This window comes from Aulonocara sp. 'chitande type north' Nkhata Bay, linkage group LG11 (genome assembly GCF_057382095.1).
Source record: "Aulonocara sp. 'chitande type north' Nkhata Bay isolate Kocher_YH1m ecotype deep benthic linkage group LG11, A_spYH_male_GT1.1, whole genome shotgun sequence".
Classification (NCBI taxonomy): domain Eukaryota; kingdom Metazoa; phylum Chordata; class Actinopteri; order Cichliformes; family Cichlidae; genus Aulonocara; species Aulonocara sp. 'chitande type north' Nkhata Bay.
The window spans coordinates 24,851,251-25,088,613 of record NC_141354.1 but is presented as its reverse complement, the minus strand read 5'-3'; the positions used below and the strand labels follow the sequence as shown (position 1 = coordinate 25,088,613).

At 42.3% G+C, this 237,363-nt stretch overlaps 5 protein-coding genes across 22 annotated transcripts; 4 read left to right on the top strand and 1 right to left on the bottom strand.

The window, feature by feature from the left end:
* The first annotated feature begins 5,070 nt into the window (after positions 1 to 5,070).
* atp1a3b (ATPase Na+/K+ transporting subunit alpha 3b) lies at positions 5,071 to 28,495 on the top strand. Of its 2 annotated transcripts, none has more exons than XM_086311338.1 (23): positions 5,071 to 5,268; positions 5,411 to 5,503; positions 17,663 to 17,740; positions 18,512 to 18,571; positions 18,696 to 18,899; positions 19,113 to 19,226; positions 19,608 to 19,742; positions 19,886 to 20,003; positions 20,630 to 20,898; positions 21,128 to 21,326; positions 21,453 to 21,697; positions 21,796 to 21,988; positions 23,652 to 23,827; positions 23,917 to 24,053; positions 24,149 to 24,299; positions 24,841 to 25,009; positions 25,285 to 25,439; positions 25,531 to 25,654; positions 25,923 to 26,068; positions 26,152 to 26,282; positions 26,434 to 26,535; positions 26,621 to 26,712; positions 26,969 to 28,495. In XM_086311338.1, exons 2-23 carry the CDS (start codon positions 5,498 to 5,500, stop codon positions 26,995 to 26,997), a joined length of 3,033 nt encoding a protein of 1,010 aa, XP_086167464.1. In that variant the 5' UTR covers positions 5,071 to 5,268; positions 5,411 to 5,497; the 3' UTR covers positions 26,998 to 28,495. The 2 variants fall into 2 exon arrangements, with proteins under 2 accessions (XP_086167464.1, XP_086167463.1); XM_086311337.1 differs by having other exon boundaries at positions 17,624 to 17,740.
* A 1,701-nt stretch (positions 28,496 to 30,196) lies between these two features.
* rabac1 (Rab acceptor 1 (prenylated)) lies at positions 30,197 to 34,213 on the bottom strand. The gene is made up of 6 exons (XM_086311336.1): positions 34,066 to 34,213; positions 32,559 to 32,703; positions 32,156 to 32,368; positions 31,897 to 31,994; positions 31,383 to 31,484; positions 30,197 to 31,142 (listed from the first exon to the last, which is right to left on the bottom strand). Exons 2-6 carry the CDS (start codon positions 32,678 to 32,680, stop codon positions 31,054 to 31,056), a joined length of 624 nt encoding a protein of 207 aa, XP_086167462.1. The 5' UTR covers positions 32,681 to 32,703; positions 34,066 to 34,213; the 3' UTR covers positions 30,197 to 31,053.
* A 255-nt stretch (positions 34,214 to 34,468) lies between these two features.
* On the top strand, positions 34,469 to 48,775 carry dedd2 (death effector domain containing 2). 6 transcript variants are annotated; one of them, XM_086311335.1, is made up of 6 exons: positions 34,469 to 34,608; positions 34,976 to 35,076; positions 36,158 to 36,678; positions 36,764 to 36,883; positions 37,387 to 37,527; positions 46,822 to 48,775. In XM_086311335.1, the coding sequence occupies exons 3-6, from the start codon at positions 36,207 to 36,209 to the stop codon at positions 47,226 to 47,228; spliced, it is 1,140 nt and encodes a 379-aa protein (XP_086167461.1). In that variant the 5' UTR covers positions 34,469 to 34,608; positions 34,976 to 35,076; positions 36,158 to 36,206; the 3' UTR covers positions 47,229 to 48,775. The 6 variants fall into 6 exon arrangements, with proteins under 6 accessions (XP_086167461.1, XP_086167459.1, XP_086167455.1 ...); XM_086311333.1 differs by having other exon boundaries at positions 34,976 to 35,082; positions 36,755 to 36,883; XM_086311329.1 differs by having other exon boundaries at positions 34,470 to 34,608; positions 36,755 to 36,883.
* A 1,373-nt stretch (positions 48,776 to 50,148) lies between these two features.
* On the top strand, positions 50,149 to 132,790 carry pou2f2b (POU class 2 homeobox 2b). 12 transcript variants are annotated; one of them, XM_086311323.1, is made up of 18 exons: positions 50,149 to 50,265; positions 56,069 to 56,196; positions 56,414 to 56,459; positions 109,881 to 109,946; positions 110,134 to 110,168; positions 110,569 to 110,625; positions 111,458 to 111,577; positions 111,767 to 112,102; positions 112,457 to 112,562; positions 112,655 to 112,746; positions 112,866 to 113,012; positions 113,106 to 113,247; positions 113,404 to 113,552; positions 114,059 to 114,256; positions 114,357 to 114,592; positions 115,866 to 115,934; positions 116,277 to 116,350; positions 120,237 to 128,588. In XM_086311323.1, the coding sequence occupies exons 3-18, from the start codon at positions 56,423 to 56,425 to the stop codon at positions 120,563 to 120,565; spliced, it is 2,193 nt and encodes a 730-aa protein (XP_086167449.1). In that variant the 5' UTR covers positions 50,149 to 50,265; positions 56,069 to 56,196; positions 56,414 to 56,422; the 3' UTR covers positions 120,566 to 128,588. The 12 variants fall into 12 exon arrangements, with proteins under 12 accessions (XP_086167449.1, XP_086167445.1, XP_086167444.1 ...); XM_086311319.1 differs by having other exon boundaries at positions 50,155 to 50,265; positions 56,410 to 56,459; positions 116,277 to 116,323; XM_086311318.1 differs by having other exon boundaries at positions 50,155 to 50,265; positions 56,410 to 56,459.
* Positions 132,791 to 153,791: 21,001 nt separating this feature from the next.
* erfl3 (Ets2 repressor factor like 3) lies at positions 153,792 to 223,187 on the top strand. Its single transcript, XM_086311315.1, has 5 exons — positions 153,792 to 154,544; positions 203,730 to 203,964; positions 217,314 to 217,429; positions 217,596 to 218,743; positions 220,975 to 223,187. The coding sequence occupies exons 1-5, from the start codon at positions 154,523 to 154,525 to the stop codon at positions 221,641 to 221,643; spliced, it is 2,190 nt and encodes a 729-aa protein (XP_086167441.1). The 5' UTR covers positions 153,792 to 154,522; the 3' UTR covers positions 221,644 to 223,187.
* Positions 223,188 to 237,363: the final 14,176 nt, after the last annotated feature.

The following is a 237,363-nucleotide window of genomic DNA, read 5'->3' as shown; positions in this document are numbered from 1 at the left end:
TGGGTCATCTGGGTGTCATTGAGCCAGAAGGTTTAACAAAAGAAAGCCTCTAATAAGGAACAATGACCTACACCCTGTGATGTCACTGACGTGGCAATCTAACAAACAAGACATTTTGATATTACTGGCCTGCCAGTTTTAAATCCCAGTGTTTGCTAAACAATGGCAGAGTTAAGGTGCTTGGGTTTCCTCGAGTTGCACAAACAGATGTGTCTGTAAGTGGTTATGATGTTCACAATAATGGAATCCAAGTTTTACAAAATGCTTGTATTTGTTCCTTTCAGCTTTTTGTGGGAGTCTTACTTTTGAACATCCCCAAAACAAGTGGGCTGAGCTCCCACTACCACAAAAGTGAAAACTTATTCATAAGTATTAATTATTCCTAACACAGACTGATTCAGGACTCTAAAGTTTCGAGATCTGCCCCTGATAAATATAATACAGCTGTGAGCAGGTAGAGGGCCTTTAACATGAGTGAGGGTGACATGTAAAACTAGACCATTCAGTTTCAGGAAAAACCACTTTGGACTGCTGTGATTGCGAAACCTGGTCTGTGGCATGCTGCTAAAAAGTCAGTTAAGAAGCAGTTAAAGTTTTCATGGTAATAAAACCTGTCAAAATTTCTCTGAAATGGGCTCAGCACTCCTCTCGCAAAATGGCTTTTAAAGGTCAAACCGTAATTCGTGTTTACATGAAAGACGACATCTGACGACCTCCCCTGGACCCTTAATGGATGTTTTTTTGTAAACCATTCATAAAATAATTAAAAATGGTACAACATATGTCAAAACACTACAGAACACCACCGAGCCGATCATTTTGGTTTTTGAGCAGTGCAGGACTAGTTAGGTGCAAAGGTTTCTTTTCTTTGGTTTTATTTCAATAGAGAAAAACATATAGTAGGATTGCTTGCTTTGCAACAACCCCACCAATAATCACCAGGGGTTTCCTTATCATTGTAAAATGTTTATTCTCTTAGGTTTATAAAACCCTGAAAACCTTTGTGCTTGCCAAAGCAAGTTGTTAGATTTATACTCTGAAATAAATGCTTTTATGTAAAGGCAGCAGTCGTACATAGATTGAGAGGGTGAATAAAGATAAATCACTCTCTTTCTGTTGTCTGTCAAACAAAACTACTCTCCATCATTTTCACAGATTTCTGTTTTCTAATCTGCTTTTCTTGTGTTCTGTATCCAATTTATGATACGTCTTCTGTCCTTCCCCTCAGTGCAGCTGTATGATAACCACAGCTTCACTGCCAGTCCTGTATCAATCCATCCACGCTAAATCCCAGAGGAATTTTCCACCACCCACCTGGCTCTGTTCTCCTTCATCCATGTCTTATTTCCCTGCATTCTTTCTCACGCTTTCTTTCTGTCATACTCCTTAAGCCCATCAGCCTTTCTATCATTTATCCTCCTGCCATCTCCTTCCTGCTCCTCTCCGTCTTTCTCTCTCTCCCCCCTCTCACTTCTCTCTGCGTCTCCTCTTTTCCTCCCTTCTCCCTGTTCTGGACACTGTGAGTGGAACACAGATTATGTCAGACATTTATAAAACCGGATTAGCTAGGATCACCTTCACACATGCACACACGCACGCAAAAACAGATGACTTCGTACACCCCCACTCAAACCCTAATTTTAGCTATCCATAGATACACTGCAATGCCAAAAGTATGCGGACACAGCTGTTTACATAATTACTAGCAACGTATGCTGCACTTCTGGTCCTTTTCTGCAGTTATCTGAACTAAATCTCCCTCCAGGTCCAATGAGGATGCCTACCAATACAAAGGAAGGGTCAATAACGTGCTTGCACAGAGCAATGACACTAACCCTGTCCGACACCTCTGGGATGACCTGGAATACTGACAGCTAGCCAAGTCTTATTGCCCAGATACACTACTTGTCCTCACAAGCCCCTCTGTTGCTGAACAGGAGCAAATTCCTGCAGCCACGTTTCAAAATCTTGTGAAAAAGATGAGTAAAAAATGCAGTAGAAGCAATAATGCCTTTTAATTATTTTCTATTCTGTGTGGACATAGTGTTTTAATGCAAGCATTTTGCCATTAGGTATGTTGAAACTAACAAATACTGCATCCATACATACATATGCTATTTCCGTCTGATCCATGCAGTTTTTCCCCACATGGCCTCCACACGCACGACCTATGACTGCAAAACCCCATGATATACACCATTCACCTACAAAGCCTCTGACGTCATATTGTCCAAAATAACTGACTATGCACTCGTGACACAAGCACATGGCACTTGAAGCCATGCAACTCTACGTCATTACTTCATGTGAATAAGTCAGACGCAGCAACGCGAGCAGAATCCACAGAATCGGTAAGAATAAAAATATGAGCCAGCTTTCTCTCTGTGCCATCTCTCGCTTTCCTTCTCTCTCTTATTCTTTTCTCCCTGCATCCCCCACCCTCCCTCACTCAACCCTCAATTTCTGACTCAGCAGAACAAGACAGATACAAGGTCATCTGACTGCTGTTGCTGTGGAGCACTCGATTTGGGGGGATTCTTCCCTCCCCCCTCTTTCTTGTACTGCAAGGCGGGTAAACGTTGGGAGGTAGAGAGGCTGAAAGGAGGGAGAAACATCAAGGCATGACAGAGGTTATGGAAGGGTACAGCTGGCAGCCATTTTAATTCAAATGAAAAGAACTTTATTAGCAGCAACCACACTGACAATGTCACCCTCACTGGCAGCACTGAGTGCTTCAGGATCAAATTATTAAGCCTAGCTGTGCATTGCATATATGGGCTACATATCTATTTATTTGATGCAAGGATTTTGTAAAGCTGAAAGCAACAGAAGCTGTTGAGATAAGGGTAAAAATAATAAAGATGTTCTGCATAAAATATCTACATGTACAATGTGGTTGCAGAGTGAAAACTGACAGTCAGATTTAATCAAGACTGCTCCCCATCCATGAAACCCCTGAGGTTTATAAGCATATGTTATTACTGGCTGGATACTAAACTGCATTAGTGTTGTGCATTTCTTATATATCTCGTATAGATTATCAAATCACATTGCTAAACTGCTCAAGCTTTACGGACATATCTTTAGATGGATACTATTAAAACCCGATTCTTCATGAAACCACAATAGAAATGTTTGGGGGGAAAAATACAAACAGAACATTCCTAACAAAAGACAGCTTGTACAGTTGAGTATATCTTGTAATAAAGGATTAGATAAAGAGAAAACATGATGCTCTGGAGCCTTCTCTTCCACCAAACCAGCTGAACACAGAGAAGGTCAAAATCTTAGAATTTTCCACCACAGTGACAGAAAAAGCAGGTTAGGTTAGGTGTGCATATTCATGTTACTTTTCATAGTGCCGGCACTGACTTTAGGGTGAGCATCCCACAGGCAGAAGAGTGGGTGGTAAAAGGTCAACAGCCAACATTTATCTGGATTTACACAGAAGCCTGTTATTAATACAGACGGGGCAAAATGTTCTTTGAAATCAGATCTTAGACAAGCAGTGATGGAAAAACAAAGTGTCAACGTTTAACATCTTGTTAGTGTTGTATGAGTGGGATTTACCAGAATGTGCATTTGAAGCTTTACCCCGTCCATCTGGTTGTTCGGGAAGGTTATGAAAACACCAAGCATCCACAAACAAAATGATTACTCACTGCTAATTGCATCTCATTGCGTCTTTACTGATTCATACTTCCCATATCAGATTAAATAATAAAAAATAAAAATGCAATGTGCACCATAACATCTTGTTTTAATAAAGCATCACGGCTGACTGACCTCCAACTCTGAGCTAACCTCATTCTGATGCTCTGGGGCTTCACGGGGCTGAGTGGTCATCGTCTGGACCCACAGCAAGAAACCCAGTGAGGCATGACAGCAATCTGCTGCAGGGACAGCACGCGTGACTCCCAGCTTTCCCTTGCAAATCAGGCATCGCTGTGCATGCATGCATAGTATATATGTGTGTGTGTAACTTAGCAACTCTGCATGTGTGCTTCCACTGCAGCATCACGCCTTCATTCCAAAGCACGAAGAGGAAAAGAAAAATGTACGACCAAAACCATCAACGATAACTCACTGCTACACACGTGCCAGCTGCCTGTCATTTTTCCATGTCCTCTGTTTGTCTCTCTTTCATGCTCTCTGTCTTTGAACTCTCTGGCACCGTTACAGAAAGCAAAACTCATCCCAGCCTGTCCATCTTTCTGCCTGACCAGTGTTTAATGAATGCAGTCTAATTTGTTAGACTATCTCATTAATCTGAGTGTGTATCCTTGCAGAACCGGTCAATCCTGTGTGTGGGATTGACAGCTAATCTCATAAATGTCAAGTAAAGTGAGCCTTCCGAAAATTATTGTAGTGCTTAAACAATCCAAGTTGTATTTCTTTTTTACTTCCATTAAGATTCATCTAGTTTCATCCTTTTTTACTTTCCTTTTTTTAAATTTTGTTTTGTTTTTTGCTTAGAATAAGTCTCCCCGTTGGGTGAGATGCTGACTCTGCATTGTCAGAACTGTACACCTGCTGATGGAGCCAGTCAGGTTGCAGGCTGCTTTCTGCAGCCGACCATGCATCCCGATATGCAGTGACAGACTAATGACTGAACTGTGGCTCGTGACTTCACCCTCATTCTTTCTATCTGAATTTCACACACTTTGGATGTCCTGCTCTCTTTTCTCTGGCTGCTGTGCCCGGGCCCACTACTGAGGAATGGATGTGCACAACATGCTCATGATAGGACCAACACAACATCCAGGTGCTTGCTTTATACATGCAATAACCTACTGCACAAAAAAACCCACTATTTTATGGGACAGCAATACATTACACGATGAACAAACACAATCACAACAACTAGAATCTAACCTTGTGCGTCCATTTATACAAAATTTCAGGATAGAGACTCGCGATGCTGCTGGCTGCAAGCCTCGGAATTCTGCATTAAAGTAGGAGGGGCAGAATTATATAGTTCTATTGGCTGGCTTGTGGAGTAGGATAAATACCACTGGTCGGAGGCGCTCAGAATTATCATTGGCCAGCTCTGTCAGTTCTCGATTCACCGATTCGCTTCTTTCACCGGCGGAGTGATGTCGGCAGAAATGGGGAGGGAGGTGGCTGGTTAGTTTAGCCGGTCTTTCGCCACAAGTATCAGAGAGCAAAGGGAGGAAGCGGTTCCCCGCGTGATGCTCCGCTTGAGACTGCAGAATTTCATTTGAAAGACGTCCCACAAGGGGAAACTGCAGCCTAACCTCGCCGAAGGTTTGAGAGACAGTTTATTTAAACCAAAGACAATTCTTCTGTCAGACTTAGGCTATAGATAACTTGTCTGACGTCGTTTACCTGTGTTTTTTTCCACTATGCAACACAAAACAACTGAGCATATCTTCTTTTGCTTTTCAAGGCAAGGCATTTTGATATAGTTCAACGTGAGGGGCTGACACCTCTCAAGCCGTGCATCACCTGAGAGGAAAAGAGTGACTGCGTCAACATGGGGGTAAGAACCGGCGATTCCAACTTTTTTACTGCGTTGTAGCCCACCTGAAGTGGCCTGAAAAGTGAGAGGTAGCCTAAAGCCTAAAGAAAAGCTGTCAAACTGAGGCGTGATGTCATTTTTGTTCTTAATGGAAATCCCGTTTGTCTGAGTGACATTGACTCTAATGCGGAACTGTGTTTTACGCCGGTCTAGACTGCGACAAATTGATGTAGCCACGAGCTCTTATCTAGTGCAGTAGTGGAAACGAGCTTCTTTTGGACTGTTCACTTTCATTCGACTTGGATCAGTTATTATTTCTGGCTCGTGTGGGCTAATTTGTACTGGGATTCTCATTAATTGCTGCCCCCGTGATGAAATGTTTAGAAACGAATGCCAAAGTCTTATATCTAAGTACTGTAGGTCTGTGATGTTTCCAGCTTGTCGGTGTGTCAGGTGTGTAGGCTCTTTTAAGTCGTATAGGCCTTACTTTGACCATAACCTTGCCAGCCATGATAGGCCTAATCGGTTTATTCTTCCTGTATGCTCCTGTGTGTTAGAGGAGGAGCACGTGTTAAGGTTATTCCCCTCCCCATCATTAAGCTGCAGTTTAAAAATAATACTGAGTTTTGCCACATTTTCGGCAGACTTGCATGCACTTTCTTTATGATTAAAGACCGCAGTGCATTATGACCTCCTTCATGCCCTCGCTGCCCACCCCCACCCACCTCCACCTTCCTCCTGCCCTCTGCTGCGTTAAACCCCGCTGGCATCCCCCCCTTCTGCGGTCATCTGTTTGCGTGCAAGCGAAGCAACTGTCCGGTGAGGATGATGAGCACGCCGCGTACTTACACTGGACGCTATCAGCTGAGGAGTCCATCCTCGGCACCCTCGCTGACCCGTGCGTCATAATGCGGTTACCACGAATAAGCGCTTCACCAGCTTAGGCTATTTCCCCTTTAATTTGTGACATAACAGGGACTCGATAATCGCCAGCAGTGACTACATTTACACACATCACAGATTAAAGAAACGACGACTCCAGCCGGCTACACGAGGAGAATGACAATAATGACAATAAGGTTCGTCAGTGTGACTTTAGAGGGCTCTCTTCTACTGCGCGCATCCATTAAGCTATTAAACGCATTTGAGCTGTTTCCGGGTATATGGATAAACCTATCACTCGTGTAAATTGACCAGTATGGAGTCTGGTGGAAAAATACAAGGTAAAGTCAAGATGCGGCTGGTGGTGTGAGTTATTGCGCAATTCGGCTCCATCGCCTCGCCATGAAAGAGTAGTAATATTTAACCCCTGTGCACCGACTGAGCGATGCGGTGGCATGACGCTGCAGTAGGAAGACCATGCGGAGCTGAGACATTTCCAGCTCTGCGGAGGCAGTGCAAGCCGGTTTCATTACAGTGAGACCAGCTAATGTTGCCCTGCAAAGCCTGACATTTCTGCGCCAACAGAGAGGTTCAGTGTGTTGGATTCCGGGGAGGTAGAAGAGAGCCTCCGGTCCATGTCAGTGTCTTCTTATAGATGTGGAAGCTATAGTGGGCACTGCGTCAAAAGGGATGGGAGTGCAAAAAAAAAAAAAAAAAGTGCTTACGCATGTGCTGCTGATGCTGCTGCTGCTGCTGTGTGGAAGTTCACTGAAGCAGTGAGAGAGGGACGTTGAGTGGAAATGGACTGTCATTTCAGAGGATGTCCTGTCTCCTCGGAGACTGCTGTTATAGAACAGATCAATAAGGAATATGAGCTTCCCTTCTGATGTCTTAAATCATAAAGAAAGTATATGCAAGCCTGCCGAATGTGTTTGCGCTTAAGGCACTGAGGTTACCCTAAATGGAAAAGATGGATGGATAATGGAATAGAGCTGTGTATGGAAAAGTGTCATCACTTGTGCTGATGTACAGCACTGACTTGTCCCTCTTTCCGTCTGAGGATTTCGCACTAGCGCACTGTCCTATAGCATTGCCAGCTGTCCTTTCCCAAGGCCGCAGGGGGCACCGCTTGCGACGTTCCTTCTGCTTCAAACCGGGGGCGGGGCCTCTGGTGTGGAAATTCCCTGTAAAAGGCTGTGATAGGCTGGCACGAGCAGCCACGCAGAAAGGACCCGGTTAACAAGAGAGAATAGAGCAACCAACCGGCACGTTTTGTCAGACACAGAGATATACGTTCTAAATTTGGAGGACAATCTCTAAGGAAAGAGCATGATGTAACGCACACATAGGTCACCTTCTCATCTTTCTCACTGTCCTTTCTGCATTGATGCAGTTACTGAGGATGAGTCCATGGGAGGAATGTAAAGTGAGATGTCGAGGAAGGGCTGCACACATGCAACATCTGCAGCTGTTTATCTTCAAACTCATGACACAAAGGAAGGGAATGTGCCACTGCTGAGAGAACAACGGGTACAGAGAGAAAGGAAAGACAGATTAGTGGTGGTTGGTTTGCAGGAGTAGTGAGAGAAAGAGAGAGGGATTTAGAACGAAGGAGGTGGCATATGTTGAGGGGAGGGGTGGTTGGATGTATATCCTGTTACAGGATAATCACCTGAGGCTCACAATACCGCAGCTCATGTTTCCTCTTTCTGTGCCTGGTCATATTGGTTAACCGGGAGAGCAGAGAGAAATGGGATGAGGAGAGGAAGGATGTACTTGGGTCGAAGCATAATAGGTCTTAATAATTTTTGTTTTCATGATTGAACAGTTAGTGTTGAGGTGAAGAGGTAGGGATGTAGGGATTGTCTTTAAACCCCAGTAAGGAAAAAAGAAATTAAGGTGATTTAGCAGCAGAAAGGATTTTTAAGAAAGGCCATAATGGCTGATGGTGATGGGTGTGTCTGTGCTGCTGTTAGTGCAGTGTGGCTGAGGAGAAGCTCCTGATAAAGATAAGTCCCCTCAAAGACTGGATTCATTCATTACCTTATGATATAAAGGCTTTCAAACTGGTACCAGAGAAGTGTGCGCTGCTATAGAAAAGAAGTTGGAAGGTGTAACAGAAAGTAATTCAGGAGTTGGATATGTGTGTCCGCTGCAGAAGCCCAGCCCTCAGTTTGGTGCAGAGTGCTGCACATCCCTCCCCATTGCACCTGCTGCCTGATGCAGATAGGCTGCACTGAACCACAGCTGATGTGTCCTGCACGTTGCAAGAGCCAATAAAAAAGCATAAAAGATCTAATGAAACACAAGTTTATCATAGACCTGTGGCCCAGAGGTCAGTTAAGGTCAGTATGGTGATTCTTTGAAATGGACCTCCACTGCTCGCGTCAAGCCACTTGGATCAATAGACGTCCTTTGTAATCAAAGCAATTTTTTTAGTGAGAGTGCTGCTTGAGGATAGATTTCTGTAGTGCCTCAGCAACACCCCTAGAGTTAGCCTCCCTGCTAGCTTAAAACTAATAAGACTAGACTTGAGCTGCGAGCTCGTGTAATTCTAATAAAATGTAAAGGTCAGTGCTGTCTCCTTTCTACATTACTTGTAGAACAAAATTACAGTAGACGGACAGAGTGATTGATGTGGCCAACAGTTCTGCAACATTAAAGTGCTGATGGTCTCCCATAAAGAGACCGAGTCAGGAGGGTTAGGTTGCCTGACTACGGCAACATGACTAATTCAGGGTGTTGTCGTGGAGATGTGTGTGTCCCTTTGTGAATACACTAAAGGAGAACATGTAACACTGGGCAGCCACAGTGGACAAAGGCTTATCACAGACCCAAAAGAGGTCATTAGCTCTCTGTTTGTTACGATTTAAGCTGCAGCACTCTGCAAGGAAATTAATTTTTTTCTTTTCTGTAAATTTATCTTGACTGTTAAATTGTGCATTTTCCATTCGTTCCTGCATCTGATAGACTTTACATGAGGGACCCTGCATGTTTTAATGGGATATGTTAATAGGTATTTGGTAGTTTTGCAGTCAGCAGCTGGTGCGTGTAGATGTGAGATCATTAACATCTGCATATCTCAGTGTGACCTCTTGCCTGATAGTTGAGGTGCCCTCTCTCACACTGTGGCACGATGCCATGTTTTCTACCAGCGCCAAGAAATTAAGATTTACAATACTAGTGTCATGTAATTAATGTATTCTTAGTGCTTATTTTCTGATTATATTGTTTGATGTACTTTAGTAATGAAGGTGCTCAGCTAAGTGCTCAGCCAGACTGAAAAACAGGAAGTTAGTGTAGAGCTATACAAGCATATTAATAAATACAGGAAGCCAGAAAGGAGGAACTTGTAACATACAGAGGTGTGGACTCGAGTCACATGACTTGGACTCGAGTCAGACTCGAGTCATTAATTTTATGACTTTAGACTTGACTTGAAAAAATGTTGTAAGACTTGTGACTTGACTTGGACTTTTACACCAATGACTTGGGACTTGAATTGGACTTGAACCGGTTTACTTGAAAAGACTTGATATTTTACCCCAAATATAAAATTTAGCATGCATATTATATAGAGATTGAAAATGTGACGTCATTCACGGGTAGAACCGCAAAGGATTCTGGGAACTCGTGGCAAGCGGTACTAGCGCACGCAGGCTTTCAATTAAAATCAGTTATACAGCGATAAAAAGAAACACAAAAATGTCAAGAAGCCGTTGTATCATTAACTGCAATAGCCGGTCGCATGACAGCCACGGGAAGCCGACGGGTAAAGAGATCGGTTGTTATCGGATTACGTCGTTGAAGAGAAATTGTTCATGTTTCCGAAGTAACAAAGACGCGACGGATGGCCTGGATTGCAGCCATTCAAAGATCAAATATAACGTCCCAGAACACTCCAGCTCACATGTTAGTCTGCTCCAAGCATCTACACAAAGGTCAGTCTGCTGTTGTAGTTAATGCGTCATTTTTTTAACATAATTGGTGATATAGGTTACAAGCAAGTCTGGCGCTGAACAGAAATTGTCGCACTATGCTCCTTTATTTATTGTGCATAAATAGTGAATTGTCCTGACACAATATTGCGTTTCGCTTCTGTTATTATGGTACACTGACAAAAACATATACTTTTATTCACAGGATAAAACAGGTTTTTTGTATCACTAATTGCCCAGTACGATTACAGCATACAATATTATTGTCACTGCTACATTTCTGTGATGGGTACCAGAAATTATTTCCACTACTAATTAATTACCGTTGAGCTCAAAGGTCCTATTAATAAACGGTTAACGAATGTGTATTTATGACGACGATTTGTGAGACTGGTAAACTTATGATACGTACGATGGTCTTTCGTTCTACACGGTGCATTTCAAGGTCCTGCACCCATCCGTCGGTAAACTGTACCTGGGCTTGTTGCAGTGACCTGAAGTTACTAAACTTCATGAGTGTATGCACTCACTCCAAGAACCGTATGATTATAAATATGCATATAAATATGCTACGATGAGATAGCTGACTTCATCTAACTAGCAAATGTTTTCCAGGCTACGTTGGTGATACAGTTTTTTTTTTATGTGTATGATATTTTTGTCATGCGATTTTAAAGCTGGTCCTACAACCACATCCAAGAATAACATGCAGCTTATCTCAGAACTGTCGGTGAAAATTATTCTTGGAGCTAGGTTTAATTGAGCTGCATTTTAAAGAGGTGCAATTTCACAATTTGTGTATATTTTCTAAGTTCACTATTTTGTCATGTGTTGAGAAAAACACAGATTTAAAAATTACATGGTCTAATATTTACATTTAGCATAACTGCAACATTATTTTTTCGTTTGTTTTTTTTAAAGACTCGAAAGGACTTGAAATTCAAAGTTTCAGACTTGTGACTTGACTCGGACTTTTACACCAGTGACTTGAGACTCGACTCTGACTTGCCTGACATTACTTGAGACTTGACTTGAGACTTGAGGATAAAGACTTGAGACTTACTTGAGACTTGCAAAACAATGACTTGGTCCCACCTCTGGTAACATATAAGGAGTTGTTGAAACTATGTGTGACGTGTAAAGTACCAAAATAACACCTATATGTGAGACATTCTTATGTCATTCTAATGTTAGAGATCCTGCAACTGGCATTGGGCTGTGCAGGGCTCTCTCTCTCTTCCGGAAGATGATTGAATAAAGAATTAAATATAAAATGTTTTGACCGCTCTGAGTCGGGTGTTCTCTGTTCTGTTATGGGGATCAAAGAATCTGGTTTTAATACTAGTCTAAATCAGGCAACATTCACTCTCAGACCAAGACACACAGACAGTAGTATTAAAGTCCTTAACAGTGCCCAGCATTATGCAGTCCATCGTACAGAACTATAGTTACACAGTTACACACAAACGGTCTCTATGGGTTGAACGGATGCAGATAATGAGGGACAGGCAGATGGACACAAGGCAGCAGAGTGGAGGGGGGGGGGGTTATAACGCTGAGATAAAGCTGAGATTGTCAGTTCGACTTATCAGTGATTATGTTTCTTGCTTTTGTTTATTTTTAGTTTTCGGAGCCACCCCAAAGTGGATGATTTAAGAGCTGTACAGAGTTAATCTCTCTTTGTGTGTTTGTGTTTCCTGAGATTAAGATTTTGTTTCAGTACTCAGCCACAGTCTTTTTATTATTATTATTATTATTATTATTATTATTATTATTATTATTATTATTATTTATTATTATCATACATACATTTCATTTCCTCCAGTATTAAAGGAATGTCAGTAGGGACCGGTCCGCCTCTGTCTGTTTCCTTCAGAAGGGTTTTCCCTTTCTTCTTTTTCAAGTCTGGTATCTGCAGTCTCTCCCTATTGATGTCTCTTCACTTTGTTAAACAGAAAGATAAGAAAACTCCATATCACTCTCAGGGCTGATACAGAGAGGCAAGAGCTCTTTGGTGGTCTCCTTTTCAAATACTAATCGTCAGTTAACAGTGACAATTTAATTATTTCCTTACCCAGTGCTGTTATAAAGACGTTCACCAAACGATTGCTACAGCGATACAATGACAAAAATTCATTTATGCCCGAGAATGGTGTAGAAAGGAGAGTGAGAGAGACAAAGAGAAGGAGAAACACGGTGGGTTAATCCAGTGTAGTAATCAGACTAAATAATCCCAACAGCCATGGGTCGCTACCCTGAGCCCCCTACTGTGGGCCCGAGCCCTTCCATCCTACTGCAAGAAACAGCAGATGGCCCAATGACCTTGCAAGGTGTCACACACGAGCACACATGTATGCATTCAGTACCATAGGGTGTATACACGAGTCACAGGGACACACACACACACACTTACTGAAACAGTGTTAAGATTTTATGTGGTGAACACTTTTATTAGTTTTTACATTTTATCTAGTAAAATTCAATGTTTTTAACTTTAAAATGCTTTCATTGGATCATTTTAGGTTAGAAGAGCAGCTTATGGACATTCACAGTAAATACATGCTTTAAAAATGTAAGCATGACAAATTTTAAGCTCTCACAACTTTTAATTCTACTCGTTGGTCTATGTGTGTGAAACAGTCGGCTGAGAGGCTTTGCTGACTCCACTCAATGCAACCTTTAAACAAAACGTATGCATCCAGTCATACACGAGTGACTTTACTTTAAACTTTTCTTCTGTTTACCACTCAGTAGTCATGTTAGAAGCACTCAGTAACACCATCATGTGGTGCAGAGGACATGACGTTATCACTGAATGAGTCAGGTCTGCGGAAAAAGAAGAAGGCTAGCCTCATATGACATGTATGACAGATTTTGTGGTCATTGGAAAAAAAGAAAACTTTAAGAAGAAAATGTTGGGCGTAGATGTATTTCTTCCATCTACAAACCACTTCCTCATGTGAAAAGAAACAACACTCTTGTGTTTGTGCATTCATAAGCACCGGTTTCTGTTCTGCCTTATGGCAGGGAAAGAGGAAGGAAAATTACTTCCCAGCTCCAGTGAAACCCGCTATCAGTTCTCATGCCTCAACTTGTCGTGCTAAACAGACTTTGCATAATAATAAATCGTCTCTCAGGTGCCACTCCTAAACACAACATGACACTTCCTGCATTTCTGTCATTCGAGGTAGAAAGTGTGCCGTTATCTGACACAACACTCTCTTTCATTCTCAGGCCTCGCTGACTTTTAGTTTCTTATCTTTTGTGTATTATCACATTACCGTACAGTGACTGGGTCTCTCTTTTATTCACTCTACATCTCCCTCACTCTCTCTGCCGCAATGCGTGTAGATGCTGCACATACGGAGTGTAGCCAATACAATGACTCACCTCTGCTCACACAGACACAGACACATACTTATTCCTTAAATCGATCGCCTGTGAGCGTTATACAGCAGTGACTACAGTGTCCAGTTACAGGTGCATCAATTATTGCTCATCCTGGATTACATCGGGGGATCCGAGGAGTACCAGGCCACCGCTGAGATTCACCATGTCAATGGCCATGCCGGTCTCCATGGTTACTTGCCCTCCAAACACGCTTGCTCATCAGTGTTGTCCACATGAGGGCAAATCGTGTAGTTTGGTCAGCCGGTGCAAGACTCAAACGCGCATGCAGATGCAGGGGGAAAAGATAGTTACTGATATTTGAAACACACTTTGATCAATCAGGATATCACCAGATCTGAGTGATTGCATTCCGTTATCCACAGAGGAGCATGGAATTTCTCCATTTCCTGATGATGCCAAAGATATGTCTGTTCATCACTCTGTTTGCTTGTGATATTGTGAAAGAGCGAGTGTCTGTAATTCCAGCCACGGGTCTCCGTTTCCTTCCTCAGGACAGTGGAGGCTCATTGAATTACCCAGAGCTGTGCAATACAGCTGGACAGAAAAACACAGGCAGCACGTGTTCTTCCTGCATGGCATATTTTCTTCTTCTTCGAGCACCTGATTTAACAGCTAATGTCAAGAGAGATATAAAGATCTAAAAATATATATCAGCTGACAGTGATGTCCCTTTTAAATCAATTTTTGTTTTGTTTTTGCAAAATAACTCAAGAAGAACTATTGCAAATCAGGTGCAGTGAAGCCATCTTGCAAAGTGTTTAAAGGCTGAACCCTTTGTCATAATTGAGTGCCAAGCGCACACAAAGCTAAAACACTTAACATTCTGTAAATAAGGCGAAACAAAGGATAAGCTTCCAAGATATCACTTCCTATGTGACTCATGCTGCTAACAACTCATTCATATCCTGCAAATGAACGTTCACATAAGGGCACACTCAGACACCCAAAGTGAGAATATAATCTATTAGCATTTGAGGACACATTCAAAAAGATACACATAGCATAAGTGCAGTTGCGCAATCTATTAGAGTGGGGTCACTGAGGGTCAAACACTGATATGGAGCCAGCAGACAGACTGCTGGTCAATATCTAATTAGAAGCATGAGAGAAGGGTGACAGCAGCTCCTCTCATGCTTTCACTCACTCGCTGATCCTTTCTCCACCTCGCTGTATCACCTCCCACTGCTGTCTCCTTTTCCGTGTGCCCAATCCTGTCTGTCATCCATGTCTCTGTCTTTACTTTTCACCACAGTTCTCTCTTTGTTTGAGGCTCGTCTCTCCCTCCCCTGCCAGCCACTGTTATTGTCTGTCTGCTGTGTGTGCGACATAAAGAGAAAGAACTTTGTCTCCATATTTATATCATCAGTTTAATCATGCAAATTCACAGGGGAGCAGGTGCACTGCTGAGCTAACAATGCTCCCTAAATGTATATTTGCTGTGTTCAGTCACTCTCTGTGGAAAAAATTATCTACAACAGCAATAAAAAGTCTGACAGATGATTCACAAGCACCCATCAGTCTATTGTCTTTGGAACAATGGTGCTAAATTACACTTGAATAGAAGGCAAATCTGTAACTTTCCATGTTATTCAACACCTCTGATCTCTGATCAGAGATATTTAACTGTTATTCAGTCTGAACAGGCACGTTCACATGTGTGTGTACACATGTATGAGCAAGCACTTCCTCTTTGTCATTTTCAGAGACGTGACACACGAGCACACACATGCCCAGGGTCTGTCTCAGAGGGGATGAGCAGCAGTACTTTTCCACTGCATCAGTCTCTGCTCCCTTACCCTCTGTCTCACCAGGCCTGCCCAGTCTTGCTGCAACAAGAGATTTGCTCACCTGTTCTTTTGTTGCAGAAGTGTGTGTGTGTGTGTGTGTGTGTGTGTGTGTGTGTGTGTGTGTGTGTGTGTGTGTGTGTGTGTGCTTGTAGTCCAGTCAAACAGCTACCTCGCTCTGACAGCCTACTCTCTGCTTGACATGCTTGAACGAGTGGTTTTATTGTTTGCTTTGAATTCAGCAGTGGTCGTTGAGAGCAGCACTCCCTCAATTGGTCGGCAATTTTCCCAAGATGTCTTGCATGTGTTGCTTCATGAATACTTTTTTTTTCAGTTATGAGCACAACCAGAAAGGCAGGTCTTAAGTAACAACTGCATACAGACTAAATACGCAGAGACATGATTTCACAAGACTTTTGCACAAGAGCAGTACAATTACAGCTCAAGTGGAAAATTCACTGGCAGGCTGATCTTTATTACGCACACTGGTGTAACTGCAGGGGTGTATGTTTTGGTGCGGTCTGGGTGTGGGAGTTTCCATGTCAACATGTGCGGAGGACTCGGGATCTCGTTTCATACCCCCTCCCAGGTGCTTTTGTAAATGTGTCCGTTTGATTTGGATAAAGGGCCAACTTGTTTTAGACTAATTATGTTCGAGGTCAGATAAGCAGTTCATATCTAATTTACAATATCAGATTTAAATAAAGTGACCAAGCAGGAGTGATCAACCCGGCTATACCACTAGAGGGTGTATTTTTCCCTGTGAACAACAGCACACATTCAGCACTTCATCATATTTAAGTTACAGGTTAACCTTTAACCTCGTTTTTTTTTATCGTTTGACACAAAATGACTGCTGTTATTGATTTATTAGTCGATAGGTATTGACTTTTCTGTTTGACTTGTGGGGATTTAATTTTGCAATCCCCTGCGTGGAATCAATACTGTATATTTCACTAAAATGATGTTTCACCAAGCTCAACTCCCCCGATGACCAGGTTGGATCAGTGAGCGAACCCACTTGCATCTCCTGGGAGGAGTTCTTGTCACTCCATGTCACCTCTGACCTTTGATGAAGCAGATTTGTATGGATGAGGCTCATCAAAGGTCAGACTACTCTCCTTCCAGACAACAGGCTAGAATTACAGCTATAGACTAAGGATCAGAAAATGCAATGATGGAGGAAATGAGGTTATAAATAGCTCACTTATGTGTAGTTAAACAAAGTGAGCCATCTTCTAAGGGGAGATTTACAGTAACTGGAATAATAGATTTGATGTAAAGCAGGCAGAGGAGAGTAAAGACAGCTGATGTGTCTGTGTCTGCATGTTTGCGTATACACGCAGTTTAATTTTTCTTGACATCAAAGTGGCTCTGATGGTTTTGTATTGTAGTGCATGCAAGAGTCTGGTAAGAAACGCTTTGATGAGTCTGCAAACTCAATTTTCCTGTTCGCTGTCTCTTTCTTATGTCGTTAATGCTCACTGCTGGAGAAGTAAATGAAAAGGAGCAAAAGTGATTTGTTAAGACCTCAAGGTTAAACCATTTGCACTATACGTTTTGATGTGTCCATCAGGATCTTGTGGTCATTGAAGGGAGCATTATTTGATCAATGGAGATCAAATGGGTAGATCGGGCTGCAGGCACTTGCTTTGATGTGTTGATAATTCACTCCTAACCCAGTTTTATATTTGGTTGAGCAAAACCGAGCCACCCGGGTAATATGTTTTCAATTCTTTAACAATGCTTATAATAATAGGTTTTTATAGTCATGGTTTTTTTTTTAGCTAACATCATCCTCAGAAACTAAAAATACATTCCATTATTATACTACTACTACCTCTCAAGGCCACTTCACAAGGATACAACGTTATTAGCTGTGTAATGAAACAAATCTCATCAAGGCCAGTTCAGCAGTGCCCACTGCCTTTAATTCAGCTGCAGTCAGTGGCTGATTAATACTCTTAAGAAGGCTGCTCTCGCATCAGTTTACAAATGTTTTAATATTTTACAGAGCAGTGTAGTTTTTAATGGCTGCAATGAACATAACAAACCAAGAGGACAAGGGCTGCTCTCTCCATTATCTAGTCCACAGGCATGTATAAAACATGTGTGTATGTCTGTAGTATGGGAAGTCAGACAGTTACCGCGTTGCCACCACACAGGACAAAGATGACCGATCCCCCAAGAAGAAGAAGGGGGGAACCAAGGACATGGATGACCTGAAGAAGGAAGTACCCATTGTAAGTAAACGCTTCCTTTTTTTTCTAAGAATAGTTGTGTAGTAGTAACTGAGTTTTGCTATGATGTGTGTTAGAGGTTACAAAGTTTTACTGCACTCTGTTTCCATCTTGCTGGATTTAATTGTCACTGTTGAGTGGATCCATACAAAGGTCTGGTCATGGGCAAAGTTTTGGGTCAGTTCATTTTTGTTCCTGTCAGTCAAAGGATGATTGATCGCTCGTGTGCAGTTTTCTTAGTATTTCAATATTTTTTTTAAATGATATTGTGAAAAAAATTTTTTAACATCCTTGAAATGATGCAAGGATGTATTTTTGAAGAAAATCTTCTTTCAGAATGGAATTAATGGAAGGAAACTGGCAGCATTTTTTCAGACAGAGAAGAAATTATTTTCCCATACACGCAAACGTTTTTGTATTTTTTGCTGGTAAGATGGGGGGACTTATTATGAGGAAGTCGGCATTTTCGTCCCACTTTTCAGCCCAAGAAACAGACACCATGGTCGCCATACCTGGCTGCCGTTACCACATACTCTTACCCCTCAGGTGAACTGCATGCATGGCGTTGATTTCTGAATTTCCTTCTGTAAAATAAAACGATAGATTTTTTTTTTTTAATCAAAATTTCCTCCATGAATAAATTTAAGCTGGAGAGTTTTCCCCACAAAATATCTCTGCATGCAACTAAAAATACAAATAAAATTGTGAACTACAAGAAATTCTAATCTACATTGTTTTTATTTTTCTGTTTGTTGGGGGGGGGTTTAATAACAGACGGAACACAAAATGTCTGTAGAGGAAGTATGCAGGAAATTCCAGACTGACGTTGTCCAGGTAAGCTGACAACGCATTTTCCCAGTTTGCCACCAGGTGGCAGTGATGTACTTTTCATGGTTAGAGTTTGTGACAAAGAAATGCTTTTGAACTTCACATTCCGCTTCCTCTCGGTTCACTGCAGGGACTGACCAATGCCAAGGCCGCAGAGTTTCTGCTCAGGGATGGTCCCAATGCTCTCACCCCTCCTCCCACCACCCCAGAATGGGTCAAGTTCTGTCGCCAGCTGTTCGGTGGATTCTCCATCCTGCTGTGGACCGGCGCCATCCTCTGCTTTCTGGCCTACGCTATCCAGGCAGCTACCGAGGACGAGCCTGCAGGGGACAACGTGAGCAACCCACACACACATTCACAATTAGTCACACAGGTTTAGCCCAAACATATTCATCTGTGGCCTATTTGCACCTCATTAACATACCCGTCACACCTAAGACTCTTGGGTATTAACATAAATAACACCTCAGTAAATATTTTACACATACTGCACTCGGTGGCTTCAAACCACCCCCACTAACATATTTCTAATTTTCTCTCCTTTCAGTTGTACCTTGGTATTGTGCTCACAGCTGTCGTAGTCATCACCGGTTGCTTCTCATACTTTCAAGAGGCTAAGAGCTCTAAAATCATGGAGTCTTTCAAAAACATGGTACCTCAGGTAAATAGGTGCTTGATCCCGTACACACAGTATGAAGTAATCTATGCTGTAAGGACAGCAGAAGGCGTACAAGACATCCTTGTCGCCACTACTCATATAGCTTTTACTTGAAGAAACCTCCTGCCTCCATTCTACAGTAACATTTAACATGTCAGTCAAGGCCTGTGTGAAATTATCCCCCCACTGCTTCTCCCGTACCTCTCTACTTGCCACTCTGATTTAGAATAAAAGCTGTATACACAAAAAGAAGTTTCACAGCTGGTGCTTGCCAGTGTTTTGATTATAAATTAGTTACTTACAGTATGTAAGTCAAACATATCTACATGGAGCTCTCTAAATGTAATTCTGGCATCATGAATGACATTATTTCCTCTCCTGCAGCAAGCACTGGTGATCCGTGAGGGTGAGAAGGTGCAGATCAATGCTGAGGAAGTGGTGGCCGGAGATCTGATTGAAGTGAAGGGTGGAGACAGGATCCCTGCTGACATCAGGGTGACTTCAGCTCACGGCTGCAAGGTAAAGACACACACACACACACACACACACACACACACACACACACACACACACACACACACAGTCACATGCATAGATTTATATTTTTGTTTCTTTTTATATGTAATAAAAAAAAAACTTTAACATTTTCTTTTGCCCAACAGGTAGATAACTCTTCCCTTACAGGAGAATCAGAGCCTCAGAGCAGGTCACCTGACTGTACCCATGACAACCCCCTGGAGACCCGAAATGTTGCTTTCTTCTCCACAAACTGTGTTGAAGGTATTGTCACCATGGCAATAACACTGCATGCTATTGTTACCTTGCAGGACTGTGGTTGAATTTAAAGCCCTCAGTTTGAACAAAGCGATAAAGTTCACAGTTAAAGGGACAGTTCACCCCAGAAACTTTATGGGCTTTGAGGCCGTTTGGCAAGTTGATCAACTTTGGAGACTAAGTCTGTATAAACTAGAACATACTAATGTACTAGAACTAGATGAAGCAACAAACAAATAGAACACAGCCATAGTGATTTTTTTCTAGAAATCATGACACACTAACTAAAAAAAACCTCTCCAGAAACCCATAAACATTGTGAACAATTTTCTTCTGCTTGAAATATCCGACATGCAGCAAAGGGCCACGGGTCTGACTCCAACCCAGCGCTCTGTCCATGTGGCATGCCTGTATGGTTGCCTGCTTAACTACTGAGCGAAACTGGCGCCCCCTTACACACAATATTGTCACTGCGCTCTTTTTGTTGTTTTTTTTATCTCTAAACCCAGTTGTCAGGTCGTGATTTTAGAAATGTGTTTTTAAATAAAATTTAAAAAAATCACCTTCTAATGCAACAAAGTTGTTGCACCTGTAAGATTGTATTTCTGATTTTGTTTTTTGATCCACACCAGGCACAGCGCGTGGCATTGTTATTTGCACTGGAGACCGCACAGTCATGGGCCGCATTGCTACTCTGACGTCCGGCCTGGAAACCGGCAAAACACCCATTGCCCGCGAGATCGAGCACTTTATCCACATTATCACAGGAGTGGCTGTCTTCTTGGGCGTCACCTTTTTCATCTTGGCCATCATTTTGGGTTACACCTGGCTGGAGGCCGTCATCTTCCTCATTGGCATCATTGTGGCTAACGTGCCTGAAGGGCTGCTGGCTACTGTAACTGTAAGCAGGCAAACATTTGCTTTATTTTTGTATTTTTTTTGGTGACATATTTCAGTGCTTTCCTTTGCCTGATTCTTTTTCATGCCTTTTCACTGGTCTTTTTGGAGATTCTATAGAAATAAACACAAACCTTCTCATTTAGTGTGTTTAATATTGTGCTAGTGTATAATTAGATTACTTCTTTTAGAATCGAGGAAACGGATCAGTTGACAATTTGAACTCTGTGCAGGTATGTCTGACTCTGACTGCCAAGCGTATGGCTAAGAAGAACTGCCTGGTGAAAAACTTGGAAGCTGTTGAAACTCTGGGCTCCACCTCCACCATCTGCTCTGACAAGACCGGCACCCTGACCCAGAACAGGATGACTGTGGCCCACATGTGGTTTGACAACCAGATTCATGAGGCTGACACCACAGAGGACCAGTCGGGTAAGTGAAGGGACGGCATACGGGCAACACTGATAGCTCAAATATTTTTATAGTGTAAAAGAATTAAAAATGATTACTAAAAAAGTACAACATTTATTAATTCTCACTCTTACATTCCTTCTGCAGGTGCTGCATTTGACAAGAGCTCTGTGACATGGCTGTCTCTTTCTCGTGTTGCTGCTCTGTGTAACCGCGCACAGTTCAAAGCTGGACAAGACTCAGTGTCCATCCTGAAGCGTGACGTGGCTGGTGATGCCTCAGAGTCAGCTCTGCTGAAGTGTATCGAGCTGTCATGCGGCTCAGTCAGGATGATGAGGGATAAGAACAAGAAGGTGGCTGAGATTCCCTTTAACTCCACCAACAAATACCAAGTGAGTAAAGGGTCAATATGGGTGAACACATATGTTATACACTGAGTAATGCATCAGATGGTCTCATTTTAATGCTTATCTCTGTTCTCCTCCCCTAGCTTTCTGTTCATGAAACAGAAGATCCAAATGACAACCGCTACTTGCTGGTGATGAAGGGAGCCCCTGAGAGGATCCTGGATCGTTGTTCCACCATCATGCTGCAGGGCAAGGAGCAGCCTATGGATGAGGAGATGAAGGAAGCTTTCCAGAATGCTTACATGGAGCTGGGAGGACTGGGAGAGAGAGTACTGGGTAAGGTCGAAAGAGGTGAAGGTGGATACTGAGGGAAAGATTTGACAGTGTGGCCATCAGGTTCAAAATCCCAAAATACACATTTTATTTAATAACAATTTATTTGAAAATGTAGCTCAGCTAAAAGTATTATTTTAGTCATCGCTTAATAGCCTATCGGATGCAGTGTATGTTCTTCTGGGCAAAGGATTGAGTGTTTACTTTATTATAAATGTGGTTTCCATTCATGATCATAGATAAAACGATAAGTCCGAACTTTCTTCATGCCAGGCTGCAGATGTTCCATCCATCCACTGTTATTCATTTATTTTTTACATCCATTTAACTGGTTTCAAAGAAGAAAATGTTAATGTTAGTACTCAGCTTAATTGTGATTATGGTTTTCACTATAATCGAGCAAGTCCTGTATCTGTGGACGCATCCATCCTGTGCTGTCTTCTGAAGGTCATGTTAACGTCCACTTTCCAGGTTTTGAATTCATTGTCAAACTGGTTTTTAAAAGACTGATCAAATCCAAATTGGACATTAATATATTTTTACTACACATCTGTACTGTGTTTATTTGTTTAATCAGCATCAGCCGCAGAGAGTTTCTTCCTGAGGGTCCTTAACACACTCAATCCAACACGTAAACACAAAACAAGGCTCTCCTCTTGCAGACAGCATTGAGTTTCATGTAGACACTTCCTTACAAGATACTTTTACTTTAGTTCCAAGAATAGGGTTATAAGAAACGACACTTTAGAACTAAACAGCACACATCCGCTGTATTCATTATCCAAACTATTTTAATTACAATTCTTACTAATTTTGATACACACCGTTTTATATTTGACTCGTTCTTTAGGAGCTTAATTTAACATAAACTGGTAGGAACTTCCACCCAATCTTTGCCTGTGAATTACTGTTTTCTGTATATTACTTGTTTTAGCTTTTGGCATTGTAAAGTTATTTTCTGTTGCAAATCATTTTTCACAAGTATGTTCATTAAATGTGAAAACAGTCTTCAATATAATTAGCAATTACCCCTCCTAGATTACTATTCATATCACTGACATGATTTCTGTAAGAGCATTATGATGCACGTCGTGAAGATTTATTTTTAATTTGTTGAAATGTTTTTTTTTATTTCTTTTACAATAATTGCAATAATCCAGCTGTGATAGAACCACTGCATTTAGAACCTCTGGTTTTATTCATTTTAAACCTCTTCTAACCACCCCCACCCATTCTACTTACAATGTTATTAATGTTGTAAGTTAATTTCTAACATACTGTTAAACCTAATAGTTTTGTCTCTTACACATTTTCAATAGGAAAATGTAAATCACGCGTGATGTAATGAAGGTTTTATACTTTTAGAAGCTCAAAAAGCCCTATTTGAAATAAGGAAATTAACTGTGACAAACCTTGAAATAGCTAATTCAGCATCGCATACAAGAATTGTTTTTTAGAATTATAATACCGCTCTCTTGGTTTTCACTAATTTATAAGACTTTAACATAATTTTTTTAAATTATGATCTGTTGAATTGTTGAAACAAAACACTTTAAGGTTATAACTGTAGGAAGGAGTGTAGTGGAATTTATTTAAAAAGTAGAGAAAGCCACAAAAAATATGCTTAAATAAACAGCATTAAATCACACATTTCCCCTCGCTCCAGGTTTCTGCCACGTGCTGCTGCCAGAGGATCAGTATCCCAAGGGCTTTGCCTTTGACACAGATGATGTTAACTTCCAGACAGATAATCTCTGCTTCGTCGGCCTCATATCCATGATCGACCCTCCCCGTGCCGCCGTGCCTGATGCTGTTGGCAAATGTCGATCCGCTGGTATCAAGGTAAGCTGTTTAGATTCGACACAAACTTCTTTGATCTTTAAGTTTAGTCTATTGTTGCCAATAAGAAGTCATTTTTGTTGTTCTCGTAGGTCATTATGGTTACTGGTGATCACCCGATCACAGCCAAGGCCATTGCCAAGGGAGTGGGCATCATCTCAGAGGGCAACGAGACAGTGGAGGACATCGCAGCTCGTCTCAACATACCTGTCAGCCAGGTCAATCCCAGGTAAGGAACGTTTTCAGAAAAACACACACCAAACAAGCAGCAAGTCTCACAAAGTGAAAGCAAATTTGTTCTAATATTTTAATGTCTGTGTTTAGAGACGCCAAGGCCTGTGTGATTCATGGCTCAGACCTCAAGGATCTGTCTCAGGATCAAATGGATGACATCCTGAGGAATCACACGGAGATTGTGTTTGCCAGGACCTCACCACAGCAGAAGCTGATCATTGTAGAAGGATGCCAGCGACTGGTTGGAACATTTTTAATATACTAGCTTGAAAAGAAGCTACAGGTTTTCTTTTTGGAAATGTACTGGCTTAATTCCAGGGACTGCACTTTGAGGTGTCAATATACTTTTGGAACAGCAGATGGCACTATTTGACCACTGGATGAAGAGCTTGCTTTTACACAGGGAGATAGATTGTATTAAAAATGGCCATGTTTTTTCATTCTTAATGCAAAAAATGCACCAGCCTGTTAATTGTTTTTTTTACAGTTCCCAAACTTAACATTTTTCTGTACAAAAGCTAGAAAAATAATGTTAAAAAGAAGCTTTAAAATGAAATGTAAAATAAAGTGGTAACAATCAAAATATAAGCACATACAATATTATATTTTTATGTATTAATGTATATTTAATTTATTACATTTATTTAATAATCTTGGAAATTAATAATTTCAATAAACTATCTTAAATTCAATAAAACCTTGCTAAATAATAATGAAAACATGTAACAAAAACAGCTTTTTTATTCGCTTTAATTAATGTCGTTCTCTTTCATTTGTCCTAGGGTGCTATTGTAGCTGTGACAGGTGATGGTGTGAATGACTCACCTGCACTGAAAAAGGCTGACATTGGTGTTGCCATGGGAATCTCAGGCTCCGATGTGTCCAAGCAGGCTGCAGACATGATCTTGTTGGATGACAACTTTGCTTCTATTGTCACTGGAGTGGAAGAAGGTGAGACGACCCAAAGGAGAGCACTGAAAGACTAAGAACGCTTAAATCAATAAAAAGTTTTGTAATGAGAATCTGAGAAAGGACGTAGGAGGAAGATAGAAATGACGCTTTAGAAAGAAAAGAGATACTAATGGTTGTTGTTTTTTTCCAATAAAAAATGTCTTGCATGAAAGCAGAGTTCCCGATCATCCACTTGCATTTGAGATGTCAGAGTTGGACAGAATGTGACGTGAACTGTCTACTGTTTCTTTTTTTTTCTTTTCTTTACCCTCTAGGTCGTTTGATCTTTGATAATCTTAAGAAGTCCATTGCCTACACCTTGACCAGCAACATCCCAGAGATCACCCCCTTCCTATTTTTTATCATAGTCAACATCCCATTGCCACTGGGAACCATCACAATCCTGTGTATTGACCTGGGAACTGACATGGTAAAGAGCTTAAAAAGACTCTTTGTTTAGTATGATGAATGCAGCATTATGCTCACATACAGCTCATACTGTCTTCTTCTTCTACTCTCAGGTTCCAGCCATCTCTCTGGCTTATGAAGCAGCTGAGAGCGACATCATGAAGCGCCAGCCTAGGAACCCAGCCAGGGACAAGCTGGTGAATGAGAGGCTTATCAGCATTGCCTATGGACAAATTGGTGGGTGAACTGAAGATTGTGACTGTTGATCCAGGCTGTGAATTGTCTTTGATGTGGATTGAAGTTAGATCTGAGTTGCCTAGAAGTCATTTTGTTGTAAAAATCACTTTATCCCCCTCTTTTTTTTTTTTTTTTTTTTGTTCACAAAAAACAATAGTTGGATTATCTTTGGAGCTGTCCTCGGTGTTTAGGGGGGAAACTCGATTTTGGAAATCAGAAAACTTAAAAATTGGTAACTCAATCTCGATGTGTGTACATGTTTCTTAAGGTATGATCCAGGCTCTGGGAGGATTCTTCGCCTACTTTGTCATCTTGGCTGAAAATGGTTTCCTGCCCTCTCAGCTAGTAGGCATCCGACTCAACTGGGACGACCGCAGTTTAAATGACCTGGAAGACAGCTATGGCCAGCAATGGGTAAGTGTGTAGTAGGTGCAAATTTTGTGTTTTCACATTTTGCTACTACATCTTACTATTATGGTTCTTTCCTGCCTTCACAGACATATGAACAGAGGAAGATCGTGGAGTTTACATGTCACACAGCCTTCTTTGTCAGTATTGTGGTAGTGCAGTGGGCTGATCTCATCATCTGCAAGACCAGGCGCAACTCTGTCTTCCAGCAAGGCATGAAGTAAGTCAAAGAGCTATTCACTGCATTATAGTTGTCTTTTCTGCCAATCTTATCAGCATAGAAAAAAAATCTAGATTATACTAATCGAGATGTATGTATGTATCTATGTAGATATGTTTTTGGCTTTAATATGTGGCTTTTCTAAACGCAGGAACAAGATCTTGATCTTTGGCCTGTTTGAAGAAACAGCCCTGGCTGCCTTCCTGTCCTACTGCCCAGGCATGGATGTGGCACTCAGGATGTATCCTCTAAAGTGAGTTTCAGCAACACACAGATAAATACATTGAAAGATCAAGTTGTCTGGTTACTTGATTGCAGTTCTCTCGTTCTCTCCACAGGCCTACCTGGTGGTTTTGTGCATTTCCTTATAGTTTTCTCATCTTTGTTTACGATGAAGCTCGAAAACTCATCCTTCGCCGGAACCCTGGAGGTGAGCGAAGTTTTTTTTTTTTTTTCATTTAAGTGGGCGTTTCTTTAAAGGTCTTTGGTTCATCAGGCCTAAGATGAGAGTAGTTTAACTTTTTCTGTAGATTATAAACAAAAACAGAAATTTATTAATTATTGAGCAGCAGTTAAGTAACGCTAAGCTAACTGGTGACAGTAGGGTCTAAATATCAAAATAATTTCCCAAGTTACTAAAAGCACTGTTTATTTACTGTGTTTTTTCTCTACTATTTGTGCTTCAGGTTGGGTGGAAAAGGAGACGTACTATTGATCGTTGGAGCACTTTCGCTCAAGCCCCTCACATCTTCCACTTGTTTCTTCCCCCGGTCATTCCATCCTCGGCAAAACACATCTCCAGATGTCCCGCCCCCTTAAAGACAAAAAGCGCTTTGAAGCAATTTTCATCACAACTGCCCCAAAGATTAAAAACAGCAAAAGCACCTTTACAACTTTCTACATCGACCTGCCCTCTTTCTCCCCACCTCCTATGATACTCTTTGCATGTGTTCTCTCACAGCTGTGTACATAAACCAATATATCTACCAAACGGCAGCTGCATATTGTGTATGTAGATCTGAATGAGCTAATGATACAAAGGGAGTGTCTATGCTCTGCAAAAAAAAGGGCCATCCAGCTCCTTCTCCTCCCTGTTCTTCTCCTCTTCACCAACATCGTCTTTCTGTACACCTTTGTCCCCTCTTTCACCTCCTCGCCAACCCTTTGCTTGTCCTCCAATCACACACAGATATACACGTCACACAGTGAGATCCCATCACCGGCACTACTTCGACTGCCACCTTTCGCCTCCTGTCTGTGGAGGACCATTGGAGTGGTCATTTTCCTGGCATTCTCACCGCGTCCATTTTCCTCCTCTTCTGTTCCTTAATGTCCAATGTTGTTTGTTTGTTTTTTAATATGTGGGGTAGGGGGGCAATTTTGATGATTTTAGTTGTTTTGTTTTTTTTATTTCAAAGTTGGGAGGGGAGGTGTGTGAAAACGACTTATCCTCATTTAGGCGCACTGAAGCACACCGCACGGCGTCCCGTCCACCGCCCCTCCCTCTCTGTATCTCACACCCCTCCCTTCCCTCCTGCCCCGTTTGTCTCTGTTCGTGTGCACTGTGTGAACCATTGTCCTCGTTAATAGCTATTACAGTACACCTCCCTCCCCCCCAAGTTGGTAAATACAACTCAATCTTTCTGTGTGTTCTAGGAAATCTATATAATTCTATACTGAATTTAAATGAAACAATAAAGGAAAAAAAATGTTGAACATCAGCTCCAGAAAGACATTCATGAGGACGATCAACAAAATTGGTGAGGTAGGGAAAAAAAAGTGAGAGACACTGTATCTGTCTCTCTTTTTGTATTTGATTTGGTTTCAGTTACTTTTGCTGGTTTCTCAGGAGGCTATTCGAACATGTAACAGCAAAGCAGGGCTTTATGGTAATTAAGTTGTGTTTTTACCAAAAGATAGAAGTCGCCAACCAAGACTTTGTGGTTCCTGTCACTGCAGGCGTGCCAGTATGATGTGGTGAAGTGTGCTGTGGAGTGGTGAGTGGAGGTGATAAGCCCATGTGCCCGGGTCTGTGTGCATGTATGTGTTGGAGACCAGTGAAGGGCCAGCGGCCTCGGGCTGGGTCCGTCTTAGGTGGCTGAATGGGTTGAAAGTTGAGACTTTAAAAAAAAAAAATACACAACTAGTAGAACATGTGTGTCAAATAAATGAAACCAACACCAATAAAACATCTAGACATTTAATACAACCTAGATCTGTCTGCGTGTCTTTGTCTGATTTACTTTTTGTACCACAGAAAACTTTACTTTTGTTTAGTTGCTCATATTTTCTCTTATTTTATATTTTTGGCTCAAATGAGTGCTGCTCATCAGCGTTGGGTGCACACACAATAACAAATCCTGCAAGAAAAATTACTTTGTGTTCAATAGATTCCACCGGAAGCACCGAACTGCATCTTTGAACTGGCAGTTTGTCGCCTGCATTCATGAATACTGACCAGTTGACATCATATTACTTCTACCTCCTGTCTATATTTGGCATTCATTAACAATTTTAGTAGACTACAACCCCTGAATATTGCACCTATATTTGATTTCAGCAAATATATATTCAAATTTGTAATAAAGCAATTTCCTCATGATGAAATATATGCAAAACACCATAACCCTTGCCCATGCAGTACAGCTTTATGCATATGAGAGTATAGCTCAGCAGAATATGACAGAATAAGAATTTTAGGATGAGATGCCATCTAGTGTTGCAAATATATGCACTTCAACCTACAAGACTGCATAATGTTCAAGTGCCATAGGGGGACGAGTTGGCGGCAGCCCAAGGTAATGCACCAAAACCACTCTATACGTGTCAGCATTGTCTGACTCCAACATAAATGAGTTCAGAGATGAGGCTCGCTCTCAGCAGGACCAACATACAAAAGGATTATTGCTCCATTTCCCAAAAGCCATCTCTTTTAAGTTGATAGAAAAATAATAGTGCAGGCAGTGTGTTTATATGAAGGAACAGCTACTTTTTTGATTAATATGCTACATTTCTGCAAATAAAGCAGGTCACCTTCAGGGAATGGGCTGCAAATGTGCTGCCTCGCTGAGCCACAGGGGTCATATATTTTAAATGAACTGCTTATTGCCTACCAAGTACACAAATCAAATAAATTATACATAATGTAATGCTCTATAATGTGAGAATTAGGTTTTGTGTGAGGTCACTTTGCCACAAAAAACAAAAAAAAAAAAGAAAAAAAATTAGGACACGTCCCTTTGAGGGAGAAAGACAAAAACTTTGTGGAATCGTTTCACTACCCAATGACAAATGCACGCATGCATACGCACACAAACACACACGCGCACCCACTTTCTGTCACTCTCCCTGACAAACACGCTCATGCTCTCACCCTCGTTCTAATTTCCCCCGTGTCTCTGCAGTGAGCTCACTGCAGTGCGACTCCCCCCCCCCCCCCCCCCCAACCCGCTCCTCGCCACCCTACGTATAATAGAATATCGATCGCTTGCCTTTGCCGCAGTGTGTAAGCGAGTGCTCCTGTGGACGAGTGTGTGTCTGACTGGGGCCCTCCAAGGTCATCGCTATGGCAACCTGAGCATGGGGTCCTTTCGCTGTGCTGTCACAGAGCACAGGGTCACAGGGGTCACGTGAAAAGGGGGACAAGAGGGGGTTGGTGAGCGCTGCGGTGCTTGGTATACTGGAGGCAGAGGAGAGGAGCCACAAGAGCTGGAAGTGCCCTATTCCACTGTGTATTCAGACTGGAGCAGAATAATGAGAACATGTACAGACCTAAGTGTTGCCGAGGGACACCGAGTTCACTACAACTCCTGCTATGCATGCACAAACAAAAGTCAACTGTAATAGCAACTTTAGAGGAAATAAATATGACTTAATTTGATACTGAATAAAAAAGAAAGAAAGCGAGAATTGGATAAGCTGGCCTTAAGAGTTTATTGCACTGAGAAAATATAGATACAAAACACCCAACTTTTATCAGAATGTAAACGAACGATGAATTTCAATAAAGTATTTTACATTTATGTGACGTTACACCTCCAAGTTCCAAGCTAAACATGTATACATGCTAACAAGGAAATTATAAACCCGATGTAAAATACCATGATTAAGTACTGACCTTTAAAGATGTGTCATCATCAAGCCATCTATATAAGAAGCCTATCTGAATGACCAAACCTGCATTTGTCTAATAATAATAATAATAATAATAATAATAATAATAACAATAATGATAATGTGTGTTTGTGCATTAGCATTAGATACAGTTTTAAAGCTTTAAATTGCACTTTCCTTTGGAAACAATCACAAATTCTCTTTAGAAGTGTAAAGATTACATTGATACATATTATTCAAATCAGAGAGAATGTATTAGCCCAAATATCTACAGCAGAGAGCACAGCACAGATAGCCCATTAAGATATAAGCTGAGAAATATTGCAAGGAATGAAAGACTATTTTACACAAATCAGAGGCATCCAAGGTTTAAAATGAACATAGAAGGCATATAATCTGCATTAATGTGTGGTTAGACTTACGTTCAGAAATCCATTTTTGTGTTCTATGGCAATTTATGTGCTTAAATGAGCTTCAAAAAGCTGTCAGTAACATGACAAGGTACATTCTTGATACCATGGTAAGGGGTTAAAACACAGGGAATTTAACAAGCTAAGAAACATATATATGAACAGCTCTTCCTGTGTGCAAACATATTTGCAGGGTCAACATGATGACTGATAGCCAACCGGCGCCTGCTGATAGTTTAGCCTGGTCTTTATACGGGCTCCATGAGGAGCTCTTCCATGTCCGATCCCTCCAGCTCACGAAACGCAGCATGAGAGCCAATCACAAACAGCGTTGCTCCTGGGAAGATGAATTATAGCAGTATAAAATGGATGTGAAGAGAAAGTAACAAAGAAGAAGGTTTTTCTTACAAATGCGTGAACAAGATTTAGGTTCCACTATTAGAGAAATGTTAGCATTGCAGACAGCAGTGGAATATGTTCAATTATATTTCCAAAATCAGAAAAACACAATAACATTTTTTTTAAAACAAAGATTCAAAAGAGTAACACAGAACAAGTATAATGTGGTTTGGTTTACCAAGAACCCAAAACACGGCAGCGCCAGCTCCGGCTAACCAGAACGCAGGCAGAGAAATGGCTCCAGCCAGGCTCATCTGGTGAGGCGTAGTCAACTCTTTGCCTGGTTTGAGAACACAAATTATGACAGCAATTAAAGATTCCATAAAAATGAAGATGTTTTATTTTCTCAAACTAAAATCTTACATAAATTTAGCTTATTCTTCACTAAACTGACATCTTTTGTGGTTTACTGAGAACTGTAATAGTAGAGAACAATAATTTGCGGGCAGAAACAGGTTGCTTCATTAACCCATTGATTTAATTTCTATACACAACAATTTAGAGGTAATAAATAAATAAATAAATAAATAAATAGATGAATAAAGATATACAACTTAAAGTTTGATGTTTAATTATTCGAGCTAGCTTTATCTTAAAGTAGCTGCTCAAAAAAACATTTATATTACTTGCCGGTGATTCAACAAGCAGGTATTTATGTGATTGTCCGAGTTATTTGAGACACTTTTACTCACCGAGCACAACCAGTTTAGACTCCAAAGATTTGATGTGAATGATGTAAAAGGCACCGGCAAACACAGCCAAGGCGATCAGTAGCATGGGCGAGCTGATGCTGAAGAGAGGAAACATCAACAGTCCAATCGTTTATTACAGTGTATCAGCTGAAAATTTCATTCCTTTCTTTCTTTTTTTACTACCGCTTCCCTTTTTCCCCGTTTCTCATTGGCCTAACCAGATTTATGAGCTCCGAACAAAGTCGTGTTTTGGGCTTACATGCAGTAGAGGATAAGCCCCAAGAAGATGAAGGTGTAGTTGCTGTTGTAAATTTCCACATTTTTCACCACCCTCTTGCACAAGTCTCCAAAGTTGCGGGGTTTTGAAAACTTGCGCTGGTCTACAAAACTGGCCCAAGGTCGAATGGATAATCGGCGCTTGTCGAACCACTCTTTAGCCATGCTAGCTGAGATGCCTTTGGGAAGCCAGAGCCTATGAAATAAGATGAAGACATTAAGAACCAGAAACATTAAGAGGAGTTATGACATGTGCAAAATTTATATTATCACTTGGTGGCTCATTAAGCTTACAAACATTAGTAGCAGGTATAACAGATGCAGAAGCACATGTCAGCTCTATTGTGTGATAAATCTGAGATAGACAAACACATTTAAACTCATACTTTGCCAGGATTCCTGTGCCTCCTGTGCCTGTAGGATGAGCATCCTCAGCTGTGAACAGATCTCCTGCCTTGCTGTCCATGTCCACTTGACAGTTCTCCCCCTTTGGCACTCCAGATGGCATGTACACAGTCTGCTGTCAGACAACTGCAAGGAAGAAAACACAGAATGTAAATACCAGTTGTAAAACATTTCCATCACTAATTCTCAAGTCCCTCTAGAAGCAAATCTCACCAATGGATAGAAATGTTGAAATGCCACAGTTATTTTGATTCTAGGAAGTTAGGCAGTTATTTTGATTCATTATCAAATTTTAATTTTCATCAAAATGTAAAAACTTCCAAGATTCAAAAAGACAAAAGATAAAAAACAAACAAACACTACAATCAAACTGACTTGGTCTCAAGATAAGGTTGAAAGAAAAAAAAAAAAAAGCTTTCTTCCCCTACACAACAACACTGGTGGATGAAGTAAGACTCATATAGGTTTAAAGTTATGATTCTCTGACTCATATTTTTGCTGCCAATGCCTTTTATTTTTTGTTATTCCTGAGCAGCTCATTAAAAAAAGTATTTTAAGCTTGACTATAATAAACCTCAATTAGCAAACCAGATTAAATTTATTTCAGGGGTGCCAATTTGTTTTTATATACACACACACAAAAAAATCCTGCTATGCAATTTTGCACATACTTATGATGTTGACTCCCAATAGACGTTTATATTTAGCAACATAAGTTGTTTTAAACCATCATATTATAACACCAAAATCTGGGCATGAAACTCAGTAGAAGTAAGATAGAATACATGTGACTGAAAGTGAGGCAGACGTAACAGTGAAGCTGGAAGGAGTGGAGGCTCAGGGTCATGGATGTGGAGGATATAATCAGCGAGATAGAGGAAATCTGATCTGCTGTGGTTACCCCTAAAGAGAACAGTCAAAAGGAGAAGAAGGGCACCATTCTGGCACCACTTAATTGATTCCCTCTCTTTGTTTATATCCATATAAATGGTTAACTAAAGTATTTATAAACAGGTCAGCCAGTGTAGAATGAAGTTCGTGACCAACACCAGTTTTTATATTCCTGCATTTCTCAGTCCTGTCGTTCCCAGAGGTTGAAGAAACAACACTCAACACAAAAGACCGAGCTTAGCAACAGTAGGCAGAGGAAAATGTTCGTCAGCAAAAGGGCTTGGTCAATGCCACATCATTAAACATACGACAACATTTCCAAGGAATACTCACTTATTTTATTTTTAATTTGTCAAGAATCCTAACTGAATGACATTTTTAAACCCCGGTATGTAGTCCATCATAACTCCTAGTTGTTCTTAATAACTTGTTGTTCAAATTCTGTCGCAGCTAGCTTCTCTGCTAATAACCACTCCAGTCGAAGCGGATTTATGATTTTATCGTAGCCCAACTTTACACACCTAAATAAAATGAACCGAAATAAAAATGAACAATATCAACTGCCAAATTTACAATGGTTTAATTACATATACTCACAGCAGGAGATGAGTTTAATGGGACTGCCTCAGACCTTTTGTTGCTGTTTTAGTTTACGGATATGATGTGGCTCTTATTTGCCTTCCTTGTTGTTGTTCCTAGCTGCCTTGGTTCCAAACACCGCCACCTACTGACAGCATCCAGCAGTTTTCCCTCTGCTACGTTTGGGTGTAGCCTGCTGCAGTACATATTCTTGTGCTTATATGCTTATGGACACTACGCTGCAAAGCTCGCTTAAAGTACTGATTTGTTTTTGTTTTGGTTTGTTTTTTTTTTCATGTGGAAGCTAAGACAAAAAAAGTAAAACGAAAAAAAAAACAGGGGGGGGGGGGGGGGGGAATCAGCTGTCTTTACTGACTTGATCAATACGATAAAGTGACTGTTTATGAAAAACTGTCTTCAGATCAGTTCAAAAGATCAGCGAGAGCAAAAACGTGACTGGGTGTCGCCGTGGAAGTCAGGGGGCTGTGATTGGTCAATTCCTCAGCGTTGACGTAGTGCACGTTGCTGTGGAAGTTACTAGATCATTCAACCCACCCGGAGGTGAGTCGCCCCCAGTTACTTTGGGTTTCTTGATTAATATCCCGTTAAAATGCTTTGAATATTAATCTACTGGTGCTTTTTTCACGCTTTCATGTATGTGACCCAATGCTTGTCGATACTACAGCCAATTTAAAGCTGAAGTAAGCTAACGTTAGTAGCTAGCAAGCGATATCCATTTCTGTTCTTTGTATTTATCGGTAATGCATATAGAGGAAAAATATATACATATATTTTAACCCTATAGTTACTGTTATATGTTTCAGTGCGTATATAGAAATGTAGCACACCTGTTAATTTCAGGTTTGTTATTTGGCTAAACCGCTGTTTGCATTGCAGTTCTTGATGTTTGTTATGCTTTTTTCCACAGATAAACGTGACTGGTTACATAACTTGTCAAAGGGGAAAATTTTGCTCCACCGGTTGTTACTGGGCGTCTGAAGAACGGCTAATATCTTTGGCTTCCAACTGGTTAGTGTACGTTTCTGAGCGTAAATGGAAATAAAGTGGTTATAAGGGGGTTCTCCGTTACGCGTTTAAAAACTGTTTCGAGCTGAGGGTGAAAATGGTGAAAATGGCAAGGACTGCTGAGCTAGCTGATGCAGCCATATAATGGTAGAGACTAGAGAACGGGCGTAACGCTGCAGTATTACGCCAACATGATCATTGACTGTGTTACATGGCACAAACGGCTTGCTATGTTTTATAGATGAATACAGTTTAGTGGTTAATGCAGTTTATATGTAGCTACACGGGATTTGTTGGAGCGGCGTTTTATAGCTTAAACAGCGACACAGATGACATTGTTTAGTGTATGTAATGCAATTAAAAGTAGGAGTATAGAACATGGAAGGAACTCGAGGTCAAGCCTGTTAAATGAGAATTGCAGCCTTTACAGGAACGCTGAGTACAATGCATTATGTGTACTGAAAAGTAAAAATGTCAACAAATGCAGTGAAAACAGCCCCGTTTCTCTGACATATTGTCCAGCTACCTAGTTTTTACCTGAAGAAGATGTCAATGTCTCACTAAAAGCTTCATCATCCATTGGTTCGATTAGTTGTACTTTGGCTACAGTTACGCTAGAGTTAAAGCTGCAGGTCCTCTAGTGAATTTGGCTTTCAGGCTAGAAAATATGGCACACTCTTCAGCTTTAGCTCTATTTTTGTTTGACCAGGTGTAAATGCAGATTAGATGTGTTGCTTTGGACTTTGCACTACAAAGTGTTAGAGAGAGTTTTTAAAAAACATGTAACCACACCTGAAAATGCTTTCAGCATTCTACCGCTACCTTTGCCCTGTCATTTTTTCCTCTTCAGTATGTAGCATTATTGACATCTTGTTTTCTTTCTTTCTCTAACCCAGATTTTTTTTTTTTCTGGCACCAGAATTTGGTGCTGATTAACAGTAGCACTGACATATTTTGGTTGGTTCCCTCAACAGCACCAGCTCAGTACCCAACCCTACTTATCTGGTTTATATGGTTACTCAGATGTATCTTGTTAGACATCAAAAAACTTTAATAGTAATTGTTCTTCTATTTGTTTTTGTAGTCTTATCACTGGCTGAAACGTGGGAAAGGTCCATAGCCAAATCCTGACCATGGCTGCAGTGCATCATCAAGGGTACCCACTCAGGGATTCACTGTACTGGGATGAAACAGAGTGCCTCAACTACTATGGGATGTTGTCTCTCCATGAAGTCTTTGAAGTAGTTGGTTCTCAGCTGACCGAGACTGACATTGAAGTCCTGTCATTCCTTCTGAATGAAACTTGCTCCGCGACACATCCTCTCGATCCCGCAGGCTGGACAGTTGAACCCCATGAGGACAATCCAGATGATCCAGGTGTGGCCCCAAGTCCACAGCTACTAAAAGCATGGCAGCAATTAAAGCCTACGGGGTCACAGCAGCCCTTTTTGGACCCAAAACCCAAGAGTGGCCTTGAGCTGTTGCTACAGCTCGAGAGGAGAGGATACTTTAGTGATGGAAACCTGGCACCACTACTGCAACTTCTAAGAGTCCTTACCCGTCATGACCTGCTACCCTCAGTGTCCCACAAGAAAAGGAGGACAGGTGAGGATCTTGAGATTATGTCCTGCTGTAGTTGATCTCAAATAGTTTGCCATTATGTGTTTTTTATGCTTTTCAGTTTCTCCAGAGAGAATTGGACAGAGGTATGAGATAGAAAGCACAGAGTCGGTGTGTACTTCTGGAATAAGTAGCAGCTGCAGGGAGACCGAAACTCCTCTTACATCTTTCGCACATCAATTAGAAACTGGTAAGTTTACTGCTCTTTAGTATTTGGCCAAACTGAAGTACGTTCTTAAGTGTCTTCAAGCTGATTAATGATGATTTGAAAACGTGTGTGTGTGTGTACCAGATTCTTTTGTGGTTCAGAATTGGCCTTCTTTAGCCTGATTGACTCTGCTTATATGCAAAATATAAATTAAGGCATGGAAGCTGCTACTTTTTTTCCCACATAAATCGGTGCCTTTTGTGTATTTCTGACTATTATATATGTCAGTGATTATTATCCTAATTAAAATAATAATATTTAAAAAATAATTTTTGGTGGTTAAAACCTTTTTTTTTTCTTTTTTTTTGATCTGTGTCTTGTGTGGGGAAGAACGCTGTGTACGCACCATGATCTTAACAGGCATTTTTCTTGTTGAAAGTTGTGATCAAATATCAGCAGTAAAATTTCGATGAAAAGCTAAAAATAGTCCTTTGCTGTTATTTTTGTCTTGCATCCCTGAACTCAGTCAATATGTTTTCTGTCAGGTATTTACACTCCTGTGGCTGGGCCATGTGCAAGTAGGCGGAGGAAGAAGAGGGGAAATGGCTGGAGCCGTAAGTCCAAGAAAACAAGCAGGCAAAGTCATCCTCTGCCTCCACCACCAGCGCCACAAAAAGTGTCCTGTGGTAAGTGCAACTCATGCATTTTCAAAGTGTCTTTCTTTTTATTTATTTTTTTGTTTTTTCTCTTGTCTTCTGTGGTACCTTCATCCTGCTATTTACCCCTGCTGCTCATTTTTCCTTCTTTAAACAGACGAGAATATAATTTTCAGCCTATTAACACCTCCCTGGCATCATCATATTTCCTGTTTAGTTTCTTCAATTCTGATGTTGTTTATCTATGCTAAATCTTGAATGCCAAAATGTTTAAAAATGCATAAAAGCGCCAAGTTCATGCTTAAGAAGATTCGTGTTTAAAAGTTAGCATACAATTTAACATGTTATTTGTAGACTTGGGAGAAATGGACAAATTAAATAGCAGTAGGGATGGTAATTGATAAGAATTTAGTAATTCCGATTTCTTTATCGATTTTGCTTATTGATTCGGTTCCTTATCGATTTCTCATTGCCTCCACTTTGAGAGTCGCCAGCACTTCTAAGCAGCATATCAAATTCATGCAAATTAATTGCGTACGTAATTAACTAGGTGGTGAAATGTTTGTGCATGTTGGAGACATTTCCCCTCTTTGTTGTGATCAGTGTTGGGGTCACTACTCAAAAAAATAAATTTAAAAAGTTGTTGCACATATTTCACAGAACACTTTTCTTAAAAGTAATGCAGTACGTTATTTAATTACTTCCAGGAGAAAGACATTTGTTATACTACTTGTTACATTACTTTAGTGTTACTCTGTAAAATGATCTGAAACTGACCGTCTCATAATCACAAATCCTAATAAGGACAAACGTGATCTTTCTCTTAGTATTTAGGTATGAACACAAAGCCGACAATGCAAGTCGAAGATAAAAAACCATCACCAAGAGACTTTAAAGCAATCGTCTTGGTGATTCCACTGTAGAAACGGAGACTGCAGTATGACTGCTCATCAGTTTGTTACCTGTTGAAGTTCAGCAGTGGCTGCTTCACTATAACTAATGGCTCACTTTATCATGGTGCTGGGCTTAAGTCAGCATTCACTCAGCTTTAGCATCACTCTGAGTTCCTCTTAGTAGGGCTGCATGATTTTGCATAAAATGAGAATCACGATTTCTTTGGCTTAGAATTGAGATCACGATTCTCTTTTCCAATATAAATATTTATTGCACTTATTAACTGCACATCAACTTCGTAACAGTTGAGACTGAACATAAAAACAATAAGTAAACATAAAACAACAAATGTCTCGTTTTGTTGTTGCCGCAAAATGTCGTACTGCTTGAAATTCCGTCTCCACCGTTGCTCGACACTGCGTGTATAGGTAGTGCAACAATAGAAAAATAGTTGCGGGACGGCACTGTGTAGCGTTTGTCTAGGGTGTTGATCATTTTCCTAAATCCCTCGTTTTGCACAGTGTTGATGGGAGCCATATCTTTGGTCAGGTGATAAGTGATAGCCTCCGTAATTTCTTTGTGCCTGCGGGAGTTCGACGGGTATAGGGAAGCGCTGTATAAGGTTCCCGTTATTGATGTTTGGGTGGTTGACCGGGACGGATTTTCTCCTGTCACTTTCTCGTCATCCCTGACGTGCTCTCTGTTGTTTTTTTCCCTGCTAATTTTAGCATCACACGGCACAGCTTCTGTATCACGTGGTATAAGGCTCCGCCCTTGTCATTTGTTGAACAGGAAGAGTGAGCGCTTGTTTTCATGCAGAGTACGTCCCGGATCAAAATGCGGTACAGTCGTTGTCGTCTTTTTTTTTTTTTTTTTTTTTTTTAAATCGTTGTCATTTGGAAATGGGAAATGAGATCGCACATAAGTATGAATCGAGATCGCGATTTTCTAACGATTAATCGTGCAGCCCTACCACTTAGCTTAGCGTTAGCATGCTGTGCTTGCGGAATGTTGAAGTTGCGTTAACAGTATAAGGCAGTTGTTTCTGTCCCAGTCTCCACTTTACCATTGCGCTCTCATCCTTTTATACAATAAAAAATAAAAGAAATGTCCATATTCACGTCATAAACTGCACTACTGTTTTCCTCCTATTACACATAAACTAAATCAGCTGAATGTAGCAAGAGTGCAAGAACGGATAAGCAGGGTCGATAGGCAGGCAGACTAACGATTTGAAGGAAGTAGACTACTGGGAACCAGTTCTTGACAAGAACCAGTTCTCGATTCCCATCCCTAAATAGCACAGAGCGGTACACTAGATTCACACCTACTTATAAAAATGTGGAAGATGGTGTGCTTGCAAAGGCCACTGTACTTTACCTCTTCCTGGAGCTGCACAGAGTCCAAACATGTTCCAGGGTTGAGGAAACTTTTATTTTCCTTCTGTTTTGTTTTTCAACCCAGTGTCACATTTGGTGAAAAATCCGGACTGCAATATTGCCTAAAGCTCTCTGTGCTGTACAGACCACAGCGCTCATACTTTTTATGTTAGTACCAAATGTGCTTAAAAATCCTAGAGCTACTTTTAAGTCTGAGAACTCAATGTGATGCGCTTCCCTTTGATTTTTTTTTTTTTAAAGCATTTCCACATTATGTTTTTGTTGGTACACTATGATCTTGTTGAGACTTAATGATAACCCTTTAACTGTCGTTTTTAAACATACAACATCAGAGTTTTGTTGCCTTATCAGTTTCTCCCTGTGGGAGTCCTTTATATTCTTTTCCCTTCATTCCACCTCTCTTTTCTCTAACCTTTTGGACTATGTTCAGCTGCTGCTGTTGATAAGAATGCTCACTGGTAGGCTGTGTCTTGTCCTTTTTTGTTTTTTGTTTTATTCCCTTTTCTTTCAATATAAGTGTCCAGTCCAATCACTACCAGATAGAGCCATTGTTCTGCTTTATTGCTAAGCTTGAACCAGAGTGGTTCTGACAACTGTCAAACCTTACATATCCCCCAAAAATCACTTTTTAGCAGTTGTTTGAAACTGTCTTAACGCCACTGAAAAGCTGCACTATGTAATCCATTGTCAACGTCTTTGCCCATATTTCCACTACTACCTGCCTTTAAGAAATCAATGGTAGTTTGTCTTGGTACAAAAAGACAGATAACACTAACATCAGTTTCCCTTTGTGTGAAGTTTGCTTAGTCATTCATGTAGACTTTCCCAAACTTCTTTTGAATGTCCATCTTTGCCTGTTGGTCAGAAATATTCATTACAACAAAAGCCCGATGATTCTCACTTCATTCAAAAAATAAAAGAAGAAGAAATCATTAAGGACAGCCTTTCTTAGCTACTCAGGATGAGTGATGTGCCTGTGACTATGAACTGTTGCTGTCTTGACTCCACATTTGATTCCACCAGGTTGACTCAAGAATGTGACTCAGATCGAGTAACCTAAGACACAATGGATCATGGAGACTGAGGAACAAAACAAAAAAGTCTGTCACTCCACTCTGTCTGCACATACTGCAGTGTGCGCGATCAACTCAGTCATGCGCTCTCTCACAAGTCTGGGCCGATGCCTAAGGTAAAAGAGGCTCTCCCCCTTGTTACAGCAGGGGTTGGTGCTGCCACTTTGCTCTGTATACGATGCTTGTGTATCATAATGTAGCTGCTCCTTACCCTGTCTCCTTCAGAAAACATAATCTGCTTTAACAGAAAAAATCATCCTGTAATGTTCTCTAGTCTTGTGCACTGTGGAAGAAAAAAAGCTTCTATTTGAGATTTTTAGCTTCCTGCCTATTAATGACAAGAGTTATTGGTGTCAGTGTTTCACAGAACTACCAGAGTCCTCAGCAGTAAGTCTCAAACCCAAAGACTGTACAGTGATCTTGGGAAAACCTTGAGTCAGTTTGATTTTACTCAAAGCATACCGAAAGGGGAAGCGTGTAACGAAAGTATTTTAAATTCCCCAATATTTGAAATCACGGGAACTTAACATATTTTCACAAATATGTCCAGCAGAAATTCCAGTAAATGTGAGTAAGGCTTGGGAAAAGAATGAAACTAACTTCTTCCAACCAGATGACCAGATGCTTTATATGGGCAAGAATAGGACATTGAATTAGGCATAGCTGAAAACCTTTAGCTGTAAAGAAAACTAAACTGTTAGCCACACTGACAACATAGCCACTCATCACATTGTCTAACCTTAATTTACGTACACAACCTGGGAAACCAATGCAGCACAGTTCAATCTTACAGGAAAATTAAGTTGGCAGCGTAGTAGCCGAGGAAAAATACAGCAAGTATGTGTACTGTCAGAGTCAGTCTGTCCTCCATTTTAGAGCTGCCATTTCAGATTTTCCTGCAGAACTTTTCACAGTTAATTAAACTTTTCATCGTATGAAGGGTGGTGAATGCCTTCGTTGTACAACAGCCAGTTCTCTCTCTGGAAAGACCTAATTGGTCAGTCTCTAGTCATGGGCTAAAGCCTAAAAAGAGAGCTGAGAGAAGTTGCACAAGTCTAGTTTTGTCTTGGACAACATGCAGAAAGATTATTGTGGAAGCTTACAGAAAAATGTCTGCTTAACTTTGCTACTTTAATAAAATTCAGTAGCCTGTCAAGGAAGCCACCAGACTTGAAGCAAATTGCTCCAGCCTACTATTGTTCAGTCTGAATGATTCATATTCTGAAATGGCCACTGTGCACCAGCCCTGACCTTTGCTCATGTTACACAGTACAGTTTCTAAATGTTATTAAAGAGGATGACACCAGATGAAATCATGGAGGTTTTTAGCTGTGGTGAAAGTTTCAGTAGTAATGCAGAAGTGAAAGCTGTTCTGGTCATTTATTAAAAAAACGTAATGTCTGATGCCTAACCCAAACAGAGATTTAGGTTATATTTGACTGAGGTCATGGTGAGATAAATTAGGATTTACAAAATAAAATTAGAACAAGTACACTGAAGAGTTTAACTCAAAGTGGAAACAGAAATGTGTTGGACATGTTTGTGAAAATGCGAGTCAGCACTGCATATGAACCCATTGGAGACGTGCAAGGCTTATAAATGGCTGCCCTGTGAATTGAACTGACTCATATTATTTTGGCAAACTGAAACATCACGATGCCAGTTCTGGATGCTCAAGAGACAAAAAAAAAAAATCCTAATTGGGCATAGAGTCCTGTTCTGTAAGGCCATGTATTCAATTGCACCAAATCTAAAATGGCTGCCAACAGACAGCTCTTTTAAAAAAAAGAAAAAAATGTCCATGTAACCTTTACTCAAGCCGTTCTGGGGAAAATCACCGAACAGTGCTCTGCTGAAGGAAGCTCATGCTGTATCTTATCTCTGTGCCCTGTGAGAGCCCTGGTGTGCGTTTGTCAAGATGGAGCAGAGATAGATAGGGCAGTTCAGTCCAATGCTGGCCCATAGCATTTGAACAGACCTCAAATACTCTTTCTTGTCACCATTCATCATCTCTTAGGTCATTTTCAGTGAAGTATCTCAATTACATTCTGACAATGACAACTGCTGTTACAAATGTCTTAAAGGTGTTTGCACATTCAGCTCAGTAGTGTTTTTGTGTCTAAATGGGGTGCTTGTGAAGGCCCTTCCTTGGTTTAATGAGCACTGTTGATTAACGGTGCGGCACAAATAAAGGGCCGGAAGATAAGGTTAAGAGATTTGGTCAAGGTAAGGGTAATCCAAGTATCCCATTTAGATTTTACCTTGTTATAGTTCAGAGCAGTAAATGCATTTCTGAGCTGATTAATTTGCCAATGCAAACTATTGGCCTTACTGAAGCCTCATTAAAACTAAGAAGTGACTGCTGTGCCATGCCTGCTTGATGTTGGGGGAGGAACAGTCCATTTAACCACTATGCAACCCACTTGTGCTTGTCTGTTTCTCTCCTTTGTCTGTGTTCGCAGTTCTAAACAGAGCACCCTGTGTGTCAGGAAAACTATATCCTCACACACAAAGAGAAGGAGAGAATGAACAGTAAATATTCAAACTACACAAAACGGTACAGAGGATTTATGTTGTTTTTTTTTTTTTTTTAAACTATAGGGAAAAAGTTCTTCAGGCAGACACAGATATTTTGCCTGTCTCTCAATACCCCCCTAACTCTCCACTCTCTTGGTCAGTTGTTCAACAGAAAAACGGATCGATAAAGAGTTGAAGCTCTCCGTGCCAAGTGACTCCTCGTAAATGGGTACTTAAACTTTTTCTCTTTTCCCCCCTCCCTCCTTTTGGTGGGGTGAGATGAGGAGCCAAACGGACTTGGTGTTTAAAGTGAGAAAATGAAAGCTGTGGTTCCTAATGTCCTGTCTAAGTGGATGTCTCTATGTGTGATGAAGCGTGAAGTGCTCTGTAACCCTAACAAAATGACTATCACTGTGTTCCTGTGCTTTTAAATGGCCTCCTCACTGTCACTATCTCTGCCTCCATCCTCCTCAGTATGAAATGGGAAGGCAAAATGGAGGACATCCATAAATAGAGTAATTGCATGAAAGGCAGGTGTTTATTGTACCCTCAGCCCTCACACACTCTATAATGATCCAAAAAGGTCAAATTGTTAATGGTGCTCGAACTTCATATTTTCCTCTGTCCATACTGAATATTGTATAAAGTTAGATTATGTGTAGTCTGTTTAATCTTCTATGATAGTTCACACCTCAAAACACAAAAATGCTCAAACTGCAAATTTATCCATGTGCTTGCCACAACGATGGATACGTAATCTTTTTTTATATAACTTCATTAAATCACAATGGACTCCTGCTAGTGATCAACAAGTGTGAGTTTCGAAGTCAACACAAATCTGTTGGGGTGAAAAACTGTAGCTTATTGTGTTGAAAACGTATGTGACTCGGACTGCAGCGGGTTTCCTTCAGGATTTCTCAGGAGTTTTGCTGCATTCAATTTACCCTCTACCTTCAGAAGCTGCTGCAGCGAAGCCTCCACACAGCATGACGCAGCCACCATCACACTTGTGGGGATAATGTGTTTGTAGTGGTGAGGAGTTACTGACTTGTGAAAGCAGTGGGCAGAATTCATAAAATAAGCCTAATTCCACGTGGATCCTCCACTTTTGTAATGCCAGCTTCCTCTATAGTAGCCCGCTGGTTTTATAGGTAGTGTTTCCATGTCAGCTTTAGGATTGTGTAGACCTCCTGTAGACATCTTGGTGCTCTTCTTCACTAAATGTTGCACAAGTACAGTGTGCTCTATAGAGATGAGCAAATTTTTTCATGATATTAAACTGATGAGTCATGTGACTTAGCTTTTCTCTAAGTAATACTTTAGAGTGACAAATCACTCAAGTGTTTGTAATGCATTTATAGTACTAGCCCAACTTTTTTTTTTTAAATATTAAATGAACATATAAAGGGAATGAATAGTTTTTACAGATGTTTTACATTCTGTGATGATGATCTTTGGTGCAACAGTTTTTCTATGTGTCTGGCTTCTGTATTGCCAATGAATTTACCACAAAAGTTATTTTAGTCTAACACAATTTATTGAAACATTGTAACACAGACATGATTTAATAAACAAAACTTGAACTATAATCGAAGGTTTCTTTAAAAAAATCTTGACATTTTATATTTTTGTACCATAAATCCCTTTTGAAGAAAACATTCTTCCTTCATTCAAATGATTTTCATGTAAAAACTACACATTTTAAACATGGCTTAAAATGTGTTGATTTAGTGTCCCCTTCTAACAAGTCGTCTGTTTTTATAGTAATCTAATTACAGACTTGTGGGGCATGAATGCAAAGCCACTGTTTGCTTATTGCTCTTCTACAAATGTTAAGAGATGCAAAATCAATGGTTTAATTCAACATTTGCATTTCTAATGTTGGCATTTTCCAAACTTTATCCCTCTTGAGTCTCGCGCCATTCCCTATAGCCCCAAACAAAACATGGCTGCAAGAGGGGTGGATGTGACTCTCAAGTCAAAGCGTGTGTTAAAGTGTACACTAATCCTCTGGTACATACATGAAGAAGAGTTCAAGACAGTCTCGTAATCATGCTTACCTTATACTCTGGGTTTTTGTCAGAGGCAAGCGTGAGTTTATTAGAAGTACCTCTGGGTCCATTTCATTCAAACATTTGTGATGTGACCATGTGCTGCTTATTCCTTCAAAATTAAGTATTTCATGTTGTAGCATTTAAAGCTGATTTGATTTTTTTTTCCTTTGAGCCATTTTGTTTATTTTTAGTCACAGTGCTCCTTTGTAAGTTTTTTTTTTTCTTCCTTATTTGCTTCATAAAATGTCATCATGCATTCAGATGCAAATATGAAAAAGCAGCTTCTGCACATGAATTCAGTGAGACTCTTAATGCGAATGTTTCTGGAAGAAATGTTGCTGGTAAATACTGTTTACATCTGCTAAAGGGGTTTGAATGGGAGAAATGGATTTTTGTTGCAGCAAAAGTCGTCAGAAGCTGATTTCCCACTTGGAGCTCTGGATTAATGACATGGGAGATGATCTCAGCGTTGCTCTTGCTCAGTACAGTATGTATCCTCTAATCTTTCTCGCTGTGCTGTTGCATGACCACCAATCCTGTTACTACGGAACTCCAGACGCTATCTATTCTCAGCCTTACCCATTTTGATCTGAATGAATCTGCCCTTTATAAACACCTGTCAGGAACAAAAGCCACTCCCGGGCTTGTCACTGCTGAGTTGTTTTTGTTACCCCCGCTGCGATATTTGCTCAGGGTGCCAAGTTCATTTAATCATATTCAGTATACAAACGCTACAGCCGTGATTTATGAGGACCATGCTGGCTGTCGTACAGAAAATTCCCATGCACCAGCGTCTTCTGATTCAGTCATGTTGCTAAAAACCATAAGTACCTAAAAAGGAATTGTCCATCCAAAAAAAGAAAAGGGATCTACACAGCCGGATGAGCTAAAGACGATTTCTCTCAGTGCTCTGAATATCTTTCACTGAAACAGACGAGAGGGGCTTGTAGCTGTATTGAGCACAAAAGTTCACATGGGTTGGTCTAAGTCCATTGCCCTTTGTAAATAATTTGCCCTGTTCCACCACCGTATTCACTTACTTTGTCATGATTTGGTAAAATCAAATATTTAAGTCCAGTTAGTACTCCTACAATCTCTTTTTGCTTGATGTCTTGCACAAAGTTGAATGAGCCATCTTTTAACATTGTTTTCATGTTTGTTTCTTTCTCTCCCCCGTCTTTGTTTCAACTTCATCACCCCTCCTTTTCTGTCATGGGCCTATCCATTCTTTTCTCTCTTTTTTTTTTTTTTTCTCTTTTCTGGGTAACCTTCACTTTCCTCCTTCCTTTTTCACTTCCCCTCTGCTCTTCCTACCATTACTCTCTCTCCTCACTGCCACTCACCCTTTTGTCCATCATTACTTCCTCCTCCCTCTGCCATTATCAGATATCCGCCTGCGTGTCCGGGCGGAATACCTGGAGCACGAATCGGCATTACGCAACGGCGTCGCCTCGGACAAGCGGCAGCCACTGGAGCGGCAGTTTGAGTTGTTCAGTCAAGCGAGTTCGCTGCTGCGTGCCAGAGACCTGGGATCCATCGTCTGCGACATCAAGTTCACGGAGCTGGCCAACCTCGAGGCTTTCTGGAGTGACTACCTGAGCGGAGCTCTGCTGGAGGCCCTGAAGGGAGTATTCATCACGGACTCTCTGAGGAACGCAGCGGGCTCCGAAGGCGTGCGCCTGCTGATCAGTGTGGACCAAGACGACTACGAGGAGGGCCGAAGGCTGCTGAGAGCTAAGAAAATGATGTCATCCAGTAATGATGGGCACCCAGAGACTCACTGGGATTCATAAACTGATCAGACTCTCTGGGGTGTATTATATTAAACTTAAAGAAGAGAAAAGGGAGGAATGTAATTAATAATGGGTACAGGCTAGCTTGGAAGCATTTGAGGCCTCCATTTGTTGCATTCCATTTAATGACCACTAGATGGCAGAACTCACCATTGGTTCTTTTGTGTTCATAAGGAGCCTTTCTTTTTGCCTTTTTTTTTTTTTTTAAGAACTGTCAAATTTTAGTTGGAAGTGTATTATTTGTAAATGAAATATAAATAATAATGTATCACTGTATTTTTTTTTCTTTGGATTCATGCACAGGTGCTACATCAGGATGACACAGGATATATCGAGATTTTTTTCTTAGTCTCTGAGAACTGGAACAAGCAAGCCTGTGTCACCAGATCAAGTGGTAAGCCCCTCACAGCTTTATCTGTCTTACAAAATAGGGTTAAAGCAACTGGGCTACCACAAATGATGTAAAATACTAAGTTTTGGTTGACGCAAACACATAAAGCACATGGGTGTCCCTACCTCCTTATTTAACTAACTTTTTTTTTTTTTTTAATGTGTAACCATGGACATTTCAGATTCCAGCATGAGTTTAAAATTCCCAAATCCAAAAAGATCAATTTAACCAGAACGTCAAGATTGACTGTTGGATACTTCTTTGGGGGTTTGGAAAATAATAATAGCTTTAACTGACAATTATTTTTATTGGATTCTGTTAAAAGTATAAAGTAACCTGCCAATAAAAGTTTCTGGTCTTCAAAGAAAAAATTAGATGTGGAAAAGTGGGCTGCTCTCACAACAGATTGACCCAACTTTGGATAGAGTCCACATCTATATCTAGATAACAAACACTGGAATTTCCAGCCCTGTGTACCATGATAACCCAACTTGTGATTGCTGTGGTCAGTGGATACAGCAGTTGCCAGTAGATGACAGCAGTGATTAGGGCTGGGTCTCAACAGACCATGGAAGATTCATCATCACAAGCTTGTCAACGGCAGCCCGGATAATGCAACAGTGGCTTGTGTCCGGGTTTCCAGCAAGGCCTCAGCAAGTGCTTCTCTCAGCAAGTAAGGCACAGGACAGTGCATCGGTCAATAGAAGTGATGTTGGGGAGATCAAAATCAAAAGTGCACATCCCAGCTCCACTCAGCCCTGCTATGTAGGCCCAGTAGAGTGGCTCATGGACAGCTGTCGACTCACCCTGCTGGAACTAATGCCTGGACTTCACTCATAGAAGACGATCAATAAGCCCCTTCACTCTAAGTCCCTTCATACAGGCACGACTTAAGCAGGCAGACACTGTCTGAAGTGCAGGTCTCTGCAGGACCGGGCACAGAAAAGGACAATGGACAGATTTCCATGTTTACTTTTGTGTGTATTTGTTAAAGGAATTAATTAATGTGTGTTTGTATTCTTTCATGAGAAGAAAGATTAATTCAATCAGGGGAACATTTTTGTTAAAGAAATTTACTTTATGAAGGTCAATTCTTTTTGTGGAAATCTTTATAAATAAGAAATAATTTCCTGTGAATAATAAAGAGTTTTGATGGCCTAAAGCTGTTTACATTTATTACCTGTTTGCGTCTCTGAAACTATCACCACTTGTAATCTGAAATTGTCTCCCAACTCTGAGGTTATTTTGAGCAGTTGTTTGAAAATTACGTGCCCTCCCCCTGCCCTGAAATGGTCTGAAGTGCTCCATTGAATGCAGGTCATTGTGGATCATGTCCTTAATTAGTTCTTGCTTTAAGATATCGGCATGATGAAACCCAAGAATAGCGTGTACCTCTAACATGTTAGTAATTCAACTGCTGTTTCTGGTTTGGCCACTTTAATTTCTTCTTCCATTTATGTGCTAAATTAATTGGACATGAAACCATTTTTTCCCATCTCTAACATAATTTCCTATTGATGGCACCTAAAGTGTAACTGTAAATAATAACGGTATCATGTTTATTTAAGGTTATTTAAAGCTTTAACATTTAACCCTCACATATTGATCATGTTCTGTCCCTCCACAAAAAAACAAACATTTGTTATCACAAGCTATTGCTTCACACTTTACTAAGACATGAAAGCCTAACAGCGATAATTCATGTCATGTCTATATTTTAATATTATTATATTCAAAGTGAAAATGGTGTGTAGAACTGTTAGGATCTATTATATAACCTCGTATAACCATTACATGGTTGTACAATAACATCAGAAGAGTTAAACACTGGCCTCACTTCTATGTCATAAAAATGTCATAAGTACAATTTATAAATACAAAACTTGACCCAACTAGTCTGTGGATTCAAAGCAGTGGTAAGAAACCTTGTGTGTGTGTTTTGAACACACATACACTTGCTGAAATGGCAGCTCAGGTCCCTCCATAGTCTTATGACCCTCACAGTCTTTCTTTTTATGTCTGTTTTAATATCGGCTCAGAATAAATAGATTATTATTTGATAAATGGCCTGTATTGTATAGCGCTTTACTAGTCCCTAAGGACCCCAAAGCGCTTTACATATCCAGTCACCCACCCGTTCACACACTGGTGATGGCAAGCCACCCTGGGGCGCACTAACAGAGGCGAGGCTGCTGGACACTGGCGCCACCGGGCCCTCTGACCACCACCAGTAGGCAACGGGTGAAGTGTCTTGCCCACCGACACAACGACCGAGACTGTCCAAGCCGGGGCTCGAACCGGCAACCTTCCGATTACAAGGCGACCGCCCAACTTTTGAGCCACAATCGCCCCACCTTTATTTGATTAATGTTTGGTTATTTTTACATTGTAAGGCACTAGCAGGCACACAGCATTCTTGCATTCATACGGTGCTATTCTAGTCTTAGTGACCAGTCGCCACAAAGTGCTTTTGACTACAAGCCACACTTTAACCTTATATTAACACAGCACTTCATTCTATACACTTCAGGCACCATCTACCTGAGAAGCATCTGTGGACTGTGTGAGGAAGTCAAAGTAGGACAAATGTGCACTCCACACAGAAAGGCCACAACCAGGATTCAGATGAACAGACCTGACTATGAGGTGATGTTGTTAACCACTGCAGCGCTGACCCGCCCTATTTTGGAGCTTGTGTCCATGTCAAGACATTGGCTGAGCTCTGTATGACTTCTGTTCCTTATGTGAACCCTATATGATTGATTCTACAGTGTTTTGCTATTACACTGTCCACATGATCCTTCAAAGACCTGCAGGTGCCTGTCTCTGTGGGAACAGACTTCTCATGATGGTGTCAAGGTCCTCCTTGAACTCTGTCACCACAATCCCATAAAGAAATCCACAGAGACAAGCCATGTAGAGTTTTCAGTTTCAAACTTGTGTTTAACCACCATTTTATTTTATTTCACTCACACTGGTGGATCTAAATTCAATCACTATAGATACAAGTCAAGATCTTTGTGCAATTTAAAATATTTTCATTTAAGTGTATATTTTACAATTTAGAACAAGTCATCAAATTTCAGACTAAAAGAATGTGAATTAGGTTTTGTTGCTGCTGTCAAATGTCAAAACAGATCAAATTTGACCATATGTATGTAAGGGTTAACGTGTTTGTAATAAATATCTGATGCCGTCCTTACAGCCTAACTAGAGACATGGAATCTATTCGGTGACATGCAAGTAGATCTTTTTGCCTCCAGGGTGAACACACTGCCCCTTGTTCTTCTTCATAGGCGAACAAGATGCACCCCAGGACACTTAATGCACTAGCCCACCAATGGCCAAATGTGCTTCTGTATGCATTTCCCCCAGTGGAAACGATATCTCCAGTTCTAGAGAGAGTACACCTCACTCTGATTCTAGGAGCCTGTTGGTGGCCAACAAAGTCGTGGTATGTGGAGATAATCACCCTATTAGCAGCAAGGCCTTGGCAAGCTTCCTCTCTGCAGGGTGATGGAAGTGATTCATCCACACCCGGATCTCTGGCACCTTCATGCTTACCTGCTGAAAGGTCAAATTTGATAGTTAAGGGTCAGTTCTCTCTTGATGGCCTCGGGGATGTATCGCGCCCAAATGCCACATATTTACCCAAGTTCATTCCTGCAGTTTATAGCTCAATTGAATTTGAGCTTCTGAGCTTTTGGTCCCCTCCTTTTGGATCTGAGAAGCAGAGGAGGATCCATTCTCTGTGTCCGGTGTGTGTGCTACGTACCTACATTGAGAATGTTCTTTTTTGTGACGAGTTGTTTGTCTGCTTTGTTAATCCAGCCAGAGGTAGAGCTTTGTCTAAACAGAGGCTGTCCCACTGGATTATAGAAGCTATCTCACTGACGTACAGCACTAACGGTGAGCCCCAGGTGTGAGAGCTCATTCCGGGTACCTGTAGCTGCACCTAGTTGGCCATCACTGCACACTTTTGTCAGGTGCTATCGTTTGGACATTACAGCCCCTTCGGTAGCTCATACTATCCTTTCTGCTGGGTCACACACAAACACACTAATGTGCTGGTAGTACACCGTGCAGAGCGAGGCGTGTAAATTTGTCGCATACTTAGGTGTTGTACAGAGTGAATCGACTGAAAGGGAACGAACAGTTATATCTATAACTTCTGTTCCCTGAAGAAGAGGAACGAGGTACAACACAAGGTTCCACCTGCTGCACAGCTTGGTTCGGTAAGGGAACAGCTAGCAAACTGAGGGATGACTGTGATGACGGGGGTACATGTGCAGGCGTGGCCATGCGCATGTCATCACTTCAGCCAGGACACACTGGGCGTGATATCCCATACTTATGTGTTGTACCTCATTCCTCTCCTTCGGGGAACAGAAGTTACAAATATAACTGTTTGTTTTTGGACAGATGTGTGTTTTTATTTATGATCCTGAAGAAACACACTGAAACATCTGTAAAACAAAAAACAAAAGAAACCAAACTCAGTGTTTTTTTACAGATATTTTCCACACTTTTAGACAGTATATCATGTAAGGAAGTATGAGGGAACAATTTGATTTATAAAATCTTTAACTTTATAAAGAATCTACAGAATCGTTCGATGAGGGGGAAAAAAAGAAAATAAGGGGCATTACAACCAGAAAGCTGATTTTCTTGTAACATAACAGATGTTGATTTGTGGTGAATAGATGCGAGTTATTTCCTGATGGTCGGTGAGGTCTTTGAGTTTTCCCTGGGCCTACTTCGAGGTAATGAAGTCCTCTGATGTAGCCCAACACGCTCCTTGGTCACATGAATAAATGATGTAAATGTCGGCAAAAGGGCACTTTTTGAAGAGCCACCTCATTTCACTTAGTGACCCTTCACAGGCTTTGACTTTTTCTAATTAGTGCATGTCATTTTCAGCCAGTTAATTATCCTGAAGGTTAGACAACACCCAAACAACTCTTATAATTAATTTATAAAATGTTGTATCTTAGCAGTTATGTTTATTTAGGTTGCTCTAATAGTGCTATATAAGAAAGCTATAAAACCTATAAGACTCTTAAATATTTAATACACTGTTGCATCCATGTCACAACGCTTAACGCTGTCTTTAAAGACGCCACCATTACTGGATCGGTTAAGAGCACTCTGGCAACACCCCACGTCTAAAAAGCTGCTGAGTGTACAAATGAAGTTTTATTATTGAGTTGCCATCATGGAGAACAGTAAGCGGCACCAGCCCTCTGGGAAAAACCTGATAGGGCCATTTCTACTCTGTTCAGAGTGTGCCTTGTTTGATGGCCAGCTAAACTGCCCCAGGCTTGCCTTGGGGAAAACTGAGATTTTTGAAAGCCCGGTTCTCACCACGCCCAGCCTCAAAGCAAAACCAGCGACGTGATGCCCACAGGGATCCCCAGACACTCTGCTTAAGAAGTCTGCAAAACTACTGAGGTCTAACTCAAAGGATGCTGCCATGTTCCTCCTCTGAACAATGACTCCCTCTTGGATGGCCCCTGCCACTATGAGAGATTTGTTTGTCAGAGAAATTGGGACGCATATCTGGAACGCTCAGGAACATAATGCTCACAAATATCCAAGGACGAGACAACACGTCCCGCCGTTATTTCTGTCCAGCAGCTATCTGCTGCAAAACTCTTCATGAGGCTCCTCCATCACCTTCTGATAGTTTTTTCTGTGAAGAGCAAGAGAATTAGGTTGAAGTTGGTACGAGCACTGATAAATCTCTCCCAACTTTCCAAGAAACCATCAAATCTTCTTGGAAAGTCTTCTGATCAGTCAGGATTAAAATGGTGCTTAATTGTCTGGTGGTTAAGAATCAAGAAAAACAAGCAGCTAGCTTTGCCTACTGCTCCTTCTAATGCACACTAATTATTAACACAATGCATTTTGTTTTACAAGCGCCTCTTTTTACAGGACATGCTTCAGAGAGGCTTTGGGGTAACTATCTACTCCCAGCTTCATGATCTCTTGCCAAGAGATCATTTGTGTCACTTGTATGTTTGTGTGCAAATTCACACAGCTAAAAACATTTTGCAGGATTGGAAGGTAGAGGTCATGATGGTGGTGGTGCACAAACAGTGGAAGAACTCTTTAAATGATGTGAATCTGGTGTGTGTGTGAGGTTGTGATCTCGCAGTGTCCTTCTAGTGTCTTTATGGCAGGCTATCAGCAGCTAACTGGCTGCTGGTTCCAGCTTTTTAATCTTACACACAGGCGCGAACATTATTCATCAAACTCTGCAGGAAAGCGAATAAGTGCATCACTCAAAAGTCAAACTATTTCTTTGAAGAACACTTTCACCTTCTGGTGATCGAGGTAGCACTACAGGTAAAGGGTCTCTTTGAATCTGATTGCCAGCCATACCAAACTCCCAAAGTCTGCCATGTTCCCAGCCTAGGCTACTGCTGACCCAGAGAGCCCACGCCCCATCACCGCCGCCACAATCACCCCTCCTTTGCGGCTTCAGCAGAGCTTTCGGTCAAAAAAACTCCCTTCATGTCTCTCAAATCTACATCCAAGAGAAGCTTTTGTAGATATTTTAAAGCACGTGGTAGGGTAGGGAAACTATCCGACCAGTAGAAGCTGAGGCAGAAGGGAACCAGTGATGGAGTCAATTTTTTATTTTATCAATCGACCACTTTCAACATCTGTTTTCATTTTCTGTTACCTACAACATAACTTGGAGAAAACTAAATAAATCTGGCATTTTTTGTACACCACAGCTCCGTGCACATTTGGTGAAGTGAATGTTCAGCTGATTGCCTAAACCACTTCATCGAGACATCAGAGGTGGTTTTGTGTTCGATGGTGCAAATTGTATTGGGGTGCAAAAGCTAATGTAATACTGGGTTGTGTGGCAGGGGACTGGTCATCATCCCGCTGAAGACTTAATTCCACTGTCCGCAGGTGTTCTTCTCACCTCCTTGATTGGATGGAGACTCAAGTCATCTCATGGTAGCTCAGGCCTAAATCAGTCTCCTATCGAAACGTGTCATCTAAAGCTGATAGACACTATAGCCTTCAGTCGGCCCGCTGGGGATGCTGTTATTGTACGTATACCCTGCAGCACATCGTACATTCCTCTGATGGGGGAAATGCTGTGGCTTTTATTGAGGGGGAAAAAATTAGATTAGGTGATTCTTCTCCGAAGCCATCTTCCTTGGTTTACCTCTCCGTGGTTGGTAGTCAGTCGCAGCAGAGTCCACGCAAGCCTTTTAAAATACAACATATGAGCACTTTTTTTTTTCTTTTTTAAGATGCCTGGATGTGAGGTTGAGGTTGGAAGTGTTGTTACAAAAAGTGATTTCCGGTACTTTCAAAAAAAATGTTTTGTATTTAAATTGCTGCAAATGAATTGTTGGCCTGTAATCTGCAAAACATATATCAAACATCTCTCTCATGAAAGATATTAAGTTATTTTGAGCCATAGACAACATTCATGTGACAGGGTAGAAGCTGCAATCAGTTATTGGAAAAGTGACTTTTATATTCCCTTTATTTACCCTGCTAAAAAGCCTCATTGCCATTAAAAATGTCTTTTAAAAAGAGGGATCTGGTCAAGACAGCAGCAAAAATTGCAATAAAAATAACTTAACAACTCTACAGAGATGTTTTAGGTGGGCAAAAAAGACTACAGTGTGTATACAGTAACACGAAACCCTATAGGTACTTGCAAAATAGGTCATTTCTTGTATTGAGGGATTATTTTATATATAATCCCTCAATACATCACGTTAACTGCAGTCTTTTACCAATATAAGCAAAGAGATTGCACATTAAAAAAAACACAAAAAAACACCGGAAATATTTTTTGCCACAACACTGAATTGGTAAATGAAATACGACATAAAACCTCATTTCAGTCACCCTGTTTGAGACCTCATGCTGAGCAGAAGGCAGTGATCTCCGTCTGTCTGTGTGTGTCGCTTTCTTCTGCTACCTGCAGGTGGCAGCATAAAGATGCATGACCAATTTGCGAAGGCCTCATATTCAAAACAGCAGAGCTGGTGAAAATCAGCTCAGCGGCATCATGTCAGAACCGCACGCGTCAAGAAGTTACAGAAGTTGGAGTGGAATCTCCTTCAGCGTTGATTCAATCTGATGTTTAACTGCGGGAACTTTGCTGCTTCTTTTATGCGCGTTTTAACCGGATTATTATGCAGGGCGTCTCAGATCTAGGGTCACGCCGGGCCTTTTAAACGTCTCTCAGCCGCAAAACAAACCTGCTGCCGTAAAATTAAAGTGGCAAAACAGCAGTCACAGCGTGACGTTTGTTTGTTTGTAATTACGCCTCCGAAATGCTGCTGATTGCTCATTTACCTCTGATGGGGGGCGTGACCCCCCTGCCTGCACTATTAGACGACCGTCTCGCCTCGCCTCGCTCACCGCTTCCTCGCCCTCTCTCACGCACGCGCTTCTTTCTCCTCAGCAGCACCACAGCCACCGGGTCGCCATGGAAACCGCTGAGAGACATACGTCGAGGGTGAGGGATGGAGAGAGAAAAAGGGACAACGAGGGACAGAGAGAAAGAGAGAGAGAGGGGGGAGACATGAAAAGGTTAGTGTGTTACCATATGACAACACCCCACCCTCTCCTCACCTCTAACCCCCCCAAACCCACACCCACAGCCCCTCACTTTAATGCTGAGCCCCTAACCCAGAACAACTGCCCCTCCACACAAACACACAGTGGCCCCCCTTACACGTACCTCTGCCTCCCCCGTATCCTCCTCTCCCCCATCATTTTGCTCTCCATCCCTCTCTTGTCCAGACAGGCTGCTCGCATGGCGGGGATGGAGACGTTCACCGATGGAAGCACTGGTAAATTTTCACACCCACAAAAACAAAAAGAAAAAAGAAAATTATTCTAAGGGGCGGAAGTGCAGGGACTTAACTATTTTCCTCCATGTGTCTTTTCACCCTTTACTGTCTTCAGCTGTGCTGTACACTTCCTCCTTCTCACCTTCTCACATCACAATCTTTCTTTTCTGTGTGAATTCAAGAGGGTTTTTTCTGTCCACTTGCGGGGGAGCCCGACTTTTCCTCATGGCAGGGTCCTGGGGAAAGGCAGTGCAGGGAAGAGAGAGGGGTAGAGAAATATCGGTCCTAATGATTTTTTGTGCGGGGCTGGGCTTTTTCTTTCTTTTTTTTATTGATTAGAACGAAATTAATTCACAGGAGCAGCCCTCGTGTTCCGACTCTCTCTCTCTCCCTCGCTCCCTCTCTCTCTCCCTCCCTTGCTCCTTTGCTCCGTGGACGAATAGCGTTGTGTCTTCTTGCCTGCTCTGCATGTTGTATGATCGCGGGAATATTTGATTCAGAATGTGCTCGGTGTTATGCATAGCCCATACGGAAACCACGCTGCAGCTGCATACCTGCAGTGCTTTCACGGTGTGCGAATATTACGCACGTTGTTAATCTCATAAACACAGAAAGATGGGGGTGTGTGTGGTTTGTTTCCATTGTTGCTGATCGCATTTTTATTTTTTTTATTTTTTTACATGTAGCCCTCACATTTGAATTCATGCACGTCACGCCGCCGTCTGGGTCTGGGCTTGAAGGAGAATTAGTGCTGAAATCGAGACATCTCCAGTAATTTTCTCTACTCAGTCTCCATTGTTCCGCTGATTCGTCTTCGCTGTGTATTCTCTTTGTTGTTTGGCTCATAATTGTGACAAAAAAAGAAAGGCCACGGCTCGTTTGTGCGCTCTTTCCGCACACGCGGGTGTGAGCGCGACTGCAGGCCAGCTGCGGTTAATGGGCAACCTGTGTCTTAATTCGTGCATAATGTAAGGCAGCAGTTTACAGGCAGATTCTCTCCCGCTGTGGGTTTTTTAATCAGTGTGGTCGATATTTGCTCGTCGGTATCCCAATGTCCGCACATAGCAAAGAAACACCTCTGGGTGGCGAGGGTCTGATTCGCCGCCGAAGGGAAATCGATGGACAGACTGAGTTAATTATGAGAAAATCAATTAAAAGGAGGGGATCTGTGGGCTTTATAAGGCCGAGCAGGAGGCTCGAGTCGGCAGAGGAGAGGAGGGGAGCAGCCGGTGCTTACCTCTGTGCATGGTCGCTGCGCGATGCCCCCGCCGATCATTTGGCAAACCGCTGTGCTGCAGCCTTGACTTACACCGTGTGGAAACGCCTCTGCGTGGTATCACATAGAGCACACCACCGGCATGACTCTTGGCGATCCCCCCAAAATCATCAGATACCCCCGATTCTTTGGCCAGCTGTTGATTTTGTTTACGCACAGTCCTGCTCTGATCCACACCCCAGCGTCTGCTGCGGGTTCGTTCAGCTGTGTTTTCCACACACACACCTCTTTCCTTTTTGACCTTTGCTCTTCTTAAAATATGAACGTGATCAGATCCTGTTTAGGGCCTGCATGTCGCATCTTGACTAAAGGTTTCTTCTGAAAACTTTGTCCCAAGCCTCGATCAATTCCATTGATGCCTCTTTATTTATTTTAGGGGATAGAAATGAGCTGCGTAATTACTGCTGCAGACTCAGCACCAGCGCTTTAGGACAGGGCCGAGTTCAAGTTCTTTGGAGTCATTTGCAACTTGTGACACTCGGTGTGTGTGTGTGTGTGTGTGTGTGTGTGTGTGTGTGTGTGTGTGTGTGTGTGTAGTGTTTGAAGTGTTTGTGTCTGAAGTCGTAATATTAAAAAAGGCCCAGCATGTATGAAGAAGTGTTAACCACAGCGCACAGATGACTTTAAACCCCATGAGACTAAGACACACGTTATGGTCAACCGACAGTTCTCCTCACAGACCGCTGCACTGAAAGAGAAAACAAAGAAACGGGGCGACTTTCTTTTCGTATTTACCAATCACGTGTTTCACTCTATTATTTCACCCAGTTTGCATTTTCTGATTCTCATATTTAGAAACTTGTGTCTCATTAAAACTCTCCGACTTATTGCATATTCACAGCCGTGGCATCGAGGAACAAGTTGGGCTGTTTTTTTTTCAAGACAAGAGAACTTAATTCACACCTGAACTTAATATAGGTTTATTATTATTATTGTTATTATTTATTTGCATTGCCTTCTCTGTTTTTTGGTTATCATATAAAATTTATGCAGACGCCTTATTTTCATAATTATTCGTCCAGATTTATTTAAATATTTTATTTGATATTCTCTTATGCGCCTCATAATAATAAATTATTTAATATTCAGTGAATTATACTTTGAATTGGAGCCTCCTCATTATCGTTTCTCATAATAGAATAGAATAGAATAGAATAGCCCTTAAAAATCAAACACGTAGTGTTCATCTATCAGAATGTGTGATTTTCCTTATTACAATTATCTGCATTTTTCATTCAAAGTGAATATCTTAAATTTATTATTTGGGGAAGCTATGGTTGAATTAAAAACCCAAACTTTTAAAAAGTATAAATTTTAATTTGATGAAAACTTTGCATAAAGTTTTAGGCTAAATAGATAAACTGCCTCCGAACCGTTTCAGCAGCACTGACAATATTTGTTCAGTTGAATATTTCAGATTTCATCTCGCTTTTTCCTCCTGGATGAGTTAATTTTCACATTTTATTTTGATATTTCTTTCTAGGAATATTTAGATATTATTGTGCTTTTTTGCATAAACTGTGAATATTTAAATATTCGAGTTTATTTCACCGTCATTTTCACAGTTGTTGCTTCAGCTTGTTAAAGTCGTATGCACGATATTCAAATTAGAATCCACAGCTGATTTTAAACCAGTAGAGAGGGAGTCACTGAGAGGCTGATGTGACGCCTGCAGTTTAGAGGCAGCCATTTATTTATTTCGACTTAAATTTCAAAGTTAACTTTAAAAAAAATTGCTGCAAAGTTCAGTAAAATTTAGAAACCGTAGCTGTCTTATTCAAACACGAGGCCTCGTATTTAATATACATTTGAATGTGTTATCAATTCATGTGCTGATTTCGATGTGTCGCACTTCAAAAACTGTTAATTACGGAAGTGTTATCAGTAAGATCAGCCCAGCGCAGGGCACACAGTCGACACTCGAATTATGGGAATATAGTTCTGACGAGATTTGTAATTTAGGATGAGACCTGAGCAGCCAAATGGTTTTATTTCTTTTTTATTACATAGGTAAGAGGCAAAAAAGAAATGTTTAAATGTAGGTGCTTCTTAAAAAAAAAAAAAGGAAACGCTTTTGTTTTAGCATTTTTCTGAAGTTTTTATAAAAACCAGGAATCACATATAAGGAATCTTACACACACATGGAAATTTAAAAATAAAACCTGCGCTCTCTTTTAAATATATAGATTTTTGTTCATTTAGCATTTGTAAAGGAGCGTGTTCCTGGGAGATTTTATTTATACTTTATATATTATTTAATGGGACTGAGCTGGCACCCTGACACCCTGTCCTGCACCTTATCAACTTCAAACAGACCACAAAACCGATACGTTCAATTTTATGGTTTATGTTAACGTGCATGCAGCCTGCTTCAAAGCTCATTTCATAAACGGTTTATTGGCTCAGGTTTGATGGTAAACAGCGCGATCGTGCCGGTGGGCTTTGATGTACATTTTTCTGTACGTTTTTTTTTTTTTTTTTTTTTGGTCACTGGGCCACTTCAGTCGCTATCAGGCACCAGAGGCGATACAAAATAATCCGTTTTCTGCGCACGACTCTCCTCCCAAATGGTGCGGCGGCTCTCCGTGGCCCTGCTCACAATGCGCTAATGACCTCTGGGTCAAAGGTCGTTTGGCCAGTTCCTCAATTAAGGCGTTAAGATTGCAGTTGCACGATGCATCGCTGTTGTGAAGCGAAGGGACCAGAGGCCGGTATACAGAATATTAGGATTTCTAGTAGGTAAATTTCGCACCTCTGAATGTTCACCAAAGTGCAAAACACGTGTTTTAATAGTTTCTGTTAGAATTCAGTTTGTTTTTTCCTCACATCGTTTTGGGAACAAAACTGCATTTTAAATATTTAATATTTCTTTGTTTTTAGGATGTGGTTGATACTTGGTGTGCCTACAGCACAGCTTAGTTTTACTTGAATGTAATTGAATGGATACTTTTACACTTTGGTACAGAAAACATGAAGACCTGTGAGAAGCTATAGAACACATTGTCACTGTGGTGCATTATAGTTCCTATAGAGGAAAATCAAAAACTGTACGGCTGATTTTTGCTCTATGTGTGTGTGTGTGTGTGTGTGTGTGTGGGGGGGGGGGGGGGGGGGGGGGGATTGAGAGTGTTTACTCCCACTCCCTCCTCAACATAGTCATGTATCAGTTGTGGTTGTTGAATGTAATCAGTGGGCACTTCCCGATCATCGCTGCATCGATTAGCTGATAAATGTTGGTGGGATTAATCATCCGAGATAGATCACTTTGTCGATGTCATTGTCTTTCTTACCCTGCCGTGCCACGCAGACCTAGGCTTCGCCAGCACAGACAGGACTTCAATAAGTGACAACAGAAAAGTGATAAATTGATCAAAAATGGCCGCAATGAAACAAGCCTCTTGTGAGGCCGCACATGTCCATTACATGAGTGTGTCTGCGGGGTTTGTGGTTGGAATACATCAAGGGCTCAGGGTTAAAGTTCAGCTTCATCCCAGACTGATGACCCTGCAGACTGACTGACCTTTTTTGGGGGAGGAGGCTGCACATACTGGACCAGCTAGAGAGAGAGGGGATGGGGGGGAAAGGGGTAGAGATGGGGAAAAAATGAGGTGAAATTTAGGACAGAAGGGAGGAAAAGCGAGAGCGAAGGTGAATCTAAAGAGGATGTCGGCGGGAGGGAGAAGCAGAGGTGCATGGTTACCGCAGTGGACCATGAATATATCCTTGTGGTTTTGGTCGATCTGTTCAGTTGCGGTCTCCCCTGGTTTTTGTGTTTGGCTCTGCTTTTGAAGCAGTGAATTAACACCTGACCCTGGCTTCTGACCCTACCCCCTTCCTCCAGCTACCCCCTCCAGATTAGCAAATATGTGCTATCTGGTTTGGACACACACACTCACACGCACGTATTTATACAGCAACACAAAAACACAATCACACATGTACACACGTACGTACTTAATGTATAGAGAGTTTTAAAAAAAGGACAATGCAGCAAGTGTACAATGTCACACAACCTTTGCACATCCCATCGTCTGTCCACAGCTAATTCCCCCGAGAGGAGCCTCAGTGTGTCACTGCTTGTCACCATAACGGTCAGTCCGTAATGGCTGTCTCTCCCCACACAATGACCAGGGAGGCAGACTCCCCCACTGAGACACACACACACACTGACCCTCATTCATTTTTACCTGCACAGCAGAGCCTCCCCACACACACACACACACTACAGGACGTGCTCCCACCCTGGCATCCTACCACACCCGTCAATGATCAGCGGCTTTTGTTCATACAGTTTGACAAAGGATTTGAGTTCGTCTATCAGAAAAAAAATATCTTTCGAGTTTAATCTGAAAAATATTCACTGACAAAACAAAAACCGAATCTTTGTGATTTTCAGTGGATCCACACATTCATGTATAGTGTAAGCAGCCTGTGCTGAATGTGTTTTTTTGTATGAAACCTTCTAAAGAGGTCTGTGACAGGACAAAAGGAAAAGCAAGAGAGCAACACGGGTGTGCAAAGTCACTTCACTTTAAATTAAACAGCAAAGTCATTACCACAGCGCAATCGTTTTATCTTAGAATCTGCTCTGTTGCATCAGCCCCTGGCATATATTTCTCTATTTTAATGTAGAGCTTTTTTTCTGTATTTTGCTTATTTCAGGGTTAAATTCAGATTTTTTTTTTAAATTAAAATAATCTAATCCAGTCTAAAATCTTATAGATATGATTAAAAAAATGATGAGGCTCTAATATGATGCTTTGGTTCGGTTTGTTATTTGTTGTTTGTTGTTTGTTTTTAAAAGAGAGGGGAACTGAAATGAAGCGATACTAAAATCCTTTTTTTTTCAAAGCAGCACACATTTCATAGTTTTTCTTGATAGATTACTGAAAATATTTAAATGTATAATTTTATAATTTGGGGGATCTGACAGGAGAGAAATGAGGAGAAAGAGAAGGAAAATAAATTGAACTTGGTGTGCTGCAGTTATTAGTCAGCACCTCGTGTCCTCTTGCCTCCCTAATTAGAGATATTGTCATTACCAGAACTGTTTTTTTTAAATCACCTAATCAATAAATCCAGAGTGTTTCAGCATTAAAGTATTGGCATAATTTAGGAGAGACCTAACACTGTAAATTAGTTTATGCTTTTTTCTTTCTTTCTTTCTTTCTTTTCTTTTTTTTTTTTTTTTTACCAATATTAAAAGATTTCTGTGGCTTCTGTGCCTTGATAGTTTCATTCAGACTCTCTCCTCTCAGCAAGAATCAAACTTCTAATTCTTGGCAGTGTTACTGGGTCATGTTACCCATTGGGCATCTCTTTCCCCTCTCACCCCCATCTCCTCCACCCTATTGTGCTGAATGATGATGGCCGCTCTGGCCGGTAGGTGAGAGAGGAGGTTGGGAGTGGGGGTCTCGGCTCGGCTGGTCAGCAGGATTTGTAGTGCCCCTCCTCCGCCTGTGAGTGTCAGCAGAGAGCAGGCGGCGTGTCTGGCTCGATTAGGTTTCCTACCTATCTTCCCACTGTGTCAGACAGAGGAGGAAGGCAGCAGAGAGGGGGAGAGCAGCGGGAAGTTGCCCAGAGGAAAGGCAGGACAACAGAGGAAGCAGGAAAAATACATCTTTTTATCCCTGCTCTCTCCGTCAAAAGCCCTGTACAGTTTCCTCTTTCTGCGCGCCTCTCATTCTCCTGGTTTCAGCTCCTCCCTCCTTCCCTGCCTTTCTCACTTTGTCCTGCTCTCACCCAAACCCCTAATCCCCCTCCTTTTACCCCACACTCATTCCTTAATCTTAAAGCTCTTCTTCTCTACCAGCCCTTTATCAATTGTTCTCCCTGTACCTCTCTGTTACTCACCTCCTCCCTCTTCTTTCTGTCTATCACATCTGAACATGCCACCTCTCAGCATAACCCTTTTACACACTCCAGATGACTGCAGCACACCTTATTTTTTTTCTCCATCTGTTTTCCAGCATTTTTTTGCTTTGTTTTTGTTGCTCTGTTTGTTGTCTTTGCCATCATCTACGCATCCTCTTTTGCGCCACATCACCACCTCTTCGTCGTTCCTGGCCTCGTCTTTGAATGAGTTGCTGCTCCATCCACTGGTCTGCCTGACTCAGATGTTTCCATCACAGTTAATGTCAGAATAAATTAATTAGGGCTCATTTCTAAACTGTTTTTTCTTTGTTGGGAGAACTACAATGTGGTTGTCAGAAAGCATTTACCAAATTTTTTTTTTCAACCCCAAGAAAGCTCACACCAATTTTAGTCACCCTGTCATTTTGTTGGATGTGATCAATTTTCTGTGATTTGGTCATTTTCAGCTCATCTCTGTTGTGTGAGGGTTCGGCTGTGTTGCCATGTATAGCTCGACATTTCCAGCCTTTCTCTCAGGGCCAAATGACGAATATGAAGTTTTCACTTGTGCATGTTGGAGAATTATCATGGACAGATGTTTCCATTAACAATTACATAATGAAATGACAACATAATGAGTGTTTCTTTCTTCAGCTGAGAAGCTACTTTCAGTTTCACAGTTAAAGTCTTTTTTTTCTTGTAGTGAGAGCGGGCTGTAATTTCAAACCCGGGTTTAACCACACAATGTTTCACAAACAGTCTTTCCGTGCCACCTCAGCACTGCTCATAATATTCAGATAACAAGAAAGCTTCTGTCATGTTCTACAAAACAGGATGTGTTTTCTTAATCTGTCAATGGCTCCGGCCCCTGAAAGACTTCATTTTGGCTGAGCAATGAAAGGCTCACAAACATCAATATGGCTGAGCAGGATAAGAAGAAAGAGCCATATTCCTGGTGTGTATCACTTTCCACCACCCCCCCCCCCCACCCCCCCACCCCCCAATATCCTCACCCTATTTGTATGGTGCAGATATTGGGTCTCAAGCGAGAAATCAGGATTGCGTTCTCGCAGAATGGCAGCATCCGTCTGTTGAGCTGGAATAGGAATGTTATACGGAACCAATGCATCCGGACTGGCCTGGACATCTTGACAATACAACTTCACACTTTTTTTCTTCTCTCCCTCTCCGTCTCTCTCTCTCTCTCTCTCTCTCAATAAGTTACTCGCCCTCCATCTCCATCACAACCACCCCGGCGTGGAGGAAGAGGTTTGGATTAGGCCTAAACACACAATCATGTCAGCTAAGCCATGACTGCCTGCTGATCACTATGGGTCCACCATGGAAATAAAGTCTGTGAAGAGAAGAAAGAGGGAAAGAGAGAAAAAAAAACAACAACAACAAGAAGGAAATCCAGTCCACTTCATACGCCTCTCACTTCCATTCTCTTTGTGCGTTTAACGTGTGAAAACGGATTGCTGAAAGGATGTCAAGAAGCAAGAAGAAATAGATAGGAGGAGAAAGACAGTTATCCTTGCTTTCCCCGCGCCGGTCACACTACAATGTGCATGGTTGATAACTAATTCAAAAAAACATGCATGAGCTGGATTTATCTTTTCAAATCACTGGTACGTCTGAATGCGATTTAAAGGCTGTTTTTATGCAGCTGCCTGTGGCTGATCAATGCTGTTCCTCTTGTCATGCTGTGGGTCCATCACATTGGTATACAGCCTTTCAACACTGGGCGAAGGGACCATTTTGCATTGTCTATGGAGAACATTTGGTTTTCAGAGTATGATGTATATGGATGGGGCTTGGGACTGTATTGTAACTGTCAGTGCAGAGAAGAGAACAGCCTCGGCACTGCAGACAGCGATTTCACCGATGTGCAGTCGTTGCTTTTGCCTCCTGCCTTTCATTCTCTCTTGCCCCCCCCCCTCCCGCTTTCCCAGTCCTCGCTCATCCTATTTTCAGCCTTTCATTTTTTACACAAGGGGAAAATGAGGAAGAACAAAACCAACATATGAAAACTAAAACATGACAGAGAGGGGAGGGGATGGTGAGGGAGGGGAGGAGTAACAGAGGAAGGAGAGGCAATCTCAGAAAACAAGAGGGCTTTCAAAAGTAAGGGATGAAAGCTAGTCAGGCTGTTATTTTTGAAAAATCATCCTTGTGTAGTGCTCCTCTTAAGAGCCAGGTACATATTATTTTATCTTCCTGAGGAGACTCAGCGAGGTGTTTCAACACACACGCACACACACACAAATAAAAAAAAAACCTCAGTGATGCTTTCTTTAAAGTTGCACAATTTATTGTCTTTAATGGGATGCCCGACAGGTGTGTTTTAAATTGCTTATCGGCTTTGGCGTGAAATGTTTCTCTAATCACCTATCAAATTCTCAATTTTCAGATGCGCTTGCATTTTGACAACCAATTATTTAAAAAAAAGTTTTTTTATACGTCAAATGTATGCACCAGTCCAAACTGGCAGAGTGCCCCCACATTACAGGCAAAAAATGCACACTTCCCCTCGCTAACACGCACTGCTCCTCTGTCCTTAATAGAGGCCGGTGCTGGCTGACACCTGAATTAGAGTGAAGCTGGCATCCGCACAGAGTCTTCTCGAGCTCCCACTTTGACCCTCAAAGCCAGGGATCCCACAGAGGCGCGTGATTTGATGCGAGGGGATGTTGGACTAGTGGACTGAGAGCCCTGAAAACATTTAAATGTCTCTTGGTTGCGGCTGGATCTGAGGATGTTGGTGCTCAGCGATAGTTAGCGCCTCTGCTTGCTGCTGCTGCTGCTGAGCCTCTGGGGCAGGCGTATGTTGAAAAACGCAAAGAAAAGCCATGAAGTTTTATGAATATTGATGTTTTAATTTGTGTTTTATATCATATAAAACATTTTCGCCTCTGTAGAAACTTTCAAAAGCTCTTTGGGTGTGAGCATCATGAGGCATATCCTTCATCATTACAGCAGCACAGATGTTTCTGCTGGAATATGTGGTGGTATGTGTGTGTGTACGCGTTCAACATGTGTCTCCTGTATCAATAGGTTAATAGCTGAGATGTCAGTTTCAGTGACTCGCTGATTAGTTGTGTGTGTTCACTAATCCACACTGGGGCGGGGAACTGTTGGCTTTCCCATTGATTTTAGCGTGGTGAGTAGGCAGAAGATAGAGAGAGGGGAGATCTATTGATTGACCCCAAATTAGCCCCCCTACCACAAACCGCCAAGCTGTTCTGCTGTTTCCCGCACTCAGCAGCAGCTCCCTCATTGGGCGCCCGCGCTGACAAACATTCAGTGCGATTGGACGCTTCGACCGGGAGCGCAATGTCCTCTCTTTTGATGTCACTTGATTTGGAAGTGTTGGCTGTTCGTGACTCCAGCTGTTGCTTGATTGGCTGTCTTGGTGAGGATGAGTGCTGCGCTGTTCTGTGTCTGATCACAGGGAGCGGCTCGGTTTTGGAGCCTTTGATGAAGCAAATAGTACCACTTCCAGAGGGAGGGTATTACTTTTTGTGTTTCTGATCACAAACTGTGACCTTATTTGTAAACCTCAGCTCTCTTTTCTATGGAATATTTAAACAAAAAAAGAGTGGATTAAAAGAAAAAAAATCCAATTCTGCCCCGCCATCCACATCCGTCAACTTTCCCTTTTCTCCTCTGTTGTCCTTCATGACTCCCAACTGGTTCTTTATCACCATTTGTGTCGCTCACTCCCCGTCTTTCTCCGCCTCTCCCTCCAATCCCTCTTTCCTTGAGTCTAAGCTTTGAGCGCTCTCTCCTGAGCCTTTCCTTCCCATATATCACTTCATCTCATCCCTCTGTGTCTCCCTGATATTCCTCTTTAGGCCTCTGTCACTCTCTCCCTTGCTCCCCCCTGTGTCTATGTAAGCAAGAGGAGGTTGTTAAACATTTTTCTTCCCTCTTAATTGTTTTGACTGGGCCGATTGGCATCCCGATTAGGCCCATTGATTTCCTGGCGCTAAGTGCATTGATTTTTAAATTTCTTATTGATCCCCGCTCTAAATCTCCTGCACGCTTACTCACACAGTCTCACCGTTCGCAGGGGCAGAGATGGAGGAAAGGATTGAGACAAGAAGGAAGGTAGAGGAGAGAGGGAAGAGGGAAAGGGGGAGAGACTGGTGTTAGGTAAATACACTGACCGGTGACAGCGTAGTGAATTAACAGAGTGAGAGACAAAGAGCAGGAGGTGAGGAGGCGAAACCAGAGTTATGAGCTTTAAGGGGAAGTCGAGTTAAATAAAACACACACGTACACACACAATACGGGTGTATACATGCAGTGTAGAAACAAAAGGCGCAAGAAAACACGGATAGCTCTGCAATCAAACTATTTTTAAAGCATTAAAGCATTTCTACACAGCGTAATGGGGATTTTAAATCAATTTATCTTTAGCACCTCCTGCCAAAAATCTATGAAATGTAAAGGGAATCAATAATTCTGTAATTATAACAAGCGTCAGGAACGACTGGCAGTAACGACTGCCAGCCTGGTAGCCGCCTGGATGGAACATGTTCATCTGTGAAGAATGAGTCACTTTATGGGTGAACAAAGGTTTATGAGGGATAGACAGATATTGGAAATGTCAGAGATGGAATGGAGTGTTTTGTCTTTGCCTTGCTATTTCACACGGTCTGCAGAGCCTACTGGAGACGTGTGTGTGTTATTTCTGGCTTATGACTGTGTTAGGTTTTAGAGGCCCGCTGGACTCCGAATCTTACATGCCCACTGGTGTTTCTCTGAAGGTGGTGGACCTAATTGGCTGTATCCGAGTCTCTGTGTGCGTGCGTGTGTCTGCGCTCACACGCACGCTTGAATGTGTGTGCGTGTGCGAGGGCTCGATGTGAAGTAAACGATGAATTCTTCCGGCGCATGCTCGATAACATGTATGTGTTTGTATATTTGTGTGTGTCTGCGCGCGCGTGTGTGTGTTTGACCTTTTCTTGGCTTAAGTGTTGAAGCTCAAATTCAGACATTCAGTTGATAGCATTTTCTTTTTATAGCCTCTGTACTTGACCAAATTGTGCTAACCTTTTCTAAAGTCATTTGCTGCTTTTCTGTCTCAGCGTGCAGTTGAGTGCCTTGCACAGCACACAATATATGGACCATATGTAGCATTACTGCGTTGCAATTACAATTTACTCTGCGTTGATCCACTTAAGATAAGTGCTTTCAAAAGGCAAGCAAACTATTGTCAGCAACAGTGGGAGAAAAACTTCAATATCACGACTGTTGTCAAGATGATGTAATGCCGCTCCGCAGTGGCATTAAACGCAGGATGTTTTAAAGAGTGCGCTTTAATAGCTGCGTTGTTATGATGGTAAAGGCGGCAGTGACAGTTTTGATTAACCATTCTGTGTTTACATTTTCTGTCTGCAGTTTGCATCTGCAGAAAATGTAAAATAACAGATTTCAGGGTTGAGAGGAGTGAGTGCTGGCTAAACAATGGGAGATAAAGTGTTTAAAATGCATACCCTGGGCTGAACCGCTGTTTGCTTTGTAGTTATGGGGCCTATGTTTGCCCTGATGATAGGGATAGGGATGGCCTGACAGCACACATGGTCTCTCTCTCTCTCTCTCTCTCTCTCTCTCTCTCTCTCTCTCTCTCTCTCTCTCTCTCTCTCTCTCTCACACACACACACACACACACACACACACACACACACACACACACACACAGAGGCTATTTTAAAAATATTCGGATACATTAATATGTGGCTTTCCTTGTTTTAGATTACGCATGTATAAACACACGCGGAGGCGCCCGTGGACAATAAGACTCAAAGCGCCTGATGGTCACCGCTACTGACTTCTCTTTTAGATGAGAAGTAGGAACCTGCAGACTCAGCACACAAAACCACATCAAACACACACAATGTGTCCCTCTCAGCACACATACACATATATGATCAGGGCAGATTCTCGCATAAGGTGTTGCACTCACACACGCACACACAAGCGCTGACGCTGTCCTTGCACACACACCTCTCACACAATCAGCCAGACGGACCGACACCACTTCGTCCAACACACACTCAAAACATAACCTTGACCCGTCGTACTCCCAGCCTGCAGTCTCATACATACTTCATCCGTTCACTGGGGGATGACACACACGCACATACACACACGACTTTTCTGCACACACTAATCACACGGGGCCTGAAAAATGCAAACTCATACCAGAGGTTTGTGGAAAAAGACAACAGCTCCAACTTTATACCTGATGGAGTTTTTGAATTGATAGGACTTTAAATATTTCTTCTTGGTAAACAGTGAAACGTGGCAGAAAGTCTCAAACTCAAAGCTACTCAGCTCATAAGGAAATAAAACTGAGGATGGGATTGTTTCATTTTTTTTCTCGGAGACTGATAAAATTATTAATCGATTATCTAAATTGGTGCCAATTAATTTTCTGCCCACTGACTAACTGATTGATCAAGCGGTCGTCGCAGCTCCGCTAATGAATTTCAGATTTATCTCTCACAAATTGGGACTCTGGCTCCTCGTGTTCATCCAAATGCGTCTATAAAATTAGAGCAGATACAGGCCTACTCAGTGATGAATTTCACTGTCAAAGACAAATTCGAAATAAATCTCTCACTGTGGACTTCGAGCGTGTGTCGCACTCTGATAATTTCCACAATATCCTCTGCAGCCCCCAGGGGCAGATTTTTTTTCCTGTTATTTCTCTCTCCATCCTCTCCTGTTTGTTTCTATCCCTGTAAAATGCTGGTTGCTTTACTGAAATACTGCAGTGCTTTATCTGCCCTCTTTTTCCTCCCTTTAGTCCACTCTCCCTCCTTTTTTTTTTTCTTTTTTCCTCCCTTCTCTAACCTCCCCATCCCGCAACCCAGCCCTTTAGTTGTTGTTGAAGATGGTGGGGGGTGGAGAGGGTAAGTGTAAGGGTGGGGTAATGGGTGAGGCAGATAGGGGAGGGGGTGGGAGCAGAAGCAGCCGAGACCCAATGACGTGGGTGCGACATGTAACCGTGGCGCAGGAGAGGAAATCAATACATGAAAGGATGAGGAGCACTGGGGTGGATTACCGTCTGGGGCCCTGGCTACTGGAGGGATGCAGGGAGATGGAGGGGGTGTAGATGAGGCCTGGGGGGTTGGATTGTGTGTGTGTGTGTCTGTGTGTGGAGAAGAAGGAGGGGTGGAGAGGGCGAGAGGCCAGATTGTCCAGTCCCCTCTCTCCTGTATCCCCTCCCCTGACCAAGCACTGCTTGAATCTTGACCCATCCCATCAACCCTCCCTTGGCTTCTAAACACCGCTCAGTGCCGGTAGGCTGCCAAAGATGGACCTTCAGCTCTCCACACACGCTCATACACACATGCAGGTGCAGTGGACTCTATAATGTGGAGTGAATACATTGCAGCCACTGTGTGTTAACTCTGCCGATAACCCTACACTATCTGTGTGGGGCATAATCGGCTGATATTACCAGTGTAAATTAAAGAGCCCCAGCGAGGCTGTGTGTGTGTGTGCGCGCACGCGTGTGTGTGTGTGTGTATACGTTTATGTGCCTGTGTGCATGTAAGTTTTCAGCAGGGGGCTTCCACAGCCCTGCCACAAACCCAGATAATAAATATCTATTATAAATATCATTATTATTGGGCCAATCTCCACCAATAACTGAGCCTCTGTGAAAGATGGCATGAGGGACCGAGCTGGATATTGGCAATATATCAGCATTGATTATTGAGAGTGCTGACAGAGAGAGGGAGGCAAAGTTAATAAAAACTAATAAAAAAGACAAGGAATACAGAAAGAACACGGGCTTTAGCTGGATCAGCTGCTTGTTCGCTCGAGGAAAGCGAGAACGGAAGGCGGAGGGCTGGAGATTGTGGTGTACAGTCATCGTTTGTGTGAGGCTGTGTGTATTTTCTGCTTCAACATACGTGTATCTGTGTACGTGAGCGTGCGTGTGAAGTTTTACCATTCTCATTTGGGAATTTTTTTCGTGTGTGTGACTTTGACTTGTGCACACACACAGCTCACTACTTCTTCTTCTTCCACACCTGTATGTGTGTATCTTCTTGGATTGATTGAATCTTGGTTGGATGTGAACTCTACAGTTAGGATCCAAAGCCTGCACCACATCTTGCCTTCCCACACACTGGCACTTACCAAGATCCACAAACAGTACCTGCCCACCCACTCGCCAACACACGCACTGACAAAGACACCAAGAAAACAAACCTCATAAAAGCCCATGCATCATATCCATATTATCTTGACAAATCTATACATCATGTCAGAGCATGGCATTATGTGAATATTACATTTTGCCATCTGTTATTGATGTGTGTGTGCACGGAGAGGATATGAGAGGAGTGTGTTGACGCCTCGCGCTGCCCGGATGAGCCGGGACAAGGCGACAGTGAGAGAGAGAGAGAGCGTTGTCCATTCTAATAGGGCCTTGTTAGGCCGCTGACAGAGCCAGTAACGCCACCGTTGGCCTCCTATTGATTCCCAACCGACGCAGTTATTGATGAGTGAGAATTTAATTCGACCAGCTCGTTTGTCAACATGACATCACCATTTAACTACGACCGTGACATGGCCGCAAACACCCTCAGATGAGCCGGGGTCACACACGCGGAGCGGCGCGTGAGGACAAACACACACACATCCCGCCTGATCAGTACGAATCGTTTCACCGAGGAAAAGGGTTTGGAGTTTTTTTTGTGGTTAGAACTTTTCTTCTGCTTCATCATTTATAATAAAAACTAAAAAAAATCATGTTCAATATTCAAACTCTGTTTCTAGCCAGTCAAATCAATCATTCAAAATGAAGAACAGGCAATTACCAAGAGTGCAATAAACAATATGACTAATGAATGGTCCGTGTTGTGACTAATGTGTAGCCTAAGGATACTTTGGCTTTTTCTGATTGGACACATTTTTCATGCCACATCCTGACCTACAGCACATGACACAGAAAACATTTTGTGGAGAGAAATTGAACAAATTGCTTTCTATGAATAAATCTGCTTGTGACTACTGTAGGTGGGGAAAACTACATAAGCCAGAGTATCAGCTGCAAACAAACTGATTTGTGTTAAAGAAAAAACGCTGAAAGCAAAAAGAACTTCAAATAGTATATTTTTTATTTTCTTCATTTGATCTCTTAGTTTGATATTTTATCTTTTTATTGGAGATGTTGTCTAACTGAATCCAATAATATGTAATAAGTTTTGAAAAGAGTGATTCAGGAGTTGTTTTTAAATATTTCACTCATTAAATAATTGTGGGGAGTAGCTGTGATGAACGGAGAAGTGTGTTTACCTATTAACAGTGTGTTTTCTCCATTAGCAGTAGCTTATAAATTTATTTGACGACATATATCAATATTGTGGCATCATAACGAGTTCATATATGTATATGATTTTTAGCAAATGTAATAAATTCTAAAAGTACAGCGCAGACATTATGTAATGCAGAAAAACCTGCAAATCCAGTGCAGGACACTGCAAGCAGAAGTCTCATTTATTTTGTAATTTAAAGGGAAGAAAAACTTTCTGGAAGATGTGAAGCACACAAATTACAAAAGATACACATTTATACTTTTTTTGGTTATTAAAAAGAATCATTCGGCAGTTAAATCTCAATCTCTAAACTTTATTTTTAGTTCCTGCTTTCCAGTATTACATCCATTACAGTATTTGTTATTTGTCCCTGAAAAAAATAGAAGCAAAGCAAGAGAGAGCGAGAGAGACAATTTTGGAAGAGCATTTTTCAATACAGCAGGGCAAAGATACAGCCCAGAAAACAATGGAACCAGCTATATATCTCTGTATGGATTGGGAGGCTTGATAGGGAGGGAGGTGGACAATCAGGACCATGGGCCTTCAATGAAAGCGGTCCAGCAGGGGTTATTGGCTGGAGCAGCCCCTCAGGGGAGCTCGCTCTCCCTATCTGTTTCTCTCTCTTTGGGGTTGTGGGTCTCACCACATCCCTTGGGGACTGAAACTGTAGAGCCCACCTCGCTGCGGGGGCCCTATAGGCACCAAGCAAGAAACACACGGAGGGGGCGGTTTGCAGAATTCAGGTGGTCAGTCCCAGACACATGGCCAGGTAGCGAAGCCTCTGTATTCTGTGCTTATTTTACCTGTCAAACAGTTTGCACCTGTGCAGACATGATGAGGGAAAATAACTTTAATAGAGGGAAAAATCGAAATTCTGCACATGCCTGAATTTGTGTGAAAGACGGTCAGTGAGAGGACATGAGAGTTTGTTTCTTTCCTTTAAAGTTTCAGCGTCTGCTGCAGAATAAGGAGATCGGCTCATCTGAATACCTGAAATCCACGCAGGTGTTTTGACGGTGGTGTGTTTTTATGTGTGACTGCCTCATTGATAGTTTTCTGTGTCTTTGTGGCCGCGTCAGGAGGAAGAAAAAGAAGAGTTTGGTAAGAAGAGCGCATGGAGGACAAATGGATGGATGCTGTATGTGTTAGCACCCCTCCTCCTCCCTCCTCACCCCCTCATCCACCTCACCCCTCCAACACCATCTTATTTTCCCCTCCTTCAATCTCACACACCCTCCCTCCATCCCTCTCTTCCACAGACGCGCACAACCACACTACATTCTACAAGAAATAATTGCTTTTGTCTGGAAGGAGTGCGGGGAGGAGGGAAAGGGGGCGCGCATGGCTCCCTTTGTGGAGAGAAGGGGGTCTTTGAAGGACAACTAGTCACTTCGCCCTTCCCTCCTTCTTTCCTCCTCTCTCTTCTTGCTGCCTCACCTCCCATCTCCTCCTTCCCTCTTATTACCCTGCCACCTTACTCCTCTTTCTCAGTTTTCCACTTTTCTACTTCTCCCCTTCCTCCTTTCCTTACTCCCCGTGTCTCCCGTTCTTCTCTCTCTTCCCTCTCCTCCTCTCCCTCAGTGGATCTGCGGATGTCATCTGTCATATGTGAAGCAGAGGGAGAAGGACAATAAAACCAGGTTGTCTACTACAGAGGATGACACATTTTTCATAATTAGGAATATGCCAGTTTTAGTGTGCGGCTCACATTTCTTGGCAATATGGCTGTCTGCTGATGACTGAGTAAATGACAAGTCTGGTGATGATGGGAAAGTAATTTATTGCACGTGCAGTTTCCATTAAAACGGGCCTAATCGCCCACAGCATTAAGTGAGCAGGCATAAACAGTCCTGCGGGATGAGGCTCTCAGGCCCAACAGGAGCAAGAGCTCGCTCATTCCTATCGATTTGCCCGTATTGACTGCAATGTTTAACGTATAGATTTTTCTATTTAAAAATCCATATCGACAATAATCTGGCGTGTAAGCGTGCGGTGTTGACTGATGTTGGCCTGTAATTGACAGCATGTAACATGTCGGGAGCCCGGGAGTGGGAGAGGGCAGAAGGGAGGCCGGCATGCGTGGAAGAAGGGCTTCTGGTGATCACCTTTGTAATGGAGGAGCTCGTCCCCTGACACCTGGGCTCTCTTGTTCTTTATTTTTATTGTTGCTCTTGTTGTTGTCATTTGTATCCTGCCTGCAAACTCAAATGCAAGCACTTATGCATGCACATGCTGCTCCTATCTCACTGAGTTTATAGCCTGCACTGTGTTTTCAGTCTGCTTGATATTTTCTCATGCCTGGAACAGCAGTGGTCGCTCTTGTCTTTCTGTCTATCTGAATAATGATAGACCCTACTCCGCTCGGGAGGGCTTATTAAACGCAGCAGTGATGAGATGACTTAATTGCGTGCATGCTGGGTATCCTGGCAGGTATTAGCACTAAGCACCTATAGGCATCCATGGATTCTCTTCATCCCTACCCAAGGAGGCCAGCAGTAATGCACTGATCACCATTGGCATCATTATAGCCGGTATTATTAAGAGGGGGGAAAAAATCCAGAAATCAATACAGGATACCTTTTGCAGCGGTAGTGAAAACGAGGGAGATGGGGTGGTTGGTGGGGGTGGCGGTGGTGGGTGGGAGGCAGGAGGGAGGGATTGAGGGATGGAGGGAGGTGCGGGGGTGGGGTGGTGGTGATGTGTGAGTAGTAGCGGGTCCTCTCTCGCCTCAATGTTGCGGCCAGCCTAGTGGCAGATCGCTACAATCCTGGAGGGAGCCGGGTCGAATGAGCTGTTGGGGTTCCCAAATAATATCGGGGACAAACAGACAGACAAAAACAGACACACAGACGGATGGACGGAGATAGGCAAGTGTTCCGATAAAACGCGACACCATAATTCGGATTTCAGTAGATACGCTTTCTTATTTCCGTTTGGGTTTTTTTTTCGGTTTTTAGTCTGATTTTTTTTGTTATTTATTTACCCGCTGTATTTATTTATTTGTTTATCTATCGATTGATTGCGTTTTAATTACTGCCTTGTGACAGAGAGCGAGGGAGGAGGAGCGTCAGGGCCAAGCGCGCGCGCGCGTTGTGTTTGTGTGTATACGTGTGTGTGCGCGTGTGTGTTTGTGTCCGTTCAGCCTTTTTTTGTCCCACTTGTTTATTTGGAAGCCTTTAATGAAGCTGTTTTAATTTAAAGAAGAAGAAAAAAACGCGCGAGCCGCCGCTTTTTGCCCACGCGGATGAATGTCTTACATGTAGCCTTCATGCAAAGGGAAGAAGAGAAGGAGCGCGTGCAGCTAGAGACCAAATACAGTATAGACCAAACCAAATAGTGCAGAAATCCAAATAAGACTTTCTAACTCTGCTGGCCTTGTTTTTTCACTGTCGAGCGCGTTGTTATGCGTCCTTGTTGTGCTGTTTTAAACTGCAAAGCGAATACCAAAGCCAAGCCCGGCCGGTGATGCTACAGGAATAGGCTAGCGACTGTTCTCATGCCTCCTCACACCTACAGGAAACGTTAACTGGTGAGGAGCGAGAGAGGAGTGTGAGGGGATAAAATAAGCTCCCGGGCCTCTATGTTTACTCAAGGAAAACGATATAGCGGAGCAAAGGTAACAGAGAGACGCAGGTGCATCGACGACAGACAGGTGACACGCAGACTTGTGTGTTTTTATTATTATTATCAAAGCTTACTTACAATAGGCCTGCAATTGTAACACAACTTTTCCTGTAGCCTGTAGAAGTGAGCTCTGATCTCCGTTCTGTCCGTCTGTGTGTTGGTCTGGACTGTAAGATAACTGCTTCACTCAAGGGACCATCCTACATAAATATATATAAATATCTAAATATAAATACTATGTTCTATGCACATTTACACCAAAACAAAAGCCGAGCACCAGTCTACAGATGTAAATAAAGTGCGCAGCTGGGGCTACATGTGTACACACCTAACGGCGAATGTTCTGAGCTCTCCATACCAAATATTGTCCAAAAGCTGTCTGCCAGAGAAACGGACGAAAGTGCAGGAGCTTCAGAGGACGACAGAGCTTGTTACAGTACATCTGACAGATTATTTGCATCAAAACAAGAAGCCGGAGGAAGATCATGTTTGTTCCTTTGCCGGTGCCGTTCGTGTTTCAGAGAGCTACCCCTGACCTCAACGCCTGGCGTCTCAAATCCCCTCTGGCTCTCCGCTCCAACTCCGGTAAGACATTTTTTCTCTTCTCCCTGCTACACCTCCTCCATGTCGGCCAAGCCGCGGAGACCCGCCCCGCCTGCCTCGCTCGGTGCCGATGCACTTGCAGCGGGCAGAGCTGGCGGCGCACACACCCACTTGCACACGCACACACACACACACACACCTCGAGCTCCTTCTGAGGGCTTGAACACAGTCCTCCGCACTTGCGGGGCGGCTGTTAAAAATCAGAGAAGCTGTCCCGGGCGCTTTGCTTTGTCCAGACTGATTGAAAATGAATTGCGTAAAATGTCCAGTTTCTTTTCGCTTTCCGTTCTGTGAAACGATGCGCCACTGCTCCACCCGTGTGTTGCTTAATTTCCACGACGCCCGTGTGTTCCTATTTCCGAGTAGGCTATTTTTTCTCTCCCCGTCTCCGTCACCGTCCTTCCCCTCTTCTCCACTGCCTGCGCCTGAGCCTCAGCCTCCGACTCTCCCCAACTAGACTCTCGGCAGGCAGGGAATATTCATGCCAACTTATCGATCCTGCGGAGATCGATTCCTGGGCCGGTGGAAGCAGAGAGAGGGGGAGATAGAAGGAGAGAGTAGGTGCACGGAGGAGTAACAACATACGAGAGGAGGCAATGGAAACGCTGTTTTCCACTCGTTTTTATTCCAAAGCCAACTGTTTAGTGTTTGTGGTTTATTCATATAGACTAAATAACTTGTTAGTGGGTCGACTTTGAGCTCGAAGAACCTTACTGATTCTCCTGACTCAGATTTTGCTCAGACTTCCATCCAGCTTAGCTGGCAATGATCGCATCTTTGTAAACACCACTAGAAATGGACTTGGAGTGATTGCATCTCTCTGTCCCATTGCTTGGGCTGCTCCACGGTTGAGAGCAGACTAGCAGAGGGAGTGTGGAGTCAGGGAAAGGGGGTGGGGGTGGGGGGGGACGCCGTCTGCTTTCATCTGCGCTGAAGTGGAAGAAAAGGATGCATGGTGGGAGCAGCCAGTCCGGCTTCAGTGTGTTGCTGTGAGAAACCTCTTGCTCAGTCTAGCATCCACTGTTTCTAAGACATGCAACAGCTACTTAGCTCTTTACTGGCTTAACATCTTTGCTTGCCCTGCAGTCCTGCGAGGATTGTATTGTTTTGGGAAGTGATGCAAAAGGAGGAAAATTAGGTGAAACATTAGTCATTAACTATTGCATACACACAGACAAACTTGTGTGAAAAGCTGGGTTAAATGTGTCTCATGTGCACCTTGGCCAGTGGGTGAGCTCTTACAGGCCCAGTCCCCTGCGCTCCCCTCATTTCCAGATCAGTTCAAGCCCATTTGATTTGCCAGGCTTCACCCTTTACTCCACATACTCAGTCAACGGTGCACAGTGTGTGACAGTGAAGGGATAGGTGATAGAGGGGGAGAGAAAAAGAGCGTAGAGGGATGAAAGGGACCTGTTACCTGCCATATCTCTAGAGAGATACATAGAGAAGAGAGGGGAGAGCGGTTGGATGGTGGAAGTGGCAAAGGAGAGAGGGACTGGGGAGGAGGAGTTTTTTCGGTCTCCGCACGTTGAAAAATGGCGAATGTCACAACGAGATAAAAAAAAAAATGTGGAAAGAGAGCGAGAGAGAAGTGGGTGAAAGTACGAACAGATGACAAAGTGAAAAACGAGGAGGGAGAGGAAAACCCAGTTTGAGCTCGAGAGGTGAGAGTAAACCGAGGATGAGCCATTATGTTGCAGTGTCCCAGGCCAGGGCCGGCATCTGAATAAGCAGGCAATCTGATGGGATGTGTACACAGGCTGCTGAATTCCTTAGATGGCAGGATAACGTGATTCACAGTCCTCTGCTGATTTTATTCCAGGTTGATAACATAGCGCGAGGTGCTGTCCTTTCTGAACTCAGAGGGTTTGTTGCCAGGGGAGCGCTGGGTCACTTCAGCATCTGAGGTCTAAAGCAGGAGTTGCTTCTTCACCGTATATCAGCAAACAACAGGAATGATTTAATCTGAAAGTATTAAAGATGTCTTGATGCATGCTCAATCATCCAGGTAAGGAAATCCCAAAAAGTTGATTCTGTTTACTCATCCAAGTGATGAGAGTGACGAAATGCCTCTCACACTGAAAACGCCACATCCACATGTACAGAATCAACTTTTTGGGATATTAAAGATGCTAGGATTGAGTGGACACGCCCACAGAAGTGTGCTTTCACTTAGCCAACAAAGAGCCTTTAATACTGTTACACACACACACACACAGACGCACACAATGCTTTCTGGGTAGTTGTAGGGCTCTTGACTCAAGCTCTCAGTTAACTTGTCTCTTTGACTGGTGGCAGCTCCTTGACTCCTTTGCGTTAGAGCCTTTTGTGGGGTCAAAGGTCACAGCGGGAGTGTTTGACTCAGCCCCACCTGACCCTTTTTAGCCCCCTGTGTTTTGATTCTCTTTCATGTTACAACAGGCCTCGAGCACTCATGCACAACCCCTGTGGGGGCTCACACACGCACACACAGACACACAGAGACACACACTCACTGTCATGAAACAGACAGACCATCATATACACTACCATAAAACAAGCACGTTAGGCTGTTTGCACCTGGACAGCAAGCTGCTGTAACTGATCCAGGTTTTGTTCTATTTTTAATGGCATTGTGTCTGTCGAGGTACAGGTCATGGCCACTGCTGTGTGAACTCTTTGTGTGTATACGTGTGTATGTGTAGTAAAGTGGTTTGTGAAGCCATCAGCATTAACTGGTATATGAAAGTTTAATGGGACATAGAGGAGAAACCGCAGGTTTCCCACACAGTGCAGGGCTTGGTATGATATGATATAATATGATATGATGGGACATCAAGAAGACTGGAGACTGCCTTTCTCTCTCTCACACACACACACACACACCTGGATTCAGTTCATCTCAGCTATGCACCTTCTGTCACACACCATTAGCCACCATCTTCTACCATATACTCTCTAACTCTCTCTTTCACACACACACAAACACACACATGTGCACTTACAGTACGATCACACACGCTCCTCCGGTTTTAGCAGCTCGTGAGCTGTTTTAGTTCTGCCTCTGCATTTCAGACTGAGTAACATTTAACTATACACTTATTGATATTTGTTTTCCTCATAACATTTCCTGCCCGTGTACTGTAGGGCCGGTCTGATGTTATTATTTCCTTCAGTGTATTCCAATAAAATGTTCAGTCTTAATCCATTAATCAACATGTCCACAGCTCTGTGTCTGCGCTCGCTGCCAACTTTTAAGACATTTCTACATGTGTACAACGTCGCGCTGGCACGTCCTCGACTGCATGATGTAAGACCGTGCATGTGCTTACCCATTTGCTCTGTGTGTGACAGAGCGAGTGTGTGTGTGCAAGAGCATGAGCACACGTGCAAACTAGTGTGTGTAGATATAGATCGGTTTGTGGAGGGGAGCGTGCAAGTCGCAGTGTTAACATGATTGCAAATGACAAAATGTCAACCTGGGTTTGTTAGCAACATAATGGGGAATCAATAGACACGAGAAAGATGTCAATACTACATGCTTTATTGCATTAAGCTACCTCTCTCCTTCTCTGTAGCCCTCTCTCTCCTCTTCTTTTCCCTTTACCTCCCACTCTCTGCTCTCTGTCACAATACAATTCTCTCTCCTCTGCTCTCCTCTCCCCCTGGTAGTAGAATTAGATTGCAGTATATGAGCCAGCCACAGGGTTCTGAATGCTGCAGGCTGATGGCAAAATGCTCCAGGAGCTAATGGGCTGTTGGGCTCATCTATTTACGTATATTAAGCTCACATAGACGACCACAACAAAATCTGACAATGTGACGAGGCCCAAAGGAGGAGCAGCAGTGACGTCTTCTGTTTAACTGATGCATTTACGTAATGAGACAAACATACGAGTTATTGTAGGACACTTTTAAAATCATACACTCTGTAACTGTGTGCTATGGGTGACCTTTAAAATATATAGCACTGGGAATTAAGGCTTTTTCATGGTTTTGGATTAATCCAAGCAAATCCAGTCTATAAAGATTATTAGCAGGGTGCTGCTGTGTTATTCATGTTACAGTGGGGTTTAATAATTCCTTTTAATCCTATTAACTGTTTACCTTTTTATTGGATTTGCTCAGGTGTGCATATGCGCCAGTAGGTTGTATTTATACAAAGCGTGTGTGTGTGTGTGTGTGTGTGTGTGTGTGTGTGTGTGTGTGTGTGTGTGTGTGTGTGTGTGTGTGCGCGCGCGCGCGCGCACTGATGTGTTTATATTACTTGAGACTAATGTAGTATTAATGCTGATGAGGTCCCTCAGCTCATTAGCAGCAGGGAGTGGTATTGAGTTTCTCCCAGGGAACAGGAGCGACCGGGACATACACACATCCGCTGTACATTCTTAACAACCATTAGTGTATTGATAACCATTATCATGCACACATATATATACACACACACCCACATTCACCAAACAATGACCTTTAAAGACATTGCTTTTAAATATGCATACTCCAGCACACAGGAGGACACACCACAAAAATCATGCAAACATATTCATCTGAACAGCACTTAGAGGCCATCCATTATTCTCCAATGTGTTCACAGAGACACGGACTCACACTCAGTCAAATGATTTTGTGCAATTGGTCACCGTGTCCGCTGAAATACAGCCTAGCATTAGTCCTAACCAGGGGCTGGGTGAGCACGCCACTTAATCAGACCTGGAGGCCTTAATAACAGAGAGAACACACACAGAGAAGGATAGATGGAGTGTGTGTGTGTGTGTGTGTGTGTGTGTGTGTGTGTGTGTGTGTGTGTGTGTGTGTGTGTGTGTGTGTGTGCGCGTGAGAGAGAAAGCAGCTAATCAACACATCAGCGGGAATAAATACAAACCAGCTGATTCCATCCTAGATATTGATTTACACTTCCTTCTGTGTTTTCTAGTTGCCTCTCCTTATCACTCCTCCAATAGCACACAGGCAATGTACATACTGAGGACTCAGCCATACTTGACCTCTACATGGGGGACATCCTCCTCTGAGTATGTGTGGATGCTCAGTCAGTGGTGGCCTGGCTGTGATCAGCGTCGGAGTGGTCATCGCCACAAGCCGCCAATCAAACTAGGCAGTCAAAACGCGCCTCTGAACGTCTGCTGTCTATACACTTGATTACCTGATCTGGCAAGATTTTTCAAAGTGATTTATTCAGACATCAGAGTAAAATCTCTCTACATTCCCCTGCTTGCTGGGACACGAGTATGCTGTTTCTTTGTGGCGATGCGCGGGTTCCGTCTGGATACTTTATTTGCTGAGATGACATCGGTCTCATTTCTAAACCAACAATGCGTTTTTTACTGGCCGCTGTCTTTTTTGTTGTTCATTGCCGCCGGCTGTCACCTCTGCCACCCTGCTCATGTGCCAGTACATTTAGATAATAAAAAGACCAATAAAACCCAGAGGTTTGATTGGGTGTCTCCCCTTAGCCCAGCAGAGCTGACGACTAAATCAGGGGTCCTTCTCTCCATTTCATTTAGCTGATAAGATTTATGGTAATGAAGGGTTCCTATTAACCTCTGGGGTTCCACTGCTGTCCTTCAGACTGAGGGTGGATGGAGAGTGCTTACCGATCAGGATAAGGCTGCGAACATATCTGCTATAAGCAATGTCACATCATTGCAAAAGCATCCTCTGGAGTGTGCATGCACACACACACACACACACACACGCACACTCATGCATACACATACTCTTCAAGAGCACCTCAGCCCTTTAAGAGAGCTGAATGCATGTTTAATCTCTTTTCTGTCTTTATTACTTCTGAGCATTTTTGCTTTTCTTTATCCTCCCCACCATTCTGCTCTCCATCCTTTTCCCTGCAGGAGATTCTGTTCTGAAATTAATCTGTTGTACTCCCAACACCTCTTGTCCCTTTTAGCCCCCTGTGCAACATCTCTCTTTTAGAACTGCACAGTCATGTTTTTTTATTGTTTGCTGAAAATACTCCAGAATTACAAACAATTGTAACTAAGGATTTTAAATTTTACATTAGATATACGGGCGGGGGGGGGGGGATCTTAAACATCGTCTGGGTGTTGGTCATCTGTGACAGTTACTTTATTTTCTGTGGAAAGCAACAAACGAAAATACTTTCTTACACATACTGATAGCAGTTCGTCAGGGTGAAACCCTACACACGTTTTAAGGGGGATGTTTCTCTGGAACACCCAACTGAACGAAAGTAAAATAAAATAAAACCACATTAAATGCACCCTCACAGGAAGTGGTTGCTTCTCTCTTCTACTACTCATTCTCTTTTCTCCATTGCCAGTTTCAACCTGCAGAGAACCTACCACTTGCACAGTTAGGGAAGGGGTCATCTAAACACAAGTAGGTAACTAAAATATGAGTAAATATAAGCTTAAAGATGAATTTGTATCCTGTTGACATGCACCATTAATATGGCTACCTATAATACATGTATACACTGCACATATATATATTTAAAATATGCCAAAGAGAAAAGAAAAAAACAGTATATCGTTCTCCCCTATCTCTCCTGCTCTCCAGTCAGGACCTTATCATGTAAACCTATCTTCGCTACAACCGGTTAGCAGGTGATTCTGAACCACAGAAGAAAACGTCATCAAAACACCAACCGCACTCTGATTGATAGACCAGCTTATACCAAAAATAAATACTTCAGCATGTGATTGGCTGTCAAACACCAAAGGTATAACCTACCTTGCACATAGGGTTGCCAACTCCCTGAAAAATAAATAAGGGACACCTCGTGGCCAGGGCCGGGCAACCCAGTTGTCTTCACCCTTCCCAGTGTGGTAGCTCTTTTTTTTGTGTGTGAAATTATTTTTTTAACCATTTGACTTGAATTTGATTTAAGCAGATGCATATTCTTTGTGATATGACCATATGGGAAACAAATGATCATTTAGCCATTTATTTTTAGCTCAAAATGACAACATTAACACAGTAAAACAGGTCTCTTTCTTAAACAGAAGCCTGTCATGCTTAACTTTTGAGAATAAAAGTAAATCTTTCTTTAAAAGAACTCTGCCCTGCTTAACTTAAAATTATATAAATTAATAGAAAGCAATACAACAAAAATATTCTTGTAACAGTGCACATATAGTGCATTTAGTACAATTGGCTTCAGTTGAGGTATTATTTCAGCTTTTCTAATGCTAATCAGCTGCTCCTGTTTGTAAACCCGCTTGTTCCCATGATTACGCATCATAACTCATCATCATTATTAATCTATGTATTACTTTTATGTATTAGTCATCTATTTGTAATCATCTATCCTTGCAGTTGTTTATTACACAAAATAAATTATATTATCACACTTCTGGCCACATAGCGCTGATATTCACTGCACATGCCCATATTAACCTTAACCAGAGGGTTTAAAAAATAAACCAGTGTTTACATACCATATCTGCTTCTGCCGTGGCCTGGTGGACAAAAAAAATGGTTAAGGGTTCCCCGAGCTTTCACGCCCCTCATGTTCTTCATGTGCCCACCACTAGAAGCATGCCTATGGAAAAAGTGCGCCGGCACACAGTGCAGTGCGCTTTATAGGTGTTATCGTGCATGTTCCCAGCCCAGTGGTTTCCTTTTCCCATTCCTCCCTGTATTTATTCTTATTGTATTCTAATTTTTGCGTCATAACTTTTGCACTGTCCACTTCCTGCTGTGACAAAACAAATTTCCCACGTGTGGGACTAATAAAGGTTATCTTATCTTATCTTATCTTATCTTATCTTATCTTATCTTATCTTATCTTTCGCAGCCTTTTTTTCTTTCTCTGGGCGAACAAACATTGCTGCTCTAATGCTGGGCTTACACTGTGCGATTTTTGGCCCATTTTGAGACGATTTATGAGTCGTGCGACCGATTTGGTGATCGGCCCGATTTTGGCCTTCATCGTGCGTCGTGTAGTATACGTGGGGTAACGAGAAGCGATTAACACCTCGAGCAGCTCCCGATCATCAATCGCTCGTGAGCCGCTCACACTGCTCACGCGCAAACAGGTAAACGTCGGTGAAAAAGACGGTGCAGCTCGGCTGTGCGGCGTATGATCTGGACACAAGCGATGGAGGCACAACTTGTAGAACTTTGGAAAGCTCATCCGAGCCTTTTCGATGTGGCCTCACAAAATGATCACGACCACAACAACCGTGAAAATAGTTGGATTTACACTGCTGCTCATTCACAGCTGCCTGATCAATGTTTTTCATTAGCAATTTAGCAAAGTTGATGGTGGTGTGCGTGTCTGTGTGAGTGAAAGACAGGGAGAGCGAGCGACAGATTTTCTGTTATAACCTTCATGTTATGGAGGCACAGTGTGAGCACTCAGGTCGCATCAGAGCATCGGGTGGTATAGTGTGAGACCCTGCATCGTGACCTACCAACTTCTAACCCCTGCGAGTCAATCGTGCAGTTTGAGCAGGAGCTGAATAACGTGACTGAAAAAATCGCACAGTGTCTGCCCAGCTTTAGGTGTACTGTCGTCCGAGACTTGCACCGCAGTGTCGGCGTTTGTTTCCCTGTTGGCCATGCTTCTTGTTGTGGTCATCTGTTGTCTTCCGGTATTTTCTCCGTAAGCGACCTTTCCTCGACCAATGAGATGAGCGGTAATCTGAATTGTCATACTCGAATTGTCATAAGTGTGCTGTCAGCTCATTGGTCACAAAGCAGGAGAGGGGCTGGGAATTGTGTTTTCAAACAAAGCGTTAATTCCATTAAAAGTTATAGACTACTTTTGATTCTCACTGTATTACGGGACAAAGTGCGTCCCTTATTAGCTCAATACGGGACGTGTACTTTTGTTTCTAAATACGGGACGATTCCGTTTTTTAAGGGACGGTTGGCAACCCTACTTGCACATCATCCTGTTCTCTCTGTGAGCTTTAGCAGGCTTGGAGGGGAAATCAACAGGTATGGAGAAAAATGTACCGTAAACCCACACAGAGACCTAATTTTGATTAATATTGGGCTTGACCAACAACTAATTGCTATTTATCAAAAGGAAAGGCACACTTTAGTTAAGCTAGCCAACTGTAGTGTTAACTAATTCAAATTTTAGTAAAGCTAACTAGCATGAACGCTAGCATGGTTTGGGTTATATTACTAGAGCGATGTAAATAAGACCATAGTTACTGCAAACTAATATCATCATTAAAAAATGTGTGTATTAATTCTTTAGCATGTAAATTCTGGTTGTATTTATTTTCAAACAGTTAAAGTTAAGATCAGGTGGAGTTTAGGTTGCGCTAACTAGTGTGGTTTGAGTTTAATATTAGGCTAGTTTAAGCTAGTTTATTTGATATAATTCGATCTGAGAATATTTAAAACTGTTGAATTTATATTAATATGCTTTAAATGTTTGCTAATAACTTATAGCACTGCGCTACACATTAATATTCTCCATTCAATTAACACATTTAGCACATTATTATCTGCCTGCCTATTAAAATTGATCAAAAACCTACCTTTTAACATCTACAAACTGTTTTTGATTCAAATGGAGGGACAGGTGTATTTAAAAAAATAATCACACCTTGAAGCCCTAGTTTAACTCGCTTTATGAATAATATTTCTGTGATTTAGGTTCTTTAAGAGAATTATTTTCCTGTCTAAATGAGGAAATTTCATTTTGAACGACCTCCAGTGTGTGTCACTAATTTCTACCTGCATCCACCGACAATATCAACTGGCTGTCGTTAAATGTTAGAAAGCAAAAAGGAAGGTAGGAGTGACAGAGGGAGGGCGCAACCCCTCCCTCATCTGTACAAGGGCTGCACCCCTCTGTCCCTTTGTCTGCTTGTAAAGGGGACAAGGGAGGAGGTGCAGAGCAGGGGGCGCAGGAGTGACTAAGTGACCTCTCGCTCCCCTTTCTTTTGACGCTTCCATGTTCTGTCCATTTTGTCGTGCACGTCCCTCTCCCTCCCTCCTCTTTCATCCTCTTTCGTTCCCCCTTTTTTCAGCCTGGTTAAGTCGCCATGGCTGTTGGCTTCATATGTCCTATTCTCTCCTTTTTTATACCCCCCTCTGTCTGTCTCCCTTCCCCTCCTCTCTGTCTCTCTCCCTCTCTGTTCTCACATCTTCGGCAACAGCAGCCTGGTTGCCAAAGTGTCTGTAGGACACATTAAGGCCCATAAAAGCCTAGTCTGCGGTCACACTCTTAACCACCAGTCAGAGGTAGTGTACAAAAGTGACTTTAAATGAGTCTGTGATTACCCTGGAACATGGAGAGATACTGAAGTGGCCAAGAGAGTGCGAGACAAGGACGGAGCGTCTGAAAGGGGTAGAGAAAGCACAGCTTGAGGGTGTTTCTTGACTCTCTTAAAGAGAATTGAACAGAAATGAATATTTGTTTCTCTCTTAGCTAAGAACCAAAAAGACTACCTGAGTGGAACAAGCGATGACAAGTTGTAGTGGTAACCCAAATTTACTGGCCCCCCTCCTTCCCACACCTTTTACCACAAACTGCACGTCCCTCCCCTCCTCAACACCCCACTTCCTAATTGGCCACATGCTGCCATGAGTGACAAGTGTAATCATCAGTCAAATTATGATGGGGGGGTGTAGGAGGAAGACAGGAACAGCAGAAGGTGGCGGTGGAGGGGATTGAAAGGGCGCGCTTTGATCAGAGATAGAGAGGGGGTGAGTGGGCAAACAGACAGAGCTACATGGAAACCTGCTGTCCACACACCTGCTGCTTCATAGATGGGCAACATTAGCAGCCTCAGACCTCGATGGATTATTAAAAAAGGGGAAAAAAATCACAAGACAAGCAGTTCCTTAACCAAACAACGAAAATGCTGTTGAGCTTGAACTTGAATCTTTCTTGTATCTCCATTGCTTTAATTACAGTCGCAATACAGAATAGGGCAATAAAATCACCGGGTGTGGTAACGGCACGCTCTTTGATTTTCGCTTGGACACGTCAGGCCAGGTCCGTGTTATATTTGGACATAATTTGTTACTGAGAGCAGATGTTAGCTTTCCAGCCAGCTAACAAGGTTTACAGTAATTAGGAGTGCTGATGAAGCGCTTTGATTCCCTGGCTGTGGCGGCCATCTCATTAGCGGCTAGCTAGCTAGTGCTGCAGCAGGCGCTCCAGTCACATCCTATTAGGCGGCTCAATGTACACTCTGAATTAAGACCAGGAGATTAAGTGGAGATGAAAACTGTTGGCGTATACAGACACACACTATTCAGACTGTTTTTTTAAAGACCAGAAAAGCCCATATATATATATATATATATATATATATATATATATATATATATATATATATATATATATAATATATATATAATATATAATATATATATATATTATATATATATATATATATAATATATATATAATATATATATATAATATATATAATATATATATATATATATATATATATATATATATATATATATATATATATATATATATATATATATATATATATAATATATATATATATTATATATATATATATATATATAATATATGTATGTACTCACTGCTATAATAATGAGCTTGTTATAGGAGATTCCTACTCAGGCACTAACCCTCCCCCCTCTTAAAAAGACCCCAAATTTTTCAAAATCTGCTAATGCTTGTGCCGATATTTTAGTGAGAGAAATTTGGTTTTAACAAAATAACCTTGTGTGTGACTGCTTTTTCAGATGAAAGGACACATGCCACAGAGAAGAGATAAAAGGTATCACAGATTTTAAGACACAGGAGTGTGTGTGTGTGTGTGTGTGTGTGTGTGTGTGTGTGTGTGTGTGTGTGTGTGTGTGTGTGTGTGTGTGTGTGTGCGATTGCATCCAGGCAGTGAACTATTTCCCCCGTGTTTCTTACAAATGAAAGGACAAAATGCTTCCTTGAAAATACTCCAACACAGTTTTTCCCCCTTTCTCTTCGACTCCTCGCCATTCATCAATACTCGCTCCTCTCCTCTCCTCTTCTCCTCTCTCTCTGTCTCTCGTCGTCTTTTGTGTGATGGAGTGATTATTGAGGACGTGGCTCCTGTGTTTAACACTGGTTGATGAAGTCTGCCTTTGTCTGTCTGCTCTAACCTGTCGCAACCGGGACACTGCTTATAGCAAAATCAATACACAGAGTAGAAGAGAGAGGCTGGGCGAGGGAGGTAGAGATGATGGGGGAAAGAGGAGAGGGATTGCGAGGTGGCGGGTGGCGGGGTTGAAGGTAGATAAATGCACCGAGAGTGAGACTCAGGATGAAGCAGGAAGTCAGTGGAAAGAAAAAAGGAAGAGAAACATGGAAGAAAAATTAAATGCTCGACTCTTCCATTGCTCACTGTCCGAGTTTTGTATTTATGTTTGTCTTGCCTGTGCAAGGCCTTGACCAAGCGCCTGATTATATCACTTGTGGTGTGTGTGTGCAAGTGTTTTAAGTGTGTGTGTGTGAGTACGCTTGCCGAATGGGGCAACCCCTATCTGTGTGCGACTAGCTCTGTGTGTGTGTGTTGGACAGAGAGAGCTTCATTTGCTTCCACTCCCCAGAGTCAAAGCCGATGTCAAGAGAAGAGGGGAACAACAGAGGACTGAGGAGGAGAGAAGGATGGATGGGGAGAAGGGGAGGTATAGGGAGTGTAGAGGGTGGGGGTTTGGGTGGAGGGGCAGTTGTGTGAGAGAGGCACAGCTGGGAAATGAGAAATGCAAAACCCCCCCCCCCCCCCCCCCTCCTCCTCCCACCCTCCTTCTCCCTCTCCGTACCACCACCTTACACTCACACATATGGCACACACATACAGACACACACGATCCCCATCTCTTTATCCTCCCCTCAGGAAAGATGGGGTGGAGGTAGTGGTGGTGTTGGAGGAAGGAGGGGGGGGGAGTGAAGGAAAGGGAGAGGCAGGGGAAATAGGAAGAGATGGAGAAGGGGACAGATAGGGGCATTAAAATTCATGGTCCCTTTTTTTTTTTATTTTCCCTGCTGAAAATCAATAGTGTTTACTATGAATGAGTGGAACAGTGGACAACAGTGGTGCCGGGGGGACAGAGAGACAGAGAGGAGGAGGAGGAGGAAGAAAAGAGTAAGGGTGGGAGAGGTAAAGACGTGGAAGGGGAGACTTTATTGCGATAGGCAGAAGCACCGGAGGCCAAGGTTAAAGACCAGCAGGGGCAGCGAGACAGAAAAAGAGAGAAGCACAAAGTAAATTCAGTTGTCTTCTAAAACAGACATACTGCCTTGTAAAATGCATATTTATTGTTCTCCTTCATAATAATGTAATGTAATGCAAACCCTTACAGTCCCCGCACCAACATTAGATGTTTGGCTGGCTTTACTTGTCCACCTTTCCATTCCTCATTCCTCGCTTCAGCTCACTCTACCTTTCAAAGAACTGTGTGTGTGTGTTAATTGGCAGCCCACAAACACCACTGACATGGTCTCTCCCCCCCCCAACTTACACATCAACACACATACGAACTGCAAAGCAGTTCACACTGAGTTGTTCAGCAGCCCTGACCCTGTTTCCTGCTGTTGAAAGCCTAGAAGTTCAGGATGGCTTACCAGTGTTTTGATTAAGCACTGCCAGTGTGTCTCACACCACTTGATCAAAGAAGAACAACTGTGTGTTTTTTAGCTGTTATAACTGCTTGTATCCTCCACATTTTTCATGGCAATCAAAGCTTTAAAAAAAAAAAGTTCTGCTGGCAAAATTCAGTCGCGAAAGAAAACGGATCATTTAGGATTGTCAAGTTTTACTTCCAAATTACTGCAAAGTTTTTTTTCCCTCGCACACAAAAAGGCATTTTTTTGTTTTTTGTTTCTTTATGGGGGTTTTTTTCTGTTTTACATGCATGGTATATCAAACTCTCACCACGGAGTCTTGGGTCTTTAGGCTGTTTTGTGTTGTTTTCCGTGCTGGATCGCTTGATTTGTGAGTGTGCGCTTATGTGCTGGCGCAGCTATCTTATGCGTATCTGCCTCCCTGTCATTCTGCACACAGTAGTGCTCCTGTGCATATGGAACTGTGAGTGTGAGAGAGTGAGCTGTGCAGGGGGTGATATATATTCAGGCAGCTCATGCATTATGGAGAGTGAAGGTGAGAGCGTCTAAATGTGAACTGCTGGTATGTGGAGGGTTCAGGGCCAGTCTTACCGAGGCCTTTTGTATTAGCATAGCATCTCCATTTCAAATCGGCCTGTCAAAAACCAGCAGCATGTTTTATTCAGCAACAGATATTGATCACATTTTATGCATACATGCCAAATCTATATTGCATACTAAACCTGCACCTTTGGTTTGTTTATGATGCTGCTTTGCAAATATGCTGCATAAAAATGTAGATGTTTGTTATGCACATAAACTTGGGGACACCTCAGTGATGCAAACTGTATGTTTGTTGTTTTTGATGTGATAATTGGATGCAGTAATGTAGATGAGGCCCTGATCGAGGTGTTTACGTAGCAGTCAGAGTGCATACCCGTGTGTGTGGACACTGCACTGTCTGCAGGGATGAGAGGAGTTTACCGAGGTCAGAGTGGCACGGTGGTGATTTCCAGTGGGCGTGTTTTAATGCAACGCCGCAAACTTCAATTCCTCCATCCACTTACAGAGCCTCCAGCTTTGTGGTTAAAAATTACTTCGAGTCACCCTTATACATTAACAGACAGCATTTCACTACAGCAGCTGCTCTTTGTCTATCAACATGCCTTTTTTCCCCATTAATATTATATCTGTATGCATTAAACTGGCCCGAGGCCATCTCTGCTTTTCTATCACATGTCGTTTTTTTTTTTTACCATCACACTGCATCAGTGCCGCACTAAATCTCTCCTCTCTAAATGACTGGAGTGAATGAGAGGTTGGTCTCGGTATACGGGGGAAGAGGACAATGCGGGCTTTAGCTGTGCTAGAGCTTCCTTTTTCACCCTTTATGAGATGAGGTGGCCCATTTGCTGAATGGGACGTGAAGAAGGTAACAGCTGATTTGTTTTGGAAATGCTTTTTTCCCCCCTTCTCTTTCTTTTTTTTTTCTTTTTTCCAGATCACATGACTTTGTCCTCAAACTCCTCGCTTTCCAGTAGACCGAGGTTTGATTCAGTGTTATTTTGGCTGTCTTCTACCTCCTTGAATTTCTTTTTTCCCCCAACTATCTTGTCCACCCCCCATTCTCTCCCTGGTCCCCCCAGCCCTCTCAGTACTCTGTTCCCTTAGCGACTGTTTCCAAGGCGCCCATTCCCAAGGGCTGGAGGAGGGGTCCAGTGATGTCATCCATGCATAACTGTATACCTGTAATTGATGTCCAGCTCTCCCTTCCTCTCTGTCATTGTCACTTATTTCTTTCCTTTCTACATCTCCTCAGCTGCTCTTTGTCCCTACACAAGTGTACTTTCATATACACTTTAGGACATTTCTATGTTAAACAGTAAAGTATGGACCGCATATTTTTACCAGCACTGAACTGCCGTTTGACACGTGTTACAGTTAAAATCACAGCTCGATTCACACCTGTGCTTTTCTTCAGATGCCATGAATAATTTAAAAAAACAGGACAAAAAAACCTTTGTAGGACCGGCCTGATCACTTGGTCATGAACAAAAATTGAGCTCGATGTTCACTCATAACCCGAGCGACCTGTAAATAATTGCAGTTTTCACTGGGATTTAACAGAAGGGTGGAATTCCAATAAAATATCGCAGATGTTTGTGTCGGGGTTTGCTCTCTCACTTTAACAATTGTTACTCTTTTTTTTTCCAGATTGCCCTGATGACGGCTTATTCTCAAAAGCCACTTGTCATCCTCAAAAATGATTTTAGGAAGTCTAGTTATTGGTTTGTGCAGGTTTTCTGATCGCTTGCATGCATTTCAAGACCAGACAAGTGAGATTTGGACTTTGGTACACACTACTCTTAAAGGTTTTAAAGCCCGAATAATTAAAAACCTCTTACTGTTTTCTATTTAAAGGATATTTGCTACCTGATACTGTGAACCACTGTGGAATTATGCTCAAATTTTAGTGTTCCTACTAGGGCTGGGCCATATCATACCGTTCACGGTAATACCGGTATAATGTTGGGCAACAATAAGAAAATGAAATATCGCGATAGAATATGGGTAAAACATTACGGCTATATTAGGCAGGCGCCTCGCGGAGTGATATGTACTGTGCTTCAACATAATATTACCGTACTGTGTGTGTATAACCTCTTTTTAAATTTTGTGGATATTCTACATGGTTATGTTGAGGATATGTTGGCCAATTTTCACTGGAAATGCCTTTTGGTTAAACTGTCAGCAAGGAATTTGCATTTGCACTGTTAAAGTTTTAGATAACTTTAATGCACTTAAAAAAGCTGCTTGTTTAAGTGAAAATACATTGATGTTTTGTTTTTTTGCACTAATAAAGTTGTGGAGTTGTAAAGTATTTTGTCTAGTGTCAGTTATATCGTCAGTTATATCGTTTTCGCAAATTTTCAAATATATATATATATATCATGATAAATATTTTTGGTCATATCGCCCTGCTCTAGTTCCTACTGTAATCTGTAAATTAAAATGAAACTGTAGAGTTTAACCCCGGGTACGCTGAATTCAGCTGTTTTTTTTAGTTTTTTAACTTTGCACCACAACTTTCTGTGTAAACATCCATATTTTAATATTTTTTAACACTCACCTTAATAAAGATGGACCTTGGTTGGACTACAGTAGACTAACGTGAAATTATAGAAATAAAAATTTAAAAGACTTCCAAGTTAATGATTTGAGATCAAACCACATTTTTGGTATGCTTTATAAAATAAATTTTTTTCATTAATACAAAATGGATTTGTATTAATGCTATTCAGCTGTATTCGTGATACATTTTCCTGCAGTTTCGTGATTTGCTACAGTATATTTCACTCCCGCTACATTTGTGCGCTTCCCCCCTCCTCCCCTCTTTCTCTTTTTGATCCTCTCCCTGCATCCCAAACCACGCTTCCACCATCTCCTCTCTAGAATAAAATTCACTTCTGATTGAGAAATCACTCTGGTTTGTTCCACATTTTGATTTAGAGTCACGAGTGTTATATTTTAACACTATGAAACGGTCACACTTATCTTTTCGCTAGCTGTTAAGAGACAGACAGTTGAGCTGCCCTCTGTCTACAGTGTACATGACTCTCTACATCTGCTCCATGTTTAAAAGGTCATTTGTCAAACCTGACATTTTCTGCCCTTACCAAAGGTTTCCTCAATATACAGCCCGGCTTTCCCATTCAGAGTTTACGTTCTGGGTTTTTTTCCATTTATTTGTTTTCTTTTGTATAAACCTTTTCTGACAATACGTTCCTCTTCGGTGTCAAAAAATATCAAGAGAGTAGGAGGCTGAATTCTATCATCTTGTAATGTTCAATAAACTAAGAAATGACAGATGTGGTTCAGTGTGTGTGTGTGTGTGTGGGTTGCCTGGGTAATGGGGCCAAGGACTGCAAGAAATGCAAGTTTCAACGGGAAGTGTAGTGAGTGGGTAGGCACACACTCGGGGTCTGATTAGGGATTAATGTGTGTGTGTGTGTGTGTGTGTGTGTGTGCGTGTGTGTGTGTGTGCGTGCGTGCGTGCATGTGCGTGCCAGCAGGATGTTTTTACTCAGCACAGGTTGTCACTATCCTGTTTCCCCCTGTGTGCCTTTTGTTCCTCCCCTACTCCACCATTTTGGTTTTTGTCTAGGACAAAAAGGGGCCCCACAGCAAGGCCCCCTACCTGAACACCACCTCCCTCCTGACATTTTTCAAAGCCCCCTCTCTTTGGCGCGTGCGCAGACACACACATACACACACACACTCACTATTACAAATCCTTCTCTTCTTTCAAGTTAAAATTCCACAATGAAGGGTTTTTGTAGCAATTTATCAAATGATATGCAAGTTTCCATATTATATACACTGTGTATACCACAGTCTATGTCTGCTTTAGTGTAGTTGTAGAAGAGCACAGCAGGAAGTCAGCCAAGCTATGCATACATGCATGCATAACTTTCTGTGAGTATCTGTTTGGATGTGTGTGTGTGGGGGGAATCGATACGGTAAAGTATTACAATATTTTTGCAATATTGCATCGATATTTCCATGCGTCCATTCTCTGCTGCTTATTCAATGAGGGTGTCTCCAGGGGCTGGAGCCTAACCCTGCTGTCATAGGAGGAGAGGCGGGGCATGCCATGGACCGCTCACCAGTCCTTCGCAGTTCTGTTCTTGCTGTCAAGGCAAGAGTGCTAACCAATGCGCCACTGTGGCCCCTGTATCAATATTCCATGAAATAAAATAAATAAAATACTTTGGGAATACTACGAATAAGACGGATCATCTCGCCTGATAGGCAGCAACTTTTCTGCAAACTGACTGAATGCCGTTATTCTCAGAGAGATTGCTGCAGGTCTGCAAGTAACTGCAGTCTAATTCATAAACACAGACAGATTGCCAGCATGGTGCCATCAGTCTGAATGAGTCTTTGTCAGTGAGCACAACTCGAGGGGACTCAACTCAACTGGCTGCCAGCTGGTTATATTCCTATAAAACAGGAAGGTTGCTGTGCACAAATGTAATATTTAAATGTGAATTTCTGTAAGATGTAATTGCCAATCAGACTGACTCCATTTTATGGCAACATTTATGGCAGGTTTCAGTGACGGTGTCAGCACGCTTGACAGTCTCATTGTATTGTTGTTGGTTAAAACAGACAAAGTTTGACAAAGTTTGACTTTGAGGAAAAAAGGCGATTAATCGCAGTGTATGTTACCGCAATAGGAATATGTCTCTGACGAGAACCACCTCTAGTAATTAATATGAGAGTCAAAGGGGTGTGAGAATTAAAAAAACAGAGAATCATGTTATTTTAATAGATCTGTGTATCTGTGGCTCTTGCAGCTGGCAGAAATGACAGTTTTCTCTGGCCAAGTTTTTGTCCGTGCCCTGGAGTCTCCAGTTTGTGGTCGCTCGGTGTGTACTTAGTTAATGTCTTTTTCAGTCTCTCGCCATCGCTCTCTGTTCAGCTGTGTGTGCTGTGGTGACGGGAGGGCACTGGATGGCTCGTTGAATGAACTCTGTGGTTGTGCTGACAAATCAATGATAAAGAGTAATGACATCAACAATGTAATGCATCTCCTTGTGCTTTCATTGACTCGCCCTCGCTACCCAAACCCCCCCAAACTCACCTCTTAACGTTTATGCCACCTTGGCTCTGTGACTTCGCTTTGCACCATAAACGATGTTTCTGCCTCTTTATGTTTTGTCATTATATGTATCTTTTATCTGTGTCGTTTGTTTCTCTCTGTTGGTCTATCCTCTCTCCCTCCTTCCTCCCTCCCTTTCTCCCTCTCTCTCTCTCTCTATTGATCCAGTCATAGTTTTCTCAGTCTTCACAGTACTGGGCCGCTCTAATCAATACAGATAATTGTCTGCTCTCTCTCGATGCCAAACATAGTCTCCCCTTCTCCCCTCTCTCCCTTTTTATCAATGAACCCCGGTCTTCCCTCACTCCTCCTCACCCACCCAGCCTTCTCTCCCTCCAGACGGGGATTCCCCCTCCCCTAATGACGGGAGATAACCTGCTTTCTTTACCGATTTTTCTCCCACCCGCCCTCCCCCGTACACACACATACACATATCCCTGCCTTGCCCGCTGCCTCCCTTTCCTCCCTCGTTCATCGATTACCGTGAGAGTCGGGGCCCGGCCTGCCCGCCCTACAGATGTAAACACACACAGAGCTCGTGTTGTGGTTTAGTTGCTGTTCAGCCTCTCCTGGTGCTTGGGCCTTTTGGTTAATTGGTGGGATTCAACCGTTTTTGGTAGGTTACAGCACCTTTCTGTGCCCAGGATAATGCTAAATGGATTCACCATCTTGCCCCGTGGTGAAACCTGACCTCTGATTCGTGCCATCAAGCCAGGCTTTGACCATGTAGAAGGCTGCCGTTGTCTCGTTTCTTCCATTGTGACTTGCTTTAGGGTTTGTAGAGGAATTTGTCTTGGAGAAATTTCCGATCTGTGCAGAATCACCAAACTTTTCAAATATGGAAACTTTCAGTATGAGGAAGAGCCAGCAGTGGATGGAAATGGTGCACACTGTATTAATAATCAGCCTAAGAACTGAAATAAGAACATTTACAAATGTAAGTAAATAAACACATACTTATTAACTTAATATTTAACATTCATTATATAAATATTAAATAATAATATTAACTAAAATAGGTTTTGACAAAATTTGAAACAGTGACAAGTGGAGCGAACAGCCACAGTAGGACCCAGTGCAGCATTCATATTCTGTCTCTACATATGAAGTCCTGTGTGTTTAATAATGCATCCACCCATCCGGCCAACCAGGCAAGTTACAGGCCTGCAGGTTAGTGTACTCTGTGTGTGCGCATATGTGTGTATCTACCTTTCCATGCATCCAGTGTGGAGTATCCATCACAAGTCTCTGATGTCTCCTCTATCTCTGAAGTCAATCTGGAGCGGCACATAAACACACAAAAGCAATATCAGTGACAATACATACATATATACACAGTATACATAACCAATGTTTACATAAACATGTCATATCCACTTAGATCTGCTGAAACTGATAGCTGAGGCTGTGCTGTATTTCTTTTTGGTCTTTTTCCACGAGAGGGGTAAGTGAGATGGAGCTGGAACAGATAGAAACAGTTTCAGGTTAAAAATAAGATGATGGGAACACAGAACAAATCATTTCTGTTTGAAATGTGAGAGTGTTTCCGGAGCTTTATGAATATGTTTGCGCATTGGCGAGTTGCCTGTGCGAGCGTGCGTGTGTGTTTGTTTGGGAGCAGGCTAGAGCGTGCAGGTGCGTGCGTACATCTGAGACAAATACAGTATGTCTTGAGGCTAGGCTCAGGTTTACACGTGTGTGATCAGAATAAGCAGGGCTTTAAAGGCCAGCAGTGCAGTGGAGACGGAGGTGGGTGGGAGGGGAGGGATATTGTCCTGGAGGAGGTTTGTGAGGTGGTGTGGGTGGGGGGGGTGTTAGAGCTGGGGTTGGACAGCAGACAGCAGGGATCTTCCTCACCCCCAGGGAGTTGAACCTACAACCCCTAACCTTTTTCTAGCCCTCTGGTCATGGACTTGAACCCTGTAACCCCCTGATGGACAATCTGTTCCTCCTCTCCCCAGCCTCACTGCAGCACTCTGCATGCCATTAACGGATAAAAAGGGTGCGTGTTGTGTGTGTGTGTGTGTGCATGCATCTGTGTGTGTGCTCACATGCAAGAGTCAAGTGTTTGGTCCCTTGGCTTTGACTTTGACATTGGGTCTTGCTCCCTGTTCATCCACTGCTTGTCAAGAAGAAGAAGCGGTGGAAATAGAGGCAGGGAGTGAGACGGGTTTTTTTTGTTTGTTTGATTTTTGAGTTTCTAGTTTTGAAAGCTTCTGTAAAATTATATTTTATTTTATTTTTTTAATTGAATTTAAAAAACTTGGTCTGTGGAGGCCTTTTCTGTCTCTCAGCGGACCCTAGCTCCCCCAGCGTCCCTCTAACCAGGACAGAAGCAGAGAGGTTTATGTATGCTCGGACCCAGCTCATTCTTCACCTGTCAACAAAATCATCCTAACAAAAAAAAAAAAAATACAAAATGGGGATACAGTAGTGAAGAGGACAGGAGGGGGAGGTGGCAGTTAGTGAGACAGGAAAGATGAGGAAGAAAGAGCACAGAGGCTGATATATTCCTCTCAGCCTTTTTTTCCTCCTTTTATTTCTCCATTTCTTCCCTTGTTTGTGTTTGTGGGCTTTGCTTATCAGATCCCAGCTCCATTCAGGGCCTCAGTCAGGGGAAGAAGCCAGACGCCTCCATTTCTCTTTCATTCAATCTCTGTCTCTCTTTCCCTCTTGCTTTCCTGTGCTCTCCCTCTCCTAACCTTTGAGAATAAGAGCCTTGAATTTGAATTTCAGAGCGACCTAGCGAGCGAGAGGAGGTTTCGAAGGAGGAGGAGGGTGAGGAGTAAGAGGGTAGGGGTAGCCGGTGGAGGGGGGGATGTTGGAGCTGCGGTCGTTGAAAAAGGGCCTGTTCAGCGCGTCCCCCGGCCTACCCCCTCAGAGTGGCCCCGATCGATACAAACTCGGAGCAATAAAGCTTTCCCCCTGTCATCTCTGCAGAATACAAAGCAGAATAGAGAGAGGGAGAGAGAACGAGAGGGAGAGAGAGAAAAAGGGGGAGAGAGAGAGGTGAAAAGCTGTTCCGCTAGCCAGACCAATTTCCTAGCCCCCCTCCCCTCGTTCGCTTCACCACCACCTCCCTAACACACCATCACCACCACCTCTATCACCCCCTTTCCTTACCTCCTTCTTCTTATCATCAGTCTTTCACCCCCCCCCCCCCCCTTCTTTTTGCACAATATATCCCCCTGACTGTATCGCTGAACAGCTATCCATAATAAATACAGCATAAATTAAGTATACAATAGATTCCCTGTTTGCCCAACTATCAGAGAAAGACAGGTGAAGGTGGAGGAAGAGAGAAGGGGGAGGAAAAGTGGCAAAAATGGTGGTGTGAAGTGGAAAGAAGTTGCTAAGGAGTGGGGTGGATGAAGAACTGAGAGGGAAGATAGTTATAGCAGAGGATGAAGTGTGTGTTTAAGGGGGGATAGGGACAAGGTAGGGAAAAGCTGGGGGGGGGGTTACAAACAGAGAAAGATGGATGTAACAATACAGGTAGAAAGGAAGGTGGAGGAATATTGATGAGGTGGAGGAAGGAGCAAAAATGTGTGGGGATGTCTGAGGCAGCCATGGAGAGGAGACGGAGAGGTGAAGGGGGTCAAACAGCAATCCCTTGAATTGAGAGCCAATTACTGTAATTGTAATCTGGATTCAAAGCATAGAGACGCAGCAGTGACAGGCACAACGGAGGCAGCCGTGAGCACATACATGCACACAACGGACAAAGTGTGTGTGTGTCCACATCTCTGCATGCTGTGTTGATTGTTCTGTGAAACTGCAGTTGTGAGTGCATTTTGTGTGTGTGTGTCCCATCTCCATTCTTCTCCACTGAATGGCAGTGCAGGAGTCAGCCTGCCAATCAACTATTGTACTCTTGTCAATTTAATAATATTTCTGAGTGCTGACCTCCACCGCGCTGCAGCCATCGCTCTATGTGCTTGTGTATTTCTGTGTTTGTGTGTGTGTGTGTTCCTATATATTTCTGTCTCTCCCTCTTTCACCTCAGTCTAACCCCCACCCCTCCCTCCCCTCTCCGACTCCCTCCCCCGGTCTCTGTCTCTTATTTTCTCCTTTATTAGAAGAAGATAGTGCGAATCCTTCATCTCTCCTTCACTAATTCTCTCCGTTATTGTCCCTCCGTTCAGCCCTCTGTCTCTCCGCACTCCTTCACTCGTGTCCTCCTTTCTTTTCTCACCATGATCTATATCGCTCGCCTCCTTTTTAAGTCGCGCACCGGCCTCCTTCCTGTCGTTTACCCTCATGCTTTTGCTTTCTCTCATTCTTCCTTTTGGCTTGTATCACCTCACATCCATATCTTTGCTACTGTTTCCTCCCCGGATCTCTTCCCTCCATCATCTTATCTCAACTTCCTGGTCCTCTCTCCCTCTCAGTCTCTTTTCACTTTCTCCCAGCCAACTCTTCCTGTCTCATTTTCATCATTTCCCTCCCCCCTTTTTGCTTTTTCATCATCATAGGCCATATTTAGGCAACTCTGTGTCCCCCCCTTATCTTTCCTCACCCTCCCTCACTCACTCCATCCTTCCTTCCTTCCTCATCCCTCTCTCCCTCCCTCCACCCTGTTCGTTCCCTGGGGAGGTCAGTAATAATGGTAGTGATGGAGTGAGAGAGGGAGGTGCGATTATTGTCTTGTCGGGAGTCAGAGGAATCGATCGGCCCAGAAATATGAGGCGCGAGAAAGAGCCGCTGTGTCAGATACAATAACCACCCGCTCCCGGGGGCTTACACACATACACACGCGCACACACACACACAACATACAGGCCCGCATTCGACACGAACATACACATTTATTTGGTTCGACGCAAGTGCAGACACTGACACGCACACTCGTTCGTACCATCTTTCTTTTTCATTAACGCAACGCGCACACATCCCTCTTCTTCTGTGGTGGAGGAGAGCAGCGAGGCAGCCCAATCATCTACATGCTTTGATCTGAGATAAAGCATAGAAGTAGATCTGTTCTGATCATTCTTCATGCACAGATAAAGGGCAAGGCGAGGAAAATCGCTCACACACCTTTCACTCACGTAGCTATAAACAGACATAAACACACACATACGTGCGCACGCCACACACACGATCACACTGAGACCTTTCACTGCTGTTGCCTGGCAACGTGGCCGAATGTCCAATCCGAGCAGAGAACAGTGGCCAGTGATGTCACAGCTGCTGCTGACCAGCAGGTCTGAGGGAGAAAGAGGCAGGAGGAGAAGAGAAAGTTTGAATTGGTGAAAGGAAAAAAAAGATGGGGGGGGGGGTGTCACAAAAAAAGAGAGATGGGTGATGATGACAGGGTTTGAAGGAAAAGAGGAGGGACATATGAAGAAGAGGGCAGGGTGACAGGGGGACAGGTGGACAAAAGAAATTGCCCCTAGAGGTAGTGGTTGCCATAAAGTAATTCTGTCTGTATGTTGCGCTTCTGCACAACGGTCTGTGTTGTCCATGTAAGTGAGCATTTTTTTTGTAAAGTGGCCTCAGTGCTCCTTGATCTGGTCATGAAGCCGGGCCAAGGGAACCCAGTCCCTCCCCTGCAGACCCTTCACTCCTGCACCGAAAGAAGCAGAAGAACAAGAAGAAGAGTGGGTGAGAGGCGGAAAGATAAAGATTTGAGCTTCAACCTTGGTAGCGCCGTGGGAGAGAGCGGTGTCTGTCTAGACAAACCCGGCTCCCTATGGGCTGCCGAGATGATACAGAGAGAGGAGGGGGAACAGTGTGAAAGCAGGATGGAGGGGCAGAGGGGGGCTAGAGGAAAAGGAGCAATTGAGAGGTATCAGAAACAGGAAAGGAATAGGTGTTGCAAAGGTGTAGGCGGCTGAGATGGTGCCGGTCCCAAGGTAGCCAACAGTGTGAGTGTGTTTTAGCCCCTGCCGCTTCTCGTACAAAACCTCAACCTCTGTAGTCTCCACACTGCTCGACCTACTGTTTATAATCCTGCTACTCCTCATGAAACTGCACACCACACACACACACACACACAATACACAAGACTGGATTCTAAATCTCTCACCTTGTATAATAAGAGTGTTGCTGTTTGACTGTGTGTTGGCTTGGTGGGTCCATCACTGAGCCGTGCTCTGTCCCCGTCTATACGAAGAGGAATATGATGGATTATATGAATTAGAGCCAGTGTGTGTGCTCCAAGCCCGAGGCTGCACTAGATATAGGAGGGCTGAGCCATGGAGGGATGCTGAACTGGTTTGGCGTCCTCAGAATCGTCCCTGCAATGACCCATTATACGCCGTCTCCTCCCATCCTGCTTACCCCAAGCAAGTTAACATGCTTTCTTCAATCTTTTTATCCCACTTTGCCTCCTCTCTATTGCTCATCTTTATTCCTGTCACTGTTTCACAGCTCCTTCCTTTTTCCTTTACTATTCCTCATTTACCCCCCCCACCCCCCCCCCCCCCCCCACCCCCAATCTTAGTAACCTCCAATCCTCCCTCGCTACTTCTCCCTAACTGTCTGACAGTGAAGTGATTGATGGTGCTCCAGAGAACTCAGCCTCCCCTTATCCTCCTCTCCGGGGTCCCGCTATCAGATCGTGTGTGTGCATGTAACTGCGTGTTTGTTTATTGTCTTATAAACTTAACTTCTAGTGGTCGACAAAAACACGGACCAAAATATTGCACATTTGGTTGTTTATTATTATTTATTCAGTTTTCGCTGTTAGCAATAAGATGAATATGTAATTGCTGCTGGTCCATTAATGCTATGTGTTGTCCCCATTATGGCTAAGATTGGGCTTTCTTGGCCATTAACTGTATAACACACACACACAGAGCACACGATTCACCATCCGCTTATTAGGGCTACTCCAACAGCACTCCTGTCACACACACATACACATAAAAACACACAAAGACACATACACTGGTAGTTATGTGAGTAGATTGGGGTTTGAACAAAGGTCACGGCCAAAGCCAGGGTGCCCACATGACCTCTGACCCAGTGGACCGCCTCCTCCGCGACGCGCAGTCTGTCACTGTCCTTGGACGGGCCTGTTGGGTCGGTTCCCTCACAAACAAACCCTCCTTCTCTCACCGCTGATTACTAACAGACACGCAGATCTGCTCTCCTAATGAAGGCAGAGCTGTGTGCTTCAGATAAAACTGAAGGTGTGTTTCAGGCCTGAGTGTCGGTTTGGTGTCCGGTCTCAGAAAGAGCCAGCAAAAAACTAATTTATACACATCCTCGCATTCTTAGTTTTATTTGATCATCTCGGGTGGTTAAGAAAATGATAAAGTGTCCTTAATATGTAGCAGAGGGATTGATTTTTCATGTTATACAGTTTATTTTCTGTTGAATATCTAATTTAGATAAATAATCATTTATTAAATGATCTTGTATATTTGGGAAGTTCTTTACCCATCACACCACAGTCTTGATCCTGATGTGATCTTTATTGTAACAACATATATGGACAGCTGTAGCCTCAGTCTCTTTTTTTTTGTGATTCAGGACAAATTCAAAACTGTGTCTCTGTATAACTGAGCACCTCCAGTGGAGTGCTGTATGCACTTCTTACTGTGCATCTATCCAGGAGTACATTGGGCTGTTGTAAATCACCACATAAAGTATTTATAAGGTTAAACTTGGGAACTCTGCTGCCGTTAGCTTTTGAATTAGTGAACTCGGACCAAGGGAGAAGGACGGGGAGGGGAGAGGTGCTCTGACTTCTCGTCTGTGGATGGTTCGTTCATCAGCTTTAGAGAATCAAGAGTGCCACCTTGTGGTCGCTTCATCCTGCTGCCAGGGCAGCACGTTGACACAGATGTGAAACCGTAGGCAGTATTAATGCTGAAACACGCTGATCTGCTTCCATATGATCATTCATTGGACTCAGATTTTCACTTATTTACCTCTTAGCCTTTTAATCCTTGTGGGCGACACTGATAACAACGCGTATATAGTTTATCTTCCATGTTCCACATTCGTGCCACATCTACCCATCACGTGTAGAGATTCACGTTGTGGGTTTCTGTGGTGTAGCACTCACTGTGGCGTGGTCAGTGGTACAGTGAGTGTTGTGACTGAGTTTTTCCTTCCTCTCGGCTTAGAGTGGAGCTGTGGTTGTTATACTTAGCTGAGGATGTCTCACATCTTCTCTTGTTGGTGTCGACCTCCCTCGACAGACCACCTTACGCCCACTGGTGTACTCTCTAATGGCAGTCCCAGCGTCAGACATAAACATAGATATGACCGGGGCGCGGGAGCCGTGACTCATGGTAAACTGATAAAACTGCAAGATCTGGCGTAGAATTTAGGGGGGGGAACGTGATCAGCTGAGTTTTGGAGAAGTTTTGATCCTCCGCTGGGTTTTATAGTATATAAATCTATCATAGAGTCGTCTGTGATGTCAAACCCGCTGTTTTTCTCCTTTGTGTGTGTGTGTGTGTGAGTGTGTGAGTGAGTGAGCGTGAGTGTGAGTGGCTGTTTCCAGCCGCGCCATCACTTTCCGACGGCACCAATCATCCCCCTCCTTTTCAACTCCTCTATCTATTCGATCTCCTCGCTCACTCACTCACTCTCTCCCACTCTTTAACCTCTTGCGTGTCTCCAATTTCTTTTTTATCTTTTTTGTATTTTTCTCTCCTCTTTGAGAACAGTTCCTACTCTTTTGAGGCTTACTTCCTGTGTGTTGCAGGATGTGGGGAGGAGGTGGGGCTTGGGGGGTGTGGACTACTGTCATGTGCATGTGTGAGCGAGAGAGAAACAGAGAGAGAGAGAGAGAGAAGAGAGGGGAAGAGTAATTCAACCATATGATTTAATACACTCCTCCTTTTGGTTAGAGAGCGACAGAGAGAGGGAGAGTGAGAGTTATTCTTTAGGTCGCGTATACGCTCTCTCGCAGATATGACCAAGACAGCGGCAATAGCAGCAAAGGACTTCTCCAGTATGTGGTTGCCAGGTGAGTGACTGTCTGTGCAGCTCTCTATCGTTGCTGGCCTTCATTTACCAAGACCAATTAAGCTTTGCGTGAGTTAGAGGGACGTGTGTGTGTGTGTGTGTGTGTGTGTGTGTGTGTGTGTGTGTGTGTGTGTGTGTGTGTGTGTGAGAGAGAGATTGTGATATGCTGTTGATTAATGCCAGTGGGTCTAACAAGCTCAGCTAATTGGGGAACATCAAAGGGTGAGAGGTGGTACGAGGGATGGAGGGGGGGTGGATGGATGGATGGATGAGTGGACGCCTGTCTCTTGCATAGGGAAAGGTCAGACACTTCACCAGCCCGTAGCATGCCTCTGTTTGTGTGTGTGTGTGTGTGTGTGTGTGTGTGCGTGTTTAAACTGAATATTGAATGCTAAATAACCTTGAGGAAAATGTAATGAAAAGTTTATTTGAAGAGTCTTTTCTAACATTCAGCTAATGAAAGGCGACTTCTGCAGCTCGACTGTGTTTCTGTACTGAGATTACTTTTCATTGTCCATCATCAAAACGCTTTCTCTCCAGTGATGAGCGCCGTTACTTGTGTGTTCACTTTACAGATGTTTTTTCTGATAAAGTGCATCTTTAAAGCTGGAGGATACTTTGTGTTTGTGTGTGTGCGATGGAGCATTGCATTGATTATTGCTCATTTTCAAGTCTGTCAATGAATTCCAAACTCTCTGATTTAAGGACAGTTATGTAAAAAAAACCTTTTTTTTAGCCTCAGCATTTACAAATAATGCGGAGTAGGAAGAGTTACACTCTTCCTACTCTGCGTCTGGGTGGTCCGCTCAGCACAGCCTATGAGAACAGGCAGACAAAGTCTCGGTTGACCGACGACCTACGAGAGATCAGCAAGCAGTTAGCTGACTCACCCGTTACCCGAAATACAATTTCTAAATGTCAATTAGCTCACATTACTCAGTCTTTGTCGTCGAGATAGAATTTCTAAAAAAATATATAAGATCTGTGATGTTCACGGTTTATCAGTGAGTGATTCACGGCACAACATTCACAGAGTCACTCCTTAACCTCATGTGGTCACTGCTGTGACCTCTGGGAAGTTACTCTGACCAAAGTGACATGTCCTTCTCGCAAACTTCAACAAACGGCACATCACGCCAGATTATGTAACGCACAGCTTCACAAAGGTGCACCGGTGTGGAAAGCCAGTGCGGTAAACATTCGTGTATATCGGGAATAATCTTGTACAATTATTTTTGATGTGTCACCTCGTGAGCCGTGTTTAGGTTTTCTGTAAAGTTAATCATTTTTGCTCATTTTAAACATTGAAAGTAAATGAATGAGGGAAATTAAGTGTGGAAATTTGAAAGCACTCAGTCTTATTAATCTGGTCAAAGTACATCATTGCCATCCGTAAAAAAAAATTATTTACACTGTGTAGAAGTGGGAAAAAATGATTTTATGGGCATTATGTGGTGGTGACCTTTGTCTCTCAGTTCCAGCAGCATTTGGTTACATTCATGTGTTTTATTCACTTGTATGAGGCATTTTTATGTGTTACAAACAAAAAAACACAACAATAGTAACTTAGATTAAACAAACGACCCAAACTGACAAGAGCAGAGACCCTCATGACATGTTATGGCCTTGTTGTGGCATCCCAAATTTGTTCCTTCAGGTTCTCACTGTATTTGTTTTTTCAGCTTGAGTTCTTCTCTTGATTCCTAAATCATCGTTTTATTATTATTATTATTTCTAATATTATTAATATCTGTCCAGCCCCATATTTTATCATTACTATATTAACAATTTAGACACTAACATGTTCTTCCTGCTTGTCTCATCCTGGCACAGATATGCGATTGGTGTTGACATGACTCTTTGACATTCACTTTTAAATGGAAAATGTTTCTTTGCAATCAAATTCGGCAACCCTCAGCACCGCTTGGCTTCTCAAATCTGTAGTTAGTAAGTTTTATGACTCCAGTTCCCAGACACCCCCCTTGGCGCTGGGGTTATGTCCTGAATCAGGAAGTTGGGTGAAGAGTTGGTGGGGAGGGGGGGAAGGGGGGGGGGGGGGGGTTTGCAGGGTGGTTGCAGTGGAGTTTCATCTCGGCCAAAATACCCAGAGGAGAATAACAGAAACAGTCCAGACTGAGCACAGGCACTGTTGTTCCTTGTTCCTTTCTATTGCATCATTTATTCATGACACAGGATTATACAGCATTAAATTTGCTCTGCTGTGGATTCACTCAGTATGGTGAAGCAACTCTGAACTCTACTGTTTAACTCCAAGGGCTGCATATGCTGTAGCGGAGCAACAATGACAGGGCTGAGCAATTAAACCTGTTAGAAGCACTGTCTTATCCCTGCAGTAAATGCAGTTTGCACCACATGTGCAAAAAAAACAGTCAAGAGATGCGTCCTCCGCTTACACTGTAAACATGTTCAAAGCGTGTAAGTCACCCCAACACGAAATTATTTGTGTTTGTGTGTGCAGCAGTGTGTTGTAAAAGAGAGGGAGGTTTTAAAAGAGTGAAAGAGAGAGTGAGAGAGAGAGAGCAGGCTAATATTAATAGCCTCGCTGACAGTAAGTGTTGGGTTTAGCACTCTGCGCTCAACCCGGTACAAGGGGAAGTCGGGAGGGGAAGTGAGAAAAAGACACTACATCTTGATATACTGTCCCACCACTGTATTACTGACCACATTATCCACCATGCTACTGTCTGTAGACCATTTTTAACCATGAATCAACGCGCACCTTCTCCCCGTGTCCTGCGACGGGGCAGCGCAGTGCGATAGGCAGCACTTTGGGAGCTCTGCATTACTTCGGTTTTATGAGCTGGGCAATCATTTTATATGAGGAGGGGGATTTGGCTTTAGTATTGTACACTCCACGCGCTGAAGATCGCAGTGTAACAGGGCCCAATGTGGAAGAAGTGGAAATTTTACAGTGTGTTATAGATTTTTGCTGTGGGGTACAGTTTGTTACGCGTGGCAAAAATTTGTGATTATTTAGAGGAAGATGTTATTTCTGTGCATATTCGGTGGGTTTTTGTCAGAAGTTGAGCAACACTGGGCAGTTTTTTTTTTTTTTGGTTTCACTAATAGCCACATCACGTAACACTGAAAGCAGGTGCCAAATGAAATGCTGGAATAACCGCAAACTGACCAGAATAATATATTAACCAGATGTTTGCATCCGCATCGTTGGGTGACCGATTTATCTTCAGCTATTTAAGGGAAATCCTGCAGTCAGTGTGTGTGTGTGTGTATGCACATGCGTGTGTGTGTGTGTATTTACACAGGGTTATAGCCACTGGCGGCAGAATGGCGCTTTTCAAGCTGATCATCACTTCCCCCTTTCCCTAAAGACACTATGTGTACCAAAGTCCACTGTTCTCACATCTGTTTCACTGAGACGAATGTGTTTCTGCAGCTGAATGAACATCTGATAAGGGAGTGACTCTTGATCGGTATCACTTTTTACGATTAGTGACTGCACTTTACTGATGCTTTGCTAATTTAAAACTGGCCTGGGGTCAGTGTTGGTCAGCAGAGCATCTTCTTCGTGTGTGATTACTGCCCCCTGATGGCGAAAACAATGCTTGACCACTTGCTTGTTGGACATTTTCTATATTTAAGGTGTCATGCTGATAAAAGGCAGAGGGAAGATGTACAGTTTATGTCATGTGCAGCCCGTGAGACTACAGGATGAAGAGAGGAGACATAAAGAGGAGAGGAAGGGGGGGAAAGAGTAGAGAGAAAAAGGAGGAGGGAGACTGAGAGTTTATTATGCAGGTGGCAGATATAATTAGTTGGTCGTTGGGCAGATTTGCATGTTTTCACAAAAGGGAAGTAGCGCTGTGTATCTGTGTGTGTTTGTGTGTGCGCATGTTAAGGAGTCAGAGCAGGAGGGGAAAAAAGGGTTTCAAATGGACACAACAGTTTGTGGTTTCAGACAAATAAAAAGGCTTTTATAATGAAATGGTACTGTTGTACTGTAACATAGAAAGAAAACTGCTAGAGAAACACCCACACACACACACGTGTGTGTAGTTATATATAAACACCCGCTCACCCACACTAATTATCTTCAGTCCCATCTTTCCTGTACACCCTGCTACCAAAATGCTCCCGTGTTTTTGTGCTAATAAAGTAATTAAAGACTTTAGCTTATTGTCTCCCTCCATTCATTGCTGTTGCTATAGGGACTGTCCCAATTCAACCAGGAAGTGATGTGGTCTTGTAATGAGTGACACACAGTGTGAGACATTTTTAGTACACCAAGTCTCCCACGTAAACACCTTGAGTTAAATTTAGAACCAGCAGACACCTTGGGTCAACCTACTCTTATGTTAAACCACTAATTGGAAAGAAAGAATGAATGAATGTGGGCTCAGTGAATGATTCAGCTACATTGTGTGGTGTACAGTGTGTAGGCTCAGGCTGTGACCTGAAAACATTTAACCCTAACCTATCTGAGATGAGCGCCCTGGCCGTACTCTTTTCCCTTCTGTCATCTAGATTGTCTCCGCTTGCTTCTTCTGTTATTCTGTCGCTCTCTGCACTTTTTATCTGACACATATTTAGGAGTCAGCCTGTCTGACTTGTTTATCTGCGTGCTTTCCTGTTACAGATATCAGGATGTCAAAGCCAGGAGAGGCTGAAAAAGTCGGGGCTGACTCACCATTGGAGGGCACAGGTAAGCGGCGAGGGTCTGAGAGGCAGACGGCAAACACACACCCACACGTACACGTGATTTAATGCGGAATATATATGTTAAAAAAAAACAAAAAGAGCGACACATGCATGACTTCGGAAATTGCAGCTGTAAGTTGATGCAGTGATGAAGATGTCATTTATCACTTTTTCCTTTGCCACCCACGCAGATTCAGAGCGGAATGGACCAGAATCAAATCATCAGGTACATGTTACTCCTGTGTATTTACCTTCATCTCCCCCCCCCCCCCCCTTCATCTTTTTTCTGATTGATCCACCTAAGAAGAAGATTCAGTGTTGCACACACACTCCAGCACAGAGTCTGACATAAAAAAAAATATTTACTTGCAACATTTTGATAAAAGAGCTCCATCAAACCTGCCTTTCCTTTCTTTTTTTTATCTGTTTTCACCAAAAGTCGGTACTTCCAGACAAACTAACCATCACTTCCCCCATCGATTAGTCCCTCAGTTATTTGCAAGTAACATCGCAAGCTAACTTTTCACACAGTCAGGAATCCAGATATCCATTTTTCTTTTAGCAGAGATGGAATATGATGCATTTTGAAGTAATTTCTAAGACTGTGTCTAATTCTTCTCTTCTAGACTCAGTCAATGAAAGCCTGTCCTTTTCCTCTGTCACCAAACCTGAGCAGCACCAAGGTGAGTGTGTGCTTTTGTGTGTGTGTCCACATTACTGAACTGTGTGTGTGTGTGTGTGTCTGAGCCTGTGTTTGCGTTTGTACATCTTTTGTGTCTCAATGTCACACGCTGGGTTTTATTGACGGTACGGCTGCTTCAGCTTTGTGTTCATTTCTATGCACTGAATTACTCTTTTGTCACGCTCGACGTTGAGGTTGATAATGTGTCGACTCTCCACCCAGTCCCCAATGTAAACACGTTTGCAAAGAGCAGAGAGTATGATGGCACTCGTGTTTTTCACAAAGCCTTTTCAGTACTGAAGTAAATCTGAAATATTACTTCTCACCAAAAGGTAAAATCTTCCCTATTTGCATACCACAAGAGATATTCAAATAGGTACGCTGGAAAAGATCCCCTCTGTCTGTCTGAACATGGCTGGGTCTGGGAGGAAAGATCAACTCTTTGAGAAGGATGGGACAGGGGAAAAAAGTCTAGTGGAGTTGTATTTTATCACACAGACTGGGGACACATTTGAAGCATTCGAGGAAATTGCACGCTTTAAGACATTCAAATGATTTATCCTAGTGAGCTATGTGTCTTAAACATGGATAAATTCTTATAGTCTCATGCTCTAGAATTGAGTTAAAGTAGCACTTAATTAGTCCAATATTATCCAAAGATATTTAATATTTTCCTAACTTATGGATATCTGTGACAGGATGGCATTTGCTTGCATAGTCTCGATTGGATAATTACAAACACGTTTATATCAAATCGAGCTTTAATTCTAGCGCTGGCCCTCTAACCGTGTTTCCATTTCTGTATATGCTTTGCTGTTATGTCTTCATCTTAGAATAAGATGGAGGAGTGTGCTGACATGTCCCCAGCCCTCCCTTCCTCTCACGGCCCGACCCCCTCACAGACTGCTCTGCAACACACACAGCTCATGCTGACCGGCTCCCAGTTAGCAGGGGTAAGACTGACTTGTAGTATGCTCACACAGACACGCACTTGGCTTTTGCTTTTGCCTCGCTCGCTCCTCTGGTGGTGCTTTTTGAACACTTTGTTTCCCTCTTTTGTCACCTTTGTGCATTTCCCACTCTTGATTTCTTAATCCTCTCCTCTCCTTGCTTCTCCTCTCTTCTCTCGTCCTTTCCACCAGTTGACAGCTCTGTTGCCGGCGCAGCAGCAGCTGTTGCTGCAGCAGGCTCAAGCGCAGCTCCTGGCTGCAGCTGTGCAGCAGTCCAATGCAGCCCATGCAGCTCACGCTGCCCACGCAGCCGCCCAAGCCAATCAGCAAGCTCAGGCAGCTGCAGCAGCCAATCAGCAAGCCCAGCAGCAGCAGCAGCAGCAACAACAACAACAGCAGCAAGTGGGGCAGCAGACTCAGTCGCAGTCCCAGGGACAGAATACACAGGAGCAGAGCGCCCAAAGCGTCCCTGTCCCACCTCCTCCATCCCAGCTCACCCTCTCCCAGCCAATCCAGCTCACTGCCCAGGTACTGGCTGCCGTTAAAGCCACTTCCTGATGAGCGGCGTGATTGAGGAGCCGCTATCAATCCATGGAGCAGCTCATAATGCATGTCTACTGTAGATTTCGTGATTCACAGTTTCCACCTTGCATGAACGCACACATTTTCCTTTTCTTAACTCTGACGTGACAGAAAAAGTTTTTCCTTTCGCTTCTACGCGTTCTGTTGGTATACATTTCATATACCTCCTTTCCTGAGCTGGAGGAACCGTATATAACATACTAGCACATTTTGATGTGACTAAGCCGTCCTTCTGCTTGTAGAATTGCAAAATCTTATTGTCTGTCTGATGTATCCGTTCTCTCTCTCTCTACTGGAAAGGACATTCAGCAGCTGCTGCAGCTACAGCAGCTGGTGTTGGTCCCCGGCCACCCGCTCCCGTCTCCTGCCCAGTTCCTCCTTCCACAGGCACAGCAGAGCCAGCAAGGTGGGGAGGCCCTTTATGGCAGAATAACTTATAGATACAGTCATTTAGACACAAATTATACACAGAACTCATATTTTGCTTTTCTTCTTTAGGACTCCTATCGACACCAAATCTTATTCCGCTACCTCAGCAAAACCAAGGGAGCCTGCTCTCTGCTCCGACTAGAATGGGGCTTCAGGCACAGGTACAAGGAAACTTTGAAGCTTTAGTCAGTGGAAAAGAAAAACCCAGCCTCAGCAGCACGAGTCATTAACAAACACTTCTGTTTCTGTCTCACTCTCACTTTCACTCCTCCCGCTGCAGCGAGATAAGGGTGTGGAGGTGAGTGGTGGAGGTGTGACCACGGTGCCTTCCGTGACCTCTCACCCCGAGGACCCCAGTGACCTCGAAGAGCTGGAACAGTTTGCCCGCACTTTCAAACAAAGACGCATCAAACTAGGCTTCACACAGGTAAGTGAGACACCCCTCTACACCAACACTACATGCTTTGGGTTTTTTTGGTGAATACATTTTAATTTCTTTTGCTTTTAATCTGTCCATCAGGGAGATGTAGGCTTGGCCATGGGGAAGCTGTACGGCAATGACTTCAGCCAGACCACCATCTCCCGCTTCGAAGCCCTCAACCTGAGCTTTAAGAACATGTGCAAGCTGAAGCCACTGCTGGAGAAGTGGCTGAATGATGCAGGTGAGATCACTGCAGTCACACAAACTGGAATATCAGATTGAGATAGAGATGATTCACAGTATTTTCCAAGAACTGCAGATGCACAGAGTAGGTGTTATGACTGTTGTCAGTTGAACGTTAAGCTTGTGTGAACGTGCTGGTGAATTTGCCCTTCAGAGACCATGTCCATAGACAGCACCCTGCCCAGCCCCAGCTCCCTGTCCTCACCCTCTCTGGGCTTCGACGGCGTTCCCTCGCGCCGCAGAAAGAAGAGAACCAGCATCGAGACGAATGTACGTGTGGCCCTGGAGCGCGCTTTCATGACGGTAAGATGAGTCAACTTATTATTACAGTGACTGTCTTTTTTTCTGTATTACACAGGATTCTATTATCTTTATCCCTTTTATGTTGGTGTTGCTCATAGGTTATACACCAAAAAAAACAAAACAACTAAATGTGGATTTTAAAATATTAAAAAAGTCACCGAAATACTTACTTAATAATACTTAATCTTGCCCCAAATGCAAGATCCACCGAGGCAGACTGATCTGACAGTAGCTGGCTTCGCCCCTCTTAAAGTGTTTTTAAGTACAAATAAAGATGTTTGTGGTTTCCTGTCACCACTGTGTATGGTTTTGTTGTCAGCCTCACAGCACTTGTAACAAACACATTGACAAATGAAGCCTTCAGCTTCATTAGACACCTGACAGTAAAGTAATTTGTGTACACAGCCTTTTATTTTCTGTAATTTTCAGATTTTCATTCTTTGTGGTTGTGAAAATTCTTCACGTCTTGCCGTTGTTAATATTTTCCATCATGCCGCCTTCTGCAGAACCAGAAGCCTACCTCAGAGGAGATCCTGCTGATCGCCGAGCAACTCAACATGGAGAAGGAGGTGATCCGGGTCTGGTTCTGCAACCGCAGGCAAAAAGAGAAGCGCATCAACCCGAGCAGTGCCACTCCTCCTCTGCCCAACCAGCCCCCCACAGCCCCACCAGCGCACAAGCCACCCTGCTACAGCCCTCACATGGTACGCCTAGTCGAACGCATTGCAGCAACTTTCCCAAAAGTATTTTTATCGAAGTCGTCGGTAATAAACACGCCGCTGTCCTCTTTTTCCTCTCTGACAGATGTCCAGCCAGATGTCACAGGCCGTGACGAGTCTCAGCAGCACATCGGTGACCACCTTGTCCTCCGTCTGCCCTCTGACTTCCAGCCTCACCTCCACCCACCCCTCTCTCAGCTTAACCCACACCCCACTCAGCTCCACTCCCTCCCCGGCAACTCCACCTCCTCCACCTATTCCTCCCCGCAGCACAGCCAGCCCGGCCACCCCCAGCCACAGCACACTCAACCTTAACACAGGGTAAGAGGCCACGAGGCCTTCACAGCAAAGCACCTCAGAGCACCTCTTACCACCGCAGCTTTCACCCAAATAAATGCAGGTTTGACGATAGTGACAGAGAGACATATGTGGCGTAGCTGTTGTTCTGTCTTTGACAGATTTGATACCTCTCTGAGTTTGACGACTGACTGCTGTGGATCCTGAACGTGGAGCGTCATCTCTGGTGCTAGCAGTGTTGGAAAATTAAAAGCAGCAATTCAGTGCAGAAAAAGAAACGTTCCAGTTTTTATTGGCAACACCCGTTTTGTGCTTGTGAAGAAAATAAACTTTGCAAACAGGAAATATAATATTTTGGACATAACTCAATTCAAAGCTGTGACAAGCACATTTAAAAAAGATTAATTCGCCTCCACTGTCAGCAGAAGTATCAGAAAATATACATCAAAAAATATGTGTAGGAAAAAAAGGGGAACTGCTGTGCTCCTTTTTAGCTCCATATCCCTCTAGACTAGCTCTGCATAATAATTCATAATAAGCCTGAATTATCTTATACCAGCTCCCTGTGCAGCTCCTCAGTTTATCTCCCTTTAGGCCAGTTTTCTTCTGATTGCCTCTCATAAACAAAATAGTTAAACAGAAAGTGAATAGGGCTGATGAGCCTGAGATGATCAGGTTAAGTGTATTGTGCTCACTGACGCTATGTTGAGTCATAAGTAGACAAAAAAGAAGGTCTTAGACTGAAAATTTAGAGCCACCTGAAGCCTAAATATTTATCTCACACGGATTACGTTTACATATACTTGTATCATTAACCCGAATACTAATTAGTCATTTAATATGAGTAATATTATAAAATGCAAAGGATTAATATTTAAAACCAATCTATGTGCGTGGTTGAACATTAACCTTACCCACCAGCAACATGAAGTCAGAGGTGAATCATCGGTTTTAATCATTTATCTTGATCTGCAGTCTGAAAACGCAACTGCATACGGCCACACATTTCCACAAACACTGCTCACAATCAATACTGCACTGCTCCACGCTCGGTTCAGCTGCAATTTGTAGTTAAATGCTTTTTACTGTACACACAAACACACAAACAGTGACTGAGCACATAAGCATTAACTGATATCCCAGCATGCCGCTGGATGCCACTGCTTCCCCTGTGCAGCAGTGCATGCTAACTCTGTGTGTGTGTGTGTGTGTGTGTGTGTGTGTGTGTGTGTGTGTGTGTGTGTGTGTGTGTGTGTGTGTGTGTGTGTGTGTGTGTGTGTGATTTTTGTGTTCACAGCTTATGGCGAATGGGTAAAAAGAATGGTGACGTGTCTAACTACATCACCGATTTTGCTGCAAACCTGAGGTGAATACGACTGAAGCACACACACACACACATTACACACTTTAGACAGTTCAGATGTGTTTCTTCATTATTTCATGTGAATTCTGTGTTAAGATGAATAATACTTCATTAGGTTGCTCTGTTTCTTTCTGCATTTCGAACCTCGTTTGCATTTGTGCAGCCAACAGTCAGCAAACTTCTGCTCTTTATACGTGCTGAGATGAATTTGCCTTCTGCCTGTCCTTGCCACTAAACCTGCTTTTTCCTCCCCTCCCTCACCTTTTCTCCTCTGCCTGTCTCTGTTTGTGTGTCTGCTTGCACATGTGTCGTGCTTGGTGCGTGTGCGCGCGCGTGTCACAACAGGAACACTGTGATGGGAGTTAACACAGGGATGAATCAAGCCCTCCTCGGTAACAATCCCCTGGCCACTATCCAAGGTGTGTGTGTGTGTGTGTGTGTGTGTGTGTGTGTGTGTGTGTGAGAGAGAGAGAGAGAGAGAGAGAGAGAGAGAGAGACATTGAAAGGAAAATAGGAGAGAGAATAACAAAAAAGAGGTACAAAGCCTGCCTTCAGCCCCTCTCATAAACAGAATATAATTAAAAGGTCAAAGCTGAGGTGGAGGTGAGGTGGTGTGCAGTATTATTTCATTTCTTGAGCAGTCTCAGGGTCAGAGAATACATAAAAAAAACCCATCTTCAGCAGAAAGGCGGTGCATCTTCCTCCTCTAAAACTGTTAGAGAAGTCGTCCTCTCAAACACACCTACACACATAAATGTTAAAACTCAAATGCACACTCTTCAGGACCCCTACATAAACCTTCCTACACTCAAGAACAAGACAAAAATAGCCACAAAAAAACTTTTGTGTCCCACAAGAGTGACCAGGGAAGAGTCCCAGCTAACGTCAGTTTAGCAGAGCTAGTTTTTAACCTCGCTTTGTGGGGTGACAGCGTGAAGGGGGAGGGAGCTGCAGTAAAAAGAGAAGTGTGAGGATGAGTAATACAGTTAATACATGGTGGGTGAATCAGGTCGCACACGCTGATTACCGACTGGAGACACGGATGAATGGGCAAACAAGTGTGTTCATCCACAGTTGAGAGAGCTGCAGAGAAGAGGAATAAACTTATTTGTCATACATTATCATCTACATGCATGAACCCATCCCATCAAGTGTCTGTGTGTAAGTGACGGTGGTGGTTTACGTTAATGTGTGGGCTTGTTTCTGTCTTCGTGCTGTCTCACGCATCCTTTTCATCTTTTTATCTAATCATCAAAAATATGTTGAGAGTTTGAGGGAAAACCTCAGAAGAAATCTTTTCGAGGCAGTCTGTTTGGGAAGTTCGTCATAAGTCATCTTTCAGTTTAGGTGAAGTTCTTTTTATATCGGTAATTCAAATAGCAGGCAGAGGACTTATGGATTGTTGTCAGAGTATCTAAAGTCAACAGGGGATTTTAATCTTAAAACATCACTGAAAACCAAACGTTATCACCGAAAAGCAAAAAAACCACCATAATTGTTCTTAACAGGCTGTAAATCAGTCAACACATAAGACATTCTCCACTTTAGAGCTGTCCGGTAGCCAAATACTTCTGTTAAAGTGCCCATATTATACTTTTAGTCTTCCTCTTTCCTTTAAAGGGGGCCTATTATGTTTATTTCCCCTTGCTTTTATTCTCGGACTCCACTTGAGTAGCTTTGCATAATTTACAGTTAAAAATAATCAGCATAAATGTACCTTATTTTGGGCCTCAGTGCAGCCCTACTGTTCACCCACCGTCTTGGAAAAAGCGGTTTTATTACCTCTCCCTTTAAGGCCACACATTTCTCTTGGAGCGCTTGCGGTAAACAACACAGAGCCAAGATAATATTAAATATAACTGCTTTCGATGATCATACAGAGCCAACGGTAGGAATAAACCTTCTTATCAATGTTCCAAATAAATATATTTCTAAAGGTGCTATTGGCATGAAATTCTCACCAGATGTCAGTAACAACCCATCCAGTCCACACATGCAAAACAAAAAACACAGATGTCCATAAGTTATGTGTAGTGATGGTAAATGACACAGGGTAACAGTATTACTGAAATGTATTTAATACTTTGTACAAAAGGCTTTATTGGCAATGACAGCCTAAAAACGCCTCATGTATGGAGAAACTAGCTGCGTGCGTTGCTCAGGTGTGATTTTGCCCCGTTCTTCCACACAAACAGTCTCTGAGCTTTAGTCATTTCATAGATTTTCAGTGGCTTTCAGATGATTGGTCTCCATGTTATTCAGCAAACCCTAAATGATCTTCAGCATGCTTTTTCTTCAGCAATGAAGTCCTGTGTGGCACCTGCTGATTCAAGGTCCTTGGCTCTTGGATAACTCTTCTGATAATTCTTTTCACTCCAAAAGATGCTCGCAGGTAGCTTGAGTAGATTAGAATTTCTTCTGTAATGCCATCACTATGTCTGCAACAATAAAGTTGCGAAGGGCTTGAAGGCGCTCATTAGTTTTACCCATCATGAGATGTTTATTGTACGAGATCTTTTTATAGGCCACCAGCTGGGACTAAACTAGATTACTTTCTAATTACAGATGGATTTTAGTTGGTTAGATGGGTTGTTAGTGACATCTGGTGATAATTTCATGTCAGCAGCACCTTTAGAAATGTATTTACATAGAACATTGACAGAATGTAGAATAGATAGATAGATCTAGCATATGAGACACGGTGACTTGATTTTACTTTCTCGCTCAGCTGCTTCTGCAACTCTAAAATGTTTCATATGCAGGGGCGAAGAACTGAACTTTTATTACTTACTCCATTACCTTTTTTGAAACCACAATAGAAGAAGATGGCAGTGAGACCTGCTATGATGTACAGAGACGGTGACACAAAAAAAACAGGAGGCAGAGCTGAAGATACTCAGATATTTATTGGGAGTGATGGAGATGTAGTCCGAGAGGCAAGGCTGAGATGGTTTGCAGAGGAGGGATAGTGAATATATTTGAAAAGGGATGTTGGAGATGGAGCTGCCAGGTAGGAGAAAAAAGGGAAGACCACAGAGAAGTATGAATGTAATGAAGGCGGAGATGCAGAGGGCTGGTGTGACAGAGGAGGATGCTAATGACAGGATGAGGTTGGGGCAGATGATCCACTGTGGCGACCCCTAATGGAAAGAAGAAGATGATGCTACAGCAATAGACAAATCACAATATAATTACTAACAGGGCTAATGCTACAGTCTTTCTGCTTCTCTTTTACTCTTTACTGCATAACTCTAGGAGAAGGCCGTATTTACAAATGTTTCTTTTCCCAAAGAACAAACATTAGAAGTTGTACAGGCAGTTAATGCTTCCATCGAAGCTGCAGGTTTTGCCACAGTGTCGTGAAATTAATACATTTGTTTGGCATCCAAGCCCAGCCTCAGGGGGTCACCTGCTAGTTCACTTCTCCTTGTCCTACTCCTACAATCCCAAGCACAGATAAATGGGAGAGTTGAGTCAGGAAGGGCTTCGGATCTGTGCCCGATCAACTAAGTGGGTCCCTCTGCTGTGGTGACCCACTGGGAATAAAGGAGCAATCAAAAAAGCATCCTTGGTTTTGCTGTATAGTACACAATCGACCGCTGATCTTTGGTTTTGTTTTTGTGTGAGGTCTATTAGACAGCTATGCTATTTATGTACGTAACCAACGCTGCTTCACTGTCGACAGAGCAGGGTGAAAATAGGCAGCATGAAATTATAAAAGCATGCAAACCTATTTCAGTAAATCCGCAAAATAAAATAAGCCTGCAGATGTGCGTAAAATGAGCACTTTAAAAAAAAAGTGTTCCTTATGCTAAACAGTCATAAACATGAGTGTAATTAAAATTCAGCTCTCTATCTTTGGCACAGTCTGTGCATGAAACAGCCAATCACAGATCTCCGATCAGCTAAACTGATGCAAACCTGATCCCCTAAGATTAGCTCGCTGAAGATATTTCACAATGTTCGATTATTTTTAACAAGCTGTTACATCTCGCGCCAGTGTGTTGAAATGGGGACTGACATTAGGTTTTTTTGAAAAGAACAATTTCCCACTTTTTTCTAATACAGGGTGGGATCTGTGCTGCAGGAAGTCATTTAGTTCAGCAGTGGAAGGTGAAGAAGCCTGAGAGAAGGACCACTGTTACTAAACTAAAGATGATGAATCCCCAAAAGAAATAAGAAAAAAAGACAAATACTAAAAGCCAAAACTTAATATAGTATTGATTTTATATTCTGATATACTGTGAAAGTGTCCTCTGGCCACGGTGGGCAATTTTATTAACCTTTTTTCTCTCTCTGCCTCAGCCCTAGCAGCCAGTGGTGGCCACCTACCTCTTTCCACTCTTGAGGGTGGGAGCAAGGTGATGCTGGGGGCATCCGGGGGTCAAGGTGGGGGCATCCCCTCCTCCCTCTTCCTCAACCACCCCGCCCTCCTCCACATTGGCCAGAATCCCAACGCCGGACTGGTCAGCACCACCGTAGCCAAAGTCTCCCAGTCCTCGCCCTTCCCCTCGGCCAGCAGCATCAGCCCCACACCCTGCTCCCCCTCTCCCTGCTCCAGCCCCGCCTCTTCCTGCTCCTCCAGCGAAATGGCACACAGCCCGCCCTCTCTGGGCGGGGCCAAGATCGAGTGACCCCCTCCAAGGGCCAATCAGAGAGGAGGAGGAAGGAGGATACTATAACCTCGCCTTTCACACCAAAGCTATCTCTTTCTCTCTCTTGTGCTCTTCTTTCGTTATTTTTCTTTTCCTCAATGGCTCTCTCTCTCCTTCTCTCCCAGTCTTTCGATGCCAAAAATACACAGAATGAAAGAGGAGAGATGGAGGGAAAGAGGTGAAAGAGGGGAGAAGGGAGAGAAAGGAGAAGATTGAAACCAAAAATCTTTATCTATCCAAAAAAAACAAACAAAGATGGAAAGGAGGCAACGTGGGACCTTTTTGTCAAGAACACGTGATGTCGACACGGCACCTCTCCACTCTTTCTCTTTGAAGGAAAGCAAACCGATGACTCTTTAACAAAGAGATGGTAGAGGTGCTCGTCGAAGTGCATAAACCAAAAATGACAAAAGAAAAACTTTACTATATGACAAAGGAATGGCGCAAGGACAAAAAAAATGAAGAAGAGGAGGACTTTGCTTTCTTTTTTTTATTGTTGTTATTATTAATAAGAAAAGCTGCGGGTCTGAAGGAAGAGGAGTGGGGTGGATACGTTTAAACCAAAAATTTACCTGAGGAGGAGGCGGAGGAGGAATACACAATGACAAAAAACAAAGAAAATCCCAAAAAATCGACAACCATACCAAAATCACAAATACCAAAAACCAAAAATACGGAGAGAAAAGCTTTATTCAAAGGACGTGTAAATACTGAAGCTATCCAGGACCAGGACTCTACTGCTACTTTCACACAACATACATACACACGCACACATGCACACACACGCCCATCCATTCTGCATCGACTCATCATGTCTGCGTCTGCTCATGTGTTTCCTATAGGTTTGCATGTTGGATTACTTTGAATGATTTTCTAACATCTGCTGTGTAAAAGCTCATATACGATTGTATGATATGTTTCTCAGCCCTGCTCTATCTTCATGTGTGTTTAAGTCTCTTTACCTACCTCTGGTCGCAAGAGCATAGGATAGTTTGACTTTAACTTCATAGCAGGCCTGACATGTTTTACACTTTGAGAAGATTTTTTTCTTTTCTTTTTTTTTTTTGTTAACTATTTATTAGTGCCATTATGAACGGTTTAGCTGGTATTTATTTTGTATGCTGTTGTAGTGTTAGCTTTGGAGTGTGAGTCATTGTCATCGTCATCTTCAGGGTTTCCGCCAGAACAGAGAACAGAGAACAAAAAGCTGTCGGGTCCAGCTGGGGATTTAAGGTGGCACTCGGTTAAAGGTGGCGCTCAATGGCTCCTCGCCCGCCGTCATGCACGGCCTACTGGCAGGACAGCAGGACTGTGTAGGTGGGGCTTTTGCTATTTCTGTGCCGATGGTGAGAAAACGGGAGAAAGGGAGGCACAGTGCGTTTCTCTCTCCTCTTAACATGAAGATAAAATAATGTAGGCTATACCAGCAGGAGAGCGCGGTTAACCTTGTTTACATAACCCCCCCAAAAAAAGATCCCAGCCAACAGCTTTAGTCTTTAAATAAGTAAAGTAAAAACTTGCCCCTCAGTTTGGACCCAGAGATCCCGTGAGGGGCTTGCAATACGCTGACGGAAACCCTGATCTTGATCTTCATCGTGGACGTGTCTGTCTTCATGGCATCTTGTTTTTAATGTGAACCTTCTCTGCAGGAACATACGTTACAGTGATAATAAAACGCTCATCTCAGCCCTCACCAAGTGCCAATAGTTCAAAGATAAAGAGTTGGCACATTTCAAGGAGTGAATGAATTTTTTTATTTTATTTTTTCTTATCAAGACCTAAACATTTTCTGTTGTGCTTAATCAGACCCGTTCTTTGCTCGGTCTTAAAGATAACCCATTATCGGTGACTCCACGGCTTAAATGAACACGCCCTGCTAAACTTCACACTCTGAAAATGATGTTTGTAAAGAGTGGTGACCGTTTGGAAAGTATGAAATGGGGCTGTGATTGGAGATTTGCAGGAATCACCGTTTGAGATTGAAGGCTAAACAAGTCAATAAAGCCAAGTTTAGTCACAGCTGGCTCTCGTTCCTGCCTCGTCAATCAGCGTAGACGTCCTGACACCTGTATGTCTAGACATGTTTACTGATATTTGTCTGTTTCCATCATCACCCCATCAATCATTTCATTTTCCACCTCAGACTGCCATTAATTCTCAAATGGAAACCAAAGCATTTTTTCAAGGCTGGGCTTTTCTATAAGAGCCGCAGCCAAGACACATGAACACAATACAGAGACAGAGGTGGAGATGAGGGGGGCGGGGGGAGCTGAGAACAGGAGGGTAACACTGGAAGAAGCCCCCACTCCCCTCTGCTGTAATCCCCTCCACCCGGCCCGTCCAAGAAACCCAACTCGGGAAGGGGGGGTTTCTTTATTTATACGGGACTGATCCTTTACTACAACAAAGAAGGGTATGCTGGGACACGCTGTAGTGAGCAGGGAGCAGGTGTCACATGTTTTTTGTTGTTTTTGCTTTTTTTTTTTTTTAAAGAGGATACCAAAAATAAACCCAAACCAAATAAAAACCAAACAAACCCAAAACCCAAGGAGCGACAGAAGCAAACCAAAAAGAACCCAAACCAAATGTGGCTGGAGGGAGGAGGACGGGAGGATGACACGGTGCAGGAGATGAAACAAACGAAGCATCGCTGTGTGTCTGTCTGTAAGCGTCAGGGCTGCAGTGCCAGCCTGTCTGAAACTGTGTAGCATGGATGGAGGCGACTTAGAGGAGCAACAGACGGCTCCTCCCCTCCTCTGCCCCCCCCTCTCCAGCTCAGCTCTCTGGTCCTGGATGGAGCTAAACGCAAATGACCTCACTGAACTGAAATCTTATTTAAAAGGAAAAAAAAAAATCTGTTTTTATTTTTCTGTTGGTTGGTTCCGATTGTTTTATCTTTGCTGTGTCTCTTGATGCCGTTTTATGTACTGTACTTTAGTGCTTATTATTACTTATTTGGGATAACGTACTCGCTTACTTACTACAAGAGCTATTTTTTTTGTAGTCGTGCTAGAGATTTTTATCAGGTGGTTGGAAAAAAATACTGTGAAAATTTAGCTTCCAGATTTTTATTAGATAAAGAAACGGACTGTCTCGGCAGAAAAAAAAACTGAAGACGAACACAATAAGCCAAAAACGAAAAGAGTTGAATAGCAAACCTTAAAAAAAATTTAAAAATGCCAAACCAAATGAACCAAACCAAAAACACAAAGTGGGCAGGGACAGATACCGCCTTTTCTGCACAAGGGTGGAGAAATGTGTTGGTCTCAGTTAGTCTGAGTGTGTTTTTCTGTATTTAAGCGGTGAGAAAAATAAAAGGTTAGCAGTGATCTCTTGTCACTAATCCCGAAACCCAAAGACAGCAGCGTGAAACGCGCTCACAGATACAGAACAACACACACAGCGAAGGCCTCGGTTAAGGTGATGTGTTGCAAGTTGGACGCAAACGTATCCAAAGAATATTTGGTTTGATGCGCACCGGAAAAAGACAGTCGACACACGAGAATCGTTTCACAAACCAAGCTTTAGATGTGGGGAGAAGGGGCGTGGTCGCACCTTAAAGGTGAATCCTTTCCTCCACGTTGACTCTTAGACGGAATGTACCTGTTAGTGCTTCTATAGATTTTGTAGAAAAAAAAGATCTATGTTCTACTGCTTACTTATCGCTAATGTATTAAAAAGAAAAAATGCTTACAAAAAAGACTTTGAGAAAAAAAAAGATCCTTAAAAAACATTGATGATAATAACTTGATTTTAGACCAAAAATTTAAACTATCTCTCTTTGGATTTTTCTTTCTCCTTGTTAATCATGATTTAGACTTTTGATTGTACTATTTATTCAGGGTAGAGTTGGTTTGTTTGCTTGTCTTTATCTTTGCTATTTATTTGGTAATTTATTCCTATAGTTGTTTTTTCATTTTCCTATTTTGGGGATGTATTTGTCATGTTTTTCTTTTCAACACCCTTCTGAGGTTCTTTCTTCTGTCTTCAAACCAAATAATACCAGAAATGCAAACGCAGGTTCTGTTAGGGGGGGTTATATGAAGATATTCCCTTCCTTTCCTCATCGAGACGACTTTCCTCTTAAAGGGGAAGGGAAGCACGCAGCGGTGAGAGGTAGCACTGTGCGGACCGACGCTTCATGATTTGCAGGGGCGCAGGTTTTGTGGACGTACTTTGTGTCTGGGTGTAATTAAAAGAAAAAGTCGGTCTAAAATCCAGCGTCGGTGCAGGGAAAGGATAAATATGATTTGTAGCATGAAGTGTTCTTTGAGGCACAATGCTGCCTCTGTTCTCTATCTTTTCTCCACAGGGAGAACACACAAAGCTTTACAGCTACACAACCAAAAACACAAAAGAAGAAGATCAACTAGGGCCAAGGCTTCGCTGTTTTTTACATGATAGAGAGGAAAGAAGGAGGCAAAGGAGAAAGAGGGTGATTTTGAATTCCCAGCTGTAAATTGTCTTCTAACGTCTCACTTTGTCTCCGTTTCTGTTTTTTCTTTCCGTTTCCACTTTTTGTGTAAGGTGCTTTTGCCTTCTTTTTAAATTTCCTCCATCCACTGTAGGATGTAAAAGAGAGATAGTTCATCATATACCTCATATTCTTTGATGATAAACCAAATAGATGAATGCTTTAAATCGCGGGGCTCCAGTGGGTATTGGGGTATGGGGACGTGTGGACTGTGTGCTTGTACTGACTGGAAGCGGCACGGTGAGGTCAAAGGTCATTATTCTTTATGGACAAAAGGTTTGGGAACAATTTGGGAGGGGACCAAATCCTTGGATGGATTGTAGTTTTGGTGCAGTTTAGGGTTAAAAGGCCCCACTGGTTTACGCTCCAGTCTACACTCACACACACACACACACACACACACACACACACACACACACACACATGCCTTGTCCCCCTGAAAACCACCCCCGCTGTCTGTGTTGAGCTTTGAACACAGCCCTCTCCTCACATCCTACCCTCACTGCTGCCTCCCTGTCAAACATGCACTATGGGCTTAAAGCTGCTCTTCTGACATCAAATCTGGATCTGTTATAGACTTTATAAAGCTTCCAGGTTTGTGCCTCGGAGCAACTTTAGCCCTCTTTCGCCTTTGGGTCTTTATTGCCCAATCTGATCAGTCCACGTGCATCAGGAGGCGCCGTAGGGCAGGTAGCCACGGGGACGGCTGAACCCGAGCTTGCTAGGTGACGCATCCAAACACGTTTCACAACTCTGTGTGTGTACGTGTGTGTTTATGTGTATGTGTGTTGAGAAAGTGGAAGTTGGAGGGAGAGATGTACACATGATCAAAACATCTGGATTCTTCCTGAGAGTTCAGATGTTTCATCTTTTTTTCCCTACTCTCTGTCTCTCTCGAACCTCGGGGTTTGAGGGACCGGGTGCAAAGTGCAGGTCTCTGTGGCAGGGATACCCCCTTAGCGAATGATACCAAAGTCAATGCCCTGCCATGTGACCCAGCGCGATGTTCACGCTCCCAAAAATCCTGACGTTGCAATAACTGTCAGGCATTCTCCTCCATAAAATCTTTACAGAAGTTGTTCTTTGTTTTTAAACACAGTTGCACACTGGAGGGATGAAATGTTCGCTTTCTTGCAGAATGTTAGATAAGGTTACAGTAGCATATAAAGCCAATGCGGCCATGGTGATGCCAAAGATTGTCTTGTAAAGTTCAGCTGTGAAGCCTCAAGTTTCATATTTTGGTTGTCGCCTTCTTTTAATCAAAAACAAGCCGTCACATTGGCAGAAATGGAAACTGAGGGTGGCTGCATCCTCGGATAGTAGCAACTGTCAGTCGCACTAAATCCTCTTGACTTATTTCTTGCAAATGGAAGAGTCTCCTCCTGCTGGCCATTAGAAAGAATGCAGGTCTAAGGCACTCCCCCCCTCCCCCTCCCTTCTGGCTTGACTTTTCAGACCCATCTTTATATACAGTCTTTAACATTTTAACCACTGAGCTTAAGAGGTGTGGGTTGGTGTTTTGTTTTTTTTAACCTGTGGATTGTAGAGGTGTTGAACTGAATCTTTTCTCAGTCACGCATCCCACAGTGGAGACTAGAAGTGCTGTTGTCAGATCAGCCTTTGTACACGGTAGATCAAACTGGCTAAAAAAAAGCCACACATGAACAGGTTTAGATTTTGCACCAACCTGAAAATAGCTGATTGAATTTAATGCAAATGTTAACGCTTCTGCTCTCTGCTGGATGTACCAAAGTGCATTTAAACTGTAGTGCTTCACTTAGAGTGAAGCTTTGATGACTGACTGCCAATGCAGTGAGCCAGCATGTGACTGAGGGTAAAGTTGAGAGGATGGTGGTTTATGTCGGTGTGACTTTTCTGTTCATGTTTCTCAACACCAGCTCTCCTTGTGGATGTTAGGAAGGAACCTTGTTGCACGCACCCGTAAAGTATTACTAAGGCTCCCTATAGCACCATGAGTTATTACATCCTGGAACTTAGAAGAAAGTGAATGCTGCTTCCTTTCTTTATGCTACACCAGTCTACCGACAACCCTGGACTGTAGCTTCAGATCTACCCTACAGTCACGATCATCTTATCTAACAATCAGCAAGAAAGCGAATGAGCCCATTTCCCATCTAAAACGTCTGACTATTCTTTCAAAATGTGAGAAAGTAGTCAAATTTTGTCGCTGCGCACGAAGCCATGAGAGATGTAACTGCTGAAGAGTGAGAGACACAGCAAGCTGAGCAAAAGAAAGCTCGTCTTCCTCTGCCCACTCTCATCCACACAGACACGCTCTTCCGCTCCTTCATCCATCCCTTCTCTCTCTCCCTCTTCCACAATGCAGCTTTAATCCAAAGGTTCTCCTGCAACACAGCAAAGCAAGTCAGATGTTAAAGAATAAAACCAAAGAGCTCTAACTTGACCTTCTCTTCTACACAAAGCTTCTCCGCTCCATCCTTCACCTCTCTCTCCCTCGATCTCCATCCCACCCTTTCTGTCGTCTCCCCTCTGAATCCTTATGTCACCTAGCGAGCCGGTCTGAAGCATTAACCTCAGCTATCCAAAGGGATATAATAATAATGATAATAATTAAGATGATGATGATGATGATGAAATGTATATTTTTAAGTATTTGTCATTGGAAAAATAATCTTAAGCTTCTCATAATTATGATGATCACGGTGATGACGACGATGATGACGATGATAATGAAGTTTCTCTTGGTATCTTTGTAGCTGTTCTGATCCTTCTTAAGTTTGTGTCCTTTCTGCTTGTGCTGCCAGAGTACTGCTTTAACTACCATCACCTCCCTCCCTCCCTCTGCACCCACCTACCCCTGCTTTTCATTTGCTTCACCCCGATGTTTGGTCCTAACATCTACCTGTATGACCTTTACCCCTGGATGTTTGTCTACACCTGTGTGTGCGTGTGTGTGTGCAAAAGAGAGAGCGGGAGAAAGAGCGAGCTGTAAAACTCTGACGAGGGGAAGTTTGAGATTTTTTTTGCTGGAAGCGGTCGGTGGGCCGACCTAGTCTGTTGAATCTACCTGTGGGTGTGTCTGTGTGTTTGTCTGTGTGTGTATGTGTGTGACTGGGTGGGATTTGGGTCGTTGGAAAGTGGGATGGGTGTGGCAGACAAAAAGATTGTTCTTTGGAGAATAACGAACTCCAACACATGACCTGTTATGTCAACTGTAACGTGCTGTTTGCCAACTTCCCAGTACATGTAGCTTTAATTCCCCCTGCCACAATAGTCCGTGTGTGTGTCTGAGTGTGTGTGTGTTACTGCGGGTAGGGCTGCGTGACTGTCACTCCTCCCCCTTTTGTGTCTTCCATCCTGTGAGCAGCCCCCCTCCCCTTCTGTCTGCCCCCCTTTATTCTCCCTTGTGGTAGCAAGTTAGCCTTTTACTGTATTTATCTTGAAAACCAAAAAAAAAGGAAGAAAAATAACTGCTTGTTCATTGTACAGTGTTGTTCATTTTAAGTCATTTTTGTAACTGAAAGTGTTTCATTTATCCAAATAAAACAGGAGACAAAAACTGTACAGACGATCCCCGGCTGCCTCTCGTCTGTTCTTCTTTCTGTGTTGAACCACAGGTTTCACTTGGTTTGGTGAAACCTCATCACCGAAACAGGAACTGTACCTCAGCTTGTCATGCTGGGATTTATCCAGAGGAGGGCACTGTTAGATTTGATATCTCTCCTAACAGGGGCCCGTTTACCATCCTCAGCTGATGAGCTGACCTCCTCCAGTATGGAGGACAACATGTGCCAAACATAAAATCAGTGAATACTTTAAATAGCTGCATGAATTAATCAGTTTTCCTAACCATAAAGTGACCATGTTAAGTCACTTATGTGACAGTTCCAGATTTTGAAACTGAAAAATGTTTCTTGCCATGTGTTTTTCTGCTGTTTCTACAGCTTTTCATGTTTTTAGCTATAAAAGGCTCTGGGGTATTGTCGTCACCATGGCAGCGCAAACACGCAAATTTGTGAATGTGATAACACGTAAGAATTTGGTGCATCTGCTAAAAGTCTTGGACAAGTTCAAATCGCAGTGACCTTGACCTCAAGGTCAGAGGTCAAGTTTTCTGAAAACCTTGTGAATGCAAAAGCTCAAGAATGAGGTAACGTAGGATTTTGAACTTGATACCAAACGTTTATCTACTAGGAGTGCTGAGGGGCAGCACTTTGAATGCCACCGCTATTCTTATTGCAGGAATTGGCTCACTCATATGGCATGGACTAGAATGTTATCCGATCTTAAACAAAGATTGACAGCAGGGGTTCAAACAGAGAGTCATTTCCTCCTAAACTGTAAACCATTCAGTGAACTAAGTAATGCTTACTTTAACCAATCACGCACTGTATTTCCATATTTCAACGAGCTAAACAACATTTGATCATTAAAAAGTCACACACGTCCTTTCTCTTCCTACTTCCACAATACAATTAAGTTATATTTCAAGTCAAACCACTCAATAAACAGCTCTGTAAACAGCTATACATCATAAACACACACACAGAGCTGTTTATTGATTTGGGCTGAAATTTTATTTTGTTTTATTGTTCTTTTATTCCTTTATAAAGTATATTTTGGGTTGGAGCATGGACCAGAGAGTGTAGAGAGCCAGCTTCACCCAATGGCGTGTCCAGCGGGGTGGCCTGGGGGGGCACAGGCCACCCCCCAAACCAGACTGGCCACCCCAGGTGCCACCCCAAAGGCAAAACAATAAAATTCAATCAAATATCAAATGTCCGATTATGTTTTCACGGTGACGCTCAGATATCCGAGTGTAAGTGAATGCAGCATCGCTTCTGCGCCATGCGCATCACGTTAGCAAAGGTAGGAGAGCCAAGCGCGAAAGATGGCACTGCAGGAAACAATTTTTCGGTGAAAGAAAATGAGGACAGAATAAATGTCCCGGTAAGTAATATCAAGTTTGTTGAGTTTAGTAAACTTCGGTGAAATTAGAATACCAAGGAAAAAAATAACACTTAAAGAATTATTGCAGCTGTGGAATATTTCAGACAGTATGCTACTGAGGGCAGCTAACATAAGAGTTATGAGTTATAAGATATAATCTAAGTCGTAACATTGCTGTATGGAGCTGCAGATTTGACGGAGTTTTTATACAGCTGGGTGGGTGCTATGATGTTACTGATAGTGAACTTTATTTTATTCATAAGGTTAGTAGAGTTGCCAACGGCTCCTTAAAAAAATGGAATGGTCCCTCATTCAGAGAAAATATTACACGTTTCGTATTGAGCTGAGAAGAGACGCAGTTTGTCCCGGACTTTAGCTAGAATGGAAAAAAGACACAAAGCTGGATTTATTCTGTCTTTATGCTGCACAGCTGCCTCTTCTCTCATTCTCTCCCCCTCCCTCTCCTGTTGCTACTTCAATCATGAAACTGATCAATGATCAGCTGATCGGCTTTTCTCTCTTGTTTATCGCCCACTTTGCGCCAGAAAGAGGAAACCAGCAGATGTTGCGCTAAACAACAGCAGCACGTTTAAGCTTGATCAGCTGTTGTTAGAATGCATTTAATATTAATTTCTAGTATCAGCTGATGTTTGCTGGAGCCACAGCTGTAAAGCTGCTGGTCATGATGTCTGTTTAGATATGTGGTGAGAGGGAAACATGAAGATGAAACCAGGAGATGTCCTTACTGAACCATCAGAGCTGAACAGGTGATGGAGAAACAGGTTTACCTTTTAGGTGACATGAATGAGTTGAAGTTATCAACTGTTTCTGAGAGATAAATAACACCAGGATCCTTTTTTATGTAGCAGACAGCTGGTAACTGTGCAGGGGCGGGTCTAGCAAAGTTTTGCCAGGGGGCCAGGTAGGGCATTAACAGGGAAAGGTGGGGCACAAAGAAATACTTTTCTTTCTTATTCTCATTTAAAATACCTAGTTTTTATTAAATAATTATCTAAATCTTACAACCAAAGTTTTTATCTGACGTAAAATGTATAGAAATCATACATATACCAACAAGACTGTACATCACTGTCACAACAGGGTTTGTTTTCAGTCAAAGTCTTTATGGCTTTACTACCTGGTGGGTCGGTCTGTAGTAAAAATGCCCAATTTTTTTGTCCCAGTCCAGCCCTGCAGGTTAATACTGGCAGTGTCACCATGCCAGCTGACTGTATTTCATCATCAGCCAGTGCTGTTCTTTATCAATATTACCAAAGTTTACCATAAGGCAGCATAGAAAGTATTTACTTGCTTTCAGGTTTCATTCAAATGTTAGTCTTTTCAGTTGTTTCCCCACTTTTTTCCTGTTTCAAAATCAAACACCAGTTTGTGAGAAGATTATCTTCTTTTTTTAACAGGCAGATAAAGTTTTGCATTGGAACTGGCTAATTTGTCAATTGTTTGTTACAAATGTTCGTATTTTAATTTTCAAAAATGTTTTTGCCCAAAACATATGTGCACTATATGTCAGTAAAAATACTATGCAAATATTGCTGTCCTTGAATACTGAGTAAACACTGACAAAGCACTGATTGTATCTCTTGTACTTTATCAACGCAGTATCTAAAAACTTTGCACCGTAGTGGTTAAAATCTCATTCTAATAAGAGTTAAAAGTGCATTTGGTTATTAGGTTTACAGGGTTATTGAATTATGGTTAACGGTTGGTAGAATTTTTTTTTAAAACATTATCTGCCAATTAAATCTGCCACCCTTCTCCAAATCTGTGCCCCTACCTGGCCCCCCCAACAAAAATTTTCTAGACACGCCACTGGCTTCACCTGACAGTTTTACTCATTATTCGTGGCTATAAAGTCATCAGGTTAGAAATAAACATCAGGACCGCAGTTTAATTTTTTACAAAGCTTTATGTTAATTTTCATTTATCCTTTGAGTTATTAACCAAAGCTAAACTATAGCGTGTTTTACCATCGCATTTACTAAAAAATTATATGGCAACAAATCACAACAACAGTTGCCTCAAAACACTTGAGGCGCTATCTGTAACTTTTTTCACTTTTAGGTCATTGCTGCAATAACAAATGCAACACACTGGATGGTTAGTGCTTCTCACTTAGTGAATCCATCACTTTTCCTTATCTTGCATTATACACGGATGAATATTTTTATGTTGATAAATAACACATTTGATGGCTGTAGAAACTAGTGCAACAGAGAATCCAGGCTCCATCCTGTCTTATATCAACGCTGAAGGCTGGTGGTGGTGGTGTATTACACGCCACGGTCCAGAGGAGTCAACATCCATGTTTTCCAAAAAGAATTCCAGATTTCCATTGTTATAACTGCATAAAAGTTTGCCGGGTTTAAATGCAGTGGGTCCAAAGACTGCGGGCATCCAGTATTGATTGGATGCAGCCTTGTCCCTATCACACAGAGATTTTTCCAGATTCTCAGAATCTCTTGATGATATATACTCTAGATGAGATATTAAATGTCTTTACGATTTTACACTGACTAACATTATTCTGAACTTGTTCCATAATTTGTAGAAGTTTCTACAGATTAGTGAACTTCTGAAAAACTCTCTACGATGCCCACGATACTGCTCTTTTCCTAGTGGATGTGCTGATGGAGGACATGCAGAGGGTTGCTGTGACAGAGGTGGATGTAGAGATGAGGTGAGATGGAGCAGAGTGTCCACTGTGACGACCTCTAAAGGGAGCAGCCAAAGTAAGAGGAAGAAGAAGAAAAAGATGCAAAATGTTCCAAAAGGGTGAACAAGGGTGATGACATTTTCAACTTTTTTTTTTACCCCATCACAGATTTTTTTGAGACATGTTGCTGCCATCAAGTTCAAAATAATCTTTTTTAAAAATAACATTTTAAACATTTGATTTATTGTTATGTTTTTCTGCATTTTATTGTGACTAAATTAATACATGAAATACGAGGCAGCAAAGTGGTGGTTAGCAGTGTTGCATCACAGCAAGAAGGTCCTGAGTTCATTTCCACCATCAGGCTGGGGTCTTTCTGTGTAGAGTTTGCATGTTCTCCCTGTGTTTGCGTGGGTTCATTCCGGGTACTCCGCGCTCTCCAACAGTTCAGAGACATGCAGTTAGTGGGGATAAGTTAACTGGAAACTCTAAATTGCCTACAGGTGTGAATGTGGGTGCGAATAGTGGTCTCTGTCCCTATGTGTTAGCCCTGCGACAGACTGGTAACCTTTCCAGGGTGTACCCTGCCTCTCGCCCCCTAAGACAGCTGGGACCCTAAAAAAATATAAGCAGTAGAGAATGGATGAATGGATGAAATATGGGTTCATGAGATTTGAAAAAGAGGTATTCTGTTGTTCTGTACTTTTGGAATAGTTGTATCACGAGCGACCGATATAGGATTTTTAAGACCGATACCATAAACAGATTTCACTCAGATTTGTTCTGTGTATTTATTTATGATTCCCCTTTAATAATATAAGAATATATAACAATTCAGTTTAAAAGCAATCTTGCTTTACTGGCGCAAGTCATGGATTACTCATTTACACTGTGCTCAGATCTGCTGTTACTGCATTAAGTCGCGCTCCTGGATAAATCGGAAGTCAGAAATTCCGAGTTCCCAGTCAGAAATTTTTTGTGGCGCATCCCCTCAACTTGGATTTACTGCTAGGGAAGTGGAAACAGACAAACGTACCCAGAGTTAGCCACTGTGTGTAAATAGCAGTAAAGATTTTAATCTGTACTGCCACTATTGTGTATTTGTGACTAACTAATCCATTTGCATATAGAGCAGGCTCTATCTGTGAATGTGTTATTAAAGTGCAAGAAAAGAAGTATAATGCTGTATTGCTAGTGATAGGCTCTACCTTGCTAAGAACTAAAACAAAATCCAGTTTTCCTCACTTTTCCTGGAATGCGTTAACTCGGGAGTGACGGCATCCGATTTCCGAGGTATCTGGAATGTGTCATAAGTGGGAAGTTGTAGATGTTCATTTGGTGGGCAAGCTATGCACCATCAACCTCTACAACATAGTTTATTTTTGTGAGTTTTCAACTATCAGCCGTTATAAATACAAACACCGATATTGGCAAATTGCTAATATCAGTGATATCTCAGCACCCACGATACATCGTTCAGGCTCTACTACCTACTGTGTTGTGGATGTCAGGAGTACATGCTACAAGTTGGAGAGAATAAATCTATCAAAGTTGCAAGTTAAAGCTTCAATTTACATTGGACACATTGTTCTATTATCCATATTTTTCATGCTGTAGATAATTAGTATTTTCAGTACTGAGCCATATGCTGATTATTTTAACATCCATCACATGCTTGGGGGGGAAGAGCCATCACAATTTACCACAGGTGATTCCTTTTTCCAGCTTGAACCAGCATGCTATCAATCAGCTGATGAATAAATTGATTAATTGTAGCAGATCTAAACCATATTAGTTACACATGAAAAAAGTGGGTCAAAACAACCCACCGCCTTGAGTAAAACCGATAAAAATAAAAAACATCCTCGGCACACCGGCTCAAACTGGATCTATTTAATGTGAGACGAGCTCATGTAGGCGAGGGCTGCAGACTCTCATCATGTGTCCCCACACCCTGAAGATAAGTTCTCACCCAGCACACTGGGAGGTGGGGAGGAGACAAGAAGTCACGTCATCCTCATCTCTCCCTCCATTTATTTTCTCTCAGCTGCGTCAGGGGGCAGCTGCTAAATGACAAACAGCACTGCATACATTTGGCCTTCCCCGATCTTGTTTCCTCATCCAGAAGTGCATGTGTTTGTCTCCTCGTCTGACTCTTTTGGTGTTTCTTTCCTCGTTCAGCTCTTCCTCCTCATCATCATTCCTCTCCCTCTCTTGTTAACTCCTCTCCTTGAGTCTGTCTCCCTCTTCCTCTCTCCTGCTCTCCCCTGCTGTGTGGCACAGTAGGTGGATGATTAGGTAGGATGCTGGAGTGTGTAAGTGTGACAGCTTTCAGACACCCACCTCCGAGTTGAGTCACTGACGGCGGTGGTGAGCATGTGATCCTATCACCAGGGTGACTCGGGTAGATCTGTGTTGCTGTGTTGTCGCTTCGATATGTAATGTTTGTTCTGCTCCAAAATGTCGACTTCTTAGAGGTAGCTGAGAAATTGTATTTATACATCTAAAGAACATGAACTTTGTTTCTGATCGTTCATTGCAAATGCAGTTTTCAAAGGCTGAGTTTTCTGTTCCACTGTGTATTTGAGGTTGTTTCATTTAAAAGCTGTTTCTAACCCAATCACAATATGCCTATAAGCATTAAGAACCCATTTATATAGACTTAGATCCATTAGTCTTTGGATGATGACACAATGTTTACAGTTTTTGTCACTGTATGTCATCAGAGGGGATTTTAAATCAAACAATAAAGATGTTATTGTAGTGCAGACATTCAGCTTTAATTCAAGGGGTTCAACAATTTTTATACTTAGTGTCTCCACTTTTAGAGACTCAAAAGTTAACTGTACAGCTGACTGGGAGTTTCAGGTCAGGCTAGTTTGTTATTTCGTGATAAATTAAGCAGACAAACGATCTGGAGTTGATTCCAAGTGTTCAAGTTGAAGGATGTTTGCACTAAAACTCTCAATATATGTCCAAAGATGTGGATGCAAGTGAAGGAGGCCATCATTAAGCTGAAAAAGCCAAATAAACCTCCCAGAGAAATAGAAAAATCTTTAAAAATGGTCAAATCAATGCTCCAGCCAGCTCAGACACTTGTGACCCTGTTCAAACCTACACTCATATAACACACAGAGCTGCATACAGAGTCAGGTAAAAGCCCCAAATGTCTTACATTAACAGTATAACAGTAATATTTAAAAAAAATTCCCTGGGAGGCCTGGGAGCTTGTGGGTTCTGCACAGTATCTTTGCTCTTCCTAGGACTGCGCTCTTCTGGACAGAGATCTCAGGTGTTGTTCCTGGAATCTGCTGGAGCCACTCGAATAGCTTGGGGGTCACTACACTGAGTGCTCCGATCACCACTGAGACCAGTGTTACCTTCAACCTCCACATCTTGAGCTCTTCTCTCAGCCCTTGATACTTGTCCAGCCTCTTGTGTTCCTTCTTCCTCATGCTGCTAACACTCGGTATCGCTACAGCTGTCACTATGGCTGTCTTCCTCTGCTTGTCCACCACGACTATGTCCAGTTGGTTAGCCATCAACATGTGTGGTAGGTTAACTAGCTGTAGATGTGAATTTGAGCATGATCTGTTGTCCATCTCTCTGTGTTAGTCTCTCATACGAGGCAGGCTCCCAGCCCTCTGCGGCGGGATAAGTGGTTAAGGAAATTGATGGATTTGCTCCTCTGGAACATTTCCACTTCCCTGAGCACACGTGGAAATTCAGAGGTGGGGAGGGCGCAAGCACGTCCACCAAGAAAGAACAGAGCAAGCATCAACATCAACAGATATGTTGGAACAAAACAGCATGAATGGAAGCGCTGGGCTGGAAGTCGCTTGCAAAGTGGAGGAAACCCACTTGCATGATGGGGAAAATGTAGAAAAAGAGAGAGAGCGGGAAGAGGATAGATGAAGAAAGTTAGTTAATCGGGAAATGCAGTGGATTAGCAAAGCAGAAGTGAGGAAGTCCACATGACATACATGTGCAGGTATGGCAGGGCAGTGGACTTTTTAAAAAGATTGTTTAACACAGTCCTGGAGAGTAAGAGGATGCCCGAGGACTGGAGAGGAAGTGTACTGGTACTGATTTTCAAGAACAAGGGTGATGTGCAAAACTGTAGCAACTACAAGAAGATCAAATTCAAATACCATGAAGCTATGGGAAAAATTGTTCAAGATAGGTTGAGAAGAAAGTTGACGATCAGTGAGCAGCACTGATTTCATGTCCAGAAAGAGCGCTACAAATGTAGTGTTTGCTTTGAGAGTGTTAATGGAGAAGTTAAGAGAAGGTCAGAAGGAGTTTCACTTTGTCTTTGTGGATCTAGAGAAAGCACATGATAGGATGCTGCGAGAGAAACTGTGGTACGGCATGAGGAAGTCAGGAGCATGTGAGGGTGTTGCAGGACATGCACGAGGACAGCGAGACAGTGCAGTAGGAGTGGCAGATGTATTCAAGGTGGGGGTGGGATTACATGAGGGGTTGCCTCTGATTCTCTTCTTTATAGCAGTGGATAATGGAGAGGCTGACAGACGAGGTCAAACAGGAGTTTCTGTGAACTATGACGTCTGCAAATGATATTGTGATCTGTAGTAAGAGTAAGGAGCAGGTGGAAGAGATCCTGGAGAGGTGGAGGTATGCGCTGCAGACGGGAGAAGAGCGGTTTGGAGATAAAGTCAGAAAGGCAAGGCTGAGATGGTTTGGACATGTGCAGAGGAGGGATAGTGGATTCACTGGAAAAAGGGATGCTGAACATGAAGCTGCCAGGCAGGAGGAAAAGAGGAAGACCACAGAGAAGATTCATGGATGTGGTGAAGGAGGACATGCAGAAGGGTGGTGTGACAGAGGAGGATGTTAGAGATGGTGAGAGATGGAGGCAGATAATCTTTCTGTCGTGATCTTTAAAGGAAGCAGCCAAAAAAAAAGACACATTGCTTATTTTGTTATAATATGAATAACCACAGCTCAGTCTGGAAATAGTACTGGATTTACTGCCGAGCTTAAACCACACATGTTTACTTCTTTTAGGTAAACTCTGCTTGTGTGTTAGCTTCTAATGCAAAATAAGATCACTGCTTTTCTCAGATCAAATATTGTTGCTATGTAACAGCTCAGAATCAAAATGTCACGACATCTCTTGATAGTTATCATATCAGGGAGCAAATTATATCGCTGTGGCACTGATAGGGATCATAACTTTCCTCGTGCCACACTAAATGTTTGACATCATCTGCAAAACGACGCCCGTAAAAGTCGCTCTTCATGACTGTAAAACCGCACGGTGGCATGTAACCGGAGAGCCACATATCTGGTTAGGTGAGGAGTCGGTTAACACAGTTGTAATTCCACTGGGTTTGGAAGAATCCCAGTAAAGGTGAAACTGGCTACAAATAAGGCCTCAGTGGTACGCGAAGACAGAATGCCAGCTGTCAGTTTAACCAGGAACGCTGCCAGAGTGTGTGTGTGTGTGTGTGTGTGTGTGTGTGTGTGTGTGTGTGTGTGTGTGTGTGTGTGTGTGTGTGTGTGTGTGTGTGTCGGTGGGTGCCAGTGAGAGGCAGTGCCAGCGATGAAGTGCCACTAAACAGATCTGGTTTCCCTCCCTGAGGAGCAGTGCGTACGTGTGTGTTGCGTGTGTGTGTATAAGTTACAGTGTTTTGTGTGGCAGCCACAGCTACTCTCAGGTTGACCTCCTGCTCTCTACTAAAGCCCCACAGAGAAAAAATATTGGTTTATTTAACCCAAACTGTGGCTCATGTGCTAAACTTATCCTCTAGAAATTGTTAAAGGTAGCAGCAATACTTCAGTTCATTCTCACATTTGTGGAAAGGGAAAGTTCCCAGTGAGGATCCCAGTGCTGCAAGAACTGTGTCTGGACCAGACATTTTTCCCCTTTTGTTGTCATTTTTCTTAACATATTGTTGTTTTAAAGCAAAGAAAAATGCACTCGAGGACAGTCGTGGAGCTTTTTCCCATTCTCTGGTGCTGCTGCAGCGTTTTCTTCCATTCATCTAACAGACTTATTTGAACAGTTTATAGACATACTTGGCCTTGTCTTGTCAGCACCATTGTTATTCAATCACTCAAAGGTGTACATGTAGAAAGTGTTTAAGACAGGCGTTACTTCCCAAAGCTTCATGGTGGATGAACTCAAAACATCTTGCTTCTTTGCTTTCTTCCTGTCGTCTTTTCAGTTCACTGAAGTGTTTATAATGTATTTCTTCATGGTAAATCTGCAACCAAGATATAATCAGGATTATATAAATATGCCACAGTTAGCAGTGGATATGTTGTATGACTCTGCTCTCTAATCCTCCTCCTCTTATCTCTCCTGTCATTCCCTCTGCTTTCACCTTGTCAATAAAATACTGAAAGCCTGAATGAAAGCAGGATGCCGGCACTCCATGGAAATTAACATCAGAGTGCTCTGGGAGAGATAAGGACGTGACAGCCATTTAGTGCCTTCTTCATTCCTTCATCATTGCACTTTTACGAGCATTTGAACAAACAAACACATAAACTCCCTATAAGCTAATAGTGGGAACAACATGAGGGCCAAACGCCCCCTGATTGACACGTCACCCAGGGCTCCCGGTGCCCTGAGAATCCCTCTCACCTCCTCACAGCCTTACAGATGATGGCTTTTATTTTGTTCACTCGCTTCACTCCACAATATTCATACCGGTCTGTTCAAACGAAATCAATAAGCTGTTCTGACAGCCCCATCTGCTTAGAAAGACGATAAGAAAAAAAAAAAAAACACGAAAAAGAAGCCTGCCAGTGGGCCTTGTGTTTCGATTTTTTTCTTTCTTTTTTGATTATTTGCTCAAAGGTGAAGCGAACCTTCACAGCCAGACAGGAAATACTGACTCATTTGTGGCTGTTCTGAATATTCCTGTGACAATGTTGGTGAAAAGGTTCAGGGGTACCATAGCATACCAGTTTTGATCTGTTATATGTATTCATCATATACTAGAGGATTACAGCTACAATCCTAAAACCAGTCTTTGCAACCAGGGGTCAGAGCACCAGGATCCCCACCCTCTGGCCACCACTCGATCCACAACTGGCATGGAACTTAACCTCCAAGAATAAGCACCTTAAACTCCACGGCTATGGCTCAGCTGAAGTGGAGGAGTTTAAGTATCTTAGGGTCAGAGCAGGAGAATGGCAGACAGATTGGTTGTATGAATGCTTTACTGGCATGTTGTGATTAACAGAGCTGAATCTGAAAGCTAAGCTGTCATTTACAGGTCGATCTATGCTTCCACCCTCAGCTACATTCATGAGCTCTGGATAGTGACTCTAAAGAGCTCTCCTTTAGAGATAGGCTGAGGAGTTCACTCATTCTCAAAAGGAGGCATTGAATGAGCTTTGGGTATTTTCAACCAGGAGAAGTCCACAAGGTAGATCCAGGACATGCTGAAGAGATTATATTTCTATATATCTCTCAGCTGGCTTGGGAACGCTTTGATACACTGCTTTTGATTACACTGCTTTTGATTACACTGCTTTTGATTACACTGCTTTTGATTACACTGCTAACCCTGCTACTTGTACCCAGATAAGAAAACAGACGGATGGATGGATGATTACAGCCTGCAGAGCTTTTAGATACAAGTTAAAGGTACATTAATAAAAATAAATTCAAGATCAGTGAAACAATAAAAACAAGACCAACCTAAGCCTAAATCTCCAGTTAGGCCCAAATCATCATACTGGCTCGAATACTTTTCTACTTAGCTCTTATGTCCTCATATGGAACCTATCCCTAACCTATCGTGGATGTGTCATGTTCTGTGCATCCACAGATAGATCTACTTAGAAATTGCAAGAAATTGTGTAAGAAGTCCTTATTGTCTGTAAATGTCAAATAGTACATTTTAATAAAGTTATATGTATGAACTTTATCAGACTTTTCACATATTGTTACTGTTTACAGGTGTCTCTGCCACAGTACCAATCAATCATGCTTAACATGTAAGCACCCTTTGAGCTAAATGCGAACAACATGCTGATATTTAACAGACCTGTAGTATCAACATGTCACATTTGTTAATTACTCAAGGTTTAAACACAATGTACAGCTGAAGCAAATAGGAACAGCATTGCAGTTTGTTACTCCAGAAACAAAGGTCATGTACAAATAGACAAATCTGGAAAAATCAGCAACCAGCAGGTTTTTATGTTATCGTGTGAAAAGCACCCACGTACAGGACACAGAGGCCGATTTAAATAAGTGAATAATGAGCCTTTATTCAGCTCACAAAGTCCAGAGTTTACAATAATACACAAACCAGGAGTCGAAGCAAGTAAAGGTACAGTAAGATCTGGACAAAAGGAAAGACAAAGCCTTATACACACACAACAGGACACAGGACAGAAGACAGGCAATTAACGGCAGGTGAAAACACGCAGGGAGGTGTGGTCGCTTGTTTCTCACACCGAATTTATATATTTTTATTCATTTATTTTTGCTGTCGTCAAGTAAAAAAATCTTTTTTTTAAATGATCATGTATGCATGCAAAACATTGGTTCATGACCAAAAGGTCAACTACTTACATAGTTTTCAACTGTACAAAGTTTCCCTTCAGAGAGTCTAAATCAGGCCTTACTGACACAATTCAAAATTGTGAGATTATTTTCATTTACGTATGGCAAAAACATTACATTTTCAGTCAAGAATTCAACAAGCTTCTATATGGAGCAGTCATATAGGAGGGAAAAGTTAGGAAGTAAAACTAGAACTAGACACAACAGGAAACTAGCCTACAAAGTAAAACAGGAAGTAACTCAAAGAAAAAACACTAACATGTAAAGGGTAGCCATAAACGAGTAGTCAGTGACAAGGATACGCGGATGACACATTAAGGAGTAGGAGTCAAGAAGAAGGACTAACAATATAATAACTGTAAAGTCACAAGACACAGAAGGATGAGAAAAAAACTAGAACAGAAATAAAGGAACGAAAATTTAAAAAAAAACCCAAGAAGAACTGAAGCTCAGGAAAACTAGAGTTATAATAAAATCACAACAATAATCGAAAATTCACAATAATAATTTTAAAAAATGTAAAAGGGCACAAAATATATGTGTGGGCTTGACAATTTACAGTTCATCCTCTGGGATATTTGTTAAACTCTGATGGCAAACCATGTAGTGTTTGTGTTTTTTTAACAAAGCACGACTTTAAAAAACAGTACAGCAAAACTGACGTTGAGCAAATGACAAACGAGGCAGCTATGACAATGAATAATGCTTCACATCAGCACTCGATACACCTGGGTTACTTGATATGACCTAGCGTAACCAGCCAGCCAAAAAAGGTTAATTGCATGAAGCTAATATAACAAGGTAGGCAATGTGAAAGACGGGTACAACAACTTCAAAGACTGCTTATAAAAGTTTACATTTATTGTCATCTTTCTAAGCAAATGGAGTTATCTAAGGTCTTTTCTATCCACTAAAGAAGGCCACGTGAACCAGCTGGTGGAAACCTTGGACAAAGCTAGTGAGATGACCCTGAGTTCAGACTTTTTATTAAACATCTAACAAAATATGTCATGTTCTGTTGTCTCTATTCTTGAATGAGCTGTACTGGGGGAAAAAGGAGGGGGAAAAAAAGACACCGCACACAGACCTCAGCAGCAGGCAGGGCAAAGATAATTAGCTGAGGGCTTACATGATGTAAAAACATGAACCGTCAATAGCACGCGCGGGTCAGAAAAAATGAATCAGCGCCACTGTATAACAGCAGCTCCCACACTGTGAATGAGCCCACAGCGCGGCACCTCCACAAAAGGACCTACAGTACAGCGACGCAAAAACAATCACACACACACACAAAGGCCCGCACGTATGTGGAGAAATCCGACAAAGCAAAGGATGATGGTGATTATGACACATAGCTATGCCACCCACAGTGGTGCCTGTGCGAGGGCAGAGCACATCAAACTGAGCAAGTGTAACACATGCTCTGTGTCAGTCCTCCTCCCCTGCACTGGCATGTAATGTATGACACATAGCTGAACCACCTACAGGCCTGCTGTCTCCATGCCCAGCTGATGATGATGGTGATGATGGGAGGGGTACCAGCCAAGGGGACAGATTCTGCCTGATTGAGTGAAAGAGGAGATAGTGTGCATGTGTGAGTGTTTACTAGCTGATGCTTGAATGTGTCAGAGAGAAGACACGTTTTCGATTTGGTCAAAATGTTTTTGTTTTGGGGTTGCTTTTTTTTATTTTAAAAATATCTCCAAATGTCATTGTAGCGTGGAACGTCATTTGCTATTCCCACCCTGGTTAAACATGTGAATCCATGTTGGAATCAGACCTCTGGGTGTTATGTGGCAGCAGGGGCATCTGTCCTGGGCTGAGGGTTATTCTCTGTATGCGAGGAACGTGCGGTATTGGGTGGGCGAGAGGGGGCATTTCAGTGGCTGGTGGCCAAGTACTTCTAGGAGATCCAATGTGATTGACCCCGGCTTAGCCCGGTGCGAGGATGTCTAATTGAGGATGTGAGATGGGGGGGGGGGAAGCAGAGGGTGTTACTGGATCTGACCCAGACGTCTTCTACAAATACAGTACAAGCCCAACACACACACAAGCACACAAAACAGGGCGTGATCCAGAAACCTAATCTAATTCTGGTCTTGCTGTGACACACATGGATGGATGAGAGGGAGCAGGCAAGTCATTTGTAGTGTGTGGGGGGAGATGATGCAGAATGTAAAATAAACTGCCTTGTTCATTCATTCATTGCGCATATTTTTATTCACGTTATGATGTTGTTATTATTGCAATCTGTCATTTATAGCTCTACTTTTAAAAAAGGTCATTGTGATTACCACTCCATCTGTTTGTGACAAACATACCTTGAGACCTGTGGAGAAACTGGCATGAAATCTTGTAAGCAGATTTAAGACAGAAACGTGGCTATTTTAAGGAATTTCTGAGTTTTTGTTGCTATCTTCTTTTGTCTTGAAACCACCAGCAAGCTTTCCATTTTAAAAAAGGTAACCTCCTCACCATTTATCATATAAATGCTTCTTATATTGCACTTTTATGCTCTACTTGAAAGCACTCAAAGTGCTTTATATAGCCAATATGTCTGTGAAGGTTCTCAGTCATCCAGGTCATCATAGTCTAATGAGCTTGGAAAGAAAAGTGCCTGGATTTCTTTAGGTTTCTTGAAGATGTTTCACCTTCTTCAGTTCTAAGAGCAATTGGTGGAGAGTCCCTGAATTTTTACAGACAAAAACATGGATGTGCCATGGGCTTCCCTGTGTCACCTACTGTAGCCAACCTTTACATGGAGGAAGTGGAAAGAAAGGCTCTTGGCTCTTTTAAAGGATACCTACCCACTGGTACAGATATGTTGATGACACCTGGGTCAAAATCAAAACCAAAGAAGGAGAATCCCTCACTGCTCACATCAACTCAGTGGATAAGTTCACCAGGGAAGACATAAAGAATAGCAGTTTGCCATTCCTGGACTGTGTTGTATGCATTGAGGAGAATGGAAACCTCAACATTGAAGTTTACCGGAAGCCCACACGGACCAGTACGTACTCTCCGACTCCCACCGTCCTCTGGAACACAAACTTAATCAGGACCCTACAACACCGGGCAGAAAATGTTCTAAGCCAGAAGAGAAAAAGAGGGAACACACACGTTTTGAGAGCTACATCAACTCCTTTTGTAATTTGATATCTAATTGCTTCTTTTGTTACAGAAACCAAAAAGCACTAATCCATCATGCTAGAGTAAAAATATGATGACAGTCTCCTTGCAATTAGGAAAAGTCTGTGGCAACCACGACCTCTGGGCAAGTAGCTGTAGCCACCAACTGATCTGTTTGGGTTGACAAGCGCATCTCATCTGGGTGACACATCTCTTTGTAACAGGGGACCCGACTGAGATGGTTTCCAGTCGTTTGTATTCTGGTTTAATTCCTGAGCACCTATTTCACTTTGCAACTAAATTGCTGTCTTGCAGCAACTACGTCACTATCTGTGGAGGAAAGTCTGACTTCTATTGCAAATTCACGAGGTTCTGACTGCACTCTGAATGTAAGAAGTTATGGTGAGTTTCTGTATATGAAGATGGCAACATATTTGTGATTTTCTCCATATTATCACAGACAGATTGAAAGTAATTACCAACTTGACCTATTTGATCATAAACTGATGGCGGACTGAGTCCATATTTTTTCCATTTTGGTGCAAAGCACCAAACTCATTTTAAAGACAGCTACTGACTGCAAGTGGTCACAGATCAGGTCCTTTCCTAGAAAGCAACAATTATAAAGGCAACAATCCAGCAAAGTCATTGCACGTGGTTGCAAAACTTGTGTTATGTGTCATGTGGTCTCTAGCTACTGCTTTCCCCAGTGTGACTGCAGCATTGGGCACCGAGAAATTTAAATGCAGCCCAGATTCTTTCATTTCAAGTTATTTCTGTGCCTCTTTTCCAAGGTAGCATCCATGAAAAACAGAGTTTACAAGCCTTATCAGAGTTCAAACTAGTAACAACCTTGCTAACGTGTTGACACATACCATGTTCTGGCTGAGGGGTGCTTTAAAATGGATATTTGCACAAAAAGATGAAAGAGGATTTGAAGGGTTAGTGAAGTTAAGCTAGTGGACATAAATTGATGCGCTACTCCATGGCTAGCGACATTAGGCTAATTTAAACAGGCACAGGTCTTGTAGTTGGGAAAGTTGCAGTAGTAGCTTTGGGGTGAAGGTATTATTATTGAGGGTTAGTCTGTGAGGTAAACCACCTGCAAGTGATCAGTTAGAAAAGATAAATGCTTGCATAAGCAAAACTAAAACAGCTAAGACTGCGAACTGCCAGGGATGAACCCATTCACAACAAGGTTAGTGATTGATGCGTTTCTGCCATCTGATTTGGTCAGTCAGAATCCATCAGCTATAATCTCCTCAGTGAAATCTTAGATGTCCCAAGAGCAAAACCTAAAGGTGTTCTACACATGAACACATAAAGAAGCTGCACAGAGCCAAAATGACAAGTGAAATGTTTTTAGGACTGATGTGTTGGTGCACATAGTAGACTTTTAAATGGTCTGATACCTCATCACATACATCATAACAAGCAGATTGGTTTGTGAAATCCTGTTTTAAAGCCAAGATGTCATCATTTTGTCCTTGTTTCGATTATATTACCATATTTGGAGAGATGATCTAATACTAACGAGCTTAGTCGTTACAGTGCATCTTTAGACTGTATGGGTGAGGTGCACAGAAAAACAGATTCATAATACCAGATTATCTCAACAAAACTGAGCTTGAGCTGGAAGTGAAATTAACCACACAGCATAACTTGTTACGCGTAAGACAGTCGCATTAAAGTGCTCCAAAAGGGATCAGCTCCACAAAGTTGGTGAGACGTCATGTTGAGCCACTCTGAGCCTCTAACAGACAGCCACCTCTGTCGCCACACCTCTCAGCTAAAACAACCACACCCTAATAATTAATAACTTTAAGCCTTGATACAGTTTAAACAGGTGAGTTATAATCCCTCATACCCATTACTGGGTTGACTTGCTTTATTTTGCCAGCCTTAGGTAGCCGAGGAGCTGCATTTCCCACCTGAGAGCTAATACGAAGCAATAATGCCAACTATTTGGAGAGGTGTTTCTTTCCTTTCTATGGTTGCATGTTTAATATTCACTGTCTTATTATTGCTGATCCTGGAAAGTGGTTGCTCTCAGTCTGCTTTTTAGTGCTGAGCCCGTTCTGAGTGTTTTTGCTTAAAACACAGCTGAACAAAGAACAGAGGAAGAACCACAACAGTCATGTTGCCCGCAGAGGAAAAAACAAAACAAAACAGTGAGATGAAAATCAGCGTAAAGTTATTAAGTCATTACTTAACATTATTTTCCCTTCTCCAGCCCTAGTTAGCTGTAAAAGTGACAGCTAACTAGGACCAAGCCTTGGCAAAGGTCTGTCCTCCACTGAGTGTTTAATTGCTGCTCTTACAATAATGATTGCCTCTCATTCATGCAAATAAAGCATAACTGAATTCAACCGACGCAGAAAGAGGAACAAGATAGAAAAGCACACTGAGCTGAAGTGTTTTAGGCAATCGCGCTGAGTGGAAACAGGTAATAAGACGGATGTAGCGGTGACATTGTGGCTATATGAAAATCAAAGTAAGGGGATGTGTGGAGTGAGCTTGCACTTTGGTTGCTGAGAGGTGAAGAGGAGTTAAAGGGGGGAAGAGGAAGCTCTGTGCTATGCCAATAGGAAGAGTTTGTTCCTCAGTGAGATACAGGAGACAGTGTCAACACACACGCTGTGCTCAATATAGCTACTGTCACACGGCCAGGCGTACCTCTCTCTCCTTCCCAGCCTGACACTTGCACCTTTCCTGCCTCGCTCACATTCTTCTATCTCTTCCTCACACAAACAGGTTGCATTCTTTTCCCCCCCTCCTCACTTTTCCTCAGTCCTCCCTCCGCCTCCCTGTCCATCAATGTCACTTCCCCAGCACTAAATTAACTGATCCCTCTTCCTTTGCTTCCCTCTCCTCTCCCTCTCTGTATATATTACAGGCTTGACACCTTGCCAGACATTGGTTTAATATAACACGCATTCTCTGTGCCTTCCACCCGCTCTCACATTACCCTCTCTTTCCAACTCCCACCGCCCCGCTTTCATATGGGCACTGGCCGCTTGCTTTTTCCATACTTTACCCACCGCAAAAGGAGCTTTTTGTTCTTGAATAGCTCCCTCATTGCCATGGTAATCCAACAGAAAGAGAGTGTGGTTTTTCTGTCTCGGGCCTCATGGATGAAAATAGTAAGTCACGATGGGTTTCTTTCAGTGGCCCTGAATCTCAAAACTCAGTCAGTGCAAATCTGAGTCTGAAGTTTAGAAATGAGTTTGCAGTGTGTTTATATAAATGTCATATTTTAACTGAAGCGGTTTCCCACACAAGTGTCCTTCTTTTTCATCATCTTCTTCTTCCAGGTGGACCTCTTGCTGCTGGGTTAACCCTCCTTTTGATCCCCTTCTTCCTCTATTTCACTTGTCCTCCACTATCATCCTCCCCCTTCCTTCCTTCCCTCCCTTCTCGTCCTCCACTGCCTCACCACTCGCTGTGGTAATCCCATTACTCATGTGCGAATACCAGCTGGGGGAGAGAGGGAGGGAGAATGTGCACAGAGGATAACTGTGTAGGGGCCTCACATCCCAGCGAGACGGTTGGACACTGGGCGTTCTTTGAAACACTTGTTTAGAGAGGAGAAGGAAACATCGAGTGACACTGTAGATTGTTTCAGTTGAAATTAAACCTTTTAACTTAGACTTTTTAAAAAAGAAAAAAGAAAAAAAAGAACTAGGTTTGGCTTATAGGTAGCCTAACCTCAGCATCTGTGATATGACTCCCAGCTCGTTAGGTTTTTCTGTTTGTTTTTGCATTTTATATTTTCTCTCTACATCTCTATTTACTTATCAAACGAAGATCAAATGCCTCCTTTTATAGGGCATAGAATAGGTGAAACAGATACAAAGATTAAAAGGGAGCGTCACAGGACTAATTTGACTTGGTGGTTAAGAGTATCAATGACAAAGCCTGGGGGACATGCAAAAGTATCTGTAATGTTGCCGCTTATTCAAATGAAGACATTAGTGATCCAAAGCACTTCCAGGGGTATCAAATTGTTGTTTCGTATGTGTTTTTTTAAACAATGATCCTATCGCGGGTAAAGACGGTGAAAAACAGGGACAGAGGGAGTGATATCTGGCCGTCTCTCCCTGACTGTTGGACTGGTAAGCTCGAAAATAAACAAGTTCTTTGATGACAAAGAATCCATTGACTCCCTTATTCCGTCTCTCTCTCCCACTCCTTATTCTCCACAGCTTTGCTCTCTTTTCCTCTCTCTCTCTTTCTCTGGCCTTCTTTTGCTCGTGCTGTTTTGAATGGATGAAGTTGGTGGTGGGTGAGCGTGGTGTGTTTGCAAGTGAAGGGGCAGGAGGAAAGGAGAGGGAGGGGCATTAACCGCCACCCTGCTGCACTTGTTGTCCCCTCAGCTGCCGGCTTTTTCTTTCATCCGGTCTGCTCTCACCCACCCATGCCTTTCAGACTAGCAACCCATCTTCCGTTTGCTTTTCACTGTCGCTCAAGTTAAACCTTTTTCACTTCAGTCAAGGTTGCTCCTTACTTGATGAGTTGAAGCAGATTTTTTTTTTTTTTTAAATAAGAGTGAGTGGGTGGGGGGACTTTGCAGGTGTTCGAAGTTGATCATGTAAAATAATTTCTTGGAAATCAAGTCAAAGATAATTGTAGCATGGGTGTATGAAAAGAGAAAGTCAAAGAAGGAAAAGAGGAAGGAAGAAAAAAAATGTGTGCACTTGAACGTCTGAGTGTGTGTGTGTGTGTGTGTGTGTGTGTGTGTGTGTGTGTGTGTGTGTGTGTGTGTGTGTGTATTGTTGCCTTTGTTCAAGTCACCAGTGGTATGAATCATCATCAACCAGCCTATGTAAATACTGCATTACACCTCTGTTGGTTATTCAACGCCCCGTCCAGGAATTATAATCCTGCCTGGCTTTCACTGGTCGCTGAAATCAGGTTTTGCATGTACATACATTTTGTGTGTGTGTGTGTGTGTGTGTGTGTGTGTGTGTGTGTGTGTGTCTGCAGCACTGCCTGTGGTGGCACTGGTTAGTGGGCTACCACACCCATTGTCCACGGTAATTACACTGACTCAAGCCATCTGTGTTTTAGAGGCACAGACCAGAAGAAACCAGTGTGTGTGTCTGTGCGTGTGTGTTACTGCTGACTGGATGCCATGCTACTGTATGAAGCTACCAACCTGACGTCCAGTGAAAAAAGTGTGCTGTCACAACTGATGCACCATCCGTCTTCTGCATCAGTTGTGACCGTTTGACACAGATCTCAGGTGGGTCATCTGTCCTTACTTGGGAATTTGGGAAACTGGGATGGGATGCATCACTTCAGTCTGATGGGAGGTGCGGCGGGGTGGGTGTATAAGGGTGTGAATCTGGGGATGTTCACACCCACTCAACTTATGCATTCACATATACACAAATACTCCAGTGACAAAATCTCGGTTCTCCCTTTCATTCCCTCCGTCTTTCTTTCGGCGGAGCGTCTGTCTGTCATTCCGATTAGGAACGGGCAGAGTCACATAAAGCTGTGAGAGGATGAAAAAAAGGGCGGGATGGGAGATAGAGGGAGTTACGGATGATGCGGAACCAATAAGACAAGGCTCTTCTGTGATACACTCTGTTTGTCAAATTCACTCGCCACATTATAGCTGCGTCTAATCCAGTGGTTCCCAAACTTTTTGCTGCCATGCCCCACTTCAGAAGCCAAAACGTTTCAAACCCTGAATTTGTTTTGAATTTTATATTTCTGAAAGTTGGATTTCAGTAAAAAAATTAATAAAAAAAAAAGCATCAGTAAAGCTTGTTTTTCTTTTTCATGCAAAAATCAGATTACTTCAACTTAGTTTAATACACATACATGTATATTTTTGCCCTAGTTATCAACAGCTGCACATGTGGGAAATCACCTTCCTCTAAACTGTAAAGCAAAAGCTTCTGAACACCTTAATATTGCCTCATTTTACTTTAGCTTACAGACAGAATAGATAGTTTCCAATCTAAATTTAGAACTGATGGAACATTTTTATACGTTCACATCAAACAAGTTACAGAAGATTTATATTTTTATAGCACCGCCTCTGTTGCGTTTACATTCAAAAGCTAAAAAGGAAATGAGGAGACGAAGACTCACTAGTGGCCTAACTGATGAGACAAAAGGACACCTGGCTGCTTTTAACCCAGGTCTCTGAAATCTTTAGTTTCTTAAGCATATGCCGCAATATTCAGACATCTGTACTTTGAGCTCTTTACTTCTGTGCAAGAATATATAAATATAATATATGTGCACTAATTGGAGCAGATATTCTCAAGTTATTTAGGATTATTTAGCAAGCTCTCACATCACAATTAGGCTTTTAATTATAACAGTTTAAGGACGAATGAACTGTAAAAGTCCACCATCTGTTTAAAAAGTAATTAAAAGAAGAAGAAGTAAAACAACAACAACAACAAAAAGACAATAGAAGCATAAAGTAGAGGACAAATACACTGCCAGCTAATTGTGCCTAATTGCAATATATAACAAGCTCTTTATACTGAAAATACAAGTTTCTTTACTTAGTTTTCACAAGTCTGTCAACCTTGTAGCTATAGCAGTGACCTGTGGAGAAAAGGTGAGAGCTGGTGTGAGGGAAGGGAAAAGAGACGGAGGCACGGAGAGGTGGCTGATGATGGAGAAGGACGAGGAGGAGGAGGAGGAAGAGAAGAGGTGTGAGCGTGCGGGAGGGCAGATGGGCACATGTATGGATGGGTGGTAAAAGACAACAGAACAATGCAAAGAGGCAATCGGGGGAGAGAAATGAGGAGAGGTGGATGAAGAGCCAGCGTGAGGGAGGAGGAGGTTGAGGAGGAGGAAGCGGGTAGGAGAGAGAGAGAGGGTGCAGAGTGAAGCGCCGTGTTTATCAGTGCTCAGAATGTACTGTGCTGTCGGTAAATGTCATCTCCTGTGCTTGAGTTACAATAGTCACAGACAGAGGCACACGTGGATAAGCGTACGCAGGAATATCAAACAGCAGAAGCCATTTGTCCACGCGGCGTTAAATCGCTCTTACTCGACTGTCAGATTTTCTTGTCCCCCGTCAGATCTTCAGCTTTTTCCCTCATCTCCCTCTGTGTGAAGAGCCTCGGAGAGACGCTGTAACGCTCTTCACCTAACCCAGACATGCAGACATCTGAAAATGCAGAACAATTGATAGATATGTGCTGGAGGCAAGTCAAAATAGATGGCAGCAACAAACAGAGGAAAGGGCAATGGTGTGACACTTGTTCCCAGCTGATTGCACTATTGTCAGCTGCACTGTGAGAAAAAGTCACACAGGTCTCTCCTGTGGTCTTCCTGCTTCTGAAGAAGACAGGGCAGGATGGGAAGAAGGTTCAGTGCCCAGTTTAATGGATTTCTTTTAGTCCAGTTCCTTATCAGGCACAGCAGGCTTGGTTTCCTGAGCCTGTCAGAGAATGGCCAGCAAAGGGAGGAGAAATCCTGTTTGTAAATCACACCACAGGGACTTTGTTACCATCAGGGGACTGTTTACTTTGTTTTACTACCACTGTCTTATCCTGTTGACAAGGCAGTGCAGTGCTGTGTATCGCTGATGTAACAGTGCGGTCAAAAAAAGAAGAAAAAAAGGGGGAAAAAAGCACAAAAACATGCTCTTTAAACCTCCATCCTGTACACCAGGTGCTAGTGTGCAAAAAGGCAAAAAAACCAAAAAGAAAAACGGAGATGCACTTCACCTCCCATGTGTGACGCCTCACCCATTACCGGCACAACATGACAGCTTCATATCAGCAGAGGAGGAAGCAGTGTGCGAGCTAACAGTGGCACGACACCTGTCCACTCAGTTAAACAGGTCATTCTGTACATCCAATCAAGACCTTACAAATGGCCAGATGTCTCTGTGCTGTCAGGTGTCTGATATGCACACATAGCACTCCTTTGGTCACTGTGTGTGTGTGTGTGTGTGTGTGTGCGTGTGTGTGTGTGTGTGTGTGTTTGATGGTGGGTTAAACTCCTTATTGGCTGCAGTTAAAAAAAGAGAGAGAGTAGCACGAGGATTCAAGTTTATTTCTCAAAGTAACCACAAGTTTTGTTTTTGCAGAAAACTGAAAAAAAATTTTAAAACGGGGTTTTTTTCAGTCTGTGCCAAAACTGAAAACAGCAGTGATGTCGAGACAATCAAGATGTATGTTTAATTGTGGTCTCACTGTCCTGTTAATAAGAAACAAGTCAAAGAAACAGCACACACTAAACATACCTAATAAAGCTTCAACACAAATGGGGATTGGCATATTTTACGAATGAGGTACATGCTAACCAAAAGAAACAAGGTGGCATTACTAATGAGAAATATAAAGAAACCGATGCGATGGAAAACTGTTAGAAAACCGACAACATGTGGGTGAAAGTGGGGACAAGTGAAAAGTCTGGCAAACTTTTTACTAGAGAGAGACATGTTTTATATGTATATACTTTAAGAAGGCAACAGGGGTGTGGTGGTTAGAGCCACCTGGTTCCAGCCTTCTGGTTGGAGTTTGCATTGGTTCTCTACTCTAATGCATTGCTGGTTTCCTCCCACAGTGAAGAAGCAACTTGTGTATGGCTACCTGTGCTACCTGTCCAGTGTGTACCCTGTGGCAACTGGGATAGGCTCCAAACCCCACCCACCCCCGGAGATGGATGGCTATACACTCAAAATTATGTGGAACACAGAGCAACACCTTCATAAAGGTTTTGTATGCCTTTTCAATTACCTGTGTATAATACTCGTTTCAATTATGCAAACCTTTCCCTTCAATTAAATGTTCTTGTAGATATAATCTACTATATTAATGCCTCACAAAACTTTTTGTCACACCATCAGTAAATAAACTTAGTTATCTTAAATTTAAAAAAAAAAAAGTAAAATTACAAGAATGAACTGAATTGAAAAGAAAATACAAATACAGATAAACTAAATATACTACAATAAGGAGCTTAATAGGTAGAAATGTAACCACAAGAAGTACAGGTATTGTGCTATGAGGTGGTGAAAAGTAGTGACTGAGTTATCTTATAGATAGGCTGTATTCTCCATGGAAATAATAATAAGCAGGTGAGAATCGAGTGTGTCTGTACATAACTTGTTTTTGCTCTATTTTTCTGAATATGTTAGCCACCGCTGATTAAAAATTTGTTTCACTTCGTAAAACATGCGAAAAAAGATGAGTATATGCCCCCTGATGTCAGCATTAATCACTAACTGACGTTTTCTTGTTGTTTTTCTACTTTAATAAGTGTATCTATCCTCATAGGAAGAGGCCTAATTGATACCTGACTGACGTAAATGAACGCTGCGAGTCAAGCCGCTCTCGCGCCTCTCTCTATCCGCAAGATTCGACGTGAAGTCACCACGGCAGCGGCGCGCTGTAACGGTCTCCCAGGCAACGCCGCGTGCTGCAGTGACGCCAGCCCGGGTCCCGGCTCGTGGTGAGTGGGGGCGTGACTCGCCACGTTTGCCCCCCCCCCCCCCCTCCCTCCTCGTCCCCCGTCAGTGTGGGCGGGCCCCGCTAAAGAAGAGAACGAGCGAAACACGACACTCCGAGGACGGAGAGAGGCACGGGGGGAGGAGAGAGTGAGCGCCGAGTGGTGCGAGAGTGAGTGGAAGACTGAAAAAGTCCGTGAAGAAAGAGAGGTTCCTTTTTAACGTTAATTTCTGTCAGAGAAGTAAGGCGGGTTCGCGGCGGAGAAATGTCAAACAGCGACGAAGATGCGGTTGAGACGGAGTAAACAGCTACCGGACAGTTAGCGAAAGAAGTTGTTGGAAGAGAAGAGAACGACACTTTTCGCCTGGCTCGAGTCGGGACGGTTGACCGTCTTTCTTGAGCAACTTGAGCAGATTTGAGGCTGCGAGTTACGGGACGAGAGGACCGACGAGGTGCGGGCATAAAGCGAGTCCTACTTGTGAGATAGCTGGTTTAGGACCGCACCGAGAGATAGAGGTTGGGGGGGAGAGAGTGCCCGGCGGCGGCTTAACGAATAGAGAGAGCCGCTGGAGCTGAAGCTGTAAAAGTTTGCCTCGTATCTTCAGCGAGTTCTTGACGAGATTGGAAAGCAGAGCGGGAGGAAGAGGCCGAAAGACTGACTTTTCTTTCCACAAGCAGCTTTGTGGAATTTTCCCAGTTTAGCAAACTTTAGCTGTCCTGCCGAAGAGCTAAAGCGGAAAGAATGAAAACACCTGGAGATACTGGTAAGCTTTCGCCTCTCCCCTTATTACGGTTATTTTATTGTTTCTTTTTTTACTTCCAGAGGCTGTAGTCCGCAAAGCTCCACAGTAACTACCGGCACATAGCTGATTGACTAACAAGGCAAGACAGTTAACCACCCGCTTCCAGCCTGAAAGCCACAAATGAAAACCTGTTGATTTGACTCGTTTCTCACGAGCGGCGCAGCAGCCAGTGGTTTCGCTTGATAAGTAATAGCAATCTGGTCCAGGTTAGTACTGTACTCCAGTTTTAAGAGGAAGTGGTTAAACTACTGTACAGTGGTGAAAGCGACATCCTCCGTGTCACCCAGACAACCTGATTTCTCCATCCAGAAACTTTCAGAGAGCTCAGTAAAAATCCTAGAAGCACAATCTCTACGAGATGATGAGGGAGCAGTGTTCAGGTGATTGGATGAAGGCAGGTATGCTCGTAGCAACGTGATATTAACTCAGTAAGGAGCATTGTCAGGTCTGTCACGGTGTTTGAAGTGAGGAGTGTGTGTGTGTGTGTGTGTGTGTGTTGGGGGGGATTCCCAGCAGTCAGCTGAGGTCTGTATGGGTGTCTGTTTGTCTAATTCCTGAAATGCTTGCATAAGTTTGTTCTTGTTGCTCCCTTTCTCTATTGAAGCCAGTGAATTTTTTTTCTCTGCACAAAAGAGGAAGTGGAAGTACACTCGTGTGCCATCTATGCATTTTATTATTTGAGGACTAGCCATAAAGTGTGTGCCTTAAACTATTCTTTCTCCATTCACAAAGCTACTATTTGTTTCAGCAAAAGTGAAGAGATTTGAGGTTCAAGAGAGAGTGGATAACATCTGAAAGTATATCTCAGTCAATTATACTGCAGTGTTTAGCGTTTTGCACGATTTTTATCTTAGTATTGTTATGCTTAAATCAAAATGCCCGCACCAAATAGACTGAAAAGACAGCAATAACAAGGAACTAGAGCCTGAGTAGTCTCATAACTTACGAATAGTAAGCAAATAATCTGATGCCTTGTCCAAGCTTTAGAAACAAACACTTATTATTAAATAATTTTAATAATAAGCGTGTATCTGCATCTTTAATAAGTGTGCTCTGCTGCCAGAACAATGTGGTGACTTTCTAAGCATTTGGCGTGGGGGCATGTCAAGCAGTGCAGGACACTTCCCACTCGGGACCCCTTCCCCCACCATCAGCCCCTTTACCCTCCACATTCCTACACACACACACACACACACACACGTTCACTCAAAAACACACACTCCCTGCAGCAGCCTGAGTAGGCTGCCGTGACATCACACCACATCCCACCACAAGTAGCCCTTTTATGACAAGGAAATGCATGCTTGTGTGGCAGCAGATAGCCTGAGCCCATGTGGGAAGGCAGTAAAAATTGATTGGGTTTAGGTTATAGGTTTGATGTATGCTGCTTGTGTGTGTTTGTGTTTGCTATCTGTTCAGTAAAAGGTTAACTGTGGCTCTTTTGCATGACATGATCCAAAGCATACACAGACATCCCACCAGTGTTATTTTGCATTTGAGTGCACCGATGGTGAGGCAGTCTGTAAATGACCACTCGTATTTTCTTAATTTCGTTAACATTTTAAGCAAATATCAGTGTTTTGTTTTGTTGGGGTTTTTTTGCTTTAGGAGGTTGGCTGCACATGTAAACATTACTGTTGTGCATGTAGTTAAGGCAAACTGTCTGTGTTACCTTACATAACAGAAGTCTGTGCATTTTACTCCACTTTTTTTTAACCTATATGATAAACAACAGATGTCTTTAAGCTTGAGGAAATAAAAAAAAAAGAATTGGTATTTAAATAGAATAATGTTCCTAAGGTGAAAAATCAAAAGACTACAATTTCTTTTTCATAATAAGCTCAACATTAAGGTTTTGCATTGCTTAAAATTTGAAAAAGTTGTCTGTTCCTCATGATATTCATCACAGATTTCACAAATTTGATTCATACTGCTGCTTAATCATTTCAGCCGTAGTTTATAATTATATGCACGTCATCTCAAAGTCATTATGTAACAGCAAATCTTATCCTATAACAGCACCTTTAAATAGTTGAATTATTGAACTGGCTAATCTGTGCCGCTCTCTTGATCTGTCTGATCTCCTGTTGTTGCTGCCGTTCGTGATCGGCGCTTTAACCCTTAACTCTTTTGTTGGATGTGGAAGGAGCCAACAGCAGTCCGTGGGTAATGTGTGGGATGAAAAATGTAATCATTCATTCCTGGGACTGTTTGATGTGGGATTTATGTCCCATATGATAAGTTCTGCCTCTGTAGAGCTTACGTTCTTTTCTCTCCAGCACTTCCTTTACGCTTTTGTTTTCTACGCCCGCTTTATTAAGCTGAATACATGATAGGATTACTGTTTTGGAAAGTATCCCCATTTAATCATAATCACTGCTGTTTACCTGGTCTTTGTTAGTGCTTGATGTAGTCTGGGGGGATTGGCTGCAAGCATTCCAAGTTTTCTTCAGGTTGCATTAGTCAGCAGTGAGGTGGTATGTACACACATCATTAATCTATCTTTGTGTGGCCCTTGGAGGGTGTGCTAATGATTGATTAAGCTTGGGTGATAAGAGCTTACAGAAACAAAATAATAACTCCCTAATATGTTATCTGCACACTCACCACATAATCTGAACTCTAGCTTTTGTATCTCACCTATTTTCCTCCACTTTTGAGCCACTATCATTCGTTTCCCTCTCTGATGTGATAAGGACTGGTTTGTGTCCTTGTGTGACAGGATTGCATAGTGGGACCCTTGGCTCTGGAGTGGCCATTGTGCGTGTGTGTATGTGTGAGTGGAGTGTGGGACAATGGTGGGAGTGGGGCAGGGCCTGAGAGTGATTGTGTGTGGACTTGTGGGGCTGGAGACCTCTCTTTATGATAATAATGGTGGGGAGCAGCTCATAGTTTGGAGGTGCTTTTGACACACGAAGAGACCGCACTTCAGCATGCCTGTGAAATGTGTGTGTGTGTGTGTGAGAGAGAAAAGTGAAGTAAATTTGGACATTTTGACCTGTTTGTCACCAGTTTTAAATGTGACTGTTTTATTCTTCTCCTTGTTTCCCTGGAGTTTGATATGGCAGGACTGGAGACAAAAGGGCTGTTTGTGACCAATGATTTGAGAGTGGATATTTCGCCATCCCTCCCTGTGTGGGTTCACATGTGTGATTGCTAGCATATGCTTTTCAATCTCAACTACTGTGATGATAAGCACAGCGATTAGCCTTATCTGTGAAAACTCCCTTGCAGTGCTGACCACAGCAAAACCACTACCTCCTACTATCCAGTACAGTTTTACAGTCTGCTTTATGGGACAGAGCCCTACTGTGATCAGGCTCAGGAAGCATACTTTCCAAAGGTGTCGTATCATGGTAATTGTTCATGTGAAAAGGCTTGTAAATCTGCAGAGAATTGACTTTGATTGTGTGAACTTACAACTTCTTAGAAATAGTTTAGAAACTATTAAGTTAAAGTTAGTAAAACAATAGTGGACCAAAATTTTATGCAGCCCTTTATCCCTTTTATTGTACTTTTTATATTTTACATTTATATTTATTATTGAATCTTGCACTAAGGGAGTGGCACTCCAATTTCGTTGTACTCTGTACAATGACAATAAAGGCTATTCTATTCTATTCTAATGTATCTGTGCAGCACAAGAAATGAACAGAAATACATAAAATTTTAAAAAAAAAGAAGTCTTTAGAAAATATAAATAAATAAATAACTTGACCTATATTTTATGCTTTCAAAACTAACTTCAGTAAAATAAAAATAAACTGGAAGTGTCTGCAGTTTCATTCTTTATCTGTGTGGTCAAATTTGTCAACCCAAGAAGAATCAGGAAGCTTTGGTTTGTGTGTTTATTGAGACACCAATGTTACATATATTTTAACACTTACTCTGAACTTCTGACAAATAACACTTCCATTGTAATCCATTTGCCAAAGCTGGGATCGATACCTATTTTCAGGTCCACATGCTCCTTTAGTTCCGAGCAAACACTGAGGTGCCACAGAGAGTTAAATATTCTTTCAAAGTGTGGCTCAAATGTCATCATATGGCAGGAGAAAGATGCAGAAAAGTTGGCAAAACCTCAGCCCACAAAACGTGTAAACGGACCCATCCATAACATGAGGCTAGTCATTAAATATGCCACTTCATGGTTGGCGTATTTCTCTCTGTATGAAAAAGTGTTCATCCCAAGCTTAATGTATTGCTTATATTGCTTGTTTTACAATCAGTAATAGGTTGATTTTCTAAGCAAGATGTTTCTAATGCACTTGCAGCTTCTTCTGTGTCACACTCTTTTTTTTATTGTAAAAGTTTTAATATCATGCTTTGTAGTTGACAAATGACTTCTGGTGTGTGTGTGCTGCGTGCGCGGGGGTGGGGTGGGGGGGTCGTCTTCAAATGTCTGTATTTAGCCAGGAATTTCACCAAAGGGAACAATGTGCTCAGCCAGTCGACACTAATGGACCTCCCCATCATTAGTCCTGTGCCGCCCTTGACCAGGGAGACCAGAGAGAGACAGCAGCCAACAAGGCTGCATTACCCTTGATAGTTCGAACGCCTCTGACCGCTGTCCAGCACCGCTCTCAGCACATTCACCCCCGTGCCCACCCACCCCCGCCTCAGAGACCCACACATTAACCTCACATCTGACCATCTAGTCCTGTAGTGTGCGGAGGAGGACAGAGCGAATTCACAAAGGCACTACATACCCTGGGCACCATTTGTTTCAGATCTTATGTTTGGGTATGCAGTTAAATGTATTTTTAAGTGCTTGCATAAAGTGGGCTTAATTTAATCAAGCATAAAACACATTTTTTGTTTATCAAACAGTCAGAAATCACAAGAAGATCCATAGATATCTTTTAAGATAGGTAACACAGTGTTTTTGCCTTGAGATTATATATACCAATCACTTACGTGCTTTGTCAGCGCCCCCACCCAAAAGACCCATTTTGAACCAGGAGAAAACCCAAAACAGTTTATTTTATTGTACAGATTCTTACAGATTACACTTTCTGTGCAGTATTTTACCCCTGTGAATTTTTTACACCCTCCTCAAGTGCACCTTTATAAATATGGTAATCTAGTATTCTAATATTTCATATCTTTTGTAAGTGTTGCTATTTTGTTTTAGTGGTACAATAAAAAGAAAACTTCTTGCATCTTGGTTTCACTCTTAAAGAACTTTTAAGTTTATATAGAAAACCCCTGCAACTTAAGTAAGCGTGTCTTCAGGCCGTGTGCGTTTGTCTGCAGTAGCAATCTGAGCCTAGTTTTACTACGAGATCACTGGCTGGGGTCACTGTATGACCCTGGTATTGGCTTTATTGGTTATTGGTCAGAGGTGGTAATGGGGTGGGTCTGCATGTCTGAATGGGATGAACTGTTGACAGATAAGTGTAACACTTTTGAAGAACATGTGTGTAACATACACAAACACTCGTACTCGCTGCTGCTTTTTATCGGAATTCTTGGACCTCCCACATTCCTGCTTAGAAGGTTAATAGTTGCCGGCTGTGTTGCATTACACATGAGGGGAAAACACAACACTTACTATCTCTTCAAGCTTCTCCTGAACACAGTGATGATGATGTAGAGATATTTTCAGTGCCTCATAAGGATACTATGTGTCTGTTATTCTATGAGAGTAGTTGTACTCTATTTTAAAGCTAGCTGCAGATCCACATACACACAGACAAGGGTCCCTTTTCAAATGGGTATCAAAATACATGTTGAGAATGCAGAGGGGTGTGTTGGTGTGCATGGGTTGACCTGCACTGTTCAGCAGCTGCCTGCGTTTGTGCATGCATGTGCATTGTAATGTAATACGGGGAGTTTACGGAGCTGTGGAGTTGACTCGGTGCGAGGTACAGAATGGCATGTTGTTGTAGAAGAATATGAAGTGTGTACATGAAGGTTTCTGGATGGCCAGCTCAGTAAAGGTATTACTTGTTGAACAAAGCTTGTACAGCGGCACTTGTGGGTGTATGTAACGGCTTTTTGGTGACGGCGGCGCCACTGAAACTGAGCCGAGTCTGATGCCATACACACACACACACACACACACGCCTGTGTGAAAACCAGGTAACTCTATTCCTCTGATCCTTCCAGATGAGAGGTTTTATTTTGGATCCTCACGATACAATGACCTGTCCTTTAAGTTTGAGCCTGTCTTGTCACCTCTCCACTAGTTGGAGTATAATCAGGGTGTAAGGTGTCAACACTGTGACAGCACTTAGTCAGTTAGCTACCTCTTCCTTCATCCATTATCTCCTCTAACCACACCACAACTGCCTGGCCTGCTGCACACATATATTAACACAGAGTAGTTTGTTGCAATCCTCTGTTGACAGAGCTGCACCCATTGGTTGCTGTTTTTGTTGGGCTCGGCCTCAGGGGTGTTGTAATCTATACTGGTAATCTAGATTAACCCCAATAACAGTGGTTCTGCTGGGGGCATCTTGGCATAAAGGGGTCAGCGCACAATGTGGCTGCTAATTTTCATACCAAGCGGGTTCATAACAACAGGACAGCTTTAAAACAATCAGAACTATGTGGAATTCATGCAGTATGTGGGTCTTGCATGTAAGGTGAATGTGTTTATTCAAACAGTTATGTATGTGTTCAGCAACTGTTAGCTGTATGGTAAAGTATGTTTAATAATATGCTGTTTTTTAACCTCTGTTTTTCATCATGTAGAATAATGGCAATTTGTAGGTCTAGACTGCATCTGACATATGTGCGAGAACTCGGCCTTTTTAGCGTTTCAGTCACAGAAGCATAAAAAGTGATATATCTGGCAACAGTTGAACTCTAGAGGTGTGTGTGTTTGTGTGCCATCTTCACAGATGCATTGAAGCCCATTTTCTAAATCTAAGTACTACTGCAGAACTGTACTGTGCTTGTTCATATGGCTGTCATCCCGTCTTATTATACATCTTGCTTGTTTTCAACTTCCCATCATGCAGAGAGAGAGAGAGAGGAAGAGTTAGTACCGGCGACATTGTGACATCTTAGAAGTAACAGGTAGCTGATACTTCTAAGCTGGTGTTATACATTAATAAAATAACCAACTAGTATTTTTGGTTCTGACTAGTCTAGCCCTCTGTCCACACCCCCTTTGGGATTGGACACTAAACAGTTTTCTAACCTGCTGATGCAGTCTCCCACCTTAGTACCTGCACATATGTCATGTCATTATAGCTATAAAATGAGTTCGACAAAACCTTTAACTGCCCCTAGTTCTTGTCAATACCCTGATCTTAAAACCCTAAGTCATCATCAGTGATAACCACACCCCTAGCCCCATCCCCAACCTTTAGAGAAGAGTATAAATAAAGAAGAGAATAAAGGACTTTTTTTTTAAAAGGAATTAGTATAAATAATTTTTGATGCATGCCATTTAGACTGTTCCTTTTGTTTCCTGATTTTAAAGACTTTTTTTTTTTTATCAGCTTTCTGAAGCCAAAAAAATATTTTAACAGCAGAGGGTTGAAATCATCAACCTGTCATATCCGACTGTCCCTGCGTGAGAACAGTGCCAAGTAACTGTCTGGTGTATTCACAGTGAGGAAGTGGGCACCATGGTTCCTGCCTCCTGCACGCTCTAACCAGGCAGCAACTTTGCCCAAACCAGAGTATTTCCAGTAGTGAGAAAGTACCTCGTGCTGTGCACGACATTTGAGAAAGAGCAGTTTTCCACAATGTCTTGGCCTGATTCTAATGTGTGAAAAAGCTTGTGTGTAAGTGTGGCACCGACCGGACTGTACCACTGTCCTCTGATTCAGGGAGGTGCTGAGTAGAGCTCCTAACCCCTCTCTAACCTCTTAAGTCCAGTGCAGTCAGCAGACACTCCCTGCAGAAAGGCAGCAGTGTTTGAATAGTTCCCCTGGCTATTTTTATCTGGGAATCTGCCTCTGTGCTGGACCCAGGGAGCAGGGGTAGAGGGCAAATATCTGATCTAATTCTGGATGATGGGAAGTCACCAAAAGGACTTCTGTGCCACTTGCAGTGCTGATGCTGTGTGTGTGTGTGTGTGTGTGTGTGTGTGTGTGTGTGTGTGTGTGTGTGTGTGTGTGTGTGTGTGTGTGTGTGTGTGTGTGTGTGTGCCTGTTTGGTTGGCTGTCAGCCGGGTTTTGAAATGCTGTCTGGCGCCAAGTTAAACTTTCTCTCTTGTCACCCTCCTCCTCCTCCTCCTCTACCAACCAACCTTTCCCTTCCCCCTTCCTCCCTCTTTTTTCCTCGCTTCTCCTTCCTTCCCTTCACCCCATGTAAGGAATGCAAGATCACATTTAGAGTTTTCTTTTCAACCAGTCTTTCCTCTTTCTCCTGTCTGTCTATTTGCTCTGCTGGCTCTCTCTGTCTGTCTTCCTCCATGTTCAGACCTGTTCTGCTTTGTACGTCAGAGCTTATTTTGCACTTTGAGCCAACTCATCATAGAGTAAGCATGTGAGCGGGAAAGTTATGTGTATTTTGACAGCAGTAGTTTAACCGTAGGTAAACATTGTGCATTTGAATGGAATAAAAACTGCTCTTAATAGAAAGATTTCCTCTGTGTGAGCATTGTTAATTATATTTCAGATTTAAAATCTCCTCTTTTAACCCTCTCGAGGCAGGCGTTGCCGATTTGCAACAGTTAAAAATGAACTACCTGATTACCCCACATACATATTTTATGAGTTTTTTTTTACTCAGAAGTACCACTGCAGGACTTGGTTGTGCATTAGCAACAAAAAGTTTAATTTGAGTCTGAGAGGGTTAACACTGTGAGCACAGGCAAATAGTTCACATTAGCTTTTTGCAGGTGTGTACATGCAAACACCCCATAATTGCTAGGCAAATGTATCCGGTAATAGTAGCAAGATCTTTTTGTGGCACGAGGCTATTGTCTATCTTTTATCAGCAGTTTCTGTTTAATCTGATGTTGTCTTTTAGACAACTTTCTCTTATGGACAAGATTTAGAAACACAATGATTCACTGTATCAGACAAAAATTAGACCCATTAATGCTAATATACCCTAAATCAAAGGACTGCTGCTGAATCCCACTCTTTAGCCTGACTTCTGACTTTTCAGCCAGATGGGGTCACTCTGTAAAGTGTGTGTATGTCCAGGAGAGAGAGAGAAAGAGAATGTTTTCATTTCGAACAGACACACATGCACATGTCCCTGTAGGGGAGTAAAACCTTTTTAGGCATCGATTGACCCTCCCATCCCACCATCCTTTCTTCCCTCTCACTTTCATTTCTGTGTCACCAATCCATGGGTTAATACCCCAGTGGCAGCTCCACTTCCATTAGCTTTCTCCTCCTCTCTCCTGCTTCATGTCATCCTACACTGTCTCTTTTTCTTTCACTGGACACCACTGATTTACCAGATAAGTAGATACAGCTCAGCTGTCTGCCAACATGGCTCGTGTAATATATAAAAACTGTCTGTCACGGTCAAAATGTATCTGAAATAGGTTGTGACTAATGTTCACCTTCATGAATCAGCCTGAAAATTCAAAGAAGGAGCTCAAAGTCAAGTCCAAGTTAAACACATATGTTGTACACATAAACACACGCACAGTACTGAATTTCTCCCAAGATGTGTGAGCAGAATAAAATGTGTTGGATTTTGCTCTCGGCTGGAGAGAAATCGGACTTTTTTTGCCCACCTTCTTAAATGTTCATGAGACTTCCTCGCTGCAGGACGCTGGCTTTTTCTGGGCTCTCCAGGTGTGTGTTTTGTGTGTCTGGTCCTCCGCCTGTGTATCTGTGTAGGCCAGCCTAAAAGAAACTGAATAATACATTGGATCATTGGAAAGGTATTTATAGGAAAGCAGAATGATAAAACTTTAATGATGGAGATGACCATCAGTGCTACACACACACACACACACACACACACACACACACACACACACACACACACACACACACACACAGAGTCATCACACATTTCCCAGGGGGTTTGTCCATAAGTGTGCGCTAGCCAGTCTTGTATGGCCTACCACTCTCCACTCTTTAAGCGACCCAAACATACACTCAAACTTTTTAGATAGTTGCGCTGTTGGTTAGTTGACATTTGAGTGAATTATTAATGCTGGAGAAACATCACAGTTACTCAAGAACAGTGATTTTTTTTTTTTTTAATTCCAATTTATATAATTTTAACAGCACTGTTGTGCAAGACAGCCACTTGGAAAACCTTATTTTTATTAACATTAAGCTGCACTGCTGAGCAGACACGTGCATGTGACTGCCTCTTGACCATGCAGGTATGCTCTTATAGACTTAGCATTGACCTGAGAAGTGAGGTGCACATTCTCTACTTTACAGAGGTTTATGCTACATCAGTTTTTCAGTTACCTTGTAGTTAGTGTTGTCTAGTATGACCAGAAATATGTATAACTATGTATATATTTTTTCACACTCTGGGGTTTGACACTATATTATTTTTTGCTTAAGTGAGTCTTTATAAATGTTTACAGTGGCTGATTCCTATGTCAAGAGTATATAGAATATACTATATATGGAGAAAGATTTTTAATATTTTAATCCATTCATCCATATTCTTAACTGCTTACCATGTCAGGATCACGGGAGAGGGCTTGAAATTATCCTAGCTGTCATTGGGTAAGAGTCAATGCACGCCCTGAACAGGTCACTAGTCTGTCATAAGGCTAAAGGTGCCAATATACCCTCTGCAGTTGTCGCTTTGCTCACTGCCACTCTGTCATCATACAGATGCAGTCATTTATGCCTGCTGTTAAGGTGGAAGAAGCTGCTTCTGGGATTAAAAGACAAAAGAATAAGGAGGAGCTTCCTGCTGTGAGCGCCCTTCACAGAAGCGGTCTCATTTTTAAAACTTGTGAACAGCAGACACAGCTACTTTCTCAGTTACAAGTTCTTTTAGAGCTGCTCTGGTTGCTTTTCTTCATCCGCATTTTGTAGAGTCCCTTGTTCTTATCATATTGTTATACTACCTGGTTAGTTAGGATTATGTGTGCCATAATGTTCATCCCGTTGAAGAGAATTAGCTGAGGAATTTTATAAGTTTTAAATAATACTCTTTTGATACTTTTCACTGCTCTGCTGGTGGCCAGTACATTTAACTGCCTTGACAAAACCACAACAAGCATTTTGTCTATTCATGAGTATAGAGTTTAAATAATGATTGCCTAATGCAATTTTTATCTTTAATTTACAAATATCCAGAAGGATTGAAATGTTTAAATATGATTCCTTTGGTATATACTGCAAAATAGTTAGTATTTCATTCGTACAAATCTTAATTGAGTAATAATCTATTATTTAACAATACCAAAGTTGGATTTTTAGTTGAGGAAATGGTTCTGAGACTTAAATTTGTGGTTAACTGTTAAGCAGCAGGCTCAGCTCTCACTGTATTCTGTGTGTGCTGCAGCACCTCCATACAGTAGTCCTGCCCTAGGTCACAATAGTTTTATGCACGTCCATTTTTAGCATCAGATGTGGCCCAGGGAAATTACGTAACAGGCATGCAGTTGCATGCGGGTGGGCGTACACACATACTATACTAATACTGTACATATACGCAGTGATTGTTGGTTTAGCAGATTAAAGGTTTTGAGAACAGTGAGCTAGATCCCCTGACTAGTCACAGGATGAGAGGGAAAATGAAAGTAGGGAAGAATGAATCAAAAGCAGCAGAGGGATTTTTAAAGCTTCAAAGAATGCAGTAAAAGGCAGTGAGCTAAACAGGGGCTACCACAGGTGTGAAGATAGATAATAATGTGGGCTAAAGGTGCTTCATCTTCAGTAAGAGATCATTAAGAGAATGATGTGGGAATTCAAGCAAGCTACATGTGTGACTAATTAAAAGCTAATCTACCTTCAAGTGTTGGGACCTTAGTTATTGGCCATATCACATTAATAACAGTAATAACTTGAGCAATGGCAACATAAATCTTGAGCAGCAAATCAATGTTGTGGATGTAGACAAGCAGATTTTATTTGCATATTCTCAGTAACATTTCATGTCTGGTTTGCAGCTGCTAGCATGTGCATTTGTGGTAAATAGTAATGCTTTGTATACATGTTGCCTTGGAAACAAGACCTAAGTGCAGCATCAACAGCTTGCTGAGAGATGCCAATCAAAATATTACACTCATGACTGCAGGCTAGAGAAAGACCGTAGAAAATGAATTAGAGGTGCTGTTACTGTAAATTAAGTGAACTGCTTTTACCCATACTCACACTAGGGTCTTTGTAGTCTCATACATTTTCTCCAGCTAGCCCCCAGCAAGTATCCTCACCGTGAGTGTAGGCGTCATGTTAGTAGGTTTATTGTGTTTGTCTGGCCCAGGAATTAGCCAGGGTCTGTGCTAAGGTACACTCTTTCCCTTAGGTTAGTTGTGAGTGGAGGCAGAGTGCAGAGGTGTGTGTGGGAACGTGGGATCCGTGCATGCGTGTGACTCACTGATGTCGGTGTTTTGAAGTAAACTTGTTTGCAGGAATGAACCGATTGTGAATTTCTTGGTTGTTACAGATTTGTCTAATAGCCTTAATGATACAAGAACAATAATAATAATAATAATAATAATAATAATAATAATAATAATAATAATAATAATAATAATACACTTTATTTGTGTAATGTAATTACACAATATTTCACAGACCACAATTAATTAATGATAATAAAAAATACAATACACTCGTATAAAATATAAAGATTTAAAACCTGAACAAACAGCATGATTAATATAAGAGGTAGAATAAACAACTAGAATGACAAGAAAGAAAGAAAGAAAGAAAGACTGGATGGATGGATGAAAGGATGAAAACAGATTAACTGTAAGATTTTTTTCTGTAAATTTAAATTCTGATGAGTGATTTGAAAGTAGATGATTTTGCTAAACTGATTTGTTTTCTCTTTGCTTATGTTCATTTTGTTTTTATTTTCATTTTTCAAAAGATTATTTTTTCATACTTGAAAATGCTGTTTTTCAACATTTCGCCAGAGCAGAAGTCATATGACACAATAGAAAAATATCAGCCATGGACATTGTTAAATACCATCTATTTTCAAAATTGGTTAATACTAATATTTGGCTATTAATTTGTGAAAGTTTCAGTTTTTCTAGATTTGGGTCATAGACAGTATAAAAGATGGATGCAGTGACCGCGATGTCACCCATTGGTTTGTGAAGTCCTCTTTTGAAGCCTTTGAGATGAGCTTTTCTGCCTGGATGTGAACAGGAAAGTTTGACTATAAAATCGCTTTTTCATTGGCTAATGACTTATGATTGATCCTCAACCAGTGAGCAAGATACTAATCCGTCTTTTTGACACATGGGGTGACCATAGATAGATTTAAGTTTTTATTCTGTATGAATGAGCCACTGCTGAGTGACTTCTGGTCCTACAGAGGTTTATGGGCCTTCTGTAGGACCACAAATCTTTTTGCTACCACAGCTGTTGCCATCTGGTGGCCTTCGGAACGAATGTTGCTTTAAGCACTTCGTTAGTTTCATTTTCCCATCCAGAAAGCTACATCTGTGTTTTTTAGTGTCTATGGTTCAGGTCCAATTGATGTAAAGTTTGTCATCAGATGGTGACTATCAATATTTTGCCCCAGTATGGGATTATTTGCTTCAAGTTGACTTGTGACTTGTGCAGCTGTTTTCAGGTGTCACATATAAAGCGATTCACTCATCACGCATCACTCTGTAGCTTATGGCTGCTCACCAGCAAAAATTGCAGGCTCGTGTGGTTGAGATATCCCTCTAAACTTTTTACTAGCTTTTAAACTATTGCAGTTATTTCCCTCCGGTTATTCATATTTTATAACACAGAGACTGTGTAAATACATTGAGTTTGGTCTGTTGTATGCTGTGGAGGTGTAACCAGAAGCCAGTGCAGCTGTCGCTTCATGGGAAACCCCCAGTGCCACCTTACAGCCTGGATGGATGATCAGAGCCATTTGAGCGCTCAGGACAATAGATTTCATGTATGCCATTGGTACAATATGTGAATTCAGGTCTGGGTGCGTGACATGTAACTGAGAGGTATCACCACTGTATGCTCACACTCTCATCCCTACACCCACACACACGCCACATACAAGCACAAACAGGGAGATTGCGCCTCATGTTATGAGTCCTACCGAGCGGAGGTAATCGGTGTGTGTACACTCAGCTCTTACATAACAGTATACTAACTGACGGGAGAAAGTTCATCGTGCTCTCTTTCTCTCTTCCAATCAGTCTTTTATCTCTGTGAACTTCCTTCCCCATCGCTCATTCATTTCTCGTTTTTCACTTCCTTCCTCTTATAGTCTTCTTTCTGTGTCTCCTCACACCTGTGATTTTTTTTAAATTTGCAGTTTGCCAAGAAAAAAAAGTACAAATCTTGAAACATCCACTAATAAGTATATCTATTGTAGCTGGTTTTCACATCACCAGTGTATGAAGTGGGTAAGCTCACTGTTGATAAATATTTATAACAATTTTTCTGGCGGAAGAAGAACATTTACTTTATTATGTATGAATAACATGCGACTTTATCATGCTGTCCAGACCCGGTCCTTGTTCTAACACCCACTTTCTGCTGTCATTCTGGCTCGTATTTGTGTTAAAGCTTTTAATAAATGTTCCTTCGAATGACTTTCCTGTCCCCGTGTAACCTGTCAACAAGTTGTAAATTAGAGAGCAGGAGCAGCAAACAAAACTACTTTGAGTAAATGGTAACTGACATGGAATTGTTTTCAATTAATTCACCCCACATATCCCAGTTCTAAATACACCATCCAGTTAGCAATAATTTTATTTGCATTGTATCAGCTGCCTTGCTGGATGATAAGCTATCAGCTAAATCAAGATTTCTTGTGTTGATAATATTATAATGTGGAATCCAAGCAGCTTCTAAACAACACCAGGATAGAGGGTTTAGTGTCAGGATTAGATGTTTACTTCAGTGCATTTAGAGAGAGAAGAGCACTTGATTAAATTAGTGTAGGACCACAGGGCAAGCAGGATATCACAGTGACAGCACATTTTACCAACACTTAACAGCCTGTCGCACTTTAGTTAACTTACCATTGATTGAATATTAATTTTTTTTCCCAGGGGTGCACAAACAGATGATGTAATTGCATTTGGTCTTTGTTTCGCTACGTTGTAACATTACCAACTGGTGATAGTGTGACAGTGTTGCTCTATGATTTCAAAGACCAGGCAGAGACTTTTCTGAAAATCATAAATCATTATGGTACAATGTAAATACAACAATGTAATGGAACTTTACTAACCTGTCTATAACGTTATATCAAAGACAGAGTAATGTTACTTTATTATGTTATCTAATGTAAAATTTTCAGAGTGTAAATGTAATGTGTTCACATCACTATATTACCATTGCTGCGTTAGGGCTTAGGTTACTGCTAGTATTAAGTGATTTTAAATGTTAAAGCAGATGTAAGACCAGTAGGATAGGTTAGATCTTCTTTGTCCCCCACCAAAAAAAAGATAATTTATGATATCAGGGCAGATATTTATCTTGGTGTGAATAACCTTTTTGCTCGCAAATAATCAAAGACACTTTTGACAAAGAGCTGGTCTTTGCTTCCCCTTAAAGAAAAATATTATTAATTAACACAATCATCATTATTGGTATCAAAGTCTCACCATCAGTGCATTTCAGGTGATAATTTAAATTGAACATAATAAATACAACCCTTTTATATCACAATAATGATATATTCTAACTTCTGCAGCACTTCAGTAACCATTATTCACATATTATCTGTTTTACAATTTAAGCAGTGGGATAGTGTTACTTCCACTGCATTCACTATCCCTGCCTCTCTGCGTTGGTCTGACAGCCCAGCTGAATCACACTGTAGGTTAAATGGGGAACACAATCCCATATGTGTCACTCAGGAAAGCCTTAATGAAACCAAGTATAAGTCTGAGATTGACCTTACATTATGCATTAGTCTGGTTTTGTGTGCTGTTGGTGCAAAGGATGTGCAAGACTGAAGAGGACTGCTCTCTGCCAGTGCAGGGCAGCTGTGTGTTTACAGCTGAGCTCATTGCGTAGCAGTGTAGATCAGCTGCTATTGTTTAGAAGGGTGGCTGGAACCATATAGTACAGTAGGGTACATATTTCAGGCTACAATGGACCTTGGTCATCTGCTCTTATCACAGCTCTGTCTCTTTATCTCTTTCTCTCCTGCTCTTCATCTCTCTATTTTGCTCTTCTCTCAAGTTACATCATCATCAGCCTTTCTCTCTCTGTCTCGCTTTTTCTCTCTCTCTCTTACTCTTGCATAACGTCCAGCTTTATTTGCTCCAGCTGAGGTTTCTAATCTTTCCCATGAGGCAGAGCGCGAGAGCAAACCAGGAGAGGAGAGGAGCCGGCCGAGACAACCTTTTTAACCTGCCTGTGTGCACTGCCACATTAACTCAATCACCCCACCAATTAATCTGGTGCAGGGCTTTCTTTACCTGCACCACCAAAACAGTGTTTAAAGCGCATGTATGCGTGTGTGTGCGTGTGTGCACACCCCTGTGGTTGGTAGGATTGTGCTCTCTTCATTTATACCTTCGGTCTGTCACATCAAGTATGTCTGTGTGCTTCAGTGTAGGGGTTGCGTTGCCTCTCTTGGCAGTCCAGTGCTAAGAGGGGCATAAGTAGTGATTATCTGCACACCATGCAACAGGAGCAGACACTCGTTTGTCCAACCCTGGGAAGACCCCAATTAAGTGCACGCTCCAGCATTGTGGGGCAGATATGCTCATATCAATGAGATCATGCACTGACTTAGCGCGTGTGCTTGTTGCAACTGCAAATACACCATGCAGTGCAATGTTCACTGAAGTAGTTTCCTTCTCTGATTTCTCCAAATCTCTTGCACACACATACACAGAGCCAGAAAGACGGTATGCTGGCTGGCTGACTTGCTGGCTGGCAGCGGTGTCTGTGCGAGGTGAGTGTTACGTAAGGCTGATCAACACTACTTAATCAGCTTTAGGAGACATGCTTAACAAGCTGACCAAGTGGGTTGGGGTTAGAGGACGAGAAAGAGACTGGAGGAGGTGAAGGTGGGGGGTGGGGGATGGGGGAGGGGATCGAGACGAGGGCAAGGGCACAAGAAGTTAGCGTAGGGCAGAAACTGTGAAGGGAAGAGGAGAAAGTGGTGACAGGCGGTGACACTGCATGTGTCTCTTGTCCCTGTTTACGATGGGATAAGCGCACACACATAAACACGCTGCGCTCTGCCCTCTGTGTCCCCCTCGCAGCCCACTGTGACGCACAGCGGTGACTGCCAGGATCCTGTATGTGTGAGTGCTGTGTGCATTTGCAGGCCGGTGAGTGCCTGTCAGTGTTTTCTCTTTCTGGACGTTTGCTCTCTCCATTCTAGGTGATGAAGTACAGGACCGCGTCAGACCACACTAGTTGAGACAATACAAGTCTTTGTTTGTGCCACTTGCAGCCTTTGGTTGCAGCAGAAAACCCAATAAATGTTAATTTCATGAACCAGGCAGAATTTGTTGTTGCAGCTCCATTGATTCAACACCTAAACACCAGATTTACAGTGTTTACGTAGCAATGCACCGTTCCACCTGCTTCCAATCAAATAACCTTGCTTTTGATTCTGCTGGTACCATGTACCAATACAATGTCAGTGTTAAATTATAAATGTGTATCCTCACTGTGAGGATGTTAGGAATAATTTCAGTAAACACAAAAAGAAAAGTTTTTGGTGTTTCAGATATGAACCTACACACTGTTGACCCTTTGATGTTACTTTAGCTGCTGACGTCACATAACATAAGTTGTAGTAAACACAGAACAACAGATCAGATGTTGTCGCCTAATCTAATCCAACCCCTTGAGCCAGCTTTTTTTCAACATTCGGAGAAAGTAAAAATCAGTCCAAAATTTGTGTTATTAACTCACAGTTTGAAGTTACATATGTCAAAATTGTAACTTACTAGCTAAAACCCCTGAGGAAATATCTCAAAATTAAGAAAATATGTCAAACGTTTGAGATAAAAACCTGGATGGCAATAGAGTTTTTTTTATGTACAAATGTATCAGAGTCCCCAACCTCCCATTATAACATAACATTGCAGTCTGCATTCCAGCAGACAGCATGATAAATGTTGAATTTACTGAATCAGCCATCATTTGTTGTTGTCACTCTCGTGACTCAGCGCTATAAACACAAAGGAAAAGGATCATTTTACAAGGACCAAGCTTTTGCAAAAACAAAACAGTGTTAATGAGATATTTGTTATTTATTGTCAAATATAGACAAAAGTTTTAAACTTAAACTCTACTTCTGTAACTCTAGCAAAAGAAGCTGGAGGGTAATTTAAAACGGCATTAAGAAGCCTGGGTCACCTCTTATCCTGCTCCTGTAAAAAGAAATGTGAGCATCCTTTGTTTGGCTCCTGTGGCCAGCATTCCAAAACTAAACGTTGTGTGTCCTCACTCTCTTTTGTTATAGACTACAAATTATTCCCATTTGGATGATTTCTGGTCATTTGGGTAAATGCTGTTTTTGAGCTCTACGCCGTTACATTTGTCCGCTTGTCTCCGTAAATCAAGCAAAATTATGATGCTTTGTTTATTTCACATTCTCTCTATTTGTGAAGGCAGTTTGTTTCTGTTATGGTTCACCACTGCCGAGTGACTGTAGAGGGAAACCCTGTAAATCTAATTGTATATCAGTCACGATAAACGTTTTGTTCTGGTTGGGACGCTGACTCTGTCTTTATCCTGGTTTCTTTTATACCTTTCCTTTTATTTGCTTTTCAGCACCCATTCCACCTTTTACCAGTTTCCTTTCTGTCTCCTCTCAATCCCAAACACACACATACACACATACACTCGCACACATCTTAAAGAATGACTAGCAGATGTGGACAGAACCTTTTCCTTCATCTAAAATTAGCTGCAAAAGAAGAATGGCAGGAAAGCACACAGGGTTGGATACATAAGCAAGAGGGGTGTGTTAGTCAGGGAGTGGGGGACTGATGGAGGAATAGACTAGGAGTGGAGGAAGGAATTGCTTGATGGGACCTAGTGAAGTAGTGTGTATTTTTGGTGCTGTTCACACACATTGCTGACGCACAGGAACCACTGAGGGCACAAAGTCTCCTAGCGTCAGAGGCATTGAATGTGCATGTATTTCTGTGTAATACCCACTGTTTGGTATTGTTGTAGGTGTGACAAAACTGAAAGCCTTAAGGAGCAGTAATTCAAGTGATTCTCTGAGTGCTCCTTTAAACACTTTGTCTGTTATGTAATGTATTTGAGTCCACATAGCTCCATGAAGGTAATTTAAAGGTGCTTTTGTCATAGTTCTTATAACTGTTGAAAGAAGTAACTTTTTTTGTGCGTTTGTGCTGCCAGACTTGAGGAGGATGGCAGTAGAAATCAGTTTTCAGGGTCTTTTATAGTTACTGCATTAGTGTGGTTAATCTCCCACCGCAGTGACATAAGTGACTGGTGGAGGATATGAATGCAGCAGTGCCAACTGAAAAACCTGCGTAAACAAGCTGATAAAAAATAAATAAGAGAGAAAATAGCTTCAGGGTCTGAAAAGTAAAGCCTGTGGGGAAATGTTTTAAACCTGCATTCTTTTAAATATCTCTCTAGTTGCAAATAGAAGTCAAGTTATTCTCCCTCGGCTTTGTGTTCTCTGATCTCAGTAAATACTTGGCTGAAGAGTTTACAGTTTTTATCACTAGTTTCAAGTACAAAGCCTGGTCCATCCATAAAGCAGCTGATCGTTGATCTATTAGACATTTCAAAAGTTTAACTCTGCATCCACCCACATTCCATGTTGCTACACTTGTCGCTACAAGTTGCTTAATGTCATTGCCTTCCTGTGATCACTGGGCCCTACATTGCTGCTAGTCTCGTAAAAGAGTTTCCAGGTCTCAAAAGGGAAGCCTTTTGGGAAGTATCTTAAAATTGCATTGCTTATAGTAATTAGTAGGGTGTGACCCCTCTGGCTACAGAAAGAAGAAGTTGTAAAGACGTCCGCCCTCAGCTTCCTAGGTCTATGACCTCAGTAAGTTAGGTCACAGTTTTAAGTCGTAGAGAAAACAATACAGTGTTCATTTTATAAATTTTGGCCCCCATCAGAGTAAAAAAGTGATAAAGATTGGGGTATCGTTTTGGGCAGGGGGTGTCAATAAATCTCCCCAAGGAGGCACATGAGAAAAAGTGGGACTGCTGTGGAGGGCCGCTCTAATAATCTAAATTCAGTTCTGCTTAATATTAATTTTTATCTCTTCATAAGCTGTGGCCCCCTGGGAAAATGAATTGCCCACCCCTGATTTAGGCCATAATTGATGACTTGCTAGCGAGTGTCCTCAGTTTCTCTCAGAGTATTGAACTGCTGGTAAAGTCTTTACTGAGTCCACATGTGCAAGGAATTAAATTTAGTCTTAGTCTTGTATACCAATCTTGGGGTGTACAAGACTAAGAAGGTATGTACTTTGAGGTTCCCAATGGGTAGTTACCCCAGGGAGATACCACAACTGCAGAGTCCAAAAGCACCTTTTGTAACAAAAGTAACTTTTGTAACATTGTAATAGAAAGTATCTTATATTTGTCATAAAGGAATTTGAATTAAGCATGTGATGACCCTAATTTTGATCAACTCTGCACTGCTACTCCATTGTAATTAGCTAAGCGGGATAATTATGTTCAGTGTTTTTCTCTCACTGTCATCATGATGCAGTTCACCAGTCAAATCTACCATCCCTAATTTTTTTTTTAGCCATTTATTAGCACCTTGGAAGCAGGATGTTGTACTCTGCTCCAAATATGTTCTCTTCCAAGAAGCAGAAAGGTGTTAAGAACAACAACGCTGGTTGGCAAGCTTCCTGTGTTCCCTGTTCACTCAGCACCCAAGGGCCTGTTTAAAATACCAGGCCGCCAGCCCTCTGCTTCACCCTCAGGTTTATCTCTCCCCTGTTGAAAGTCTGCATGGGAGCGCTCATCAGTGTGCACGTGTGGGGCAGGGATATTTTGACCGTGGTCACCAAGTGATGCTTTGATGTTTTCTGCACACAGTCGCACACATTTGTAGAAACTCCAGGTAAGCACGTGTGCGTGTGTTTGTTTGTATCCTACTACTCACTGTGAATGCTCACTACCATCTGCACAGTTAGCAGCACCAAAGGAGTGAGAAAAACATGATTCCCATGGGCCAGTTACCTATTCAACTCTCACCTCCAGTCTGAACAACAGCACCCAGCTCATAACAAACACGCACAGACATAATACATCCCCAGGTATTCTATTTGGGAAGATCTTTATTTTCTTCTTTTGCTCATTCGTCAGGATTTAAAAGTTTATCTGACCTCATACGAAACATGCAAAATAAAATTAATGATTTATCTGCACATGCATTGTAAGGAGATTATGAAGTCTAAGTGTAGGAGTAGTTAGAAACTTATGGAAGTGATAAAAGGGCTCGTTCAAGTTGTACACAGCCGAGTGGTTTACTAAAGGTTGAAATATGTAGAAACAGAATGTGTCTGGAAACCTGTGGCTCCTTCTCTCTTTGTAATGATACACTGGTCAAAAGTATCAGGAAAATGCACAGATTCCTGTTTTGATCAGTTGTGTTGCAAAGTCAACCCTAAAAGCCTATTTTGAGCAGAAGAATTAACAAAAATATACGGGACAGTGTGCATCCCTAGAATATTACAGAGACACATGGCACAGATCATAATTGCGTGATTTCCATGCAATACAGACTAGTATCAGAATAAAATATGAGTCTGTGAGGTTCAAATGTATCCGTAGTATTTGCCAACTGACAGCAACATTAGGAGGTTGGCAAACTATGACAAAGTTTAAGAAATAATCTTTTCTTCACTTTAAAAAAAAAAAATATATATATATAAGATCCATTAGTACATATTCATGGAGATATTCTGATAGCTGCTATTAGCCCTAAGAACAAAATGGCATAAAGAAAGCACACGAGGGCCATGCATTTCATTCTCAATAGATACATCATCTGTTCAGAAGCAGGAGCCAGATGATTCGTCCCTGCAGTGAAAGCCTTGCTCTGTTTACTAGGAAACATAAAGATGGCATTTCTGCTTCAGAGCACCATGTTTGTTGTACTACTAAAACTTATTTTAAGTGATTCTAAATTCCTTTTTCAGCAAATGTTGAATTTTTTTCCTACAAGTTAAAATAATTTGTTTAATTCATCCACATCCAGTCGAAGAGTATTTAAGGAAGTGGGTGGTAGAAGTTGATGGATGATTCCCACACTGTCTTTTTGGCTCACTCGCGTGACTGAATTGCAGCAATCAATCAATTCTCCTTAACTGTCACAACCTGTTGCAAGAACGTCACGTCACATGATGTGGTTGTTTACTTAGTTGGTAGCTGGACTGCAGGAAATGAAAGTTTTTCTGCCAGCACACAAATGACAGCACTTTTCCTAGAACGGTTCTTCTAGGTTTAAGCCAAGCCCAACTTGGGCAGGGCGATATGGAAAAAATATTTATCACGATATAAATTATTTTATATCACGAAAACTATATATATATATCACGATATACCACCTGACCTGTGGTCATCTGGAAAGTACGCAGTCTGTAAACAGCGAGCGCAGAGGGTCCAGTCTTTGTTACTGAAATGGATGGTTATGCTCATGTAGGGCTGCGTATCTCTGCTCGTCCATAGGTCAGTCGTCAAGGCATAATGCACGACACTGCAAACAGCCTTCTCTACTTTGGCCCGGCAATGCGTCATATAAGCGAGGCAACTCGACTTTACTGAAGTGCTTATGACCGGGCATAACGTACCTCCGATCCAAAACTTTGACGAGGTCCTTCTCAACTACATAAACAGGGGCCATGCCTTTATAAATGTAACGCGAGATGGCTCCTGTGATTTGCTTATGGCGCTGGGGCGTTTTTTCATACGCGTGCCTTGTGTGAAAGACTGCTGTATCTTCAGCTCGTATAGTTTTTCTTTTCCCAACTTGCTCCCGTCATTCCACAACTTGGTTTAGCTCGGATTTTCTGCATTCTTGAGTTTTCTTTTTTGTGGACCTTCTGTAGGTGATGGAAGAGATTTGTTGTGTTGCCATCAGGTGCAGGAGTAGTTTTATAGCATAGCTTGCAAATTGGGCGTCTTATGCTCTGTGTTGGTGCTGTTGAACCCAAAATGTAACCAAATCACAGACGTACCCCCTCTTTTCGGTAAAAGTGCTTCTTCTTGGGCTGCCTGTGTAGCTGTCTCTCCCTGTTGCATGTCCAGACATGAAACTGCAACCGGTCGCACGCCCATTTTCAGTTACTGTAAAGCATGTCGCAAATCCGGGTGCACGCAAAGCAGCGCCATGTCGCAAAACCACAAGATGGAGTTTCTTTGTGAAAAATATCATTTTTTATACTTTATTTTCTCTTGCATAAAATTAAGAGCATGTATAGTGAGAAGACAACAACAATCTAGCATATAACACAAGCTTATGCTGTTTTTGTTTTTTGCTTTTTTTCCTGGTTGAGTGAGACTTTCAGTGTTATTTTACTCTTTATATAACTCCAAAACTAAACTATGTAAAAGATAGGTGGACAAATCTGTGGGACTCAACTATTTTGTCAAAGCTGAATTTTATGCCTTGTTTTAATCAATTTTAAATCATGCTTTTTATTTGTTTTTGTTTCTAATGTCTCTGTAAAGCACTTTGAATCACCTTGTTGTTGAATTGTGCTATACAAATAAACTTGCCTTGCCTTCATCCATCAGGAAACATTCAGCAAAATACACTAGTTTTTGGTTTACTACACACGACTTATTAAAGACTAGTGCCTTTAGGTTTAATTAAAGAATTTAACTCCAGTCAAGCCTGATTTTCTTCAACACCCTCAGACAGAATCCACATGCACATAAGTAGTAGATTTCAGAGGCAAAATACTAAACTTTCAAATATCTGCCTATTTAAAAGCATACAAATAATCAAATAGTTGGGTCCACCTCTACTGAACCTTTTATCTGAAAAACTATGAATACCCAAGACATCTTAAACAAAATAAATTTCGGATTTTAATCAGATTTGGAGCTCTTTTTGTGTAAGATATTGAAAGTTGTTGGCTGCAGGACTTAGAACTTGGACCCTTCATAAAGAAAAGCTTTACTAGAGGACCAACTCTGCCCTCAGTAGGTTTACTACCTTTTTATCCAAGTATACCATGTCCTTCGGCACTCGCTTTAAAGACCTCCATTTGTGTAAGAGGTTATGCCATCAACATTTCAAAAACCCAATATTATAACAATAGAACTTGTGGAAGCAGGTTTATTGGATTAACTCTTTATTCACCGATCTATATTAGACTCAGAGATTCATTATTTAACTTGTCCTTCAATGAAACTGTTATATGAAAAGCAGAAATCCAGGTCAGGGACAGGGTGGTGGGAGTGATGGGAAGTCAATGTGCTTTGTAAGAGAACATAAAGGTTTTCACTAATGCTTAAAAACTTAGCTTATGGAAACTGAATGGAAACAATTATAGGAAAGATTGTAAAAGCAGTATTAAGATATAACAGTGGCTCTTAATGGCGCTTTATTTACTTACCTTAGACCTAAAGTTCTACTATATGGTCCATCTGTCACTCCTGCACTTTTCCCTCAGCCCTTCCAACACACATCAGAGTTTTTCCACCAACAAAAAGACCTGGTGGGGAAGTACAGTCACATTAAGCTCTGATTTAAAAATCACTCCAATAGAGAGAATTATCCTTGAGTGCAGTGAGCTTGTGTGCATGCGCCTGTGCTCCAAGTGTCAGTTATATGTGGAGATCTGACATTAAACTATAATGAAGCAGATTCAGTTTATCGTGACCCTCAAAATAATGGTATTAATTTAATGCATTAGTGGGGAAATGAGTTGCCTTGATTTGTGAAGTATCGCTGCTCACTTTGACAGTCAACCAAATATATCTATGTAAACCTTCAGGCTTCAGTTTTATTGTAATTATCCACTACTACATTGTAGTGTTTTGAAGTAAACCATGAATAGCATACGTAGGCTTAGTTTTGCAGACTTAGGAAGTCAAGTGCTAGACCATAATTTTTTTCTTGAAGTTATTTTAGACTTGGCCTAAACATGTCTGTGAAACCTGCTGCTAGAGTGGCAGTTTTGGTAGACACTAGGCACTGCTTTGTCTCTCTACTTTGAAAGGCATAGCGATAAATATTCTTGCTTCCAGAGCACAGTCCTGAAATGTTTTAGAAAGAAGCAGCTCATCCTAAATTGTTAGACATCTGGTGTAAAGATCAGGTGTCTCACTGCTTTGTCTCTCACTTGTCATTACGCATCCAGAATGATAATTCATCGTAAAACAAGTGTCGGCAATGTGTCGCCTTCAGACAAGACAATAGCCCTCTGTGTATGTGTGTGTTCATGACTCAGTTGTCTTTCACTGTGTTTCATAAGATTGTTTATTTTGTGTTGCAGGAAGCAGAAGAAAAAAAAAAATCACAATAGGAGCGTTTACAATCAAAGAGCGAGTGGCCTTGCAGAGTCGTTTGACGTGCGACATGTTAGCGGCAACACACATGATGTGCTTCAAAACTCCCACACCCTTTGTTTTCTTTGCAACAAATTGATGCACATCAAAATGGGTTCAAACCATCATGCTGGTAAACATTGTTGTTGTTTTTAAGAAAACCATGCAACTTTTATTTGTAGTTTTGTCGCAACTGGAAACACAGTAGACAAAACAAACCCTATATTTGAAGTTAAAAGAGTAGGCAAGGTGGCCAAAAAGATTTAAGCCACTGACAGGCCATCTGTCCATGCTCATGTCTTCTCATTTTCATCCTTGACTGAATCCTAAGCTCTATTCTTACACCTAAGAGAACAGCTACACTGATCATTGCATTGAAGCTGAAAGAATTTGGACTGTTTCTAACTCTCAGCGGTTCCCAAGTGTTTGTTTGCTTTTGGGAACTTGAAAGAGAGGTTTTCCTAATAAAGGAGGAAAAAAAACAAATGCATACACTGGCAGAATCTAGTCACAGTCTTTCTAGTCAATTCCAAGGCTGTCTGATCGACCTTGTGCATAATGACTGATTTAGACCTCTGCGCGGTAATCTTTGTAGAGCCCACGACGTAACCTTCGTAAGTGGCTGACTTTGTTGCCAGCGTTTGTACTTGTGCCGGTGCATTACGTGTTAATTTCTTTGTGCTCATGTCCCTTGGTTTTCTATGTGGTGCCAGCCATTTTAGAAAAAAGACTATGTAGATTGTTATGCTGTATGATTTAAAGATATGTGGCAAAAAATGGGAAATGCACAGGAGGAATCGATGGTACTGGACAAGTGAGGTTTGAGTTGGGTTTATTTGGCGCTGAAGAGCAAAATGAATAATGATAACCCACCATAATGATGTGCTGTGTTACCCAGGCAACCTGGAAGGTAGCTTCATCCTGATTCATTCAGAAGTCATCCCAAATTAATAAAACTTTGCATGGTTTTTGAGCCCTAAGTGCAATCACCAAAATGAAAGGCAAAGACTTGGCTAGAACTTAGCTGGCCTGTGGTCTCGGCTGCCATCTTAGGTGCGATGGTGTTGAATGTCTTAGGGAACCTCTGTGGTGTCTTTAAGGCACTTATCAAAGAAATTTCTAAATTCACCAGTGAGATAGCTATTTGCATATTTTATGCTTTAGAATAAAACATAAAATACAAACTTTCCAGTGTCTAGCCAGAAATCTACTGTATTTAAAACAAGGAAAGGGAAATTGCAAAATCCCAGTTGCCTGAGTAACACTCCAGTGTATTTACTACCCTGTTGTATGTCAGTCACCAGCATCCTGTGCTGTTACTGGTAGCCACTGCAATCGCTCACCTTGAAGCCAGACAACGCGAGACAGAGCGCGAGTGTCTTGCACCAACAGCACTTAATGTGTGGCTACAGGTTGCTGCATCGTCTGACATGCATGCCGAACCATTCCAGTCTGGCAGTCACAAAAAGTCAGCAATGTGTTAATGAATCAACAGGTGAATTACTGCACCTGTACTACTATTTAATGTGTTTCCAACAGAGGGCGCTGTATTTATTATGGCAAACAAAGGTCTTTTTTGTGCTATATTACAGCACCATAAATACATAAAGTTGGAATTAATGGCACACTGTAAAAATCCAGCCCTGCCTACCAAGTTCATGGAGTTCATGAACTTGGTGTGCCATATTTCAAGTCATTTGCTTGCCTTATCTTAGTCAGTATGAAAAAAAAAAAACTGCCTTTATGGGTTATGATTTCACAGAAGTGCCTTCTCCTGAGGTATGTTTGTTAAGCAGTAATAATATCATGCTGTAGATATACTCTCCTCCAAATAAGCCATAAAGTATTTGTCGTAGGTGGTGGAGTGTTACAGGTGTCACATGATGCTGCCTTTTGTTCTCTTTAAACTCTGCTTACCATGAACCGTGTTGCAGGACAACTGAGTTGTTTTAACGCTTGAGTCTATGTTTGCTTTGCCCGGCTTTTGGAAAGGGTGGAAAAGTTCCTGTGTAGCACTCAAAAGCTAGTGGACATGCACGCACACACACACACACACACACACACACACACACACACACACACACACTGTCATGTTGTGCAGACCTCCATCTTCTGACAGCTACCTGTTGCTGGCAGATTCAGACTCTCACTCTTTTTGTCTCTTGCGTCTCTTCATCTTACTCCCTTGCTCCAGCTCTGCTCTTTTCTTTCTAATACCTGGCCTATTTGAGTCCGTGTTCCAGGCTTGAAAGGATTAATTGCCATTTATGCTTTATTTTTTTGTTCTGTTCATTTCTGAAGGTTTATTTTTAGGCCTTAAGTGTCTGGTTGCTAGGAGACAGAGAGTTAGAGAGGGCGAGAGAATGGAGGAGAGTTTGCGTTGTGAAGGCTGAATTACAAACACATTCACGCACTGAGTCAGCACTGACGCACAGTCACACACATAAATATACACACACACACACTGGGTGTTTCGGCCTGTAGCTGTTATTGTGGACTTGTTTTTCTGGTTCTGTGAATCTTTTCAGCAGCTCTGTGTGTCACTGTCATTTACTGTTTGGATGCCAGCTCCTCTGTAGCACCTGTGCTCACGTGCGCAATGTGTGAACGTTTATGTGCGTACATGCAGATTTTCTGACAGAATACTTGTGGGGATAGTTGCATTCAATTAATGTAGCACCGTCAGCTACGCCGCTAATTGTGACGCACGTAACAGAGGAATTATGTGGATCTCTGTACACTTATGGAGGAATGGGATTTTATGTTTTTACTAGTAGCCTGTATCAGCAAGAGGACTCTGGGTCATTCACATCCACATCAAATAGTAGGGCAACATTTCAAGGCACACTATTATATATAGTGAATATCAATGAGAGTTTTGATTATATTGCCAGATGAAAACACTTTTGAGCATTACATACAGTTTATTTTGCTTACTAGAAGCTCCACAAGCTTATAACATACCCATCCACTTATGAGACACTTTCAGGCAATCTCTTAAGTGTCTCTCAGAAGATGTTTGGTTTTCAAGAGCCTCTTTAGCTTGATTGACACCATGTTAGTATTAGTTAATGCTCTAAGGCTAAAGGCCATTGATATCCCCGGTACAGCAAAATCTCAGGTAGCATAACATTTATGTGGTTTTATGTGTTTTTATTCACACGCATGAAACCTATACACGCACATGTATAATAAGTATTACAAGCTGATAGTAGAACACGGTCACATGGTGTAAGAAGCATCAGTGTTGTGTTATAGTAATAATTTTTAATCTCCTCATCTATGCTTATATATAGCAGTTCTGAGATGCAATATCGTTGTGTAATTATAGGACAGTATTGCCTGCAGCGGTTTTGATTTGTTGCCTGATTTCAGCACATATCAGAAATGACATGCATATGCACACAGGAAACAGATCTGTTGTTGTGGTGCATACAAGAGTTGCTAACATCCTGTCCCGCTCTAGTGGCACATTCCAGGAAACCACCTCCCAAAAGTGCCACCTATCTCTTAATTACACACAAATTTTCTAGACCTGACAGATGTGTAGCTGGGTGGTGGCACACCTAATTTGCTCCTGTGTGACAAAACCAACCTTTTGACCCATTGACCTTTTAAAACACAGTGACAGTAACAGTAACCTACACGTGTTTTTTTCCTCCCTGCGTATTTATATATAGTTTTCAGCCAACCAGTTCGTCTTTTAAAGGTGATCTGGATCTTTCCTATTTTTTTTAAATAAAAGCTTAAAAACACACATCATATAGATGTTGAGTTAATGCTGTAGTGATTTGGCAGTTGTTGAACCCATACGCTCCTACACACAGATGTGTGCACAGAGAGTTATGGGCAGTAGTGAGTGTAGGCAGTGTTTTGTTGAACCAGAAGTGGAGAGTCAGCTGGCAGCTCTCTCCCAAGCTGTTGGCCGGGCCAGTACATTAACACCAGCCTGTGAGGTAGGTACACAGAGTGAAGGAGATGAGAGAGGCGCCTGTAGCCTTTAACATGGCTGTGTTAGAGCGTAACAGCTTCTCCCTAAAAGTTACTTCAAAGGAAATTATTAACCGTTTTCACACATGCATTGCAGCCCTCATCTTTTTCAGAAGGAGGTGTGCGTGGGGATGCAAATGTTTGATCGGACATTAAACGGCCTTTAACGTGCTAGGGCTCCTCGTACAGTCTGTGAATAATAGTAAGGCTGGATGATTAATCTGATTTTAATTTTGGCTACAGTGTTGTCATTCAGTGATTCATAAGCAAGATTATCAGGGGGAATTATTACTTTTTGGCAGTTGTTATCACTGCGAAGCTCTCATTTTGTTTTGCGTCGCACATTAGGAGCAGATCTTTCATTTAAAGGCGTGCATTTTGGTTTCCACCTTAAAGCCCAGACTTACAATGACAGAAAGTCAGCATTTGGTCGATAAGAACTGTCTAGAGGAAGTAACAGTCTTTAAAGATTTCTGTAGATTTACCTGTGAAAAGGTAATTACCAGTTACAGCTGCCTTTGTCCTCAGTCTTAGAGGGTGTCTCACAGGTCACACACTGTTAGTTGTCAGCTTCAGTTCTCCATTGCTCTCCTCATGGCTATCTGTTGGTCCCTTGAGGTCTACAAATCAACTGCTTTTTGGACTTCTTTTTCCAGTCATCTACACCTACGGGCATCTCGCAGCTTTGGAGGCTGCAGGCATTTAGAGACTGATAGCTGACTTCGCAAAAGTCCACTTTTTTTTTTCCATTCATGTGTTTGTTTTTCATATGCAGCCTTATTTAGATGGGTTCACCACAGCAGATAGCTCTGCGTGTTTTGAATTGGCAGATGGCTTTCCTGACGTAACCCCAAAGGTATTTGTGTCTCTTCCCAGGATCGAACCATGGATCTTTTGCTTGTTAGATGAACGTGTAAACCAAATAATCTTGTTAAAAAAATCAACATGGTCTGTCCTGTCAACTTCTCTACCATTTGGAGTTGGAGTTAATTTGTAGTTAGTGTATTGCAATGTTAATTCTCTGTGGACAAGTCACAAAAAACAGGCAGGCACACAGGCATCCTCAGACCCTTGTGCTCATCACTCAGACCTGAACGGACCCTACTGCACTTGCAGACATGGAAAGTATAAACATGTATAAGACCTCACAGGGTTAACTGGAAAACAGTTTCTGTTCCACAAGAGTCGCTTCCCTCAACAGTTACCCTCTCATATCAGGCTAAGTTTTTAACTTTTAGATTTAGATAAATAGGTGTATCTGTAGGAAAATTGGATTGTATTTTATTGTAAAGGAGAAAATTCAAAGCCCTGCTCACACATCTCCCACGCACTAATGAAAACACTGTTGACATTTTATCATAAATGTTACAGCAAAAGAAACAAAGAGTTGTGCTGAAAGTGATAAGACTCTTGTATAATCAAAAACCAGCATTATAACTGTGTTTAATACTATTATTTGTTTTTACCTCCCAGTACCTCAAATACAAAGACCACGAGCAGTGTTGACACATTATGATTAAGAAGCACTCACATTTTATTCCAGTGTTAATGTCACATTGGGATTAACACTGAGTGTCCTGTTTCCTTTGTCCTTTATCGTAGCGTGCTTTGAAAGTCACCCACAGTGTTACAGTGTGACGATTAAAGCTCCTGCACAGTTTGAATTCTCCACATTTAGGTTTTGGGGTTTTCTCTTCTTCATGTGGCCCAAGAACACATGATTTTGATAGAGGACGGCTAATATTTCATGCATCTTTGCTGATTGTCACAGTTAGAAACTGAAAACTGAAACACTTCATAGTATTGCCGTTGTTTGTACTCAGCCAGACATCGCAGTGTTGCACCGCTGCACAATCAGATTGAGACAGCTACCAGCTGATGCATCACGTAAACTTCACAGGTCATATTTTCCTGGGTAAATTTTCATTAATCAGTAAATTAGGTGGACCAACTTTTAGTTAGAGAAAGTGGCCGTTTACAGGAATTCAAAGCTGTCTTATGCTATAATTAACGTATTTAATAAATGTTGGTAATTTCAAAATATATATCATATAAAAGTGTAACTTAGATTTTTTTTACCTTGGCTTTTGTGCCAGTGAAGCATGTAGGTGCATGCTTGTGTGTGTCTGTGTGCATGTTCATGTCTTAGGAGAGACGTTAATGTCCTGGGAGCAGACCGTCACTTTGGTGAGAGTAAATATACCTAAAAGCACCCTGAGAGCAACAGGACTCTTCTCTCACTGACACAATATTATTCTGCTGTTCTTCACAAGCTCTGGGGAACTCGTACACACACACACACACACACACACTTTCTCTCTCTCCCACCAGGCTTGTTTATGAGTGTGATTACACAGAGAGAGGTCCGGTTGTCCAGCTCACCTGAGAGCGCATCAGGTGCAGTGCCCTGGGGCTTTGTGTCTGTTTGTGTTTGGACAGTGCTGTGTATTTTTTGGAACGGCTCACTTTTTGTGCCTGACAGTGAGTTTTTGTTTTTGTTTCCTGTTTTATTCCTTCTGTTACTGTGTGAAAAAGAGAGATAGTGTTTGTTTAGGTGTCCCATGTGGTTAGATGCCAAACTCCTGGGTCCTAAATTCAACCTCTCACAAACAGTGTCAGCATCTTTAGCATCCAGGCGACTTCTCTAGGGTAATTAAATATTTATTGCCTTGGTTTTGCCCGGTGTTTAGTCAGTTGACGGATATATAAAATATTAAATGATCAGTAAAAAAGTATGCTGGACAAATTCACTGGCCAGCCTCTGGCTGATTTGAGCTAGTCATTTTTTTTCACAGTATAAATGATGTGAAAAAGAAAGTACAATCACTTTTCATGCTAAGCTTCAGTATTAGGACGTAATTAAAAAAACAGGTTCTAAAATGACATAAATACAATCTCAGATAAATCATTACATGACACAGATTACACTGTGCCATTATTTATTTAACAAAAACCAAGTTAAAATCCAGAACAACTCCCACAATCCCACACGACTCCAAAACATCATTTTGATTAAGAGATCCTTAACAGCACCACACAGTACTGACCCACACATATGGTTCTTACACACACACTGGACTTTCTGGACTTTGTTTTTGCACAACACTGGTCACTATATTCTTCATTTCCGGTTAATACTTGTACAGCTGCTGTTATTGTGTATATATTTATTTAGATTTAGATTTCTTCATACATTCTTATATAGTTCTATATTGTGTATTGTGTACTTTGTTGTACAGTTATTTTATTTTCAACTTTAATTTATATATTTTATCTTATTCTTCCCAGTTAAATTTACCCTTCATTCTAATTTGTGTTGTACAGTTATTTCATTTTTAACCTTAATTTATATTTTATTCCTTCCTAGTTAAATTTACCCTTTTTAATTTTTCATATTTATTTCCTATCTTATTCATAGCCTTTCCTTTTTTGTTTTCTTTAGGTCACGAGCAGTTGTCCAAGCATTTCACTACATATCGTACTGTGTATGACTGTGTACGTGACAAATAAAATTTGAATTTGAATTTGAATTTGAACAGCAGAAATTGCTGTTATATTTTTTTATGCCACACTAATTTCTAATTTCTAAGAATACTTTTTTTTAAACTGATTTCCCAGCTTTCAGACAGATCCGATACTGATTATAATTTTTTTCTTTTTTATTAACGTTGGGAATACAGAATCTCTGTTGAAAACACTGTAGCTCATGCCCTACTTTAAACTTTCTTCAGGGTGTCTGAAGTTAATCAGAACTTGTGCATCCATTTTATGCTGACTGACACTCTGCAGCTTTCAAAGTCATTTCCTGAAATGTGCACATCAACTGTACCAGTACTAAAACACACTAATTTAGTGCTTAGTCAGTTGCTCAATTAGAGTAAAACCCAAACCACACTCTGTTCATAGTCTTGCCCTAAACTAATGGATATTTATGTTGTGACTTAACAAGCCCTTTACAGTTTAGCAGTGGAGCATGTAAACCAGACCTGGAGGGCTTGTTCTGGAAGAGAGAGTCCCTATGGACGTGTGTGCATTTTCTTCCTCTTTACTGCTCCTCCCCTCGGTTTCCTGGAAAAGACGTCTGTGTGCGCGCTAGAAGACGCGCTGCACAGATCCGAGCCGAGAGAAGCAGGGAGACCAAATTGCTCATCTTACATCATCCTGTCCTCAGTCTCTGTGTCACTTGTGTCCTCATCGCACTTCTGTACTTTCCCTCTTCCCCCGGTCCATGCTGTGTATTCGTTCTCTCTCTCTTTGGCTCTCCCACTGTTGAACAATAACCCCAGTGTGTTTAAGAGAGTGTGTGTGTGGCGCTATTTTTGGCCCCTCCAAGGCCACAAAACACTCTCTACTCCTTTGCCGCTTCTGTTTCTTTCTCCTGGCTGCTATATAACAGTAAGTAAGACCCTATGGAAAGCATAACCTGTGGTGACCTCTAAGGTTACTTGATGTTTGTGCGTTTTTGTGACTAATTTGCCTTCGTGGCACCAGGTGAGGTGCAGGGCATGAATGTTCTTGGCTCGGGCAAGACCTCCAGCAAGAGCAAGTTCTCCAAGGGAAATTACCCTCCATCTGGATTATTCACAACAAGCTGCATTCCTCTGGATAATTGTTTCCCAACAAATAAAACCTTCCCAGCATGTTTTCGTAAAACCGCACCGATTTCAAGCCTTTGCGGAAAAAAAGTCAAACAACATCTAACTCAAGTGCTGCTGAAGTTAAAAAAAGGACATTTATTCCTAGTTTTATTTATCTTTTTTTGATATTTCTAATCCTGACTGCTTATGTGTTCAGAGATGTTTCTAATTAACTAGTTCTCTGATCCAACTGAAAAGAAAGAGAATAATGATAGTTGTGCTGCTTTTTTTAATCAATTTTAGAACAAAAATGCCAAATATTCTCTGCTTCCAATCAAGATTTACTGGTTTTCCTCACTCTGATAGGATCGACTTAAGTATTTTGTGAGTCTGAGACTGTCTGAAGCTATCTGAAAATGTCCTTTATAAACCATACAATGAACAGCTTGAAAGACAATCAATGGTGGCATCTAGGTGACTGTCTTTAATGACTTCAAAAAACAAACATCTGGACTATGTTTTTCTAGAAGTTCATATTTCGAGGAAAATCTTACATTTACTTTGAATAAGAAAAGACTAAAGCATTCAGAACTTTTCCCTTCAATCTTTGTGACAGGTTGTCGTGCTCCTGTCTTTTCTCTCTGTATGTCTCACTTTTCCACTCTTCTTCTGGTATTGGCCCTAATGAATTTTTAATGGACTTTGTGGGAAGAGTCCAGACACTTTGGGATTCAGGCATATGGGCTCTGATTACCATCCTCCTCCACCTCCTCCTGCTCCCGTGGAGCCCGCCCTCCTCTCTCTCTTTTTTCAGTCTTGCTTTCTCTGTCTCACCCCTTTGAGCCTTTTATTATCCAGTTTCTGTCCCCTCTGTTCCCTCTGCTCAGCGCTTCAGGCTGTTTCAATCATCCAAGCATCTGTGACAAAGACAAGGCCGTGTATATGAATGTGCTACAGGCAAATACCAACCGACTGTCTCTTAGTTTTAGTGCTTTTACAGGCTGTGAGTGAGCCGACACTGACCTCACCCCTCCTCGTCCACACACAAACACACTTACACTAGTTGTTTCCCAGATCCACACTAAAGCTGGGTTGAGTTAAAGCAATACAGTGCCAGCCAACTGCCGCTAATGGCTGTTCAGAGTCCCCGTATAAAAACCCTGAGTCTGCAACTCTGCTGTTAGTTTGGCACAGGCCTGTCAGTTGATTTGCTGCTGAGTAGGACTCACAGCTCTGGGAATCTCTCCTCCTCATCTTTTTTCTCACTCCTATACTTTGTCTGACTGCCCGTCTGTCTCTGCCTCCTTCCCATCAGCTCTATCCTTCTTGGCAATTGAGTCCCAGGCTGGTGATCCAGGCAGTTACTTTTCCTGTTAATTGGAAGATAATTTCACCAGCAGAGACCAAGGGGCATTTTTGGTCAAGGTGATCAGAAACTCCCTGGGAAGCATGGCATCTACCCAGTCAAGACTTCATCATCACTGGTTAAATGTGAACACTGTCTCCATGTAAAGTGGAGATTGAGGAATGCATCAGTTTATTGCATCAAGAAAATGAAATGCATGTTTCTTTGTTTTTGTAACACAGCAAAAACTAAATGATTACCAAATGGTTTGGGACAGAAGCTGCCTCATTAGTTGCATGATGAACTTTTCTTCGAATTGATTTATGTACTAGATACTAAATGTACTCCTTTATAGACTTCTCCTTTTCTTGATTACAACTAAATGAAATCCATGTACAGTGGGGCAAAAAAGTATTTAGTCAGCCACCGATTGTGCAAGTTCCCCCACTTAAAATGATGACAGAGGTCAGTAATTTGCACCAGAGGTACACTTCAACTGTGAGAGACAGAATGTGAAAAAAAAATCCATGAATTCACATGGTAGGATTTGTAAAGAATTTATTCGTAAATCAGGGTGGAAAATAAGTATTTGGTCACCTCAAACAAGGAAAATCTCTGGCTCTCACAGACCTGTAACGTCTTCTGTAAGAAGCTTTTCTGTCCCCCACTCGTTACCTGTATGAATGGCACCTGTTTGAACTCATCATCTATATAAAAGACACCTGTCCACAGCCTCAAACAGTCAGACTCCAAACTCCGCCATGGCCAAGACCAAAGAGCTTTCGAAGGACACCAGGAAAAGTATTGTAGACCTGCACCAGACTGGGAAGAGTGAATCTACAATAGGCAAGCAGCTTGGTGTGAAAAAATCAACTGTGGGAGCAACCATCAGAAAATGGAAGACATACAAGACCACTGATAATCTCCCTCGATCTGGGGCTCCACGCAAGATCTCATCCCGTGGGGTCAAAATGATCATGAGAACGGTGAGCAAAGATCCCAGAACCACACGGGGGGACCTGGTGAATGACCTGCAGAGAGCTGGGACCAAAGTAACAAAGGTCACCATCAGTAACACACTACAACGGCAGGGAATCAAATCCTGCAGTGCCAGACGTGTTCCGCTGCTGAAGCCAGTGCATGTCCAGGCCCGTCTGAAGTTTGCCAGAAAGCACATGGATGATACAGCAGAGGATTGGGAGAATGTCATGTGGTCAGATGAAACCAAAGTAGAACGTTTTGGTATAAACTCAACTCGTCGTGTTTGGAGGAAGAAGAACACTGAGTTGCATCCCAAGAACACCATACCTACTGTGAAGCATGGGGGTGGAAACATCATGCTATGGGGCTGTTTTTCTGCCAAGGGGACAGGACGACTGATCCGTGTTAAGGACAGAATGAATGGGGCCATGTATCGTGAGATTTTGAGCCAAAACCTCCTTCCATCAGTGAGAACTTTGAAGATGAAACGAGGCTGGGTCTTCCAACATGACAATGATCCAAAACACACCGCCCGGGCAACAAAGGAGTGGCTCCGTAAGAAGCATTTGAAAGTCCTGGAGTGGCCTAGCCAGTCTCCAGACCTCAACCCCATAGAAAATCTGTGGCGGGAGTTGAAAGTCCGTGTTGCTCGGCGACAGCCCCAAAACATCACTGCTCTCGAGAAGATCTGCATGGAGGAATGGGCCAAAATACCAGCTACTGTGTGTGCAAACCTGGTAAAGACCTATAGTAAACGTTTGACCTCTGTTATTGCCAACAAAGGTTATGTTACAAAGTATTGAGTTGTATTTTTGTTATTGACCAAATACTTATTTTCCACCCTGATTTACGAATAAATTCTTTACAAATCCTACCATGTGGATTCATGGATTTTTTTTTTTTTCACATTCTGTCTCACAGTTGAAGTGTACCTCTGGTGCAAATTACTGACCTCTGTCATCATTTTAGGTGGGGGAACTTGCACAATCGGTGGCTGACTAAATACTTTTTTGCCCCACTGTATATTCATGACTGTTCATGCAGTCCCTGATCTATAGTTTTTGCCGTGTAAGAGAGGATCTGAGTGGAATTAAACTGTATGTGGAAACTGTCAACATGTGCAGCTATTGCTGTCATACCACAGCATGTTCTAATGGGAATGATAACAGCACTCTTGTAACCATGATTGCTGGGTAATGTTGTCAGAATGGCTTTTGGGGTTACACAGGAGAGAGAAGACGCAGATTAGGGGTGGTAAAAACTGCAGCGACACGTTAAATTAATTATAAACTCCACGAAAAGAGATCCTCTTGAGAGGCTGCGACTTATGGAGCGGGCATCCATAAGAGAGCTCTCGAGCAGCTCAGCACCATTTCTCCTTCTTCATGAGTCTTGTGCTGTTTATCTTTCTCTCCCTTCCACTCTTTCCTCACTTACTAGCTTTCATCTCCTTGGGCCCCTCCTTCTCCTCTTGCATTGTGGAAGTCATTGTTGGACTGGTGAGCAGCACACATAGCTGGAATAGCAGCAGTGTTAGAAGTCTGCTAGGGGGCTTGCCGCCAATATCACACGGAGGAAAAGAGGCATCCGCACTCTCAGAAAGGAGAAGGAGGAAGGAGAGAAGCAGTGAAGGAGGAGGGGAGGGGATAAGCAATCTGACCTGGATGACAACAGACTACCAGACGAGCAATGATCTCATCGCTCCCTTAATCCCCCTTTCCCTCCATCCACCCCCTCTCTCCTCTCCCACTCGAGCCATTGTCTCTCTCTTTCTTATCCCACTCTTGTTTCCCAGATCTCCCTCCCCTGTCTCTTTTCTCCTACTTTCTTTTCTCTGTTCTCTTCTTGTCCTAGAGCTCACCCCATCTCGTCTTGCCTTCTTCTCTTTCACTTCAGCAACACCCCCATTACTCCCTCCCTCTCTTCCCCCTCCTGCTCCTCTTCTCTGTCCCTTTTGCATCACTTTCTACCACCTGCCCCTCAGTTGTCCCAACTCACAACACACACTTTTTGACACACTCACACTCTCTCCAGTGTCCCAGGGCAGAGATTAGGCGCACCCCTATCGTCAACTGCCACACCATTTTCTACATTATTGATGCAGTGTGTGTGTGTGTGTGTGTGTGTGTGTGTGCGCGTGTGCGTGCGTGCATGCTGTAAAGGCTATCTGGTGTCTCCCCTGGGAGGGAGAGTGGTGAGGGAGGAAGGGAGCCAAATAGACAGAGAGTCGAGGTCAGAGAGGTTAAGTGTGGTGGTGGTGAGTGGAGGTTAGGTCATGGTCTGCAAGCTCTTCCCTACTCCTGCTTTCCCTGTGTTAGTCATCTACACAGGTTGTATGATAAAACACACACACCGATTCCAAGATTCCCAAACTTCTCCTATCAGTTGTATGAGGCTGAAGCAAATCGGAGCGTGTGTGTGTGTGTGTGTGTGTGTGTGTGTGAGCGATAGCTGATCCTCTGTGACTCAGGACTGCTTGGGCTGAGTGGATAGAAGGACAAAGACACCTGTTCTTGCTCTCAGCATTCCTCTAAACATAATCCTTACCATCTCTGTCACGCACACACTCGCTCACAGGGTCACTAAAGAGAGTCGCTTATGCTTTGTCCTCTACCAGCACCGGGCAGGCATCATATGAGGTCTTTGATGTTCAGGATTTGACAGGTAACCGATGAGTTATATATGACAGCATGATGTATGTAAAGAACATACATGCACGCCGGTGCATTGTGCTCGTAGCTCTTGTGTTTTTTAAAGCGCTGCTGCTCTTGACAGTGAATCATTGGGCCTTGAATTTATTTTTAGCAACACTGCTGCCACTACATGAAAAAATTAATGTACACAGACGAACAACAAAAACAATAATAGTAATCATAACAGGGGGCTTTTTTTGTTTTTTTTAAGAGACGACATTTTACATAAAACGCGAAGGACAGCAATGCATCATAGTTTTAGCAAAGTTTTCTGCCATAATTCAGCACTTGAATTTGTCCTGGGTCTGCCCCTGGGTGTCCTCCGAGTTGGACATGGTCTAAACACATCACCTTAGGGGGATGCTAATCAGATCCTGAACCGCATCAATTTGGCTCTTTCCGATGTGGAGGAGTAACCTCTCTTGAATATTATGATTTCATTTATCCTTGAAGAAATCTATATGCTAAACATAGTACATATACAGGGAGTGCAGAATTATTAGGCAAATGAGTATTTTGTCCACATCATCCTCTTCATGCATGTTGTCTTACTCCAAGCTGTATAGACTCGAAAGCCTACTACCAATTAAGCATATTAGGTGATGTGCATCTCTTTAATGAGAAGGGGTGTGGTCTAATGACATCAACACCCTATATCAGGTGTGCATAATTATTAGGCAACGTCCTTTCCTTTGGCAAAATGGGTCAAAAGAAGGACTTGGCAGGCTCAGAAAAGTCAAAAATAGTGAGATATCTTGCAGAGGGATGCAGCAGTCTCAAAATTGCAAAGCTTCTGAAGCGTGATCATCGAACAATCAAGCGTTTCATTCAAAATAGTCAACAGGGTCACAAGAAGCATGTGGAAAAACCAAGGCGCAAAATAACTGCCCATGAACTGAGAAAAGTCAAGCGTGCAGCTGCCAAGATGCCACTTGCCACCAGTTTGACCATATTTCAGAGCTGCAACATCACTGGAGTGCCCAAAAGCACAAGGTGTGCAATACTCAGAGACATGGCCAAGGTAAGAAAGGCTGAAAGACGACCACCACTGAACAAGACACACAAGCTGAAACGTCAAGACTGGGCCAAGAAATATCTCAAGACTGGTTTTTCTAAGGTTCTATGGACTGATGAAATGAGAGTGAGTCTTGATGGGCCAGATGGATGGGCCCATGGCTGGATTGGTAAAGGGCAGAGAACTCCAGTCCGACTCAGACGCCAGCAAGGTGGAGGTGGAGTACTGGTTTGGGCTGGTATCATCAAAGATGAGCTTGTGGGGCCTTTTTGGGTTGAGGAGTCAAGCTCAACTCCCAGTCCTACTGCCAGTTTCTGGAAGACACCTTCTTCAAGCAGTGGTACAGGAAGAAGTCTGCATCCTTCAAGAAAAACATGATTTTCATGCAGGACAATGCTCCATCACACGCGTCCAAGTACTCCACAGTGTGGCTGGCAAGAAAGGGTATAAAAGAAGAAAAACTAATGACATGGCCACCTTGTTCACCTGATCTGAACCCCATTGAGAACCTGCGCTCTATAAACCTCACCGACATATGCATATGAAAGGCGTGTGCTGTAGAGGCCGATAATGTGTCGTTTTCAGTTGGAAATGTCTTCTTTTTTCACACACATGCTGTAGCTGCCGGTCTTCTAAGTGTTTGCTGTGTATCAGTTTCACCCAGTGACCTGAAGTGTGATGTGTCTGTACAGTGACCGCTGCCAAAGTCCCCCCAAAAAAATCATTACGGATATCTTCACACAGAGTTGCTGCCAGCACAATATTTGCTATAGCAGCAATACTATTTTCTTTGCTTTCCCTTTGAGGTTTATTTTGCATTTTCTTTTTCTTCCTTTCTTTCTTTTCTTTTTTTTTTTAAAGAGCCTTGCTTGGACATTCATAAAAACTCCCTGCAGACAGTAGGACTCCCAGTAAACAGTAATCTGGGCCATTCCAGATAAAATCAATCAAATCTGTGAAAAGATCCCACCTGACCCCCTCCAAGTCAGCTTTGGCATATTTACTGACACCATGACAAATTTTGTCTTCATATTATTAGGGCTGTGCGATATGACCAAAATCTAATATCTCGATATAAGACATCTATCGTCCGATAACGATATAAATCACAAAAATTTTACATTTTCTGAAAATTCTGTGAATCTCGGGCAGCTCAACTTGTGTGAAGTGTTTCCAGCTGGGCGTCGTGTATCTGGAGTCCAGTGTTTTAACCGATGCATGAAACGATACATTTTTAGACATAGGTTGTAACAACTGCCATTTTCTTTGTGAGTATTTATTACACAGCGTGCTGCGGGGAACAGCCTGTTCTAACGTTTGAGTCGAAGGTTTATTTTTTTAGCACCTGGCGGCTCTTTTTTGCTTCTCATCTGTAAGCACACGACATACAGTGGGGCAAAAAAGTATTTAGTCAGCCACCGATTGTGCAAGTTCCCCCACCTAAAATGATGACAGAGGTCAGTAATTTGCACCAGAGGTACACTTCAACTGTGAGAGACAGAATGTGAAAAAAAATCCATGAATCCACATGGTAGGATTTGTAAAGAATTTATTTGTAAATTAGGGTGGAAAATAAGTATTTGGTCAATAACAAAAATACAACTCAATACTTTGTAACATAACCTTTGTTGGCAATAACAGAGGTCAAACGTTTACTATAGGTCTTTACCAGGTTTGCACACACAGTAGCTGGTATTTTGGCCCATTCCTCCATGCAGATCTTCTCGAGAGCAGTGATGTTTTGGGGCTGTCGCCGAGCAACACGGACTTTCAACTCCCGCCACAGATTTTCTATGGGGTTGAGGTCTGGAGACTGGCTAGGCCACTCCAGGACTTTCAAATGCTTCTTACGGAGCCACTCCTTTGTTGCCCGGGCGGTGTGTTTTGGATCATTGTCATGTTGGAAAACCCAGCCTCGTTTCATCTTCAAAGTTCTCACTGATGGAAGGAGGTTTTGGCTCAAAATCTCACGATACATGGCCCCATTCATTCTGTCCTTAACACGGATCAGTCGTCCTGTCTCCTTGGCAGAAAAACAGCCCCATAGCATGATGTTTCCACCCCCATGCTTCACAGTAGGTATGGTGTTCTTGGGATGCAACTCAGTATTCTTCTTCCTCCAAACACGACGAGTTGAGTTTATACCAAAAAGTTCTACTTTGGTTTCATCTGACCACATGACATTCTCCCAATCCTCTGCTGTATCATCCATGTGCTCTCTGGCAAACTTCAGACGGGCCTGGACATGCACTGGCTTCAGCAGCGGAACACGTCTGGCACTGCGGGATTTGATTCCCTGCCGTTGTAGTGTGTTACTGATGGTGACCTTTGTTACTTTGGTCCCAGCTCTCTGCAGGTCATTCACCAGGTCCCCCGTGTGGTTCTGGGATCTTTGCTCACCGTTCTCATGATCATTTTGACCCCACGGGATGAGATCTTGCGTGGAGCCCCAGATCGAGGGAGATTATCAGTGGTCTTGTATGTCTTCCATTTTCTGATGATTGCCCACAGTTGATTTTTTCACACCAAGCTGCTTGCCTATTGTAGATTCACTCTTCCCAGTCTGGTGCAGGTCTACAATACTTTTCCTGGTGTCCTTCGAAAGCTCTTTGGTCTTGGCCATGGCGGAGTTTGGAGTCTGACTGTTTGAGGCTGTGGACAGGTGTCTTTTATACAGATGATGAGTTCAAACAGGTGCCATTCATACAGGTAACGAGTGGGGGACAGAAAAGCTTCTTACAGAAGATGTTACAGGTCTGTGAGAGCCAGAGACTTTCCTTGTTTGAGGTGATCAAATACTTATTTTCCACCCTAATTTACGAATAAATTCTTTACAAATCCTACCATGTGGATTCATGGATTTTTTTTTCACATTCTGTCTCTCACAGTTGAAGTGTACCTCTGGTGCAAATTACTGACCTCTGTCATCATTTTAAGTGGGGGAACTTGCACAATCGGTGGCTGACTAAATACTTTTTTGCCTCACTGTAATCTTTCACGTGATTCAGTTTATTTTGAAAAGTCTCAACAGGATCTTGAGCTTTATTCTGAAAGGTTTATGTGGAAAATAAACAAGCGGACACGCGATGATTTTAGCGTCGTTGTTGCTAACGACATCACATAAAAACAGGCTCTTGTCAGTCCCTAGTGTGGTTATATTAAATATAAGAGAAGGAGAGAACCTTAAGAAATTAATATAGCCACTACAGTGACCAACAAAACGATGAAAAACTGTAAGCAGTTTATTTTGCGACACCACGAAACAAACGATAGCGTAAAATGAAACGATAGACGTTTTTAATATCGTCATCCAATATATCGTTATATCGAACAGCCCTACATATTATAAAAAATATTCTGTGTTACAGGCCCTCAAATCACAGAGGTTTGTCTAAATTTGCTGCTTTTGAATTCACACTATCTTTTCCAACATTTTTAAACCCTCTTATCTTCTTAAATACAGGAGATGGCCACAATTTTCAAGGCTGAAAAACAGCAACCAAATCAATTTTACACCCACTCCCAAGTGTCATAATTTAAAGCTGAAATCTTGCACCCCCTCAACTTTAAGCATCATGGAAAGTATTATAATTTCAACAGCAAAAGTGCATCATTTTAGAATTAACAATGTTGAGTAACAGAAACAAACATTTGACCTTTATCTGTTTTCTGATAATTCTTTGGAGAAAACTTCAAAAGGTGAATTTTGTGTAAACTTTTAAGAGATCATATCATCATGTGGGATAACTGGCTGGTCAAAACAAGTTATAGCATGTGAAAGGTCCTGTTTTAACCCTTAATCTTTCTTTAAAGCAGAATCTCAGGGGTCATTTGTTAACAAATGTTCTGCACTGCTCCCACATTTCTTTTCAGTCACATCTTTTAGCCATCAGCTACACACATTTAAGTCTATTTGGGAGTTAAAAGTATTTTTTCCTTTGTCTGGAAAGATGGTGTTGTCATGTTCAGTAGGAGTGTTTGTGTGGGTGATTATTTAATGTTTTTTTTTTTAAATCGTTGCAGCAGCACGCTCAGTGAGCCAGTATGTTTATGATAGCCGCAGGTCTCTTCCCCTGTGACTGTAGGGTTTGATCATGCCAAACGTGTTTACTTGAATATTCGAAAGAGAAAGAGGAGGAGGAGGAAGAGGGGGGTGGGAAGTGAAAAAGGAAATAAAATGACAGTGAGTGAGTGTGGTGCCATTTGCGTATTAACTGCTACCTACATATGCAAACCTGGAAAGTCTGAGAATATACAGCCACGGATGACACAGTTTGCAGCTTTTTGCTTTTTTTTTTTTTTTTTTTTACACCCATGGTCATTTCACACAACTAAACAATAATCTTTAGTTTAAACAAACTGGCTGCCTGCACAGCTGCCGTTCGTTGGCCACCCACTATCTACATAAGAGTCAGCGCTGATAAGATCCTGTCTGGAGTTTGTAGAAGGAAAATGTGTAGGCATCTTCTACATACTTTGAGTGATATTCAAAAATCTTTCTTTTCAATCACAAAATGACTCCTGAGTAGGTGGGATGACTGAATGATTCACTGACCGTGTCTCGCAAATACACTGTGGAGGAAAACCACCAAGAAAAGGTGGTGAGAAACGAGCCTACATTAGATGAGTAAGAAGACACATAGGAAGAGCTCTTTCCTTTTCTGGTTTTATTTTTTAGTCTAAAAAAACAAAGGAAGCCTAAATGCACTAGTTAAGTTACTCAAGGTGATGAAATGCTTCAATAGCAACTAGGGCTGCACGATTTTGCATAAAATGAGATCACGATTCTTTCACGATTTTCTTTTCCAATATAAATATTTATTGCACTTATTAACTGCACATCAACTTCGTAACAGTTGAGACTGAACATAAAACAACAAATGTCTCACATTTTGTTGTTGCCGCAAAATGTCGTACTGCTTGAAATTCCGTCTCCACCGTTGCTCGACACTGCGTGTATAGAGCAGGTAGTGCAACAATAGAAAAATAGTTGCGGGACGGCACTGTGTAACGTTTGTCTAGGGTGTTGATCATTTTCCTAAATCCCTCGTTTTGCACAGTGTTGATGGGAGCCATATCTTTGGTCAGGTGATAAGTGATAGCCTCCGTAATTTCTTTGTGCCTGCGGGAGTTCGACGGGTATAGGGAAGCGCTGTATAAGGTTCCCGTTATTGATGTTTGGGTGGTTGACCGGGACGGATTTTCTCCTGTCACTTTCTCGTCATCCCTGACGTGCTCTCCGTTGTTTTTTCCCTGCTAATTTTAGCATCACACGGCACAGCTTCTGTGTCACGTGGTATAAGGCTCCGCCCTTGTCATTTGTTGAGCAGGAAGAGTGAGCGCTTGTTTTCATGCAGAGTACGTCCCGGATCAAAATGCGGTACAATCGTCGTCTTTTTTCTTTTTTTTTTTAAATCGTTGTCATTTGGAAATGAGATCGCACATAAGTATGAATCGAGATCGCGATTTTCTAACGATTAATCGTGCAGCCCTAATAGCAACGCTTACGGACAGATTTATAGATGTCTGGCAGATGTGCTTTGAATGAGAGAAGGCTTCTGCTATATAAAATCTAATTTGTAGAAAACAAGACTGGGAGATATTGATTCATGCTCCCCCCCCCCCCCCCCCCCAACTTTATAGATACAAAGCAAATATCAAATACAACAGGCCAACAGCCAGCTAAACAGTTTAATACTATAGTTTCAGCTATACTAGCTATAGCCCAGAAAAATGAGAAATTAAACTCCAGCAACAGACATAAAGACAGCTCTATCAACTATATTCAGCTGTAAGAGAGAATCAAGCATGAGATGTTAACCAGAGAAGTTCATTTTTATCTTCAGTATCATGCAGCTCCTGATTTTCATTAGTCCTCTCAGTGCTTTGTCAGTCATCACACTCCTGATCTATGTATTCAAGCATCATAAACTGCTGAGGGAGGCTCAGCACTAATAGTAGATATGGGCAGAGGTCACTAACAGCAGCTTCTGTGGTTCTCAGCACTCATCGTAATGATTTCACCACTACTTTTTATGGATTCTCAGCAGAGTCTTCAATGCTTTGGATAATTTGCTGTCTACTTTCAAAAGGCAAGAAACTTTCAGCTGCTCCCTTATTTGCAGTGGATCACCATAGTGGATGGATGCACATGTTTTGATTTGGCACACATTTTAATGCCAGATGTACTTCCTGACAAAGCCCACCCATTCATCTATGCCTGGTGACCAACACTAGGAGTACACTAGCTGGTGACCCCCTGAAACTAACTGGTTTTAGTTTTGAGGCTGCGTTTGTGCCTCCTCCCAGTCTCGAATTACTACACCATGGAGTAAGTCTTTTTTCAAAGTGCTAAAAAAATGAAATACGTTTTTTTCATTTGCTCATTTCTCAGCTGTTTATCAGCTTGCCAAAGGAGGATGAAGCCAAACATGATTCTCAAACACGTTAATCGGGTATTAAGATCCATATACAGGAGCTTGTGTTGTTAAGATTGCATTTAAATAAATGCACAGTGCATGCAGGATGATTATGGCTGCTGGCACCACTGACCCCCGTGTCCCTTGTAAAATAATATCCATGTAATAAACCCTCATTAATGCCAGAAAGGTATTGATTTAACTCTAGGGTTAATAGTTTTATTAGGGCAATATCTATGGTAGTTACAGCATTCTTCCATCAGATAAATTATGAGAAACGCTTCTTAATTTAATCCACTGTGTCACACAGTAAACACACAGCAGCCTTTTCATGGCATTGCATGATGTTACATGCAGGTCCTTTTGCTCGGCTATTTTTTTCGGAGTAATCTGACACTTGTGCCGTTTGCAGAACACACAAAAAAAATCACACAGACTATATCGGCAGGATCGAAAGGCATTAAATGTCCCGCATAATGACACTTTAGCAGGGTGGATGCTATTTCTTCAGCGAGACAACCTCCTCACCGGAGCGTCTGTCAGAGCTCCGATGATAATTGTTGATAAAATAAAAGTTCAGTCCAGGATACGTGTGGCTAAATATTACAGTGCGATAGTCTGTTTTGCTCAGTCGTGTCACATTCTCTTGACCACCCAGGCGACAGAATGTTAGTGGGAGACTTGCACAAACATTTTCAAAAACACACACACACGCACTGGCACAAAAACTCTTTCAAACTCGTACATTTGGGCGCACACATGCTCATGCAAACAGTCATATACCCACGCCCACAGTCTCATTCTGCCTGTCTCTTGCTCTGCATTTCCTTCGTGCCGAGGGTGGAGAGAGAGAGAGAGAGATGGAGGGATAGGCAGGGGAGATGACTGGCCATGTTGTTTTGCTACAGTCAGAGGAAAGAGTGACAGCATGAGAGGAAAGAGGTGGAGGAGAGGTGGAAAGGTTTTTCGTGTGCCTAACTGTTCCATGAAGCCCACTAACGCTGCAGCTTTCAGTGTTGTAGTTTCAGTGTGCGTGTGTGTTTCCTGTAAAGAGCCACTCTGGTGAAATTGTGACCTAATCACAGCAGAGGAATGTGTTTTATGCCAAAGCTTCAGACGGTACAGATTAAGACAATTAAAGTTACAGGGGGCATGCTGGGGTTGAGCAGGTCGAGGCATGCATGCACCGATTACTAATAAGAGCCAGTCAGGTAGTCAGTCATGTAGCAAGAAAATATGGATCAGAGTGCTGAAGAGGTTTAGGTTGCTTCTCTTCTCACATCCTTGCTTTTTATTTTCATCGCGCATGCATTAGTTCAGGGGTTGGCTGCAAAACATATGTGAGCCTTATAATGACTGTGACACAATGATGAACGTACATTAGACTATCAAGATTACTAATAGCCAATGGGTTTCACTTAAAGTGAAAAAGTTTAAAGGGAAAACTTCTGTTTGCACATTTAGGCAATATTAAGCTATTAATTCGGCTAAACTTAGCCTACTTTGATAACAAAAAATAAAGCTTTATTTTGAGTCTAGATGCAGATCAAACAAACCTGTAAGCCAGCAGCATTAAAACCTAGCCTGAAGCCGTACTGATAAATTCTCTATTTTCCTCAACAATTGGATTTGATAACTAGCCACAAACTAGCAGTTTATCTTCATCTGGTGCAAATGAAGTTGTGACTCACTTATGCAAACTTGTCATAGTCACAGGTAGCCACTAAAAATGGTGTCTTGTGAGGTTCTGGAGATATAGATCCATGACCTGTGTTAATACCTCTACTGTTATCAAAATTAGGTGCGCTTTGTGTCATCAGTACAGTCATCTAAACAGTTAAAGTGAATAAAATGTAACTGGTGTAAACGAATCTTATAGAAACATCTTAGACCTTTGTTAAAATTTTTTCCGGTGTGGTTAGAAAACATCTTTGAGATTTCAGAAATTTCCATTAGGTTGGTGTGAGGTGTTGATTATTAGAATAAGTCGCAAATGTAAAAATGTGTGTTTGTGCTTCATCTCGTCTGTTTTACTCTTTTCTTCTCTTGCTGGTGTTTCTGACTTTTCTGTCCACTTACGTATTTTTCACAGGTCTAATTTTTACTTCTCACAGGATCTAACTGCCCAATAAAAGAGAAAGTATTTTTAGAAAAAAGCCCTGCAGTTTATCTTATTTTTTTCTTGCTGGAAATACAGGGAGGACTTGGAGAGTAGTGACGACAGTATGAATGAGAGCAGTGCACTCTGTACTAAGCTGCACTGTTGTATGTGATCTATACTTGGCCAGACACCTGTAATCTTCTTTTCCCTGTTAGCGCAGTCACCTGAAACTGCTCCTGACTCATAACTGTAATCATATCTTAGTCTTTTCTTTTGCCTTCCTTTAAACTAGTTTTCTATAGCGTGTATTTCCCTACAGAGACAAAAGGCGAGTCATCCGGGTGCACTTCAGTTCATCCAAAAAGATGTCTTTTTACTAGAATTTATGAATACGACCCGCGCTCTCTACATCACCATTCACTGTTCTTGGCAAGGCTCGAATGACCCCCCTCCACCCAACACTAATATCCCCACTCTCTTTATCTCTGTATTACAGGGTTCGCCTTCCCAGAATGGGCTTACAAGCCCGAGTCAAGCCCTGGTTCCAGACAGATCCAGCTGTGGCACTTCATCCTGGAGCTGCTCAGGAAAGAGGAGTATCATGATGTCATCGCCTGGCAGGGGGACTATGGCGAGTTTGTCATCAAGGATCCAGATGAAGTGGCTCGACTCTGGGGGGCCAGGAAGTGCAAACCCCAAATGAACTACGATAAACTGAGCAGGGCTCTGAGGTATGATGACTGAGAAATATACTGTTACCATAAACAGTTATTTTCACATAAAGTTGCTAAAACAAAAGGACTGTCAAAACAAGAACCGTACAAATTATCTTTAGTATTCATTGACATATATTAACTAATTTTAGAAAGGCAGAATCTTTTCCTTCTTGCATCTGCAGTGGTGTGTCTGAGGCTTAAAGCACTGAGGGCTACACCTAGGCCCGTGCCAAACAGCTGTTCCAGCTTTGACAAACACAGTGTGCAGTGGAGAGCGCTACAGTAACCCCTCAGCAGCACTGGGTTTAACAACTTTGCTCCAGCCTATCATTCATTCGGGACACAGCCAGCCTGCTTGTAGGGTTAACTTTTCATTCTTGTCAGTTTATAATTTTCTCAATTTAATGTTTTGCTTTTAGTAATTTTAATATATTGAAAGAAAAGAAAAAACTAAAAAAGGAGAGGCATGAACTTGTCCAGGTTGCTCCAAGCAAAGAAGGAGAATTTCTGGCCACAGCTTGAACAGCATTTTTCTTAAAGTCTGGTTTATATTTTTATTTTAGTAAACTAAAATGCTTTTGGTTTTTATTTAGTGTGATGTAATGACCTCACAGCGGACACATTAGAATCCTCAGGGGAAATTTGGCATGTGCAGACTTTGTTTTTTTGAGGGTGTATTTGGTGACCTCATTGGCTTTAAATGCCACTGACCTGAGCAAATTTAACTATGAAGGAGTTTCCTGTGGTTGTTGATTATTAATTTCAGTTAACACCAGTGATCCTTTAATGTCAAGTACTGACTTTATCATCTGATTTGTACCTGTGGATTACTTCCAGTGTGGCTTTTTGTGAAGATTTGGGGTGTATTTGAAATTGCCCGTCGAATGATTGGTTGAGTTTATTATGAATAAACTTACTTATTATTTTTGAATTGTGTTTCCTACGTCTTAGGTTAATCAAGTTGGGCTTGTCGGTAAAGGAAATGGCATTAAGACCAAATAACCCTATAAAACAAATCAAATCTGAGCCACAGAGCAGCTGCTTTTCATTGTGTTTATTTGGCTTTTATAAATAGACTTTAGTTTACAGTATTGATGGATAGATGAAAAACCAATAGAAGTTACATGTTAACAACAACTTTCAGCATATTCAGAGCTGAATATTACAGGGATCACATACCCCAAGGGGCTCTTCTCAGCTGCTCGCTGTAAGCACTGTATCTCATTCACTGTGTCTTGTTGTGTACTGCCAAACAGAGCCAAGATTAAGCTAAGCACTTTAAAGAAAGCCACATAGGCCATTAAAGGAGGGAAATGCTTTGAATTGCTTAATTTAGGGCTGGGAAGGCTTATGCACGCTCATTTACACTGCTGAGATTAAGATAACTTCTACAGATGGTATCCTCTGGGGACAGAGGGAATTAACATGGACTTCTTATGTGCGCATACAAACATTCAGACTTGCAATCTGGATTTAGAAATCCTGAATTAGAGAGAAAAAAAGAACGTGGACGGGGATATTTCTGGTCAGGCTCTGTATTTATAGCACGTCCATCCTCTGCTGCTGTAACAGATTTGAAGCTCAAGCTCCACTAAGTGCTTATATATAGTGGGTCTTAGTGCCCTCTGATGGACCAGACTTAGAGCCTGATTATCAACAAGGTCCCCACACAGGAGTTCACTCCTGTTTGGGAAAGTTCACTCCTGTGTCCTCATCCAGCTTCCAGCAGCCAGGTCGTCTCCCTCTAAAGTGAGCTGGCTTATAGCGATAAGGACAGTCAACAAAACAACACGCACACAAACAAACATGCACCTTTGCGTTGTCACCTGATTTGACACCGGAGCTCCTTCAGTGCCCGAAATGAAGCCTCTCAAGACACATTAATAGTAATGTGGCAACAGGATTAGTGGCACTGAAGACTGATGAAGTTATAAAACAGGCATGTGTGCATGGTAACAGTCCCCATATGGAGTAAACTGTTGGAAAACAGGCCACCTCGCGTCCTTCATGTGGAGAAAACCTGGAGTCTGCTAATAATGGAGACCACAGTCGACATGTGGCAGTTAGCCTACACACACATGCACACACATTTAAAAGGCGGGCTTGTTTTGAAGTGTTCGTTTTATCACTTTGGACTGTGTAATTATTATTTTTACCTCAGTGATCTTGTTCTTTCCTGTCTGCCGTGCACATGGTGGAAATTCCCTTAATCAGGACCAATGTATTGTGTGCGGACTTGAGCATATGTGTGTTGGCTTTCCGTTGATGGGACGCAGCCTCGGCCCATGCGTCATCCTGGCCTCCCGCTCCCACGACCACTGTGAAATTCCCACTCCTGTTGAGAGGATTACGCTCACACTGCGCGAGTGTGTGTTTATGTGCGTGGAAATGTGCGTGTAGACGTTAAAGAGGTTAGACTGTCCTGTTTTTTAATTTGATAATGAATCCGTTCTTTTGCACCGAATCAAACCAAAAGAGAAAAACAAATTCAGGCTGTCGCTCTTTTTTTAGATCTTCAGTCTCAACCGTTAAGATCAGTGCTGCCTGACATTTCAGGTGGAGTTAATGAATGAAAGAACGGGCGCAATCTATAATCCTCAGCTCCAATTTAATCATGAGAAATAAGTCAATAGGCTGGAGAAATAAAGATTTCCACTGATGAAAAGACCATGACTTAAACCTTCCTCCTAGTCCTTGCACCACTCTTTGCTGTCATGAAGTAACTTAGGGCAAATGAAGCCTTTTGCCAATCATTCATTGCAGAGTTTTTGCTTAATGAGTGCAATCACGCTAAGAGGTCCCAGCTCCTTGAAACCTCCAGGTCCCCTGCCTGCCAGTCAGCAGCCAGCGTTAATGGTCAGAGGTCAGCGGTATTGCCATGCACAGCTGGTAAAGATTACCAACACGGCGCATGTGTGCATTCAGATGCACAAATGCACCATTGTGCAGACTCTCGGCCAAGCATGGATGCTGGAACACATGTTTTAAGCGCTTGCTTCATTGCCAACATTTATTTAATTGTGATGGGACACCACAGCTGAAAGGCTGCCACTGCAGAAGTGTGCATAAATAGAACAACAATTGTTTTATTGTAGGCTTAAAATTACATGAGAACATGCACTTAACATGGGGACCGAACTAGAAAACACGACTTCACATTTGTTATGAGGATTTATTTATAAATGTGTGGAAGTAAGCACTAACTGAGAGGGAGGGAACCAGTGGTTGGCGGATAGAGATTACTGATCTGTGGTTGACGCAATCTTAACTCAGTTGAGGTGGAAGTCCTAGGAATGGCCGAGCTAGGTGTAATTGTTGGAGCAGGGAGGATAATTAATCCAGAGTGGAGTAGTTAAGTGAGGTGGCGACTATGGAGAACACAGTTGGAGCAGGAGTGGTTCAGAGGCGGGGGCCAGGCATGCCAAAAACAGGAGCAGAGGAGAGCAGACAAAGTTAGAAAATTGTTCAAGTAGCAAAAACAAGTGCTGGAACAAAACAGTCGCTGAAACTGAAAGCTAGCAGTGCGGTGGAGTTGCAGCAGTCCGACTCCCTGAAACCACTCCTGTAATCAGACAAACGCACACAGTAGCGAGATAAAACACTTCTAACTAGAAGGATGAGGAAGCTGAGGCAGTGAGTCTGACACACAATACGCTGTTTTTGATTACTTTGGGGGCAATTAATCATATTTTATTTACAATGACAATTTTAACTACCATCAATTATTGAAACCAGACAACTGCTCTAAAGTGATTACTGTCCCACATGCAGCTTTGCAATAATGGTCTAAATTTGCCTTTCCTTTTGGCCTTCCATAAAAGTCAATGTCCACATTTATTTAGTGTAATCAACTGATTAAAGTTCAAGGAAATCCACTTAGTATAAAAAGCAACATTCTTCTTTTTAAAAGTATAATAAAGCAACTATTTATGATTCTTATTTTTCAGTAATCCAGCAGAACTAGGCCAAGCTGCCACCATGTTTGTGTTTCTTGGCCTATGTTTTCCTGAAATACAGTAGTAATTTAAAAAAAAAAAACAGCAGTAAAACAGGTTATGATTGGCGCTCACGACGTGTAACCTGATGACCACATGTAAACAGCTGGCTGCAGGAAATATTGCTGCCTATGCACACCCTGTTACTCACTCAGCTGGCTGGGCCTGTTTGTAGGTCAGAAGGTCTTTAACTGTTGCACTGCTTTGTGTGGAAACTCCCAGGGCCAGAGAGAAAGTGCAGAGGGAGCACCCAGCGACAGTACCACTGTATCACTTAGTGTTCAACATATGTGCATTGTCATTCCATTGTCTCAATCTGCAGCATGTATGTGTTTAGCATACATGAGCACTGTGTGTATGCCTTTGTCCCCACTGAATGAGGCCTCTGTTTTCTATGAGGGTGGAAAGCACGCACACACCAGAGTGTGCTCGAATACATATATTGTACCGGCCGAGCATGTGACCGGCCTGATCGGACCCTGACACGATCTTCCTCTTCACACACCGACACACACCATGTATATTGATTGATTGATTGATTGAATCTTTATTTTGAACATGTTGAAAAAGTATAAAAAAAATAGAATTAAAAGAGACAAATGAACAAAGCAAACAAAAGGAAAACGAGCAACCACAACTCCAAATAACGTCCATGTTCAAAAAGGAGCAGGAAGAAGCATAAGCTTATTTAATCCCACCCCTTTTCCACTATCTAGTATCAATAGACTACAGAAATACCTCCTTGCAATTACATTATATGTTATGTGTAATTTTTTTTTTAAATATATACACATATATGTTTCTATCTATCCATACATACGTATATACACACATACGCACATGTACACATTTTCAATAACCCCATTAACACCTCAAGGATACACAACCTACAAAAAAAAAAAAAAAAAAATATATATATATATATATATATATATATATATATATATATATATATATATATATATATATATATATATATATATATATATATATATATATATATATATATATATACCCATACCAACAAACCCATGCATGCGCACACACATGAAAATATTAGACAAGAACACCCTATCAAATCTCTACCTTTTCCCTGTACCCTGTAAAAACCATATCCTTAAACCGCTTTTTAAACTGCGCCATGCTTGGACATTGCTTCATATCTTTACTTAGTCTGTTCCACAGCTTCACTCCACACACAGAGATGCAAAAACTTTTTAATGTTGTACGGATACGAGGATGTTTTAAATTTAATTCCCCCCTCAAATTGTATCCCCGTTCCCTTTTAGAAAACATTTTTAGAATATTGTCAGGAAGCAGGTTATTTATTGCTTTATATATAATTTGTGCTGTGAGAAAATGAACCAGATCTGTGAATTTTAGAATTTTTGATTTTAAGAATAGTGGATTTGTATGATCTCTGTAACCAGTTTTATGGATTATCCTTATGGCCCTTTTTTGTAATATAAAGATTGATGATAGCGAACATTTGTAAGTATTGCCCCAAACCTCTGCACAGTAATTCAAATACGGTGCAATCAGGGAACAATAGAGAATGTGGAGTGATTTGTGGTCCAGAATGTGTTTTACTTTACTCAAGATTGAGACACTTCTTGAAAGTTTGTTATGTATATGATTTATATGAGACTTCCAGTTTAATTTATCATCTATAATCACACCAAGAAACTTATGTTCAAGTACTCTTTCAATTTCCACACCATCTACATGAATCTGCACTTGTGCATTTCTAAGGGAATTCCCAAATAAGATAATTTTAGTTTTACTTAGATTTAGCGATAGTTTGTTCCTGTTAAACCATTTTTTAATTTTGCACATTTCTGAAGTAATTGTATCCAGCAGCTCCTTTAGATTCCCCCCAGAACAAAAAATATTTGTGTCATCTGCAAATAATACTAATTTTAATATATCAGATGCCTTACAAATATCATTTATATAAATAATAAATAATTTTGGACCCAGTACAGAGCCTTGTGGAACACCACAAGCAATGTCCAAGCATGATGAGGAATGGACACCCAGCTTCACAAATTGTTTCCGGTCACTTAAATAATTTTTCACCCATTGCAGTACAACCCCCCTAATCCCATACCGTTCCAGTTTATTAATTAATATGTCATGATTGATTGTGTCGAATGCTTTCTTGAGATCCAGAAATACTCCAGCTGCATACTGTTTCTGATCTATAGCATTCGTAATCTCCTCAATTGATTCGATTAATGCCAGAGATGTTGATCTTTTTGATCTGAATCCATATTGACTGTCAGAGAGTAATTTATATTTATCTAAGAATTTGTCTAATCGTTTATTAAACAGGTTTTCTAGGATTTTGGAGAATTGTGGTAGTAAAGAAACAGGCCTGTAATTTGTGAAGTGGCGTCTATCCCCGGTTTTATACAGCGGCACAACTTTAGCTATTTTCATTTTGTTTGGCACTTTTCCCGTCTGAAATGATAAGTTGCAAATATATGTTAGAGGTCCTACAATTCCTTCAATGACCTTCTTGACGATTTTCATGTCAATATCATTACAATCAGTAGATGTTTTATATTTACACATGTGTACAATGTCAATTATTTCTTTTTCCTCCACTGATGTGAGGAACATTGAGTTAGGGTTCCTATCAATCAGGTTTTCACTACAGTCTACTGATGGCAGTGACTCAGGAATTTGTTCTGCCAGTTTTGGTCCAATATTTACAAAATAATGATTAAAGCTGTTGACCTTATCAGCAGTGTTTTCCATAATATTGCCATTATCGATAAAGTATTGTGGATAACTTTGTTGTCCAGAATTATTTTTAATGATACCGTTTAAAACATCCCATATTCCTTTCATATTATGTTTATTGTTGTTCAATATTTTACTATAATACTCCTTTCTACATACACGTATAATATTGGTCAACTTATTTTTGTATTTTTTATATTTATTTTCAGCATCTTTTGTTCTTTGTTTTAGGTATTCCCTATAGAGTGTATTTTTCTTTTTACATGCATTTTGTAAACCCTTAGTGAGCCATGGTCTATCTGAATATTTGTGCTTTCTGTTGTATTTTATTGTTGGACAGTTTTTATCGTACAACTCCATGAATATTCTTAAAAATATGCCATATGCAATATCAATATCAGCTTCTTTGTACACATTGTCCCAGTCCTGATTTAATAGATCGTTCTTAAATGCAGTCATAGTTTCTTCTGTCCTTACACGTCTGTATCTCAGTTGTTCTTCATGCTGATTTTTCTTATAATTAGTGTCATAAACTGCAAAAACTGGTAGGTGATCACTGATGTCATTAATTAATATTCCGCTCACAATGTTGTTTTCCATATTGTTAGTGAAAATATTGTCAAGTAAGGTGGCACAATGTGGTGTAATTCTGCTAGGCCTGGTTATTTTAGGATGTAAACTCAAACTGTACATAGTGTTTAGGAATTCGTCGGTCATTTTATGCTTTTTTGGATTCAACAGGTCAATATTAAAATCACCACAGATAAACATAACTTTTTGATTTGTTTTAGAGAATATTTCCTCTATGAAGTCATTAAATACTTGAATACTAGAGCCAGGTGTTCTATATATACAGCTAATTATTACATTTTTTTCTTTTTCCTTATAAATTTCAATTGTTATACATTCTAGTAAATTATCAATTACAGTTGTCATACTTTCTACCACCTTGTAGTTTAGGTTTTTATCCACATACACAGCTACTCCCCCTCCACTCTTGTTCCTTCTATTTACAAAATTCACTTCATATCCCTCCAGTCCAAAGTCCATTCCTTTCTCCGCATTGATCCATGTTTCAGAAATGGCAATAATTCCAAATGGATTTGCCAACTCATTTAGATATTCCTTTATATTGTTGAAGTTGGCATACAGACTTCTGCCATGTATATGCTCATCGCACCACCACCCAACCAACGCAAACGCATTTAATTTCCTTTTTTTGAGTCAGTAAACACTTGTCAAATGTAGCTCCCACACAAAGGACTTTTTATCTCTGTAATTTGTACACACCTGAGTGTGAGCAGCTGGTGTGTGTGTATGTGTGCATATGTGTAGAGGAAGATCTAGCTGGGATGTGTGTGTGTGTGTTTGCGTGTAACAGCCAACGCTGACGAAAGAGGCAGAAAATAAACATGGGACGCATGGGGAGCATTGTAATCCCAACTTCCTGTCACAGTCAGCTCCTATTTACAGCCCAACAATGGCAAGGCACAGCCTGTGCAGACACACGTGCACGTGAGCGGGTGATTCATTTCATTTTTAGTGCTGACATTTGTGTGTGCATATGGAGAGATAGTGGAAAAGATTTTATACAGATATCATAATAATAATTTATGGAAAAAGTGGGAATAGTGGACAGGTCTTTAGCCCAACCTCAGTGTTTGAACTAAACGTGCAATACTTTATATTTAATCACAGATTACTGCCTTAACCTTTTAAGGCAATTCAACTTTTTGCATTTGCAATACGATGCATGTGGGTATTTGTACTCATCCAATACACGTGTTAATGAGTTTTTATGTAAGACAAATAAGATATCTTCTGAGTTTGGAGATGGTGGTGGTATCAATATACACCCAATCTCGAACTGGGGCTTCCGACTACATCTGGAATGCACTATTAGGCTAATTAGTGATTCTAACTTAACTGTAGGTGTGACTGATTGTCTCAGTCTATGATGCGACCTGGGCAGGGTGTGCCTGCTTCTTACCCAGTGACAGCTGGAATAGGCTCCAGCCTTGCTGCAAACCTGAATTTAAGCATTAAGGAAAATCAGTGCTTGGATAAATGATACAAAGAAAGTTCCACCCCTAACCTCTGGTCATGAGATTTTGTGAATGTCCAAAAGAATAAGCTCCTAAATACAAGAGGTCCCAACGAGATTCCTCCATAGGTTAGATATTTGGGTGCTTCTTTCTGGAGGTTTTCCAGGCAAACCAAACTGGGAAGAGACCCAGGACCCTTTAGAGAGATTATACATCTCATCTGACCTGTGAACACCTCAGGTCCCCCCAAAAGGACCTGGAAAGGGTTGCTTTGTAAAAACATGGTTTCGAGTACGGGTTTCTGAAATTTCTCTGTCCGTTCATTGGTATTTAGTTGCTGCACTCCGGTGTGTGTTTCCATGCTTTGATCATAATGTTTTGGACCCCAGCACGTCTGTGTAATCGCAGCCATAATCCCTGGCCTAGAATCACTCGCAGTAACAAGTGAGTTGATAGAAAGCCTCCCCCTCTGTTTCCCCGAAGGCTTTGCCTAAATCCATGCTCGCACTGATTGTTCAATCTACTCTTTTGGTAGAACAGGGAATGGGATAAAGCTGTATCTCCTGGATGATACATGCTGGAGTGGGGGCACACATCCACCCCTGCGTTTGAGTATGTCTGAATGAGATGGCACAGGATACAATAGAAATGTGTGTGTGCATGCATGCATTTGTGTGTGTAAGGCAAGTGCGGTGGGCAGCTAAACACAGGCACTCAAAGAATCTCTTTCTTCTCTTTTGAAGTGAGTTCAAATGCTCTTCAAAGACTGTCTGCCTGTATGACGGCGCAGGGGGGTGGGCTTGGAGAAAGACCGGGTGACCATGTGCTCTAAACGCAGCTTCATTCAGAGCACATGGAAAGTTGTTCTATTTCCAACCCTGCATTTCAGCTTTATGTACCCTTGTAACATCAGAGACTTGAGAGGGAAAGTCAAACGATCCCCCATTTTAAATGTGTAGGAGGCAAAGATGGTAGTAAAAGTATAATTTCCAGGAAGAAAAAGACCTTTTGAATCCTTATGTAGAGGCAAACTTCTCGAGGATTTGACTGTTATGCCGAGTTTATTATGAGTATAATAAAGAACGTGGACAAAACAAAAATGTTCTCTAAGTCAGGATGTATTAATAAGAAGTCCAAAAATAATTTTAAAGAAATAAATGTGACATTTGATAGAGCTGCATCAAAACCACAGCTTGTGAGCTCAGGTGTAACAATGTTTGTGACATTTTTTATATTTAGGTCTAAGTCACATCGTAGCACAATGAATGAAGTCATACCTTTTTGTTAGTAGCACAAACACAGTGAAGAATAAAACCTTAGATTTCACATTTCAGCATCTTAAATGACTCAAAAAACTCATGACTGTGAAGTCCTCCTCCCTCTGGTGGTGTAATCACTTCTGCAGATGATGAATCTTGGATCGCAGCTCCTCCTGCGGCCTCGGCCACGTTTAACAGACCTCCAACAGTTAACAGCCCAGAACTCGTGCACTTAATTTCTAACTTTAACATCCACTCAATGGTTACGTTTAGGTACCAAAACTTAGTTGGTTAAAGTTAGAGTTATTTGGTTGGTTATACAGCCAATCTATGACATTTTTAGGCAAATTGGAGACGGTCGAGCAGAAGACCCATGATTATTTATGATGAAATGACCCAACTAGACTAAAGGCGTTCTCATCTGAAAGGCACTGTCAGTCATAAAAGCTGATGGTGAGTCCCAGGTATTTAAACTCTAATGAGGTTGTCACTTTGTAGGTGGTCCTGAGCGTCATTGACCCACCCTGCCATCATGTGAGTCATTAAGGTCACATGATTGTGACCTCAGTGACTGTGAGCCAGGGTTGAATTGCCTGGGAAGAGATTTTGAGACTGATCGTTGGTGTCCCATGCCACCACCTCTGTTCAGTAACAGTTTTGCCTAGATGTTTCTTACATACCTAGGTGAACATACAGCAGATAGCCTTCTTTGATAAACTGTCAAAAATATGCTTCAATAAGTCGAGGCTGCTGGGGGCTTCCCATGCTGATGAATGTTCTTCTTAACTCATCTCTTTTCACTGTGTTGATACACCACTCTGCATTTAATCATTAGTTATTATTAATCTCTGGCTCTTTTCCACATTGTGTCTTTTGTGCTGTCTTCCTCCCCTCACCCCATACTGAACATAGTTTATCTGACATTAGGAGGGGGAACCAAACACTTCACTTATTGTCATACTTATACGACCCTGGTCCTTTCCTTTTGTTTCTATTTGTTGCCATCCTCTCATAGATATCAGCATGATCCACCAGTCCTTCCCCAAAACCGCAGTGGCCTCCCTCACCTATCGTTCATCTGTCGTCTTCACTATCAATAAACGTTTGTCATTCACATTCGAGGTTTTATGTCCTTGCTGCTGAGTGTATTTTAGATGCATGCGACTTTGTTTGTTTTCTCTGTATTTATATTGGACCCTATGTGGGCCGCAGCACATCGCATTGACTTTTTCTATCATCAGCTAATTCAATCACAAGCCTGTTGTGGTTTTAATTCTGCTTCACTTCCTGCCCGCCTGTCTCTGTCCGTCCGTCCCCCTCCTTCCCCCTCCTTCCCCCTCCTTCCCGGCCCTTGTGAGTGTCTCCCCTAGAGCAGAAATTACATGCTGCTTTGTGCCTGGCGTAAACAATGTTTTCAACAGTGCTGGCTTGTCTTGTCTCTTTTCTCCCTCTCCCTCTCTCTCTCTCCTCTCTCCCACTGCCTCAGGGGATGAGTGGAGAGGGCAGGATAAAGAGGGGGGAGGCGGATTGATGAGAGAAAGAGGGAGACAGGGGGTATCGGTAGGATAAAGGGAGAAGGAGGAGGGGAGAACAAGTGAAAAAGAGCAATAGTCTGTTCCCAGAGTAAAAAACGGTCCAACAAGTCTGAGTAATAAGCATAATAAGAGGGGGTGAAGGGCAACAGACACCGGCACACAGCGCCGTCTCGATAACTACCATTCAGTGTAACGATAGTCACTGGGCTCTGATTAACTCAACATTACCTACATACCCTGAAGCCCCTATCTTTGCCAGCACTCATCACTTATCATGTGCCATGGTGGAGGAAGAGAAAGCGGCTAGTCTAGCACTATAAAAGCAGGTAGGCATGCAGACAGGAGAAAAGGGCAGTGTGGTTAAACCCTGTGTTTAATCACCAGGGATAGTGGTGAGAAGGACAGGTGGTAGTTTTGGTGATCTGGCTTGTTTTCTTCGCCCCTCCCACCCTGACGGATCAACACATCAGGGTTTTTTTTTCCTTTCTCCTCCTCTTTCTTTCGCTCGGTTTCCCTCGGTGTGTGAGGGTTGTCAGCCAGGGATCTAGAGGTTACATAAAGTGAGTGTGGATCCGAGGAAGAAAGCAGAGAGATGTTACATAAAGAGCTGTAGCTGGACAAAGGTTAATAAAAATCTAGCCTTGCACTGTAGGCAGGAGCCATGGGAGAGAGAAAAAGCATGAAAAAAACTGAGAGAATGGCCATTACATAAACAGATAAAGATGGGCTGAATTATTGGTGGCTTTGCTTTGCTGTTATATAAAGAGACAGGTCCACCAGCAAAAATGAAAGATGAGAATGAGTTGTGTATGTGTGTGTGTGTGTGTGTGTGTGAGAGAGAGACCACTCATCTGACCGCATCTGAACTTAAAAGATGCTTTTTTCATAATACCTGACCTTTTTTTTTTGATTGCTAGCAAAGACGGTTGAAGCAGCAGGATTATCTCAGCGGCAGAAACTGAAACGTAGCTGGACAGATGTTGACATTGTTTCCGAGTACAATAAAAGTCCAGACACACCAGCTCTCACCAAGCATTTTGGTGAAAGCTGTTTCTTCTATTTAGACGTGATAACAACTCGCAAAAAGTAACTTTATTCACTAGGGGTGGGGAGAAAATCCATCCATCTGGAGATCTGTTTTTTAGAGCGTAAGGTCAGGAGTTCAAGTTGCCCTCAGTGTAAACATGCTTCTTCTTGGTGCTCTTACTTTTCTCTTGACTAAGAACGTTTTGTTTGCTTCCTTTTTGTTCTAGTCTTTTTTCTTCTCTTTTCTTCAAATTTGTCATAAGAGGCAATAGATACTCCATTTTTAAAAACTTTACATTTTTGGCAATTATGTCATGGTTCGGGCTTTAAAGGGTTAAACACAAATGCTGCCCTGCATGCACACCTGTTAAATGCAGATTCAGAACAGCCCAGCGCTGCTTACGCTGGCTGCTGATCTTTTAATTATTTTCTTATCCTGACGCACAACTTCACAGTGCTGTTCCTCAGCTCAGTGTATCCTCATCCTTTTTGCTTCCCATCCCATCCTCCTCCTCCTCCTTTCTGTGTCTGCTTTGTGCAAATGTCATGCAACACTCTCTAATATCTGTCATGATGAGGGGGGGGGGGCGCATGAAAGACTCGCTTATTAAAGTGTGTGCTTGACTGTGCAAGCTCATCTGACATGGCCTTAAAGATCAGAAGCACAAAATAGTGTTTTAAACACGAGGAGCTTATTTTGGAATGAAATGTTTTGTATGCTGTGTTTGATTTTAGTTTTCTCCTTCTGTTTTACAGATATTACTACAACAAGAGGATCCTTCATAAGACCAAAGGGAAAAGGTTCACCTACAAGTTTAACTTCAACAAACTGGTTTTGGTCAACTACCCCTTCATTGATATGAGCTCCACTGGTAAGCCTCGTCTGTGTGTGCGTGTGTAAATATCTCCTAATCCCACAATAGGATGGCATGACTACATGGGATTATACAAGAGAGCACTGCAATTCATTTCTCTGTACTCTGCCCGTCTTTTTTACTCTTTTTCTTATCTTCTCTCTCTTGCCTTTTACATCTACAGGAAGTAGCGTTCCTCAGAGTGCCCCTCCTGTGCCCACCGGTGCAGGGACCCACTTCCGCTTCCCTCCTTCCACCCCATCTGAAGTCCTCTCCCCTAACGAGGACCTGCGCAGCCCCGGTGGCATGTTCAGCTCCGTGGCCCGACGAATGGCCCGTGGCTCTGTCAGCGACTGCAGCGACGGCACTTCAGCCAATTCTGAGATCGAGGAGGGTAACACGGGAGCAGGAGAGGAGAGGGGGGAGAGAGTTGTGAGTGGAGGAGGGCCAGGTGGTGGTGGAGGAGGCTACCGGAGCATCATCCACCCCCGTTTGGCTTCTCATGAAGCCCTGTTCCGCATGTACGGAGGGCCGGGTAACCCTGCAGGGCATCCAGGCTCCCGTGGCCCGGCAGCACACCGCATCCACCCAGAGCCCCTGTCCCCCTTCCCTGCTTCCCCCCTGCCAGGTCCAGGAGGAGCAAGCCTTCTAGCTCCACCTTTGTCTCCTGCACTCTCCATGACCCCCACATCTCACCTCCCCTACACTCCCTCGCCCACCCTATCACCCATGTTAGGCTCTCACTTCTCCTTTAACCCAGAGGACATGAAGCGCTACCTGCAGGCCCACACCCAGTCGGTGTACAACTATGGCCTCAGCCCCAGAGCTTTCCTCCAGTACCCCAACATCGTCATCCCCCAGCCCCACCGGCCCGACAAGGCCGGTCTGACTGCAGAGAGAGGAGCGGCCGAGAGGGCGGAGAGAGCCTCGACTGTGGGGGGAGGCGAGAGGGGAGGAGACCGGCACCACCATCCACCTCTGGGTCACCCGACCCACCACCACCCGCATCCTCACTCTGCTCACCCTCACCCACATTCCCACCCCATGCATCATTCACTTCACCTTGGTGAGGAGCCGCCGCACATGTCCCCCTTCAAGTTCAAGCTGCAGCCGCCTCCACTGGGCAGGAAGCAGAGGGAGGGGCAGAGCCAGAGTAAAGCCAGGCAGAGCTCACTGTCCTCGGGTTCAGGATCCGGGTCCATGTCCTCCACCTCTGGCCTGGGCTCCTCGCTGTCATTCGGCAGTGACTTGAGCTCTGCCAGTGGCTCCGGGCTCATCTCCGCCTCCTCGTCAACACAATCTCTAAACAGCGCGGGACTTCCCAAGATAAAGGTACCCAGACCCAAACATCGCTCACATTCCCACAGTTCCCAGTGATTTAGACTTTGTTTGTGGCTACGTGTGTTTCAGAGAGAGCATGGGCTGGTATTTTGTTTCTGATTGAGATAACTTTATTAAACCCAAACACAAGCATTTCGTTTGCAGCTTACCCACACGACTCACAGTCCTTACACACTAATCACAGTTGCTTTTTAAGGAACAGAATGATAAATAATGAGGTTAAAGTAGAGCTGGGCGATAGAACGATAGCGATATGTATCGCGATATAACTTTTACTCGATAGAGAAATTAAGCTATCGCGATAGACCTCGCCGCTCTTGTCCTCTTAAAATAAAATTTTTTTTTAAAAAAAGGTCAGCCAATCCAAACTAAGTAGCGCAGAGCCGAACCAATCACAGCCGCAGCGTCACGTCGCGTGACTTGTTACGTACAGCACAAGTGCCAAGACGCACGTGTGTTTGTTTGGGAAGCAGGCAGTGGGTAATGGAGCCAGCGCGTAATGGAGGAAATGAGTGTGCCGACTAGAAAAATCAACCGAGCGTGACCGAAGAGAAAACAGATGACGGTTCCAATGCGGGAGAGATTGTCGAACGGAAGAGCCATAGAAGTTCCGTAGTGTGAAGGTATTTCGGCTATTTCAAGTCTGACAAAAAACAGAGTAGCGTGCACTGTAAATTGCACGCTACTCCGCACGAAAGCAAGTCTGGAAATACAATAAACTGGTGCATGCGTCACACTGCGCCACGTTATTGTTTCGGTGAAATGAATTTCTACAATACTGTTACTGTTAATTCTACTCTGCAGTGTTTAAATGCTTACATATACACACAGTTACTGTCCGTCCACACATACGACTCGGGTCTGCTTCTATGCCCCAGCTTTGTTTACTTTTTCCCACCGAGGCTTCTAGACTTCTGATTGGCCAACATTTCTGCACGGTTAGGAATCTAGCGCCACCTGCTGCTTTGGCATGTTCATAGCAGCGTTTTCCTTCATTTCTGCCTTTATGTGTGGACGGGATTATTTTTTAAAACGAAAACGGAAAATCTCCGTTTTCAAAAACACCCGTGTACGTGTGGACGTAGCCTCAGTCTCTGACTGGAAGCGCTAATTCGTCATTCGGCTTTTGTCAGACTAAAGTAACTGTTAAAACTGTTTGAAAAGCTCAGCTATACAACAAGGAGAGATTGAGAATTTCCTTTTAGTTCTCAGTTTATTTGATATTGACAAAAGTTAGTCAGTTTTGTCTGTTCTTCTGTAAAACAAACTAAGATTTATTTTTAGAATTAATATTTTGTTTCTAAGTGGAATTGACAATTTAGTCTGTTTTGTTTGTTCTATTTTGAAACTTAAACGCTTTAGCGGCTGCCTTTTGTGTAGTTTGCAATATTTGCCTTTATTTATCTGAAAAAGTCTCATGTTCCTTAAGTACATCTACCCTGTTGAACTTATTATGGGAAATAAATATTTAAATAAAAACAAGCTGCTGATTATTTCACATTTTACTTGTGAGCAACGGCACATTTAAATCTTACAAATATAGTTATTTGGCTTATATCGTGATAGATATCGTTATCGCCTGAAATGAAAAAAACATATCGTGATATGAAAAAATCTCATATCGCCCAGCTCTAGGTTAAAGGAAAGAAAAATAAATAGATTACAAGGATGTGTCCAAAAATGAACAGTCATCGAAAAATGAATATAAATGACCCCGTCAGAGTTAAAGTCATCTAATAGCCTGAGGGAATTCAGGATTTTAAGTACCTGAGAGAAACTTCCTGAACTCAAACTCCTCTGTCTTGTATCTGGCGATGGTAGTCCTTGTTATGCTTTGCTTGGTGAGCTCAGCATACCTATTTCTGCAGCTTCTGGTTAGTGTCCCTCGAGTACGCAGATCACCAGAGCAGGATTGCTGCTGCTGGCTTTACAGTTCAGGGCGAAGTCTCAGTCAGTCTGCATGACTGTAGTTGTGTCAGTCTGGCCAGTTGCAGCTCACAAACTAAACGTGCATGTAATCAAGCTCTATGAAGGATATAAAAAACAATAAATATGAAAGTGAGTCACTCTATATACTCTGTCAGCTCTCCCAACTAAAGTCAGGTTGGGATTTAAGCATTAGTAAATTTATGTATTTATTTGTGATTTATATATTTAATTACCAACAGCAATCCTTTTTTAAGTTACATTTTTGATCAACTTCCTTGTCCCTCTGTTTGAAGGTTGAGCCCATCTCTGACATAGACTCCGAGGAAGAGGTGGAGGTGACTGACATTAGCGATGAAGACCCAGATGAAAGAGATGAAGAGTTTGAGCTCTTCGCCCCTCGCCACCCGAGAGCATCCGACCACCACCACCTTCCTAATGGCTCAGCCCGGGCCCAGCAACAACCCCACACCGACGAGGACTTAGAAGAAGATGTGTTCAAAGCCCCCGCTCCTCCTCCACCCGGCCTGATGCCTTTCTTCACCTCGCAGCACACGCACTCCGGCGTACATCGCATGCTGCCCGTCATCAAGAGCGAACCCGCCGAGCCCGGGGAGAGCAGCACACCCCCATCTCAGCCACCCGCGGCGGGGGCTCCCCAGACGAAGTGCATTCCTCTCAAGCTGCGCTTCAAGAGGCGCTGGAGTGAGGACCAGCGCATGGAGGCCTCGCAGGAGGAGTCAGATGATAAAAAAGTACGACCGGAGGAAGAGAGGGAGCGAGAGAGGCAAAGTAACGGACAGATGGAGATGGAGGAGGATGGGACGGGCAGCGGAGGCGGGGACAGTCCTCCTATGCTGGCGTATGAAGGCTCTTTAGCAGCACCCCTGGCCTTGCACAGGAGGGTGACTGCCGAGCTGCACCGCGCCACTGCACAGCTGTCTCTGGAGAATAAAGACTGCTGATGAGAGCCTCAGTCCAAACACTACTGCTCCAGCAGGGCAGGAGGTGGTGCAGGAGTATGTAAATGGTTCCTCTGTAATTCCCTCTCCTCACACTGACAAACTAGAATCAAGAAACCTCCACTGACCCGAGAGCACACGTCAACATACACATGAAAGTAACGCCCCAAAGACAGCCCGACACCTTCTCATCTCAGGGTGCCAAATATGGCCATTTTGTCAGCCGCTGGTGTCACAGACGGATGCGCGTGAGGTCTCTTTTGGTGTCCGTGATGCAATGTTTATGTTTATTCTTAGTCATTGTATAACACCAAGACAGTGTAAACCAGGGGTAGGGGAACGCCAGGCCTCAAGGGTCGGTGTCCTGCAGGTTTTAGATGTGTCCTTGATCCAACACAGCTGACTTAAATGGCTAAATTACCTCCTCAACATGTCTTGAAGTTCTCCAGCCGCCTGGTAATGAACTAATCATTTGACTCAGGTGTGTTGACCCAGGGTGATATCTAAAACCTGTAGGACACTGACCCAAGAGGCCTGGAGTTCTCTACCCCTGGTGTAAACAGTGCATACAGAGTTCCTGGTAGTGACTGAACGGGTTTAGACAGCCTGCGTCTCAGAAAAAGATGCACTGCCCTCCAAAAACAAGAAAAATAAAAACCAAATCATTCACATTTGCAACCCTCAAAAATATCTTTGAACACCATTTGTTTGAAAACTAAAAGCAGAAAACAATTTTTTAAATTCGTGTCAGCATTATTCCAACAACAGCGACGCATCTTTACTGCTGCAGTGAGAATAGAAATACCGCTTAAATCGTGTTTGCTCTCTTGCTTTGAAAATCACCTTTGTACACAGTCTTGAAATGACTTTGAGTTTGGTTTTTTTTTTGTTTTTTCTGCCAGCGAAAGCGAGCCTGGTGGTGGGGGAAAGTACAAGATACTCTGCGTGCTGACCCGTTTGGTTGCTCTGTGTTTCATTTTTACTCGCGGTTGAGGTTTAGGCACCAAGAGTACTTGCAGAAAAGGGTTAGGCACCAATACCAAACGACACTTCACGCATATCTCTGCAATGCAAGCAGCTTTAATTGTGGGGAGACAGAGAAAAAAAGGCCACTATTTGACGCCCTGGACTGCCCAACTCTTGCCTCTTTTTGTGTCAGACCTAAAGCCAGACCATTTATCTGGATCAGGGCTCTTCTGGGACGCAGCCGTGTGCAGGAGGGACTCACTCAGACGCCACACCAGGCACAGCGATGGTATGACTGACCTGGAATCATCAAGTTCACCTCCTAACAGATGCCCTGCCCCTGTAGCACAACACCCCCCCCATCAGTAGGATCAGCAGCCAGTCAGCACCTTCCTCAGGGGACACACACATATGCACACACGCACACTCCCCAATGATGATCCAGGATGATGATGATGATGATGATGATGATGTGCACACCCACGCCACTTTTTCCTACAAACTGACGGGACTTTAAGTGCCTGTATCTAAAACCATGGGGGGGAAGAGTGTGAGGGGAGGAGGGAGGGCTACTCAGAGTGATCACTCTGTGAACATGTTTGTTGGATCAAAAGGAAAAAGTCTCTAAAACTGATACAGGTGGGAGGGGGTGGGGGCGGTGGGGTGCTGGGTGTTGTCTGACTGACTCTTAAAACTGGCCCACTCCACTCAGGGAAGCCTATTGCTGTACGTTTATTGGATTCACGCACACAAACACACACACACAAAAAAAAGCAACAAAAAAAAAGAAAGGCCAACAGTGAATGGGACTCAGTGACTACGGACACCAAAATCTGTTCACTGCCACACACACACAAACTTTTTTTGACTCTTCTCTGAGAGCTTCTGACTTTCACATAACCTTCTGTCTCTCTGCTGTCCTGCCCTTCTTTCTCTTGTGGACCACCTGTGGAAATATCACAACTCTGCTCACAGACACAAGTTCAGCCCAGGGAGATGTGAGGAGGGGAAAATGATGAAGAAGACTGCAGAAGAGGAGGAGGAGGAAGAAGGGTTTTTGCAGGGGTTCCAGCAAGCTGTTAACCAGCCTTCTTACCTCACCTAACATGGCTTGTACACTGAAAATTATTTCCCTCAGCAGCACAGAAACTTAGTTCACCAGCTAGAGCTCGTCTAACAATCATAGATAGTGTTAAACTAAACCAGCAAACACACACATTCGCACAGCACTGCCTTCAGCATGCTCCCTCTCCCTCGGACCAAACCTCCGGCTCTCTGTAGCGCATCACCCTCTTAGGTCCTGATGGCGTGTGAGGCTGGCGGGCCTGTTAGCTACGAGTGTGAGAGCTCGAGAGAGCAGGGAGCATCTCTCACACACACACACACACACACCTGCTCACACACACACACACACACACACACACTCTGCCTCTCTATGCCTTGTTTTTATAGCATGTACAAAAGTGCAAACTGAACTCTAACAAACATACATACAGATTATATCTTTATATATTCTAAAGGAAATTATTAAACAAAAGTAAACTTTTAAAAAGCGTTTTGATGACGTGATTGATTCAGGATTTTTTTTTTCTGTGACATGGTATCATGGAGGGCAGACTGAAGATGCAGAGGGGGCGTGGGTCAGGGTTTTTTTTTTTGTTTGTTTGTTTTTCTTGTACATTTGTTTCATAGATAAACGAGCCAGAGGAAAAACAGCGCAGGCCAGTCTATCACAAGAACACGAACGGCGAGAAAAAAGAAAAAAACCCATCAGGACTCGAGCAGACTGCTAATGAGTCAGATGTGTGGTTCACTCTGCTGTTCACTTTGTTTCTCGTAGCTTGCCCTTTCAGCTCGCAGCGTTCTGCTCTTTCCTGTCTGCAGTCCAGCTCGCCTCAGCAGGGTTCTCCCTGGTTTCAGCTCCCAGCCCCCCTCTGGCCCTGGGCCACCTCTGCAGGCCGCCTGGGAGTGTGTGAGGGTGTGTGAGCGGGTTATTCGTGGAGTAGTAATCCCGTCTCTTCTCTTAGATCAGTTAGGGCAATGCTCCAAAGTTCACAGCAGCTCGGGGATGGGGTTAATCAGTTGGACACCCTCTCCTCAAACTATGCATATTCTCACAGACACACACACATGAAACACATATATTTGTGACATGTTTCAGCATCCAGCCAGGCGTCCGATCGGGGGGTGGGGGTCTGTCTCCTGCCTGGCCAGCAACAAGACGGATCTATAGCGGTGAGCTGTGAGATAGATGGCCTGCAGGCGGTCTGTGTAGCCGGGCTGATCGAATTTCCTCCTCAGACCCCCGTGGTCTGGACGGGAGCATGTCACAGCCCGCACACACACTCACACACACACCCGCCAGGCCCTGTGTCTGTATCTGAACTGACAGCTGCCTTACTTCTACTACTTCTCATATCTCAGCAACAGAAAGACATCCGTCTCTCTTTCTTCTCTGCTCTCTCTCTCTTTCATTCGCGCTTCTCGCTGTTCATTTTTTTCCTCGCTCTGCTTCAGGCGCCGTCAGACTTCCTGCTAACGGCAGCGCGATCTGACTGTCGCGATATATAGCGGGGGCAAAGCGATTGATCGGAGTCTGGGTGAGACGCAGACTCTCCCTCATCCTGTTTCAGGTCTGCAGACAAACAGCACAAAGATTGCATTTCTCTATTTAGAAGAAGGAGAAAAGGTTTCTCGGTTTATTTTTCTGATGTTGTGATTGTTCTCATTGGGTTATTTACCTCTCCAGCTGGCATTATGATGATGATGATTAATATTATTATTGTTATTATTCCATGGCTCTGTTAGCTGTTGCTTTTTATGTTGTGTACATCACTTTGGATGATGTTGATCGACCCCAAACTCCATTCCCTGTTTTCAAACCTTCTAGCCTCCAACACACCCCCCCCTTTTGCTGTCTTTAGTTTTTGCAGATGTAATATAACTAAAATGTCTAATATTTGATGCTGACAGAGAAATAACATCGGGTTTTGAGAGGGAGGGACAGTGGAGGATTATTTGGGGGGGGGGGATTTTATCCTTTTTTTTTTGTCTTGTAATTTTAATTTTATAATGTTACTTTTTCTCTCTCTTGCTTGTATATTTTTTATCTTTTTTTTTTTGAGGGGGGATGTTGTATCATTTTAAAAGACATGTATTGTTTTACCATGTAAAGGTCTATCTTTCAGTCTTTCACACCCCCCCCCCCCCCCCCCCCCCCCCCCCCCAAGCAATTACCTAACACTCAGATGGAGACGAGAGTTAATACCATGATGTAACATTGAATTTTTCCACTTCTTTCGTGTTTTTATGTTATTTTTTTCCCCAAACTTGTAATTAAGCTGTAATCAGGGTTAATTAAAACTGGTTAAAACCCAATATCAAACTCAAAGTGTTTGTTTATGTTTCTTCTTCTTCGTTCATTTTTATTAACGCCACATAATCCCCACAGTGGAGTTTTATTACCTGGTTATTTGTAAACAAAGAGATTAACCCGTCACTTTTTGTCTCATCCATAGTGAGCCACCAGTCATAAAGAAGGGATTTTTGTATTTCAGGATTACAGTTAATTATAATAAATGCAAAGTGTTTCTAAAACAGTAAAGACGCTGTTCTTTGGCCGTCAGGGGACCGAGATATTACCAAAAAGTATTCACTCGTCTGCCCTCACATGCATATGAACTTGACTGACATCCCATTCCTAATCCATATTGTTTAATTTGATGTCGACCCAACCTTTACAGCTAAAAGAGCTTCAGCTTTCCTGGAAAGGCTTTCCACAAAGTTTAGGTGCATTCTTCCAGAAGCACATTTGTGATGTCAGACACTGAGACGTGAAGTTCTGGCTCGCAGTCTGCGCTCTAATTCATCATGAAGGTGATCTGTCAGGCTGACGTCGGGACTTTGTGGAGGCCAGTCAAGTTCTTCCACACCAAATTTGCACATCCATGTCTTTATGAACCTTGCTTGGAACAGGAAGGGGCCAAGCTGTTCCCATAAAGTTGGGAACATGAAATTGTCCAAAATGTCTTGGTATACTGAAGCATTAAGAGTTTCCTTCACTGACACTAATGAGCCGAGCCTAACTCCTAAAAAACAACCCCACACCGTGATCCCTCCTCCGCCAAACCCTACACTTATAACAATGCAGTGCCGTTCCCCTGGCAACCATCCATCAGATTGCCAGATGGACAAGGGTGATTTACCCCTCCAGAGAACATGTCTCCACTCCTCTAGAGTCGGGTGGCAGCGTGCTTTACACCACTGCATGTGACACTTTGCATTGCGTTTGGTGATCTGAGGCTTGGATGCACCTGCTCGCCATGGAAACCTATTCCATGAAGCTGTCTCCACACTGTTCTTGAGCTAATCTGACAGTCACCTGAGGTTTTGAGCTCTGTAGCGATTGACTCTGCAGAAAGTCGGTGACCTCTGAGAACTATCAGCCTCAGCATCCGCTGACCCCACTGTGCTTTTACATGGCCTAACACTTTGTGGCAGACCAAGTAAAAAATAATTGGATGGCTGCATTTCAATCATGTCTAGATGGTTTAATTCTAAATCCACTGCGGTGGTGTCCAAATCCTTACGGAGCTAACTGTACATTCACACAAATTTCATACATGGGGTAAATTCACTCTCACATTCTTCTTTTAAAACAATGAATCTTCTTCATTGAATTTAACAGTTATAGAGGAAAAGTCCATCTTTGCCTTGACCTGGTCTCTGTTAGCTAAGTGGATGTAACAAACACACACACACGGCCGCTGTGCTGCAGAAGCTTCTCAGGTTAAACATTTAGCCGTCATTATGGAAGCACTTTGTCTGCGTGCTGCTGCCCATTCACCCACATAATGCTCTCGATCACCCGGGTACCTTTAACCATGACGTCAGCAGCTGCCTGGTCTTAAGCACACTTACGGGCAATTTTGTCTGTGGGGAGGAGGAAGACGAGGATAAGCTGTGGAAGTGATGGTGAGGAGTTGCTGCCCTTAAATGGCCTTCTTAGATTTTTAATGAGGTGGGCAATCAACAGCCCAAACACTTCCTAAACTTTAGTTTAAAAAAGCAAAAGAGAGTATAAAAGCCGTAAATTAGGTTACAGAACATGATTTAGTTGCACATTGGATGTTGTGGGTCAAAGCCTGAAGCTCGTTCCTGAAATCCACATTTAAATCTCTGCTGCAGACTATTTTGAAAGTCATTTTTATCTTTGGCATATTGTTTTTTTCATTAGGTGATCATGTGTTTTTCCTGATGAAAACCCAAACAACTCAGTTTTAACCTTAAATCTTTGTATTTCTTTGAAAGAATAAAATCCATGGGGAAGTTAAGAAGTGCCTTTATCCCCCAATAATCTCTCTAAATCTGGATCAGCACCTCTCCGATGTCAGCAGGGGGACGTTTATTTGAAGGCGTCCAACTTTTTTTGTATTTTGCAGCAAAGGAACTGAATGAACAGCTGAAAATGCAGCTTTTATTAAACCTAAAGGAGGTTAAAACCTTATTTTAATCTAATGTTATGAGTAATTATTGTGTCATGATCCCAGGTTTTTGTTGAGTTTTGGGTGTTTCTGGTGACCTGAGTGTTTCTTCGTCTGTCGTGTCACTCCAGGAATTTGATTCTATTCATCTGGACTTAAAGCTTTCATTGGACGAAATGTTTTGTCACTCAAACCAAGTTACTTCTTTAGTCTCTACTCCAACGTCCAGATCAACAGAATCAACTTTGTGGGATTTCCTCACCTGGATAAATGAGGATCCATTAAGACATAAATGTCTCCTGTTCACTTTTAAAAGCCAGCCTCTCATTTTTCTCCAGTGTGGCCGTCCTCACCTATTGATCACTGATTTCTCCCTCCTGTGTCTCATTGTTCAAACCTCATGCATTTCTCAAATCGTCTGGTTGCACTTCCTTATTTTCCCACCTGTTCTCCCAGCTCTCCTCCTTCTTTTTTTCCTTCTCCATGCTTCAGTCGAGTTAATGGACTTTACTTTTAATTCCCCTGTTGGATTATAAGATTCTCCTGACAGTTTAGTCTTGTGCGTTCTTTGTTCAAATTTATTTTAGTCAATAAAGCTCCTTTTTGTACTAAGAAGTGCAACATCCGGAAACTTGTAGCATGTTGGGAGATATCCAGGACCGCAGTGGCTGTGATGCGATCCCCTCACAGCACAGATTGCAATATAGAGCTGAATGAACTGAAAAGAAGGAATTACAGAAACTCAACAACATTTTTATTTTTTGTTTTAGTAGGACTAAAACCTCAGAGACCTTCTGTTCCTTTGACTCTTATGGTGAAGATGCAGCCTACAGAGCAACGCGAGCCCTGAGAGTGAACAGAAACCTCTCATTCTGCTGTGTGAGGGCTCTTATTAGAGCTGCTGCTGTTGTTGCACCAGTATCTTAAAAACTGTTTACACCTGTTGAATCGTGGGACTCTATAATTAAGTTCAATAAGGAAGATCAGTTCTCTTATACTCCTCTGCATGGGCTATTCTTGCCGCTCTATTTTCTTCATCACATCTGTTTTCCCACGCCGTCAGTCACGGCTCATGCACCGTACTTCTGTCCAACAGTCTACCTGCCTGCATTCTCTGAGGACCCATTCTTTAAATTTGTTGAGCTCATTCACAAAATTTTAATCAAGCATCATCCTCCACCAGCACCACCAGTGTTCAGACTATGGTGGGATCCCGTTGCCAGCACTAACCTCAATCTGCAGTTCTGCTCCATGATGTCACTTCTCCAGTTTCTTTGCAGATTTTTTTAATAAACGTCACCCTTGGTAATACAAGTATTTGGTTTGGACACCCTTTTGCCTTCAGAACTGCTTTATATCTCCATGGCATACCAAAACCAGACAACAGTTTTACAATCTTCTGCTGTCTGGTTTCGCTGATCCTGTGAGGATTGCAGCCTCAGCTTCTCGTACAGGAGGGGCACCCAGTGCTGCAGCAGACCATCTGCTTCCAGCTTCAACGTCCTGTCCATTCAGAGATGCTCTTCTGCAGCAGTCTGGGCATTCTCTTCTGAACTCTGATGTCAAGAAGTCATTTTGGTCCAGAAAACAGCTGCTCACAGGATGTTTGATCTTTTTCAGAGCAGTCTCTGTAAACATGGGTGATGGGGAAAAGCCCTCATTCTGTTTGAACTCAAGTAGGTCATCTTGGCCATGTCTACACATCTGCATACACTGAACTCTGAAATGTGATTGGCTGAGCAGATATTTGTGTGAACGTGCAGTTGAGGAGGCATACCTAATAAAGAGTCTGTGGCCGTACATTTAGCGCTGATGTTCATGTGTGTCAGATAAAGAAACCGCGCAAATGTCTTCTGATCTTTAGCTCGAGTGAAACGTTTCACAGCTTCTGGCTCTGAGTTATTCAGCGAACACAGACTTCGAGGAGGAAATCACTTCAGCTGAAGTGTTAATAGGATGTATTCAACCCGGGAGGGTGTGTCACATAGACGTTGCTTCACTTAAGGGTCATGAGCCGACTAAAAACAAGTGTTGCTTTAAAGGAGCAACTGCCACGCAAGCCTCACATAAGTATGTCAGTGTGTGACATGTGAGTTATGTAACCTTGGTGAGGGTCCCGGCAGGTGTGATTGTGCATGATCCCGGCCTCCATTGTCGACACACCAGCCATCCAGGTGCTCCATAGAGAGAGAGAGAACGAAAGAGAGAGACACCACAGGAACCAATGTGCTCGCTCACCTGTGCCACATCCCCCTGCCTTCGCTTCCTCTGAACGCCTGCTTTCGCGGAAACCTGTGCAGAGCCAGCTCCGTCCTCCGCATGTAACCGCAGCCCGTGCATTATGCACACGCTGCACAACAAGAAGCCTTTCTGAATGTGCACACGTGACCGTCGCATCCTCTGAGAGAGTTATGGTACGGTAACTAAACATACGAAGGCCTGCTAGTAAGTTCACCACATCCTCCACCGTACAGAGAAAAGCTGCACCGCACAGGAGTGAGGCACTTTCACAGTGACGATACACAGACATGTGTGAGCGCACATTGATGTGGTTTGTTTGAAGCTCTGGTGCTTCAATTTCCTTTTTCAGCTTCCTTTCCCGCCAGTACTTCTGTTTAACCTATTTGACCCCAAACGAGAAACCATTGTAAAGTTTCTCTTTGTGAGAGGAAAGAATGGACTTTGTAAAAAACAGACTTTAACCTTCACTTGTATTCGCCTCCAATACAGAGCAGCTCCACTGTGCTCTCTGTGTTTGGTCATTTCAGATTGAATGTCTCCCCCTGTTGTTGGGATACTTAAAATGCACATTATAAGAATTTCTGTTGATTTAATCCACGTTGTTTATTACTGTTGGTATATAACTATCAGGTGAACACATTCAAGAGATCAGTTTTTGCCTGGATTTGTCTGCTTTTTCTCTTTTCAGGCTTCTTTACCTTTCATAAATGATCTCAGTGAGCATGACACATCATTGTTATCCACTAAATCAACAAATATGCCTACATTTTTGATTATTTAAACACACCTGTGATTCTTTTCTTTCTCAGCCATTCTGTTGTAGACTGTCTGCGGTGCTCGGGATCATCGTCCTTCTTGTTACGCCCCTCTTAAAACGTTATGTTGTGGCTTTTAAGACAGGTCGTCAGATGCTGTGTGACCAAATTGTGGCCAAGATTTATCTGGTAAGAGAGATTTGACTCTAGAGTATTTGACATACAGAGGAGCTCATGGTCAACTTGGTGACAGCAAGGCGCCCAGGATCTGCGACTGCAAATCAAGCCCAAACCGCCACCCCTCCGCCGCCGTGCTTCACAGTTGGTATGAAGTGTTCGTGGTGATATGCAGTGTTTGACTTTATCCAAACGCGGCTTTGTGCATTATGACCAAACATCTTCTCATCTGGACGTTGTTCCAGAAGTCTTGCGTTTTATGCAAATGCAACTTTGCAAACCTAAGCTGTTGTAACTCTTCCAAACAAGCCATACATTAACACTAATTTATTTTGTTTAATGCCCTATAAAGTACATTTCTTAATTGTTTGAGTTATGTGCAAACAAACAGACCGAATCAAACTAATCACATAACCTCTTTAATTGAGGTAACAAGATGGCAGTTAATGCTGAGATTGTTGTTGGCGTACTGAATGTGCACAGCTGGTCTCGTCTTCCTCACCTTTTCTCTAATGCAGGGAGGAATCTGTGTGTCCAAGGACACCTCTCCATGAGACTCCTGTCTTCAGCTCCGGGGCATGACGTGAGCCCTGAGTAACAGCTGAGCGGTGTAACGTTACCGTGAACAAGAATGCGGAGAGCACAAAGGCCTACTGTTCACCATACTGCAGCCCGTATGGATGCCGACCTTGTCAGACTTTAAAGACACTCTGATACGCTTTCTGTGTCTTTTGCAGCCACTTTGAGGGGTCATGGTGCAAATCGCTTCAGCATACAGTGGCCGTTTGAACTACTGCATTAACCTATACATAAGAGAGACTGTTATACGTTTCCTTTATCTCAAGCTGGTTTTATCTGTGGGTTTAATGCCACTGTGAACTGCCATGACCTCCCTAAATCCCTAACCTGACAGAGTCTGAGTGCACCGTTTATCAGATATTATTAGACATCGTGAGCTGCCTCCTTCTTTAAGCTACAGGAACAAACCTGCCCTCTCCTGACACTCGGCACACAAAAAGCATTGCCATCCCTTCAGTAACAGACTCCCTCCCTCGAGGCCCGAAGTGAAGGGTGCTCAAATTTGTTGTACAAATCTATTCAAAGACGCTGGGCCCCTTATGTAAGAATGCTTTAGCAAAACCAGGATCATGTTAGAGTAAAACATCCAGAGGGAGAAAATGTTTTTATATCCATGCAATAACCGAGAAACAGTTTGTGTGTTTGCTGATAGTTGTGGAGCTGCTTGAAAAGTTGCATTTGAATGTACCTGCTCTGTTTTTCCTCCTCTTTCTTTATAGCTAGCTGGATGCTGAAGTGTGCAACCGCAACTTTCCATCTGCATTATGAAGCATCACAGGGATGAGAAAAAAAACAATGTAATGAGGGTATGAGTGGCTGTGGGACGTCATTATTTTCTTATTATTGAGCAGGTTTCTCCATGCGGTCACTGTAGGACATGACAAATGAACTAATTTGACATTAATGGCCAGCACACTCGGCTCACTTTAACCCCTGAGTGTTAGTTATCTGCAGCAATATGAACAGTGCAAATAAACTATTAAAAGTGTCTAAATAACACTGTAAATCAATAGGAGAAACACAACGGTATGGCAATAAGACATTTATCTGTTATTGGAAAGAAGACTTGCACACAGTTTGATTTTCTCTGTGGTCACTTGTAGTTGCAGAAATGAACAAGTGGTGCTCGAGACAGATTTTATCAATAACAAGGACCAACCAATTAGTCTTGGTAGAACTCAACCAACAATGTTGCCGGAAGGACAAATAACGAAGAACAAGCATTATAAGAACAAGCTACGACTCGCCCATTTCTAACATGTCATCAGAAAGAAAGAGTAGTTAAAAAAAGGACATCATGACTGGAGGAACTGAAGGACTGCCAGCAATGAGTTGGTTGTACACCATTATAAGAATAAGAAGAACTCTGGCCGTACTTATCAATTCACACAGGATCAATCTTCCAGTTTAATGTTTATCCACCAAGTTGCTATGGTCCAGGAACAAACCCTAACTAATAATAACAGCCTTAAACCATATTTTTGACAGAATTTTGGCTAACATAATTATATGAAATTTTCTCCCGGTCCTCCAAATACTTAATGTGATATTTTTATATGTGGACCCCCCCTTTCATCAAAGTTGTCTTTTTCAGTTTCCTGACTTTAGTGAATCATTCACATTAATTATTTGACGTGGAAACTTGTCTGCATGAATTTATGTTATGGTGTGGCTACTGTTCACAATATTAGCCTTCTCAGGTTAGCATGTTAATTGCTAACATGCAAGAAAGCACCTAAAACAAAATGGAGCTTAGAGGACAGGCAAGTCAGCAGTTCCCCAGGTAGGTGCGAACCAGAGTGGGCAGCATCAATTTAAGAAAGTAAGTAAAGGGCCACACATTGAATTAAAACATGTTTGCAGGTTAATTTGAAAAAAGAAATCCACCTAGCTGCTTTATCAGCATCTAAATTAGCTTACATCCTGCCTTTAGCTGACATTTTAGCTAAATGTATCAGCTAAATGCTAATTTTTGGGGGGTCATGACAGTGCTAGAGGAAAGTTAACTGACTGTTAAGTTAATGAAAAAGTTGCAGGTCATCAATCAAGTTTATTAAAGTTAACTAAAAACGAAATTAAAAAGTGAAACTATGTGTGTACAAGAGAGTTTGGCTGTATGGAAGCTCATTTCTGCCACTGAAAATAATATTTTGAAATGTTTTAAATATTTTTTTTAAATAATAAAATATATATCCAGGGGCACTGGAGCCTATCCCAGCTGTCATAGGGTGAGAGGCCGGGCACACCCTGGACAGGTGGCCAGTCTGTAGCAGGGCCATAATAATATATATATACATTTTTAATTGCTATAATTGAAAATTCAGTCCATAAATAAGTTGTTTGGCGATAATAACCCAAAATTTCTACTTAGCTCTTCCCAGCTGATTTATTTTGATGTGTTTTTAGTGGTGGAGACCATCTTCCATGCTTTTGTGTTAGGTGAATTTATTAAAGATGTATGAAAATCTTTCCTCATTGATGTAGCACTAAGTGATGTACTGTGGGTCAGACTGTGTTTTCAGCTAACCTGACAGCATCTATACTTTTAAATGTTTTTCAGACAATGAACTTCTGTAAGACTGCCGTAGCCCTAATGAACCCACACAATTAAAATTACCAGTCTAAACCTAGCTTAGCTAAATGGATTGGTTCTAATATAGCACTCTTCTACTTGAGCACTCAAAGCACTTTATGCTATGAGCCTCATTTACACTCGTACAAGCACTTTTATCTATCCCTAAGTGCTTATATGTAACATTCACACATGAATGCCACAGGAACAATTTGGGGTTCACTATCTTGCCCAATGACACTTCGGCATACAGACTGGAGCAGCTGGACTGAACCACCAACCATTTTATTTAGTAGATGATCAGCTCTACCTTCTGACCTACGCTCGACACCCTCTGACTTTCTTTAAATTCTCTATAGAGTTTGTCTTTTGGATTTGTACTTTGTACGTCTACATTTTTAGTGAGTTCTTGTAGAATTGTTACCTTTGGCAATTTCTTTAGTTCTCTCTGGTATACATTTTGTTTCCACATCATTTTCCCTCTGATCTTATTCTCGTGTTTCTGCTTTGATGTTGTTTATTTTCTATTTTACTTTGGTGGTGCAACATGTCTTGTGCCATGTGTTAAGCGTTATGTCCTCTTCATTGTTTGATTGTCTTCACCTGTCCGTCGTCACCCAGCTGTCTCACATCATTGTGTGTTTGTATACAGATCAAATAAAAAACAGTTGCACTCAAATAGACTAGCTTTGCATGATTCATAGTTCAAAATAATCCATATTTAGACTTGTGGCAGCCCTTTGCTTCATCCTCAGTCTGAAAGAAGCTGCTTCAATTTCTCGCTCGTTAAGTCTGTGTTCAGTTTGAGACAACTTTTTGTGATTGGACGAGCCTCACTAACAAAAGGTTTTAACCTTAGGTGGATTGGGTGGAACTGTCTTCCTGAGATGACCATAAAAGCATTTTATACTCTGGGCTGATCACACAGAGCCAAGAGTATGAAAATCCTTGAAGCCATGCCGCTAACATGGCTAATAATGCTAAACTTTGCTATCGTGGCTCAGCCTGTGTTGTTGTAAAGACTCCATCCTCATGCTGGGATTGTCTACTGTCAGTTGAAGCCATAACTTCATAGTAGAATAAATCCAAACTTAGTTTTACTGAATAATAATATCAGAGTTTTATTGTTATTTTTTATTGCAGCCTGCTGTCCTCATGACTGCAGAGCTGCTGGTTTGAGAGGCTTTTAACCTTTTAAATTTCTATCTTTATCTCCTGTCCTGAGTTTGATGGGGCAGGAATGTGTGGGTGAAAGGTCAAGGTGAGGGTCACAGGTCAGAGGTTATGCTAATGTGAGTGTCTTGCTTTTAAACCCTGAGGCGAGAGATTTGTGCGATGTGATTCTGACTATGTGTTTGGTGTTGTTTAACACACAACATGGGAAGAGTTAACCATAAACTAGTTACTGTTTTGGACCAAATATTTTAGAAATACAACTTGTATACTAAGTTGTTGCTCTCTAGTAAAGTTTTCCACTTAATGTTCCTTCTTTCTTCCCTCTCAGTGTTTCCCCTGCTGTTGTCTGACAGCAGAGCCCAGCAGGAGAGGAGGGTCTGTGGTGTTTGACTGACAGCCAAGTGATGAGCACACAGGGAGAGGGTTAAGGGTGAGGGGTCAGAGGTCAGGGTCCTATGGAGAAGAGTTCAACACAAGGGGGACTTGCTAACAAGGTACAATTGCATGAGGGAAAAAGACGTGAAAAGCACCCTGAAAACAAAACAAGGGGATATCAGGGCGACGGAGCCACTGTGACAGCAAATTCTGGCCCACTCTTTTACAGTTCATTCTGGATTGAGATTCTGCTGTATTTGGGATCATTGTCCTGTTGCATGACACAGCCTTGGCCAAACTTTAGGAGTTCATGGTCGACTCAGTGACTGAGTGAAGTTAAAAGGCTGAGTACATATTGCAAGTACTTTAACAACCAAGCGAAGAAGACCATGGCATGTGGTTAACAGTTCTGCAATGAACTAGTCAGTGACCTTTAATTCAGAAGCTTTATAAAAGAAGGGTTGAATTAACTGCCGTTACAGACATTTTTATATATATTCTCCATTTTTTTAGACTTTGCCTCAATGTAAAATGCACTCTAGTGGCGTACAGAACATGTAAAGTCAGAGAGCTCGCCACAAAACAAAGCAGACAGGAACAACACGAGAGGAGGGTTGGAGATGGAGGTGGAGGTGATGCAGAGTGCAGAAACTCTGCATTTGAATGAGAGTTAACAGGTGGTAAAGGGTGTCAGCTTAGCCATCAGCAGATGTGAATTGAGTTGGTCTGACTTTGTGGCCTGCTCGATCCATTACCACTTCCACAGGGTCACTCCAGGCAAACTGTATGCAACACTGGAGATGTGCCCCTCAGAAGCTTTATATGTCAAAGATGAACCTCTGAACATCATTGCTTTTTTAATCAGCGGAGCGTCGAAGGGCATCAGTAGTCCAGGTCAGCATGTAGACATCTGCAGTGCTTTGAAACTTTGAAAAAAAAAACAACGTTCTGCCTTTGTGTTATTGGACGGCACAGCTAGCTTAAAAGCTCATGTGTTTCCAATCTGTGCTGCCCTCATCTTATTTAGTTTACCTTCCTCTCTATTAATTCATATACAGTGCTTTTTCCTGGCTCAGAATGGGCTTTTGGGTGGATGAATGACCACACTTTCACCCTCCTCTTTTTATTGACTTGATAAAAGGCTTTGACAAGGCCACGGTAGTCAATATCATCAGCTTTCATTTTTATCCTAAGTTCTTGGTGTTTCCAAAGCTGGTGATTTTACTTTAAGCGCTGGTCTAAAGCTTTTCTGGGGAATCCAAAACAAACCAGGAAAAACTCCTGATGTAAGATTATAAAATAGTACTTTACATGCTCCTTAGTATGAAACAGCGTACCCTCTATCTACAGCTTGAAAATGTCTGAAGTCATTTAAAAAGAGTGTCTCTGATCATTTTCC

Coding starts and splice junctions, on each gene's coding strand:
- dedd2 (XM_086311333.1), top strand. CDS start 36,207: ATGGCTGCAGTGCATCATCAAGGGTACCCACTCAGGGATTCACTGTAC. Junction 36,679..36,754: donor CCACAAGAAAAGGAGGACAG/GTGAGGATCTTG, acceptor TATGCTTTTCAG/TTTCTCCAGAGAGAATTGGA. Junction 36,884..37,386: donor CGCACATCAATTAGAAACTG/GTAAGTTTACTG, acceptor GTTTTCTGTCAG/GTATTTACACTCCTGTGGCT.
- erfl3 (XM_086311315.1), top strand. CDS start 154,523: ATGAAAACACCTGGAGATACTG. Junction 203,965..217,313: donor AAACTGAGCAGGGCTCTGAG/GTATGATGACTG, acceptor TCTGTTTTACAG/ATATTACTACAACAAGAGGA. Junction 218,744..220,974: donor CGGGACTTCCCAAGATAAAG/GTACCCAGACCC, acceptor CTCTGTTTGAAG/GTTGAGCCCATCTCTGACAT.
- rabac1 (XM_086311336.1), bottom strand. CDS start 32,680: ATGCCATCTGGAGTGCCAAAGGGGGAGAACTGTCAAGTGGACATGGAC. Junction 32,369..32,558: donor GGCACAGGAATCCTGGCAAA/GTATGAGTTTAA, acceptor CTTATTTCATAG/GCTCTGGCTTCCCAAAGGCA. Junction 31,485..31,896: donor GTCTAAACTGGTTGTGCTCG/GTGAGTAAAAGT, acceptor TTCTCAAACCAG/GCAAAGAGTTGACTACGCCT.
- atp1a3b (XM_086311337.1), top strand. Junction 18,572..18,695: donor TCCAGACTGACGTTGTCCAG/GTAAGCTGACAA, acceptor GGTTCACTGCAG/GGACTGACCAATGCCAAGGC. Junction 18,900..19,112: donor ACGAGCCTGCAGGGGACAAC/GTGAGCAACCCA, acceptor CTCTCCTTTCAG/TTGTACCTTGGTATTGTGCT.
- pou2f2b (XM_086311316.1), top strand. CDS start 50,206: ATGTGCACTCCACACAGAAAGGCCACAACCAGGATTCAGATGAACAGA. Junction 110,626..111,457: donor CAAACCTGAGCAGCACCAAG/GTGAGTGTGTGC, acceptor TCTTCATCTTAG/AATAAGATGGAGGAGTGTGC. Junction 113,013..113,105: donor TCAAACTAGGCTTCACACAG/GTAAGTGAGACA, acceptor TCTGTCCATCAG/GGAGATGTAGGCTTGGCCAT.